Below are 260,103 nucleotides of genomic sequence, written 5' to 3' on the forward strand. Positions count from 1 at the left end.
TGGGTGACACGGTTTTTTCCATGATCTTTCATTCTGGTAGGGGAGTTGATGGAAGCGAAGTGCACCATTCTAAGAGGATATTGCACCTTACTATACCCTCGCCGTCAGCACAGTGGATACAATTACAGTTCGCGGGATGGAAAAGGGCCTGGGTTCGAATCCTGTCATACTAATTCCTCATAGCCTTAGTTTGGTTTAATGCTAAACAAATGCACTAACCAAACTACTATTATATTAGGGTCACCCTGTAATTTCTTACAGATACCCATATAGTATTATTATTATTATTATTATTATTTATTTATTTATTTATTTATTATTATTATTATTATTATTGTTGCTCTCTTATATTATTTCTCCCTGATTGGGGGTTCCACTGTCACGAGGTGGAACCCCCAATCAGGGAGTACACAGGGTGGTGGTTGTTAGTCTGGTGTTACTGTTGGTCGAGGAACTCTCTGACTGTCCCACAGGTGTTCAGGATTGCTACTTTCTGGAGTTCCTTGTAGGTGTTCGCTGGGAGACTTATTGCTGCTAGGATGTTATGTAGGGACTTTGGCACCACACGTGTGGTTGACACGATGATTGGTATGGTCGTTACTTGTTGCATATGCCACATCTCTCTGATCTCCTGTCTTAGGTGCGCGTACTTCCTGATTTTTCCCCATGGATTTTCTGCAGGTTGCCAGTGTTGTGCACCGCTATGTCAATCAGATAGGTAGTCTTTTCTTTCTTGTCCACAAGGGTTTGTTGTGCGGTCTGTTGTGCGGGATTGTCCTATCCGTTATTATGGCGCGGTCCCAGTACAGCTTGTGGGTTGTGGTTTCGAGTACTGACTGGGGTTCGTACTTATAGTACGGTACACTTTCTTCGACCAACTGGTATTTCCTTGCTAGCTTCTGATGTATTATCCTGGCTACCTGGTCGTGTCTATGAGTGTATTCAGTCTGGGTGATCACCTTGTTATTATTATTATTATTATTATTATTATTATTATTATTATTATTATTATTATTATTATTATGATTGCCTACATGAACAGAATTTCCAGAATTGCGAATGTCTAACTGTTGAAGAAGTCTCAAATCATTGTTACCTTGGGTTATGGATCGACTACAGTCTAAGTTGGATAATGCATATAACAAACTTGTACAAAAAAATGAGATTTTATGTGTACTTTTTCTACTACATTAAGAATAAGTTAAATCTTAGAACAAAAGTAACCTTATATTATGCATTAGTGGACTCCCAACTCAATTATTTAGTAAATATATGGGCACGAGCAAATAAAACAGAAATAAGGGCAATAGACAACTTAATTAATAGGATTCTGAAACTTTTAATGGGGACAAACTCTTGGAATGACCTGAATAAGAGAAGGCAATTTTTGTTGAAACATAAAATATTGTATCCAGTTCAAAAACTGAAGTTAAATCTATTCTTCAAAAAATCTTAACACTATTTTTGAAGAGTCGAATCTGCAAAGAAATGTCTCACATAATTTAAGGAACCCAAAAGCAATTACTTTGCCTCACCCTAGGATACTAAATAAATTTGGAGATAGGCACACAATGAATGTAATAAACAACTTGTTGGCTAGCATTGATTTCAGGCTCAGGAGAAGTTATCCCATCTCCAAATTAAAATTCCTAATAAGAAAATTCTTGATACTCAATGACACAGTAGATTAGAATTGATATGCAGATAAACTACCTCTGTTTACAGTGTGGAATATATTATGTGTAGTGACTTCATAGTCTTTTCTGTAAGATAACAAATTTGTACAAAACTTGTAAAGGAAGAACTACAACTTGTTGTCTAGAAATTCACTTTTCTTAACAAGTTAATTTATTGTAAACGAATTCTCTTGATAAATAAAATTGTATTGTATTGTATTGTATTATTATTATTATTATTATTATTATTATTAGCCATATGGTGCAAGGAAGCCAGAGGCTTTTGCTGCACCAGCCAAAAAAAAAAAAATTCTGAATTACCCTGAGAGAGAGAGAGAGAGAGAGAGAGAGAGAGAGAGAGAGAGAGAGAGAGAGAGAGAGAGAGAGAGAAGAATAATGATATCAAGCTCAGGACTCTGGGTGTGCCAAGCCCATACTCACCAGATGTGAGCCTGTGGTGTTATGTATTATGTCTGTAAATTGCTTGCGTTCTCTGGTCAATTTGCTGTTTTGCTGGACCAATAAAACCCAGTTTCTTGGGGGGGGGGGGAAACTTGCTATCTACGCCTGAGACCGACTAACTCAGCCACGGAGTGAAGAAAGCCCATTAAAGTTCCTAGCGTCATCGACTGGATTCGAACCCGGATCTTTTTTCACCCAGTGTGGGGAGGACTTAACAAATGCACAACACACTCACCTTAATGTAATTACACACATATCCTTCCATCCCCTCCATTAATAGCCACTCTTTAAGATAACTATTTGGTTAGCTGCTCCATATTGAAAGATCTCTGTCAGCAATTTTTCTGATAAATTATTGGCTATTATTATACTAATTTGTTGACATCCATGGAGGATTTGATGATTACGTAACAGTTCCTTTAATATATGTTTGGTGACTTGGTTTATAGTTAGATTAGTTAGATCTTATTTATAAATCTTGCCTAAAAATTTATCTACTTGATTTTTCGTCAAAAAAGTGGAAAAACACATTTGTGCTTTATATAAAGCAATTTGTTGAATTCTCTTTTCTGAATTATTTAAGCGATTTTTGTGTTAATCGTTTGATCAGCAGCGCCTTCTCTTACTCTCCATGGTTAGAAAACGAAATTGCTGTTTTATGTTGAGGGTGTCGGCATAGTAACTTTTATTGTGAGTTTATTTTGATAATTGAAAGACTTAATATTAAGAATGCCACCAAGTCCTAAAATAAAGCTTGTTGAACATGTTATACAAAGCTTCCAAGTAGCAAAAATTTTTAGAGAAAATCAGGATAAAATAAACAGTATAGATTTTTCTCCCAATGGAGAAATTCTTATATCTAGCAGTGATGATGACTCCATTGTTTTATATGATTGCGAAAAAGGAATGTAAGTAATGTATGATCTTAAAAAAAATCATTTGAAGGACAGTATTACATATATTGTACTCTGCAGTATTTTATGATTTTCGTGATTTCTGGGGTATTATTGTTTGTTATGATTTTTCACGGAATTTTTGCCGGTAACTGGTTGCCTACTGCTGCGCAGCGAATTAAATTGTCAGTATAATTGAATGTTTAATTCAGAGCATGGATTCCAGAAAATACTAACCAATCCAAAATTGGAGTGCTAGTGTTAGTATGGTTCTATGGCAATTCGCATGTGATCAAAACAATTAAATACATACATGCAACTTATAATTTACGGACTCGACTCAGCTCCCAGATATATTCAGACGGAATATATCTGGAAGCTGAGTAGAGTTTTTTTATTTTTTTAAATATATTAATATCTGAGTGAGCCAACTATCAGCCTGCAAGGAGCTCTCATTTGATTCCATTGAGTTTGTTCCTTTGTAGTTGGTCAAAGAAAAAGTATTGCTGTCAAGAAGTTTATTTTACTGAATGAAATTATCAGAAAAATGACTGGCATTCTTGTACTTTTTCATATTCAGTCAAACTAGGAGACAGCTTGTTTGCATCAAATATAAAAAGCAAAAATTTGTTGATAATGCCAGTGCCTGTAATGAAAAATGAATAAAAGTAAAGTAAGTGGTATAAAATTGTCTAATGAATATTTCTTGATTAAATCTTTTATGCCCCATAGTACTCCAACAGTATCTTTAAAAATGTGTGAAATTATTATTATTATTAGCCATATGGTGCAAGGAAACCTGAGGCTTTTGCTGCACCAGCCAAAAAAAATCTGAGTTATCCTGAGAGAGAGAGAGAGAGAGAGAGAGAGAGAGAGAGAACAAGACTCAGATGTAGAAGAGAATCACCAAGAAAGACAAGAATGATGATATCCAGCTCAGGACCCTAGGTGTGCCAAGCCCATACTCATTAGATGTGGAGTTTAGGCAGTAATCTGGCTGAGGGTTTTTTGTTTTTAAAGTTTTATTTCAGTTTGTGTGAGATAGTTGTGGCTTTTTGTCATGTATTAAATCAAACTGGTATATTATTAAAGCAAAAGGCTCAAGCTAATGGGAGTGCTGTGGCTCAGGGGAGAACTGAGGGAGGCAGTTGCTTTCCGAATCACAGCTTTTTAAAAATGCACTGCTTGTTTGATGTTTGTGGAGCAATCAGGTACAGGACATGATATTTCCAAGGGGAATGTCTTTGTGTATGCACTATGTAAGGAGTGTGAGGAAATGAGGCAACTCAGCGTTGTTATGGGACTATATGAGAGCTTGAAGGACAGGGTGGATGCCCTCGAAGGATCTAAATTGAGGGGCCCATCAAGCTCTCAGCTGCCCACATCAATGCCAGAGCTTGCACTTGATCATCACACAACACAGCGGCAACCCCCAAGGCTGAATGTGCTGGGGTCCTGCAGGAACTAGTAGTTGTCGGTGACTCTATTGTCAGAGAAACGTGGAACATATTGTGTAAAAAGTATAGGTGGAAAAGGACCGGGGTATATCTGCCAGAGGCAAAGGTTGATGACATAGAGCAGATATCATCTTTTAAGTGCACAAAAGGTGATATTGTTGTACACGTTGGCACTAATGATATTAAGAGTAGGAGACCGGCGGAATTACTTAACAAGTACAAGCCGCTGTTGAAAAAAAGCTGTGAATTAGGGTTGAATTTGAAAGTGTCTGCAATTCTGCCTGGACACGATAGAAGGGAGTATATGATGACAGCCTTGTCGATCAATTCGGCCCTGGAGAGATTGTGCAAGGCTCAAGGGGTAGAATTTTTCTCAGCCTGGTCTGTGCTTGTTAACAGGAGAGACTGCTTCTACAGGGATGGGATACATTTAAATAGAAAGGATGCGAGAATATTTGCTGATGCTATTGAGGCAGTGTTAGGTGGGTCGGAAAACTGCCAGCTTGGGGGATACATGGACTAAAATAGATTAATAGTAGCCGATGGCAGAGGTGAAACTGATTCTTGCACTGCTTCTATTGGAATGAGCAGCAGCCTGGAAAACAAGATGCATGGTATTTCAGAGACTGCTGGTAGTCATTGCAGTATAAGTAAACACATGGGTTGTGTTAGGGTAGCTAAGAATAGGAACAGGTGCATGTATACTTGCGTGTACACCTATGCTACGAGTTTGGTAAATAAATTTGATGAATTTGAGGTGTTGGTCAAAACATCAAAGGCATATATTGTTAGGATATCAGAGACGTGGTGTCACACAGATATAAGGAATGCAGAACTGGAATTTAGGTGTGTACAGGAAGGATAGACAGGATAGGAAGGGAGGAGGGGTTATGCTATTAGTTAAGAAACACATAAAATCCAAGGAAGTGAAGCCAGTTGACATCGCTGGACAGTGCAGTGTCGAGTCAGTTTGGTGTGACATAAGCACTGAGAAATCAAAATAGAGAGTAGGAGTGTGTTATAGGCCTGATGACTCTGATGAGTATAATAAAAAACTGTACAGGGAAATAGTGGCCCAGTAAATCAGAGAGTCTTATAATGGGGGATTTTAATTTCTCAGATATTGACTGGAATTTGTGGGTTGGTCACTCACACACTAGTAAGGTTTTTTGGATTTATTAGATGATTGTTTTCTACATCAGCATGTTCGGGCGGCAACTAGAGGGAGTAATACTCTTGATCTGATTATCAGTAGTGATTCTTCATGCATTAAGAATCTGCAGATAAAGGAACCACTAGGTGGCAGTGATCACAGTGTGCTGAAGTGAGATTTACTCAAAGAGGTAACTACCATCAGGGATAAAGGGAAGGATTTTTGCTTTCATAAAGGCGACTATGGAGGTCTGAGACAGTATTTAAATTCTGGACGGTGGGACCAACTGATGATGCTCCCAACAGGAAATTCAAAATGGAAAGCATTCAAAGAATTAATCTTGGAAGCTACTAGGCTTTATGTACCAACTAAGAAATATTGTTCAAGGTTTATGCCTACATGGATGTCAGATGAACTAATGAGACATGATTGGAAAGAAAAATGCATGGGATACATATAAATTAATGGGTGACATGGAAGCCTATGATAGATATAACGTGGTCTGTAACCAAGTCACAAAGGAGATTAGGCAGGCAAAGGCAAATTATGAGAAATCTTTGGCAAATGATGCAAAGAAAAACAGCATCTCTGCTGTTCTGTACAGGTCTGGAGGCCTCATTTTAAGAAGGATGTAGAGCTGTTGGAACAAGTACGCAGAAGGGCAAAAAGATTAGTGACTGGAACAAAGGGTTGCTCTTTCGAAAAAAGGCTTAAGTTTTGCAGATTACAGTGTCTGGAGACTAGGCACCTGCGAGGTGATCTGATTGAGGTGTATAAAGTCTGAACGGTTTGAGCATGTTCAATGCTAATGGGATTCTTTTTCTTGTTCATAATAATTACCTGAGAGGACATAAATTCCAATTGAGAAAAGACAGTTGTAGGATAGATGTGCGGAATTTTGCCTTTAGCCAGCCGGTAGTTGATTGGTGGAACAGACTTCCATCTTTTGTTGTGTAAGTTGATAACCTAAATAAATTTAAGGCCGAGCTGGGCAGGTATTTGGAACGAATGGAGGGATGAAATGGGAGCAGGTTTTTTTTTTTTTGTCGGATGCTACATCGTATGCCTCTACTAACGGTAATCTCCCTTACAATATCGTGACACTTGGTGTAATTGGTTGAGTATGTGTCTTATTAGGATTGTCAGGATTTATATTTGAGTCTTGGAAGGATGTTGTAGTGATTATTACGATTACTAAGATTTCTTGGGATATGGATATTGGAATTTCCTCAATCTTTTAGCCTCAGCTATCTGTGGAAGTAACTTATTCCAGTAATGAACAACTCTCTGGCTAAAAGAAAACTACCTACAATCCATTCTGAAACTCATTTCCCATAATAACAATTTATGGCCTGGTGTCATTTTTAACCATGAAAATTTCACCTTTATTCATTTCACTATTCTCAGAACCTTAATAGACCTCAGTAAGATGCTGTATAAAGTTAGCTAGTTACCAATATGTTGGCTATGAAAGACTGAATATTTGTAACCCAAATATTCAGTCTTTTGTCTTGTAGGCATCCTTTTTCCAATTTCACTAAGTGTATTGCCCATCTTTGTGCCTTTTCAAGAAGCTTAATGTCATTCTTCAGAAGTAGTCGCTATACTTAGACATAATGTGGTGTTCAGTCTGGCTATTATCTTATACAGTGGGATTATGATCTTTCTCTTCCTACAAGCAAATGTTCACTTGTCCAAACTGCATGGGAAATCCTGCATCTTTCTGAAGTTTGGATTGTAACCCAAATTTCTTGCCGCCTCCTCTTTTGAACTCCACTATATAAGTTTTTGGGTTTACTTTTGTAAAAACCTTACATTTTGCAGTACTAAAATATAATAGCCACTTTTTTGACCATTATTTTAGCCTATCTGAGTTGTCCTGGAGGACCAATGCTTGGTTCATTTACTACTCTTCCAGTCTTGATATTTGCAAATTTTGACATCAAACCCCATGATATCAATATCATGAATGTCATTTAACAAAATCAGCAGAATCAGAAATGATAACAACAATGGTGGGGCATGATGGAAGCCTTAGGAACCTTCCAGACTGAGAATACAAATACACGTATCATGCAGTCTTCCTGTGATCCACTTGAAGTTGATATCTAATAACAATGGTGGGGCATGATGGAAGCCTTAGGAGCCTTCCAGACTGAGAATACAAATACACGTATCTTGCAGTCTTCCTGTGATCCACTTGAAGTTGGTATCTACCCTTAATTCACATATTCTGGCTTGTACAAGAACTGTGTTTGTCTCACACTACCTCTTGTCTGGTACAAAGTCAAATGTTATTTCTAATAAACAAAATGTCCATTTCCTGATGACTCTCTCAAAATAGCTAACCAGATTAGTTAAAATTTGGTTAGTTACTTTGTTAGCTATTAGTTAAAATTATTTAAGAAAGATATTCTCTTTACAAATTATGCTGTTTCTTTCAGAATACCATTTCTATGTAGATGCCTCTGGACTGCATTCTTAACCCTCTAATGGGTTCTCAAAAATCTGTAATGGCAGCTGTTGATTGGTAACTATTATTGGCCAATCATTTTTTTGGAAAAAGGCAAGAAATTGTTTAAAATAAAAAACTTTAAAATTTTATTCTTAATTGTATCGTTATATTGTATAATGAGATCAGAAAATGTCATTAGAAACAACAGTCTTGTTATCCATTAAAAAAAAAAAAAAAAATTCTTAACTACTTGGCCAGATCTTTGGGTAGTGGAGCAGGCAAAAAAAAAAAAAAAAAAGGGAAGAACCAAAACTCTGTGCAAAGTTACCATATCAACAAGTGGATTTTGATGAACATGTTGCAGTTGTGAATTTTTTTATGGCTGCACCTTTCCATTTAAAAAAAAAGTCACGAACATCAAACATGAACACATTCTAATAACTATTTAAATATGTAAGTGTTACAGTAAAACTGTAACCCTCTAATAGCATGTCCATTAGTGGCTTAATCATTGCCCTCCAATATTTTTTCCTATTATAGAGGCAATGATAGAAAAAAAATAACACTAAATTTTGCACAGTCTGAAATCAGACTGAGCAAAATTTAGCCTTTTCATCCTATGAAACATGAACTGATTATAGAGTATATGCCGTTTATAGACACAATATACTGAGTTCTTGTGATCTGAATTTGGCCATCTGATCAGAGTGGTCACATATTCCGTCATTGCAGCACTTGACAACATTCTTAACCTAAATTGCATGATGAGAAATAGAAACATAAATGAATATTGAAAATTGCTGTATAAAATTCAAAAGCATTTTTAGTTAATTAGTATTAGCCATATGGTGTGCGAGTGTGTACCAGGCTTTTGCTGCACCAGCCAAAAAAAAAACATGGTGTGTGTGTGTGTGTGTTTTACTCTTCATATATTAGCATTAGCAGAGGCATATGGTGCAAGAAAGCTTATGTACAGCGTCAGCCAAAAAAAAAAAAAACTTCTCATTTCACCCATCCATTCGCTCCAAAAATTTGTTCGGTTCTTGAATTTATTTAAGCTATCAACTTTCACAAAAACAGATGGAAGTTTCTTCTAGCAGTCAACTACCCACTGGCTGTGCAAATTTTTGCACATCTATTCTACAACTATCTTTCCTCAATTTTAATTTATGTCCCCTCAAGTGCATAATCTGAGCAAGAGGAAGAATCCCATCAGCATTGAACTTGTTCAAACCATTGAAGCCTCGGTCAGATCACCTCATAAATATTTAGTCTCCAGATGCTGCAATTTGCAGAACTTAAGCCTTTCTTGGTAAGAGCAACCCTTTGTTCCCCTCATCAATCTCATTGCCCTTCTCTGTACTGATTCCAGCTTTCCTAAAATGAGACCTCCAGACCTGTATGTAGTACTCAAGGTGTGGCCTGACCATTGCCTTATACAAGGGGATAATCACCTCCTATCCCTGATAACAAAATTCCTGTATATCATTGACAAGCCCCCATGTGCTGCTCTGGTCGCCTGTCTGCACTGCTCAGAAAACTTCATATCTGAATGTACAATTACCCCCAGGTATTTTTCATTCTCCACTACCCTGAGTGTAGTACAATTGGTATCTGCACAATTGGTACATTACTGTGGGGTTACTGCTACCCATATGCATTACTTTGCATTTGTCAATGTTCAACTTCAGTTGCCACCTCTCAGCTCATCTGCCCAACTTTTCTAGCTCCTGTTGCAGTAGTGTACTATCATTAACAACCCTGCAGACTGCAGTCTTGGACGTTATAGTCTGCAGACTTGGATGTTAAGCCTGATATACCCTCCTCAGTATCATTGATGAATATAGAAAACAACAATGGGACCAACACCGAACCCTGGGGTAATCCACTAATAACATTAGTTCATGAAGAGCTGTGTCTATCGATTACCACTTTCTGTCTTTCCCACTCACTCATCCCTTTAACCACAGCAGTAACTTGTCCTTAATGTCATACTTCTTCAATTTGTACAGCAGTCTGCCATGTGCAACGGTATCAAAAGCTTTCCTGAAATCCAAATGGCGAAGGTAAAGAAAGCCTGCATGAGAAGCATGCAAAAGTTTGATGAAATTTACCGGTAAAAGTACTTTGCCATAACGGCATTTGTATTGTTGCTTGCTCAGTGGGTGTTATCAGTCAGGAGTAGAAATTGAATCCCATGGGAGCTTGAAACCCTCCTGAAGTGGAGGGGGTAACCTGACCTTTTTTCTTTAGAATCACTGGTGGACTAATTTGTGGAAATTGTTTATTAAGAAAAAAAGGCAAAGGAAGCCCACAAAAGAAACACAGCAAATTTTGAAAAAAGTTTACCGGTGAAACTACGTTACAAACATTTTTTACGACGCCAGAACTTCCAATATGACTCTGTTTGTGATTCTAAAGAAAAAAGGTCAGGTTACCCCCTCCAAAGAGGAGGTAACCTGACCTTTTGAAACCCTCCACTTCGGGAGGGTTTCAATCTCCCATGGGATTCAATTTCTACTCCTGACCGATAGCACCCACTGTATGTTTACTGAGCGAGCAACAATACAAATGCTGTTACGGCAAAGTACTTTTACCGGTTAATTTCATCGAACTTTTGCATGCTTCTCGTGCAGGCTTTCTTTTACCTTAGCCATCCAAGTATATGATATCAGAATTATATTTGCATACAGTTCCTTTGTGACCACATCATAGTATTCAATTACTGTAAATTGGTTAGACAAGACTTCCCCTTAACAAACCCATGTTGTGTGTGAACTATAACTGCAGTCTTGACTAGATGATCCTGTAATGCTTTTTTAACTAGTGACTCCATTATATTCCCTGAACAGAAGTTAAACTAACAGGTCTTTAATTCCTCATGTTACCCTTTGATCTCCCTTTGTGAATTGGGGATACATTTGTACATCTCCAGTCTGTGGGGACCTCACCTGAATCCAAAGATGATCTCATAATTATGGCTAATAGTTTGCTTACTTCCTTTGCTACCTCCTTTAATATAATTGGATTGATCCCACCCACCCCAGGTGCGTTTCTTATATTTAATTTCAACAATTTCTCAGTTATTACATAATTATTTTCAAACTCTCAGTAGATTCCCATCAGAATGCTGAGTTGGTGCCTAATTTCCTTACACTCGTTTCACCTAGCATACACACTAAGCTATCCTCTTCAGCTGGCTCATGCCCTGTCCCAGAAAGATCTGCAAATATTTCACAAGTTGCATATTTGTTTAAACTGATATGTTGGAGAATTGCTCCCTTTGGTTCCCTCCTGAGCCACAGAACTCCTGCTACTTTTTGCCCATTGCTTTAGTCTGGGGCATGATTTCCATTTATATACAACTTAATTGATTAAAAATGAAAATTAATAAGATTAATAAATTTAATTGATTAATTGACAATACTACACTAAGCTAACAGATTCCTAAATGCAGTGCCACTTATTATGCTATCTAGTTTTATGTTATACCTTATGCTATCAAGTTCGAGATATATGTTATAGTATAGCGTAACGATCTAATATACTATAACAATGGCAGAAAATTTTGAACGGTGCAAAGATTCTGTGTATATTAAGTAGTAACCCACAAAACCTCTAGCTAAATTCAAAATAAACTAAAGAGCATGACTAGGACTTATAAAGCTACTTAGAATATGATTTAATATGGCAGTTATGTCAATAAAATGGCAGAAATCTTCCAACCCACCACCTCTTGATTCATGTTGTTTACCCAGTATTGCAAGTACATTTTGATGTTGTGGATTAGACTTGCACAAGTCTGTTGTTAGGTTTTGGGTGGTTTTCAAAGCTCATTGTTAAAATAATTAGTTGCTTGATATGCAGTTGATTTCCATTAGCAAGCTTATTTTTATACATTCTACACTATTAAGGACTTTTTATGAATCTACTGAAGTAGTTCACCAGCTATCTTTGAACTGACCTCACTGTGTAGCTGTTAATAGGGCCAACTCCATTTACATTTCTGGTGCCCTACAGAGCTCATGCATAAACTGGGGATAGCGGGGAATGGAAATTACCATCCCATATTTTTTGTAGTAGATTGTGCAAGTTATACTTCTGAGAATAACCTTATATGTTTAACAGGAAGTGATTAAATGTTAAGATTTTTAAAAATTAAGGAATGTGTACTAGAAAAAAATATGAAGTAAAAATATTTTAATTTCTTTATTGTCTAAATTCCTATTATTGTACAGGGTCGTTATAATTAAAATAACACTTTGTGGTGCTGTAAAAAAAAAAAAGGTAAATGAAAGAAGATTCAACACACAGGATGTAGAGATTGTGGAGAAATGATTATCAAAAAAAGTATATACTTTTTTTGCTAATCATTTACAAGTGGTGATATTTACAAGTAAATATCACCACTTGTGGGGCTATATTGTGTGCAACATTGATTACTGCATAGATAAGTCAACACATCACTGGTTACAATGCACATGAAATATGCCTGATGTGAGCACTACTGATAGAGCAGCATATCTTGATGGACATTGGCAGCATGCCTTGTGATACTTGCATTTAGGTTTGGTAGAAATTGGATATGCCTTGGTGTAAGTTTGTCTTTGAGGAAGTTTGACATGGCTGAAAATCACGTGGGTTGTGGTATGGAGAGCAACGGTCCAAGCATTTGGGTATAAGTGAGCATTGGCACAGTTAGGACCTAATATTTCACATATCGTAGCCGAGTGGTCAGGAGCTTGAGTGCAGTAGCATATGCTCTTTGAGTAGACCGGGGTTCAAGCCCCTGACTGCTGAATACGGTTGATCTGCCAACCCGCACTGGACCAGCATGGCAGATTATGGTCCATTTCCCTCAGCATGAATTGTTGAGGAGGCTTCCATCCTGCAGTGGGTTGATAATGGCTGCACTTGACCTTTTATTTCACATATAGCTGAGTAATTGGTTGTGCAACATGAAGTAGCACTTTGTTCTACATAAAGATTGCTTCCAACAACTGCACTCTCAAAGGACAGGATTAACATGATTCTTCAGTAGCAACAGTACCTTATTACTGTTGCCTACTGAAGAATGGTCCGCCACTCTATAACATACTATCACATGGTAAATACGGGGGTCTTTTGCTGACATGAGGTAGTGCTTGTTCTCATATATGACAGTTCCACATGTTTTATAGCTTCATTGAGCTCAAAATTCATCTCATGGGACCAGTGTTCCATTTCCACATTGCATATACCTTCATCCTCTCCTGAAAGGTCAAGGTGAGCATCATGTGCTTTTATTGATAATCTGATTGCAGTTCTTTGTGTCGTTAGTATTAGCAGTGGCAAATGATACAAGATAGCAAGTTTATATAGGATAAGCCAAAAAAAAAAAAAAAAAAAACACTCACCTCACTCTTCCACCTCCTCCAAGAATTTGTTTGATTCTTACTTGAATTTATTCAAACTACCCACTTCGACAACAATCATCCACCCACTGGCTGAAAGCAAACTTCTGCACATCTGTCCTGCAACAATCCTTACTCAGTTTGAATTTATCCCCTCATGTGAGTAGTCTCAGCAAGAGGAAGAATGCCATCAACATTGAGCTTACTCAATCCATTCAAGGCCTTAAACATCTAAATCAGATCTTTTGGCAGGTGCCTGGCAACCAGATGCTGCAATTTGTAGAACTGAAGCCATTGGTAAGTGCACCTTTTGTTCTCTTCACCAATCTTGTGGGCGCCTCCGTAGCCAGGTGGGCAGGAGCAGCAGTGCGTAGCATATGCTTCTTGATTAGACCGGGGTTCGAGCCCGTGACCACCAAATGCAGAGGATGCAGAAAGGTCAGGGAATGATCACTGCATGTCCCCGGAGCAATATTGCCTCAGTTGCTAATGCTCCTAAAAAAAAAACCAATCTTGTTGCCTTTCTCTGCATTTGTCCCAGCAGATCTTATCCCTCCTAAATTGAGGCCTCCAGACCTGTACACAGTACTCGCATTGCAGCCTAACCATGGTTTTATAAAAAGGGATAATCACCTCCTTATCACTGCTAACAAAGTTCTTGTATATCATTGACAAAACCCCATGTGCTGCCCTGGCAGCCTATCTGTACTGCTCACAGAACTTCATATATGACTGCACAATTATCCACAGGTCTTTTCTATTTCATTTTCCACTGCACTAAGTGTAGTACCACACAGTTAGTATGGCACCTCCGTAGCCAGGTGGGAAGGAGCAGCAGTGCGTAACACGCTTCTTGATTAGACCGGGGTTCGAGCCTGTCACCACCAAATACGGAGAGAGGATGCGGAAAGGTCAGGAAATGACCACCGGAGCAATATGGCCTTAGTTGCTAATGCTCCTAAAAACCAAACAAACAAACACAGTCTGAGATTATTGCTACCCATGTGCAGTACCTTGCATTTGTCAATGTTAAACTTCAACTGCCATTTTACAGCTTATCAGCGTAATTTTTTTAGATCTTGTTGCAGCAGCAGCATACTTTCAATGCTGTCATTGACCACCCTGCCAACCTTTGTATCGTCTGCAAACATTAAGCCTGATATATACCTTCATCACTCTCATTAATAAATATTTAAAATAACAGTGGAACCCAGCACTGAACCCTGGGAACTCCTCTAATAATATTAGTCCACGAAGACCAGTGCCCATTGATAACCACTCTGTCTTCCATTCAACCATCCCTTTATCCATGGCAGCAACTTACCATTAATGCCACATTGCTCCAGTTTGTACAGCAGTCATTTATGAGCAACAATGCTCAATGCTGATGGGATTCTTCCTCTAGCTCAGAAAAATCACCTGAGAGGGCATAAATTCAAATTGAGGAAAGACAGATGTAGGATAGACGTGCGGAAATTTGCCTTTAGCCAGCGGGTGGTTGGTTGGTGGAACAGACTTCCATCCCTTGTGGTGGAGGTTGATAGCCTAAATAAGTTTAAGGCTCAGCTGGACAGGTATTTTGAACGAACAGAGGGGTGAAGTGGAAGTGGGTTTTTTTTTTTTTTTTTTTTTTGGCTGATGCTGCATAAGCTTGCTTTCTTGCATCAAATGCCTCTACTAATGCTAATGCTAATTTATTCACAATATCAGAAGCTTTCCTGAAATTCAAGTATATGATATCAAAATTATTTTTTTGCATCCTTTGTTACTGCATCATAGTGTCCAGTCAGATTGGTCAGACAATATTTCCCCTTAGCAAATCCATGCTGTGACTGGAGTATAATTGCATTCCAGTCTAGATAAACCTACATAACCAGTGACACCTTTATTTTCTCTGGAACAGACATTTAAACCAGATTTGTAATTATTCATATCACCTTTTGTGACATTAGTAATTACAAACAAAAGTATTGTGAATTGTGGTTATGTTTGCACTTCTCCATTCCATAGGGACATCTGCCGAATCGAAAGATGTTCTCCTAATTATGGCTAAGGGTTTGCTTATTTCTTTTGCTGCCCTCTTAATATAATTGGATAGATCCCACCAACTCCACATACCTTTTTTATGTTTAACTTCATAACAGTTTTTCCTCACTTTCCTTTCAGTTTTCACAAAATAATTTAGCTCCTTGTTCGAGTTTTATAAACTGCTGGCACAACATCTTACCTAAAGAATTGTAAATGCAAAATACCTATTCAGTTTGTTAGAAACCTGCACAGGATCATTAACAGTTACCCCATTGACATCAAGTGGCCCAATATGATTCAACCCTTTTCTTCTACCATTAATGTAAGCATAAAGTCTTTGATACTGTTCTTTGCATTCTTTGCCAGAGACTTCTTGTAATGTGTCTTAGCTTGCCTAACCTCTTTTGTGACTTGATTACAGACTAGTTTATATCTACCATAGGCTTCTGTATCATCTGATATTTTATATGCATTCCATGCATATTCCTTTACTGCACAAATCTTATCAGTTCATCTGACATCCATTTAGATTAAGTCTTGAACAGTATTTTTTAATCGTTATGAAAAGCCTAGTAGTTTCTGTGATTATTTCCCTGAATGCTTCCCATTTAAATTTACTGTTGGTTTAACATCATCAGTTGGTTCCACTGCATAGAACTTAAAAACTGTCTGCGACCACTTTAGTCACCCTTTCGAAAGCAAAAGCATTTCCCTTTACCCTTGACAGTAGTTATGTCTATAAGTTGAATGGCCTTGAATGGTTTAAGCATGCTCAATGCTGATGGGATTCTTCCTCTAGCTCAGAAAAATCACCTGAGAGGGCATAAATTCAAATTGAGGAAAGACAGATGTAGGATAGACGTGCGGAAATTTGCCTTTAGCCAGCGGGTGGTTGGTTGGTGGAACAGACTTCCATCCCTTGTGGTGGAGGTTGATAGCCTAAATAAGTTTAAGGCTCAGCTGGACAGGTATTTTGAACGAACAGAGGGGTGAAGTGGAAGTGGGTTTTTTTTTTTTTTTTTTTTTGGCTAATGCTGCATAAGCTTGCTTTCTTGCATCAAATGTCTCTACTAATGCTAATGCTAAAAGTAAATTCCACATCAGTACACCGTGATTGCTGCCATCCAGTGGGTCTTTTACTTGCAAGTTTTTAATGCATGAGGAATTGCTGCTGATAACCAGATCAAGACTACTGTTTCCTCTTGTCGCCTAACATGCTGCTCTAGAAAACTGTCATCCAATAAATCCACAAAAGTCTTGCTAGTGTGTAAGTGACCAACTCACAAATTCCAGTGACCATCTGGAAAGTTAAAATCCCCCATTATAAGGCATTCTGATTTACTGGCTGACTCTGTTTCTCTGTATAGTTGTTTGTTATATTCATCACAGTCAATAAGCCTACTACACACTCCTACTCTCATTTTTGTTTTCTCAGTGCTTATGTCACAACAAAGTGACTCAACATTGCACTGGCCACCCATGTTGACTGGATGTACTTAGATTTAATATGCTTCTTAACTAAGAACATAACCAGGTAGTCATTGTTGTGTAGTCTCTATATAGTCATGTAGAGTTTGTGGTATTGGCACTACAAAACTGTAAGAACTTATTCACGGTATCCTGGTTTCCTTACAAAAAAAGTTCTCATGCTGGCAGATGAATGTGGCAGTTCTGTTGCAGATTTGGTTATAGTGAGTCTCTTTTATAGGTGTGTGACCCTTGCTAGGTGAGAGTGGCAATTTCTGTTGTTGATATGCTTCAGTGAGATCATGCATTACTGATTAAGCTGTTCAGTAATGCATGATCTCCCTTATCTTTTGTGGCTTTGGGGTTACATCTAAGCCATTTGCATTTGTTTTTATATACTGTGTGATATCACTTGGTTGGTGAAATAATGAAATAATTTAAATAATTTAATGAAATAAATTTAAAAAATGTTATAAAAAAAAGTGTCTGAGTGCCTCATTTTTGAGTTGAGAAATTCAAAGTTTTAACTCAGCAAGAAATCATTTTGATGAGTTGAACAATATGATATACACAGTAGAACCTGGATTAAGAAATTCCCGCATAAGAAGTGTTCACCTATACTAGGTTTTGTTTTTTAAGTCCCAGTTTCAACTCCATATCTTGTAATGTATTGTTTTTCTGCATAAGAAGTTTCCCGGGTAAAGAGTTTTCCTCCATAAAAAGTTCATGATAAAGAATACATAGTGTGTTATTATAATGATGTTTTCCTACTTAATACATTTTTTAAATATAGAAATTATTTTTAATATTAAAAAAATATTAAACAATATAAACATATGGTAATTGAACAAGTTAATGCCAAGCATCATTTTAGTTCATAAAAAAAAGTAAAGTAAAGTGCAGCCATTATCAACCCACTGCAGGGTGGAAGCCTCCTCAACAATTCATGCTGAGGGAAATGGACCATAATCTGCCACGCTGGTCCAGTGCGGGTTGGCAGATCGACCGTATTCAGCAGTCAGGGGCTTGAACCCCGGTCTACTCAAAGAGCGTGTGCTACTGCACTCCCGCTCCTGCCCACTCGGCTACGGAGGCCGTTTTAGTTCATAGTAAACCACCAAAGTAGGTGAAACGGCATCGTTTTTGATATACATGTATCTCATATTGTGAATGCCTTCACAACGAGTTGCCCTGATATTGCATCACCTCCAGTAAGCAACGCTTTGCCAGTGGAGAAGACTAATGTTACTTATTCTTGGCGGATAGCGAGAATCCAGTGGCAAGGTGTTGTTTATTCGAGGTAGTTCAGTATCGGGGCAACTTGTGAAGGCATTCACAATATGAGATATAACAGAAAAGATACGATTTCATCTACTTCGGTGGTTTACTACAAACTAAAATGATGCTTGGCGCTAACTTATTCGATTAGTGAATTTTCCGTAGTCTGAGGCTTTCAGTGCTGAAACCTTTTTAGTACTGTATAAACATTTTGGTATAATGGAAGTGACATATCGCAATTGTTTTCATCGATATCCATAATTGGATACGTCAACCATATTAAGCGTTAAGTTTTGAATTACTTAGTAGATTGTCACCCTGTCTCATTGTAATTGTAACCTTTTAAGGTATGTTGAAACTCCAAAGGAGCTCATCATTCCAACTTGGTAAGGAGTATTTCTTAATGAGTTTAAAACTGTTTCCCATAGGCAGAGTAAAATATTTATAAATTCTAAAATAGTACTTAAAAATCATCTTTAACTTCTTCTCTTCAATGTATCAGTATCAGTGAGCTGTCTCCATTTCTCACAGTCTTGTGCTAGGTGTTTCACTTCTGCATAGTTCCGAAGCCCAGTTTCCTTCAGATACATTTATGGTGGTGTTTCTTGGTCTTCCTTGTTTTCTTTATCTTGGAATTTTTCCTTCCAGCAAATCCATCCAGTAACATCCCTCTATGCCTCATGGTGTGTCCGATCTATTGTAGCCGCTGTTTTCTGATTCTTTTTAGCAATTTTCTTTCTTCTCTTACACATTGTAAAACCACATTATTACTAAATTTTTTCAGTCCAGCTAATCTTTTCCATTCTCCGCCAGTACTACATTTCAAACGCTTGTGAAACGTATGTATGTGTATCTTTTCATTTTTATTTGTGTAGTTAATATTTCATACCCTTAGGTTATTTTCCCTTCTAAGAAGTTTTCCCGTGTAAGAAGTTCTAAACCTCCAGTCCCTTGGAAAACTTCTTATCCAGGTTCTTCTGTATATTGTGTGTTTTTTGTGTATTAGGTATTTTTGTTCAATCCGTCAGCTAAAATTGGTGGGTGAGTCTCTCTCTCTCTCTCTCTCTCTCTTTCTCTTTCTTTCTCTCTCTCTCTCTCTCTCTCTCACTCACTCACTCACTCACTCACACACACACACACTGTTCTGTGTTCTCCCCTGGACCTATTGAATGGGTGCACTGCCTGGCTAAAATTTAAGCAATTCTCGCGGTACCGTATGGTACTGCTCCCTGACCTCGATCAATATTAATTCGAACATATGTGATCGAGATCAGTATGACAGGAGCATATAATGTTAAATTATGCAATTAATTTTTGCTCTGTATCGCTTAAGTTACATTTATAAATAACAGAAAATTTTACACTTCTCTACCCAGCTGGCAAAATTTTCTGGGGAGAACACTATATATGTACCGTATTTCCCCATGTATAAGACGCACCTTTTTTCAAAAAATTTGGGGTCTAAAAACTGGGTGCGTCTTATACATTGGTTGCAGATTTTTTTTACTTGCATTTCCCGCTTTTTCGCGCTTGTTGTCTTTGCGCTCGTTGTTTCACACTTGTTACCGGTATGTTAGGTTGCGTTTGCCCAGAAATGGCTCAGAAAAGATTTTCGTACAGTGCTGAATTCAAGTTAAAAGTGATCCAGTTTGCAAAAGTGAATGGAAATCGTGCTGCTGAACGTAAGTTTGGTCCTCCTCCAACTGAGAAAACAATCCGAGACTGGCTACGGGAAGAAGAAACCTTACTGAAAATGCCACGACAGAAGAAGGCCATTGGAGGCAAGTCAGCAAAATGGCCTGATTTAGAGAGGGAATTGAAGATATGGATCGAGGAGCAAAGGGCAATTGGAATTCCTGTGTCCACAAAGATGGTTCAGCATGAGGCAAGAAGAATTGCAGATGAAAAAGAAGTTACTGATTTCAAAGGAGGACACATTTGGTGCTACAGGTTCATGAAACGGAATGGACTAAGCATGCGTACATGCACCAGACTTGCCCAAAAGATGCCTGAAAGCTATGAGCAGAAGGTCCTTGAATTTCATCGTTTTGTTATTCAATGTCTGAAGACACATCAGTTTGAGTTGGGACAGATTGCAAATATGGACAAAGGCCCCCTTCAATTTGATGTCCCGAGTAACAGAACTGTTGATAAGAAAGGGGTGAAAACTGTAACTGTGAAGACAAGTGGACATGAAAAGAGCCATTATACAGTTGTTCTATCTTGTTGTACCGATGGAACCAAGCTGACTCCTATGCTGATTTTCAAACGCAAAACAATGCCAAAAGAAGACATTCCTTGAGGAGTGATTGTCCACGTTCATGACAAGGGTTAGATGGATCAGGATGGGATGAAGATCTGGTTTGAGAAAGTTTGGAGCAGGAGACCAGGTGTGCTGTTACGCAAACCTGCCCTATTGGTGCTTGATCAGTTCAGGGCACACATAACAAAAAATACAGAGAAGATTGCTGCAGAGCAAAAAACAAAACTTGCCGTCATACCTTGACATCCCAGCTCCAAACATTTGATGTCAGCATTAACAAACCCTTCAAAGCTGACGAATGGAACCAATGGATGAAGTCTTCTGGGGACAATTTGACACCAGCAGAAAGAGTGAAGAAACTAACTACAGGAGAAGTTTGTACCTGGGTGAAAAGATCCTGGGATAATATCAAGATTGAGATCGTTGTCAAGCCATTTAAGAAGTGTGGCATTTCAAATGCCATAGATGGAACTGAGGACGAGGCAATATATGAAGACAGTGATTCGTCATCAGACACAGATGAGGACAAGCTAATGGATGGGAGTTTTGACAGTGATGAGTTGTATGAATTTTATGATGAATAAAACATGAGTTCAATAACTTTATGTAATACATTTTTTTTCAAATTTCGTGCCCCAAAATTAAGGTGCGTCTTATACATGGGGAAATACGGTATATTATATATATATTTTTTTTTTTTTTTTTTAAGAGAACACCAAACACGAGAGGTATTGGAACCTATAGTACTTCGTACCGTGCTTGGGTTGGAGGTTGAAAAGACGAAAGAAGATATTTGTTGACATTGGACTTGAACTTCTGTAGATTGTAATTTTCAGGAAATACGTATGAAGGAAGGTTGTTCCAGAAAACGGCAGTTGAATGAATAAATGAGGAAGATGAAAAGTTGGTTCTGTGGGTTTGAAGCTGGACAGTAAATGGATGTTGGCTGGTGGCGGCACGTGTTCGGACTGTTTTGAAAGAGAGAGCGGGAATCATAGAAGCCAATTCAGAAGAACAGTGCCCATGGAAGTATCTGTAGAAGAGGCATGCAGCAGAAACAGTACGTCTATGAGAAAGCGAGTGGAGAGACTCTGTTAGAGATGAATCATTAATTAACCTAACTGCCCTCTTCTGAATGGAATCAAGAAGCCTGAGAGAGGTTTTGGAGGCACCACCCCAGATGTGGGAACAGTATTCCATGGCAGGGCGGATTTGCGATTTATACAGAGTGAGCAGCTGTTTGGAAGAAAAGTAACGCCGAGAGCGAAAGAGAAAACCAAGTTTTTTAGATGCAGAGGAAGCAATATTTGTAATGTGCTTGTGCCAAGAGAGATTAGAAGTCAGGGTAATCCCCAAAAGAGATATATCATTTTGCCTAGAAATCGGAGTGTCACTAAAGATAAGCATAGGAGCAGAAGAATCCTTTTTCGAGATATAAGACAAGACTGAGTTTTAGAAGGGTTGAAATCAACTAAGTTGTCTTTGCCCCACTGGAGAATTACCTGAAGATCGGCATTTAAGGAATTGGCAGCAGATTTTCGAGAACTTGAAGCTGATTGAGCAGGACAAGGTTTCTCAAAATGGAAAGTTGAATGCAATGTGCTATCATCGGCAAAACTATGAATAGGAGTTCCAGTCAATGGAAGAATGTCATTGATATACAAAAGGAAAAGAGTGGGGGAAAGAACTGAACCTTGGGGGACACCGGCATTAGTGGAGAAGTTAGAAGACAGAGCCGTCTACCATCACCCTCAGTGAGCAATCAGAGAGAAAACTGGATAACCAATTACTAAAAACAGTTGGCAAACCATAAGATGGAAGCTTGTTTAGAAGACCTTTATGCCAAACACGATTAAAAGCCTTTGAGATGTCAAGAGCAACTACTTGTGTTTCACCGAACCTTTCCATTGAATTAGTCCATAAATGGGTAACATAAGCCAGAATATCACCAGTAGATCGACACTGACGGAATCCATACTGGCGATCGTTGATCAGACGGAAGGTTTCTAGGTAGTTTAAGAGTTGCCGGTTAATTGATTTCTCCATTACTTTAGAAAGAGTAGAAGTAATTGCAATGGGAGGGATTTGTCACCCTTTTTAGGAACTGGCTGGATATGAGCAAATTTCCAAGCAGAAGGAAAAACACCATTGGAATAAGAAAGTGAAAAAAGGCGGCAAAGAATAGGAGTAAGTTCAGGGGCACAGGTTTTGAGAACAAGTGGAGAAATACCATCAGGACCTGGAGCTTTCTTAGCATCAAGATTCATCAAAATCCTTCTGATATCCTTTTGACGGAAGACCACAGGAGGCATTGAATGGAGCGTGTTAGGAATGGTGGGAGGTGTTTTACCTAGATCATTAATACATGAGCTGGAAGAAAAATGGGATGCTAGCAGGTCAGCTTTATCCTTGGCTGAAGTGACAACAGAACCATCTGGTTTGGACAGAGGTGGGAGCAGACATGGGCAAAAGTTGCGGCCAATAGCTTTGGCAAGAGACCAGAATGCTCGGCTACCATTAGGGCAAGAAGCAAGTTTTCTACTCTTAGCCTGTTCAAACTCTAGTTTGGACTGATTAATAACTGCTTTACAATTGTTGCGAGCTTTGGTGTAGGCAGAAAATGAAACTGAAGAATTAGAAACAAGCCAGTTACGATATGCAACATTCTTCTCTTGGACAGCCTTAGCACATTTGTTGGAGAACCAAGGTTTAGATAAAGGACGAGATTTTAAAGTGGAGTGTGGGATAAAAGATTCCATTCCTGCAAGAATAATTTCACTGACACGATCTGAGCAAACGTTGACATCAGAAGTTTTGAAACAGTAATCAGACCAAGGAAACGAAGAAAAGAAGTCTCGCAGGTCATCCCATTTTGCATTCTTGTAATGCCAAACAATACGAGGTTGGGAATAGCCATGAGATAAAGGTTCCATTGGAGAAGAGACAATCACCAAGTTGTGATCTGAAGTGCCTAAAGGACCTCTCACTTCGACCTTGTACTTAGAAGGGTTGTTTGTGAGAAAAAGATCAAGTTTATTGGCTGTATGATTAGGATTGTCCGGTATTCTTGTAGGTAAATGAACAATCTGTGCTAGGTCATTAGTAATTGCAAAAGCCTCAGCATCTCGACCTGCTGGGTCGGTGTAACTAGAAAACGGAAGCCAGCTGGGGTTGTGAACATTAAAATCACCAAGGAAAATTACCTCACTGTTAGGAAAGTTGGACTGGAGAAAGTCAAGTTGCAAAGAGAGGAAGTCAAAGAGCTCCAAGTGATTAGTGGAGTTGGGAGAACGGTAGAGACAACAGATGAATTTGACACAATGAGGTAGAGAGATTTTAAGCCAGAGAAGATCAAAGAGAGGAGATTCCAAATTGCCAAGTCTCTGACAGGGAATATCAGAACGGACATATGCACAAGTACCACCTTTGAGGCGAAAGGAATCATACAGCAAATAATTTGGACATCTGAGATGAGCAGTAGTTGAATCAACTGATAACTGAGATTCAGTCAGAAAAAGTACATGGGGTTTGGAAGACTGCAAGTGGAAATGGACATCGTTGAGATTGGAATTGAGACCACGTATATTTGTGAAATGAATTAGGAAGTCCTTGGGAGGTTTAGATCTTTTCGCAGATAAGCTTGCTCTATTATTTTGACAATTCATGGTGTATTCAATAGTAAGAAAAAGTGGGTGGGACATGCTGTATGATGTAATGAAATTTTTGGATATGGCGTACATGTGGTAAGAATATACCCAGATCTTTGACATAACGTGGCCTCGACAATGCTCCCCGCATACACACTACTCGGACTCCCTCCAGTCACTATCTGGCAGAGTAGAGGTAGCAAGATTATACACTAGCTGATTCGGAAGCCTCCTAGAGAGTTACCAATAGGTTTGGTCCGGTGTACTATCTAGCGGCCGGCCTGCGAACACCGTTTTAGAGCTGTACCCTCGAAATGTAAGGAATATTGGATCTCGCCACGACATTCATCATAACCTCAAAAATCATCAATCATACTGCATGATGGAAGAGATAGGATAATGGAATATTATAGAATGTTAATATTATGATACACCAAGTCCTCTTTTAACACAGGTTCGTATTACACAAATTCACTAAGTGTGATTTGTATTTTAGTGTCAAAAATCCAGGCAGTGTAGTGTGGAATATAGTTGTTATTATAACATGTTTTAGTTGGACTTTTTTTCTGATTGCAGAATAAGGAAATGTTTTTTGTAAGTTCAGTTCATTGACAACAATACTGTATTGCTAGCTGGAGTGGGGTGGGGACATGTGGACTAGATAGATCTTAGGATGCTGAATACTAAACCATTTTTTGCTTTTCCTCTTGCACATCCAGTTTTTGTAATGAGAACAATCGCATGAAATTATGTGACTGATTGTACCACTCACATACCTATTCAGCCAACCTACATGAATGAATATAATTATTATTTATTTTTTGTTTATATATTCTTATTTATGTAATTGTATTTATATCATTGTTTTATAATTTAATTATTTGAAATTATCCAGCGAATTACTGAAGCACATTTGTCGTCATGCTTTGAAAGTATAAAAATCACCCCAAAAATTCTGCGTATGTGTTCAGCTCTTTCTTACCAAATCACAATGGTGCACAATTACAATGCATATTCTGAAAATATACTAGTTATACTTTGGCTGTTCTCTTGGTGACCAGAATAAGGTATGTACATCACATGTTATTTGTACTGCTTATTCAAATAATATATTATGTGACTGGGCAAATAAATGGAAGAGTCAGTACCATTTGCCATGTGGCAAATGGTACTGACTCTTCCATTGTGCTTATTGTTAAAAAGACCATGAATTGCAATGACTATTGCTTTTGTAATGTGTAATTCAATTCTAAGCAAAGAATAAGCACAAGATTGTGTTTCCAAACCTGGATTCATCAAATGAGGCCAATCCCTCACAGTTACAGCATGCCAATTTTAATACCCCCACAATGTGACTAGATTCTTTAGAAGACAAAGTGGAATGTGATGAAGGTGCAATTGGTGTAGAACTGAGAACTTCAATCAGTGGTTGAAAGGCTCATTAGCCCTCTCAAAAGATAAAGCCAAACTTCTTGCCTCGAGACTAAAGCAGTAACACTTGGTTAAGAATTTTAAGGTGCATCACTGTTAAAAAGAAGCAAAATTTTGGTGTAACATTCTTTACAATTAAACAGTCTGTTGTGCTACTACCATGATATGAATGGAGTTTGTAGGGAATTTCAAGTGCACATCACATCTGAATGGTTGGTTCTGCTTCATCGGTTCCTCACAGCAACGTTTAAAAGCTGTTCTCCTCCATAATAGTAAGTTAAAGCCATGCATCCCCATTGCCCACTCTGTTCATCTAAATGGGACATACTACAACATGACACTATAAGCAGTTCAGTACAGCACCCATCAATGGAATATCTTGGTGACTTCAATGGCATTGGTATGTTAACTGCATTGTGACACACCTGTTCATCATGGAGTTTTTAATCCTCTTAGGGTAAAACCACCTGAATTTTAAAACCATTTTCTTCTGATTTAATGAAAGAAAAAAACAAATATTTTTTCTCAAGTTTTCAATCCTAGGTCAAAAAGGTCAGATAAGCCAGCAGGGAAAGTGTTAATGGACATGGAAGGAATGTTCATAAAATATTTTTGTTTCCTTATCTGTGGATAGTCACAGTTTAATTGCAGACCATTACAGATGTTACTGTCCTCAGAGAAGCACATATGGACCAGGAATGAGTAATGTGTTATTTGTATGTTCCATTAGTGGGTCCAGTGAAGCTTTTCCTTCCATGCCTCCATATTAAATGTGGCCTAATCAAGAGTTTTGTGAAAGAATTGGGTAAGATGAATTCAAGGAGATTTCATTACTTAAGTGAGAAATTTCTGAAGATCAGTGTTGCAAGAGTGAAAGAGAGAATCTTTGTGGGGCCTCAGATCAGAGGACTTCTGGATGAAAGCACAAAAAAGTGCCTCATTGTATTAGAACTAAATGCATGGCAGGCTTTGAAATGTCTTTGTGGAAACTTTTTGGTAACCACAGGTCTTCTGTATACAAAAATAAGAGTTCAGAAACTGCTCAGTGTATATAAAGAAATGGGACGTTTTATGTCACTGAAACTTAATTTCCTGCATTCTCATTTAGACTTCTTTCCCAAAAACCTTCGAAGGTGAGTGACGAACAGGGGGAAATGATTCCATTGTTGGCAGACTACTGCTGGATGTTGTACTGTGTTGTTCCAGACAAAGTGTACCAAAGGAAATTATCTGTACAACATTTTTAAATTATACATATCTTTTTTACAACATTGTACTATTATTTTAACTGTGTATAAAATGTATCGGGTTTAATCTGTAAAAGTGGTAAAGATGTAATTGCAAGTGGTCTTGCGTTTTGTAACAAAATCGTCTTAATTAACTTGTCTTATCAGCATTCATATTAAAAATACTACGTGTGCTAGAAAATAAAATTGAGAATATATTTGAAATTGGTATGCAAAATTGGTTTAGCAAAATTTTGTTTACGTTTTTGATGAAAAAAAGTTTCATTTTGTTGACCAGTGTAATTTGTCTCCTAATATGCTTACACCATTTTCATTTTCCTCATTCACAATAGACCAGGAGCAGAAGAGGGCTAACCAACAATTTACTCATGGTTTTTACAGTGGTTTGTGCTTATTGTTTTTTTTAATACTATATTAGTTGTTTTTTTATTAGCATTAGTAGTGGCACATGATGCAAGAAAGCAAACTTATACTGCATCAGCAAAAAAAAAAAAAAAAAAAACTTCCCATTTCACCTATCCATTCACTCCAAAAGTTTGTCCAAGTCTTTCTTGAATTTATTTAAGCTATCAACTTCCACAATTGCAGTTGGAAGTTTATTCCAGCAATTTCTAGCTTGCAATCAACCACTCGCTGGCTGAAGGCAAATTTATTATATTGTATTAGTATTCTTACATTCATTTTTTGTTATATTTGTTATTTTTATGATTAATCCCATGAAGACATCTAGGTGTGTGCCGTTGTTTGTTTGTTATTTGGTTTTTAGGAGCATTAGCAACTAAGGCCATATTGCTCCAGGGATATGCAGTGGTCATTCTCTGACTTTTTCGCATCCTCCGTATTCGGTGGTCACGGGCTCGAACCTCGGTCTAATCAAGAAGCGTGTGCTACGCACTTCTGCTCCTGCCCACCTGGCTACGGAGGTGCCTCAGGTGTGTGCTAACTCTAAAATCAGAACATGATATTATTCAGTAAATTTGATAGGAGAGAGAGACTGTTCTGTTGCTTGGACATTTATATAACAAGAACAAGCTAAGCATGAGAAAGAACAGGAAAACTGGCTTGGTGGCTCAGTTATACCCAGTAGCAACTTCATAACAATTATGTTTACTTTAATATCACTTGTATGAAGGTGTTAAGTTATATGATCACTTTCAAAGAAAAGCTGGCCTTTCAACTTCAGAGCCATTCATATGTTAATAATTGGTTTGATAAATTTACAAAGCATTATAATCTTCTTAACATCAAACAAAGTGGTAAATCTCCATTGCTGATAATATTACCACTTCTTGCTTAACAGATGAATTTACGATTATTGTGAAGATGAAAGATACAACTTACAGCAAGTTTTTAGTGTTGATGAGACTGCACTATTTTGGAAATGCATACCAAGAAAAACGTATATTTTGAAGAGGAGACTATCCAGACTTCAAGGCAAGGCACTGACGGATAGACAGACACTATGCACTAACATTCAAGGCAAATTGAAGAACAAACCTAGTGTATCACTCTGAAAATCATTTGACCTTAAAATAAAATATAATAAATATAATTAAAGTGAATAGATATAATAAAAGTGAATTGGATATGTCAAAATCCACCAATATTCATTTACCGTAAGGATCAGGCATAGTTGTAATGTTTATATTTCCAGAGGCATACATTTCTTAGAGATTAATGATGGATTTGACAAGCAATTGATTCATGATTTAGCTGTAATACCCTGCATGCCTTTAAGAACAACAAGTATGTCTGGGATAGTGATAGACTGCATCTTAGTCAATTGAAAGACGTAGACAGAGTATCCATGATGGTAGATTTGTGAAACCATTCATGATAATGTTGAAAAATGCAAGGTATTATATATAAGAAGCAATAATTCTAGAATTACTGCTTCCCATATTCAAGGTAGTGGAGAAAGAAAAAGACCTGGCGGTAATTGTGCAGTCTGAGATGAAGTTTTCAGAGTAATGTGGCCAGGCTGCTAGAAAAACTCATGGGGTTCTGTCGGTTATATGTACAGGAATGTGTCTAGCAGCGACAAGGATGAGATTATCCCATTGTATAAAGCAGGCCACATCTTCAATACTGCACACAGGTCTGGATACCTCGTTTTAGGTAGGATGTGGATTTGTTGGAATGGGTGCTAATAACAAATAACAAAATAGTCTGGGACACAAAAGGGTGCCCTTACCAAATAAGACTTCAGTTCTGCAAATTGCAGTGGTCTGGAAACTGGTTAAGTGTTTAAGGCCTTAAATGGATTGAGTAAATTGAATGTGGCATCCTAACTCTTGCTTGAATGATACACATAAGGGGACACTATTTTAAATTAAAAAAGGATGGTTGTAGGGTAGATGTTTAAAAATTTGCTTTCAGCCGGAGAGTGATTCTTTGTTGAAGCAAACTTCCTTCTGGTGTTATGTGGTGGGAGGTAGTTTGAATAAATTTAAGGAAGAATTTGGCAAATTATTAGAGGTGATGGAAAAATGAGGTGGTTAGTTTGTTTTTTTTCTGATGTTATATAAGCTTGCATAATTTGCTGCTACTAATACTAATTCTAATATTCAATATTGTTAGGGTTTGTCAAAATATTGGATGAGGGGGCAGGAGGTAGATACTATCAGGTTTATCCAGCCCCTGTGAAGAGAACATGTCTGTGGAGTATTTGTTGGAGCTGAAACAGAAACAAGATGATTTAAATATCATGTAACCGAGCCATGGATATGGCTTGTTCACTTCTTTATGCATGCTGATCAGCTGAATCAAGAAACAGTGAATAGGATCCAAACTTGGATTCGAGTTTCTAGCTTGCAAGGAACTTAGTTGGCTACTTATACATCTCCTACAGTGAGATCTGAAGGTAGCCAACAATTAAATTCATTTCAAGTTGGGTTGAATTGAATAAGTTCCTTCCAAGATGGAGGAATGAATGAATGAATGAATGAATATTTCTTCCCATTGATTTACCTGTGGGAGATTTGTGGGAAGAAGCAGCACATATTGAAGGAATCTGCCTTAAAAACAATAAGAATATTCTTCAAAAGATCATTTTTGAGCTTTTGTTATCCAGGATCATCATTGGCCATCAAACATGTCATCTTGTTGCATGATTTCTGTTAACCTCCACACCACCCTAATTAGTTCATTTGTGCTGTTAGGTATTGAAGCAGTCCATTCCTTCACTACCATTACTATCTGTCATGGCATGATGTTTGTAGATAAACTTTCACCCTCTCCCACCTGCAAAAAGCCTGCTGTTTAAGCTACGTCATCCCATATTATTGTGATGGGGTTTTAAGTTTTTTCTTCTTCCATTTTTGTGTTTGTATACATTTAATTCTCTTAATGGCTTTTACATCTATACTATATATATATATCAGAGAGAGAGAGATTGAAATTTGAGAATTTTGGATCTGCAGGAGAGTACCTGAATCGGTGTGAAATGGAAATTACTTTTCCTATACGTAAGGCTAAGCCAGTGATTCTCAAGCAGAATTTTCATGGGAATGAATAGCATTTGGTATGTGTTTTTTTTTTTTTTTTGTTTTTTAATATATACGTATATACAGTGGACTCCTGCTAATCCGAACACGTTTCGGTCGGCGAAGAGGAAATTTTTTAGTTTGCAAAATATACGTTTTTTTGTATTTTCCAGTTAAATTTAAATGGTATTAATGGTACAAAAACATTTAGAATTCTACAAAAAAATTGTATTTTATTGTAGTACTGTACTAATACAAAATTAATAAATCAGTGTTTGACATGGCCTATTAAAACTACAGATCTATACTTACACACCAAAACAGGAACAAAAGTCATTTTTCAGGAGTAACAAACTCTGTTAGTTTCTTTTGACGTAACAATGAAAATCGGCTAGAAGATGCTATATTTCACCAATGCTTCATAAACATGTAGTCTGCTGATGTAGCGCTGGGATGTTGTTCTAAGTAGCGTAAAGCAAGGTCAAGGGCCGCTGCTGCGTCTGTGTGCGACACAAGTTGTTCCACATTACCACCGGGCTCGTCACCACTCTTGTCATCATTCTGCTTGGAGTCTTGGGTGACAGCTGCCACGATGTCCTCATCCGACAGGTTTTCATGACCTATTCCATCCGCTGCAATCCACTCATTAACGTCAGATTCTATTGCTTCCTCGCACCCAGGAATTTCCTGTATGAGCTGAATTAATTGTTCTGTGTCAGTGTTTTCATCAGAACTATCGACAAAGCTGAGAGAGGGCCATAATTTCTTCCATGATCTTTGTATGGACTGCTCGGTTACACCCTCCCACGACTCAGCAACCCAATATACAACATTTTTTAAGTTCACTTGTTTCATTTTCTCATGTAAAGAAAGTGAATTGGTGTTATCTTCTATCAAGGACCTAAGATATTTCTTTCTGTATGCAAGCTTGATAGACTGTAACACCCCCCCCCCCCCGGTCCATGGGCTGTAACAATGGTGTTACATTAGGCAGTAAGAACGCTGCCTTTATATCCCCTGATGTAAACTCGTAAACATCTGGGTGGGACGGCGCATTGTCTGTGAGGAGAATGGCACGAGGTGGCGAATCATTTTCTTTGCTGAAACGTTTCACTGATGGGACAAATTGATTATGAAACCACTCAATGAAAAGCTGTCCGTTCATCCAAGCTTTTTTTTGACTTTTGTAATGAACTGGAAGATTGTTAATGTTCATATTTTTAAAAGCTCTCGGCTTCGCTGATTTACCGATCATCATCAAAGGTAGCTTGTGATTTCCTGAATCATTATTACAAGCTATCGACGTCACACGCTCCTTATTCATTTTAAAACCTGGGGCACGCATTTCTTGTTGAGATGCTAGACTTTGTTGAGTGAACTAGAGTGAACCTAAGGGGGCATAAATTCAAATTAAGAAAAGACATGTAGAATAGTTGTGTGGAAATTTGCCTTTAGCCAGCGGGTGGTTAATTGCTGGAACAAACTTCCATCTGTCGTTGTGGAAGTTGATAGGTTAAATAAATTTAAGGAGGAACTGGACCGGCATTTGGAGGGAATGGTGTGATTTTTTTTTTTTTTGGCTGATGCTGCATAAGCTCATACACTTGCTTTCTTGCATCACTTGCCACTACTACTACTACTACTTTTTGTGGGCAAAGCCTTAAAATTTAAACTTGTCTCATCAGCGTTATATATCTGCTGAGGTGAATAATGTGATACCAAATCAGCGAACTCACCTAAATATTTCTCTGCTGCAGCATGATCAGCTGATAATTGCTCCCGGTTATTGTTAGCTGGCGAATCCCATGGCGCTTCTTCCAGCGATCAAACCAACCGGTACTCGTCGCGCTAAATGATTCATCACCTTCCATTATTTTGTTGAGATGAATGGCCCTTTCTCTAACAAGAGGTTCACTTAGGGGCGTTCCCCTTTCTCTTTCCTGAGTGAACCACGTGAATAAGGCTTCATCAAGCTTGTCAAACATTGAGGGCCTTACTGTTTGTCGATTTTCAACTGATTTTTCTGAAGTAGAGGTACAAAACATCTCAATTTTTGCACGGTTTTTTCCCCAGTCAGTTATTGTGGCCTTGCACACTCCAAACTTTATTGCCAATTTCGTTGCACTTTCACTCTTGTCCAGCCTTTTCAAAACTTCCAGCTTATCTTTCAATGTTGTTGTTTTGGTTTTTAGGAGCATTAGCAACTAAGGCCATATTGCTCTGGGGATATGCGGTGGTCATTCCCTGACCTTTCCGCATCCTCTGTATTTGGTGGTGACGGGCTCGAACCCCAGTCTAATCAAGAAGCATGTGCTACGCACCACTGCTCCTTCCCACCTGGCTATGGAGACGCCATCTTTCAACGTACATGTTGTGTGTTTCCATTTCGTGGCCTGGTTCAGCAGACTGAACTAAACTAAACTACAATAATGTAGAGCGAAGATTTAAACATTCATGTTTAATGTACAATGTCGCGTGCAATGAATCATAGCGTGGAGGGGGAGGGTTTGCTTCCGGTGTGTCACGCTCGCGTACAAACGCTAGTAGGCCTACTATACATTCATTCCTTAATAAACCAGACCTGTTTTACTGCTTGCTTCTGCATTATTGCAGTTATTCAGCTAATCTGAAATTCTGTTAATCCGAACAGGACTCGGTCCCAGTTAGTTCGGACTAAAGGGGGGGACTCCAGTGTATATATAATTATTCCTGAAAATAGCTGGTATCTGTGTTGGAGAATTGCCAAGCTAGGTTAAAATAACATGAATGACATTATATGGTGTTTTTTTTTTTTTTTTTTTTTGGAATGTATCCCCCGTTGTTATAAGAAAGGTAGGTGTAATGCAGTGTTATAATAGAATGAGTAATGAGAAATATTTTCTGTTTTAGACACATGAAAACATTGCATAGTAAGAAGTATGGAGCAGATCTCATCCACTTCACACATGCAGAAAATACGGCACTTCACTGTTCAACAAAGGTAGATGGTAAGAACTTTAGCATATATATATATATATATAGATAGATTTTTTTTTTTATTCAAATACTAATGCAAAAGTTATGGAGGAGAGTATTCATCATATTGATTATGAAACTGTATTAGATCAGTTCTGGATTTCCTCATAATTATTTTTATTACTAGCAGATATGTTCTATTCAATTGTAGCAGACATAATGACTGAAAATCTCTGCCAAGTAACTCATGTATAGGTATCCCTTAAGTTATGTGTATATAGGATATGTTATCACATATGCCCAAATTATAATTTTAGAAAAATTATCTATATTTGAAAAAAAATTATATATATTTGAAATAATTGACTGCTTTTTGAGTTAATGTATACATAATCTGCCACATGATCATTTCATGTGATTATCATGTAATTAACCACGTGTTGCTGGCATTGTGCACTGATTTTATTCTGTTTGTTATATATTATTATAATCAGCTATAACAATATTTCATTTTATTACATGCAAGTGATAAGAATACGTATGTAGTGTATATATGCTGAACAAATAGCATTATATCACTTGATATTTACTAAATTGGATACAAGAGTACCTTGGTCCAAGTGATAAGAAGCATTGCATGTCAGTGGCTGTGCATAGTTGTGTGGTACAGTTTACAAAGAAGCAAGGAGGGCACACAGAAGAAATATAGGTACTTGTCTATTATCTTCCCAGTGGAAGTTGCGCTTTAATAACAAATAAATAGGTTCTAACAAATGGCTATACCCTTAAATCTATAACTAAGATTTAAGTCTTTATTTAGTATCTAACAGCAACTGTTCCTAAATAGCCAAAGGGGCTCCCTACAAACACAGGCCTGAAGTGCCAAGTTGCATTTTGGTATCTGATTTTTGAAAATATTAAACAAGATCAGAGAAATATGACATTGAGCCATGTTTAGCAAAAGAACTAATGATTGGTTAATATACCTTTTCAAGTTTACAGAATAAAAAAATAAAAATAAATCAAAAGTGCTCTTCAACACTTTTAACAACTGTCAGTATATTCTCAGTTTTAAAAATAACTGTTAACACTGGTGATCACCAATCGAATTCCAAGTTAAATGAAGCAGAAAAACTTCAGAATCACTATTTAAAATTTTTGGTAAATACTTTAAAAATGTAGAACGTTTAACAAGAAACAACCCTCCATGGTGCTTATTTCTTGCAGCATGGAGGAATACATTTGCATTTTTATTTTATTTTTTTAAGTTTAAACATCACTTTTTTTTTATCCTCTGTGTTCTTAAAGTAGATCACCATACAAATATTAAATTTCCATAAAGTTTTTCCTTGGAAGTTAAAAAAAAAAAACAAACATCATGGTGTTATTTTCAAAGAAAGTAAAAGGATTACCTTTACTTTTCTTGTCATAGTAGAATTGCAGAGATTCATATTTATATTCATTACCTTGATTAAATAGTGAAGCTTTCTCTTAAGGATACTTGTGTTATTATTATTATTATTATTATTAATAGCCATATGTTGCAAGGAAGCCTGAGGCTTATGCTGCACCAGGAAAAATAAAAAAATTCCCAAGTTACCCTGAGAGAGAGAGAGAGAGAGAGAGAGAGTGAGAGTGAGTGAGTGTTATGTGAACAAACTTTACATTCCATTGTTTTGGATGTTGATACATATACATTTATTCTTGCATGTAGTGCGTCTTGATTAAACATATCTCACAAATTGTTAAAATTGTTGGTAAGGTCATGTAAAAAAACTTTTCTCTTTGTGTTAATATCATCAAACAGAATGCTCCATCATGCAGCACTGTAGTTCACTCTGGGTTGAGATTTTCACTAACATGCCGTATGTATGAGGAGTTCAATAAATTATCTACTTACCTATGAAGGAAATGAGATAGAGGCAAAAATATGTTTTTGTTTTTCAATGTAACTCCCCTTAACTTCAATATACTTGTTCAGTTTTGTTGCCAATGAGAAAATACCAGACAAATAAAATTCTTTGACCTGCCCATCAAAGAATGCAGAAACAGTAGACATCAGTTCATTATCATCAGCAAAGCAATGTCCACGTACATTTTTCTTGAGGTGTCGAAACAGAAAATAGTCACTGGGGGCTAGACATGGATTGTAAGGTGGATGGGTAAGTTCTGTAAAGTCAGTCTCTTAAAGAGGCAGCACACCTCTGGAAAATTTTCCATGGAATTTTTCCTTTATGACATCCCTTAGGTTGTACAGTAGGGATGCACCTGACTCCCCAGTGACTATCTGCTTGTGTTCCAAGTAGTGAATGTACAAAATTCTCTCAGCATTCCAAAAAATAGTGGCCATAATTTTGCTAGCTGAAGGTTGTGTCCAAAATTTTTTGGGTCGGGGAGAACCCTTGTGCTTCCATTGCATTGATTCTTGCTTGGTCTCAGGATCCCAGTGATGAACCCATGTTTCATCCATCACCCATAACAACAATTCTGGAGATGAAAGTTTCAGGATCTCTTCCATAACACTTTAAACTCTCCTCACAACATGCTCTGAATTGCTTCTGCAGAGGGGGGGATCAGAAATCTGGGGACCCACCTTGCAGTGACTGTAGTTATCCCCAAAAATGTTCATGGAGGATAGTTATAACTGCTCCCTCATATATGTTACATTCCCTAGAGATTTGAGACACCTTGAAATGCACAAAGATCATGTCTCTCATTCAGCACAAGGATTTCCACAGCTTGGCACATTTCTGTAGTGGTCTCTGTCACAGGCCTTCCTGGACCTGGATCACCTTCGATGGACTCTCTACTCCACTTGAATTCTTTTTTAAAAAATGTTGCTTTTATAAATAATTGTTTTGACCAGAATTTCACACGCTACTCTGAAGGGTTGCCATACACAGCCACCATCCTTTCATGAAAAGGAAAGGATGAAGAAGAAAATGGCCTTTTGCCCATTTTCTTCTTCGGTGGGAAACTTGTTGACTGAACGGTGCTCCAATTTCAGCAAATCCATAATTTTATACAGGTGTCTTCTTTCTTTCTTTCTGTTACAGTAGCACAACCAAAAAACATAGTGGGATCAAAATTAGTATGATTCTAGTTGAGATATGTAGGAACATGATAAATCATGAATCATTGAAATATAACTATGGGAAGTATCTTAGGTATATAATTTATTGAATGCCCCTTGTAGTGAAGAAAGCATGTGGTTTTAGCAAATAATGATTATGAACACACACACACACAATGGGGCAAAAAAGAAGTGAGACTGAATTAAAAAATATATATATTTAATGATAGTATTGCTCTGAAGAGGGTGTTAGAGAAGTGTAGACATATGACCATGGCAGTCCTGCGAACTCAAACCAGTTAGCCTTGAGTAACTTTTTTGTATGGACATTCTTTGTACATTTTGTTCAATGTCACCATCAGAAACTAAAGACTGGAACAATGGATCAACATTAATTTTTGTGTAAAGCTGGAGAAAAGTCCCACTGAAACACATGAAATGTTATGAGCAATTTATAGGGATGAGGCTCTATCTCAAATACAAAAATTTTGCTGGTTTAAGCATTTTAAAGAGAGCAGAGAGGATTTAGCATTCGATCCTCGAAGTGGATGTCTGAAAACGATCTGTAGCCCTGAACTGATGATGGACAAATCATGCAATTTACTAGCAAGTGAAAGATTAATGCTGAGAATACTATCAAGTTATATGCGAATAAGGAATTCATAAGATCCATGATTACGCAAACTTAGGAAAAAGAAAAATTTGTGGGCAAAGTTCGTTCCACACTGTTTGTGAGATGAGGAAAAACTCAGATGATTGAATGCTTGCAAAGATTTTGTTCAAACAGCTGATAATGAACATAGTTTCCTAAACAGCATTTTTACTGGGGATGAGAGTTAGTGCTTCCAGTATGATTCTCAAACCAAAAGACAAAGTGCAGAATGGCAATTGCAAGGCCCACCAAGACAAAGAAAGGTTTGTTTTCAGAAAGCACATATCAAAACCATACTGATCGTATTCTTTGATCACAAAGGGATAATCCATAAAGAATTTGTTCCATAAGGAAAAGCTGTTACCAGCAATTACTACTTAGAGCTATTGAAATGTTTGTTTGTTGGTGAGAAAGTGCATGCATGGCCAGATTTGGAACAGTGGTTGGCAACTGTTGCATGACAGTGCACTTTCTCACATAGCAATCAATGTTCAAATGTTTCTGGCTCACAAGTAGGTTGCAGTGCTCAACCACCCTCCTTACTCCTCTGACTTAGTTTCAGCAGACTTTTCTCTGTTTCTCAAGTTGAAATCAAGGTTATAAGGATGCTGATTTGATAGTGTTTGTGACATTCAGAAGAATGTGACAGCAGAACTAAATACCATCACAGCATATGGGTTTTCTACATCTTTCCAAAGCTTATATGAACACTGTAACAAGTGGATTTGGTTTCCTCGGGAGGCTGTTTTGATGGAGAAGAGTAAGAAAATATTTTCTTTATCCATATTTTGCCTAATTTGAATTCAGTCACATTACTTTTTTTGCCTTATTGTTCATATTAAAACAATTCAGTTATTTTAATCTATAATTATACAGAATTGAAACATCATTTATGTATAGAGTGAAAGAGTGAAATAATTATCAACAGTTGGAATAATAAAGAGGGAAGTAATTTAGAATTAATTACTGAATTAGTATTCTGACTTTAGCTAAGTAAGTTCAGTTTCCTGAATGTCAGAATGAAATAAATCAAATGAACTGATTGAAGGCATAAACCTACCCTTGTTATATTTTGTAAAAGGAAAAATATTTCTGGGATAAGCATTTTTATTGTAGACAGCAATATTCAGGAATACATTAATCATATAGCTCTAGAGATACCTATACTTTTTTACCCATGGCATCTAGGGTGATAAAAATAGAGTTATGGCTTTCAGAATTAGCCTTAGATATAAATTATTATTAGCAAGTGTAACTGAAAAAAAAATTTACTTTTTCATTAAGATGTGTATACTCCAGAAATTACTTTAATGAAATAGTACATACTTTCAGATACTGTGCGTTATTTATCTCTCCATGACAACAAATATATTAGGTATTTTCCTGGACACTCAAAAAAGTAAGTATTAGTTTAAATACAATATTAAATGCATGCTGTGATCTTAAAAAGTTTATTTTTTTTAATATATCACTGTTATTTATTGCAGAAATAGAAAAAATTTGGTTAGCTGGTTTTATTATTAAATTATTCTTGCTGGTAGCTAACGTGGGAGCTTAAGCATATTATGTGATTCTTGTTGTCTGTGGGTCTGTCAAATACAATTTGACAGACCCAAATTTTTTTTTATAGTCCTGTTTTTGTAGTAATACAGTATTACCTATAACATGTTTCTTCTTGATATTATTATGCCTACTTGCATGTCAGCTACTGTGTTTGATGAATGTTTTTCATCTGTAAATGGAAATTTATAACAGAACCAAAACTGGCCTCTGATAATAAGTTGATATGTTGGATATGACTAATTTTCTTAGTATGAGTATAATAAGGAATTTATTATTTGCTATGAAATCATAACCTTAGAAGTATGCAGAACAGTTCATGAAGACTTAACTTCTTTGCTATGACAGTTACATGTAGTACAGTTAAGAGGTTCCTAGACTGCCTGCACAGTGCTGCAGTTAATGAACACAGCTCAGTTTGCTGTTAACAGAATTCATTCAATTTACACAAATGTAGAAGTTAGTTATTCATTTATTTCATGTTCTGTTACTATGTGCATTTGAAGCTTCTTTATTTTATCACTATCATGCTGTGGCTCAGGCATTCTTCAACTATGAGAGCTAGGGTGGTTAGCAGTAGTAAAGGCAAATGATGCAAAAAAAGCCAGCTTATGTAGCATTAGTCAGGAAAAAAAACTACATAGTTCACCAATCTGTACCCTCCAAGTTCCTTGAATTTATTAAACCCATCCACTTCAACAACAGATGGAAGCTAGTTCCAACAATCAACCATTTCCTGGCTGAAGGCAAACCTGCACATTTACCTGCAACCATCCTTCCTCAACTTGAATTTATACCCTTCACATGTGTAGTGAAAGAATGGCATTCTTTCAGCAAGTGAAAGGATGTCATTACCATTCAGCTTACTTGATCCATTCAAGGCTTTAAACACCTCAATCAGATCTCTCTGCAGGTGCCTAGTCTCGAGACACTGCAATTTGCAGAACTGAAGCCTTTATATGTAAGAGCACCCTTTTATTCCCTTCACCAGTCTGGTTGTCGCTGCACTCATTCCAGCAGATCTACATCCTTTCTAAAGTGAGGCCTCCACACTTGTATACAGTACTCAAGATGGAGCCTAACCCTGGCCATATACAAGGGAATAATCACCTCCTTATCCCTGCTAGCAAAGTTTCTGTATACATTGACAAAACCCCATGAACTGTCCTGGCAGTATGTCTGCACTGTTCAGAGAATTTCATGTTTGGCTGCACAATTACCCCTAGTAATTAGCCAGCCTTTTTCATTCTCACTATTCTGAGTGTAGTACCACACAGTTGGTACTACACTCAAGTGCAAATGCAAGGTACTGGTACTGTTTGCAGTACCTTGCATTTGTCAATGTTAAATCAACTGCCATTTCTCAGCCCATCTGCCTACTTTTTCTAGATCTTGTTGCAGCAACATATCTTCATTACTGTTATTAACCACCCAGCCAACCTTTGTATCATCTGCAAATACAGAAAACAACAATGGGCCCAGTACTGAACCATGTGGGATTCCACTAATAACATTAATTCATGAAGAGGAGTGTCCATTGATTGTCATCCATCTCTTTATCCATAGCAGTAACTTGCCCTCTTGTGTGCAACAGCATCAGAAACTTTCCTGAAATCGAAGTATATGATATGAAAATATATTTTTTGCATTCAGTTCGTTTGTTTGTGCATTGTAGTATACAATCAAAGTGGTTAGATAAGATTTTCCCTTAACGAGCCCATGTTGTGACTGAAGTATAACTGCCCTCCTGCTTAGATGATCCTGCATTATTTCTTTTACCGGTGACTCCATTATTTTCCCTGGGACAGAAGTTAAGCTAACAGCTCTGTAATTACTCACATAACCTTTTGATTCCCCTTTATGAATTGGGGATACATTTACACATTTTCAGTCTGCAGGGACCTTCCCTGAATCCAAAGATGCTCTTGTAATTATGGCTAAGGGTTTGCTTGGTTTCTTGGGAGTTTAAAATTCTATATGTACCTGAAATTCTAATGGACCTTATTATTATTATTATAATTATTATAATTAACCATATGGTGCAAGGAAGCCTGAGGCTTTTGCTGTACCAGCCAAAAAAAAAAAAATTTTGAGTTACCCCCCTGAGAGAGAGAGAGCGAGAGCAAGAGTCAGAAATAGAAGGGGAATCACCAAGAAGAAAAGAATGATGATATTCAGCTCAGGACCCGATATTCACCCACATGAGTCAAGCAAACCAAATTTCAGTAAGGTCTGGTTGTTGTGTGACAACCTGACCTCTGCTTGCACCTTCACAATGGGAGGGCTTTTAGTAACCTTGTATATACCCCTATGTGCAAGGTCAGAAGCACTGCACCTAATATAATGGAGGTGACCACCCAGGTGTGAACCAACGTAAGCAGGGGTTGAGGCAAGGCATCCACATCACAGAGAGGAATGCTGTCCCTTTGTGTCACCAGGCAGTACAAGGTGTAAGATGATGCTCATTAGGTGGTGAAATACCATTCATCTGTTCATTGGAATCTCGAAGTGGTGAAACCCATGTTTAGCCTCCATAGCAAAACTTTGGCAACTATTCCCCCCCGGGCATATCTTCATTTATGCAGCACAGTTATGCCTTTTGAGGTTATGATAGGTATCATGTTGTGAAGTGTTCCTTGAAAGGGTTTTTTCCATGTTGGATGCTAGTTAGCTAGTCATACCAAACTTAGTAATTCTCCAGAAGGCATCCGGATCAGCTAGTGTATAATCTTGATGGTGGGATTCCAATTGCCAGCTTCATTTTCTGCCTACACTAAAGTCTACAACAATTGTGAAACAGTTAGTAATCGATCCAAACTTGATTTTGTACAGGTTAAGAGTAGAAAGCTTACTTTGTGGCCAAATAGTAGTAGTCAAACATTCTGGGATGTTGCCAAAGTTGTTGGCCAAAAGTTCTGTCCATCTGTACTCCAACCTGCTATAGCATGATAGTTCTATTTCATTCTCAGATAAAACTGACTTACTAGTATCATACTTTTCTTCCAACTCTTGTATCACTGATTTTGATAAATCATTTTCATACCAAATATACTCTCTATTCAATATCTCCCGTGGTTTTCTCACAGAAGGACGTTAGAAGAATTCTGCCATATCTGATGCCACGCAAGCCCCAGGTTGCAGTGACATTTCTCCACTTCTCAAGACCTGTGATCTAGAGCTTGCTCTTTGTTGTCTTTTTATACTTTCTTCTTCCACTGATGTTTTTCATTCTGCATGAAATTTTGCTTATGTAGGAGGAAGTTCCTAAAAGTTCCAGCCACTTCCTAAAAAAAAGGGTGGTAAATCCCTTCCTTCCAATTATTGTCCCAATTGCACTTTCTTCTATTCCCAAATTAATAGAGAAATCCATCACTCATCAACTTTTAAATTATTTCAGTCTTCCAGCTGATCAATGATTGCCAATGGATTCTGTTGGGTTTGATTCACTGGTGATATTGGCTTATGTTAATTTTCTTTTGACAGATTTGATGAAAAAGTTTGCAGAAAACTTGGGCACTTGCTCTTGACATTTTCAAGGCTTTTAATTGTGTTTGGCATAAAGGTTTTCTAAACATGCACTATCGTTATATCATTTTGTTATAGGTTTTCCACTGAATTTTGTAAATGGTTAGTTTGTTTTCTCTCTGACCACTCACTAAGAGTTTGTTAGATGCCTTATTATCTTCTAATTTCTCAGCTAATGCTGGTGTCTCCCAAGGTTCAGTTTTTCCACACTTTTCCTCTTATATATTAATTCCTTCTGTAATTTTGATGATGATAAGCACACTATGTTCCATTTTTCAATTTGAGAAACCTTGCTCCATACAAACTTCTCAAATATTCACTGCCACCAGTTCGTTGAATGCCAGTTTCCAAGTAATTCTTGAGTGGGGCAAAAAAAACTTGGTTAAAGTCAGTCCTAAAATTTATTCATACCTTAATGTTTATGTGTTCGTTATTCTTTGTGTTATACAGCTTCTGTGAGTGAGTATCAAGTACTGTGAAATTTGCATTGTGTTACTGTTGATAAATATGATTAGCCAAACCTATAAATATAAGATTAAAACTTATATTTATAGGTTTGGATTAAAATAATCTTATATTATTTTAATATAAGATTAAAACTTATATATATAACCCAAAGCTTGAAACTGTATCTGATTGCATCTGTTAAACAACTTAATATAATTAAAATTTCTATAAAACTGGAGATAGAATTTAATACTCTGAATAAAATATAAATGAAAGTGAAATAAATACAATATGAATGACTAGGAGCAGCTGTTGTATGCCTGTTGTCAAGAAAAAAAAAAGTTAAAAACTGATTAAAAAATAAACAATATTTTATCAGTTTTTGACTATTCCACTTTTAGCTTTGTTTTTGTATAGGGTGATTACGACGCTCTTTGTTTGGAAAAGTAGTTTGAAATTTGGCCATTAGGGGTGCAAAGTGATTAATTTAGAAAAATAATAAAAGTTAAACTTTTCACCAATTGGTGATATCAAAACTCTGTGTCCACTATTTTCTAATAGCAATCAAGATGGGGCATTATGTTCTCCACAGTTACCTTCAGAATTTCTGGGGGCAAAGAAAGTTTAGTTAACTTCAATCCTTCTAAAACTCAGTGCTGTCTTATTTTTTGCAAAAAAAAAAAAAAAAAAGTCTGCTACTATGCTCATCTTCGATGACAATCAGATTTATTGACAAGATCACATATCTCCATAAGGGGTTACTCCAACTTCTAATTTCTCCTATCTTCTCTCTGTCTTGAATGTTTGAACTATCTGATGTTATCTTCTCTTTTGGATGCTCGGATTGCCTATTCAGTGTTGACTCCTACTTGACCTGAGATGATCTTGCCAGCATCCATGGGTATTTCACTCCCTCCAGTGGATCCCAGCAAGATCCAGTAAATCCAGAAGCACATCACAAATATTGCCTCCTCTGCATAAAAAAAAAAAAAAAATATACTTTTTCAATCTTGACATTACTTTTCTTCAAAACAGTCACTCTGTACAAATTTCAAATCTACCCTACAATAGAACATTGTCTCCATATCTGTGGTAGGGTGGATTTCAGATTTGTACAAAACCAGATTCTGTTCAAAAGAGGGCAGTCAAATTAATTAATGACTCATCTCTTACAAAGTGTCTCCACATTCGGTCTTATAGATGTTAAATTTCTGCTGCATGACTTTTCTATCAAACAATATTCTTGTTGACACTGACTGGCAAGGAAATGTGACTTAAAAATTTTTAAAGTGGTAAAATTAAGTCTTTCTATATAGAACAAGAATGACAGGGAAAAAAAGTTAAACACAAAAAACCAGAACCAGTAAGTTGGTATGTCTTTTTGCATGTTAATGTTTTCAAAAGTGAACACTCTGTAATGCCATTGAGATGATATATCTCTTTGAGTGGCTAAAGCTGTCATAAGCTGAAATTAGATAGTATGAACCCGAGCTGTAATGCTCAATACGTTCTACGTTGATATCAATATTTTTAAAATAATAAGAGAAGTTTACCTCAATATAGCACATAGAACACTTCCCTATGATACTCTCCAGAAATTAAAACGAAAAAATTGAAAAACTTACATTAGAGTAACAAATAGTTTAAAAAATAATTAAAAATCAATTTAACGCAATTAAAAATAAGAAAATTAATTAAAAGAATTTAACGGGGGGGGAAAAGGTATAACCTATCGATACACATAATTATGGGGGGATTTTTTGAACAGCTTGGTGCAAAATTACCACTAATTACCACTTAAATTAACACTAAGATACTCGGTCCAAAGTTACCATATTTTGTTTCTAAAATATTGCCTTCAAAACGGCATCGTTCTGAACTTTGCTAGGGTCAATTTAAATCAAAAAATTTCGGGCATAAAACAACTAGCACTTGCCACATTGTGTAATATTGTTAAACTTGCCTTAAAATCTCGATATACTAATAAACAAAAATACGTTTCCCAGGTTAGGAAGCTTCGCGATAAATTAAAAAATTATTATCTACATCCTAATGATTGGTCTGCATTGAAGGCCTCCATAGATTTGCGACTGGAAGCACAGGCCTCAGATATAAAAAAACAGACACGTTAACAAATTACAAACATTATCTCAGATGTCGTTTGAGTAGTAAGGTCTCTACACCTACAGTATTGAAAAAGTAATTTTAACAACAGGTTTTTTAGCTTTTATTGCACACCACTGGCCTATATGATTAGAACCTTTTGAGCGACTTGCTTACCACAATTAAAACCCTAAAATTCCATTACTATGTACTGGTTGTATTTGCACCAAATCAAATCAGAATACAAAAACTTTACAAATATTAAGTTATAACATACAAATTCTTTAGCTAAATTTAAAAATAAGCTCATGAACTAGAACTATTAAACTATTTATTGAGTACAATTTAATATGTTAATCAAATAAAAAAAACTTAAGGCGTGTGTATCCTGTGCGCACGAAAGATGTTTTATGTGAAAATATCCTTAGCTTGGAAGAGGTTAATGAAATCCATTTGTAGAATAATATGACATCACAATCATACTTTCTTAGTATGATTGCATTTCTGTTACATTCCATTGTAGGTGCTGCTATAGATGTTTTCACATCAAAAAATGGCAAAACTTCGTGCTGTACAAGTATCTCCTATCACAAGTACCAGAAGGTTGTCTGGATATGTTAATGTAATGCGGCAACAATTCTTGTATCTATAGTTGTATTGTGGTAACGATTCTTGTATCCATTTTATGGTATACAGTCAGTCCTTGTATAACACGTGTTTACGCTACATGAATTCGATCATACACGATTTATAAATAGGGGAATGATATCATATATAACACAAACCGAATTCGCTTATGCACGATTCGCCTTTGTGTTTACAAGAAATGGCAGTCAGACCGGAATCACCCCAACTGAATGCAACACGATAGGAATGAAGAGAAGATTCTGAAAATGTATTTAATTTTTTTATATCAGTGAAGAGGAAATGCATTCCACCATAATAACGTAAAATTCCAGCTATCGGTATTATCGCAAATGCAATTAGATCGAATTTACTACCAGTTTATAACAGATTCCACTAGCAGGAACGCAACTGGAAATTGTTTTTATTGTTTTATTGTAGTAACCCCCAGAAATGTGCTTTAGTAAAATGTGAGCTAGTGAGGTGTTAACAGAGTTGTCTTTGCCTTTACGGTGTTGTTTATTCAGTTGCTACACGTGCACATCTTTGTTTATGTGTATCAAGCGTGCCTCCTCATTTTGTAATTGTGCTTTATTCCCTAAAAATGAGTAAAATACTTAGAAGGTGTGAAAAGGAAGCATCCTGGTGAAGACACTACAGATTCAAAGAGAAAAAGAAAAGCAATATTGATAAACAGAGGCGGACTGGGTCAAAAATTCTTACCCGGGAAAATTTGTAGTGGCCTCATACTAGCATTTATGGCCAAAATCACACCGGCCTCCAGCCCACCGGGGTTTCCCTGGTGAGGCTTATGGCCAGTCTGCCTCTGTCAATAGAGAAAAAATACGAAATTGTGAAATGCTTTGAGCAAAATGAAAGACCATGTGATATTGCACGTGCTACAGGCCTAAATGAGGCAACGCCGAGAATTACAAAGAAAAGCAATATTGATAAACAGAGGCGGACTGGGTCAAAAATTCTTACCCGGGAAAATTTGTAGTGGCCTCATACTAGCATTTATGGCCAAAATCACACCGGCCTCCAGCCCACCGGGGTTTCCCTGGTGAGGCTTATGGCCAGTCCGCCTCTGTCAATAGAGAAAAAATACGAAATTGTGAAATGCTTTGAGCAAAATGAAAGACCATGTGATATTGCACGTGCTACAGGCCTAAATGAGGCAACGCCGAGAATTACAAAGAATGCAGAGAAAATAAAAACAACTTTTATAGCAGGAACAACTCAAAGTGTAATTAAAATCCATTAGATTAAGACACAAAGAATTGGAAGAGATGGAACGGCTGTCATCTGTTTGGATAGAAAATCAAACAAAAAACAAGTTTGTTTATGATAGAAGCAAAAGCATAAGCAATATTTTATTATGTAATAGTCGTAATAAAATATGTATTTTATTATGATAATTTATTGTGTTTGGTAATGTTTTGATTACAAATATGTGTTCAATTTTGGGTGGTTGGCACCTAACCCTATTTTTCCCATAGGGCCTGTTATTTATATTGCACGATTTTGCATTGCACGAGGGTTTCTAGGAACACAACTTTTGTGCTATACGAGGACTGATGTACTTGTACAAGAATTGTTGCCACAAGACATGAATAAACACAGAACCTTTTTTTGACATTGGCTCATTTTTACTTAATTTTCTGGTGAGAGCTAATGCAAGACACCCCTTGAAAATCTGTGGTGATGGTTTTATGCATCTGCCCACTTTTCCCATAAAGAGTGGTCCTGATAGGCATATAAACATACAACTATTGTGAGTGTCTCTTTCTCTCCTCTTCTGCTATTCTTAGAGTGAGCTTGGTTAAAAGAGCCTCCAGTAGGATTTTCCAACACCTGGAGTGCCATTTATCAGAGTACCTGGTGCAGGCATACAGGTGCTCTAGTATGTGGCACCTCAGGTGAGGAGGTAGGTGATCAGCATTTTCGAAGTTCCATAATATTGGATTTCCCTGAAAGAAGACACTCATGCTGTACATGCTTCTGATAGTTCTCTCATGCTTGGGTGATTGTGACCTTGCTTTCTTCTTCGTATGTCCACCAAAAGAAGGGCATGATTTTTTTGTGGTTTCCACATCATATTTTGGTAATGTGTAAAAGTTATCCAAGGTTTGTCTGCTGTTTGGTCATATAATTGTAATTTCACCTATAAGATCAATAGTTTAGTCTGAACAATCTGGAGGGGGGCTGATGGAAAATTTCCTGTATTCCAATCTAAACCTGTTTCTCTGTAATTTGAATTTATGGCCCCTAGTTCTAGAATTATAAGTGAAAATTTCACCTACTTTCATTTTACTATCCCCTTTCAGAGTCTTATAGATCTCAATCAGGTTCCTCCCCCAAAGGTGCCTGATTACAGAGCTCATTAGTCTTCACATTCAAAGTATTTCCTCATGTGAGTGCTCTTTTGCAGCTCTCACCAGTGGATTGCCTCTCTTTGGACCTTTTCAAGAAGCTCTGTCTATTTTCAGATACAGTCACCATACATGGACAGTTTCCCAAGTGTGGTCTTACAATTTCTTTGTACACTGGGATCATGACCGCCCTATCTCTATAAGCAAAAGTTTGATAAATCATTGATATGATATTATGGGGCCTTCTCACCACCCATCTACACTGCATGAAGAACTAATGTTCAACTGTATTATCCCACCAAATGAGTAAATTAATTTTGGTTTTTTCTATTTCCCAAATATAAGGCCTTGCAATTTGCAGCATTCAAGGATAGTCATAGCTGCCACTTTTCTGACTATCCTTGAAGCTTATCTGAGTTGTCCTGAAGGAGCACTGCTTGTTGCTAATTATTAGCTGTCCTTCCAATCTCAATATCATCTACAAATTCCTTTGTTGGTCATTTAAGAAATAAATAAATAAAATAAAATAAAAATAACAGTGCTCCTAGAACCAATCCTTAGGGAGCCCCATTTCAAATGATTAGCTGAATCTGAAGGGTAACCATTAATCAACCCTTTGCCTCCTGCCCTGCAGCCACTCTGTGATTCATCTACAAATCTTACTTGTAATCCCAACATGTAGTCCAGCTTCTACAACTGTTTATCTGAAACTGAGTGAAATGGTCCTGGACTAAGCCTGGTTAGAATATTAGGGGAGGACTGATTTTTATGGATCTTAAAACCATATTTAGCCATCATATTTGTATTTAACATTAAAAAAAAAAAAAAGGTTGCAACCTAACTTTTTGACACTGACTAATTACATTGAAATCATTACGAAGCTGTTACCTTCCGTTAGTAACTCTCACCTCCATGCCAAACTTATGTGTTAACTGCATAGGTGTGCTCTACATTTGCAATAAGCAAGAATTTTAAACTTTTATTTCTTTCCCCAAAGCACTGTTTAGTGATTTTTATTGCCTGTTTCCTTTTAGGGTAATTTCACTCTCCATATCACCAATAGATGATTCATTTATCTCTTGCTCATTAGATAAAACTGTACGTCTTTGGGATTTGAGGACACCAAATTGTGAAGTAAGTAACTATTTAAAACTGAGGTGGAATGCTGTTAAATCAATTTATTTAATTTAGAAAGAGTTTATAGAAAAATTTCATTGTATTTATTATATCAATGCATATTTTGATATTTATTTTAATTGAACGACTATGTTGAATTGCAATGCTTCAAGAAAGAGTAACGATGCCCTTAGTATTTAGCCTACTCAACCCATTTCGTGCCTTAAACACACAGGTTTCCTGTGTAAATGCCTGTTTTTCCAAAGATTGCAGAACTTAAGTTTTGCCGTGGTACTAATAGCCCTCCATTCTTGTTGCTGTTCCCTTCAGAGGTTCACAGTCTTCCTAAAATGAGGTTGTTCAACCTGTTTGTGGTATTCAAGATTTGGCCTGACTATTGCTTTTCATGTGGCTTGAGGTAACCACAAGAAGAAATTGGTGTTAAGTTTTTATTTTTTATTCCGCAATACAAATACAATTTTAATCTCCATGACTCATGTGGCACCTGTTAACTCATCCCTTTCCTTCTGAATGTGAAAGTGTGACCATATCCTCTGTAATCTTCCTGGATGATCCTTTCCTTAATCGGGAATATCTTTATATGTGAGTAGTTTTTTTCCAAAATGGAATATGTGAAATCAAAAACAAAATCAAGTCCAACAGACTATACCTTCAAAAATAACTTATGAATAGAAACAACAAGAATTTTGCAAAACATTGGTACCTGTGAAAAATGGCAAAGTTCAAAAATGCACTTCCAGTCATTTCTTCTGGGTGCTACAATTCCAATATCACAGAGTTTATGTACATGATGTTTCTAAATTACACTTAAAAATTATAGAGGTAATTTAATTACACTTTAACCAAACAAATTCATGTAATCATTCTGAGTGGTTACAGTCCTATAGCTATTTGTATTTTTAAAGCATGTTTATGGAGTTGTAAATGGTAATAAATAAAAATAAACAGACATAATCTTACTAGATAAACAAATACACATACTTAGTAAAATGATGAATATGTAGTAAAATGTTTAATAAGCATTTTATTAGATTCTGTGCCTGCTTATTCTCTTTTTTTTTTTTTTAACCATTCAGAACTGCATGGCTACTTTTAAAATTCCAACAGCCATATCTCTTTAACTCTTCAGAATCAGACACATATATGAAATTTTTTACTTATATGTGTGATTGTGTGTCTACTTATTTTGGTATGTAGAACTACCACTAATTTTGTGAGTGTAATTTAAAAACACCCTGTAGTAGTTGAATTTTTGATACTATTACACATGGAAGACTTCTGCACAAATTGGAGCAGTGTGGCATTGGAGGCAAATTGCTGTTATGGATAAAGGGATGTTTGAGTGGGAGAAGACGGAGAGTGGTAATCAATGGACACTGCTCTTTGTGGACTAATGTTATTAGTGGAGTCCCCCAGGGTTCAGTGTTGGGTCCACTGTTGTTTTCTGTATTCATTAATGATATTGATGATGGTATATCAGGCTTAATGTCCAAGTTTGCAGATGATACAAAGATTGGCAGGGTTCTTAATGACAGTAAAAAGAATATGCTACTGCAACAAGATCTAGATAAGTTGGGCAAATGTGCTGAGAAGTGGCAACTGAAGTTTAGCATTGACAAATGCAAAGTACTGCATATGAGTAGCAGTAACCCAAGAGAAATGTACCAACTGGATGGTACTACACTCAGAGGTGGAGAATTAAAAAGACCTGGGGATAATTGTGCAGTCAGATATGAAGTTCTCTGAGCAGTGCAGATGGGCTGCCAGAGCAGGCTATGGAGTTTTGTCAATGATATATAGCAATTTTGCTAGCAGAGACAAGGAGGTGATTATACATTTGTATAAGGCAATGGTCAGGCCACACCTTGAGTACTGTGTACAAGTCTGGAGACTTCATTTTAGGAAGGATGTAGAGATGCTAGAATGAGTACAGAGAAAGGCAACGAGATTGGTTAGAGGAGTGCTCTTACCAACTTGTAGAACTTAAGCCTCTCTTACCAAGAGAGGCTTAAGTTCTATAAGTTGCAGCATCCGGAGACTAGGCACTTGTGAGGTGATCTGATTGAAGTGTACAAGGCTTTAAATGGTTTGAGCAGGCTCAATGCTGATGGGATACTTCCACTTACTCAGATTAAGAACCTGAGGGGGCACAGATTCAAATTGAGGAAAGAGAGTTGTAGAATAGATGTGTGGAAATTTGCCTTTAGCCAGCAGGTAGTTGATTGCTGGAACAGACTTCCATCTGTTGTTGTGGAAGTTGATAGTTTAAATAAATTTAAGGCTGAACTAGACAAACGTTTGGAGTGACCCGATGGGTGAAATGGGAATGGTTTTTTTTTTTTTTTTTTTTTTTTTTGTTGATGCTTTCAAACCTTGCTTTCTCACATCATATGCCTCAACTAATGCTAATGCATATATTTTGAATGCATATTTGTTGGGCTTTGAAGGTATGTACTGTTTTAAACTGCATTTTCCTCTGAAGGCTTTTAATTTCTCATCAGTAGTTAGATTCTGACCCACATAGGTAATGCGTCTTGCAATTTTCCACAAATTCAGTGACAATCTCTCTCTTATGGAGGTGAGACGCTCATGTTTTCATCTCTCATCTCTCTTTGCTTGATCGTCGAATCTTATACACCTGATGAGGAACTTGAATCATCTCTGGTTCATTAATAAGTGAAATTTTTTATTTCTGTCAGTTCCCCATAAGTCTTCCAATCTCTGTTTGTTACTTCGAAGTGCTCCAGCTAAATAAAGAAGGCCAATGAAAGCTTTTATCTCAAATTTTGTCTGTAAATTTTGCATCTCTTTCCTGTATGTAGTTCGAACAGTTTGAATATATTGATTTGTGAATTCAACGATTTCATCAAAAATTTTGTTTGTGATAAGGCAGTTCCATGCTTCGTCAGACATGCTGGCATTTCTTGCTTGACCAATAACTTCAGGCAATTTTGTTAGAAGATTTTGAGATCTGTGCCGAATTTGTGTTGATCTCCTTACTTTCCTCCACTTTGTCAATTTATCCTTTTTTATGAAAAAACTGTCGGTGTCCTCTTTTTTGTAACTTTCCTCTGCTGATGTAGCATCTTGTGCACTCTCTGAGTTGTCTTCTCTTGTTTCAGCATAATCCTCATCAGATTCTGTTCCATCATCAATGCTTTTATCACTTACTTCCTCAGAAAACAACTGGGCACGAATAACTTTGGCATTACTTGTGTCTAAGCAATCCATCTCAACCATTGAAAGCAATGCAGCATTACTTATGTGGACAGTTGCACTGTATCTCACAGATACAAATAGCAGACTGAATCAAAACCAAAAGGCTTGGGTAAATGAAACCAATTCCAGTGACTTCCAAGAAGCAATGTAGGAAGCTACTGAGAAGCACACATGCCCTACTATATCTAATTCCAACAAACAAACAAAGATATGATGTATTTGAGAGATACATAGTGACCAACAAAAGGTTAAGATAATATAATTCATTTGTTCTTTGCAGTGCCTGTATGGTCTTTTGAACATTGATTCTGTATAAACTATTGATTTTATCCCATATAAATTTCTGCTTCTGTTTGTGTGAATGTAGAAATTACAAAAAAGAAAAAAATTAAATAATTTGTTAGAATTATGTTATAAGTTTTTAGAGAAGCATTTAGTTCATTAAGTAATTAGGCATGAAAAAGTAAGCCTATACATGCATGAATTATATTGTAATGTTTTACCCAAAAAGCATTGCAGTTATTTTTAAATTTGCATGTCTGTACATGCAAATATACAGACACCAGACAAAAATTAGACCTTTATAGTGTTTAGGATATATGACAACTTGAACATGTGTTATCTATACTTGTTTGCTTACAGCAGTATAATTAGAGTATAAAATTAGCCTGTTTTCTCTATTTACAGAGAAAACAAGAAACAAATTCATGGTGCAAAACATGAGGAGCTTGAAACAAAATTTTTTGAGTGGTACCAACAAATGTGTGCATCTAATTTGCCAATATCAAGTCCGATTTTGCAAAAAAAGGCAAATTATCTAGCTCAGCAACATGGGATTAGTGAATTCAAATGCAGCAGTGGCTGGCGCCAAAGATTTAAAAACAAGAATAACTTGGTTTCATGAAATGTTTGCGGTGAGTTTGGATTAGTCGACAAAGAAAAGGCTACAGACTGGTTGTGTTCTGTACGGTCCATCCTTGAAAAATATGAGGCAAAGGATATTTTTAATCTCGACGAGACAGGTTTATTTTATAATTTGCTGCCAAACAAAACATTTGCTGTTCGAGGAGAGTCTTGTCATGGTGGAAAATTAAGTAAACAAAGACTCACTATTCTGTTATGCTGCAATTCAGATGGCAGTACAAAACTACTCCCACTTTTGATTGGTAAGTTTTCCAAGCCAAGATGTTTTAAAGCAGTTAACCAACTTCCCTGTGATTATGAGGCCAATAACAGTGCTTGGCTTACGGTCAAAATTTTTCAGTCTTGGTTATCAAAATTGGACAGAAGAATGGCTTCAGAAAAAAGGAACATTTTGATGATTCTAGACCGTTGTACAGCACATTCTGCCGAGATATTTAAGTTGACAAATATACGGCTGTTGTTTTTACCCCCCCAATTCCACCAGTTCAATGCAACCACTGGATCAAGGCATTATTTATAACCTTAAGAGAGCATATAGAGCCCGCCTGATAAGGTACTTGATCCGCAACTCAGAAGGAGGGAACAATTTGCAGCCAAATTGGAATGTCTTGGATGCTATCCGTAATCTTGTTATTGCTTTAGAAAGTATTACATCAAGTGTAATAATCAACTGCTTCAGAAAGAGTGGCTTTGGAGAGAACATCATCGAAAAACATGGTCCAGCAGACAAATGTGATAGCAACAGTGAGGAATGGAGGAATTTGAAGGAGCATATGAATTTTGTTGGCGAATTTGAAGAGTTTGTGAAGGTGGATGATGAAGTTGTTACCACTGCAACGCCAACACCAGAAGAGCTGCTGGGTACCAAACAAAACGATTCTGTTTTTGTTACCAGCGAAAGTGAAGAAGCACGCATACTGCCATCTAAAAAATATACCCAAAATGCATTGAACATTGAAGCCTGAAAAACAAGATGCCTGGTATTTCAGAGACTGCTGGGAGCCATTGCGGTACAAGTAAACACATGGGTTGTGTTAGGGTAGCTAAGAATAGAAACAGGTGCAGGTATACTTGTGTGTACACCAATGCTAGGAGTTTAGTAAATAAATTTGATGAATTTGAGGTATTGCTCAAAACATCAAAGGCAGATATTGTTGGGATATCAGAGACGTGGTGTCACACAGATATAAGGGATGCAGAACTGCAATTTGGGGAGTACAACGTCTACAGAAAGGATAGACAGGATAGGAAGGGGGGAGGGGTTATGCTATTAGTTAAGAAACACATAAAAACCAAGGAAGTGAAGCCAGTCGACATCGCTGGACAGTGCAGTGTTGAGTCAGTTTGGTGTGACATAAGCATTGGGAGATCAAAATTGAGAGTAGGAGTGTGCTATAGGCCTATTGACTTTGATGAGTATAATAAGGAACTGTACAGGGAAATAGAGTGGGCCAGTAAATCAGAGAGTCTTATAATGGGAGATTTTAATTTCCCAGATATTGACTGGAATTTGGGGGCTGGTTACTCACGCACTAGCAGGGCATTTGTGGATTTATTGGATGATTGTTTTCTACATCAGCATGTTCGGGAGGCAGCTAGAGGGAGCTCTTGATTTGATTATCAGCAGTGATTCTTCATGCATTAAGAATCTGCAGATAAATGAACCACTAGGTGGCAGTGATCACAGTGTGCTGAAGTGGGATTTACTCAAAGAGGTAACTACCATTAGGGGTAAAGGGAAGGGTTATTGCTTCCGTAAAGGCGACTACGATGGACTGAGACAGTATTTAAATTCTATAAAGTGGGACCAACTGATGATGTTACCAACAGCAAATTCAAAATGGGAAGCATTCAAAGAACTTATCTTGGAAGCTACTAGGCTTTACATACCAACTAAGAAATATTGTTCAAGGTTTAGGCCAAAATGGATGTCAGATGAACTAATGAGGCATATGGCAGAGAAGAAAAATGCATGGGATACTTACAAATTAACACATGACACAGAAGCCTATGATAGATACAAGTTGATATGCAACCAAGTTACAAAGGAGGTTAGGCAGGCGAAGGCAGATTACGAGAAATCCTTGGCAAGGGATGCAAAGAAAAACAGCAAAGAGTTCTTTACTTATGTAAACTCTAGAAGGAAGGGGATGAATCAGATTGGTCCACTTGATATTGATGGGTCAACTGTTGATGATCCTGCTCAGGTAGCTAACAAACTAAATGAATATTTTGCATTGACATTCACACATGAGGAGTTATTCAGCAAGGGGAATGCCAGAGGTGTATTCAACTCTAGCAGTAAGCTACAGAATCTTGAAATAACTGGGAGTAAAGTGGAGGAGAAACTGTTGAAGATAAACACAAGAAAGGCACCCGGGGTGGATGGGATCTATCCAGTTATATTAAAGGAGGCAGCAGAGGAAGTAAGCAAACCCTTAGCCATAATTATGAGAGCTTCCTTGGACTCAGGGGAGGTACCCATAGACTGGAAATGTGCAAATGTGACCCCAATTCACAAAGGAGGATCAAAGGCTGACACAAGTAATTATAGACCTGTGAGCTTAACTTCTGTTCCAGGAAAATTAATGGAGGCACTGGTTAAAGAAGCACTGCAGGATCATTTAGACAAGACTTCAGTTATAGCTCAGACACAGCATGGTTTTGTTAAGGGGAAGTCTTGCCTGACCAACTTGATTGGATACTATGATGCAGTCACAAAAGAACTGGATGCAGGGAATAACTTTGATATTATATACTTGGATCTTAGAAAGGCTTTTGATACTGTTGCACATGGAAGACTGCTACACAAATTGGAGCAGTGTGACATTGGAGGCAAATTGCTGCTATGGATAAAGGGGTGGTTGAGGGGGAGAAGACAGAGAGTGGTAATCAATGGACACTGCTCATCGGGGACTAATGTTATTAGTGGAGTCCCTCAGGGCTCAGTGTTGGGTCCATTATTGTTTTCTGTATTTATAAATGATATTGATGATGGTATATCAAGCTTAATGTCCAAGTTTGCAGACGATACAAAGGTTGGCAGGGTTGTCAAGGACACTACTGACACTATGCTGCTGCAACAGGATCTGGAAAGGTTGAGCAGATGGGCTGAGAGGTGGCAAATGAAGTTTAACATTGACAAATGTAAAGTACTACACATGGGAAACAGCAACCCCAGAGCAACGTATCAACTCTGTGGTACTACACTGACAGTGGTAGAGAATGAAAGGGACTTGGGGGTAGTTGTGCAGGCAGATATGAAGTTCTCTGAGCAGTGCAGACGGGCTGCAAGAATAGCTCATGGAGTATTGTCAATGATATACAGGAATTTTTCCAGCAGGGATAAGAAGGTGATTATTCCATTGTATAAGGCAATGGTCAGGCCACACCTAGAGTACTGTATACAGGTCTGGAGGCCTCATTTCAAGAAGGATGTAGAGCTGCTGGAACGAGTACAGAGAAGGGCAACAAGATTAGTGAATGGAACAAAGGGGTGCTCTTACGAAGAAAGGCTTACGTTTTGCAAATTACAATGTCTGGAGACTAGGCACCAGCGAGGTGATCTGATAGAGGTGTATAAAGCCTTGAATGGTTTAAGCATGCTCAATGCTGATGGGATTCTTCCTCTAGCTCAGAAAAATCACCTGAGAGGGCATAAATTCAAATTGAGGAAAGACAGATGTAGGATAGACGTGCGGAAATTTGCCTTTAGCCAGCAGGTGGTTGGTTGGTGGAACAGACTTCCATCCCTTGTGGTGGAGGTTGATAGCCTAAATAAGTTTAAGGCTCAGCTGGACAGGTATTTTGAACGAACAGAGGGGTGAAGTGGAAGTGGGTTTTTTTTTTTTTTTTGGCTGATGCTGCATAAGCTTGCTTCCTTGCATCAAATGCTAATGCTAATATAATAGAGAATGTCTTGGCCTGCAGTAACGTTGATAAAGAAACTATTGCATTTGATAACGTCTGTGCTGTAGTTAAAAATGCATAAAGGACAAAAACTGTGCAAACAACATTGGATTCTTTCTTTAAATTAGATTAATTTATTAAAGTTAATGGTTTGTTTGTCTCCTTTTATAATTATTGTAATTATTTTTACCGTGATACAAAAATATTGTATAATCAAAATATATATTGTACAATATTTTCATTTCCATTAATATTGCTTTTCTTTTAGTTTATCTTACAAATAAAATAAAATCTTTAAAAAATATGTTATTCCTATTTCTGTATTGTTACAAGGCTTTTGTTTTTATTTTATTTTATTAATTTATTTTTGATATTATTATTTATTATTATTCTTAGATATACAGTATGTACCAAAAATAAAATATTTGACACTTTTGGTGGACCTCATTACTACAAACCTTGTTATTACAAAACGTGAAAATTTAGGTCCCTTGAACTTTGTATTATTGAGATTCCACTGTATTTATAAAATTTTTTTTTAGGAACTGTCATTTTCTGACATGGAGTTGATTTTATCTGCACACTGCTCTGTAGCACCACTCAGCAGTGCTGTTTTCATTTTAGTTTTGGTTTGCGTATTGTTTGTGTGCATTTTGTATCTGAGTGATTGATTTTAGATTACCTTGTAGGTAGTTTTAACTTTTTCTTCTTCTTCTTCTTCTTTTTTTTTTTTTAAGTGGTGGATGAGGACAAAAGCTGTTAGAAAAACTTTTCATTGGAAATGAAATTGGACATTCTAAAAAGACTAGATTTGAGCGACCGCTAGATATATGCTAAATTTTGTGGGTTTGATCAATTTTAAAATCAGTAGTTCATAAGCTGTTATTGTAAATAATATAAATACAGTATACATATGTTCTGTAATTTTAAAGTAAGCTTTCTTGCATTTTTTGAACATATATGTTTGATTAAAGTTTATATTTAAAACTTATATATTATTATATAGACAAGTGCTGCCTTAAAATTGGCTAAAAACACTTGTCACACCAACCAGTTAAAATTATTTACTTAATGCTCAGGAATTGGGTGATGCCTCTACTCTAATTATGCCAGCCACTGAGTGCAAGGTGTTGCACAAGCTGCTGGTGGATTAGTGATGCTTTGAGGATGTTTTAACTATAGTGTAGTGGGCCCCTATTTGAAATACCAATCAGGCTGAATAAGACTGTCGGTGTAAATATTCTGGATGATCAGGTTGTGCCTTTTGTTGAATATTTAAAGGGCATTTGTGATTTTAATGTTCCTGTGTTCCTGAATGACAACTGGACAGGATTTAAACTGGTACAAGGAACACTAGGAAATGGTAGAGGATTTAAATTGGCCAGCCAAGTCATCTGATTTAAATCCTGCAGAGCACATATGGGACTATCTTGAATGTAAAGTGAAAACACAACAACAACATTATGATGAGAGCCTTGTCGATCAATTCGGCCCTGGAAAGATTGTGCAAGGCTCAAGGGGTAGAATTTTTTTCAGCCTGGACTGTACTTGTTAACAGGAGAGATTGCTTCTACAGGGACGGGATACACTTAAATAGAAAGGGTGCAAGAATATTTGCTGATGCTATCGAGGCAGTGTTAGGTGGGTCGGAAAACTGATAGCTTGGGGGGATACAAGGACTAATAGTTTAACAGTAGCCGTAGGCAGAGGTGAAGGTGATTCTTGCACAACTTCTATTAGAATAAGTAGCGACCTGGAGCGAGGGGTGTTGGGGGTTTCAGGGACGGATGTCAGTCATCGTGAAACAGGTGGGTATATGGGATGTGTTAGAGTGGCTGGGAATAGGAATAGGTGCATGTATACTTGCATGTATACCAATGCTAGAAGTATAGTAAATAAATTTGATGAATTTGAAGTGTTGGTCAAGACATCAAAGGCGGATATTGTTGGGATATCAGAGACGTGGTGTCACCCAGATATAAGGAATGCCGAACTGGAATTTGGGGAGTACAATGTATACAGAAAGGATAGACAGGATAGGAAGGGAGGAGGTGTTATGCTGTTAATAAAGAAAAACATAAAATCAAAAGAAGAGCATCCAGTTGATATAGACGAACAGTGCACTGTTCAGTCAGTTTGGTGTGACATAAGCACTGCGAAAGCAAAAATTAGAGTAGGAGTGTATTATAGGCCTAATGACTCGAATGAGTACAATGAACAATTGTACAGAGAAATAGAGTGGGCTAGTAAATCGGAATGTCTTATAATGGGGGATTTTAACTTCCCAGATATTGACTGGAACTTGTGGGTTGGGCACTCACACACTAGTCAGACTGTTGTGGATTTATTGGATGATTGTTTTCTGCAGCAGCATGTTCGAGAGGCAACCAGAGAAAGTAATACTCTTGATCTGGTTATCAGCAGTGATCATTCATGTATTAGGAATTTGCAGATAAAAGAACCACTAGGTAGCAGTGATCACAGTGTACTGACGTGGGATTTACTTAAAGATTTAATTACCATCAGGGGTAAAGGAAAGGGTTTTTGCTTCCGTAAAGACGAGTACAGTGGTCTCCGACAGTTTTTAAATTCTGTACAGTGGGATCGACTGACGATGTTACCAACAGTAAATTCTAAGTGGGAAGCATTCAAGGAATTAATCGTGGAAGCTACTAAAAGTTTCATACCTATTAAGAAATATTGTTCAAGGTTTAGGCCTAAATGGTTGTCAAATGAACTAATGAGACTCGTAACAGAGAAGAAAAATGCATGGGATGCATATAAATTATCAAGCGACTCAGAAGCCTATGGCAGATATAAGTTAATCTGTAATCAGGTCACAAAGGAGGTTCGGCAGGCGAAGGCAGATTACGAGAAATCCTTGGCAAAAGATGCTAAGAAAAACAGTAAGGATTTCTTTACTTATATAAACTCTAAAAGGAAGGGGATGAATCTGATTGGTCCACTTGACATCGATGGTTCGACTGTTGATGATCCTGCTCAGATAGCAAACAAACTGAATGAGTATTTTGCATTCACACGTGAGGAATTATTAAGGTTTGAAAATGGCAGAAGGTTATCAAATTGTAGCAGGGTGCTTAATGATCTTGTAATAACTGAGAGCAAAGTGGAAGAGAAATTGTTGAAGTTAAACGTAAGAAAAGCACCTGGGGTGGATGGGATCTATCCAGTTATATTAAAGGAGGCGGCAAGGCAACTAAGCAAACCCTTAGCCATAATTATGAGAGCATCCTTGGACTCAGGGGAGGTTCCCACAGACTGGAGATGTGCAAATGTATCCCCAATTCACAAAGGGGGATCGAAGGGTGACACGAGTAATTACAGACCAGTTAGTTTAACTTCTGTTCCGGTTAAAATAATGGAGTCGCTGGTTAAAGATGCATTGCAGGATCATCTAGACAAGACTGCAGCAATAATTCAGACACAGCATGGGTTTGTTAAGGGAAAGTCTTGTCTGACAAATTTGATAGGATATTATGATGTGGTTACAAAGGAACTGGATGTAAAAAACAATTTTGATATCATATATTTGGATTTCAGGAAAGCTTTTGACACTGTTGCGCATGGAAGACTATTGTACAAATTGGAGCAGAATGGTATTAAGGGTAAGTTGCTACAATGGATAAAAGGATGGTTAAGTGCGAGAAGGCAGAGGGTGGTAATCAGTGGGTGCTGCTCTTCTTGGACTAATGTTATTAGTGGAGTCCCACAGGGTTCGGTGTTAGGTCCACTGTTGTTTTGTATATTTATCAATGATATTGATGAAGGTATATCAGGCGTAATGTCGAAGTTTGCAGATGATACAAAGGTTGGCAGGGTTGTTAATGACAGTAATGGCAGTCTGCTACTGCAACAGGATCTAGATAATTTGGGCAGATGGGCTACGAAGTGGCAACTGAAGTTTAACCTTGACAAATGCAAAGTACTGCATATGGGTAGAAATAACCCCAGAGAAATGTACCAACTGTGTGGTACTACACTTAAGGTGGTAGAAAATGAAAAAGACCTGGGAGTAATTGTGCAGTAAGATATGAAGTTCTCTGAGCAGTGCAGACAGGCTGCCAGGGCAGGTCATGGGGTTTTGTCAATGATATATAGGAATTTTGCTAGCAGTGAAAAGGAGGTGATTATCCCTCTGTATCAGGCAATGGTCAGGCCACGCCTTGAGTACTGCGTACAGGTCTGGAGACCTCATTTTAGGAAGGATGTAGATTTACTTGAGTGGGTACAGAGAAGGGCAACAAGATTGGTGAGGGGAATGAAGGGATCCTCTTACCAAGAGAGGCTTAAGTTCTGCAAATTGCAGTGGCTGGAGACTAGGCACCTGCGCGGTGATCTGATTGAGGTATATAAGGCCTTGAATGGATTGAGCACGCTGAATTCTGATGGGATCCTTCCACTTGTTCAGATTACGAACCTAAGGGGGCATAAATTCAAATTAAGAAAAGACAGACGTAGATGTGCGGAAATTTGCCTTTAGCCAGCGGGTGGTTAATTGCTGGAACGGGCTTCCATCTGTCGTTGTGGAAGTTGATAGGTTGAATAAATTTAAGGAGGAACTGGACAGGCATTTGGAGGGAATGGTGTGATTTTTTTTTTTTTTTTTTTTGGCTGATGCTGCATAAGCTCATACATTTGCTTTCTTGCATCACATGCCACTACTACTACTACTACATCTATGGAATGTTGAATGAATTGAGCTCAGTTGTTTTCAGAATGGCCTAATATTGATATAAGCTATTTAAGGGTTATGGTCAAATCCCTACCAGTGAGAATTCATGAAATTATTCATATCCCTACCAGTTATGGTCCGTAACCAAGTCACAAAGGAGATTAGGCAGGCAAAGGCAGATTATGAGAAATCCTTGGCAAAGGATGCAAAGAAAAACAGAAAAGAGTTCTTTACCTATTTAAACTCAAGAAGGAAAGGGATGAATCAGATTGGTCCACTGGATGTTGATGGTTCAACAATTGAGGATCCTGCTCAGGTGGCTAACAATCTAAACAAGTATTTTGCATCTACATTCACACATGAGGAGTTATTCAGGAAGGGGAATGTCGTAGGTGAAGTAAACACTGGCAGTGAGCTAGATGATTTTGTAATAACTGAGAGGAAAGTGGAGGAGAAATTGTTGAGGATAAACATAAAAAAGGCACCCGGGGTTGATGGGTTCTATCCAGTTATATTGAAGGAGGCAGCAAAGGAAGTAAGCAAACCCCTAGCCATAATTATGAGAGCTTCTTTGGACTCAGGGGAGGTACCCATAGACTGGAGATGTGCAAATGTAACCCCAATTCACAAAGGAGGATCAAAGGCTGACACAAGTAATTATAGACCTGTTAGTTTAACTTCGGTTCCAGGAAAATTAATGGAGGCACTGGTTAAAGAAGCATTGCAGGATCATCTAGACAAGAATTCAGTTATAGCTCAGACACAGCATGGTTTTGTTAAGGGCAGGTCTTGTCTGACCAATTTGATTGGATACTATGATGTAGTCACAAAAGAACTGGATGCAGGGAATAACTTTGATATTATATATTTGGATCTTAGAAAGGCTTTTGATACTGTTGCGCATGGAAGACTGCTGCACAAATTGGAGCAGTGTGGCATTGGAGGCAAATTGCTGCTATGGATAAAGGGATGATTGAGTGGCAGAAGACAGAGAGTGGTAATCAATGGACACTGCTCAACGTGGACTAATGTTATTAGTGGAGTTCCTCAGGGTTCAGTGTTGGGTCCATTGTTGTTTTCTGTATTTATAAATGATATTGATGATGGTATATCAAACTTAATGTCTAAGTTTGCAGACGATACAAAGGTTGGCAGGGTTGTTAAGGACACTACTGATGCTATGCTGCTGCAACAGGATCTGGAAAGGTTGAGCAGATGGGCTGAGAGGTGGCAAATGAAGTTTAACATTGACAAATGTAAAGTACTACATATGGGAGACAGTAACCCCAGATCAACGTATCAACTCTGTGGTACTATGCTGACAGTGGTAGAGAATGAAAAGGACCTGGGGGTAATTGTGCAGGCAGATATGAAGTTCTCTGAGCAGTGCAGACAAGCTGCAGGAGTAGCTCATGGTGTCTTGTCAATTATATACAGGAATTTTTCTAGCAGTGATAGGAATGTGATTATTCCCTTGTATAAGGCATTGGTCAGGCCACACCTTGAGTACTGTATACAGGTCTGGAGGCCTCATTTCAAGAAGGATGTAGAGCTGCTGGAACGAGTACAGAGAAGGGCAACAAGATTAGTGAATGGAACAAAGGGTTGCTCTTACGAAGAAAGGCTTAAGTTTTGCAAATTACAGAGCCTGGAGACTAGGCATCGGCGAGGTGATCTGATAGAGGTGTATAAGGCTTTGAATGGCTTGAGCATGATCAATGCCGATGGGATTCTTCCTCTTGCTCAGAATAATCACCTGAGAGGGCATAAATTCAAATTGAGGAAGGACGGATGTCGGATAGATGTGCGGAAATTTGCCTTTAGCCAGCGGGCAGTTGGTTTGTGGAATAGACTTCCATCACTTGTTGTTGAAGTTGATAGCCTAAACAAATTTAAGGCTCAGCTAGACAGGTATTTCGAACGAACGGAGGGGTGAAATGGGAGTAGTGGTTGTGTTTTTTTTTTTGTTTTTTTTTTTGCTGATGCTGAATAAGCTTGCTTTCTTGCATCATATGCCTCTACTAATGCTAATGTTAATAATGATACACTATATAAAACAGCATATACAGTAATATTTATTACATTCTTAGACATCTGTATCTTGACTGTTTTTGATGAAGCATATACTCTTTCCTTGTCATCAGCTAAATTTTTACCATTCTGGAGTATTTTATAAAATAAGAAAAAATGAAGTGGTCTAGGAGCGAATTTTTTTTTTTTAATATTGGGGCATTAAAAGGGGGGGGGAGAGTAAATTCCAACAGAGGAACTGTCTTTAAACTAAATATTATATAACTACTTTATGTTATATAGAAATCATGTTTTTATGGAAATCATATTTGAGTTCATTATTCTTTACCCTTTACTTGATGTGCAAGAATAACCCTTGAGATTCCAAAATCATACTCTTAAAAACAACATTCGTGTCATTAAATTACCAATTTAAGTGTGTTGTTTTTAATATGGAAAGTTGTCTTTTGATAAATTAAACACTCTAGTTTAAAAACTAAACACTTCTTCAGTAGCTTTCAGATAATTAAATATTTCAAAAAAGTTTGTATATAAATTTTTCAGGAGCAAAACAAATTTTTTAAATGTACTGTATTTCATACTTCGGCTTGTTTCATTATTAAGGCAAAGTCTGTATTTTATTTATTTATTATTTTTTTTATTATATTTTTTATATAATATACAGTGTTGGCCACATAAATTCCATCACTATAAAATGTTTTCCCAAACAAAAGTATTATAATTGAAATAATTGCCCCTATAGCCTCAAATCATTTATACGCTGTAAATTGATTCGACATAAAAAAAGGTAAACTGCAGCCATTATCAACCCACTGCAGGATGGAAGCCTCCTCAACAATTCATGTTGAGAGAAATGGACCATAATCTGCCATGCTGGTCCAGTCCGGGTTGGCAGATCGACCGTATTTAGCAGTCGGGCTTGAACCCCGGTCTACCCGAGGAGTGTGTGCTACTGCACTCCCGCTCCTGACCGGCTACGGAGGCATTTATTTATAAATATTTACAGAAATATACTGTAGGCCATATCATTATTAGCCATACAGTGCAATAAAGCCTGAGGCTTTTGCTCCGTCAGGCAAAAAAAAAAATTCTGAGTTACCCTGAGAGAGAGAGAGAGAGAGAGAGAGAAAAGAATGATGATATCCAGCTCAGGACCCTGGGTCAACAGATGTGAGCCCCTGGGATAATATGATTGTCTTTTGATTGTGACCAATGTTTGAAATTAACTATTATAAGATGGAAAAAAATATGTCAGCAGCAAACAGATATGGTTGCTTGACTTTTTAGCAGCAAATTTCAGTCACATAAACTCCAGCAGTTCCCTGTCTCTTCCATCATGCAGTATGATTGATGACTTTTGAGGTTATGATGAATGTCGTGGCGAGATCCAATATTCCTTACATTTCGAGGGTACAGCTCTAAAACGGTGTTCGCAGGCCGGCCGCTAGTTAGTACACCAGACCAAACCTATTGGTAACTCGCTAGGAGGCTTCCGGATCAGCTAGTGTATAATCTTGCTACCTCTACTCTGCCAGATAGTGACTGGAGGGAGTCCGAGTAGTGTGTATGCGGGGAGCATTGTCGAGGCCACGTTATGTCAAGGATCTGGGTATATTCTTACCACATGTACGCCATATCCAAAAATTTCATTACTTCATACAGCATGTCCCACCCACTTTTTCTTACTATTGAATACACCATGAATTGTCAAAATAATAGAGCAAGCTTATCTGTGAAAAGATCTAAACCTCCGAAGCACTTCCTAATTCATTTCACAAATATACGTGGTCTCAATTCTGATATCTCAACGATGTCCAATTCCACTTGCAGTCTACCAAACCCCATGTACTTTTTCTGACAAAATCTCAGTTATCGGTTGATTCAACTACTGCTCATCTCAGATGCCCAAATTATTCGCTGTATGATTCCTTTCGCCTCAAAGGTGGTACTTGTGCATATGTCCGTTCTGATATTCCCTGTCAGAGGCTTGGCAATTGGAATCTCCTCTCTTTGATCTTCTCTGGCTTAAAATCTCTCTACCTCATTGTGTCAAATTCATCTGTTGTGTCTACCGTTCTCCCAACTCCACTAATCACTTGGAGCTCTTTGACTTCCTCTCTTTACAACTTGACTTTCTCCAGTCCAACTTTCCTAACAGTGAGGTAATTTTCCTTGGTGATTTTAATGTTCACAACTCCAGCTGGCTTCCGTTTTCTAGTTACACTGACCCAGCAGGTCGAGATGCTGAGGCTTTTGCAATTAGTAATGACCTAGCACAGATTGTTCATTTATCTACAAGAATACTGGAGAATCCTTATCATACAGCCAATACGCTTGATCTTTTTCTCACAAACAACCCTTCTAAGTAAAAGGTCGAAGTGAGAGGTCCTTTAGGCACTTCAGATCACAACTTGGTGATTGTCTCTTCTCCAATGGAACCTTTATCTCATGGCTATTCCCAACCTCGTGTTGTTTGGCATTACAAGAATGCAAAATGGGATGACCTGCGAGACTTCTTTTCTTCTTTTCCTTGGTCGGATTACAGTTTCAAAACTTCTGATGTCAACGTTTGCTCAGATCGTGTCAGTGAAATTATTCTTGCAGGAATGGAATCCTTTATCCCACACTCCACTTTAAAATCTCGTCCTTTATCTAAACCTTGGTTTTCCAATAAATGTGCTAAGGCTGTCCAAGAGAAGAACGTTGCATATCGTAATTGGCTTGTTTCTAATTCTTCAGTTTCATTTTCTGCCTACACCAAAGCTCGCAACAATTGTAAAGCAGTTATTAATCAGTCCAAACTAGAGTTTGAACAGGCTAAGAGTAGAAAACTTGCTTCTTGCCCTAATGGTAGCCGAGCATTCTGGTCTCTTGCCAAAGCTATTGGCCGCAACTTTTGCCCATCTCTGCTCCCACCTCTGTCCAAACCAGATGGTTCTCTTGTCACTTCAGCCAAGGATAAAGCTGACCTGCTAGCATCCCATTTTTCTTCGAGCTCATGTATTAATGATCTTGGTAAAACACCTCCCACCATTCCTAACACGCTCCATTCAATGCCTCCTGTGGTCTTCCGTCAAAAGAATATCAGAAGGATTTTGATGAATCTTGATGCTAAGAGCTGCTCCAGGTCCTGATGGTATTTCTCCACTTGTTCTCAAAACCTGTGCTCCTGAACTTACTCCTATTCTTTGCTGCCTTTTTTCACTTTCTTATTCCAAAGGTGTTTTTCCTTCTGCTTGGAAATTTGCTCATATCCAGCCAGTTCCTAAAAAGGGTGACAAATCCCTCCCATCCAATTATCGTCCAATTGCAATTACTTCTACTCTTTCTAAAGTAATGGAGAAATCAATTAACTGCCAAATCTTAAACTACCTAGAAACTTCCGTCTGATCAACGATCGCCAGTATGGATTCCGTCAGGGTCGATCCACTGGTGATATTCTGGCTTATGTTACCCATTTATGGACTAATTCAATGGAAAGGTTCGGTGAAACACAAGTAGTTGCTCTTGACATATCAAAGGCTTTCGATTGTGTTTGGCATAAATGTCTTCTAAACAAGCTTCCATCTTATGGTTCGCCAACTGTTTTTAGTAATTGGTTATCCAGTTTTCTCTCTGATCGCTCACTGAGGGTGATGGTAGATGTCTCTCTGTCTTCTAACTTCTCCACTAATGCCGGTGTCCCCTAAGGTTCAGTTCTTTCCCCCACTCTTTTCCTCTTGTATATTAATGACCTTCTTCCATTGACTGGAAATCCTATCCATAGTTTTGCCGATGATAGCACATTGCATTCCACTTTCCATTTTGAGAAACCTTGTCCTGCTCAATCAACTTCAACTTCTCGAAAATTTACTACCAATTCCTTAAATGTCGATCTTCAGGTAATTCTCCAGTGGGGCAAAGACAACTTAGTTGATTTCAACCCTTCTAAAACTCAGTCTTGTCTTATATCTCGCAAAAAGGATTCTTCTGCTCCTATGCTTATCTTTAGTGCCACTCCGATTTCTAGGCAAAATGATATATCTCTTTTGGGGATTACCCTGTCTTCTAATCTCTCTTGGCACAAGCACATTACAAATATTGCTTCCTCTGCATCTAAAAAACTTGGTTTTCTCTTTCGCTCTCGGCGTTACTTTTCTTCCAAACAGCTGCTCACTCTGTATAAATCGCAAATCCGCCCTGCCATGGAATATTGTTCCCACATCTGGGGTGGTGCCCCCAAAACCTCTCTCAGGCTTCTTGATTTCATTCAGAAGAGGGCAGTTAGGTTAATTAATGATTCATCTGTAACAGAGTCTCTCCATTCGCTTTCTCATAGACGTAGTTTCTACTGCATGCCTCTTCTACAGATACTTCCATAGGCACTGTTCTTCTGAATTGGCTTCTATAATTCCTGCTCCCTCTTTCAATACAGTCCGAACACGTGCTGCCACCAGCCAACATCCATTTACTGTCCAACTTCAAACCCACAAAACCAACTTTTCATCTTCCTCATTTATTCATTCAATTGCTGTTTTGTGGAACAACCTTCCTTCATATGTATTTCCTGAAAATTACAATCTACAGAAGTTCAAGTCCAATGTCAACAAATATCTTCTTTCATCTTCTCAACCTCCAACCCAAGCACGGTACTAAGTACTATAGGTTCTAATATCTCTCGTGTATGGGGTTCACATAAAAAAAAAAAAAAAAGTTTGCGGTTGTGTTGAAATCAGGATATTGCAAACTTGCATGAACTTCTTCACTTAAATATATATATAAAAAAAAAAAATTGATAGAGTAGTGTTTGAAACCTGTTAAAATTGGCTTACTAGAAATGGTATTAAATGATTATGTAATGTAATGTTGTACTAACTTTATGTGCAGTGTGCAGAAATCCTTGAAAGAGGCTTCTGATAACGTACAGAAGAGTCTCCTTTAAAATTTTGGTGTAGTAGTAGTAATCACCATTAACACTACTATTTAAAAAACATGTTCTGTTTGCTCCTTTCTCGTTATGCATCTCCAAACCATCTGCCCCATCAGAAACTATTGTTGATTGAGTATAGTCATGGTGATAAGCTTCATTAGATCTACACTGAATGTAGCATTTACCATGTGATCCTTGGTAAATGCTACAGATTGCCATTGCGATGATGCAGATGTCCGATTAGCATGTTCTTTAGCCCAGGTTAGTTGTTTTTTCCTCGTGGATTTTGGCAGTAAGAATTTCTTACGAAGTTGATATATGCTTTTTGACCATTTGTCATAAGTGTTCATTAGATAGTTCTGTCATTTGAATTTACATCATTATGTTGATTCCCCATGGATTTTAGGTCTGTGGAACTTTCATAACCGCATAAGCCGCAGTACTTTTGTTTCAGCCCAGTTCCAGATTTTCTTTTGAAATCTCTGGTCTCGTGTTTCTTTTTAAGTGACTTTGACACAGTAGACTGGTTACAGCCACCTTTTGCATCCTTTATGTTGACTAGAAAATTCCTCCCTAACAAGAGCAACTATTGCTCTTTTCTTCCTTGGAGTTAACCAAGTGTATGCCTACAACTGCTGAAGTGGACAGATAGCAGCAGGTGGATGCTTGTATAAACAAGATGATGTAATACCACTCTAATATTACAGAACGATGATGCAATATCACTAATTTTTCAGGATGATGAAAGAGCATCTTGAGATGACATAATTTTACCTATAGAAAATATTAGACTTTAAGAGGGTAATGCAATTTATGTGGCTGTCACTATATATTAGCCTTCCTTGGCAGCCTAGTTGGCATGATACATCACTAACTGCCACTCATTTGGAAAAGTTTGCATTTGATTCTTGTTGAAATTGAAAATTTTCTAAGGTCCTCTTCAATCAAGGCTATAGTTAGTTGATTTCATGTTATTCACGATTTTTTTTTTTTTTTTTTTGGGGCGCCTCCGTAGCCAGGTGGGAAGGAGCAGAAGTGCGTAGCACATGCTTCTTGATTAGACCGGGGTTCGAGCCCGTCACCACCAAATACGGAGTATGCGGAAAGGTCATGACCACCGCATATCCTGGAGCAATATGGCCTTAGTTGCTAATGCTCCTAAAAACCAAATAACAACAACATCGATTTTTTAGCCCACACAACGTGCAAATCAGCTCGTGGACTCTCACTTTTATGTACATAATACACTTACAGTTATGACCGCATGCATGGAGCTGTTAATACCCATATAATATCAAAAAATTATAATTAACTTTATAGCCAATTCAAGAAATATTCTTGGAGGAGAAAATTTCCTTTTCTATAAATATTTCTTTCCTTCATTATCACTCACTTTTAGTTACATAGACTCGCTGCATAACTTTGTTTTAATACAGATTTGTGTACATATTAATTAAGGATTTCATGAAAATCTTTCTGTTGGGTGTCAAGTTGTTACATGCAAAAGGACTGGTGGGAATGGTGAAGGCAATAGACACTTCATGTATATGTGAACCTACCAAAATTTTGGACTGGCATTAAAAGTAATACTTTTATAGTTGTCATTAAAATAAGCCAAATATTGTTATTTTTAATATTATTTTTTGAAAATAACCCTGTTATTTTATTTACAGATTCATTAGCAGTGTGTGAGAGGTAGCACGTTCTCTGTTCCGTAACTTGAGAAAAGTTTGTGGAATAATGTTTCCATGTGAGCCCGAGTAGAAATGAACCCATTATGTGCAGACAGCATTAAAACCAGTTTAATCCTGTGTGCCACATCCTTTACCCTCTCCTGACATCAGTGTTGCACAGTAAATTTTTAAGGGCATATGTCTTTTTCTGTTATGACAGAATTAGAATCAAATTTTTCTGCAAAATTGGGACGTTGGCTACGGAAACTATTAAAACAAGAACAATTAAATATTTCCAAAAATTTTACATAACAATAAAAAAAAAAAAAAAAAAATAGGAGCAAAACCAATTCTTTAAATATACTTGGGCTTGTTTCAGTGATCAGTGGATGCCACTCATTATGATCACTTCAGGACTCAGCTAAATTGATACAAGAATGCGGCTGTTCAGCATTGTTTATTGATGCAGAGCAGTTATGTGTAAAGGCATAAAAAGGCATGTGAAAATGCTATATTTAGAAAGAAGACATTAAAATCAAGCAGTATAAAATATTTTAACTGTCCATTATTTCTTTGAGAAATTCATCAATAAAAATAAAAATGTTTCTGGAAATTTATACAAACCCTTAAAAACAAATAAAGAAAATATTAAAATCAAATTAAAGAAGTGATAATGCTCTATTGTAGAACAGTGAGATTGGTAGGAGTACGGATATACTATTTTTTTTTATGGGAATAATGACACCAACAACCATACAAACTGCACAAAAGAACAGCAGTAACTAGATGCTCAACTTAAATAAATGAATAAATTTCTATTTTTTTTTTTTTTTTATGAGAACCCCAAACACGAGAGGTATTAAACCCATAGTACTTAGTACCGTGCTTGGGTTGGAGGTTGAGAAGACGAAAGAAGATATTTGTTGATATTGGACTTGAACTTCTGTAAATTGTAATTTTCAGGAAATACGTATGAAGGAAGGTTGTTCCAGAAAACGGCAGTTGAATGAATAAATGAGGAAGATGAAAAGTTGGTTCTGTGGGTTTGAAGTTGGACAGTAAATGGATGTTGGCTGGTGGCGGCACGTGTTCGGACTGTTTTGAAAGAGAGAGCGGGAATTATAGAAGCCAATTCAGAAGAACAGTGCCCATGGAAGTATCTGTAGAAGAGGCATGCAGCAGAAACAGTGCGTCTATGAGACAGCGAGTGGAGAGACTCTGTTAGAGATGAATCATTAATTAACCGAACTGCCCTCTTCTGAATGGAATCAAGAAGCCTGAGAGAGGTTTTGGGGGCACCACCCCAGATGTGGGAACAATATTCCATGGCAGGGCGGATTTGCGATTTATACAGAATGAGCAGCTGTTTGGGAGAAAAGTAACGAGAGCGAAAGAGAAAACCAAGTTTTTTAGATGCAGAGGAAGCAATATTTGTAATGTGCTTGTGCCAAGAGAGATTAGAAGTCAGGGTAATCCCCAAAAGAGATATATCATTTTGCCTAGAAATCGGAGTGTCACTAAAGATAAGCATAGGAGCAGAAGAATCCTTTTTGCGAGATATAAGACAAGATTGGGTTTTAGAAGGGTTGAAATCAACTAAGTTGTCTTTGCCCCACTGGAGAATTACCTGAAGATCGGCATTTAAGGAATTGGCAGCAGATTTTCGAGAACTTAAAGCTGATTGAGCTGGACAAGGTTTCTCAAAATGGAAAGTTGAATGCAATGTGCTATCATCGGCAAAACTATGGATAGGATTTCCAGTCAATGGAAGAAGGTCATTGATATACAAGAGGAAAAAGAGTGGGGGAAAGAACTGAACCTTGGGGGACACCGGCATTAGTGGAGAAGTTAGAAGACAGAGAGCCATCTACCATCACCCTCAGTGAGCGATCAGAGAGAAAACTGGATAACCAATTACTAAGAACAGTTGGCAAACCATAAGATGGAAGCTTGTTTAGAAGACCTTTATGCCAAACACGATCAAAAGCCTTTGAGATGTCAAGAGCAACTACTTGTGTTTCACCGACCCTTTCCATTGAATTAGTCCATAAATGGGTAACATAAGCCAGAATATCACCAGTGGATCGACACTGACGGAATCCATACTGGCGATCGTTGATCAGACGGAAGGTTTCTAGGTAGTTTAAGAGTTGGCGGTTAATTGATTTCTCCATTACTTTAGAAAGAGTAGAAGTAATTGCAATGGGACGATAATTGGATGGGAGGGATTTGTCACCCTTTTTAGGAACTGGCTGGATATGAGCAAATTTCCAAGCAGAAGGAAAAACACCTTTGGAATAAGAAAGTGAAAAAAGGCGGCAAAGAATACCAGTAAGTTCAGGGGCACAGGTTTTGAGAACAAGTGGAGAAATACCATCAGGACCTGGAGCTTTCTTAGCATCAAGATTCATCAAAATCCTTCTGATATCCTTTTGACGGAAGACCACAGGAGGCATTGAATGGAGCGTGTTAGGAATGGTGGGGGGTGTTTTACCAAGATCATTAATACATGAGCTCAAAGAAAAATGGGATGCTAGCAGGTCAGCTTTATCCTTGGCTGAAGTGACAACAGAACCATCTGGTTTGGACAGAGGTGGGAGCAGAGATGGGCAAAAGTTGCGGCCAATAGCTTTGGCAAGAGACCAGAATGCTCGGCTACCATTAGGGCAAGAAGCAAGTTTTCTACTCTTAGCCTGTTCAAACTCTAGTTTGGACTGATTAATAACTGCTTTACAATTGTTGCGAGCTTTGGTGTAGGCAGAAAATGAAACTGAAGAATTAGAAACAAGCCAATTACGATATGCAACGTTCTTCTCTTGGACAGCCTTAGCACATTTATTGGAAAACCAAGGTTTAGATAAAGGACGAGATTTTAAAGTGGAGTGTGGGATAAAGGATTCCATTCCTGCAAGAATAATTTCACTGACACGATCTGAGCAAACGTTGACATCAGAAGTTTTGAAACAGTAATCAGACCAAGGAAAAGAAGAAAAGAAGTCTCGCAGGTCATCCCATTTAGCATTCTTGTAATGCCAAACAATACGAGGTTGGGAATAGCCATGAGATAAAGGTTCCATTGGAGAAGAGGCAATCACCAAGTTGTGATCTGAAGTGCCTAAAGGACCTCTCACTTCAACCTTGTACTTAGAAGGGTTGTTTGTGAGAAAAAGATCAAGCGTATTGGCTGTATGATTAGGATTGTCCGGTATTCTTGTAGGTAAATGAACAATCTGTGCTAGGTCATTAGTAATTGCAAAAGCCTCAGCATCTCGACCTGCTGGGTCGGTGTGACTAGAAAACGGAAGCCAGCTGGAGTTGTGAACGTTAAAATCACCAAGGAAAATTACCTCACTGTTAGGAAAGTTGGACTGGAGAAAGTCAAGTTGCAAAGAGAGGAAGTCAAAGAGCTCCAAGTGATTAGTGGAGTTGGGAGAACGGTAGAGACAACAGATGAATTTTACACAATGAGGTAGAGAGATTTTAAGCCAGAGAAGATCAAAGAGAGGAGATTCCAAATTGCCAAGTCTCTGACAGGGAATATCAGAACGGACATATGCACAAGTACCACCTTTGAGGCGAAAGGAATCATACAGCAAATAATTTGGACATCTGAGATGAGCAGTAGTTGAATCAACTGATAACTGAGATTCAGTCAGAAAAAGTACATGGGTTTGGAAGACTGCAAGTGGAAATGGACATCGTTGAGATTAGAATTGAGACCACGTATGTTTGTGAAATGAATTAGGAAGTCCTTGGGAGGTTTAGATCTTTTCGCAGATAAGCTTGCTCTATTATTTTGACAATTCATGGTGTATTCAATAGTAAGAAAAAGTGGGTGGGACATGCTGTATGAAGTAATGAAATTTTTGGATATGGCGTACATGTGGTAAGAATATACCCAGATACTTGACATAACGTGGCCTCGACAATGCTCCCCGCATACACACTACTCGGACTCCCTCCAGTCACTATCTGGCAGAGTAGAGGTAGCAAGATTATACACTAGCTGATCCGGAAGCTTCCTAGAGAGTTACCAATAGGTTCAGTCCGGTGTACTAACTAGCGGCCGGCCTGCGAACACCGTTTTAGAGCTGTACCCTCGAAATGTAAGGAATATTGGATCTCGCCACGACATTCATCATAACCTCAAAAATCATCAATCATATTGCATGATGGAAGAGATAGGGAAGGGTTGGCCGGAACTTAGCTCTAGAGACTAAACATGGGTTCCACCACTTCAAGCCTCCAATAAGCAAAGTGGTGGTATTTCACCGGTTGATGAGTCATCTACCACCTAGTACTGCCTGGTAACATAGAGGGGCGGCGTTCCTCCATGTGGTGTGGGCGGCGTTCCTCCATGTGGTGTGGGTGCCACATCTCGACCCCTGCTTACGTTGGTTCACACCTGGGTGGTCACCCACCATGTACTTGTGCATGAAGGTTATACCCAGGATTACTAACAGTCCCACCATCGTGAAGGTGCAAGCAGAGGATTTGGCTGTCATAGACCGTCCGGACTTCGCCGAAATTGGGTCCACTTTGACTTGAGTGTCACCCGAATATCAGTTCCATCAGCGTTTTAGACTCACAGGTAGCAAGAACAGCTTGTCTGGCATATCTGAGAGAATGTCTGTGACAGCCTCAAGGACCAATTTATACTCCATTGATATTTAGATAAATATCAGATCATTGTATTTTCATATTCAGCTTCAGTCCTTATACTTTTGGCTCTTATATTTATAATATCAAGGCAATTAAGAAAAATAAACACTTTAGTGAATAATAATAAACAAATAGTGACCATATGCCATGGTCATTGTTTATTTAATAATAGTAATTTAATAAAAGCAGTATAATAATAAAAAAATAAAAAATAAAATAGTAAAGTTTAATACAGTTAACACAACCCTAAGCTGTTAATTGCCTTATTTGTCTTCATCAAATTGAAGACAAATAAGTATACTTATGAATTTGCCATTTTATTATAGCATTATTGTCAAACTGCAAATCATTAAGTAAACAGTGGCAATTAATTATCACCATCATTTATTTATTTTTCTATAATTACTATAAATTGCAGTTGAATAAGTTATTTCTGAACATTTATCCATTTCATTACATCAAATATTATTTTTAGATCCTAAAACCATGCAGTGAGGTGTCCTTTTTCTAATATTTATATCTACCTATGCCAGTGCCCTTTATCACGTACAGGAGATAACTATGTTAAAATAACTATACTGGCTCACCACTACACCCTGCTAATAAGCAACAGAATAAAACACGATTTATAAATATCAGAGGAATTACCTGTTTTTTCTTTCCATAACACAGAGCAGTTATGTTTACATTGAATATAAATGGTAGGATGGTTGTAGGTGCATGTAGTGGGGGGGATGCAAGGTGTAATCAATAAGATCGGGGACTGTATGTTGAAATTTTAGCATTGTAGTGACTTGCAACCTGTTGTAATAGTACAATGAATCATCTAGACAGTAATATTCGAATCTTCTGTTTAGCTGCGGTAATCTGAATTATTACATGTTGAATAGAAGTTGTTTTATGTTTCCTTGCATTTTAAAATTAGTAATTTTACTGAGTGGCAAATTTTCATAATTTTTTTTTTTAAATTAGGGAAAAGTGCAATTGAAACCTATGATATATTAAAAATAACTTTCAGAGAAAGCTGTTTTTAAAAAGATGCTGTGTGTCATTTGAAGACTTTCCAGTGGTTAACAGAGTTTAATGAATGCCGCTTGTCCATCAGAGATGATCCATGCACTGGCTGCCTTTCAGCTTCAAAAAACATTGATGCAATATTTAACCATCCATGAAGGTTCTAGTGAAATTGAAATTTTTTTATGGGACATGTCGATCATTTTAACACAAGATTTGTGAATATGACATGCTTTGACCAAGTTTATGCTTCTTATCCTCACTCACAGAACAGCGAGTTCTCGTGTCAGGATCTTTGTCGACTTGCTGCTGCTGGCCCTTTGTTTCTTCCATCATTACTGCTGAATGAAGGTGTATAGCTGAGACCTGGATACAAAGGCCCAGTTCTCTCATTGGAAAACTCCAAAGCCTTTTCTGATCTTCTCCAAGTCTCCAAAAAAAAGCAAGACAATCTTGATCAAATATTAAGATTACACTTATTGTATTTTTTGACTTGCAGGCCATTGTTCGTTATCACTTTATCCTGCATGGTCAAACTTGGTGGATCAGGAATACTGCAAAACATTTCTGTGGAATTGCAAGGTGCTCTTTAGAGAAAATGGCTGGAATGGCAGACTTAAAGGAATTGGCACCTGTATCACAACAATGTCTCTGCACACTCGGCACTTTCCATTCAAGAATTTTTTTTTTCTTCGCAAAGCACTCCTTTCACTGTGGTCCGCTATCCACCATACTCAATGGATTTAGGCCTCTGCATTTTTTTTTTTTTTTTTTTCACCAATTTTAAAAGCTCACTAATTTGCAACAACTGAGGAAATTATTCAGAATGCAAAACAGGAACTGCTAGCAATTCCAAAGGAAGAGTTGCAGAAGCATTGGAATCAGTGTATATAGTGTTAAAGGAGATCCATCCAAATAGTCAGTAAGCTTCATTTTCCAAATATCAGTTCAGTCCCCAAACTTTTTGAAATACACCCCATGTCTTTTATTTTGTAAACATTCATATTTTAACATGTTAATTGCCATGAGACACAGCACATCCTGTTTTTTTTTTTTTTTAACGCATTAAGCTGATGACACATTTATGTAACAGTTAAGTTTACTATTCCAACAGCATAACTACTGTAGTCACAGACTGCCTATTCTTTAATGTAAAATGAACCTAGATGATCTAGCGGACCCAAATATGATTTGATTTCAAATTTGTTTGGATAGGCCATGGTATTATTATATTTTTCAAAAAAAAAAAAAAAAAAAAAAAAACCCCACTAGGAATCTGTTTTTTATTAGTATTATAGCAATTAACATTTTAATCAGTTATTTTAAAAATTGGTTGTAATTAAAATTTTGCAGTGTCCATTTTTCATAATGTGTTATTTATGAAAACTGCTATATAAAATCATATGGTGTTTTTAAATGCATAGATAATTCATATAAAAATATTTATAGGGTTTGATGGTTGTGACTGGAAGACCTGTTGCCAATTTTGATCCTGAAGGACTAATATTTGCTGTTGGAATTAATTCAGAATCAGTCAAGCTATATGATCTCAGATCTTTTGACAAGGTATCTAAATCTTCTGCATTTTAATTCACTTTTTTGAAAATAAATCCCCATTTCACTTTTTTTTTTTTTTTTTAAATTTTATGCAGATGACTCACTTGTTAACATTGTGAAGTTTTGTTAAAATCTATATGAAAGATAACAGCATCTCAGATCTAAGTATTGGAAGATCTCCTTGGTGGAAGCAAGCCTTACCTCCCTCTCCCTATTGGAAGAGGGAGGTAAAGTTTACTTTCATCAGAAGTAGTTTTAGTTTGTGATTTTGAAGTATTAGATTTTGAAGCACTATAGCAGAACAGTTCTTTATTAGTTGGTTGGCACCTCCGTAGCCAGGTGGGAAGGAGCCGCAGTGCATAGCACACGCTTCTTGATTAGACCGGGGTTCGAGCCCGTCACCACCAAATACGGAGGATGCGGAAAGGTCAGGGAATGACCACCGCATATCCTGGAGCAATATGGCCTTAGTTGCTAATGCTCCTAAAAACCAAACAAACAACAATATTAGTTGGTTCAACTTTGTTTAACAAACTTTTACATAGCATTCTATCATCTGTCTGATTATATTCTAGGGTAGTGATTCCCGAACTACTAAGATCTACGGACCCTTTAAAAAATTAATAAAAGTTTGTGGACCCCTATATATATATATATATATATATATAATTTTTTTTAATGAAAACCCCAAACACGAGGAGTATTAGAACCTATAGTACTTAATACTTTGCTTGGGTTGGAGGTTGAGAAGACAAAAGAAGATATCTGTTGACATTAGACTTCAACCTCTGTAGAATGTAATTTTCAGGAAATACGTATGAAGGAAGGTTGTTCCAGAAAATGGCAGTTGAATGAATAAACGAGGAAGATGAAAAGTTTGGTCTGTGAGTTTGAAGTTGGACAGTAAATAGATGTTTGCTGGTGACGGCACGTGTTCGGACTTTTTTGAAAGAGAAAGCAGAAATTCTAGAAGCCAATCCAGAAGAACAATGCCCATGAAAGTATCTGTAGGAAAGGCATGCAGCAGAAACAGTACGTCTATGAGACAGCGAGTGGAGAGATTGTTAGAGAGGAGTCATTAATTAACCTAACTGCCCTCTTCTGAACGGAATCTAGAAGCCTAAGAGAGGTTTTGGGTGCACTGTCCCATATGTGGGAACAATATTCCATGGTAGGCTGGATTTGCGATTTGTACAGAGTAAACAACTGTTTGGAAGAAAAGTAACGCCGAGAGCGAAAGAGAAAATCAAGTTTTTTAGATGCAGAGGAAGCAATATTTGTAATAAGCTTGTGCCAAGAGAGATTAGAAGTCAGGGTAATTCCCAAAAGAGATATATCATTTTGCCTAGAAATCGAAGTGTTACCAAAGATAAGCATAGGAGCAGAAGAATCCTTTTTGTGAGATATAAGACAAATGAGTTTTAGAGGGATTGAAATCAACTAAGTTGTCTTTGCCTCACTGGAGGATTACCTGGAGATCAGCATTTAAGGAATTGGTAGCGGATATTTGAGAAGTTGAAGCTGATTGAGCAGGACAGGGTTTCTCAAAATGGAAAGTGGAATGCAATGTGCTATCATCAGCAAAACTATGGATAGGATTTCCAGTCAATGGAAGTAGGTCATTAATATACAAGAGGAAAAGAGTGGGGGAAAGAACTGAACCTTGGGAGATTAGTGGAGAAGTTAGAAGACAGAGAGCCATCTACCATCACCCTCAGTGAGCGATCAGAGAGAAAACTGGATAACCAATTACAAAAAAAAGTTGGCAAACCATAAGATGGAAGCTTATGGTTTGCCAACTAAGCTTGTTTAGAAGACCTTTATGCCAAACATGATTGAAAGCCCTTGAGATGTCAAGAGCAACTGCTTGTGTTTCACCAAACTTTTCTATTGAATTAGTCCATAAATGAGTAACATAAACCAGATTATCACCAGTGGATCAACACTGACGAAATCCATACTGGTTATTGTTGATCAGACGGAATGTTTTTAAGTAGTTTAAGAGTTGGCGGTTAATTGATTTCTCCATTACTTTAGAAAGAGTAGAAGTAATTGGATGGGAGGGATTTGTCACCCTTTTTAAGAACTGGCTGGATATGAGCAAATTTCCAAGCAGAAGAAAAAACATCTTTCGAATAAGAACATGAAAAAAGGCGGCAAAGAACAGGTGTAAGTTCAGGAACACAGGTTTTGAGAACAAGTGAAGAAATACCATCAGGACCTGCAGCTTTTTTCACATCAAGATTCGTCAAAAGGATTTTGATGGAAGACCACAGTAGGCATTGAACAGTGCGTGCTAGGAATGGTGGGAGGTGTTTTACCAAGATCATTAATACGCGAGTTGGAAGAAAAATGGGATGCTAGCAGGTCAGCTTTATCTTTGGCTGAAGTGATAAGAGAACCATCTGGTTTTGACAGAGGTGGGAGCAGAGATGGGCAAAAGTTGCAGCCAATAGCTTTGGCAAAGAGACCAGAATGCTTGGCTACTATTAGGGCAAGAAGCAAGTTTTCAACTCTTAGCCTGTTCAAATTCTAGTTTAGATCGATTAATAACTGCTTTACAATTGTTGCGAGTTTGGTGTAGGCAGAAAATGAAACTGAAGAATTAGAAACAAGCCAATTATGATATGCAATGTTCTTCTCTTGAGCAGCCTTAGCACATTTATTGGAAAACCAAGGTTTAGATAAAGGACGAGATTTTAAAGTAGAGTGTGGAATAAAGGATTTAATTTCTACAAGAATAATTTCACTGACACGATCTGAGCAAACGTTGACATCTGAAGTTTTGAAACAGTAATCTGACCAATTAAAAGAAGAAAAGAAATCTCGCAGGTCATCCCATTTTGCATTCTTGTAATGCCAAACAATATGAGGTTGGGAATAGCCATGAGATAAAGGCTCCATTGGAGAAGAGACAATCACCAAGTTGTGATCTGAGGTGCCTAAACAACCACTCACTTTGACCGTGTACTTAGGAGGGTTGTTTGTGAGAAAAAGATCAAGCATGTTGGCTGTATGGTTAAGATTGTCCGGTATTCTTGTAGGCAAATGAACAGTGTGTTCAAGGTCATTAGTAAATGCAAAAGCCTCAGCATCTCGACCAACTGGGTCGGTGTGACTAGAAAACGGAAGCCAGCTGGAGTTGTGAACATTAAAATCATCAACGAACATTACCTCACTGTTAGGAAAGTTGGACTAGAGGATGTCAGGTTGCAAAGAGAGGAAGTCAAAGAGCTCCAAGTGATTAGTGGAGTTGGGAGAATGGTAGAGACAACAGATGAATTTGACACAATGAGATAGAGTGATTTTAAGCCAGAGAAAATCGAAAAGAGGAGATTCCAAATTACCAAGTCTCTGACAGGTAATATTGGAACAGACATATGCACAAGTACCACCTTTGAGGCAAAAGGAATCATACAGCGAATAATTTGGGCAACTTAGATGAGCAGTAGTTGAATTGACCGATAACTGAGATTCTGTCAGAAAAAAAGTACATGGGGTTTGGCAGACTGCAAGTGGAAATGGACGTCGTTCAGATCAGAATTGAGACTATGCATATATTTGTGAAATTATCTAGGAAATGTTTGGGATGTTTAGATCTTTTCGCAGAAAGCTTACTCTATTAGTTTGACAATTCATGGTGTATTCAATAGTAAGGAAAAGTGGGGGGGGGGCTTTCTGTACGAAGTAATGAAATTTTTGGATATGGCATACACATGGTAAGAATATACCCAAATCCCTGACATAACGTGGCCTCGACAATGCCCCCCGCTTACACTCTACTTGGATTCTCACCTATCCCTATCTAGCAGAGTAGAGGTAGCAAGATTATAAACTAGCTGATCCTGAAGCCTCCTAAGGAGTTACCAATAGATTCTGTCCGGTGTACTAACTAGCGGCCGGCCTGCGAACACCATTTTAGAGCTGTACACTCGAAATGTAAGGAAGATTGGATCTCACCATGATGTTCATCATAACCTCAAAAGTCATCAGTCATACTGCATGATAGAAGAGATGGGGAAGGTTTGATCGGAACTTAGCTCTGGAGACTAAACATGACTAAACCACTTCCAGCCTCCAATAAGCAAAGTGGTGGTATTGCACCAGTTGATGAGAGTCATCTACCGCCTAGTATTGCCTGGTAACACAGAGGGGCAGCATTCCTCCATGTGGTGTGAGTGCCACACCACGACCCCTGCTTACGTTTGTTCACACCTGGGTGGTCACCCACAGTGTGCTTGTGCACGGAGGTTATTCCCATGATTACTAAAAGTCTCACCATCGTTAAGGTGCAAGCAGAGGATTTGGCTGTCTGGAATTCACCGAAATTGGTTCCACTTCACTTGAATGTCACCCAGTATCAGTTCCATCAGCGTTTTAGACTTCCAGGTAGAAAGGTAGAAAATACAGCTTGTCTGGCCTATCTGAAAGAATGTCTGTGACAACCTCAAGGACCACATATGCGCACACACACACACACACACACACACACACACACATATATATATACTATCATTGAATTATATTAAATAAAGTTAAATTATAATGAAATGAATAAATAAATAAATAATTAAGCATTCATTAGAGGCAGCGACATGCAATTCCTCCATATGAAGCTGAAATACATCCAATATTTTAAATTAAATAAAATATAAGCCAGTAGTATGGCAAAAACTGTAGAGCGAAAATTAACATAAAAATAACCCAAAGAAACAATCGAACGAAAAGAAAGAATAGATATAAATAGTAGCCCATAAACTCTTGTATAATTTCGAACTTTAAATCCAATTAAAACTATACAAAATTTAGACTAATGCCAATTATTTATTAATTTAGCGGTACCCCCCCGAGAGGTACCAGTTCCGAAAGACGTGAAATATCACCAAAAGAGGGTTAAAGGAACTACCAAACGATAACAAAATCAAAATAAATTAAAATAAAATATACTGACCATCATGCCCCATATCGACAGAGGACCACGAGGCCAATAATGGTCATGGAATCGCTGCATTTCAGTCGCTATACAAATCATCGCCATGGTGAAAAGATCGAAGTACCAATTCACCCTTCCTCCTCCGATCGATCCACCAATGCAGAGGATTTGCACGGCGGTGGTCCTTATGCAGCGAAAAATAAAATATAGAACACACAGCACTCTAGAGCAGAGCCACACCACTGACATACTGTAAGCTGAATCAGCTTATATAGAAGAAAAAAGGAAAATAGATGGCGGCACAGGCGTTGCTAAATTAGCATATCGACCCATTACTATTGAATTATATTAAATGTTAACAAAAGTTAAATTATAATAAAATAAATAATTAATAATAAAATAAAATAATAAATAAATAAATAATAATAAATAATTGGTCAGTCTATTTTATTTTAATTTATTTTGATTTTGCTATCATTTGGTAGTTCCTTTAACCCTCTTTTGGTGATATTTCACGTCTTTCGGAACTGGTACCTCTCGGGGGGGGGGGGGGGGGGGGACCGCTAAATTAATAAATAATTGGCATTAGTTTAAATTTTGTATAGTTTTAATTGATTTAAAGTTCGAAATTATACAAGGGTTTATGGGCTACTATTTATATCTATTCTTTCTTTTTGTTCGATTGTTTCTTTGGGTTATTTTTATGTTAATTTTCGCTCTACAGTTTTTGCCATACTACTGGCTTATATTTAATTTAATTTATTTAATTATTTATTTATTTATTCATTTCATTATAATTTAACTTTATTTAATATAATTCAATGATAGTATATATTTTGGCTTCATATGGAGGAATTGCAATATGCTGCCTCTAATGAATGCTTAATTATTTATTTTATTATAATTTAACTTTTGTTAACATTTAATATAATTCAATAGTAATGGGTCGATATGCTAATTTAGCAACGCCTGTGCCGCCATCTATTTTCCTTTTTTCTTCTATATAAGCTGATTCAGCTTACAGTATGTCAGTGGTGTGGCTCTGCTCTAGAGTGCTGTGTGTTCTATATTTTATTTTTCGCTGCATAAGGACCACCGCCGTGCAAATCCTCTGCATTGGTGGATCGATCGGAGGAGGAAGGGTGAATTGGTACTTCGATCTTTTCACCATGGCGAAGATTTGTATAGCGATTGAAATGCAGCGATTCCATGACCATTATTGGCCTCGTGGTCCTCTGTCGATATGGGGCATGATGGTCAGTATATTTTATTTTAATTTATTTTGATTTTGTTATCGTTTGGTAGTTCCTTTAACCCTCTTTTGGTGATATTTCACGTCTTTCGGAACTGGTACCTCTCGGGGGGGGTACCGCTAAATTAATAAATAATTGGCATTAGTCTAAATTTTGTATAGTTTTAATTGGATTTAAAGTTCGAAATTATACAAGGGTTTATGGGCTACTATTTATATCTATTCTTTCTTTTCGTTCGATTGTTTCTTTGGGTTATTTTTATGTTAATTTTCGCTCTACAGTTTTTGCCATACTACTGGCTTATATTTTATTTAATTTAAAATATTGGATATATATATATATATATATATATATGTGTGTGTGTGCCTGTTTCTCTGTGTGTATATATATATGTATGAACACTGGGTTTTCTGAAAAGAAAATTCAAAGTTTTATGTTTAAAACAACTCAACTTTATTCTTATTTTTACGTAAATATATAATAATAACTTTATTTATCATCAGGTGCGGTAGCCGAGTGGTCATTGTCAGGAGCAGGAGTGCAGTAGCACATGCTCTTTGAGTAGACCGGGGTTCAAGCCCCTGAGTGCTGAATACGGTCGATCTGCTAACTCGCACTGGACTAGCGTGGCAGATTATGGTCCATTTCCCTCAGCATGAATTGTTGAGGAGGCTTCCATCCTTCAGTGGGTTGATAATGGCTGCACTTTACTTTTTCTTTTTATCATCAATTTGCTATACATGAATGAATAAGTTAACCAGTTTTGGCAAATGCTGTTCCTAGGGCATTAGAGGTTTGGGTAAAGAGTTCAGTAGATTAAGAAGATTATGAAAATGCTTCATGCAGCTGGAATTGGTGCGGTGTCTTATTTTGGGCGATTTCAATTTATCACTTATTGATCAGAGCAAGTGGGAGGAGGAAAACTCACAATGGAACAATTTTTAAATCAACTGTGAGGTGAGGGTGACAAAGGCCATGTATGAGAAATCAGTCTAAGAGAGCAAAGAAAGCCTCTTTCTGGTCTCAAATGAGTCATATCTTTTTGACTCTTTCTTCACTGATTGTTTGTTCACTGATTAGTACATTCTTATTTGTTAGGCTGCTAACAAATAAGAAGGCACTATCTGCAGTGCCTTCAGATTTTCTTCTCAGAATTCTCAAATGTGTCTGGTTGCGATAAAGCAAACACTGTTATCAGAGTATCAAAGCGTTGCACAATCAGGTCACACAAATTATGGGCATTTGAATTGTTATGTACTCTCGTTTTTATCTTGTGGTGTTTATACACTTACATTATAAGTTTGCACAATATTTGCAGGATTTCACATTGGGAGTATGTACACCATGATCACACAGGTATAAACAGAGTGAACAGAAATGAGTTGCTAGTGAAAGGTATGGCTTCCTGTAGTTATATAAAGCTGAAAAGTCGCTTTATCACTCTCGAGACTCTCCTTGGTAGCAATGCAATGTGCTACCAACAGAAATTTAGATTTGAGCAATTTTTTGAAATTCATCTGGTATTGGCAGGTAAAATTTTTTGCATATTTGAAGTATTACTTTACTGATCTATAAATGAGAAAAATTTCAATTAAATTTTGATTGACAAGATGAGTTCCCTTGTCATTGGAGCACCTTCCAGAAATTGACTCTGCTGTCATATTTCTAACTGCAAACAGTTTGACTGAGCTTCTGTGCCACACTTCAAGAAGGCATTGCTAAAAGGAATCATTTCATAAGGGAAACATTCAAATGAGAGTTTTACTCTGAACTTAGTTACAATTCTGTATATATTATTATATGAAGTTCGTGCTGTATCTTTCCCTGAAATTTTATTGCTATTCAAGAAGTGGAAAAGATAAATTTTTTGCTAATGAAATTTTAAAATATTCAATTTCTTCAAAAGCCATTAACAAATCTAATCTACCAGCCTTGTCATTTGCATAGCTTTTTGGGAAGTTCAGCTTTTTTTTTTTTTTTTTTTCAGTTTACATTATTGACTATAAGTTGTAAATTTTAAAATTTTTAATAGTCTGGTTTGTTTATGCATTGCTAATAGGTTTTTTTGCAATACACTAAGTCCCAATCACATTTCTTAAACAAGTTAATTTTGTTTTAATCATCCCTTATTATTTTAGGATCCAGAAAGGTTAATTTTGCTGTTTCACTCACATCAGTAGTTGTTAATGGAGAATTATTTTATTGCTACTGTATAGGAGAACAGAAATTCATAAGTGTTTTTTGTTAATTTCTGGTCATTTGGAATAGGGACACTGTCATATACTGAAAAAACTCAAAATCAGTCAAAATAGACATACTGAAGAAATTCATCTTCTAGAGATTTGTTGAAATGTATATCTGACGACCTCTATACTGTTGCTTTTCAGCATTATTTATTTAAACTTTTCTCCATAAACATTCTTCCTCTGTCCTTAATTGATAGTATGGATTTGATTCTTTATAATAAAATTAGAGCTATGGCAAAATCATTTTTGTTTTTTTCCGAATAAATATGCTCTGATTCGGGTTAAGTCTAGCCTATCACAGGTGGCTTTTATCCAAATCTCCACCTTCGTTTTCTCTCTACACTGAATTTTACAACAGTTGTAATCAGTCATTAATCTATTTAGACTCTGTTTTGGACAGGATAAGATTGGAAAACTTGCTCCATGCCCATATGGTAGTTGAGCATTCCAGTCTCTTGCTAAAACTATTGGTTGCTATATCTGCCCATATAGACTTTTACCTCTATTACAACCTGATTGTTCTGTTGCATCCTCAGCTCAAGATAAAGCATACTAGCATCCTACTCTTCTTCTAACTCTTGTACTGAGAAACTCAGAAATCATTTACTACCATACTTGATATGTGCCACTTGATGCCTCCTGTGGTTTTCCAGCAGAAGGATGTTAGAAGAATTCTGACTAATCACAATGCTAAGAAATATTCAGGTGTTTATACCATTTCTCCACATGTTCACCAAACCCACTCCTTTGCTTGCTTTTGCTCTTTGTCGCCTTTTTACACTTTCTTATTGATATCCATCCAGTTCCCAAAAAGGTGACAAGTCACTCCTATCCACTAATCCTCCTCCCCATTGCATTTACCTCAGCTGTTTCCAATGTAATGGAGGAATCTATCAATTGCAGACCTCATAAACCATCTCAGAACCTTCCATCTGATCAATGATTGCCTGTATGGATTCTTTCAATGGACATATTTGAGGGAAAAGTTTGGAGAAACTCAAGCAGTTGCTCTTGATGCTTCTAATCTTTTGGTCATGTTTGGCACTGATTTAAACATTGCTGACCATCTTTTGGAATAAAGGTATTCGTTTTTCTCTTTGACTGCCCATTCTGGGTGATGGTAGGCAGCTCTCTGTTAATACTGTATCTCCTAATTTCTGCACTAATGATGGTGGTGTTCCCTAAAGTTCAGTTCTTTCTCCTACTCATTTCCTCTTGTATATTAATGACCTTCCACAAAACTTAGTTAATTTCAATCCTTCTAAAACTTGCTCATCATTTGTCACAGAAAAAATCTATGCACATTTTTGATGAAACTCAGATTTCTAGACAAGATCATATACCTCTTATAGGAATTAGCCTTACTTCTAATTTCTCCTTGTATAAGCACATGACAAATATTGCTTCCTTTGTGTAAAAAACTGGGTTTTTTTCTTTTTGCTCTCAGCAAAAAGAGAAGAAAAAAAAAAGTATTACTTTTCTTCTAAACAGCTATTCATTTTGTTTAAATCTTAAATTTGTCCTACTATGGAATATTGTTCCCATATCTGGGGGTGGTTTCCCCCAAAATCTCTCTCAAGAGTCTAGAGTATATTCAAAAGAAGTAGTTATATTTAATTAATGATTAATCTCTTGCAAAGTTTCTCCACTCTTGTCTCACAGACATTCTGCTGCATGAATGCTTTTCTATAGGTACTACCATAGGCACTGTTCTTTTGAAATAGCATATGTAATTCTTCTAATTTTTCCAAACCAGTCTGAAAATATGCAACAACTGGTCAGCATCCATTCATTGTCCAACTTAACATTCACAGAACCAACTCTTCCTCACTTATTCCTTCTGCTTTTGTTTTCTGGAACAACCTACCTTCACACACATTTCCTGAAAATTACAGTCTACAGAAATTCAAGTTAATGTCAACACGCATCCTCAGTCTTCTCAGCCTTCATCCCATACATAGTACTTACTACAGTTTCTAAATATGTTTAGTATTTCGTATAAAAGAAAATATTATATATGAGGTGTGTTTGTTAAATAACATGACCCTACGTGCACAGCCACTGCATACCAAGCATCCAATAAAATTGACAAAATGTCCAAAACAATTTTTGGACATTGTCTGAGAAAATGCTCAATTGTTGGATAGTCCCTTGCAATCTGAAATCTTCTGTGTGCCCTTGTACAAAGTGTGGCTATTAAGTAATGAGATTGCATCTGCAGCCACTACATGCCAAGTGTGAACTGTAAACAAAGGCACAGCAGTGTGCAGCTGTTACACATCAGGTACCACCTATAAAATAAAAGTACAGCAGTTGACCTTGAACCTTTCTTTAGTTGTCTCCCAAGTCACATTCCAGCATACTCATTTGCTTTGCAGTGAGACAGGTGTTCATTACCATGTGTTTTTGCAGTTGCCAGAAAAATGACAGACAAAAGAAACAAACAATTAATAAACCTCAGATTTTAGCAAAAAACTAAAGAAAACACCACCTGAAAGTTATGAGTTGTTAAGTCAAGTTTATGGGAATGATACATTAGCATTAGTAGAGGCATTTGATGCAAGAAAGCAAGCTTATGCAGCATCAGCCAAAAAAAAAAAAAAAAGAAAGAAACCACTTCCACTTCACCCCTCTGTTCGTTCAAAATACTTGTCCAGCTGAGCCTTTAACTTATTTAGGCTATCAACTTCAACGACAAGGGATGGAAGTCTGTTCCACCAACCAACCACCCGCTGGCTAAAGGCAAATTTCCGCACGTCTATCCTACATCTGTCTTTCCTCAATTTGAATTTATGCCCTCTCAGGTGATTATTCTGAGCGAGAGGAAGAATCCCATCAGCATTGAACGTGCTCAAACCATTCAAGGCTTTATACACCTCTATCAGATCACCTCGCTGGTGCCTAGTCTCCAGACACTGTAATTTGCAAAACTTAAGCCTTTCTTCGTAAGAGCACCCCTTTGTTCCATTCACTAATCTTGTTGCCCTTCTCTGTACTCGTTCCAGCAGCTCTACATCCTTCTTGAAATGAGGCCTCCAGACCTGTATACAGTACTCTAGGTGTGGCCTGACCATTGCCTTTTACAAGGGAATAATCACATCCATATCCCAGCTAGAAAAATTCCTATATATCATTGACAATACACCATGAGCTACTCTTGCAGCCCGTCTGCACTGCTCAGAGAACTTCATATCTGCCTGCACAACCACCCCCAGGTACCTTTCATTCTCTACCACTGTCGGTGTAGTACCACAGAGTTGATACGTTGCTCTGGGGTTGCTGTTTCCCATGTGTAGTACTTTACATTTGTCAATTTTAAACTTCATTTGCCACCTCTCAGCCCATCTGCTCAACCTTTCCAGATCCTGTTGCAGCAGCATAGTGTCAATAGTGTCCTTGACAACCCTGCCAACCTTTGTATCGTCTGCAAACTTTGACATTAAGCTTGATATACCATCATCAGTATCATTTATGAATACAGAAAACAATAATGGACCCAACACTGAGCCCTGAGGGACTCCACTAATAACATTAGTTCACGACGAGCAGTGTCCATTGATTACCACTCTCTTGTCTTCTCCCCCTCAGCCACCCCTTTATCCACAGCAGCAATTTGCCTCCAATGTCACACTGCTCCAATTTGTGCAGCAGTCTTCCATGTGCAACAGTATCAAAAGCCTTTCTAAGATCCAAGTATATAATATCAAAGTTATTCCCTGCATCCAGTTCTTTTGTGACTGCATCATAGTATCCAATCAAATTGGTCAGGGAAGACTTCCCCTTAACAAAACCATGCTGTGTCCGAGCTATAACTGAAGTCTTGTCTAAATGATCCTGCAGTGCTTCTTTAACTAGTGCCTCCATTAATTTTCCTGGAACAGAAGTTAAGCTCACAGGTCTATAATTAGTTGTGTCAGCCTTTGATCCTCCTTTGTGAATTGGGGTCACATTTGCACATCTCCAGTCTGTGGGTACCTCCCCTGAGTCCAAGGAAGCTCTCATAATTATGGCTAAGGGTTTGCTTACTTCCTCTGCTGCCTCCTTTAATATAACTGGATAGATCCCATCCACCCCGGGTACCTTTCTTGTGTTTATCTTCAACAGTTTCTCCTCCACTTTACTTTCAGTTATTACAAGATTCTCTAGCTTACTGCTAGAGTTGAATACACCTCTGGCTTTCCCCTCGCTAAATAACTCCTCATGTGTGAATGTCGATGCAAAATATTCATTTAGTTTGTTAGCTACCTGAGCAGGATCATCAACTGTTGACCCATCGATATCAAGTGGTCCAATCTGATTCATCCCCTTCCTTCTAGAGTTTACATAAATAAAGAACTCTTTGCTGTTTTTCTTTGCATCCCTTGCCAAAGATTTCTCGTAATCTGCCTTCGCCTGCCTAACCTCCTTTGTAACTTGGTTACAGATCAACTTGTATCTATCATAGGCTTCTGTGTCATGATAGATACATGTGAAGAGCTCGTGTTTGAGTGGCTAAAAGATTTTTAGAAGGAACAGAGAATGTGGAAGATGGTGAGTGACAAGGCCATCTAGCATCCATGAAAACTGATGAAAATGCAAATCAGGTAAGGACATTGATTAGAAGTGATCATTGTTTAAGCATTAGATGGTTGAATCAGAATTCAATATAGACAAAGAAACAGATAAACACATTTAACTGGAAATTTAGGCATGAGAAAAATGTGTACCAAGTTGGTGCTAGAAATTTTGAATGAAGATCAAAGGAAAATACTCCAAGTATGTGAAGATGCTTTGAAAAAAAATTGAAGAAGATCCAGACTTTCTAAGTACTCTAATTACTTCTGATGGAAGTTGGCTGTTCCAGTATGACCCAGAAACTAAAAGACACTCAGTGCAATGGAAGACTATCTCTGAGACCAAAAAAAAATAACAATGAAGTGCAAGAATGCAAGAAATTGACTGAATGTGTCCCACCAAATCAGACTGTTAATCAAACATACTACATTAAAGTTCTGACAAGGCTGCATGAAAAACAAAGGAAGAGACCTGAATTGTGGAAGGATGGTTAAACAGTGATCTCCAGTGGGACAAAGATAACTTAGTTGATTTCGATCCTAAAACTCAGTCCTGTGTTACATCTCCATTCTGCTCCTATGCTTATCTTTGATGACACTCTGAAGGTTAATTAATTAACCCCAGGGGCTCACTCTGGTGAGTATGGGTTTGGCACACTCAGGGTCCTGAGCTGGATATCATCATTCTTCTCTTTCTTGGTGATTCCCGTCTACTTTCGACACTCACTCACTCTGTGTCTCTCTCTCTCACCACATAGCTAATAATAATAATCAATAAATAAAAATCAGTCATAATAATAATAATGACTGATGATAATAATAATGATTGAATAATAATAATCATCTCTATCAAAATCTCTCTACTCTCTGTATCTTAGACGTTCTGTTTTTCTGCATGCCTTTTCTGTGGATTTTCCCATGGTCATATTATTCTGAATTGGCTTCTATAATTCCCATTTTCTCTCTCTCTCTCTCTCTCTCTCTCTCTCAAACCAGTCTGAATGCATGCTGCAACCAGTCAGCAACCTTTTACTGTCCAACTTCAAACTCTCAGAATGAACATTTCTTTTCCCTCATTTAATTCTTCAACTTCTGTTTTTTTTTTTTTTTTTTTCCTTTCATTTTTTCAACCTTTAACCCGTGCACGATACTAAGTACTATAGGTTCTAATACATTTTATGCTGGAGTTTTCATTTAAAAAAGCGTGGGCACCAACTTTCTTTTTCTTATAACGGTGCATAATTTGTGTAGTTAACTGAGCATATGATGGAAATATATATATATTTTTTTTTTTTCTTGTGAAGTACATTTCTCATGGATGTTTATTTCTTCTCCTGTTGATGAGTTTTTGAAGTGTTCAGTGTAATTACAGTGCGAGATAATATTCCAACTCCCCAGGCTACTTGAAATGTCTGTGTAATACAATGGCCAGCAAGAACCATTAGCCCTGTCTGTCAGTGCAAACCAACAAATAGCATGTGAATTCTTTTGTTTGATAAGCTTTTTTTTTTTTATAAACCAAAAAAAGTAGTAAAATGTGGACCGAGGTTTTTGGTCCACGTTTCACACAAGAACTTTGACTAGAACACATTATTTTTAAAATTTTCCAATGTAAAAGTTTATATGATTTACACTTTTTTTGGAACTATAAATATTTTAATGCAGTTTAAAATTTTCTCTTTGTTATGAGCTTTTTCTAATCAGCTTGAAATATGTTTTATTATATTTTCAATACTTTGTTTTTTAAAATTGTCATATAGTTCTCCCTCTAGAATGCAATAAAATAAACATAAAAATGAAGATAATAACATAAAAATGAAAATAATGACATAAAAATGAAGAAAAGAAGATAAACATAAAAATAAGCATAATAAACATAAAGAAGCCTAATTACACTAGCCAACAATATTTTTACCTCCACTAATATATCAGCTGTTTGCTATCAGTTGTTTATGCATAGATTTTGAAAATAATTCTTAAAATTTCATACCTTGTTGCAATCTCTACATATACACTAAACTCTTTAAAATCCAACACCTTTGTGAATTCAGATTTGTCAGATTAAAATTTTCTGTATTTTAATGAGGTATACCAGTGGTTGAGCAGTTTTAGCAGAGCATATTTCAGTGAATATTAAACACAAAGAACTGAATTTATTTGCATTTGTAAACATTTATATTGGCTGTCTTGCCTTTGCAGTCAGCAGGATTTGAATTGAATGGATAATTGGAATGGTCTAAATTTTCACTGCAGAACAAACTTGCCTCTGTAACAAGTCGCCTTTACTTGTAACAAATAGCATTATCTATATTACATTACAACTTTTATAACTGATTTCTTATACTGCATGGCAACTCACATTGTACTGCCATTTCATAGCTATTTTGTTTGCATGTTTTTGCTACAGACTACCTTGTATCTAATGAGGGACTGGTTAGTCATGAAACAGGCTGTCTGAGTAATTTCATCGTTTAAACAAATGGTAAGTTAACCTTTTGGAGAGGCAGTCTGTTGGAAAGTAGTGCAATATGAGACAACTCATTGCAGAAGCTTGCTTGCTCTGCTGCAAGGATCATGACCATTACATTATCTATGCAGTTTAAATCTTGCTGGCTGCAAAAACAGATTAAAGGATATAAAATACAAGAAGCTTTTAAAGAAAGAAAAATCACGTTTCTTTTGAATGCATTTTTTAAAGACAGATGGAGTCACTGATAAGAATGATGAATTGCTTTCTTAAAATTTCCTGATTATAAATTTTTTCTTTTTGTTTGTAAAACATGCAAGATTTTCAAAGAATTCTGAATTGTATTCTGGAAAGTGCCAGATTTTATAGTTTGGTGTATCTTACTACAATTTAGGGAAGTAGATATGATGTTGATCTGTTGTATTACTTGCAAATAATAATGTTTGCATATGCCCATATATGGCAGTAATGTTGGAGAGGATTAACATGTTTAGCCTTGTCTGTCTGCTTCCCATCGTTTCCTTTCAGTAATGGAAATATAGTTGTGTGAATACATATATAGTTTATCGGCATATCTATTACATATTATTTATTTCTTCTGTGTTTTTCTTAGTATTGTATTAAAATGTTTAAGCAGAAGCAAAGGAAGTGTCTGAATCACCCTGACAATTTCTGTTACGTGTATGGTTGTCAAATGAACTAATGAGACTCGTGGCAGAGAAGAAAAATGCATGGGATGCATATAAATTATCAGGTGACATAGAGAAGCCTATGGCAGATATAAGCTAGTCTGTAATCAGTCACAAAGGAGGTTAGGCAGTTAAATTTTTTTTTTGCTAATGCTGCATAAGCTCATACACTTGCTTTCTTGCATCACATGCCAAGATCTATTATTATTACTATTACAACAAAAACTCATGGGAAGAAAATGTGCAGTATTTTTTCCCGAATATGCATATTCTTTGTACTTTGATTGCAAGGAAGATTGATGATCAGGACAAAACTTCTGATCCACATATGTGCTGTATTACTTGTATCACAAATTTGAGGATGTGGCACTGTGAAAATTAAAAGGTTGCCTTTTGCTATTCTAATTGGTTGTAAGAACCATGCAACCACACTGATAGTTACCATTTATACATGACAGAAATATCAGGGATGTCTAGAAAAAGGTATATCATCAAATATCCAAAATATCATATGCAATATAGCAAGAATTCACGTGTTTTAGCCTTCACTGGACTGTCCACTTAATTAAGCAAGAAGAGTTGAACGATTTAGTTCATGATTTAAACTTATCTCAAGTGCAAGTGGAACTCCTTGGTTATGAGAGTGGAAGTTACTTGAAGCAGAAACTAAAATTACAGTGTATTGTAAATGTCACAAAATATTTTTTATGGAAGATAGTATGTGTTTCTATAAAGAAATTAGGTCTTCTGAATGAACTGAGCATAGTTCTAATGAATGGCATATATTTATTGATAGCTGAACATTAAGTTCAAAAGCAGGGGAAATGCATTCCCATCAGTTCCTCTACTTCATACTGTTAACTTGAAAGAAACTAAGGTGTCCAAGATCCTGAGTTCTCAGTAAAGTAAAGTAAAGTGCAGCCATTATCAACCCACTGCAGGATGGAAGCCTCCTCAACAATTCATGCTGAGGGAAATGGACCATAATCTGCCACGCTGGTCCAGTGCGGGTTGGCAGATCGACCGTAGTCAGCAGTCAGGGGCTTGAACCCAGGTCTACTCAAAGAGCGTGTGCTACTGCACTCCCGCTCCTGCCCACTCGGCGAGTTCTCAGTGGTGGTCCTCAAATAAATTGATTACTCATTGGTCTACAGGGAGGTTTCACAAAATAGTGTTGTGTTCTATGTTTTTGGGACAGTCATGCAACAGAAAACCGCTGTATTATGTAGCAGTGGGAAAAGAGGAAGGAATTTTTACAGTGGAGAAGTAATATAAAATATGTTCCACTGGTTGAACTTACTCCTTTGCATATAAAGCTGAATTAATGAAGATGTTAAAGCTCTGTATATAAAGAGGGAAATGGATTCTGGGAAGTGTTTCCTAAGGGAAGTGTTTCCCAATTTAAAGATGCAAAACTGAAAGAAGTAATTTTCATTGGACTTAAAATAATGGAACCACCACAAAGATGTATGGTGTTTTGAACTATGGGATATTGACCTAGCAGTTCAGTAACCTGTAGTTAAAAACTGCTAGTTCAGTAACCTGTAGTTCAAAACTTCTAGTTCAGTAACCTACCGTCATTTAAAACAGTTGGCATGGATTTCTTGAAAGAAGGAAGGAAGATAATTACTAATCTCTTCTATTAACTTTACTGCAATGTTATTAAGATACGGGCCGTCGAATGTCTTTGAAAATTCATTTTCTTTATTCCCATCTCAGTTTTTTTCCTCTCAGAACTTGGGAGGTAAGTGATTTTTCATTAGGACATCCATGGGGAAAAAGCAGTACCAGGGTCACTGGGATACCACTGATTTCTTAATTGGGAAAGCAAAATGGACTCTAAGAAAAACTGAGTGGCAAACATTTCTAAGGAAATAGAATATATGTAGTACATTGTTTGTTTGATTAAAGTATTTTAAAATGAGTAAGACAGTTTTGAGATAGCATGTGTTATGTATCTGAAATTGATCATTCATTAGGTTACTAAAATTTCATTATATTTTTCAGTGGAAACATGCCAGAGATGTGATTTTGGTATTATTAGAATCAGCAATTTTTGCGCAAGAAGTACAATTTTTTTTTTTTTTTTGGATCAGTGTTATCATCTATTAGTTAACTTCACTTCACTGCAAAGTATAATCATATTCGGGTTTCCCCATGCTTCTGACTTAATGCCCATACTGTTAACAGTTCACAGTGAGAAGCCATCTCGTGTAGCTCAAATGAATAAATTGTGTGTAACTTGGCAGGAGGCTTTCAGCCTATAAAACCAAAAACATGGATGCCATGTTAAACATCTATTTACATTTCAACAAATCTGTATATAATATTAAACATGAAGTCACCTTTTATTCTAAACTGCATCAAATTCTAATTATTTAATTTTATTTATTTATTTATTTATTTAATTTGATTATTTATTAATGCAGGGTCCATTCAATACCTTCAGGATTCCACAAGATAAGGAATGTGATTGGACAGGTCTTAAATTTAGTCCTGATGGCAAAACAATTCTGATATCTACCAATGGACCTGTTAATCATCTTCTTGATGCTTACCAAGGTTTACCTCTGCAGACACTTACGGTAACTATTTTTACTTAGTTATTTTCCTAGCTGTTAAATGACTGATTTTGTAATTTAATGATATGGTGTGAGATGCTGAGAAGTTATTGTAGCTAGTAAAAACTGCATTGTACGTTAGAGAAAATAAAGTTTTATTCTGATTGTGCTAACCTTTTATAATGCATACCTCCCAACTCTTCATATTTAGTCCGAAGATTTCTAATAATCAAGTGTGTCTTTCAGTTTTTTGATGCTTAATTTAGTTTAGTTTTCTTCTGGCTTTTAATAGTTTATTTTTCAAATACACAGATGGTATTTTTATTATTATTTTTCCTTTGCAACTATTTGTACCCAGCATAACATATGCAATCAGCATCATATCTTAAAGGTTATTAATTAATATCAATACATTTTATTTATTTATTCATAAATTTCATTCTTCTCAGATACAACAATTAATGAGCCCATTGTTTTAACTCTTGAGAAATCAACATATAGTTGCTCGTGACTGAATACACGTTTCGGAAGGTATAAGCATATTCTTTCAAAAGTCTGTCCCTGTGACTTGTTGATGGTCATTTAAAATGCTAAATGTATAACTGTCTTCTTTTGAATTTGAAAGGCACATTCTTATCACATAGAATAAGAGGTATTCATGGTATAAGAACAGCATCTAAGTTCAATCCATCTATTACGCAAGCCTCTGTGATGTGTCTTTGTAGACACGTAATTATCAATCTTGTTCCATTGCAGAGTCCCCTTGATGGCATAAGATTCCATAGTAGCATGATTACAGCACCTACTTTCAGTTTTAGCTTGTGAGGAAGCATTCCTGTTGATATTAAGGTGTTGAAAAATTCTTCAGGGTATGCCAGATGCTCACTTGATTCATCGCTTGCTACAGTATCCACACTTTTGTAAACAGTCACTTCTCTGGGAATACGGTCTAACACTTTGTTGTTCAGTTCCAAAAAATCCTCATTTGTAACACTTAGTATTGCCCTGCCTTTGAGTTGCTGAGCTGTAACAGTGTTGAATGTCACCAAAGAGTTGTTCTACACGGTCTTGTGTGTTTGAAAAACAGGCTATAGATAAACTTATAGTTGCACCACTTCTTCCATCGCCTACTTCTAATAGCCAGCCTGAAAAGTCCTTCTCGCTTGCTATTGTTCGCATATTACGTGTAAGTTTCAGTACATGGAATTGGGTCCATAGTCTATGTTTCTTTATATAGCTGGCAACTGTTACAGTTCTTGAGCATCATGGTATCACCGGTAGGACTTGTCTGAAGTCTCTGCCTAGAAGTATAACTTTCCCTCCAAAAGACTTGTCTAATCCTGTCAGATCGCACAGTAGTCTGTCTACTGCTTGAAAGGCGGGAATGCGAGTCATTGGTGCTCCATCTCACATTATCAAGTTTTGATTGTAGAAGTGCCTTAGCTTCCTCTGTGTTTGGCTTTAACACAGGAAATGCAATTCAGAAGCAGAAGTATCTTGAATGTAGAGTGAGCAGTTCTGCCTCCTAACAGAGTTGCTGAAATACCTGCAGACGCAATAGGAGTAACACTGTCTCCCTTGCCTCGTATGGTGTGTAGTACAATTGAGTAAAGAAATGTTTTTCCAGTTCCAGCCAGACCATCTAAAAAAAGCAGTTATGATTAGTGTTTGACTTATTGTATATGTTGTCAAGAATAATGTCAAAATCCATTTTTAGTTTGTTGTTTAATTTTTCTGTATTTGTGATCGCTTTAGCTTGTTCTTCCAAAACGTCAAATGATTGCCTATGCAGAGGTGCTGTCATCATTTCAACAGCTGGCAGATGCACTTTTCGAAGGCTCAGACCATAATTTTTCAACATTTTGTTTATTTCTACAAGAGCATAGAGAAGGCCACAGTTTCTTCAGAATAATGTCCTATGAAATCTTTACTTATGCCCTGCTTATGTCTTTCCCATAGTTCAGGTACATCTTCAGGTTCTCCAAATCCACATATCATTGCAAACAGTAACTGTATATAACTTGGTGTGTGTTCCTCGATTGCTTCGGAAAGTGTGTCGTGCCATATCCTGTCTCCTTTGAAAAGTCCATGTTTTCTGCAAGCTTGCTGAAATGTTTCAGAGTTATCCATTGACTGTTCGCAAATGCTCAAAACTTGTAGGAAGCATGCGTAGATAGTAGCTTGCTGCCTTGAACACTTACAACAGGCATAAGTCCGATAACAGCATCTCCACCTCTTTGCCTACATTTCCATTTGCCTGATTTTTTTCTCAAATACGCAGTACTTAGGTATCTCTGTGTAATTTAATAGCGTTGCTTGCACATCTGTTCTGCTTGATTCAAACCATACCTCTAGCATGGTCTTTGTAAACATTTCCCACTGCAAGGCCTCCTCTTCTCTGCCCTCTTAGAAGATCACTTGCTGTTGATCAGGTAGGTGTACTGCCAATCTTATAATGGAGTGCGAATTCTCCGACATCGGAAACTCAATCAAATGCCACATTGCTTCAGGTGCGCTAACGTACCACGGCGCCTACGTAACCAGGTGGGCAGGAGCGGTAGTGCATAGCACACGCTTTTTGATTAGACCGGGGTTCGAGCCTGTGACCACCAAATACGGAGGATGCGGAAAGGTCAGGGAATGACCACCGCATATCCCTGGAGCAATATGGCCTTAGTTGCTAATTCTCCTAAAAACCAAATAACAACAACAACAACACCATCTAATCTAAGTACCAACAGTACCATCCATCTAAGAAAGTTTAAATCTCATCAAAGACCGAATTATCATCTGTACCTTGCCTCTGCAATCTTACAGATGCCACATCATGACCTTTATAAACATATTTATAGAGGTACTTTACACGCTTCATAGAGGCACACACTTCCACATTAATGTGGGCATTGAATTTCTTTGCCAGCCATGGATTATAAGGTATAATTCTAATGATATTATAGTCATCAGGCCTATAAAACACTCCTAAGAGTGGGAGTGTGTTATAGGCCTAATGACTCGAATGAGTACAACGAACAATTGTACAGAGAAATCGAGTGAGCTAGTAAATCAGAATGTCTTATAATTTTAACTTTCCAGATATTGACTGGAACTTGTGGATTGGTCACTCGCACACTAGCAAGACTTTTGTGAATTTATTGGATGATTGTTTTCTGCAGCAGCATGTTCAAGAGGCAACCAGAGGGGGTACTACTCTTGAGCTGGTTACAAACAGTGATCATTCATGTATTAAGAATTTGCGATAAAGGAACCACTAGGAGGCAGGGATAAGTGTCCTGATGTGGGATTTACTTAAAGATATAATTACCATCAGGGGTATGATAATTATATCTTTAAGTAAAAAAGGAAAGGGTTTTTGCTTCCGTAAAGGTGACTACAGTGGTCTCAGACAGTTTTAAATTCTGTATAGTGGGACCAACTGATGATGTTGCCAACAGCAAATTCTAAGTGGGAAGCATTCGAGGGATTAATCATGGAAGCTACTAGACATTTCATACCTATTAAGAAATATTGTTCAAGGTTTTGGCCTAAATGGTTGTCAAACGAACTAATGAGACTCGTGGCAGAGAAGAAAAATGCATGAGATGCATATAAATTATCAGGCAACACAGAACCTATAGCAGATATAAGCTTATTCTGTAATCAAGTCACAAAGAAGATTAGGCAAGTGAAGGCAGATTAAGAGAAATCTTCGGCAAAGGATGCTAAGAAAAACAGCAAGGACTTCTTTACTTATATAAACTCTATAAGGAAGGGGATGAATCAGATTGGTCCACTTGATATCGATGGTTCGACAGTTGATGATCCTGCCAAGAGAGCAAACAAACTGAATGAGTATTTTACATCTATATTCACACATTAGGAGTTATTAAGGAAGGAAAATGCCAGAAGGTTATCAAATTGTAGCAGGGTGCTTAATGATTTTGTAATAGCTGAGAGCAAAGTGGAGGAGAAATTGTTGAAGTTAAACATAAGAAAGACATCTGGGATGGATGGGATCTATCCAGTTATATTGAAGGAGGTGGCAAAGGAACTAAGCAAACTCCTTAGCCATAATTATGAGAGCATCCTTGGACTCGAGGGAGGTCCCCACAGACTGGAGATGTGCAAATGTATCCCCAATTCACAAAGGGGGATCAAGGGGTGACACGAGTAATTACAGACCAGTTAGTTTAACTTCTGTTCCAGGTAAAATATGGGGTCACTGGTTAAAGATGCATTGCAGGATCATCTAGACAAGACTGAAGCAATAATTCAGACACAGCATGGATTTGTTAAGGGAAAGTCTTGTCTGACAAATTTGATTGGATACTATGATGTGGTTACAAAGGAACTGGATATAAAAAATAATTTTGATATCATATACTTGGATTTCAGGAAAGCTTTTGACACTGTTATGCACTGAAGACTACTGTACAAATTGGAGCAGAATGGTATTAAGGGTAAGTTGCTACAATGGATAAAACGGTAGTTGAGTGGGAGAAGACAGAGGGTGGTAACCAATGGACTCTACTCTTCGTGGACTAATGTTGTTAGTGGAGTTCCACAGGGTTCGGTGTTGGGCCCACTTGTTTTATATATTTATCAATGAGATTGATGAAGGTATATCAGGCTTATTGTCAAAGTTTGCAGATGATGCAAAGGTTGGCAGGGTTGTTAATGACAGTAATGGCAGTTCTACTGCAACGGGATCTAGAAAATTTGGGCAGATGTGCTGAGAAGTGGCAACTGAAGTTTAACCTTGTCAATTGCAAAGTTCTGCATACGGGTAGAAGTAACCCCAGAGGAACGTACCAATTGTGTGGTACTACACTTAGGGTGGTAGAAAATAAAAAAGACTTGGGAGTAATTGTGCAGTCAGATATGAAGTTTTCTGAGCAATGCAGACAGGCTGAAGAGCAGGTCATGGGGTTTTGTCAATGACATACAGGAATTTTGCTAGCAGGGAAAAGGAGGTGATTATCCCTTTGTATAAGGAAATGGTCAGGACATGCCTCGAGTACTGCGTACAGGTCTGGAGGCCTCATTTTCAGGAAGGATGCAGATTTGCTTGAGTATGTACAGAGAAGGGCATCAAGATTGGTGAGGGGAATGAAGGGATCCTCTTACCAAGAGAGGCTTAAGTTCTGTAAATTGCAGTGGCTAGAGACTAGGCACCTGTGAGGTGATCTGATTGAGGTGTATTGGTCTTGAATGGGTTGAGCATGCTGAATTCTGATGGGATTCTTCCACTTTCTCAGTTTACGAAAAAAGGGGTATAAATTCAAATTGAGGAAAGACAGTTGTAGAATAGATGTGTGGAAATTTGCCTTTAGCCAGCGGATGGTTAATTGCTGGAACAAACTTCCATCTGTCGTGGAAGTTGATAGGTTAAATAAATTTAAGGAGGAACTGGACAAACATTTAGAGGCAATGGTTGTGTGAATTTTTTTTTTTTTTTTTTTTTTTGTTGATGCTATGTAAGCTCATATGCTTGCTTTCTTGCATCACATGCCTCTATTACTATTACAATCCATCTATTGTCCACGTCATACTTTCCTACTTTAACAGCAGGTCCTTCTCTTCTCTTATATATCGGATAGCCATTAAATTCTTTTCTGTTATATCTATAAACTCTTCTGGAAATCCCTTACTGCATGCACCTAGATTGTGCATTGAGTGCACCGGAGGGACGATATATAGCATGCACTTTGTGAGTTTTCAAACAACCTTGGATTTGTTTTTTGCTTTGTTTTAAACATGGTAGCTTTGTGCTTACGACTCTGTCAATGTCTTCCTTTCTGTGTATTTTCGAATCTGTAGACAGTGTGAGAGGTATGTGTGCATGTGGTAGTCAAGGTTCTGTAACTCTATCATGTAGATGAAGGCTATCACAGTACCAAAAAGATTCCGCTTGAGAATTTTGTCAAGCAGTTCTGCAAGTTTTATTTTGAACACTTGCACAGTTGTCTGGTCTGTGTTCGGGTCGTTGCTTCCCTTCCATTGCATTTACAATCTCAGGCCAGGCAGGATTGCAAGTAAATGTAACGAATATATCAGGTCTCCCAAACTTTCGTACAATTTCCATCGCATCTTGATAGTTTTGTTGCATGTACCTTGGGCTGCCTTGGAAAGTCGAAGGCAGAATTATCATCTTCCCTGCTCTCAAATTTTGGTTCTGAGCTCTTGCTTCTACTGCATCCAATAGTCCACGGTACATTTCCACTTGTAGATCTTTCTACTTATGGTGTAAATAGTTTAATCTAGATCCTTCAGTCTTCACAGAGGTGTCTACAATATATCGCTGAAATAATTTCTCACTGTTATGAATTAGGCTAAAACCAGATTTCAACACAAGTCTATAAGCAAAGAATTGTAACTGTGTTACTCTAATACATTTTGCGGTTCTTCTTTCTTCTGTGTGTTGTAGTTCGTCGTGGCAACCACCTTCTCCACACAGGAATAGCAACAGATACATGATAGGATCTCCATTCTTGTTTAGTGTGATATAATTCTACAGCAGTCACTTGTGGGATATATGCATTTACAGGTGGTTCCCCATCTTCTCCAATGAATATTGCAGCAACCTCTGTTTTGGATGTATAAATACCATGCACACGTTCATTGTTGGATTGGTCTGGGTTATTTGACTTGTTTATATGACTCAGCAAATTTGTTAACTTGTCGCAGCATCTTGTCCAATTGTTGCATTACTTCGGCCTTGCACCCTTGGTTTATTGTTTTTCAAGCCATTTTGTTGTTGCTTCAGCAGAATCGAAAATATAAAGTTGTCCATATCCTGGCTTATTTGCCTCATTTGTATATAGCAGTGAGACCAAATGGTAAATCTGGCCATGTATTCTAAAACAGTATGGACCATTTCCAGGCAGTGATTTAATATCTGCGCTCATTGATGCAAATGCCAATGGTGAATTTTACTCTCATATATGTTCTCTGTAGTTATTTGCTTCACGTGTATTCCCTGTAAGCAGCTGTCGTAATAGTGTGTGTGTGTGTGTGTGTGTCAGACAGTGGGTCAAGTGAAACCTTTCCATCATGACAGCATTTAGTGTATTTATTCGATGTGTTTAACTCATGTCCCCAATATCTTGCATTGCCATACTCACATGTGTCTGATACTCGTATATTGTAACACGCATTTCCTATGTCATGCTTTTTCAGATCCAGATTAACAGACTGAAATGAGTGTCTCGTTTCGGTCTCTTAGTCTATTAGATCTCTTCTCTAATGTTTCATTAGCATTTATTTTACGGTTTCTCAAATATAAGTTCAGCTTTTTATCTGAGTGAAGACAGATAAACGGTCAAAATAGCAGTTACCTTTCAGGCATATCTTGCCTTTCTTCAGTCGAAAAACGTTAGTACAAAAATTAATAAAGAATGCTCGGTATGGTGGTCATGCAAGGTGAACCATGTGAACGGGTGCTGGCAACAATTAGCAGTTGTTGCCAGTTGCTAATTGTTGGGCAGCATACCTAAGCATTTTATATACATCAGGCCCTCGTTATAACGCGGTTCGCTTTACGCTGATTCGCTATAACGCTGTCACAAATCACTATAATGCTTTTTTACAGATTGCGTTTTTGGCATATTTAACAATATCATTTGATTTGATGGAGTTGATAGCTTGAAAATTAATAGCAAAACAGCATTAAAAAGTTTCCTCACGCTGACTTTAGAAATTTTCTCGCACGCAATTGCAGTATAGTGATTTGTTATGTAGTTCCAGGATCAACATTTTAAAAAATGATCAAGTATATTTCTTGTAATATTTGCGTTATATGCATTTATCCGAAGTCTAGTCATCACTCAGTACAGTATTAGACATCGTGCTTAACGGACAGTTTATTCAAACATTGTATCATAACTAATGCAACCAATGCAGTTACATTTTTGAAGAGTTAATAATGGTGGATAAGAATGAAAAAGCAACGTCTGAATGCAATACGAAGACTACAAATGTAAGAAAAGACTGAATTTGAAAATTAAATTAGACGTTTTGGAGTGAATCAATTCCGGTCAATGACAAGCGGATGTGTGCCCTAATTTAGGACTGGCAAGTTTAACTGTAAGAACAATTATAAAAAATAAAGAATTAATTTTAGCAGCGGGAAAGACAGCTGTTCCACTGCAAACAACTAGGGCTAAGCTGGCTATTAGGATTGAAATGGAGAGACTTCAACTAATTTTATTGAAGATAATATCCAATGCAGAATTCAGTTAAGTTAAATATTATAATTAGAGAGAGAGAGAGAGAGATTAGCCTATATGATGAGCTGAAGAAAACTCACCTAAAAAAAAATGTGGAACCATTTAAAACTAGTAGGGGCTGGTTGAATAGATTTAAAATCCAGGTAGATGCCACAAATTCAGATCCAAGGAGCCGAAACTTTCAAAAAAGAACTTGTTAAAATTATTGAAGAGGGGTATCATGTGTTATACTTCTCAACAAGTTTTTAACATAAATGAAGCAGAACTTTTTTGGAAACGAATGCCTAAAAGAAGTTTCATATTGAAAGAAGAAAAAAACATGCCAGGTTTCAAAGCAGCAAAGGATCGGTTCACTTGATTGTTGGGTGTTAATGCTGCAGGGGATTTAAAATTAAAACCGCTTTTAGTTTACCAGGAAGAGGGCCAAAGTACAACCCAAAATTGACACATTTTTCATGATTAAATTCATCAATTAAATTAAATCAATTAAGGTCAATTAAATTCATGATTTTAATTGGAATTTTAAGTTTAATTTTGATACTTAAGTAGTTACCACATAATTATATACGTATGTAATGCAGAATATTTTATATGTACAAATATTTGAATATTAAATATTTTGACCGACATTTGCGCTTCTTTTCACTACCTTTTATTATTGATTAGAAATATCCTATGGCACCGACCGCAACCCACAAATACATATGTTACCTTATGGGAATGCGGCACTTGCCTAGTGCTGATTCACTTAGCAATTTTTCCAGATCGAATTATCAGCGTTAAGTGGAGGTCACCTGTATATAGATTATCGTCCAGTCAAGACTAATGGTATGCACTTAAAAACAGCTTAAGAGATTGTTCTGCTCATGTTTATCCTAAGTATAGTAGCTACATGCCTTTATATGTTTATTTTCATTTTTGGTTATTAGAGGCATATGATATTCTGCATAAATCTTTAGTCATTTACCCAAGAATAAAAATTCTTCATTTTCATATGCTGAGAAAATGTTATTTTATTTTTCATTACAGATGTTCTTCACAACTTTTTGCCTTACCATTATATTTATTCCATATACAGGCAACCCCCATATAATGCGGTACTTGTACAACGTGGATTTGCACTAACACAATTGATAAATTGTGGCAATCCTCGCACAAAACGGTACTTCTAAAACAAGGTTTTGCTCTAACACAGTTGATAAATTGTGGCAATCCTTGCACAAGACAGTACTTCTAAAACAAGGTTTCACTCTAACACGGTTTGAAAATTGCTGGAAATCTATCATTAGCATTAGTAGAGGCATATGATGCAAGGAAGCAAGCTTATGCAGCATCAGCGAAAAAAAACTCCCATTTCACCCCTTCATTCGTTCCAAATGCCTGTCCAGCTCAGCCTTAAATTTATTTAGGCTCAACTTCCACAACAAAAGATGGAAATCTGTTCCACCAATCAACTATTCACTGGCTAAAAGCAAATTTGCGCACATCTATTCTACAATTGTCTTTCCTCGATTTGAATCTGTGCCCACTGAAGTTCTTAATATGAGCAAGAGGAAGAATCCCATCAGCATTCAGCTTGCTCAACCCATTCAAGGCCTTATACACCTCAATCAAATAACCTCGCAGGTATGTACTCTCCAGGTGCAATTTGCTGAACTACAGCCTTTCTTGGTAAGAGCACCCCTTTGTTCCCCTCACCAATCTTGTTGCCCTTCTTTGTACACATTCTATAAACTTTACATCCTTCCTAAAATGAGGCCTCCAGACCTGTACACAATACTCTAGGTGTGGCCTGATCGTTGCCTTGTATAACGGGATAATCACCTCCTTGTCCCTCCTATATATCATTGACAAGACTCTATGACCTGCCCTGGTAGCCCATCTACACTGATCAGTGAACTTCATATTTGACTACACAATTACCCCCAGGACTTTTTCACTTTCCACTTCCCTGAGTGTAGTACCACACAGTTGGTACGTTTCGCTTCGGTTATCCATATGCAGTACTTTGCATTTGTCAATGTTAAACTTCAGTTGCCACTTCTTAGCCCATTTGCCCAACTTATCTAGATCCAGTTGGAGTAGCATACTGTCGCTAACAACCCTGCCAACCTTCGTACCATCTGGAAACGTGGACATTAAACCTGCTATACCTTCATCAGTATCATTGATAAATATACAAAACAACAATGGGTCCAACACCGAACCCTGAGGAACTCCACTAATAACATTTGTCCACGAAGAGCAGTGTTCATTGATTACCACTCTCTGTCGTCTCCCACTCATGGTAGCAACTTACCCTTAATGCCATACCTCTCCAATTTGTACAGCAGTCTTCTTCCATATGCAACAGTACAAAAGCTTTCCTGATATCCAAGTATATGATATCAAAATTATTTTTGGCATTCGTTTCCTTTGTGACCACATCATAGTATCCACTCAAATTGGTCAGACAAGACCTCCCTTTAACAAACCATGCTGTGTCTTAACTATTACTACAGTCTTGTCTAGATGATCCTGCAATGCTTCTTTAACTAGTGATTCCATTATTTTCCCCGGAACACAAGTTAAACTAACAGGTCTATAGTTACTTGTGTCACCTTTTTGAACCCCCTTTGTGAATTAGTGATACATTTGCACACCTCCAGTCCAACGGGACCTCCCCTGAGTCCAAGGAGTCAACCCATCTATGTTAAGTGGTCCAATCTGATTCATCCCTTTCCTTCTAGAGTTTACATAAGTAAAGAACTCTGCTATTTTTCTATGCATCCTTAGCCAAGGATTTCTCGTAATCATCCTTCGCCTGCCTAACTTCCTTTGTGACTTGATTACAGACTAGTTTATATCAGTCCTAGGCTTCTATGTCACCTGATACTTTATATGGATCTCATACATTTTTCTTCTCTGCCACCAGCCTCATTAGTTCATCTGACATCCATTTATGCCTAAACCTTGAACTGCATTTCTTAGTTGGAATGAAAAGCCCAGTAGCCTCCACAATTAAGTCCCTGAAGGCATCCCATTTAAAATTCAACGTTGGTAATATCATAGTTGATTCCACTGTACAGAATTTAAAAACTGTCTGAGATCCCTGTAGTCACCTTTATGAAAGCAAAAGCCCTTCCCTTTAGCCTTGATGGTAGTTACATCTTTAAGTAATTCCCACATCAGTATATTGTGATCACTGTCACCCAGTGGTTACTTTATCTGCAAATTCTTAATGAATGAATAATCACTGCTGATAATCAGATCAAGAGTATTACTCCCTCTGGTTGCCTCTTGAACATGTTGCTCTAGAAAACAGTCATCCAGTAAATCCACAAAAGTCTTGGTAGTGTGCAAGTGACCAACTCACAAGTTCAGTCAGTATCTGGAAGGTTCAAATTCCCCATTATAAGATATTCTGATTTACTGGCCCACTATTTCTCTGCACATATAACTACTATAGCAGATTCCTTAGGTCTATAACAGATTCCTACTCTCATTTTTGCTTTCCCAGTGCTTATGTCACACCAAACACACTCAACATTGCATTGTCCACCAACATCAATTGGATGCACTTCCTTAGATTTTATATGTTTCTTAACTAACAGCATAACCCTCCTCCCTTCCTGTCCTGTCTATTCTTTCTGTAAAAATTGTACTCCCTAAACTCCAATTCTGCACTGCTTATGTCTGTGTGACACCACGTCTCTGATATCCCAACAGTATCTGCCTTTGATGTCTTGACTAGCACTCCTCTCCTAACACGGTATTTTTGAGCTTTTGTGCTGCGAAAACCCTGTTATTATGTTAATGTAATTTTCAAATTTTTTTTCATTCCTTTTTGTGAATACCTGTTGTTGACTTACTAGTTGTTATTGCCTTCGTGGTATTTTTCTAAAGCACATTTCTGGGAGGTTACTACCATAAAACAATAAAAACAATTTGTAGTTTCCGGCTTATTGGTCTTTTCTGTTATATCAATTATAAAAGGGTAGTAAACTCGATCTTCTTGAATTTGCTATAGTGCCGATAGCTGGAATTCTGTGGGTTTTTACTTTATTATGTTGAAATGTGTTTCCCCTTCCATGAAATATTCAATCATATAAAAAAATATATAATCAGAAACTCATTACTCCATATCTCACTTGTGCGTATCGTATTCTTTGTTATTAATTGCTTATACTTTTTACTGTTTTAAATTTTACAACCAAAAAAAAAAGTCAGCCAACAGAAATATCAATTAGTATGTACATATTACAGTATGTATTAATTAAACTATATATGTAAGCATAAATTTATTTTTGTTTTGTTAACTGGAACATATTCTTCCGATTTTCATGTATCATATAAAGCGGGGGTCCACTGTATTTTGTTGGGAGATCCCTGGGTTAGGTTCTGTGCTATCGAACTTGTGCTTGTTTGAGACCATAAAAAATAATTGCGACTTCTAAGCGTGCAGTTCGTGACTTTTAAAGAGAGCAGAAGGTACACAAAATCTAGATGCTGCAGAAGAGATTGTGCTTAGCAGTGATGGAGGGAGAACATTAAAAATTCTTCCGATTTTCATGTATCATATAAAGCGGGGGTCCACTGTATTTTGTTGGGAGATCCCTGGGTTAGGTTCTGTGCTATCGAACTTGTGCTTGTTTGAGACCATAAAAAATAATTGCGACTTCTAAGCGTGCAGTTCGTGACTTTTAAAGAGAGCAGAAGGTACACAAAATCTAGATGCTGCAGAAGAGATTGTGCTTAGCAGTGATGGAGGGAGAACATTAAATGAACATACATTATCTGACATATAAGTATCACAGTTTCTAAGATAAAACGTTTGTTCACTTATTACTATTAGGTTATAACTACTATAAAAATTAAGTTTCAGATAGTTATTAAAAAATGGCGTATTTTTGTTAGCTTTTGGAACGTAACCCCCCCGTACTGGTTCTTAGTCCCGTATAACACGGTTTCACATTACATGAGATTTGGTAGGAACCAAACTACCATGTTATACAAAGGTTACCTATATGTTTTTTATATACGTTCATTATATTCGGCATTTGTTATTGGTACTTTGTTTGGTTATGAAAGAAGTACATGCCTAGCTTATAATAGCAAGATTTAATATGACAAAAAATCATGTTTAATGAGAAAAGCAAGTAATATTTTCTAGAATTAGGGACATACACAGTGAGGCCTCAAATTCTGTTAACATAGGCATGTGAGATTCTCAGGAACCGATTTACTTTCGATAAGAGATTTAATTTTAAGGACCAGTGGTATTTGCAGGATCCAATGGCTCTGATACAGCTGGGAACGATGCATGGGTGGAAATTTCCAGATGTAAGTTTGTTGTTGTTCTTTGGGTGTTTGATGGCGCATAATCTGCTTTGGCTATAATGCACCTATTCAAGTTTGGAGTCTTCACCAATCACTGCTCGAAATGTCACTGGTACGTTCTCATATTTCTCAACCAGTCAGCATCTTTGTTATTGTTCAGCACAACATCCCTACTTTGTTTTGAAATACATAATGGGTGGCCTGTGAGCCACCAAATACGGAGGATGCGGAAAGGTCAGGGAATGACCACCGCATATACCCGGAGCAATATGGCCTTAGTTGCTAATGCTCCTAAAAATCAAATAACAACAACATAATGGGTATTGTTATTCTTTTTTTTATCTTCTGTTTGATGCGGCTGTTCAGTATAAACAGTTATGAATTTTGTGAATTATAATTCATTTAATTGTGGTTATTTTTGAATTTATTAATTAAATAAATTGGAATTAATAACCATGGCTCCGAAAGTGTAAGTTAAGAATAAAATTTCCATTAAAGTGAAGCAGGAGATGATAAAAAAACACAAAAAATAAGTGCATGAATGTAGTTTCTGTCAATCAATTCACCATTTCTACAATAGATAAACAAAAGGACATTTTCATTTCACTCATCCCCTTGCTCCAAAATATTTGTTTAGTTCTGCCTTGAATCTGTTTAAGCTATCAGCTTCTACAATGACAGATGAAAGTTTGTTCCAACAATCAACCACCCTCTGGCTAAAGACAAACTTCTGCACATCTATCCTACAACTGTCTTTCCTCAATTTGAATTTATGCCATCTCGGGCAATTATTCTGAATAAGAGGAAGAATCCCATCAGCATTGAGCATGCTCAAACCATTCAAGGCTTTATACACCTCAATCAGATAACCTCGTAGGTGGTGATCTATGGTAAGTCTTCAGACACTATGGTAAGGCTTTTGTTAATATGGATAAGGGAGAAGCAGATGAAGGGTGGCACAGTGCTGAGACAGTTTATAGGCAAAAATGTTAAGCAGATCTGTGACGATCTGAAACTTTAAGCTCCGTCAACCATTGGCAGGGCTGTGCATTTGTAAGACTTTAAAGCCAGCAGAGGCTTATTCGAGCACTTCAAAAACAGGGATAAGTTTTTGATAAAATTTTGCCATTTTATTTACTTAATTGTCATATTAATCATTTTTCTATAAGTGGCTTTATAGTCCTAGTCTTAGTTTATTTTGAACTTAGCTAGAGATTTTGTAGATTACTATTTAATATACATAAAAGCTTTATCTGTTCGAAACTTGCTGCCATTGTTATAATATATTAGATGGCACGGTATAGCATACCGTATATTTCGAACTTGATAACGAAAGATAAATGTAAAACCTGATGGCGTAATGCGAATCATTGAATTTAGACAGAAATCATGCCCCAGACCAGAGCAGCAAAACAACAGGCACAAAGTAGCATGAGTGCTGTGCCGGGGGAAACCGAAGGGGGCGATTCTCAAATGCATCACAGTCTAAAAAAATGTGCAACTTGAGAAATGTCTGTGGATCTTTCTGGAACATGACATGATCTAGCTGAGGAGAATGTCTTTGTATGTGTTAGATATAGAGAGTGTGAAGGAATTAGGCACCAACTCAGCATTCTGATTGGCATCTATGAGATGTTTTAAGAGTATGGTAGATGTCCCCAATAATAATCCATTAAATTTCGAATGCCAATTAAATAGAAATTTAATGGTGCCCCCTCTTGTGGTCCTCTGTTGAGATGGGGTGTAATGGTCAGTCTATTTTTGGTTATTTTTGTTTTATTTTATTGAAGTGGTTTACATCTTCTGTTGGTGATATTTCACATAAATTTGGACCTGGTGCCCGTCAGAGGGGGGTGCCGTTAAATTTCTATTTAATTAGCATTTGAAATTTAATGGATTATTTTATTATCTTTACATTTAGGTGTTCTAAATTATCTTAGAGAGTTTCTGCTGCAATATTTTTACTCTTGTTGCCCCTCTCTTCCCTCCCTGTTGGCTTGATCGTTATGTTTTTTTGACTATTTTCGCTGTTTTGGCTTGCCATGCTGCTGGCATATTTTTAATTCTTATTATAATTTATTTATATATATATATTTATATATAACTGATATTAAATCAAAACTAATGCCAGTAGCATGGCAAAATGTTGAGCGAAAATAATAAATTAAACGTAATGATTAAAAATCTATTATATTTATTTATTTGCTTAAATTTCATATTGTATTTTTTACTATTTTTCTTAACTACTTCTTCATTATTCTAATATATATATATATATATTTATTTGATAATAGACCTGTTAAGTGCCCGATAATTCCTATATTCTATTATTTTATGAAACAACAGGGATTACCTTTATTTTAGATATAGGAAGCTTCTTTTCCAACCAACTCTCCTAGTCCAATGCGCTAGTAATTCTTTGGGAAGGCGATATCAATTTTACAAAATATGTGGGACATCTTCCCCACTGTCAGAACCATAATGTTCAGACCCCTCGGTCTCAACATTGAGCGCCCAAGACTTCTATCTTCAAACACCATACCTCTGGCATCAAGGAAACCATTACGCAGATTGACATAAAATTAAATTTTGAAGGTCTAAACCGCTTAATAAATATGGACCAATTATTTTCTTCAGTCCTGTAGTTTGACATTAGAGTTAAATTTAGCGGTCTAAAAAGTTTAATGGATATGGGGAGATTATTCTCTACATTCCTTAAGTCAGACTGACAGGCTGACTTAAGGAATGTAGAGAATAATTATATATTTATATATATATATATATATACACGCAGGTAGCCCTTGGTTTACGACAGTTTGGTTTGCGACAATTTGCAATAACAACAATTTTAAAATTAGAAGGACAGTATCAAAAAACTATAAAAAATTTCAAAAATGGGCAATTATAAATAGCGGATATGATGTAAATAAACAGTATAGTTAATCAGAGATGAGAGCTATCCCCAGTGGTGTGATGGAGCTAGCTCGTAATTGTTAAATTATCAAGAATTTTGCAACAGTTAAACCGATAATGACCATAACACTGTAGAGCTGCATGCACTTCAATCTACAATGGTTAGCAATTTGAGCAATGAGATGGTGACACAGAAATTTCAGTCAGGGCATGCTTATTTTGGCATCCTTTGTGCTTCCTTTCCCTTGCCCCCTTCCTTATATCAGCCTGTGTAGGGATTATCTCTGCTAGCAATATTATTTTTAACAAACATCTGCTTAATTTTGCCTGGGCGGCTGCTTCTTAAGGTAATGACATTCCCATGCTTGACGTCAGTCGAAGATTTTGCGTTTCTATAATTGTCGTGAACTGATAAGGTTGATGACAATTCAACATTACCCCAAGAAACGGCCCAGGCAAATTGTAGCTGATGTTTTCTGACACTTTAATGGAGTTCTTTCTTTGGTAGAGTTGTAATTCTGACATAGGGAGAAACCACCACGTAGTTTCCAGAGAGAGCAGGGGTTGTTAAAAAATTTAGCAGCACACCACAGGATCCCTATCTACCATCTAAGCCAGTGGTTTTCAACCGGGGTGCCCCAACAGCATTCCAGGGGTGCCATGCAATTTGGTTTTAAGTTACTTAAACTTATGTTTATTTTATTATAAAAAGGTGTACAGTTTCTTTTTAATTTTGTGGTGATCTATAATTGGTGTTTACTGAGTACCTCTATATAAAGAATAAAATTATATACTGTATATATATATATTATTTGTATTATGAAATGTAATTTTTATATTTATATTATTGTAATAACTATCATATAACATATATTTTTTTAATATTATATATATGTGTATATATATATATATGCAGAGAGAGAGAATCGGACCTAAAACAGGCAGTAACTGAGTAGGGGTGCTGCAAAACAAAATAAATTACTTAGGGGTGCCGTTATTAAAAAAAGGTTGAAAACCACTAATCTAAGCCAATCAGGGATGAGGAGGCCAGAGATAAGAGGAGAGGAACACTCAGTTGAATCGCTATTCTATAGTGTCAATTAGTGAGTTTTGCTTAAAAATTGTTGATTAAATTAATAAAATAAGTGCCACTATCTTATTAGTAATAATTTTCTAGTAAGAGAATTGCAGTAAAGCCAAGTGACTATGAAAATTTTGCTAAAAAGTCACATAGATTTATCATGTTGGGAAAAAAAAAAGATGGAGGTAATTGAGACAATGGAAGACGGTCAGACACATCCTAATGTGTGTAGAAGTATGAAATTGCTTCCATCGACTGTGAGTACCATAATGAAAAATACAGATAAAATAAAACGATCAGTGCAACATGCTCTGACAGTAAATGCGACACCAGTGAGTTATAGCAGAAGTGAACTTTTATTAAAAATGGAGAAATTATTGTCATTGTGAGTGGATGACTTAAATCAAAAAAACATTCCGTTGACTCAAGCTGTTATTACTGATAAGGCAAAGTCAATTTTTGAAGATCTTGAGAAAAAAGAGGGTGGTGATGAGATATTTTTAGGTAGCAAGGGATGGTTGTGATTTAAATCTCAAAGTGAGTGCTGCTGTGTGAAATTAAGTGGCGAGGCAGCAGGTGGCTGCAGCTGAAGCAGCTGCAGCATTTTCTGCAGAGTTTCAAGCCATTGTAGAGAAGGGTAATTATAGTCCTGATCTAATTTTTAATGTTGGCGAGACTGGGCTTTATTGGAAGAAATTGCCATCACGAACCTTCATTGCCCACGAAGAACAGTCTGCACCAAGCTACAAGGCTGCAATAGCCAGGCTAATGCTTCTGCAGGGCGCAAATGTCTCTGGCACTTTAAAATTAAAAACCAATGTTGGTGTACCATTCACAGACACCACGTGCTCTCAAGGGCCTAAACAAAGCCATGTTGATGGTCTAATGGAAATGGAACAGGAGGGCTTATGTTACACAAGAAATCTTTTTGGATTGGTACACAAACTATTTTTGCCCTACTGTGCTCTGTTTTTGTCAAGAGGATGAATTACCAGCTAAGGCTCTTCTTCTCTTGGACAATGCCCCTGGCCATCCTGCAAACCTTGCTGAAGTCTGGACGTCAATGATGTGTACGTGCCACCAAACACCACTTCAGTTTTGCAACCAATTGACTAGGCGGTAATAGAACCTTTAAAGCCTATTACCTCCACAAACCTTCATGGAAATGGTGAGAGTTTTGGGCAAGTCAGACAAAACTATCAAGGATTATTGGCACTCATTTGACATTTTGAAGGGCATTAATAACATCAGTGCTGTTTGAGAGGAAGTGTCAGTGAACTGTTTGAATGGCATATGTGCAAACCTCTTCCATGATATATGCACAGATTCACAGGATTAGAGCCAGTGAAGAACATCATGGAAGACATTAGCAGGCTTGTGCAAGAGGCAGAATTGAATGAGGTTACAGCTGAAAATGTAACAGAGTTGCTGTATAGCCATGGACAGTAGCTTTCCAATGAAGATTTGGAAAAATTGGCTAAATAACTAATCCAACAGAAGGGGGGGGGAGATGAAGAGTTTCCTCTAAAATCTATAAGTACAAGCGATCTACGGTGCATCTTTTCAGCTATTGAGAACCTCACTGAGCTCTGCGAGATCGACCACAACTGGGAGCGAAGTGCAAAGGTGAAAAGGAGCGTAATTGAATCCATTGACCCTTATTCTGAGATTCCCAAAGAAAGAAAGAGGAAATCTCGAGAGTCACCACTGCATTCTTTCTTTAAAAAAGAAAAGATCCTCAACCAGGGACTTCATCAGAGAAGTAAAATCTCTGCATTACGCCACTGTCAAAAAAGATCAATGCAGGGGCCTTACAGTGGCTCTTACAAAAACTTTCAATCTGGGCTTGGAACAGCAAAGTAAATATACAAAATTATTATTATTTTTATTTATTTAAATCTAGTTTGGTTATTTTATACAGTACTCAATTAAATGTATTGCATTTAATTGATTTATATTCATAAAAATACTGTGTTTACATTCATTTCAGAACTTTAAATATAATAATATTATATTACTTATTCAATTTTGAGAGAGGCTTGGAACATAACTCAATTTTTTTTTTGTGACAGTTTCTTCAGGAATGGAACCCCATCATAAACAAGGTGTGTGTGTGTGTGTGTGTGTGTGTGTGTGTGTGTGTGTGTGTGTGTGTGTGTGTGTGTGTGTGTGTGTGTGTGTGTGTGTGTGTGTGTGTGTGTGTGTGTGTGTACTATTATAGATGTTGATATTATAGGTGTGTGTACTATTATAGATGTATAGATATATATATCTATAATAGTACATATTATAGTAAAAGTATAATATGTACTATTATAGATGCTGAATGTGTGTATAAACATAACGGTATACTGCAGGCCATAAGGCCAAGATAACTTATAAAGACTATGATAACCTGTGTAGGTTTACAATGCCATACCCTGGAAATAAACATATAATTAGTAATAATATATAAATATATAATACAATAATGATTATGTAGCTAATTATTGATATATAGATACATTGAAAGGGACTTTTTCAAGGGCTAACCCTTTCAATATATCCCACCAATAATTAACAGAGCTATCTGTTTCTGATTGCTATCTGCCTGTTTAACTAAGTCCAATTCTTAAACTTAAACATGAGACTAATTTGGTTATAAATTTAGCAGCAAACAAGCAAGATAACATTTAGCCCGACAGATAACTTCGAAACAAATATATAGAAAATAGAAGGCCAACTATAATTTTCAATTTCTGATGTGGTAGTTTTATTTATATTTATGCAATTTGAAAGGGACTTGAAAAGGTCCCTTTCAGTGTATCTATATATCAATAATTAGCTACATAATCATTATTGTATTATATATTTATATATGAAATGCTACCATGCCTAACTTTTCATACATTTCTCCATTGGCTAGTGTCAAATAGATATTTATATATATCATACATGTTTTAAACTGTATGCATGTGCACGCTACTACCTCTTTTTTCCAGTTTTCTGCCTTGTTTCCACTTTCTTTTTATTGTTCTATTCAATACACACACAATTTAAAATTAGTCATGGCAAAATGATGGACTATGATGGTTTTATTTTTGTGTTTAATTAATGCTGCTTATGAATATGATATTCTAGATTGCAAACTAGGTTGAAAAAATTAGTAAGAAATTTCTGTAAATGTGACATTACAAGTGTTTAAAAATTGATTTACAGATCCCCACACATTGGGGAAGGGGAGATTCAGTAATTGTCTGTGTCAGTTGATTGGTTAAGTGATCAGTGGTATCACTTAACCAGTATCTTGTACTAATGTCTCTTGTAAACATTCTCTAGTCTGTTCCACTTTTGTTTTGTAAGCATGATTTTGCCCACATCTTTTACAATGTCATCCAGTATTATGGTTTCCTTCTGCATTGCAGTATAGTTTTGTTTTCTGATTCTTTATTTATTAATATTTTTTTATGCTAACCCTAAACAATAAAGATTGTTGGAAACTATAGTACTCTAGTGCTATGTATGGATTGAAGGATTAGGAAATAAAGATATTTGTTGTAAGTGCACTTGAATTTTGCTAATATTGTAATTTTCAGTATATACATAAGCAGGAATGTTATTCCTAAGACAAAAAGAAAGTTTACTTTGGTGATCTTAGAGTTCAGCTATCAGGGAATGTTCACTTGCTGTTGCATGTGTTTTGATTGGTTCGGAAGAAAAGGTGGAATTACAGATGTTAATTCTGAAGAACAGTGCCCATGGAAATACCTGTAGAAAAGGTGGTAACAGAACTGTGTGATGAGGAATGGAGTGATTATATAAGAGAGGAATCATTAATTAACCTTACACCTCTCGCTTTCAGTAGTTTAAGAGAGGTTTTGGGACTACTACCCGAGACGCGAGTACAATATGATCCGTGTCGATTGGTCTGTTCAGAATTAGCAACAGTTTAGGCGAAAGACCTACTGCAAGTGAAAGAAAAGGTGGCCACCTTGTGGTTGGATTTTCATAAAATTTTAAAATTGGTGCTTTTTTGAAAAATCTGGTAGTTATTCCTTTGTTCATCCATCTGTCTACGCATAATAAACTGACTCTCAATAAATGGGTTTTAATGAAATTTTAAATTTGGCTCTTTTAAAACAATTTGTCAACTTTCCCAAATTTCATTATAAGTCAGATCAATAGAAATCTGACAATTATTTATTTTTTTTATACATGTCACATAGGCTATCTTGTACTGTATATTGTAGCTGAAGCACTGGATATTATGTTTGTTTTCATATGCTGATTGAAATAATTGCATGAATAGGCAACATGGTGAATATGCAGAAACAAAATGTTCTTTGTGTGCACATAAAAATCATTGCTTTTTTTTTTTTTTTCTATAAATTATGAATTATAACTATTTGCTAATATGCCTGAAATGTGATGCCATGCTCTGTTTACATTAAGTAACTTGTTTTTTTTATGCAGAGGAAGCAGTATTTGTGATATAGTTATGCCAAGAAGGGCTGGAGATCAGAGTTACCCCAGCAAAGATAAGTTATATAGAGATCTGAATGTTGCTGAAGATGAGCAATAGACTCTTTCTGTGAAAAATAAGACAACCAGTCTTTAGAAGGATTGAAGTTACCAAGTTTTCTTTTTTCCACTATAGAATTACCTAAAGATTAACACTTAAATAATTGGTGATGAATATTTGAGATATTGTAGTTATTTTTGCAAAGCAGGAATTGTTGGACTAGGGAGTGTAATGTTGTGTGCTGTCAGTAGGAGTGAATCATTAATATAAAGGAGAAAGGGAGTGGTTGAGCAACAGAACCTTGGGATACTCCAGTTCAGAAATTGGATAATAGAGAGCTATCTACTCAACACAATGAGTGGTTAAAGAGTAAACTGGCTACCCAATTGCAAAAGTTAGAGGCAGACCACAAAACAATTTTGGCCATCTGGAGGGCAGCTGAAGTATAACTGGTAAATTTTCTGAATATGCATTGTGATTGTACACCATTGTGATTGAGTTAGGAAAGAGCTGCACACACAGCAGAATTTGTTTGATTGATTTTTACCCTTTGAGGCATGAAAATGAATGTGTTTCAGTCTCTGGATCTTAATGGAAACAATTTATCATTAGATAATTAAATTATGAAATAACAAGGATATAGATATATTCAAACAATTATATAAATGAATGTATAAACAAAAATAATAAATAATAATGTTATTCATGTTGGGTGGTTGAATAGGTATGTGAGTGATACAATCAGTTTCATCACAAAAGCTAGGTATGCTAGGGGAAAACTTAGAAAAGATTTGGATTCAGCAACCAAAACTCTGTCTAGCACGCACGCACGCACGCACGCGCACACACACACACACACACACACACACACACACACACTTTTTTTTTCTGATGGAAAATAACTGTTGACCTGTGTAATTGGTCTTTGCTTGCAAAATTAGTTCTGATATTGGTAAATACTCCAGCTGCTCACATCTGGTGAGTATGGGCTTGGCACACCCAGGGTCCTGAGCTGGATATCATCATTCTTCTCTTTCTTAGTGATTCCTTTTTACCTCTCTCTCTGTCTCTCAAGGTAACTTGGGAATTTTTTTTGGCTGGTGCAGCATAAGCCTTAGGCTTCCTTGCACCATATGGCTAATAATAATAGTAATAATTAAATGTTTGCATTTGTTGGGACCACTTGAAAAGTTTTGAATTCTTCTCCATTGTTACATTTTCTCACTATAATTAATGATCAAAAAGACACTGGTTCGCATTTCTTAAAAATAGAAAACAGTCTTTTGTTTAAAAATATATTTTAGCAGAAGACTTTGATTATGGTATAATGATTGCAGTCGACCTCAACCCCTTCCAATAATCTCAGTTTGTGACAATCTGTATAAAAACAGTTTGTGCGAAACTGTATGAAAGCCTTCTGAAGTCATGATAAATAATGTCTAATTTGTTTCTGTTTGTTTTGAAGTCACAAAACAGTTGCATCCGACTGTTTTGTGACTTTTTGAGATCAATCAAAACTCTCCGAAGATACATTTGATTTTCAACCTTGTCTTATTAGCTAAGCAGTAATTATTATGAAAGAACTCTCATTGTTACTCTCCCACAAGAAACATGAAATGACTTAACAGTAATAAACACTTTTCCCCAGACCTTCAAGAAATTACATATGAGAAGCAGAGTGAAAAGCAGTGGGTTCAGATTACATCAAAAACTTGTGCCACTGTCTTATAGTAAACCTCCCTACTAAAGTGAACTTCAGAATGTACAACAAATGAGTGAATGACTCTCTGAAAGTTAAACTATCAATTGAAACTAAAAAAAAAAAAAAAATCACTGACGTTGAACTTAGCTATGCAAATTACTACTAAAGTATTTTGTTGCTTCTGATGTAAACTTTGTTTCCTTCCTGAAAAGCAGTGGTCTTTTTAACAGTATCTGACAAATAGTTTGTATGGGAAAGGTTTTAAAAATGTTAGAAAATTACCTCATACATCCATTGATTGGTTAATTTCATATAAATCTCAAATGATTTATTTTTACATATGAGCAAATGATATACTAAAGCATTGCTTGTAATTGAATTGTTTCTCTTTGTTTTATATATATATATTTATTTATTTATTTTTTTTCCTGCTCTCTTCAAAGGGACACACTAATAATAAGGGAATACCTCTTGAATCATCCTTCAGTCCAGATTCTCATTTCATATTTTGCGGTGAGTATAATTTTATATGTAACTGCAATACTATTGATAAAAAAAATAAAAATAATCACCCTAATAGATGGGCACATGAAATGTATTGCTGTATATTTTTGTATTTGAGTCATGTGCAGAATTTTCATGTTTATAATGCAAGATTTCATCAAAAAGTTCAGTGAATGATCTTAATTCTCAAATGCATTACAATAGCTAAAAGATTACAGTCGGTCCTTACAGTGATATCTTTTGAGCATGAGCACACCAGGTTTTAGCTTGCTGTTATGTGGAGTCATGCTACTTTAAATGAACACATCTTTTTCTCATTTGTCATGTGTACTGAAAGTGGCAAAATTTGAACAATGTGTGAACATTAAATTTTCTTGTAAACTTGGAGAATCGGTACCATAGAAACACATGAAATGCTTGTTAGATTTTATGGTGATGATGCTATGACCATATGTATTTCAAGTGGTTTCAAATGCCAGAAAAGTGCAGCAGTCAAAATCACAGTGATGGCCATTCTGATTGTATTTTTTGACAACAAAGGGATGGTTTTATCAGAATTTATTCTGCAAGTTTTCACTGTTACTGCTGCATACTACCAAGAAGTTTTAATACTGTTGAAAGGTAAGCAGCGAAGAAAAGAAAAAGCAATTTTTATTTTGCAGGTTTTCATTTTCAGCGCAGTGTGTATGAAACAACCCACAGATGATACCCTCTCTCAATTCAGAACGCAATAAAGATTAATAAGAAAACTTAAGTTTTATTAAAAACTAATATAATTAAAGATTTATTTTCAAAGGAAAAAATTGTATTTTCTATTTCTAACTTGTGTTGCCAGTGGTGTCTAGAAATACAAACCAAAACACTGTCCTCCCTTGTCAATAAATCAGTAAAGGTTTCCTTATCAATCACAGTTGCAAAAGACCAGTGACTGATGTAAGGACAGAGAAAATATATGTTGAATGTCGAAACTAGTTGATGCTGTAAAACCTCACTGTAAGGAGTTTCATATGATAAAAAAAAAAAAAAGTTAAGTATAACTTTACATGTTATGTTGAGATGATTTGTATGCTGATATGATCCATTGATGTCATCATCATCAACTATTTTCAATCCACTGCAGGATGAAGGCCTCTCCAGCAACTTTCCAGTTCTTTCTGTTTTGTGCAATGGCCATCCATTTACTACCCCCAAAATCATGAATTTCATCTATCCATCTCCATCATTGTCTTCCAGGTTTTCTTCTAGCTCCTCTTGGGTATCATTCTGTTATTTTCATAGTCCATCTGTCATGTTTTCGAGCTGTGTCCTGCCCAAGACCATTTTAGTTCTTTAGTTTTGATAAGAATGTCCTTTACTTGAGTTTGCTGCCTAATCCATGTGTTTCTCTTCTTATCTAATGGTCTGGTTCCTGATATAATTCATTCCATTCTTTGCTGTGTAGTTCTCAGCTTCTCATCTATTCTTTTGGTGAGTGCCCAAGTTTCACTTCCATGTCATGGCGCCTCCGTAGCCAGGTGGGCAGGAGCAGCAGTGCGTAGCACACGCTTCTTGATTAGACTGAGGTTCGAGCCTGTGACCACCAAATACAGAGGATGCGGAAAGGTCAGGGAATGACCACCACATATCCCCAGAGCAATATGGCCTTAGTTGTTGATGCTCCTAAAAAAAAACAAAAAACCATAAGTCATTGTGGGGAGTATACATTGGTTCATTATTTTACATTTCAGACAAATTGGGATATTGCCCCTCAGTATGTGACTATATTTCCTGAATGCTATCCATCCAAAATTTATTCTTCTTTTGACTTCCAGCCGTTTATCATTCTTACAGCTAATGACTTGTCCCAGATAAATATATGACTCCACCCTTTCAATTACTGCTCCTTCAATCATTATATCCCTTTCTGTGGCATACTTCATCATTACTTTTGTTTTAGCCATATTTATCTTTAGTCCAAAATCCTTACTAACTCTGCATAACTGATTAAGATTTTCCTCTAATTCTTTGGGATCTTGGCTTATGACCACAATGTCATCTGCAAATCGTAAATGGTTACTCTCCATTCACATTTGCTACTGATTCTTTGTCTAGTCTAATAAAGGAGGTAGCATTCTCATATATTTTCTTCAAATTCATAATATATGGGGTATCTATGCCTTGTCTTTCCAGTGCCCGAAACATTGCCTCTTATGCTGTATGGAGGCAGATGCCTTTTCATAATCCACAAATGCCAGGCATAATGGTGTTTTATATTCATTTGCTTTCTCCATTAGCTGTGATATTATGTGAAGGTGATCCATAGTTGAGAATCCTGTCTTAAAGCCAGCTTGCTCTTTCGGTTGATTCTCATCAAGTTGTTCACAAGACCCTTGTGAACAACTTGTAGATGTGGGATAACAAGCTAATTGGTCTATAATTTCCAATTTCTGATTTATCTCCTTCCTTATGCAGCAAAACTATGATTACATTATTCCACTCCTTAGGCGTCACACCTTTTCTAATGCATTTTGTGAAGAGTCTTGCCAGTTTTTATGTCATGTCTCTTCCTCCCAATTTTAACAACTCTATAGTAACTTCATCTTCCCCCGGGGCTTTCTGATTCTTCATTTTTTCAACGCATGTTCTACCTCATCAGGAAGGATATCAGGTATGTCGTATGTGTTACTAATTTGCGATCCATCTTCCCCACTGCTGGCCTCATTCCCTCTCTCCTTGTATAATTCTTTATAGTCTTCTGTTATTTATAAGTACACCATTGCTATTCTGCAGTTTCAGTATCATTTGTCTTTCTATATTAGTGCTCATGGTTGCTGATATAAGTCACTGTTTTCCCTTAATGCTTGTTCTACTTTTGGCACCTCCGTAGCCAGGTGGGAAGGAACAGCAGTGCGTAGCACGCTTCTTGATTAGACCGGGGTTCGAGCCCGTCACCACCAAATACGGAGGATGCGGAAAGGTCAAGGAATGACCACCGCATATCATGGAGCAATATGGCCTTAGTTGCTAATGCTCCTGAAAACCAAATAACAACATCTTGTTCTACTTTTCTTGTGTTAAATCTTATGTCCTCTCTGAATCTCTTTCTAATTGCTTTTCATAACTCGGTATACTCGATTTTCTCCTTGTCAGTGTTTATCTTGCTCTTCATTTGTCGTCTTCAGTTCATCATGACAAGTGTTTCTTGACATTTTTTCTTTGGATTTCTTTTTACCTATAGGTTTCTTGGGCTTTATCGCTTTCAGAAAGTTGTAATATTTCTCGTCAATAAGTTGTTCCTGAGCAGTCTACAGAAGCTCAAACTTGTTCTTAAGTTCCAGTATATACTGCTTTTTCTCCTCTTCTGTTATCTCAAAGACCTTCGTATTATTTACTCGAGTCAGTTTTTTCCTTTCTTTTATTACATCTATACCAAGTGTGCATCTTGCCATTCTGTGATCACTTCCAACATTTACTTTGTTCAGGACAGTAACATCATTCATGTTATATCTTCTATTAGTGAGGATGAAGTCGATTTCATTAGTTGTTAATCCATTTGGGCTCTTCCATGTCCACTTTCTGTTTACCCTTTTCTTGAAAAAAGTGTTCATTACTGACAATCCTTAAGATTCTGCAAATTCCATGAGTCTTTCACCTCTTTCATTTCTTTCACCAATTCCAAAATTTCCTATAGTTCCCCTTTCTGCACTGTTTTCTCTTTCCAACCTTAACATTGAAGTCCCTCATAATGATAGTGTAGTGGGTTTCCTGCTCATCTAGAAGACTCAGTTTCAGTGTACATTTCTTCAACCTCTTCATCATCATGGCTCAGTGTTGGTGCATAAATTATAATAATCATTATCATTATAAAACATAAGCATAAACACATCATCTAGTTGATGTGTTAAACTTCAAATATTTAATACATTCGTAGTACAGGGTGATTCTAAATTATTGTCGGGTTTCTGTGGCCTATAATTTTCTAACTGGAAACAACAAAATAAAACTGCTTACAGAATATGAAAGTGTTACTCAAAAAGTTTTATTACCTATAGAATCAATACTACAGAATGCTAAACAACTTCAACATGCATGTCTCTTGTGGCACGTAAGATGTCCAAGCGATATTCAATTTCCCTCCAAGTGTTCTCCAGCATTTGCAGTGTAACTGTTTCGATTGCAGCAATAATTCTGAGCTTCAGTTCATCGAGGGAGGTCACAGGGTCTTGTACACAATGTCCTTCACGTATCCCCACAAGAAGAAATTAAGCGGCGTAAGATCGGGTGAGCGTGGAGGCCACAGAATTAGTCCACCGCGCCCAACCCAGCGTGTGGCACCTCTGTAGCCAGGTGGGCAGGAGCAGCAGCAGCAGCAGTGCATAGCACACGCTTCTTGATTAGACTGGGGTTCGAGCCCGTGAGCCACCAAATATGGAGGATGCAGAAAGGTCAGGGAATGACCACCGCATATCCCCGGAGCAATATGGCCTTAGTTGCTAATGCTCCTAAAAACCAAATAACAACCAACCCAGCGCCTAGGAAAATGCATGTGAAGAAATTCTCGGACAGTAAGAGTCCAACATGGCAGTGCACCATCTTGCTGGAACACCACATTTGGCTGATGATTTTCCAACTGGTGTAACAGATACAGCTGTAGCGTGTCCAGATAGGTCACGACTGTCACTGTTTTTTCCGCAAAGAAAAAGGACCTCAAAACTTTCGAACATGACAAAGCACATCAGACATTGACTTTCAGACCATCTCTTTCGAATTCATGAATGGCGTGAGGATTTTCTGATCCCCATATTTTGCAGTTGTGACAAGCCTTCCCTGATATGTAAAACGTTTCTTCATCACTAAATCTCCATCTCTGGAGGTAATTTTCATCAGCTTCGACGTTTGACAAATGTCTTGGGCAAATTGGAAACGATGGGGTTTATCGTTCAGCTTTAAAGCCTGCACAATCTGCAGTTTGTAGGCATGGAGGTGAGGGCAGTTATGAACAACCCTCCAAACAGTCATTTGTGGTATACCTAACTGCAAATCGTCTAGTTGATTTTTGTGGGCTTCGAGAAAACACTTTGTGGATTTGATCAACATCTTCCTGTGAAGTGCTCAGTCTTCCTGCTTCTTTTCAGTGCAGAACACTACCAGTCTCTTGAAATTCCTTTAACCAATGTCAGATAGCATTATCTGAAGGTGGATCTTTTCCATACTGAGTTCTGTAATGATGTTGCATTGTGATAACAGACTTTGTTTCGAAAAACCAAAGTACGCACTTTGTTTCTCTTGAACAGTTGCCATTTTGAAGTAATGCTGTCAATATCTCCCAGGCATTAATGTGGCAAGTACAGCATTGCCAGAGAAGAGATGGCGGGAAGATTGTTGTCTTCCAGTTATCTTTTTTTTTTTTTTTATCGTTGTTTCCGGTTTGAAAATTATAGGCCACGGAAACCCTGACAATAATTTAGAGTCACCCTGTATAAGTTGAATGACTTTACGAATATATTTGATAAACTGTGGACTTAGGTTGGAGATCAGTGACTTTCTGTTGTGAGTTTTAAGAAAGCAGCAGTTGAAAGTCAGCTAGCTCCAAACAGAATTTTCATGTTTCTAATGCAAGGTTTGATCAAAAGGTTCAGTGAATGATCTTAATTCTCAGATGCATTACAATAGCTAAAAGATTACAGTTGGTCCTTACAGTGACATCTTTTGAGCATGAGCTCACCAGAATTTGTAGATAGCAAATTTGGAAGTTAAATATTATTTAACTTTAACTTCAATGTAATTGTGTTAGGAATCCCAATTTTTCATCCAGAGAACAAGTGTTTTGAAACAAATCGAATTTGCCAAAAGAAGAAAAAAAAAAGTTTCCGATACTACTTATTATCACTGAAGATAAAGAAATATTTTGCAGATCAGTTATGTCAAAATTAATGTAAGAACCTATTGGATATTATTATCAGAGAAGAAAGAATTGAGGATAGTGGTCCTTGGGCAGGGAATTGATAAGTACATAATGAAGAATGAAATGAAACAAGTTATTTCCAGTCATTTTTGGCATTTTAATAATTCCTCATATCAGTGCTGAGTGTCTCAGAACATTCAACCAGGTGAAGAAAAAACTTCCGTCTCTTTCTGGTGCAGTTTTGGAAATGTACTTGACAGCTGGATCTAAACAGTAGTGCCATTGCTGTAAACAAAACATTTCTGAATATATGCAGTCTGCTATAATATCTTCCTTGAAGTAAAAAAAAAAGGTAAAGTGCAGCCATTATCAACCACTGCAGGATGGAAGCATCCTCAACAATTCACGCTGAGGGAAATGGACCATAATCTGCCACGCTGGTCCAGTGCGGGTTGCGAGATCGACCGTATACAGCAGTCAGGGGTTTGAACCCCGCTCTACTCAAAGAGTGTGCGCTACTGCACTCCCGCTCCTGACCACTCGGCTACAGAGGCACCTCTTCCTTGAAGTAATCATAATCAACTGATGTCTAACAGACAATCCAAACAAAAATTAGGTTAGTAAATGTTTAAATGCATACCATGCTAGGAAGCAGTTATGTGGCTGTACTTTAATATAAAACATGCATTTTGTCAGTGAAATTTAATTTATAGTGCAGTGAGAATTTAAAAAGCTTCCTGCTTTTCCAAAAAAATCTCTTGTTTTTACAATTGCCTACTTTTCATCTTTTTGAAAGTTGGTAGCTATGTTGGAAGAACATTATATTGAAGAATATTAACAATATAAATATTGTTCATTAATATTTGATTAAAATAAATTTTTTGCAATATTTGCCAAACTTTATGATCAAACCTTGTATTCCTTACTTTTAAAGGCAGAATTAATATTAATTTATTATTATTTATTTTTTTGTATTGAAATTCATTAATTTCAAATATTTTTTTGTAAATATCTGCTTAGTTTGTTGTGTTAGATTAATGCTAAAATTTTGTGAAATGAATGTCTCCACAAACTTAAATTTGTGAGGAATTAATAGTTTCGTGTTTCTGTACTCTGCTTACTCTAACTTTAATCCTGAATAAACAAATATACATTACTGAGAGAAGCTCTCATTGGTCAATTGCTAACAATACAGTGGTGCTTTGGCAGCTGACCAGTGACAGCTTTACTCGGTGATATATTTGTTTATATTTTCCAAGAATAACATTAGAATGAGCAGAGTGTATTATATTTACCAAATAAAATTGTAAACATAATTAATAAGCATTACAATCCAAAAGGTCAAGCATTAGTATATTCCAAGTACAATTTAAACAACTGATAACTTTTTCCAAATATTAGTCTGAAATCTGTCAGGGTAGGTGATACTACTCAAGTTACAAACTTGGGTGGTACTACTGCTTGTTTAATAAGAGAGGGTATCAAGGTAACTTCTGGCTTCATCTAATTTAACTTCTTTTTTTCCCTTGAACTGCTATTGCTTCTTCCATTACAGTATGATATCCAGCAACATTTTCATCTTATAGTCATGTTCTTACATCCACCAAATTATTAGTCTTTTCAACACTGTTGTGCAACAGATTTTGATAATATCATTTTTGATTTCATTTAAAATTAGTTAGAATGTTATTATTTAATAGCTTTTCATGCACTTGTTATACTGTTTTACTTCATTCCGCTTGAAGTAAGCTGTGAATGGCACTTTTTATGTTGTAATTTTCACTATTCCAATATTCAGTATTTTGTCCTCCTTGACATCAGATTATCAAAAAGAAGAAAAAAAAAAAAAAAAAAAAACCAAGAAACCTCTTCTGGTTTCCATTTCATACCAATGTTTACATCTGAGTAACTACTTGATCCATAGTTGTATTAGAATGTAAGAAAAGGCACTCTGTTGCCATTGTAGCTTGGTAAAATTTCACTGTAAGAATGTGCAAGTGCATTATCTAGCAATAGTAATGCTTAATGTTTTCATTTGCATTTAAATAAAATTTTTCCTTGTGAAACCATTCAAAAAAAGGTTGGAATTATATCACTAAATTCTCATTTAGGAAGACTCCCTCCGACCTCTGTTCTGTTTCATAAAATACATTAATTAAAAAAATATGCAGACTGAGTCATAGAAGGTTTTAATTAGTGAAGTTTTACTGTAATAAAAAATTTCTTATTGTTAGTTTTTTGGTTAAATTTTTTGAAACTTTTTTTTGTGATCCTGGTATCTCAGACCTTGGGCATAGGGCTATTAATCTTGCAAAGACTAGTGTGTGTACTTGAAGACAAATTAAAAAACTTGAAACTTTGTATCCATATTAAGGCAAACCTAGGGGTGCATACCTTGTTATCCATGAATTATTAAAATTTCTCATTTATGATTGGCATCATTTTCAATTATTGGTAGTCTTGCTACTCTTATGACTATTCTTGTTTTTTTTTTTTTTTTTGTTGTGTCTCTTTCTTTTTTCCAATGGAGATCCATGATAATGAATCTGTTTCAGTAGGTGTGCTTGCATTATGTACCTGTTTTTTAACTTCTCAAGATCTCAGTGACAACACAGTGGTTTTGGTATTTGTTACTTGTCTGGAAAGGAGTTTGAAACCCATTAAAGATGGCCCCGTGGGTAGAATATTTACTTCAATCGTGGGTAAAATTCTGGTGGCGTAGGGGAATGTGATAGCTATTCCACTGTTCCATGCTTTCCAATCTAATATTGGGAGTAACTTATTCAGGAAGATTTTCCAACCAATTGAGCCTTTCTCTTGTGGCCATTCTCAACCTCCTGGTGTTTGGCATTACAAGAATGCAAAATGGAATGATTGGCAAGATTTTTTTTCTTCTTTTCCTTGGTTGGACTATGTTTCAAATCCTCTGATGTCAGCTTTTGATGAGATCGTGTCAGTGAAATTATTCTTGTAGGGATGGAATCCTTTTTTCCACACTCCGTCTTAAACTCTTATCCTTTATCTAAACCTTGGTTTTCCAATAAATGTGCTAAGGCTGTTCAAGAGGAGAATGTTGCATATTATAATTGACTTGTTTCCAAATCTCCAGGTTCATTCTCTGCCTACACCAAAGCTAGCAACAATTGTAAAGCAGTTATTAATCAGTCCAAACTAGATTTCAAGTAGGTTAAGAGTAGATAACTTTCTTCTTGACTAAATGGTAGTCGAGCATTCTGGTCTCTTGCCAAAACTATTTTGTTATACTATGGGAAGTAAAATGGCCTTCTTGGGTAGAGGTGAAATACCACACCTGTAAATCTAAAGATGAAGACATGTTATAGTTTCCAAAAAAAAATTTACTTGGAATATTTTAGTAGTAGATAACGTCCTGCAATTTTCTCATTATTTTATTAGCATTAGTAGGGGCAAATGATGCAAGAAAAAAAAAAAAAAAAAACCACAACACTTCCCATTTCACCTATTCATTCTCTCCACTAGTTTGTTTAGTTCGTACCTGAATTTATTTAAGCTATCAACCGCCCCAACTGGCTAAAGGCAAACTTCTGCACATCTAGTCTGCAACCGTCCTTCCTCGGGTTTAAATGTGTCTCATGTGTGTTGTCTGAGTGAGAGGAAAAATCCCATCACTGTTAGACTTGCTTAATCCATTAAAAACCTTAAACACCTCGCAGATACCTGGTCTCCAGATGCTGCAATTTACAGAACTGAAGCCTTTCCTGGTAAGAGCATCCCCCTTTGTTTCCCTCAGCAATCTCGTTCCCCTTCTCTGTACTGTTATTACTGTCATTAACAACTAACCCTGCCAACCTTTATATCATCTGCATACTTGGTTAAGCCTGATATGCCTTTATCAGTATCATTGATATTTATAGAAAACAACATTGGGCACAACACCTAACCCTGGGGAACCCACTAATTAACATTACTCTATGAAGAGCAGTGTCCATTGATTACCACGCTCAGTCTTCTCCCACTCAACTATCCCTTTATCCATAGCAGCAGCATGCCCTTAATGCCCTTAGTGAATGGAACAAAGGGGTGCTCTTACGAAGAAAGGCTTAAGTTTTGCAAATTACAGTGTCTAGAGACTAGGCACCAGCGAGGTGATCTGATAGAGGTGTATAAAGCCTTGAATGGTTTAAGCATGCTCAATGCTGATGGGATTCTTCCTCTAGCTCAGAAAAATCACCTGAGAGGGCATAAATTCAAATTGAGGAAAGACAGATGTAGGATAGACGTGCGGAAATTTGCCTTTAGCCAGCGGGTGGTTGGTTGGTGGAACAGACTTCCATCCCTTGTGGTGGAGGTTGACAGCCTAAATAAGTTTAAGGCTCAGCTGGACAGGTATTTTGAACGAACAGAGGGGTGAAGCGGAAGTGGGGGTTTTTTTTTTTTTTTTTTTGGCTGATGCTGCATAAGCTTGCTTTCTTGCATCAAATGCCTCTACTAATGCTAATGCCACACTTCTCCAATCTGTACAGCAGTCTTTTATGTGCAACAGTATTGAACGCTTTACTGAAATCCAAGTACAGTCAGTTCTGCTATAACATGCGTGGTTGGTGCATTATTGCCTAGGTTGCTGTTGTACCAGTAAACCCAAAATCAAATCAAATCAAATCTGCTATAACACACATTTTAGCAATGCAGATTTGCTCTAACACGACTGATATATTAGGGAACAATGCAAGTATAATGTAATTTTTGTGTTGTCTCATGTGCAATTTTGTCTGCAAGTAAAACCGGGTGACTGCAAAACCCGGCACCAAGCTGAACGTAGCAACCTGCTCAGCAATATATAAAATGCACACACACACACACACACACACACACACAAACCGCATGTATCTCTTACCTCAGTTCACTTGTGTGGGTTATCCTACAAGTGTGTGTCTTGGACTGTTCTCCCCCATTTGTTAACTTTTCTTTGTAAAAAGTATTCATACAGCATCCTAGATGTGGGTAAGCATCCTGGTTCCAAGAAGCCAGGCAGTGAGTGCAAAAGGAAAGCATTATGTATAGAAGAGAAACTTGAAAGAAATGACAGAACATGTGATATCTCAAGAGCAACAGACTTAAGTGAATCCACATTATGCACTGTCAGAGACGGTGCTGCAAAAATAAAAGCTACATGTATAGCTGGAACAACTTAAAGTGTCGCAAAGTCAATTAGGACAAGGCTTAAAGAAATAGAAGAAATGGAATGACTGCTAAGCATATGGATTGAAGATCAAACCAAAAAAAAAAAAAAAAAAATCGGGAGCAAGCTTTCTCATAGTGAAAGAGAAAGTACTAGCTATATATGAAGACCTTAAAAAGAAATCACCAAATCCTGCAGAAGTGGCTCCTTTTAATGCTAGGTTTAGTGGTTTCAAACACCACTATTCTTTCACAACGTTAAGCTGTCGGGCAAAGCTGCAAGTGCAGATGAGGGAGCTGCAAAGGCGTTTCCACCTGTGGTACAAAAAATAATTGAAGGCGGCTGCTACACATTGGATCAGATTTTGAATCTGGATGAAACAGGCCTCTATTGGAAACCTATGCCTTCAAGGACCTATATCTGTAAGGTAGAAGCACATGCCTCAGGATTTAAGGCTTCAAAGATCGCTTAACTGTGATGTTCGCCGCCAACCCCAGCGAAGACTTGAAGTTAAAACCAGTATTGGTTTATGAATCTGCCAACCCACAAGTTCTAAAAGGAATTGTGAAATCCAGCCTTGGTGTTCACTGTGGGTCTAGCAAGAAAGGTTGGATGACTGGGCAAAATTTTAATTGAAGCCTACCATGGTGTTTTCATGGATTATTGCAAGAGAAGAACTTAGATTTTAAAATTCTTATAATTCTTGATACTGCACCAAGCCAACCTCAGACAGTTGCTGAACTCTCTCCGAATATCAAAGTCATCTTTTTACCTCCAAACACAACCTCTCTACTACAGCACCTTGACCAGAGTTATTTTCTGCTATGGAAGGTCACAAGGCACAAAATGTTATACAATTTTGGGAGATTTAACATCAAAGTTGTCATTGATATGATTGTAGAATCCTGGAATGATGTAACAAAAATCTGTTTGCATCATGTGTGGCAGAAACTTATCCCTCATTTAATTTGTGATTTTGAAGGCTTTGAACCTTCAGAGCAATTAAAACAAATCAAAGCAAGTTGTGTTGCCCTTGCAAAAGAAGTTGGTTTTGAGGAAGCAGAAAATGAAGATGTAGAAGAGCTTCTAGAGCAGTGGTTCTCAAGTGCGGCCATGGTGGCCAAATGTGGCCAGCAAGACATTTGGCAACAAGGCAATTTTCATAAATTGTCTTTCATAAAAGGTTTATTATCATATAACTCATGTAATTAATAATAAAGATTCTATAATTATTTCTTTGTATAATTTGGTTACATGCGGAAATAAAATTTAGAAACTTAAGTACCACATAATGGTGTTTGACCACCCATCCGTTATATTTTTTAATTTGTTTTTATATTTGCAGTTTAATAGCAAAGTATTACAGTAGTTACGATTTTACATGAAATTGTTCTACAAAATATATACATTTCTCAGCTGACTTCAGGATAGTATTTTTAAAATTATATAACTTCTTATTATTAGTTTGTTTTTACAATCACTTTAAAAATTTTATTATTATTCCTATGTTATATGCATATAAATTTCATCGATCATTGTTATCTGTAAAATAAATGTTTTAATAAAAAGGAATTGTGCGGCCACCAGCTAATCTTGTGGCCATTTTTGGGACCATCAGAAAAAAACTGTTCAGAACCACTGTTCTAGAGTCTCACACTGAGGATCTATCTACTAAAGACTTGCAACAACTTGTTGCAGCCAGCCAAGTGAAAAGTCAAGATGACAATGACAATAAAATCCAGCAGGCTGCCCACAAGAACTTAAACGAGCAGAGTTATCAGCTGCTTTAAGTGGGATCGAAAAGCACCTGCAGTGGATTGAATACAATAATTATAATGCTGAATGTAGTAGAATAGTGTTTTGTGGCATTCGGACCCATTTGGAACCATACAGGCAATTCCTGTATAAAAGGAGGAGGCAGGAAAAGAAGCAAAAGCTAGATAGCTATTTTAAGTCAGCACAGAAGAAAGAAAAGCAGGACAGGGAGTCACAGCTTTCCATGTCAGGTATAACATTTCGTCCTAAGAATGATAACACTCCTACCTCTTTGCTGTAACTGACCAGCTACAACCCTTCACCACACCCACTTTCAACAAGCAAACTTCATATCTTGTCAAGGTAAAGTGCTATATTTACTGTAATATTTATTTCTTTATTGGTAATTTAAGATGTTTAAACCTGTTAGCAATTTTATTGGGTTTCTAACTATTTTTAGTGTATTACTTACTAGACTGAACATTTTTTGAGTGCTCTGTCCCATCCCTATTTTTCCCATGAGCCCTGTTGATTTTAATGCTGGAAATACTATAACACGGTAATTTTTATGAACACGTACTGTTTTATAGCAGAACTGGCTATATATGATATCAGAATTATTTTTGACATCCAGTTCCTTTGTGACCACACCGTAGTATCCAATAAAATTGGTCAGATGAGATTTCCCGTTAACAAACACATGCTGTGACTGAAGTATAATTGTGCACCTTGTCTAGGTGACCCTGCATGACTTCTTTTACCAATGACTTCATTATTTTCCCTGGAACAGAAATTTAACAGTTCTGTAATACCTCATGTCGCCCTTTGATTCTTTTGTGAATTCTTTTGCACATCTCCCCTGAATCCAAGGATGCTCTCATAATTATGGCTAAGGGTTTGCTTATTTCCTTTGCTACCTCCCTTAATATAATTAAATATGTACTATCTGCCCCATGTGAATTCTGACAGCTCTGTAATTAGTCGTGTCACCCTTTGATCCCCCTTGGTGAGTTGGGGATATCTTCACACTTCTCCAAGCTGCAAGGATCCTCCCTGAATCCAAAGATACTTTCATAATTATGGCTAAAAACCTTGGGAGGTGCATTACGGCCACAGAAGCCTATGTGCCAACAACTACCAAAAAAAAAAAAAAACTTCCTTTGCAGCCTCCCCTAATAAAATTGGATAGATGCCACTAATCCCAGATGCCTTTCTTATGTTCAATGTCAACAAATTCTCTTCCACTTCTCAGTTATTACAAACTCGTTTAGCTCTCCATTGAGTTTGACAAACTTCTGGCATTCCCTTGTCTAAAGAATACCTCATGTGTGAATGTAGATGCATGATAGTCTTTCAGTTTGTCAGCTACATGAGCAGGATCATCAACAGTCGAACCATAAATATAATATTGGACCAGTTTGATTCCTCCTGTTCTAGTGTTTGCATAATTAAAGGTGTGTTTGCTGTTTTTCTTTGATTCCTTTGCCAAAGATTTCTTGTAAACTGCCTTCGTTTGCCTAACCTCCTTTGTGACTTGATTATGGACTAGTTTATACCTACCATAGGCTTCTGCGTCGTGTGATAATTTATATGCATCCCATGCATTTTTCTTCTCTGCCATGGAGACCTCTCCTAATCCAAGGATGCTTTCATAATTATGGCTTATTCCCTTAATATAATTGGATAGATCCTGTCCACCCCAGGTGCCTTTTTTATGTTTAACTTCAACAGTTTCTCCTCCACTTTGTTCTCAGTTATTACAAAATCATTAAGCACCCTGCTACAATTTGATAACCTTCTGGCATTTTCAAACCTTAATAATCCTCATGTGTGAACGTTGATGCAAAATACTCATTCAGTTTGTTTGCTATCTGAGCAGAATCATCAACAGTCAAACCATCGATATCAAGTGGACTAATCAGATTCATCCTCTTCCTTTTAGAGTTTATATAAGTAAAGAAAGCTATGCTGTTTTTCTTAGCATCCTTTGCCAAAGATTTCTTGTAAGCTGCCTTCACCTGCCTAACCTCCTTTGTGATTTGATTACAGACTAGCTTATATCTGTCATAGGCTTCAGTGTTGCCTGATAATTTATATGTATCCATGCATTTTTCTTGTCTGCTACGAGTCTCAATAGTTCATTTGACAACCATTTAGGCCTAAACCTTGAACGATATTTCTTAATATTGAGGCTCATGACAATCTTAATATTTCTTGAGGTATCCCCATAAACAAAAATCAAGTGGGGATAAATCAGGACTTCGTTGACATCAGTTGATGTCACCTCTACGTAAAATGAGTTTTTCTGGAAACAGTTTACAAAGCACTTGTAATGTTGCATTCAGTATGTGACAAGTCACCCCATCTTGCTTGAACCATGTCCTGGTATTGTATCCTGGAAATTCCTGCAGTTGTGGGGTCAGAAAATCTCTCAGCATTCGAACATAGCATCCAGAATTAACCGTTACAGCGCAGGTCCTCAAAGAAGTACATGCCGATTATTCTAGAAGCTGACCTTGCAGTCTAAACAGTAATTTTAGAGCAATGCAAGTGCTCTCTGGTGTTTCAGTCTTGGATTATTCTCACTCCAATAACGACAGTTTTGTTTGTTTAAGTGTCCATTCAAATGAAAAATTCAAATTTCATTGTTTCATTGGCATAATTTACCCTTGCAATGAAGTCAGACTCTTTTAAACCTCTGAACCAATTGGATTTTGTAAGGGTGCAGAGTCAAATCTTTCTTCAATATTCGGTGTACAGATGTTTAGGGCAAGTTTAATTCTGCAGCATGCTTCCGAACTGATTGTTGTGGAGTCTCGCATATTGAAACTTTTACACTGCCCACATTCTCGTCACTTCTTGAAGTTCTTGGATGGCCCTGTGGTTGTTGATTTACCCATGATTTGATCAAATGTACACTTTTACTTTCACTCATGTAAATTGTAGTGATCACAAAATCTACATCCAACGGTAATGATTGAATTATTGTTTTGGTAAAATATATGTACACAAAACACGCAGTCTGGTCCCGCGAAGCCATCCATTGCTACTAAATTTCTGAGAACTAGTTGGTAGAGACTAGCAGTGTGCTCCCCCACCACCACTCATTTTCAAGTTATAAAGAAAACAAAAGTGCAGTTCATTATGGGACACCCTGTATCTACCTTTAAAACTCATAACATCAGAAAACTGTTACAATAGATATTGTAAAAAATTGATTCCGAACCTATTGAAGTGATGGAGGCATGGAAACATTTTTCAGTTGTGGAATGTATCGGAATCATAGCTTTATTGAAAGAAGTAAAAGAAGTAAAACCGTCAACACATGCATGTTGGAAAAATGTATGGTCAGAGTCAGTTCATTCAGGAAATATAGTCGAACCGGCAGAAAACAGAATCGATGCAATAGTACAACTTGCTAAGTCGGTAGGTGGGGAGGGTTTTGATGATTTGACTACTGAAGATGTTCAAGAATTACTGGTAGGAAAAGAGGCTGGCTAAGTGGATTTGATGGAAATGGCATTGGAGGTAAACCAGAATTTAACCATAGTGCAGATGAAAATTCTGAAGTTCCAAATTTTACGCTAAAAAGCATTGGCATAAACTTAGCGGAGCAATTAGAATCTTATTTTTCGAATGCCGGTCCTAGAACTGAAAAGAGCACAAAGTTCAAAAGGGAACTTCAAAAATGCTTAGTTCCATACCATGAAATTTACAAAGATCTATCAAGCAAAAGCAAGCAAACCTAGATTACTGATATTTTAAAGAGAGCAGAAGATACACGAAATTTAGATGCTGGAGAAGAAAGTTCAGAAGGTGAAGATATTCTGCAGCAGAGAAAACGTTCTCGTCGGATTGTACTTAACAGTGATGAAGAGGAAGAAAATTGAATGAACATACATTAACTGACATATACACTGGTGTTCAAAGAAAGTGCATCACCCCTTAAAATTGTAATTGTCATCCAAATAATGTAAGTATATGGCAATATTTCTTACAGATTGCATCAGATAAGATTGACACACGTAGGTGATGACGTAATATTGCATCAGCTGTTACTTTCAACTATATAAGCACGCTCTGCAGTCATTCCTTGCTTGTGTCAGGATGGTGAGTTACGTGCAGTTGATGCCACGAAGAAAGAGTTGTTGCTTTACGTGAGGAAAGATGTTCTTCCCATCATATTGCTTATAGAGTGTCTTGTAATCAGTCAACAGTCAGTAGATTTCTTTCCAAACTCAAGAATACTGGTTCTGCTGATAGGAAAAATGGAACCGGACGCAAATGAGTCTCTACACCAAAACAGGACCGCATTTTGAAATGCTTATGCCTTAAAAACCATAAAGCTTCTTCATCTGAGCTGAAAAGAGAATGGGAAGAAACATACAGGAGTGGTAGCAAGTGCAGTAACAGTCAGAAGATGCTTCTTCAAAAATGGACTTGTAGCCCATTGTCCTAAGATGAAGCCCCTCCTCACACAAAAAATGAAAAAGGCCCGATTAATTTGGTGTAAGGAGCATGTCAAATGGACCCCCAAGCAGTGGAAGTCAGTTATTTTCTCCGATGAGAAGAAATTCAACCTTCATGGATCTGATGGGAGACAAACGATTTTCCGTAGACGTGGTGAAGAATACCATCCAGACTGTATGATGTCTACAGTGAAATTCCCTACCCAAATAATATGGGGGTGCATTTCGTATCGCGGAGTAGGCCACCTACAGTTTATAAAAGATTCCATAAATGCCAATGGATAGCTGGCTATATTGGAAAGCAAATTGCTGCACACCATTTAGAGACCATTTCAACCTGCCAAGTAACTGCATCTTTCAGGATGACTCTGCTCCTTGTCAGTGAAAAGTGTAGTTACTTTAGCTTCATTTCTGCAGTTACTTTAGCTTCATTTCTGCATTAGTGGTTCGACAGTAATGTGTTTACATTTGTTACAGGTGAAAAAATGGTTGGAAGAATAGTCCATTACAACTGTTGGCTGGCCAGGAAACAGCCCGGATTTGAATCCTATAGAGAACTGTTGGCATCATGTGGAATCTGCAGTTGCCAGAAAGAAACCAAAGACCTTTTGTTTCTTTCAGGAAGCCATAATTTGTGTTTGGAACCATGAACTATCAGTTGATTATCTTCAGAAATTGATCTTGTCAATGCCTTGACGGTGTGCTGCTGTCATCAGGGCCAGAGTCAGTTCAACTAAATATTAGTTTGCACCCGATGATGGTGGCGCCTCCGTAGCCAGGTGGGAAGGAGCAGCAGTGCATCGCACATGCTTCTTGATTAGACCGGGGTTCAAGCCCGTCACCACCACATACGGAGGATGCGGAAAGGTCAGGGAATGACCACCGCATATCCCCGGAGCAATATGGCCTTAGTTGCTAATGCTCCTAAAAACCAAATAACAAACAAACAAACAAGCACCCGATGAACTTTTCATTTTTTTTTCCATTTAAAATGATAAACTGAAGCACAGTGAGGGATTCTGATAACATTTCAGCCATAATTGTCGTGTTTACCAAAACTGTTGTATAAAGGTTGCAAATGCCCATTTTGGGATATTTTGAGAGACCTGTCAAATATTACTTAGCTTTGCCTTAACTATTAATAAATATCTTTTGTTTATATATTTATTTGTGGTGCTAGTCATTAATGTAACATACCATCGCAAAAAAGGGTTAGAAATGTGAAATTGCTAGATGATGCACTTTCTTTGAACACCAGTGTATGTATCATAGTTTGTAAGGGGCACTTGTTCAGTTATTACTATTTTTAATAAAAATTAAGTTTCCGATAGTTATAAGAAAAATGGTGTATTTTTGTTAGCTTTTGGAACGTAGCCCCTGTTTTTGTACTAGTTCTTGGGGTCCCCATATAACCCGGGTTCGCACTACACAAGATTTTATAGGAACCCGTGTTATATGAGGGTTACCTGTATTTATCATCTTAATTGACCGTAAAGTATTCAAATACAGAATGTTCTTGTTTATACTCTGGCATGACCATAGGTCAGTGGAGTTTACAATAAATCATCAATACAAACATTAATCATATTTAGCAGTCACACGCTTGAACCACAGTCCACTCAAAGAGCATGTGCTACTGCATTCGTGCTCCTGACTACTCAGCTACATCAGGCCTACAGCAGACTCTGTTCTAGGTCCTTTGTTCATCATTGAGGGCTTCCAGAAATTTGACATTTCTGAAAAAATAAAATATGCATTATTCAAAAACCACTCACTGTTTTAGACATTTAAAAAAAAACAAAAAAAAAAAAAAAAAAAAAAAACACATAGTAAACAAAAGAACAGGGAATTGAAAACTGCACCATGAAACATCAAAGAATGTGCCACCCTCATGATTATGACTACTGACCAAGTTAGTTGAAGCCATAGAGCCAGTTTTTTTTTTTTTTTTTACTGGCTCTGGTTCAACAGCCCTGGTTTAAACTTTAACTGCCGTTTCTTAGCCCATCCACCCAATTTTCCTAGATCTTGTTGCGGTAGCTCACCCTGATTACTGTTGTTAACCACCCTGCCAACCTTTGTATCATTCGCAAACTCAGGCATTATGCCTGATATACCTTCATCATTATCATTAATAAATATAGAAAACAACAATAGTTGTGCACTGAATAGTTGAACACTGGGGGATTCCACTAATATCATTAGTCCACGAAGAGCAGTGCCCATTGATAACTACTCTCTGTCTTTTTCCACTTAATAATTCCTTTATCCATAGCAATAATTTTCCCTTAATGCTACATTGCTCCAGTTTGTACAGGAGTCTTATGTTGTGCAACAGTATCAAAAGCCCTTCTGAAATTCAAATACGATATAAAAATTATTTTTGCATCCAGTTCCTTGGTCACTGCATCATAGTAACCTATCAGATCGGGTAAACAAGACTATGGGATTTGGCTTGTTTGAATTTTTTTGAAAATTTTACATAATAGATGCTTTATGATGTTTACCTAAATGCTGTATATTTAATATTGCTATGATTGACTAATTAGTATTGCATATTATCTCAAGGATTATTAGAAAAGGACTGTTTTGATAAATACAAAGATTTGGAAGAAAAAATCTCCCCCCCCCCACCTCTTTTTTTTTTTTAATTAAAATGGCAATTCGATTTTAAATATAATCTTTATGTTAATTTTATTTTTGCAGGCTCAACAGATGGCAATATACATGTCTGGAATGCAGACACTGGAAACAGGACAGTTGTCCTAAAGTGTAATTATGATGGTCCTATACCATGTGTGCAGTTTAATCCCAAGTATATGATGCTAGTGTCTGCTTGTACAAATATGGTAAGAAAAATTATTCATGAGTTACTAAGATATGTATGCAAAGGAAACTGAAAGATTGAGGCGTCTAATTTTCCAATGAAAGTTCATAATTATATTGGTGGTGGAAAATGCCTTAAAAATGAATATCCATATCTGAAATCACTCTAAACATGTGAATTTCTTAGTGCCCACAGATTTTTATTCATAAAAGAATATAAATGTGGTTTTGAGCCAAAAATGCAAAAATAGACGTTAAAATCAATGATTTGCTATTAATTTGCCTGGTATTGTGTTTCTGTCATGTTAATTCACTAGTAGAGTGGATTAACATGGCAGAAATAAGAGCATTAGAAGAGTTTGTGGCCTGAATATGAAGAGTTTATTTGAGAACTCTGGTAACATGTTACTTTTCAACATATTCTTCTTTGGAATCAATACACTTTTGGTGTTGATTCCAGCTGCATTAACGCTTTATCTTAGGCTTCCAGAAATGCATGCAATGATGTTGGTGAGAAAATGAATGCCAACCAGGTATTTATTTATTTTTTTTTTTTCTTTTTCAAATTAGGAAATAGTTGTAACTCTGGTGTTAGATCTGGTGAATTGGGGAAGTGATTCAAGATTTCAAAGCAACACGCATGCAGTGCAGACTTGTTGTCCTGATGGAACAAGCATTGATGTTTTCATGAAAGTACCTCATGAGGGCTGCCCAATGTGTCCCTGTGACTGCCTGGCCTTTAGAGTTAATCCATTAGTAACCCAAAAAACCAATGCCATCACCTTGCCAGCAGAAAGAAAAGAAGAGCTGTGTTTTCTCCGTTTTGACCGCACCTGTCTCTTGCTGAAAGTGAGAGGCTTGCAACTCATCCATTGACAAACCTTGCAAGGAAATTTGCTGGATCTGCTTGAAAATAATGCAGTTGTTCTGTCAACTAATTTTTGCTACCCATTGTGCTGACACCTTTTTCATAGCAAGAACTTCTGTTATTATGTAGTACACATTTTCAGATGAGATGCCCAAGATACTGGCAGTGTACCAAACTGTAGCTTCTCAGTCAGTCACTCATCACCAGATCATGCACACTATTAACTTCTGGAGTGATTGACATTGCAGACCTTCCAAAGAATGAGTCATCTTTCAGGTTGTCCCTCCCTTGTTTAATGTTTCTTCTGCCCACTTTTTAACCATGGAATAGGAAGGGACATCCTTCTCTAATATTGTACCCATATCCTTCATGGATTGCTTTCAGTTTAGTCCTGTTTTTCCCAAATATTGGATGACTGCATGGTGACTGATTTTTGTCCATCTTTCTTTGTTCATTTCAGTACCTAATTTAAAAAAAATACATTATTATTGTAATTTTAAGAAAAATACATTATTGAAACTACATGAAACTTTGTTGATTAGTATTTGAAGTGTTATACATTACAGAATTTTTTAACACTATATTGCTACCCTTTCATACTCAGGCCACACTTTTCAGATACCCTTGTATTAAGATAATTAGCACCTATTTCAGAACAGAACTCTGCAGTTCTTTTATAGCAAATAATAAATAAATAAATAAAAGTCTCTTTTTATACTTTGATACAGCACTACTGTCCCTACTACAGTTGTATCATTAAGCCCAAACAAAGCTGATACAGCCAAAAATGACTAGATGAGCTAACGTCATACTTGTAGCTTTTTTTTTTTTTTTTTTTTTTTTTTTTGTTCTTTTGCAGTTATATCACAATTTAACATTGAACTGTGCATTGTGGGGGGGGGAAGTCTCTGTAAAAGTGCCCTTGAACTTTGAGCATTCAACAATACAGATATTCCCTCACTGGCCTCAGACGATTGGTCAGAATAGCTGCCAAGCTCCCACACATCTATCAACCAACAGGCTATCTCAACACAGGTGCCCACTAATCAGAATTACAGCAGGACATAATAGTTCTCTTAGAATGCCAGGATCCATGTCACCAGAAGTAAGTGATGGTCCCTAACCACTAGCAACACAGTGGCATGCTCTTCCTTAGTTAACTGAAAACTTAGAAGGCAATGGTAGATATAACATATAGCTGGCAACTGGAATTAATACAGGTAGATATGTGAGAATAGAATAATGCCACTTACAGAATAAAAGCAGAATTTATTCTCTCAGAAAAGAATACAACTTGAATCTCTTCAGTATCTGGTAAAACCATCATGGTTGGCAATGCATTCTGCTGTGCACCAAGGCAGAGAAGTCATACATTTGATGGATTTTATGGTAGAATGTTTCATCTTGTGAAACATTCTACCCTACATCTTGCAACTAGTTAATCAGGGCAGCTATAATTTGGGCTGGTTTCTGATGAGTCCTAGCATGTACCAACGTGCTCTCTCTATTGAAAGCTGGTTTGGGAACGTGGTGTTTGTGTGGGCAGGCATTATCTTATGGAACAATGGCATCTTTCAGCATGATAGTGCAGTATGTTGCAGAATTATGTTAACGTACCTATGTACTCTGAAACTTCCTGGTCTGGAGGACTAGCTATCTTAACTTATGGTCTCTCTCTCTCTCTCTCTCTCTCTCTCTCTCTCTCTCTCTCTCTCTCTCTCTCTCTCTCTCTCTCTCTCTCTCTCTCTCTCTCTCTCTCTCTCTCACACACACACACACACACACACACACACACACACACACACACTGCTTTGTAATGTTTACAAACAAGGAATGGCAAAAGTCCTCTGATTACAGAACCATACCAAAATGTGGTTATCATCTGCACCCAAGGCTGAGTGGGACTTATTGCTGAACACCACACCATGCTATTTGCATTTTCAAGTCACTATCCTCCAGGCTTGTCAATAGGCAAACAATATCATGTGGTGTAACAGGCAGCATGCATACAGGGTTGGCATTGTATGTGTTAGCCTATTATCTGATCACATGGTCCTTGCATTTTGTGGTTTGTCTCCATCAAACAGACCTTTCATGCTGTATATGACTGTCTTCTTGTTCGGCATCAATAATTGCTGCAACATTGTGACCACTATTAACTTTACTTGGATATGGTAACCACCTGCCTCATTTAAGACTAATCCTCTCAGTCTCTAAATCTTCCTAAAGGTCTCAGTCTCTAAAGGATGCAAGGACTAATAGATTAACAGTAGCCACTGGCAGAGGTGAAAGTGATTCTTGCACTGCTTCTATTGGAATGAGTAGAAGCCTGGAAAACAAGATGCAGGATATTTCAGAGACTGCTAGTTATTGCAGTACAAGTAAACACATGGGTTGTGCGAGGGTAGCTAAGAATAGGAACAGGTGCATGTATACTTGCGTGTACACCAATGCTAGGAGTTTGGTAAATAAATTTGATGAATTTGAGGTATTGCTCAAAGCATCAAAGGCGGATATTGTTGGGCTAACAGAGACGTGGTGTCACACAGATATAAGGAATGCAGAACTGGAATTTGGGGAGTACAATGTATACAGAAAGGATAGGAAGGGAGGAGGGGTTATGCTATTTGTTAAGAAACACATAAGATCCAAGGAAGTGAAGCCAGTGGACATCGCTGGACAGTGCAGTGTCGAGTCAGTTTGGTGTGACATAAGCATTGGGAGATCAAAATTGAGAGTAGGAGTGTCCTATAGGCCTAATGACTCTGATGAGTATAATAAGAAACTGTACAGGGAAATAGAGTGGGCCAGTAAATCAGGGAGTCTTATAATGGGGGATTTTAATTTCCTAGATATTGACTGGAATTTGTGGGTTGGTCACTCACACACTAGCAAGGCTTTTGTGGATTTATTGGATGATTGTTTTCTACATCAGCATGTTGGGGAGGCAACTAGAGGGAGTAATACTCTTGGTTTGATTATCAGTAGTGATTCTTCATGCATTAAGAATCTGCAGATAAAGGAACCACTAGGTGGCAGTGATCACAGTGTGCTGAAGTGGGATTTACTCAAAGAGGTAACTACCATCAGGGGTAAAGGGAAGGGTTTTTGCTTTCGTAAAGGCAACTATGATGGTCTGAGACAGTATTTAAATTCTATACAATGGGACCAACTGATGATGTTACCAACACCAAATTCAAAACGGCAAGCATTCAAAGAACTTATCTTGGAAGCTACTAGGCTTTACATACCAACTAAGAAATATTGTTCAAGGTTTAGGCCTAAATGGATGTCAGGTGAACTAATAACACATATGGCAGAGAAGAAAATGCATGGGATACATATAAATTAACATGTGACACAGAAGCCTATGATACATATAAGTTGATCTGTATCCAAATTACAAAGGAGATTAGGCAGGCGAAGGCAGATTACGAGAAATCTTTGGCAAAGGAAACAAAGAAAAACAGCAAAGAGTTCTTTATTTAGGTAAACTTTAGAAGGAAGGGGATGAATCAGATTGGTCCACTTGATATCGATGGTTCAACAGTTGATCATCCTGCTCAGGTAGCTAACAAACTAAATGAATATTTTGCATCTACATTCACACATGAGAAGTTATTCAACGAGGGGAATTCCAGAGGTGTATTCAGCTCTGGCAGTAACTAAATAATCTTGTAATAACTGAGAGTAAAGTGGAGGAGAAATTGTTGAAGATAAACACAAGAAAGGCACATGGGGTGGACGGGATCTATCCAGTTATATTAAAGGAGGCAGCAAAGGAAGTAAGCAAACCCTTAGCCATAATTATGAGAGCTTCCTTGGACTCAGGGGAGGCACCCATAGACTGGAGATGTGCAAATGTGATCCCAATTCACAAAGGAGGATCAAAGGCTGATACAAGTAATTATAGACCTGTGAGTTTAACTTCTGTTCCAGGAAAATTAATGGAGGCCTTGGTTAAAGAAGCACTGCAGGATCATCTAGACAAGACTTCAGTTATAGCTTGGACACAGCATGGTTTTGTTAAGGGAAAGTCTTGTCTGACCAATTTGATTGGATACTATGATGCAGTCACAAAAGAACTGGATGCAGGGAATAACTTTGATATTATATACTTGGATCTTAGAAAGGCTTTTGATACTGTTGCACATGGAAGGCTGCTGCACAAATTGGAGCAGTGTAGTATTGGAGGCAAATTGCTGCTATGGATAAAGGGATGGTTGAGGGGGAGAAGACAGAGAGTGGTAATCAATGGACACTGCTCATCATGGACTAATATTATTAGTGGAGTCCCTCAGGGTTCAGTGTTGGGTCCATTATTGTTTTCTGTATTTATAAATAATATTGATGATGGTATATCAGGCTTAATGTCCAAGACGATACAAAGGTTGGCAGGGTTGTTAAGGACACTACTGATGCTATGCTGCTGTAACAGGATCTGGAAAGGTTGAGCAGATGGGCTGAGAGGTGGCAGATGAAGTTTAACATTGACAAATGTAAAGTACTACATATGGGAAACAGCAACCCCAGAGCAACGTATCAACTCTGTGGCAATACACTGACAGTGGTAGAGAATGAAAAGAACCGGAGGGTAATTGAGCAGGCAGATATGAAGTTTTCTGAGCAGAGCAGATGGGCTGCAAGAGTAGTTCATGGTGTCTTGTCAATGATATACAGGAATTTTTCTAGCAGGGATAAGGAGGTGATTATTCCCTTGTATAAGGCAATGGTCGGGCCACACCTAGAGTACTGTATACAGGTCTGGAGGCCTCATTTCAGGAAGGATGTAGAGCTGCTGGAACAAGTACAGAGAAGGGCAACAAGATTAGTGAATGGAAGAAAGGGTTGCTCTTATGAAAAAAAGCTTAAGTTTTGCAAATTACAGTGTCTGGAGACGAGGCACCGGCGAGGTGATCTGATAGAGGTGTATAAAGCCTTGAATGGTTTGAGTATGCTCAATGCTGATGGAATTCTTCCTCTTGCTCAGAATAATTACCTGAGAGGGCATAAATTCAAATTGAGGAAAGACAGCCTTTAGCCAGTGGGTAGTTGGTTGAACAGACTTCCATCCCTTGTTGTGGAAGTTGATAGCTTAAATAAATTTAATCCTCAGCTGGACAGGTATTTCGAATGAATGGAGGGGTGAAGTGGAAGTGGTTTTTTTTTTCCCTCCCCCTTCTCTTTCTTTCTGGAAGGTGGAATGTATTGTGATACTATCAACAAACCTATGAATAGGAGTTCTGGTCGGTGGAAGAAGATCATTAATATACAAGAGTAAAAGAGTGGGGAACACCAGCATTAGTGGAGAAGGTAGAAGACATAGTGCCATGTACCATCACTCATAGTGAGCATTCAGAGAGAAAACTGGATACCCAATCACAAAAAAACAATCAATACCTTATTTAGCTATTCACTTATAACGTTTTTGGGTTTTGGGGGGTGGGAAGGGACTATTTCTGTTAAGCTTGATGGTTTGTAGATTGAGATTTTTTTAAATCATTTTACATTTTCTTATTATCTAAATGAAAATAAAATTTCTACTCTTAAGCTTAGCAAATTATATTGGATTATGTAAGGTTTGCACTTTGTGTGTTTCTCAATCTTGAAAATGATTTTTAACATTGTTGTGTTTTAATAATAAGTTGATCTTTGTAAGAGGCACTCCCAAAATGAAGTCTGCTGCCAAAGATTCAATTTGTAAAATTTTTCTTAAAAATTGCAATTACTTAAAAGTTATTTATTTAATATGTAAAAAGTAACAGAGATTAAAGTGATTTTCTGGTGAATTTGCGAAAGTGTGTTACTTTCTTTTTTGTATTTTATGTTCTTAACTATTAGTTTTAATTTTTAAAAATTGGAAGATTAATATATCTCACCCCCCCCCCCCTTTTTTTTTCTCTCTCTTAATGCAGGCCTTCTGGCTGCCATCAATTGATGATGGGTTGTGAAGTAATATACTAGTGCCTTGGGTTTGATGAAACTTGAAGAATTAACTATGACCAAGAAACAAGACTTTGACGGGTGAAAAAATAAGTCTATCCAAATCTGTGATATCATCCTAAAGGGCTTTAATGTGTAGTTGTATAGGGTCATTACCTTGTGGCTCAGGAGACATTGGACGAAGCCATTGCTTTTTTAACAGTGTGGGAAATAAGATTTTTATTTTCCCATTGTGTAATATGTTGTATTATGTGAATGTTGTCTGTCACTTCTGGCTCTGAAAAGTGCAGATATTTTCATAAATATCTTTGAGAAATACTTCTTTTGTTGTTTAATTCTCTATTAAATATTTTTATATAAATGCTTAAATCTTTAATTTTTACGTAGGCATTTTCCTAAACTTTGACAGTAGCATAACATACATGTTTTTCAATGTATATCTAGCTGTGATATTTCCTAGTTAATCTGTGTGTGAGAAATTGTCATCTACAAGTTTTAAGTCTTCTGTTTTGTCTTAGAATTAATTTTTGAAATATGCATTTTACTCACTGGTAAATTGAACACTTTTCTAATAATTGAAGGCAGGGATGATAGTATCACTAATGGAAAGCAACATTTTGGCTAACTGTAGGATTCAATTTTAAACATTTTACTTCCCACACTGTTAATTTTAGTATCTGTTTTTATGTCAAACTTAGTGGTTTTAGACATGTTTATTTTTGAAATTAGTGTGTACTCTGTTGTATTGTCAGCAACCATATATTTATTCCACACAAAACAAAATATATTAAGAGATTTATGTATTGTAGTTGCTCTTTGCTGACAATATTTATATTATTCAAGCATTAAAATGTCAGCTGCAGCTTTATAAACATTGTATAATAACACTGTCATTGTAGGAATTATTGTATTTTCTGTATTATATTTGTCGTAGCTTAAGTTTAGCTTTATATTATCTAACTAGGAGTAATCAAATACAGAATTCAGATCTCTGGAAAGTAGACTAAATAATTTTAATTAGGTACTAACTGCAGAAAATTTAAAACCACTCTGCTTTTATTTTTGAATCAGTGTTATAAACATGATTTTTAATCATTCTGAAATTTATTCATTGCTCAAATACAAACAAAAAACCACTTCAAATATTTATTTTCACATGAAGTCATTTCAACAGAGCAATTGATGTTATTACTTGCTTCAAAATTTGTGGTGAGTTTGTATTTCTACAAAATTTATGCTGATATTTGTCTTGTATTTTAAATATCCATCGAACAAATATATATTTGTTCAATGCATATTTAAACTGCCCTATTGTGTTTGCATTTCTGTAGATATAGGCAGTAACTGTTGAAACCTTTGAGACTGGCAGATATGCAGAACTAGTCTTTAATTTACTGATAAATATGAAAGAACTAAATTTTTGGTAAATTTTATTGTGTGTTGGTGGGCTATTTGATGTGTAGCTGAAGTGTTAAAATTTTAATTTGAGTACCATATGGTGCTGTATATTTTTATATCTAACAGTAAATGGCATTTACATATTGGTAGCTGGAAGTCCTTTATTGTTTATGAATATGATGATACTTTGCAAATTTATTTACAAGTAATTATGTATACTGTAGTACTGTTTATGCTGAGATTTTACATATCACTCTACTTTCCTAAAGTATTGAAGGTACGTTCTCAAATGACTTTTAAAACCAAAATGAACATTATATTGCACTATACAATTAACAATATTTTTAAGTCTCTTTCCCACAGTGTCAAACTGCAGTAAAGCTTCATGCATTCTACTTTTAGGACATCCACTTATGATCCTTTTAGTTTTTGTTGAGTCTTTGATAACATAAAGACATTTTATGTAACTTCAGTCAATTCTAGTTTATTAGATATGTATTTCACAAATTGGTTAGCTTTTTTTTTTTTTTTTTTTCTGCTTTGTCAAAAACTCTACGAGCAATATCATATTTATTTATTAAGATACCACTAAATGAAATTGATCACTACAATTTACACTATAAAGAAAAGACGTCTTAATGGATCTGTTAAATTAAATTGAAATGTGCTTTTTTATTTTATTTTATTTTTTTGTATTGTGCTATCCTGAAAATTTGTCAAGGTTGCTTTTCCATTACACTAAATGGCTTAAGTTTAATGGGAGGTGAGGTGGTGAAAGGGCATATATGTTTATTTGCTGTGATCTTATGTGAATGTTTGAGACAATGTAAAATCATTTGCATTGTAGATAAACATCCTTCATGAAAAAGCAACAGTTGTGATTATTTGCCATGTGTTTGGTCCAGTGTAATAACATTGAACTAAATTATGCAGAATAGTTCAGTTCAGTGCAGTGTGAATAGTGTAGTTAGCAAAGTAAAATATATGTTTGTAAAGTATGTCATAAATAATAAATATACTTCCATCTCTCAATGATTGAATCTAGGAAATAGGTTCTAGAAACACAGCACCATTTGTGTTCAAGTTTAAAAGTAAGTATTTATTTATATATCTTTATTTTGTGGTATAAAAAGGACACGTTATTTAAAAAAAAATTTTTTTTCTTTATAGTAAAGTGCTGAGATTCTCAATCATTCCCTGAAAGTTTTTCAAAATAAACTCATTTTAGATTGTAGTGTTCAGAACTTGCTGTTATTTTCTAATATACTAATTGATGATTATTGTCCTCACAGTAAGGATACCAAAGGTTTATTAACTCGGTCATATAAATTACATTATACAGTCCTGTATATCTTCATAAGCACAGTAAAAGTTTTGTTCTTGCACACGCACATGCAGATATGAAATTACTTGTATATAAGAAGTTATCAGGGTAAAATTTATTATTCTTCGATATGTCTTTTTTGTTAATATAGGCTTGAATGTTACTACATATTTTTTTTAAGTATAGCAGAGAGGTTTAAATATGATGATTAAAATGGTCTGATAAAAAACTTCAGATATTTATAGCAATTAAAAGTTAGAATTTGCTTGAGTAGCACATATGGAAAAACATCTTTAGATGTCATTGTACTACAGTTGTGAAATATCAACAGAATGTTGTGGCATAAAATACCACAGCTTTTCTTGAAGTTTTTAGAATTATCTGCTTTATATTAGAAAATTTTCATTGTAATCAGTTCAGGTCATTGATTCCAGGAATTTTCTGATGTAATAAATTTTTATTTTAAAAGGTTTAAATCAGTCTTAAGTGGACAGTTCTTAAAATAAATGATGTAGTAGAAGCTAGGAAGAACATGAACACTATGTAACAATGACAAATGTTAATAAGCCTAACTGAAATTATCTAAATACATTATTAAAATTGGACTAGGTATTATGAACCTTATTTTTGATTTTGCCGTCATTTGGATAGCATTGAAAAACTTTAGTTAAAGTTTGTTATACATTTGATGAATAATCAAATAGCAACAAAAATCATAATTTAGTCCAGTGAGCAATGTCTTCCACTCAGTTCACTTCTGAACTGGACAGTGGCTGTTTTCTCTACTTGGTTGGGAAGCTAGTGGTCATCTCCTTTATCTTCTGACCATTGGTTGGTCATGGTTACAGTGTTCTGTTGTCTCGTGGAAGCTAGTTAAATAGGCTATAGTTGGTTGTGCTGCTGTTTAAGTTTGGAGACACTTTGGGGTGGGAAGAAGAATCTTTTCGGGGGGGGAGGGGGGGCACTGTTCTCCAAGAATTGTGGTCCTGAACACTGAAAGAGTGTTTTCCTCTTATAAAATAATGCAGGATGAAAGAGCATATAAATTAACACCAGATTCCCCACCATTTTATAGAAGAAAAAACTTTCATCCCTCAGCATCCCAAAATTCTTGTAATAGAAAATAACACCAGAAATCTAGAATTTTTGGAAGATTTTCACGTACAGTGTATTTCTAATACCATCAACAATGAACAGGGTTGGTAGATAGTAGATGACCAGCCACTCTCTTATCCTGGTAAGTAAAATGGCCTTGTTCATAGACTCTCTCTCTCCACTCTTATTTTTTTTTTTTTTTTTCATTAATTGTCTAATGTCTAACTAAACTTTCTCACACTGACAAAGACCCTAAAATAAGTGGGTTTGTTGCATCTTTGCATCTCTACAAATATATATTAGAAATGTAAATATTCAATAAACTTTGAGATTTCAATCATTTATATTTACACTACACTGTATGTTTCACAACAGAGTATATTGTAAGAGATGCTTTCAAAAATCTGTAATAAAGATTTCAGTACGATTTTTGCAAGTATCTTTGAAATGATACCTTGTTTTCTGGAGTGATTTGCTTCTTCTCCTAGCTAAGCACATTCAAAAAAATGCATAAATTTTTCAGAGATACATGGAACTATGTACTCTAACAAAATATTCTGCAGGCTCACCTGCTCAGTTTACTCTCTTCTTGCCAGTTATAACATACTTTATATCAGTGAAAAATTTAGAACTACATCCAAGCCTAAACAAAATAGTATGCTAAACAAATTTTTCCTGAAAGGTACAGTTAATGTTAGAGAGTGATATTTACTCAGAGTTGAGTAAAACTTAGATAGTTCAAAAAGCACTGCACTCCAAATTAGTCGCTTGGGTTCAAATTCTAGATTTTAAAGAAATAACTTCTAAGAATATGAAAATGATATTTTACACTTAAAGCCCCCTCCCAAGTAGTTTTTTTAATCAGTTAAAATTAACAAAAAAGAAAGTTAGAATTGGCAAAATATATTAAACAGTCACTGCTCTGCAAGTGTTTGTGCAAGACTATGAGGTAGTCCCTTGTAATTACTTACATATATACTCTTTTTGCATGCCTGCTTTTATCTACTTATAGATTAAAATATCATTACGTAATTTCAGTTAGTCTTATGTGAAGTTGGCAACTGTAATATGATAGAGTTGGAGGAGGTCATTAATAATGTAAAGGAGAATGATATGTAAACTAAACACTATACTGCACTATAAAAATGTAATTTAGAAAACTTTAATAATTTGCATAAGTAAAGCCAAACGTTCCATACTCTAGTTTCTTTCAGCAGTGGCACTACATAAAAATTAAAATTTAGAACAGATCTGTAAACACTTACATGATGTTACATCTGTCTTACATAAAGAAAATACAAGAATGGTAATGAAAACAGAATTCTTGATCCTGGGTTTTTATTGGACTGCTTTATGGGGGTTACCTTGTATGTTGAAGTGAGTGGCATTCCCTTGGCTGCTCAGCATGCTGAGTGTCTGATGGGAGGTGGAGTGGGAGTAATATCAGCCTTTGCCTGATTATTACTGTTTATTAGAAAAGAGCTTGCATTTGCAAGGTTAGAGATCTGTTTCCTGTGGAATAAAGTTAGCCATGCTGAGGAAGAGTTTCTTCTAATGAATGACAACTGTTTACAACTGGCTTGAGGCTATTGAAAATATTATTTAAGGCAGATGCCCTGCAAGTTGAAAACAGGAATGAGTGACCATATGAGGTGCACTAAAAGAGGTAACATCTAGCCAAGGGATATTGCATAGCATAGTTGCAGAAGACCATAATTTTAACATACCCAACCCCCAAAGTTCTGAATGTGGAATACCAACACAAGAGAGACAAAAAATTATTGTGAGATAGGGGCATATTTCCTGTGAATAGAGTTAGCCATGTTTGGGGGTGCCTAGTAGGAATTGGACAGAGATCCCAATACAAAATACTCAACAAGCAGCACGCCCCATCTTTTTCCCAGCACAGCACAAATGGAATTGATATCTCTTCCCTTCCTCCTAGATTCTGAAATGTTTGGTGTTACTCATGTAGATTTTTATACTTGTCGTTTACATAAAATTCATGTCACTGTTTTTAATTATATGGTGTCATATTCTTCCTATCCACTTACAGATATTAGAAGGGGAAAAAAAAAAAAAAAACTGAATTAACACTAATTAATTAATTAAGATTTCCCTCTTTTTTTTTTTTAACTTGATATCCCTATTGAAAATAGTGTACAATTTTTTTTTGTAATAGTGTAAATACTGATTAAGTTTTTTCACTTCCAAAGTAGGGAGAATAACAAAGAATGGTTGCTGGTATCAGAATTCTATAACTCACCAACCAAAGTGCAAAAATGGTACACTAAAATCAGTACAAAATTTATTTTTATTTTTACTTAAAGTACTAGGTACATTTAAAATCACTATGCATAAATAAAGCCTGGAACACAGGATCATGGTGTCACCAATTAACTCTTTATCAACAAAAAATTTACTCCGTAGCAACCTCATAAAAACAAGAACTGACCTAGCCTGTGCATAATTGAATGCATGTTCTCCCTACACTGCTGTTTAGTACATTGCATAAGCAGGTTGCACATAAGCTGTGGCAAGACTAGCTTACCCAGCACGTAAGCCAGTAATGCCATCTCCATTGTATCCCTTTCCCACTAAATGCTGAGATTATGCAGTTTAAGCCATTGGCAGCGTTGTTTGTCACTTTCAGCATCAGTTATACCAGACTCATGGGAATCGATCTAATGACCCTCTTACTAGAAATGTGCAGCTACTACTGAGTCTGTTTCCTTTTTCCTCTGTCATGTAGTTTGTATCTTAGTCATGACACTATATCTTATATAACTGTTCATCTCATCATGATCAGAGTGGAAGTCTTAAAATAGCTACACACTGATTGCAGCTTTTTTCCAAAGCATCTGCCTTCATATCATATTCTTGATAATGTAGGTGTCATAATTAGCACTTTTGCAATGCATTAAATGTATTTTGGATTATTAATATCTGGAGGTTAAAGCTGCTATGTTGTAAAATTTTGGTTTGATAAAGAATGTATATTATCATCAAAAGCCATTTTGATTTTGTGTGTTTCAGGTTTGTTATATATTTTAATGTATACAATGCCTGCAGTTTATTTTGTAAGTGAAGTAAAATTTGTATTGATCTTAGTTCGTTGTTTTAACAGTTTGGTCAGCGAATTATAGAATTGTATGTATGTATCTTCTACCTGACCTCAGGAGGTTTTTTTCAGTACTTGGGTGTGGCTACTTATAATTTCAATTTTTTTTATTTTCTTTTTTTGTATATTTGTGATAAAAAATAATAATGGTCCTAATGATTATGAAATTAAGGTTCACTGGATTGAATATGTTATACCTCTCTAAAGTACAGACAGTTTACATTGATTTTCAGTTCTTTTAAGTTATTAGATGGCTCATTTCTTTCCAGAGCTATAGCTTAATTCAGTATCACTTGTGTGCTAACCATAATTCCCCATTTTTTTCTTTTGAAAGCATGAAGAAAGAGAAGACTAACTTTGCAGTTTATGAAAGTAATTATGGTATTTAGTGTATTTTGAGAGGACATTACATCATTGTTCATAATGAATTAATGTTTAATGTTGAACAGCACAGTTCATGAAACCACTTGAATCTGGTTATCAAGTGAATTTCATTGTGTGTGCAAAGTATTACATTCAGTTAAAACTCCCACAAAAATAGAACCATTTAATAGTTGATGTTTCTGGATTCCATTTTTAATCCTCTCATCAGGCCTAATCAGAAAAGACTTTATCTATTGATAAATGTACAAAGTAGAAGATGGTCTTCTGTCCTGTATAATTTATAAGAAATTTTAACTGGAAGTAATACTTTGTACAATCATTTTTTTTTTTAATATTATTTTATTAAATCACACAAGACTTGCAGTATTTTGGAATCTTTTCAGATGTTTCCTGGATAGTTAATCACAAATATCACTTCCTCTGCATCTAAAAAACTAGGTTTTCTTTTTTGCCCTTGGTGTTACTTTTCTTCCAAAGAGCTGTTCACTCTATACAAATCACAAATCCGCCCTGCCATGGAATATTGTTCCCATGTCTGAGGGCAGTGCCTACAAAACCTCTCTCAGGCTTGTAGATTCCATTCAAAAGAGGGCAGTTAGGTTAATTAAAGAGAGTAAAGAGACTTTGTTAGTCTCTTTACTCTCTGTCTCATAGGCATTGTTTCTGCTGCATGCCTTTTTTATAAATACTTTCATGGGCACTGTTCTTTTGAATTGGCTTCTATAATTCCCACACTCTCTATCAAACCAGTTCGAAAGCATGCTGCAACCAGTCAACATCTTTTTACTGTCCGACTTCAACCTCATAGAACCAACTTTTCTTCTTCATTTATTCATTCAATTTCCGTTTTCTGGAACGATCTCCCATCTTACATATTTCCTGAAAATTATAATCTACAGAAATTCAAGTCTAATATCAATAAGTAGCTTCTTTCATCTTCTCAACCTTTAATCCATGCATGGTAGTACTATAGGTTCTGATACCTCATGCTTGGGGTTTTCATTAAAAAAAAAAAGTTTCACATTTTGGACATTTTAGATTTTTGTATGTTTAAATTCATATATATAAGTATTGAACAGGGGAATGGAACTGTCTCACCAAACTTTGCAAGTATACGCAGATCAGTAATAAAAAAATAAATGATTAAATAAACAAAATATATTGTGAATACCAGCCGAGAAATGCCTTCTTGTGAAGTTAGTTTTGAAATTTTGCTAATCAAATAAGAATTACATAATTGTTTATTTGTTTATCTAGTTACTCTTTTTTTAACTACGAAAACTTCAAGCTTTCACTCGACAAGAAGGCAGTTTCAAATCAGTGCTTTTCAGAACCTTTCTTTATTACTGATTACACAGTATTCTTCTAAACGTGGAGAGAAATGTACAGTGTTCTATCTCTAACTATTCTGATTTAACTATTAACAGATTAATAATTATTAATTGATCAGCTTAACTATATGCATCAAGGTAAGCATATATTTCTAAAACTTACAGTTTAAACTTCCTGAGTAAAAAAGCCTTTGTATTTATTAGTTATTCATTTTTCTTGGGAGTTATAATAATAAGTTAATTAACTACTTGAGTGGATAACTTAGTACACTGTTTAAGGTTAATCATTAGGGAACATTTATGATGTAAATTAGTAGCTTACGGTCCTTTTTTGTGATTGCAAGTAGTTGCAAGAAGGATTGCGATAAATTCATGATAAAAAATGTTTTCGTTATGAAAAACAGGTATTTGGTCTTAAGCATGAAATGGAACTTTACAAGGTTCTTTTTCAAGATAAAGAAAATAACATTAACATTGAGAATTACTGAATACTCTTTTCATGGAAATTGTTAACAGTTCTTTTGTTTATTCAAGGAAAATATATAAAGAATTATCATATCATTAGAACATTAGTTCCATTAATCTAAAGTTATTCAGGTGAGTATATTTCATGAATCATTTACTTCTTTAGAAATAAAGTAGCAGTATTTAACGTTGATGTTCAGACATTTAAATGAGGTACTCAGGGATACCTTAGGGACCATATCATTAAAATCTGACAAAAAAAAAAAAAAAAGTAAGTGCTTATTGCTTTTTTCCTGTGGGTAGTAACTTGAAAGTTTTTATTTTATTAATGAAGGTCTGTTTTGTGTAACACTTGAAGCCAAGTTAAAAATTAATCCTTATTTTTTAATCTAAAAATAATTCATTAATACATGGTGAGGAAAAAAATCTTTAAAAATGGCAAATAGAAATATTAATTTCAGTGGAAGTTATATACTCCATCATGAGAGTTGAACAACTTTTAATGTATGTGCAAAAAATTAGGGTTATCATTTATAGCTGCATGGAACTGCTGAAGAAGAAGCAAGAAAATAATGACTTAGTCTTGTGTATATTGTTCACTTAGAGCAGGTAAACCTGTAATAGTTATTCAGAAGAAACTGTTTGTAATTTTTACTCATATGAATAAAGAACAAGTGAAAAAAGCGATTGCTGTTACAAAGGAGAAGTGTTGTGATTGCAGTATATACTGTATATTCAGTATTTTCCACAATTGTTCGTACCATACCATACCAGAACATTACATCATTATTATGTTTATATTCTAAGAAGTATATTTGAAGGAAGGACAGGAAAAAGTACACGTTCCTTTTGGCTTAAAGCTGATTGGTAAGGAATTTTTTGCGTCATTTTAGCCATACCTACTTTGTCAACTTTCGTGATGAAGGGAATGGTGTTAAACTGTTAGAAATAGTTTATTTCTCTGAAACACAAGAAAAAGGTTTACTTTTAGAAATAGTTAATGTAATATAAACTATCAGTGTACCTAAATGTAAAATGTCTTATTATTATGAGCACTGAAGAAATTGTCAGTATTTGGAAGTGATAAAAGCTTAATATGTGCCTTTGCAAGTTCATGAAACAAATTAAAATGATTTCTTATTCAGTTTTTGTAGAAGATGAATTTAAGTGAAAGCATTATTAATTAATATAATTTTATGCAGATCCATTGCATTTTATGTTGTTTCATTTTGTGAATTAGAAATTCCCTGTTTACTACGAGATAGAAGATGTTAATTATCATCTTTTGTCACAGAAATGTAAATCTAATTGATAATGCCTTAGTAATGAAAAAATTGCAATGCATTGCTAGTTAATGATGTATTCAAATGTCCATGAAGTTTCTGAGGTCATTATTGTGATATCCAGTATGATTCCATTTACAGAACATGGAATAATAAATGCTCACTGCAAGTCATAATATGGCATGATGAATATCAAAAGGAATGATTCTTCCTACTACATCAATAATTACTAAAAAAAAAAACTGGCACCTGTCCGTGCACGCACACTCATGTACACACATTAAGGATATAGCCCTGGTGTTACTCATTGGTTCTTTGTATTTGCCTCTTCAGGGCTATAGTTAGCCAACCTTGTTTGGCAGAAGTTTGCTAGGTTTTTCAGCCTGCACAACATGCATATCTGCCTAATGAGCACACACTAATAACAGTGCATCTGCTTATGCATTTAAAGTGCAGAGAAACTTTTGTAATTAAAAATGTTAGAATTAACCAAATGGTTTATTAATAGTACAATATAATCATATATTTAGTAGTAGTCATGGAAAATTACTTTCATATTAATCTTTCATTATATGGTTGTTTGTCCCAGCAAATATTACAATAATGTAGTTTTAGCAATAATCTCACCTGATTCTTCAAATTTTATTTTATTTTTGAATTATTTGATCATGCTCCACTTGGTAATAGTCCAATTCACAAAATATAGTATCAGAAAAAATTTAGTAAGAACAAACAGTTAATAATACATCTAAAAACATGCTTTTAAAGGTAGTTAGTGAAATTACCTCTTAAATTTTACAGCTGTGCACATATCTGAACAACACCTTATCTAACTTTTATTTTTTTTGAAATGCAGTTATACTGTTTTACATTAGCCCATATATTGGTCCAAGCTTTTCAGCCCAATATACAGTGATAGCATATTCCGCAAGAAACAGAAAACTCTAGCACCCATATTTTTTTTGGAATGAAGAGTTGAATAATCTTGGCCATTGTCTATTTTTTTCCAGTCTGGTTTGAGACATTTCAAGAAGTATTTCAATGATAGACATATATATAGTAGTCAAAAGTTTTTTTGTGCTGATAAATGATGGTCAGGTTAAGTTTTTCATGATAAATTGTGATATAATCATGCTTTGAGGTGTTGCTTCACTTCATCCATTAAAAAAAAAAATTTAACCTTGTGTAGTAAATATTTTATTTTAGATTATGAGTAAAGATTTAAGATGGTATTAGTGCTTGGATCACAAGAAGTATTACTTACTCCATTAAGCGGATGTAGGAGCTGTTGCTTTCATATAATCCTTCCAGCCTTTAATCTGGCATGCATCTGAATTTGGATAATTACAACTACATTGTCTTGTAGATGATTGGTAGAAACTAAGGAAACCCATTGCAGTTGTGATTCATGTTTCCCTTAATAATCACACTGAGTGCAAACCCAGTACAGAAATTTATCTAGCCATTAAGACTGCTGTGATTAAATATTAAAACACTGTAATATGCTTGTCGCCGTAATATATATGTAAAAATTTTCAGTGTTCCTCTTAGTACTTTTTTTTTTTTTTAAGTATTGATACATTACTGCTTTTATCAGCTTTCTCAGGCAGTCGTTGGTTAAATTTATTTATGGATTCTGGTCCATTTCTAATGTCAATTTTCTGTGCCTCAGTATCACCTTTGTGTACCAAAATATTTATGTACTTTGTTAAGTACTTATCAAAAAAAAAAGAAAAAAAGTAGAATGGGTCGGAAATATGAGTGCCTTTACAAATAGTTCCATATATTATATGTTTTTCCTAATATGTTACAAATTATTAATGAAGCAAAATAAAGTATGTATTTATATCCTGTGAGACCAAATTAAAGGTACCATTTTGTGCACTATCAATTATGTATAGATATGATTTCTATATTAGTATCAAAAAAAGTGAAGTTCCTGTGATGTCAATCTCGGTTTTTTTTATTTTATATTAATTTTTTTTTAAAGGATTGCTGACAATGCATATTTTACTTGTACTATATATATATATATGTGCACAAGAAATCTCACAGAAGATATTTTATTATATGTATATATTGTGATTGTTAATATTAAATGGCTTATAAATGCTGTGCACTTTCTTTTTATGTTAGATACAATATTTATTGAAAATAATGCTTAAAAGAATTCCTTCTCTTAAAAGAAAAGTTTGTGAAATGCTGAGCATGCACGTGCGCGCGCGCACACACACACACACACTTAATCAAAAATTGGTAACAGCTTCAGAAAACTCATCAGAGTTTGACTTTCCCCATTGTAAGACTATTTCATTCTGTTTGCTGCATTCAATACCTTTAAGAGAAATGTACTCTGTATTTAAATATAGTTGTTTTATAAACTTTCACATATTTGGGTATGAATCTAGGCTGCATTATTTATATATATTTTTTTTTCCCTGCAGTTTCAATGCTTGTGTATGTCAAGGTAATGTGTATTAGAATGTTGCTTGTTTCTCATGGGACCAAGGTGTTTATTGAGGTAGACTTCAGCAGTGAAATGTACTTGTATCTAAGCATTAAAACCTAATATCTAATTAACATGTAATTTATTGTGAAGTTTAAAAACAATACACTAAAAAATTAAGGAATGTAAATTACATAAGGTAAATCATAACAATTTACTGATTTAATTAGGTTTGTCTCAAAATGTTTTTTCCGTCATTTTATTGCTTCCTCCTCCAACAAATTAATCTCCTCACATTTTTCTGAGTGCCTGTTTGAAAATATAACAATTATTTTCAAATATGCTGTAACATAGAGGTGATGTATTATATCTGTAAAAGTACAGACTACCTTGGTCATAGTATGCCATGAAAACTGTGACCAAAAAACTGTGTACTAAAGATTTTTCCAAATAACCAACTAAACCAGCAAACTTAGTCAATTATGTATTACCATGTGTTGTTTTTACACCAAATTCCATTTAAAATGACTAAGTAATTCTCAGGAAATTGTTATGCTTTAACCCAAGTGGGTTTATGGCTAAAGTCTTAACCTGTAAGTGCTATGTAAAATCATTGTGCATGAAAGGAACAGTCTCATTCTGTATGTAACTTTGAGCAAACTAAGTTTGCTACTTAGTGTATCAACCTCATTATGGAGGAAATCTGCCACATATGCATTGGTATTGCACTACTCTCCGATAGATAAGTATAATGTGTTTTTTTTTTTTTTTTTTTTTTTAAGTGTGTGCCACCATCCAGACTTTGGGTTTCAATCCTTTTTGGGATCTCGTTGGTAGATTGTGCCCACATGCCCGCCAGTTAGATCCCAAAGAGGATTGGAATTTGGGTCTGGATGGTAGCACACATGCTTTTAAATAAAACAGCAATATACTTTTCCATTAGATCAGTGGATTTTATTTAGAGTAGTGCAATGTCAATGTTACTTTGGCAGATTTCCTTCACAATATGAGATTGATGCACCAAGTAGCAAATTTGGTTTTCACGATACTACCTTCTGTATGTAGTATCGTGAAAACTAAATTTTCTACTTTGAATTTGGGAAAACTTTTCCTTAAATGATATTCTATGAGATTTTATTAATGAATATTATTACATTTGTTTAATTGTGTAAGTTGTAAAAAATTACTTAGTAACAATCATAAAGAAAGGGTATTGTCTTCTGAATGTTTTTGCTAATACAAGCATATTTAAGTGTTATTGGGTAATATGTATGTTACACAATAACGCTTAAATTGTCACCTGTTTAAACATCTCATAATTGTAGCTGAAAGAAATGTTAAAAGAATGTAAGCTTCGAAGAGAAAGCAATAACCAGTCGGATCAGTTTCGTTCACCAGTATAATTGCAGGTGGGAGAAGCAACTATGATTAGTTACTTTAATTTTCTATGATACAGATATGCAGAAATTTTGATAATAGAGAGAAAAGGAGACTGCACAGAAGGCCTACATTGCCATTCTGGCATCTTACCATAGAATGCCTGAGATTTTTAAAAAGCGTTTCAGGAGGAATAATGTGCCTGGTAGTAAATAAAATATCTTGCAATTATTACAGAGATAAATAGAGGGATGTGTGTTCACAAAAACACTCCAGTTCACAGATGTGCAGTTAGATTGAGATCTGGAAAATAATGCTGACCAGAACATGTAAACTTCCTCATATGTACCCCAAACCATACACATTTGATGCAGTGATCTGTTGCATTATCATCCTGGAAGTATCCGTTCCCATCAACATACGTATAATGCTATCCTCCAAAATAGATTTCAGAGACCTGTTTTCATAGGCCATTGGATCTTCCCAGATAAGCAAATCAGACTAGTATATGAGATGTTATGAGCCATGCAAGTTCTCATTATGGCATGTAGGGTCAGGCTGTGACTGTTTTTGAGAGGGAATGTTCTTGTAAAATACCACTTTCTTGGTTTGTTGGTTCATGCAGTCCATGACAGTATACATCATCCAAAGCCTACCATCTGTGATGCTATAAAATGGAAACAGACCTAACCGTTGCTCTCCAGCAGTGCACAGGAATACTGGGAACTTGCTCCACAAGACCAGAGGGCATGCAGATGGGTAATGAGACTGCAAAACGAGTTAAAGGCATCAACAATGTTAAGTTCTATGCAAATATTGTATAGAGCTCCACGATAATGGGTTTTGTGGGTGAGCATCAGCAGTGTTTATTTGCATAATACAGTGAATGCTACATTGATTGACAAATTGACAGAAAATGTTTTTCATGAATGTTTTATTGTGAACAGTATTGCCAAAGGCAATTATTTCATATAAGCACCCATACAAATTCTGAGTATCCAATAAAAATTGCTCTACCACCTGAGAGAGCCGCACGTTATGCAAATTATTCATTCCTACAAAAACACAGGTTGTGACCACTTCATTCTTTTTTGTCTTGCTTAGTGGGATAGTCACATCTCCATTACTCGGGATGGCAAGTCATTGTGTTTAAATGATTCTTTGAGGTAGTGAGCCGTTTGATGACTTGAAACCGGGCAGTCACAGGTGGAGGTGGCACGTTGGCTTAATATGTCATGCAGTCTTTCCACACTATGGAAAGTGTAAGCAGATGGCAACCATTACAAGGAGTGCAGGCCAAGGCTGCCTGAGGGCTGCATCAACCTGAACTGACTGCCACCTGGCTAGACAACCACATATCATTAATTCTCTTGAGGTTGCCGCAGCCATGGGTGAAAACATTTTCAACTGGGCTGTGTTAAGAAGGCTCAGTTCAAGTAGACCACACAAGGAAACCATTGACTTGTGTCCCATTAACCCCAACCACTGCATGGCTTGTTTCAATGAACACGTGACTTTGAGCCCTGACAAATGGCATACAGTTCTGTTCTCTGATGAGTCCCGTTTTAGCCTACAAACATTCTAGACATTTCATTTGGTGAGAATGAGGAATGCAGTACCAACCAACGTCAGAAAGGGACACATGGTGGTGTTCTCATGTGGGGTAGAATACTTATCAATGGCTGAACCCCCTTCATGTTTTTGATAGTACAGTAACTGCAGAGGTACTGAGAACATGCTCGAGCCCTATGTGCAAATTTTTAAGGATGGTTGACTCAGATTTTTATGTATGACTCCACTGCACAGAGTTCAAGTGGTGGAGGAATATCTTGAAACAAGATATCCTGTGATTCCTGTGGTCAGCATGATCACCAGACATCTGATTGAACATCTCCCTTTGCCGTCACATTGCACGCTGACAGCCAACTCCTCGGTCACTTGGTGTGCTAAGGTCTGTGGAAGAATGGGATTTATTGCCACAGAATCTTATGGATACCCTTATATTGAGCATGGTTCACCACTGTCAGGCCTGTTTAACCATTGGAAGGGATCATACACCGTACTGATGTGACCATATTTTCAAGTATCTTGTATCGACTGCAGACAGATATAAGAATTTATCCTTATATCTGTCTGAAGTTTCTTGCTGTATCATTTCATCATTTTGTGGTACACCAATGTACATTTTATCCTGCTTCATCACAAGCTACAAGTTGTGACAACACAATTTACCAAATCTATTTCTATAGGATGCCTTCAAGGATATGTCCTCGGACCAATCCTCTGGAATGTTTTAGACCAGTGACTTTGTAAATGATTTAATTATTCATATAACACTGCTGATTCGAATGATCAGTGGTCTTATGTGAATTTGTGTTTTTTGTGGGACTCACATCTGGTAAGTATGGGATTAGCAAACCCAGGGTCCTGAGCTGGATATTCTTACTTTCTTGGTGATTCCCTTCTACTTCTCTCTCTCTTTCTGTGGGCAATGCAGGATATCTTTTTTTTTTTTTTTTTTTTCTGTGGCTTGTCCAGCATAAGTCTCAGGCTTCCTTGCACCATATGGCTAATAATAATATATAAAATTCTTGACGTATGGGAACATACAGCTTGTCCTCCACAATTTACTGACTTTGGCTTCGGCATCAAATTACAAATTTGCCCAAGCAAGACCAAACTTATGATCTTCAATGGATAATTAGATCATAAAAGAGCACCCACAATTCAAATTGATGGTAAATAGATAGTCCATGTGCCTCAAATCAAATACCTCAGGATTTTATTAAAAGATCATCTAACCTTTTGGCCACATGTACACTCCCACCTAAAAGTTTGGAATCGGCATATGACAACAGTGATCGTTTATTTTTTTTAAATTAGCTATGACAATTTAAGGTTTAATATAAAAAACAACACTACAAATATTGAGTAGATTAATATTAACACCACTAATATTTCATCAAAATATCTTCCAAGAGATTTTATCACTGCCTTACACCAACTTTATCCAGATATTTTGGAGATTAATTTTATAATAGTGTCTTCACTAAGATTATTGCAAGTGATGTGCAAGGTGTCTCATAAATTTTTTGAAGATGGACAGACTTCATGGATATGAGGGTCTATACAATTCCATGAAAGCCGTATTGGGATTAACACAGGCAATTGGGGTGGCCACACCATAATTTGCAATGCCCTCTCCTATTGTTTAATTGCCATAAAGTTCCCTGTACAGCTTAGAGCTGTGCTTTGGGTTGTCTTGTAATATACAATTTATTCCACAAAATCGAAGGCCAGAGGATGTTACATTGTTCAAGAACGTTTTTATGAAGACGACTTCCTGGCGCATAATAGCCTTAGATGCTAATGCGCCAATAAAATCATAATCTAATCTAGTGGAGGTCTGCACGGGCCTACATTTTTTATTTTTCAAATCCTCCCCCAGTGATATTTATCCCACCCCGATAGTAACTTTTTTATAGAAATATAATCGCTAGCATTACTTTAAAGGTTCGTAACAAAAAATTAAACTTTCAGATTCGAAATTCAATATTAATAATTATGTAGCAATAATTATCAATATTAATTGTTCTTGATTTTTTAAGCAGTCCTTATGTGCTGTAATGTAATAACTAGATCGTATGTATAGCTTAGCTTAATTTTCAGCACTCACCTCATAGTAATCCGCTTAGCTGGTGGAGAGTTTTACCACATACATAGCGGTTATAGGATTCTAATAACTTACAGGGATTTTGGGTTTAAAACTAAGTTATGGGCTATAAAAATTTTTCTAAGAAAGGAAAGTGCACCTTCCATTCTATGGTTGCCTAATCCTCATTTAATTTAATTTAATTAGGCAACCATAGAATGGAAGGTGCACTTTCCGTTCTTAGAAAAATTTTTATAGCCCATAACTTAGTTTTAAACCCAAAATCACTAAGTTATTAGAATCCTATAACCACTATGTATGTGGTAAAACTCCACCAGCTAAGCCGATTACTATGAGGTGAGTGCTGAAAATTAATCTAAGCTATATATACGATCCAATATTAATTATATAAAAAATAAATTTTCAATTTACCATATTCAATATAATTCCACAACAAATATCGATATCCATCTCTACTTAAATTAAAAATTAGATCTATTACATGATGTGTAAGCATTCGGCTTACCTGTATTTCTAAATTATAGCTCAGTATTGAATACAGCAAAAAAGCGGTTAGAAAGTGTTACAAGTGAATGTTCTTAGAATTGAAAGTAGGTCAACCCAAAATCTCATGTAGAAGTAAGGATTAACGGCATCACACTTTTAATAACTACTGTACACACAACTAAAAAAACTCATTGTCAGGGGACATTATGACTCATATCATACCCTTGATATAACATGAATTGCAACTTAACCACTTAAGGGTAAGGCTACTTTACTGAGCAAAAATACAGGCCGGGTCATTTCCACAAAAGAGTAGAAATTTCGGTGAATTTTGGAGACGTTGGCGAAGTGATGAGTATGGGCTTGGCACACACCTAGGGTTCTGAGCTGGATATCATCATTCTTCTCTTTCTTGGTGATTCCCTTCTACTTCTCTCTCTCGGGGTAATTCAGAAATACTTTTTTGGCTGGTGCAGCATAAGCCTCAGGCTTTCTTGCACCGCATGGCTATTAATAATAATAATAAGGTGCCTTATTGGTCAAGAGTCAATAGACAACTAATACTAGGCGCAATATAGCCGAAGCTGCTCTTGTGCCATTAAACCCCAAACAACAACAACAACTAATACTCGTTTTTTCTAAAAAAACCTATAAGAATTTTAATACATAAAAAAAATATATGTAGGAAATATCACGAAAAGGTCCGAAATGTTTGGAAATAATTCATTACAATTATTTGTACCCGAATATCCTTGTTAGCCGGGCCGAGGGTTGGGCCCGTGCAGTCTTCTAGAATAGAGGACGTTTTCCACTCTTCATTTGTCCAATGTTGATGGTTCTTAACCAAAGTTAACCATTTTTTTTTTTTCAATTTTCCTGTATTAATAAGAGTTTTCGGACATCTACACGATCGTGAAGTCCTGCTTGTTTAAGATGAAGGTTTACAGTGGATATAGACACGGGAGTTTCCCTGTTTTCAGGCGCAGTAAGTCGTCGATTGCGTTTAGAAATCGGTGTTATGGTCTTATCTTGTGCTTCCATTGTTACGGGCAGTAGTCCTGGTTTGTCTTAAACTGCCAGACTCCTTGAATCGTCGAATGGTATTTTGAATTCTTTTAAATGAAACACTAAGTTGTTTTTTTTTTTGTCACTACTTCTCATGTTATAATAGCACTTTTTTTTTTCAACACTCAGTTCCATATTTCTTGCCATGTTTATCAGGAAACGCACAAACTTACCAACACTCTTTCTGAATGACCGTGTTCAATTTTAAAAGTTACAGCTCTTCAATTTATATTATTGCAAAACACTCTAGAATCATCTATAATCTTTAAACATGACTCCCACTTTCTAGAATGTTCTAAAATCATCTACTCTCAAGGTCCTGAGCTGGATATCATCATTCTTCTCTTTTGGTGATACCTTTCTACTTCTCTCTCTCTCTCGGGGTAACTCGGTAATTTTTTTTTTTTTTTTTGGCTGGTGCAGCATAAGCTTCAGGCTTCTTTGCGTCTTATGGCTAATAATAATAACACTGGAATCGTCTACAATGTTCTATTACATTCAGGAGTCTTCTGCACCCTTCTGGAACATTTTCAAATCTTTCTTTTTTTTTTTTTTTTTTTTTTTTTACATAAAAAAAATATTTAAAGAAAAATTGATAAACGAGTTGGTCCTATATTAATAAAAACTTTGAAAATTAAGAATGATTCCAAAGTTTTAGGCAACAGTGTGGGTAAACTAGCAAATAAAATTTCATGGCTTCCATCATTACCATTTCTGGTTCAGAATGGGGTCTCAACAAGAGAACTCAAAACACTTTTCTACAAAATATTTTTTCTTATTGTGTCATGTCTCAGGAATCTAGTTTCATAAATTATTAATGTAATGATTCAGGCTAAACTTTCACTACAGAGAATAATGTACTTGCGATTTCCTCGCACCGTTTCTACAAACGCTCTTCGAGTTATTGCAGATGTTCTCTGTTAGACCTTTATACTGCTGTTCGAGGTATTAGGAAAGGTCTACCCACAACAGTTCTTAGAACTGAAAGAAGTCCAGGAACCAATATAAATCAGGAAAAGCAAAGAATTTAGCAGGAATTAAATGTTAGCATTGGCATTATCCTCAGCATTAATAGTGGCAAACAGTGCGAGAAAGCTAGCTTATACAGAAAAAAAAAATAAAAACTTCCCATTTCACTTATTCATTCTGTCGAATAGTTTACTTAATTCTTACTTGAATTTATTTAAGCTATCAACTTGCACGATAACAAATGGAAGTTTGTTCCGGCAATCAACAACCCACTAGCTAAAGGCACACATCTGTTCTGCAACCATCATTTATCAATTTGAATTTGTGCCCGTTCATGTGTATGTTGTCTGAGCAAGAGGAAGAATACCATTAGCATTGATTTATACGGCAATCTCACTGGAACTTTTTTTTTGCCTATCATGACAACTTCTTATATAGCATTAATTAAGGCATATGATGCAAGAAAGAAAGCTTACGCAGCATCAGCCAAAAAAAAAACAAACCTTCCCATTATACCCATATCGTCAGTTCAAATGTTTGTCTAGTTCAGCCTTAAATTTATTTAAGCTATCAACTTCCACAACAAGTCTGTTCCAGCAATCAACTACCTGTTGGCTAAAGGCAAACTTCCGCATATCTAATCAACAACTGCCTTCCCTCAGTTTGAATATATGCCCCTCCGGTTCTTAGTCAGAGCAATCGGAAGTATCCCGTCAGCATTAAGCCTGCTCAAACCATTCAAGGCCTTATACACCTCAATCAGATCACCTAGCGTGCCTAGTCTCCAGATGTTGCAGCTGGCAGAACTTAAGCCTTTCTTCATAAGCGGACTCTCTTGTTCCTCTCACCAATCATGTGGCCCTTCTCTGTACTCGTTCTAGCAACTCTACATCCTTCCTAAAACGAGGCCTCCAGACCTGTATACAGTACGTACTCAAGGTGTGGCCTAACCATTGCCTTATACAAGGGGATAATCACCTCCTTGTCTCTGCTAGCAAAATTCCTATATATCATTGACAAAACTCCATAACCTGCTCTGTCAGCCCGTCTGCACTGCTCAGAGAACTTTATATCTGACTGCACAATTATCCCCAGGTCATTTTCATTCTCCACCTCCCACGCAGTTGGTACGTTTCTCTTCGGTTACTGCTACCCATATACAGTACTTTGCATTTGTCAATGTTAAACTTCAGTTGCCGCTTCTCAGCTCATCTGCCTAACTTTTCTAGATCCTGTTGCAGTAGCATACTGTCTTTACTGTCATTAACAACTCTGCCAACCTTTGTATCATCTGCAAACTTCGACATTAAGCCTGATATACCTTCATCGATATCATTGATAAATACACAAAACCACAATGGACCCAGCACCGAACCCTGGGGGACTTTGCTAATAACATTAGTCCACGTACAGCAGTGTCCATTTATTACCACTCTCTGCGGACTCCCACTCAATCATCCCTTTATCCATTGCAGTAACTTGCCTTTAATGCCATACCGCTTCAATTTGTACAGCAGTCTTCTATGTGTAACAATATCAAACGCTTTACTGAAATCCAAGTAGAGTATATGATATCAAAATAATTTTTAGCATCCAGTTCCTTTGTGACCACATCGTGGTATCCAATTAAATCGGTCAGACAAGACTTCCCCTTAAAAAACCCATGCTGTGTCTGAAATATTGCTACTGTCTTGTCCAGGTGGTCCTGTATCACCTCTTTAACCAATAACTCCATTATTTTCCCCGGAATAGAATAGAAGTTAAACTAACAGGTCTATAGTTACTTGTGCCACCTTTTGTACCTCCGTTGTGAATTGGTGATACATTTGTACCCCTCCAGTCCATGAGGACCTCCCCTGAATCCAGGGAGGCTCTCATAATTACGCCTAAACGTTTGCTTACTGCCTTTGCTGCCTCCTTTAATATAACTAGATAGATCTCAGGTGCCTTTTTTTATGTTTAACTTCAACAATTTCTCCTCCACTCTGTCTCAGTTATCACGAAATCAAATTAGTTCCCTGTTGGAGTTTGATAAACTTCTGGCATTCCCCTCCTTGAATAACTCCTCATGTGTGAATGTATATGCAAAATACTCATCCAGTTTATCAGCTACTTGAGCAGGATCATCAATAGTCGAACCATGTATGTTAAGTGGACCAATTTGATTCATCCCTTTTTTCTAGAGTTTACATAAGTAAAGAACTTTTTGCTGTTTTCTTTGCGTCCTTTGCCAAAGATTTCTCGTAATCTGCCTTCGTCTGCCTAACCTCCTTTGTGACTTGATTAGACGATGCTTATATCTTTCGTAGGTTTTTGTGTATCCTGATAGTTTATATGCATCTCATGCATTCTTTTCTGCCACGAGCCTCATTAATTCTTCTGACATCCATTTAGGCCTGAACCTTGAACAGTATTTCTTAGTTGGTATGAAAAGGTTAGTAGCCTCCAAGATTAAATCCTTCGCATCCCATTTAGAATTTACTGTTGGTAACATCATCAGTTGATCCCACTCTATAGAATTTTCTTTTGTTTTCGTGAAGTCACCTTTACGAAAACAAAAACCCTTCTAGTGTATTTACCTTCGATCGTAGTTACATATTTAAATAAATTCCACTTCACCACATTGTGATCACTGCCACCTAGTGGTTCCTTTATCTGCAAATTTTTAATGCATGAATAATCACTGCCGATAATAAGATCGAGTTTTAATCCCTCTGGTTGCTTCTCGAACATGTTGCTGTAGAAAACAATGCTCCAATAAATCCACAAAAGTCTTGCTAGCGTCCGAGTGACCAATCCACACGTTCTCGTGAATTTCTGGAAAACTAAAATCCCCCATTAAAAGACGTTCTGATTTACTGGCCGATTCTATATCGATGCACAACTGTTCGTTGTACTTATCAGGGTCATTAGGCCTATAACATACTTCTAGTGTCATTTTCCCTTTCCCAGTGTTTACTTCACGCCAAACAGACAACTTTAACCCCAGGGTCTCACATCTGGTGAGTATGAGCTTGGCACACCTAGGGTCCTGAGCTGGATATCATCATTCTTCCCTTTCTTGGTGATTCCCTGCTTCTCTCTCTCTTGGTGCAATTCAGAATTTTTTTTTTTTTTTTTTTTTTTTTGGCTGGTGCAGCATAAGCCACAGACATCCTTGCACCATACAGCTAATAATAATAATAATAATAATAACATTGCACTGCCCACACGTGTCAACTGGACGCACTTCCTCAGATCTTATGTTTCTTAATTCTGTCCTTTCTGTAGACATTGTACTCTCCAAATTCCAATTCTGCACTGCTTATATCTGTGTGACACCATATCTCTGATATCTCAACAACATTAGCATTAGTAGAGTCATATCATGCAAGAAAGCAAGCTTATGCAGCATCAGCCAAAAAAAAAAACTTCCACTTCAACCCTCCGTTCGTTCGAAATACCTGTCCAGCTGAGCCTTAAATTTTTATTTAGGCTATCAACTTCCACAACAATGGATTGAAGTCTGTTTTACCAACCAACTACCCGCTGGCTAAAGGCAAATTTCCGCAGATCTATCCTACATCTGTCTTTCCTCAATTTGAATTTATTCCCTTTCAGGTGATTATTCTGAGCAAGAGGCAGAATCCCATCAGCACTGAGCATGCTCAAGCCATTCAAGGCTTTATACACCTCTATTAGGTCACCTCGCCGGTGCCTCGTCTACAGACACTGTAATTTGCAAAACTTAAGCCTTTGTTCGTAAGAGCAACCCTTTGTTCCATTCACTAATCTTGTTGCCCTTCTCTGTACTTGTTCCAACAGCTCTACATCTTTCTTAAAATGAGGCCTCAAGACCTGTATACAGTACTCTAGGTGTGGCCCGACCATTGCCTTATACAAGGGAATAATCACCTCCTTATCCCTGCTAGAAAAATTCCTGTATATCATTGACAAAACGCCATGAGCTACTCTTGCACCCGTCTGCACTGCTCAGAGAACTTCATGTCTGCCTGCACAATTACCCCCAGGTCCTTTTCATTCTCTACCACTGTCAGTGCGGTGTAGTACCACCGTTGTGAAGGCAGATATGAAGTTCTCTGAGCAGTGCAGACGGGCTGCAAGCGTAGCTCATGGTGTACTGTATTGTCAATGATATATAGGAATTTTTCTAGCAGGGATAAGGAGGTGATTATTCCCTTGTATAAGGCAATGGTCAGGCCACACCTAGAGTACTGTATACAGGTCTGGAGGCCTCATTTCAAGAAGGATGTAGAGCTGCTGGAACGAGTACAGAGAAGGGCAACAAGATTAGTGAATGGAACAAAGGGGTGCTCTTACGAAGAAAGGCTTAAGTTTTGCAAATTACAGTGTCTGGAGACTAGGCACCAGCGAGGTGATCTGATAGAGGGGTATAAAGCCTTGAATGGTTTGAGCATGCTCAATGCTGATTGGATTCTTCCTCTCGTTCGAATAATCACCTGAGAGGGCATAAATTCAAATTGAGGAAAGACAAATGTAGGATAGACGTGTGGAAATTTGCCTTTAGCCAGGGTGGTTGGTTGGTGGAACAGACTTCCACCCTTTGTCGTGGAAGTTGATAGCCTAAATAAGTTTAAGGCTCAGCTGGACAGGTATTTTGAACGAACAGAGGGGTGAAGTGGAAGTGGTTTCTTTTTTATTTATTTATTTATTTTTTTATTTTTTTGGCTGATGCTACATAAGCTTGCTTTCTTGCATCAAATGCTTCTACTAATGCTAATGCTAATGCTAATGCACCTCTCAGCCCATCTGCTCAACCTTTCCAGATCCTGTTGCAGCAGCATAGCGTCATTAGTGTCCTTGACAACCCTGCCAACCTATGTATCGTCTGCAAACTTGGACATTAAGCTTGATATACCATCATCAATATTATTTATAAATACAGAAAACATTAATGGACCCAACACTCAATCCTGAGGGACTCCACTAATAACATTAGTCCAAGATGAGCAGTGTCCATTGATTACCACTCTCTGTCTTCTCCCCCTAAACCACTCCTTTATCCATAGCAGCAATTTGCCTCCAATGCTACACTGCTCCAATTTGTGCAGCAGCTTCCATGTGCAACAGTATCAAAAGCCTTTCTAAGATCCAAGTATATAATATCAAAGTTATTCCCTGTGACTGCATCATAGTATCCAATTGAATTGGTCAGGCAAGACTTTCCCTTAACAAAACCATGCTGTGTCCGAGCTATAACTTAAGTCTTGTCTAGATGATCCTGCAGTGCTTCTTTAACCAGTGCCTCCATTAATTTTCCTGGAACAGAAGTTAAACTCACAGGTCTATAATTATTTGTGTCAGCCTTTGATCGTCTTTTGTGAATTGGGGGTCATATTTGCACATCTCCAGTCTGTGGGTACCTCCCCTGAGTCCAAGGAAGCTGTCATAATTATGGCTAAGGGTTTGCTTACTTCCTTTGCTGCCTTCTTTAATATAACTGGATAGATCCTATCCACCCCAGGTGCCTTTCGTTTGTTTATTTTCAACAATTTCTCCTCCACTTTACTCTGTAATTACAAGATTATCCAGCTTACTGCCAGAGTTGAATACACCTCTGGCATTCCACTCGCTGAATAACTCCTCATGTGTGAATGTCGATGCAAAATATTCATCTAGTTTGTTAGCTACCTGAGCAGGATCATCAACAGTTGAACCATCAATATCAAGTGGACCAATCTGATTCATCCCCTTCCTTCTAGAGTTTACATAAGTAAAGAACTCTTTGCTGTTTTTCTTTGCATCCCTTACCAAAGATTTCTCGTAATCTGTCTTCGCCTGCCTAACCTCCTTTGTAACTTGGATACAGATCAACTTGTATCTATCATGGTTTCTGGGTCACGTGTTAATTTATATGTATCCTGTGCATTTTCCTTCTCTGTCATATGTCTCATTAGTTCATCTGACATCCATTTATATGGTGGAAGGAAGCCTGAGGCTTCCTTGCACCATATGGCTAATAATAATAATAATAATAATAATAATATTGGTGGGATATCAGAGACACGGTGTCTCTGATATCCCAATGATATCTGCTTTTGGTCAGCACTTGAAATTCATCAATTTTATTTTCTGTACGTCTAGCATTAGTCTACATGCTGTACTAGCTAGAGTTTTTGTAGCCCAGGGCGGTCCCTGAGTTTGTCACCCCTCTCAATACACACCAAAAATACTACGAAAAGTCAAAACGACGTATAGGAAAATAAATTAAAACACTATGTTTATTTTTGAAGTAATACTTTAATTCCAACATTATAAAATGTTATTTTTCTTGCTATTGTGTTAGCAAAATCGCCGGTGACATTGTCGAAGTCTATTTCTTCACTCAGTTGCTGTTCTATAGACAGTATGGCAAGATTTTTTGAACGCAACGTACTCATTGTAGATCTTAGGTAATTCTTAATGAATTTTAATTTAGAAAAACTCCTCTCACAACTAGCAAGACTTACAGCAATTTTGAGGAAAATTCGCAGTAGTATTACAATATTTGGAACTGAGTTCTCGAGACTGTAGTTTTGATAAACTGCAAAAGTTCAAGGGTACAGTCCTTCAACGCCTCTGTTTCGTTTTGCGTAGCAGCAACAGAAATAAAACTCTGAAGTCTTTTTCTCTCAATGAGGATCTCTTCCTAATTATTGTCGTCGTGATCATGGTTTAATTGACATTCGTATTTATCATTCAAAAGAATCGACGGAGTAAGGAAGGCATATTTTTCATCAAGAACATGAAGCTGTTGAAATCTCGTGGTGATTTCTTGGATCACTGTGCCCAGTGAAAAAAATATTTTTTTCCTCAAGTGCTGCACTGGGCAGACTGCCCCCTCTGCCTTCCATAGTTACACCACTGTGTACATGCAAGTATAAATGCACTTGTTCTTACTCTTAGTTACCCTAACACAGCCCATGTATTTACTTGTTCTGTGATGACTGTAATCGCCAACAACTTGCTCTCTAGGCTGCTGCTCTTTACTATAGAAGCAGTGCAAGAATACCTTTCTCTTCTGCCTGCGGCTACAATTAATCTTTTAGTCTGTGGATCCCTCCAAACTACCAATTTCCCGACCCATCTAACACTGCCTCGATAGCATCAGCAAATATCTTGCACCCTTTCTATTTAAGTGTTCCCATCCTTGTAGAAGCAGTCTCTCCTATTAGCAAGCACAGATCATGCTGAACAAAATTCTACCCCATGAGCCTTGCACAGTCTCTCCAGGGTCGAATTGATTGACAAGGCTCTTATCATATTCTCCCTCCTATCGAGTCTAAGCAGAATTGCAGACACTTTTAAATTTAATCCTAACTCGCGACTATTTTTCAGCATTGACCTGTACTTGTTAAGTAAATCTGCAGATCTCTTACTCTTAAGGTCATTAGTGCCAACTTATACAACAATATCACCTGTCGTGCCCTTAAAATATGATACCTGCTCTACAACGTCATCAATTTTTACCCCTGGCAGACATACCCTGGTCCTGTTCCACCTATCCTTTTTGCATCATATAGTCCCCATCTCCTTGCCAATAGAGTCACTGACAACAACCAGTTCCTGTGGGACCAGCGCATTCTGCCTTGGAGATTGCTGCTGTGTTGCTTGATGCACAGGAGTAAGCTTTGGCGTTGAGTTGGGCAACTGAGAGCTTGATGGGCCCTCATATAAATTTATTCCAGGAAATTTACCCTACCCCTCAAACTCTCATAGAAGCCCATTAGAACGCTCAGTTGGCGCCTAATTTCTTTACAGTCTCTGCACCCAGTACACACAAAGACATCCTGCTTGGCTAGATCATGTCCTGTTCTAGACAGGTCTGCAAACATTTCACATTTCTCGCATTGTTTTAGACTGTGATGCGTGGGAGAATTGCCTCCTTCGGTTCTCCCGCGAGCCACAGCACTCTGGCTATTCTGTGAACGCTGCTCTAGTCTGAGTCTTGATCCCGTTTAAGTATAATTTAATTAACAATATAATTTAATAAGATTAATAAATTTTCTTGATAATACCATATTAATCTATCAGATTTCTAATACACTGCTACCTATTTCGCTCTCTAGTTTTACGTTAAACCTTACGGTATTCCGCATCGTATAACAATGGCGGCAAGTTATGAACGTAAAATCTACGTACACTAAGGATTAACTTTCAAAATCGCTATGTAAATTCAAAATAAACTACGGACCTTGGCTATAACTATAAAGCTACTTGAAGAAAATAATTTAGTAGAACAATTAAATCAATAAAACGACTAAATATAAATGAAAACTTAGTGTTCGCCGGAGCTGCAAAAATCTTGACCAACGTTGTAGTAACCTCGTATGAGGTATATTTACCGAAATATAAACCAGGTATAATTACCAAAAATGTATAATTACCGATCTTGGATCGCTGGGTTCAAAACTCCATCAAATAGAGCTGGAGCTAGCTCCCTCCAGTCTTTGTACTGCAGATGAATCTTGGTTGCACATTTTACAATACTGCATTGTCATTTTTAGGAGGCACGAAGAAAATCTCTCTCTTACATGGCATCCCCTCTCTATTAGATGAAAACGTCAATGTGAATATTCTTCTTCAGAACCAACAAAACTTTGCCACTCTTCAACTCTTGTCTGCTGAAATTTTTACCAGAAGATAATTGCTACCGAAAACTCATGAGATGACCTTCAGAAGACTTGTGAATTCCTGTTTAGAATAACTCCTAGGAAGTATCAGGATTGTGCATATGTAAATTGTAGAATGTCCATAATTTTAGTACTTAAGATTCATTTTTTTTTGGAACTGAGGTCTGTACAGCCTGAATATGGGATTTTTTCTGGCATCAACTGGTATTGCTGTACCTCCAGTAGATAAAGAATTTTCGCCTATAATCCGCGCAGAAAGTTGAGCCAGGCCGACCTCATCTTGGCTAGGCACGAGTATCAGGCAGCTGTTGCCCAGGTGTTGGATGCTCCCTAGTAGCTATTTGAATTGATACAACACACACACACACACACACACACACACACACACACACACACACACACACACACACACACACACACACACACACACACACACACACACACACACACACACACACACACACACACACACACACACACACACACACCAGAGTACTTTAGGATTGGCTGATATGCTTTAGAATCAGTTGTTAGCTTTCCCAGTTTATGCTCTGCGCGAGTAGCACAGTGGTATCGTCAACTGTAAAGTGTTCAATGTCTAACTTAATAACAACATCAAATCGCATAACCAATACTCCTTTTGGCTGACCCCTAGCGTTTTGTTTTTCTGGGTCCTAGTCACTGAAATCTCAGGAAATTAGGTGGCAGGACCTGCCAGAGTAAATAACTATAATACTGGTGCATCTGGTCTGCCTCCACGGGGCGGAATGTGGACCACGTTGGGACCCATTTGGGCTCCAGCGGCTAAATGATACAGAGGAACAATGGTACGTGACACTACACATACACAAAATCCATATACCTTTAAACCTCTGGCATTGACAGTGTTCTGTTTCACACCCACAATGTATACTACACGGAGATGAGGGAAATCCCTGGTGCCGTTTGACGCTAAACACACTCTACACTCTGTTCGATGTCTAACGGCCACAGGGGTTCCCCCCCCCCATCTCGGTGCTATCGTCACCGTCTTCCCCACATCGGGTGGAAAAGGCCATGGTTCGCATGTCGTCTATGAGGTGAGGAACTTTAATGGGCTTTTTGCACTCCACGGCTGAATTTGTCGGTCTAAGGCGTAGAGTGCAAGTTTTCCCCCCCAAAACGGGTTTTTCGTCCAGCAAAACAGGCATATCGACCACGCCACCTCGTGGGTAGCGCAGTTGACCGAATTGTCATCCTCCCAGTACCCGAGTTTGAATCCTGTCGATGAGGTCAGGATTTGTAATTGGTCTTTTCACAACGTGGTTGAGTTAGTCGGTCTAAGGCGAAGGTAACAGTGTTTTTTTCTCTCGGATTTTTGGTCGAGCAAACCAGATTTTCCGGGAGAAAAAACCACGCTACCCTCGCCTGAGACCGACTGACTCAGCAACTTTGTGAAAAAGGCCCATAAAAATTCCTCACTTCATCGACGGGGTTCAAACTCGGGTATTTTCTACCCGGTGTGGGAAAGATGGCGATTCTACAAATTGTGTTATCCACGAGGGAAATTAGACTGCATGGCAGTTCTTTTCTTCCACGTTATCGTTTCCAGGTATTATGGTAAAGGGGTGCATTGCGACCAGGATTTTGAATTTTTTTTAAACGCTTATGCGTGATTTTTCTTTAATTTAAAATTTTGGGTTAAGGGGTAATATGTCCCCTCTGTCCACTCTTGAATACGCCCCTAGTGTGACACTCTGCCATGTAGTTGCACTAAATGTATACATATCCTGATTTTAAAACTTGTGTGCTACAACTATCTCATTTATATACCACATTTGCCTCACTACATGTCTCAAGTTTCCCACTGACTTGAAAATATGTGGTTCTAGTTATGTTCCCGTTTTGTGTTTTGTTTTCTTATAATGTTTCATGCATGTTTTTCAGTACTGAATAATATTATTATAACTGTATATTATGAATGTTATTAGGACCATGTAATAACAGTTGGGTTTTCGTATTTAGTCGTTAAATTTGAAAAGAAAAAAATCTTAAACTGTAAATGTGAACTTTGATAGTAAAAATTAAATTTTATTTCGAAAAATTGGTAATTAGTGGTAAAGGACTGTTTGCGCCCCCTCCCCTCAGCTCTCCTGGTAGCCTGGTTGGTATAATCACCATCCTCCCCACAAGGGATGGAAAAGATCTGAGTTCGAATTTATCGATGACGCGAGGTCGTCATCGATAAATTCGAACTCAGATCTTTTTATCGATGTCAATAACGTAAGGAATTTTTAACGCCCTTAAAAATTTCTAAACTTTGATAGTAAAAATTAAATTTTATTTCGAAAAATTGGTAAAGGACTGTTTGCACCCCTGCCCCTCAGCTCTCCTGGTAGCGTGGTTGGTTACCAGGAATTTGGAGGAATTTTTAACGCCATTAAAAATTCCTAACGTTATCGACGGGACTCGAGCTCAGGTTTTTTCCATTCGATGTAGGAAGGACAGCGATTCTGCTGACGAGGCTACTAGAGACGGTCGTTTTCAAAGCCGCTAAGTGGATTTTTCTTATTTATTGATTTGAAATTATTGTTTTTCTAAAACTTTTGATTTAAATTTAGTAGTATAACATTATTTGGTGATTTTCTGATTAATTTGGTGTATTTATTCTTTACTCGGCCTTGTAATTGCATAAAAGTATCGGTAAAGGTTTCCACGTGTTTCAACTCCGCTAACCGTTCGTAATTTTCCCGCCTTTGTGATACGATATACCGTACTAGATAGCGTTAGTTGAACTTCGTTAGCAGTTAAATTGTACGTTTAAATAAATACATATAACGACTTAGATTACAAACGTAATATAATTAATTTTATTTAACATAATTAATTATACATATAACCACTTAGGTTACGTAACATAAATAATTAGTAAAAACAAATAATTAATACATAACTTGATACGAAAGTTATATAAAGGGATTTCGCAGATAACACTCGTTACTGAAACGTAAATATTTCGTAGATAACACTCGTTACTGAAACGTAAATATAGCGTTATAACTGTGTTTGGATACAAGTTTAGGATTTAATTTTGTACAGAAATTGAAATTTTATTGAAAGTAAATCTAAATCATGACTCAAACCAGAGCAGCAAAGCAAAGGGCTCAAGCTAATGGGAATGCTGTGGCCCAGGGGAGAACTGAGGGGGGCAGTTGTCCTCTGAATCACAGCCTTGTAAGATGCACTATTTGCTTGATGTTTGCGGAGCAGTCAAGTATGGGACATGATACTGCCATGGGGGATGTCTTTGTGTGTGTGCGATGCAAGGAGTGTAAGGAGATAAGGCGACAACTCAGCGTTGTTATGGGCCTATATGAGAGCTTGAAGGATAGGGTGGATGCCCTCGAAGGATTACAAGTGAGGGGCCCATCAAGCTCTCAGCTGCCCACACCAATGCCAGAGCTTGCACTTGGTCATCGCGGAACACAGCGGCAACCCCCAAGGCAGAATGCGCTGGTCCCAAAGGAACTAGTAGTTGTTGGTGACTCTATTGTCAGGGAAACGGGAAACATGCTTTGTAAAAAGGATAGGTGGAATAGGACCAGGGTATGTCTGCCAGGGGCAAAAGTTGATGACGTTGTAGAGCGGATATCATCTTTTAAGGGCACAAAAGGTGATATAGTTGTATACGTTGGCACTAATGACATTAAGAGTAGGAGACCGGCGGAATTACTTGACAAGTACAGGTCACTGATGAAAAAAAGCCGTGAATTAGGGTTGAAATTGAAAGTGTCTGCAATTCTGCCCAGACACGATAGGAGGGAGTATATGATGAGAGCCCTGTCAATCAATTCGGCCCTGGAAAGATTGTGCAGGGCTCAAGGGGTAGAATTTTTTTCAGCCTGGTCTGTACTTGTTAACAGGAGAGACTGCTTCTACAGGGATGGGATACACTTAAATAGAAAGGGTGCAAGAATGTTTGCTGATGCTGTCGAGGCAATGTTAGGTGGGTCGGAAAACTGCTAGATTGGGGGGATACAAGGACTAATAGATTAACAGTAGCCACTGGCAGAGGTGAAAGTGATTCTTGCACTGCTTCTATTGGAATGAGCCGCAGCCTGGAAAATAAGATGCAGGATATTTCAGAGACTGCTGGGAATCATTGGGGTACAAATAAACACATGGGTTGTGTTAGGGTAGCTAAGGAAAAGAACAGGTGCATGTATACTTGTGTGTACACCAATGCTAGGAGTTTAGTAAATAAATTTGATGAATTTGAGGTATTGCTCAAAACATCAAAGGCAGATATTGTGGGGATTTCAGAGACGTGGTGTCACACAGATATAAGAAATGCAGAACTGGAATTTGGGGAGTACAATGTCTACAGAAAGGATAGACAGGATAGGAAGGGAGGAGGGGTTATGCTATTAGTTAAAAAACACATAAAATCCAAGGAAGTGAAGCCAGTCGACATCGCTGGACAGTGCAGTGTCGAGTCAGTTTGGTGTGACATAAGCATTGGGAGATCAAGATTGAGAGTAGGAGTGTGCTATAGGCCTAATGACTCTGATGAGTATAATAAGAAACTGTTCGGAGAAATAGAGTGGGCCAGTAAATCAGAGAGTCTTATAATGGGGGATTTTAATTTCCCAGATATTGACTGGAATTTGGGGGCTGGTCACTCACACAGTAGCAAGGATTTTGTGGATTTATTGGATGATTGTTTTCTACATCGGCATGTTCGGGAGGCAACTAGAGGGAGTAATACTCTTGATTTGATTATCAGTAGTGATTCTTCATGCATTAAGAATCTGCAGATAAATGAACCACTTGGTGGCAGTGATCACAGTGTGCTGAAGTGGGAGTTACTCAAAGAGGTAACTACCATTAGGGGTAAAGGGAAGGGGTATTGCTTTCGTAAAGGCGACTACAATGGACTGAGACAGTATTTAAATTCTATACAGTGGGATCAACTGATGATATTGCCAACAGCAAATTCAAAATGGGAAGCATTCAAAGAACTTATCGTGGAAGCTACTAGGCTTTACATACCAACTAAGAAATATTGTTCAAGGTTTAGGCCTAAATGGTTGTCAGATGAACTAATGAGGCATATGGCAGAGAAGAAAAATGCATGGGATACATACAAATTAACACGTGACACGGACGCCTATGATAGATACAAGTTGATATGTAACCAAGTTACAAAGGAGGTTAGGCAGGCGAAGGCAGATTACGAGAGATCCTTGGCAAGGGATGCGAAGAAAAACAGCAAAGAGTTCTTTACTTATGTAAACTCTAGAAGGAAGGGGATGAATCAGATTGGTCCACTTGAGATCGATGGGTCAACTGTTGATGACCCTGCTCGGGTAGCTAACAAACTAAATGAATATTTTGCATCGACATTCACACATGAGGAGTTATTCAGCGAGGGGAATGCCAGAGGTGTATTCAATTCTAGCAGTAAGCTAGAGAATCTTGTAATAACTGAGAGCAAAGTGGAGGAGAAATTGTTGAAGATAAACACAAGAAAGGCACCTGGGGTGGATGGGATCTATCCAGTTATATTAAAGGAGGCAGCAAAGGAGGTAAGCAAACCCTTAGCCATAATTATGAGAGCTTCCTTGGGCTCAGGGGAGGTACCCATTGACTGGAGATGTGCAAATGTGACCCCAATTCACAAAGGGGGATCAAAGGCTGACACAAGTAATTATAGACCTGTGAGTTTAACTTCTGTTCCCGGAAAATTAATGGAGGCACTGGTGAAAGAAGCACTGCAGGATCATCTAGACAAGACTTCAGTTATAGCTAGGACACAGCATGGTTTTGTTAAGGGGAAGTCTTGCCTGACCAATTTGATTGGATACTATGATGCAGTCACAAAAGAACTGGATGCAGGGAATAACTTTGATATTATATACTTGGATCTTAGAAAGGCTTTTGATACTGTTGCACATGGAAGACTGCTGCACAAATTGGAGCAGTGTGGCATTGGAGGCAAGTTGCTGCTATGGATAAAGGGGTGGTTGAGGGGGAGAAGACAGAGAGTGGTAATCAATGGACACTGCTCATCGTGGACTAATGTTATTAGTGGAGTCCCTGAGGGTTCAGTATTGGGGCCTTTATTGTTTTCTGTATTTATAAATGATATTGATGATGGTATATCAGGCTTAATGTCCAAGTTTGCAGACGATACGAAGGTTGGCAGGGTTGTCAAGGACACTACTGACACTATGCTGCTGCAACAGGATTTGGAAAGGTTGAGCAGATGGGCTTCGAGGTGGCAAATGAAGTTTAACATTGACAAATGTAAAGTACTACATATGGGAAACAGCAACCCCAGAGCAGCGTATCAACTCTGTGGTACTACACTGACAGTGGTAGAGAATGAAAGGGACCTGGGGGTGGTGGTGCAGGCAGATATGAAGTTCTCTGAGCAGTGCAGACGAGCTGCAAGTGTAGCTCATGGCGTATTGTCAATGATATATAGGAATTTTTCTAGCAGGGATAAGGAGGTGATTATTCCCTTGTATAAGGCAATGGTCAGGCCACACCTAGAGTACTGTATACAGGCCTGGAGGCCTCATTTCAGGAAGGATATAGAGCTGCTGGAACGAGTACAGAGAAGGGCAACTAGATTGGTGAATGGGACAAAGGGGTTCTCTTACGAAGAAATGCTTAAATTTTGCAAATTACAGTGTCTGGAAACTAGGCACCAGCGGGGTGATCTGATAGAGGTGTACAAAGCCTTGAATGGTTTGAGCATGCTCAATGCTGATGGGATTCTTCCTCTAGCTCAGAAAAATCACCTGAGAGGGCATAAATTCAAATTGAGGAAAGACAGATGTAGGATAGATGTGCGGAAATTTGCCTTTAGCCAGCGGGTGGTTGGTGGGTGGAACAGACTTCCATCCCTTGTCGTGGAAGTTGATAGCCTAAATAAGTTTAAGGCTCAGCTGGACAGGTATTTCGAACGAACAGAGGGGTGAAGTGGAAGTGGTTATTTTTATTTATTTATGTTACTTTTTTTTTTTTTTTTTTTTTTGGCTGATGCTGCATAAGCTTGCTTTCTTGCATCAAATGCCTCTACTAATGCTAATGCTAATGCTAATGCTAACTGTGCTACCCACGAGGGCGGGTCACAGACGAAAATATGAGATTGTGTAGCAGCAAGAGGAAAATCAAAAGTCATATCATCTTTATAGGAAATAACATTCATATGGGAATGAAGAAAAGCTTCAAGTAAGGTCGAGAAAAGATCAGTCGATCCAGAAATAACTGTATCTCTTAACATTCTGGTCAGAAGTAATAAGAGTCCTGTAACAGCAAAGATTTCAAAAAAATGTGAAGGATCTGCAGATACGTTATAATAGTGCCTTGACAGTGAAATCTGCTTCCAATGCTCTGAAAATGGCATGAGAAGCAGATTTGATGCAGTTGTTTTTGATGGTATTTTCGGTGCATTGCACCGAAAAGCGCATATTGCACTTTATGCAGGTGTATATGATATCAAGTTATGTTCAATATTTAGTGCATTTGAATCAGAAAATAATAGGCAAATTTGCACAATGTAGAAGAATGGTGATGTATTCACTGTGTTAATTTGGAGGATAGATCAAATAAATTATTTTTTTATACTTTTTCTCTTTCGATATACAAAACATCTAACGCAAATCCCGGGGATTAACAAATAAATAAATTTGTTATCCAGTTTATTCCGGTTCTTCTTGTTTACAACTGAAGTTTACTAGAGGACGCTTTGCAATGTGCGTAGGTTCGTGCGCAGACCCCACGTGTGACGCGGGAATACTTTGGCTTTGCTGTAGTTGTTGCATACCATATTGTGAATCGTCGAAATTGGTTATTTATTTCAAAAAAAAGTACAATTCGATTATCGAGGTAGGTAATAATAACATCATTTTGTTTGGTAATTTTAGCATATTATTGGATCGGATGTTTTATAGTATTTTATGTAAACTGAAAACTAGGTCATGTAAAATTAGCCACTCTGTGGCACTGTGTCAGTAGTGCAAACGTATTTTCTTAAAGGTATAATGGAGGGAAGCTAGCTGCTAAAATGGTAAATTGTTTTGCCACTTTTCATTTGCTGAATGTTGTTTGTTTTTGTTTCGCTCTTAGTTAAATAATTAAACACTGGACCAAAGTTAAATTACTGAGGAATGCAACTGATATTTCAGTGCATTCTTTGCCAGTATTAAGTATGCTTTGCTTAATGCGTATATTTCGTGAATTCTATTTTAAAAAAACAAACCACCATCTGGACGATATATACCTCATTTATTCGAACTGCACTTTGATATGTAAAATTTCAAATTTTTGTAGGTGAGAGTAGTAAAATATTACACAATGTATTTTATACGATTCGATTAATATTCTAAATATTAATATAATTTTAAATATTAAGGAGGAACTTGCGAAAACTATTTTAATTACATAATTATGTGTAAAAGTCGACTTTTTGACCACCTGTAGAACTATTGCTGAGAAAAATAGAAAGTTATAGTTCTTTTATTGAATAAAAATTCCATTCCCTTGCTTTATTTTAAAAACATTTAATTTTATTTTCAGGAATAAACATTGAATTTAAATTCCTTATAGGTTTACCCGCAGACCACATTAGTTATTTGTAATATTAAATTAAGGCTATTGTAGAAAAACAACTCAGACTATTAAAGGCCACTTGTTATTATTTTTTAAGCAAATTTGTTAAAGTAATTCCTTTTTCTGTTATTTATGAATATAATTTCAGTCCCTCATAATTTTCGAAAGGACTTACAAGATTCCTTTGCCATGCTATTTTCCTTCTGCTTAACATATGTGGTGATTTACAACTGGTGGTAGTTTACAGCCCAAAGTGATAGTGTTTCCCCCCTCCCTCAAATGCATATGTGAAAGAGGGGAAATCAAAGTACTGCGTTCTTAAGATGAACCGAAATTAAAAATTGGAGATAGATTATTATCATAGGGAAAAGAGGTAAAACTGTCTGAATTGAAAAATACCTGCATAAATCATGCATTACATTTGTTATAGATAAATCTGTGAGAATTAAACTCTCCTGCAATCATTGCCTATTCTGCATGAGACATGCCAGTAGAAGATACTTCGGTGCCTTGGCAACTGGACAAAACCATTTTGCAGTAGGATAAGGTAAAGAGGCACCTGACTGAGTAGTATATACTGCTATTAAATATATTATAGTACAATATATATATTACAGTGTAGCTATAAAAAGAAATAACTACTAAAATGTATTATTCATTTGACTAGTTGCATGTTCCCTTTACTTCCTGACCTCTATTTCAGAGAATAGAAGTGCCTACATAGTCACATCCTCAAGTACCCTCCAGTGGTGAACAGACTATATTCTTGACCTGTTTGGATTTATTTCCCCAATGACCTGCACTGTTTTATTGTCAAGTGTTATCTTTAGAGGATAGTCGCTGACAATTTTTAGGGTCCTTAATATAGGCCATACCATTGTCTATTTGATTAAAAAAAAAATTTTAATTGTAATTAAGTATAAATACTGTGCTTGTTTCAGGCATGGAAAGTTTTCAAAGAAATAGATCTGGACTTTATTATCACCCTGTATAAAAGAACAAGAAATATGACATTTAATTTTTTCGCAGTATGGTCAAACTTAACACAAGAGGTGGCTAACGAGACTGCAATGCTACACCAAGTACCAACTGTGAAATAAAGGCACAGCAGTTGACCTTCAACCTTTATTTAGTTGTCTGCCAAGTCACATTCCAGCATGCTCATTTGCTTTGTAGTGAGACAGGTTTTCGTTACCGTGTGTTTTTGCAGTTTGCTAGAAAAATGACAGACAAAAGAAATGAAGAATGGATCAACCTCACATTTTAACAAAACTAAGGAAACACCAACTGAAAGTTAAGAGTTAAGTCAAGTTTACGGGGGTGATATGTCAAGGGAATGGCATAAAAAATGTTTTGCAAAAAAAATTGAAGATCCAGACTTTCTGAGTACTGTAATTAGTTGCAATGGAAGTTGGCTTTTCCATTATGACCCAGAAACTAAAAGATGCTCAATGCAATGGAAGACAAAACAATCCCCCAGACCAAAAAAAGTAAGAATGCCAAAATCATGCTTCTTGTTTTATTCGATATTAAAGGAATTATTATGGCAGAATATATCTCATCAAATATACTACATTAAAGTTCTGACAAAGTGAAAAAATTTGATGGAATGCCCCAGCAGACAGTTGGGCATTGTCTGTTTGCCAGTTTCTGTCCAAAAACCAAATGTGTGTGTGAACATCACAGTAGTTGCCAGACCTACTTTCCTTGTTACTTTTTTCTCTTCCCTAAACTGAAAAGTGTACTTCATTGAAGACATTCAGAAAAAATGACCAAGATGGTAAAAGAGCTTTCAGAAGATGACTTTTGGCTGATGCTGCATAAGCTCATACAGTTGCTTTCTTGCATCACATGTCACTACTACTACTTCCAGAAATATTTCAATGCTTGGAAGAAACATATGGAACAGTGTGTGCACTCCCAGGGCAATTGAGTTGGTTAACTTGTAATTATTATGGCAATATGAAATTATTATGGCAATATTATGTTCAATATGAAATATTGCATTATATTTATTTTATTGCAAGTCTTGTTATTTAATAGCCACACCTCATAGTAATGGAAATAAAAGGGAAAGAAAGTTTATATTGTCTGTAGTTTTATTGGAATTCATAAGAGGTAGAACATCTCTTCCTCCTCTCAGAGTTAAAGGGATTATTCTATATATATATATATATAAATATATATATATATATATTAGTATTATATAATATATAAAAAGAAAACCTCATTTTACCTTTTATGATGGCCCTGAATGGATTCATAAGCTAAATGTTGATGGCCTTTCTTGTGGAAACACACATGAGGGATGTAAATTGAAGTTGAAAAATGGCTGCAGGATAGATTATGCTGAAGTTTGCCTTCAGCCAGTGGGTGATTAATTGTTGGAACAAACTGCTATCTGTTGTGGAAGTGGGTGGTTTGAATAAATTCAAGGAAGAACTAGACAAATTCTTGGAAAGGTATGGATGGGTGGAATGTATAGGTTTTTTTTTTTTTTTTTTTTTTTGTTATTGTTGATGCTATATAAGCTTGCTTTCTTGCATCATTTGCCATTACGTTACTACTACTACTATGTGTTCTCTCCAGTAGGTTGTCAAGTTCTTCTTTGAATTTATTTAAGCTATCCACTTCCATAGCAACAGATGGAAGTTTGTTCCAGCAATCAACCACCCACTGGCTGAAGATTTGTTTTCTGGACTTCAAACATGCTCGAATTGTGTGTTTATGCCAATATACTTGTGAAATATACTCTGGTTTTTTTTTAATAAAAAAAATATATATATACTTTTTATTTTGTTGGTTCAGTTTTGTTTAAAATTTATTGAAAAATTTGTGTTTAATCCCATTTTTCTGAACCACTGTTTTATATTTTTCTTAGGTTTATTTAGATGAATTATTATTTTCATCTGAATGAAAACTCAAAGGAACAATTTTTTCCTGGTACCACGTTTTCTACCATGTCACCATATGAGTGCAATAGTCATGGCTTAAATTTTTACTTTCACTACTTATATGTCTAAGTCTGTCAGACCTGGGGCAACCACTTGTGTTACTAAATAGGGAGCAGCTACTAAACAGTTAAGCTAGGGAAGCTGTAAATCACAAAATGTATGTATGGAGTAGGAGGTGGTAGACATTAAAAATTTTGAAAATTTGTATAAAATTGTATGCTGTATATTTCAAAATATCTGTATACCCTCCTAGCCCACTGGCTGTACAGGGGGTGAACCTTGTTTATTCAGTGATTCTTGGGTAAATAAACTGATAATAATAAACACAGAAATAAGTAACAAATGTATTTTGAGAGCTTTTTTTTTTTTTAATACAGATAAACATTAAACTTAGGTGCACACAAAAGGCATTGCATTACAAAAGAAAATAAAAATAATTAATTAATTAAATCAAATTCACATGCATAGCCTTCACAAAAAAGCAAAGAATGTCCTTTGAAAATTGTTTTCAAGCAACATCTCAGTTTTGGTGCTTTTCTCTACTTGATTAGAAAATGTTGGAAAAAACTCGTGGAATAAATTTTACCCAGATACTAAACAGGTATGTTTACACAAGTTCTGAGAGCAGCTCAAGGAACTGCCTCATTGTGTTGTTGATGGAAATGTTCTTGAATGGTACTGAAGAGCAGGGAAGGCCATATACATGTTTCAAAGCTGTACTGTTTTTGAGATTCATTAAGTATTCATTCATCTTCTAAACAAGCTCCCATCTTATGGTTTGCCAACTGTTTTTAGTAATTGGTTATCCAGTTTTCTCTCTGATCGCTCACTGAGGGTGATGGTAGATGGCTCTCTGTCTTCTAACTTCTCCACTAATGCCGGTGTCCCCCAAGGTTCAGTTCTTTCCCCCACTCTTTTCCTCTTGTATATTAATGACCTTCTTCCATTGACTGGAAATCCTATCCATAGTTTTGCTGATGATAGCACATTGCATTCAATCTTCCATTTTGAGAAACCTTGCCCTGCTCAATCAGCTTCAACTTCTCGAAATTCTGCTACCAATTCCTTAAATGCCGATCTTCAGGTAATTCTCCAGTGGGGCAAAGACAACTTAGTTGATTTCAACCCTTCTAAAACTCAGTCTTGCCTTATATCTCGCAAAAAGGATTCTTCTGCTCCTATGCTTATCTTTAGTGACACTCCAATTTCTAGGCAAAAGGATATATCTCTTTTGGGGATTTCCCTGACTTCTAATCTCTCTTGGCACAAGCACATTACAAATATTGCTTCCTCTGCATCTAAAAAACTTGGTTTTCTCTTTCGCTCTCGGCGTTACTTTTCTTCCAAACAGCTGCTCACTCTGTATAAATCGCAAATCCGCCCTGCCATGGAATATTGTTCCCACATCTGGGGTGGTGCCCCCAAAACATCTCTCAGGCTTCTTGATTCCATTCAGAAGAGGGCAGTTAGGTTAATTAATGATTCATCTCTAACAGAGTCTCTCCACTCGCTTTCTCATAGACGTAATGTTTCTGCTGCATGCCTCTTCTACAGATATTTCCATGGGCACTGTTCTTCTGAATTGGCTTCTATAATTCCCGCTCTCTCTTTCAAAACAGTCCGAACACATGCCGCCACCAGCCAACATCCATTTACTGTCCAACTTCAAACCCACAGAACCAACTTTTCATCTTCCTCATTTATTCATTCAACTGCCGTTTTCTGGAACAACCTTCCTTCATACGTATTTCCTGAAAATTACAATCTACAGAAGTTCAAGTCCAATGTCAACAAATATCTTCTTTCGTCTTCTCAACCTCCAACCCAAGCATGGCACTAAGTACTATAGGTTCTAATACCTCTCGTGTTTGGGGTTCTCATAAAAAAAAAAAAAAAAAAAAGTAGTTTTTAACACAGTGCATGTGTAAAGTGTCAAATCAGTGGTGAAATTTTCATGTTTATTAATGATACCAGAACTGTTAGCCATATAAAGTTTTCTTTTAGTCAGTTAATTACTAGAATAAGTTACTTTTGTGAGTCCTTGAGGCCAACATTTGGGTAATTCGGAAGTCAGCTAGTGCAACAAAGGCCTTTCCAAGTGGAAGTTTTCTAGTGTAGTGCTACTCAGTGTGGTCTGCAGACCGGTGCTGGTCTGCAAGCTGTTTGTTACCGGTTCGCTATGGATTGGAAATAAAAGGAACTGATCCTTCATCACAGATAGTTTCAGCACTCTGTTTTAGTGAACAGATAACTGCCAGTTGGAAAGGTTTTTTACAAGTGATGAACACAAAATTTGTCAAGATATTGGGATGATTCTTTTATGTATTTTTAATTTTACAAAAATACCTTGTCCTCGCATTTGCTGTGTTCTTGATCTTCACTCGGAATTAGCTGTTTTGATTGAGGCTTTTCCTTTGAAAAGCAATTTGTTTGAGAAGGGATTAACTATTCACATCAAAAATTGATATTTAACTGTTTTTCAAAATAGAAAGAAGTTTCCTTTATTTTCATATGAAATTATGAATCATTCAGCAAATCTATCAAAATCATCTACTACTTTTTTCCCCCTTTACCTTGTGTCATTAAAATGAACACTTATACATTTCAGTTTTATTACTTTTTTTTTTTCACATTTGCCTATAGACTTGATACAGACTGTATGCCATATTACACTCAAGATATTTTTAATTGTTCTCCAGATGCACTTGGTTTTCTATATTCTAATATAGCCACTCCCCGGCTTACGTTCCACGGTACTCTATGTAAGTAGGAATTTCCCTACATGCCCAGCACTCGCAACTATGTGCACTGAATTTGATTGAAGCCAAAAAAAGAAATCTTCGACGATCGCATAAATAGAATTATTTATTTAATTTTTTTATCATATGCGCAGGAAAAATTAGAGAGAGGAGACAGGCATAATGTCAGCAAGTTTTACCTTTCGAGCATCATTGCCAGAATTAACCCTCCAGCTGATAACCATGCTGCTGTGGAAGTTGAGGGATGTGGAGATTTAGAAGGTTTTTTTTTTTCCCAGTACAACACAATTTCTCTGTAGCTGAAGTCGCCAGAATCAGCACTGGTGATTTCATCACATACTTTAATGTTTTGGAAATTAGTGCAGTGCTTGAACCTGTTAAACCACCTGTTGCTTGCCATGAACTTGGCTTAGGATTCGCCGTACTTATCCTTAATGGTGCTCTATGGCCACAAATGCCGATGCGCCTAATAAATCCCGAAACAAACAAACAAACTTGTCTTTAATATCTTCATAAATACTTCTTGCTTTTGCTTGAATGGCTATTGGATTCAGGGGCACTTGCTTCTGAATCTGATTTTCCATCCATATTATTAATAACTTTTCCATATTCGATCAGCACTCAAACGCTGTTTTGTGATCACTGTTGATCTTAAATGCGTTGATCCTTCAACCTCTTGAAGTTTGTTTGGTAAGCCTAAAGATGCCAAGCATTCAGAACTGACTTGTACGGTCGATGTCTTTAATATATATTCTTTTATATGTGCACTTCCCTTAAAATAGTATTGACTGTTGAAGCAGCGAGACCTAATTCAATGCAATAGATGACAAACTTTACCCTACTTTGTACTTCTTAATTAATCATCTTCATTTCTAAACCAATTTTGTTTCATTTCCTAGCATTGCCAGCACTTGTACTTTCTGTTTGTTCCTTTCCCTTCACCATTGTAATAAGTAAATAGGAATGAAGAGAAGATTCTGGAATTTATTTATTTTTTTTTTTATATGATTGAAGATTTCAATGAAGGGAAATTCATTTCACCATAATAACATAAAAACCCACAGAATTCCAGTTGTCGGTATTATTGCAAATGCAATAAGATTGCATTTACTACCTGTTTATAATTAGATGCACTAACAGAAAAGCCCAATAAAACCAGAAAGTGAAAATTGTTTTTATTATTTTATGGTAGTAACCTCCAGAAATGTGTTTTAGAAAAATATCACAAAGGCATTCAAAATTGATTCTTATAGTGGAACATATGATAACAATGAAAGTGTAATGCAATTTCCATTATAAAAATGACCTTTTAGAGAGATAAACACTTTAGTTATATAGTGAAAATTTCAGCTTCCGAGGTTTTGGAACAAATTACCAAAAAAAAAAAATGTGTTATTGGGTTGACATAGCGATGTTTTCATGATACTCCATTTATTCCTACGGGATGCAAAATATGCCTCCACGATTTTTTTTAGTTTGCACCTGTCGGCAAAAACTTACGTAAAGTAGAATTTCCGTAAGCCGGATGGATGAATCAGAAACAACTTTCCCATTTTGAACTATTTTAAAAAGAACAAGTTGCTTCTGATTTATCCATCATTGTATATATTAGAATATAGAAAACCAAGTGCATCTAGAGAACAATTAAAAATATCTTGAGTGTAATATGGCATACAGTCTGTATCAAGTCTATATGCAAATGTTTTTTTTTTTTTTTTTCCTTTTCTTTTTTAAGAACCAAATCTTGTGGGTGCTATGAAATCCATATTCTTAGGGTAATATTGACAGAAGAAAGCTATCGATTTCAGCAAAAAAGTAAAATATGCATTAGGCATGTACTGCTAATGGACAGAATAATAACAGCTATTGCTATTAACAACTTAGAATTTGTCTTAAGCCTTTGACCAGTATCTTTCCTGTAAGGGAAGAGCATGAACATTTACAGGGCTTTAGCCACATTCCACAGCTTAATGGAATGTGGTCGCTGGTTGTTGAATCTACATATTTATTTCAACATGGACATAGAAGCTTTTGATTTCAAAGGTTTATATTTGACGACTGATATGGGAAAATAGAAAAATTATATTCAAAAAGGAATGCTGTGGAGAAATGTTGAAAAGAAATAAACCAAGAAATGAATGTAGAAGGTAAATATATTTTTTTTATTTTATTATCATAATTTACATAAGTTTTTGTTACACAAATAGATTAGTTATGGCAGTCGTGTACTTATTATGCCACAGTAAAACATTGTTTAATGAAAGTTTTTCGATTTAAATTTTGTTTTTTTAAAGTTAAATTGTGTAGCAATATAACCCAGAAAAATTTATAATATAATAACTTCCATTTCAGTAATCAGTGGATGATGAATTTATGTATTATATGTACGTTATATCTTGATATGTGTGATGTATCTACTTTATATTGTATACTAATTTACGTATTATCGATAATGCATAAATTCATTGTCCACTGATAATTGAAGTATTGAATCGAAACGTATTATATTTTAGATGTGTTCGGGCTCACTTTCTACATAATTTAACTCTTACAATAAAATTTAAATCAAAACAATTATTTTAAAATGTTTTAAAGTGACGCAATAAGAGTACACAATTTACCTTACAAGTCATGAAAAACACATAAATCAAATGCTATTATATTCAATTGGATTATTAACAATAAACATTGTGAAAATATCTATAGTTTTCGATGTGTTGGGGGGTCTTCCCCTATCTTGTATTTTTAAATTTTTTTCATAAAATCCACTAGACACATTAGGCAGTTGCCTTTCTGGTCCCATTTTATCAATTATAGTGTTATGCAGAATACACACACATTTGATAATGTTGTCCACTAGATTTATATCTGTTTCAATATTTTTTGACAAAATGTGCCATTTTGAACACAATATGCCAAAAGCACATTCCACTGCTTTTCTCGCTGTACATGTACTTAACCATTTATTGAACAAGTCCCGTTCAACAGCTAATTTTCTCCCGATGTACGGTTTTAATAAGCAATTCATTAAGGGATACGTCTCATCCCCTATAAACACATATGGAGCCTTGACTTCCGTTTTTGGCAAATTTTCTGTGTGCAGAATCTGAAGTTGGTTATTTTTTATAAATTTATACAAGGCAGAAGCCTGAAAGGTTCCCCTATAACTTTGTTTGCCATACCCACCAATGTCAACTATGATGAATTTATAATGGGCATTTTCTATACCTTGTAAAACTATGGAATGAAATTTTTTGTAATTGAAAAATGCAGAGCCCAAATTTTTTGGGCACAACACATGAACGTGTTTGCTGTCTATTGCTCCTAAACATGTGGCAAGTTCCAAATTTTATAAGTCTTCAGCTACTAATTTCAAGTCATCTTTCATTGGTGCAGGCATATGAATGGGTTGAAATTCTTCCCATAAAATTACAACAGTCTCCAAAATGACTTTGCAAATAGTAGTTTCTCCCATTTTAAATGAATAAGCTAGCATTCTGAATGAAGATCCAGTGGCTAAATACCTGAAAACAAAAATGTTTTAAGTACTTACAGTTTTAGTATTATTTTGACATTTCTATAGCTAGGGTTACCAGATCTAGAATTCCAAATCAAGGACAAAACAGGAAAAAACTAAGACATTTTTAGTTTTAAAAATGAGGACATTTTAAAAATTATATTTATTATTAAAAATTACAATACATATTGTTACTGCCAATCATTTTCAGTGAGTTTGGATTACAAAGTAAGTAATTATAAAATGTTGGGTTCGAGAGAGACGTTTGGTAGCGAAGTCATAATTTGATTTGTGTTTGAGATAATATAGTCCACTTGTGTAATTTTGGGATAATACAGTTCACTTAATGCGACCAGCATATTGGTTTTATTTATTCTGTTGTATTGACCGAAGGTGCAATGTACAGAATATGCAATTAAAATTCATTTTATATTGAGGTTTTTTTTTTTTTTTAATTATAAAAAACTAGGACGCAAGTGTAAAATCAGTGAGAATGTCCTAAAAACTAGGACATATCCTTGGAAACGAGGATGTCTGGTTACCCTGCTATAGCCTTCATTTATGATGATGATAATATAAAATAGCATGGGTTACTATGTTTTATTATTTTATGTTTCAGAAAGTGCCTTAAGAAAAAAAAAAATTGAAGTACTTGAGAGATCAATTCTCAATTGAACTTGGTAAAATTTCTCCTTTGCTTTCCGGAGATCCCAGAAAAAACTGTGCTTCAAAGTGGCCATATTTTCAATCTCTGCTTTTCTTTAAAGATATTGTAAAAGCCAGGCCCAACATGGGAAATTTATCTCAGGTGACTGCTCAAAATGAGTCCCAGTCAGCAGCAGCCATAATTGATGAAAATGACAAAAACAGCAGCTCTCAAGAGCTATACATTGAACCAGAAACATTTGTTGAAATTGAAGATGACAGCGATAGCAGTTGGCATCCTCTTGGATCATCTGTAACTTTGCTACCAAAAAAAAGGAAGAAGCTTTCTCAGAATGAAAGATTTAATAATGCTATGTTAAACATTAAAAATAAAAAACTACAATATTTACTAGCAAAATCACAAAAAAATAGAGAAAAAGAACTTGATGATGATGATTTATTTTTTAAAAGTTTGCTTCCCCATGTACGAAAAATGGAGGGATCACATAAGATGGCTTTCAGAATTCGTGTGCAACAATTTGTAGACAATTTTTGTGTACCATTTAAAAATAAAAAATTCCACATACCTTAATAAAACTTTGTTAACCACTAAGCAAAATGTTTTGTTTTTATTCTTATTTTTTGGAAATAGTCTCTGAAATGTTTTTAGAACTACATTTCACTTACCTCAAAGTAACATGTCTTTCCTCTGGCAATATTGGCTGCCTATGCCAATTAGTCCAAGTTTTGGTCAGTCAATGTTCAGTCTTTTCTGAAATATAACTGCAAGTTTCTTGATTCATTCTTAAATATATAAAAAATCTCTCTTCATGCTTTTTAATTCTTAAAATAAATGGTGATATTCAGTGAATTTTTTTTCTATTGGAATTTAAAGGATGCACGGTTGTTCTTAGTCTATTCATTTTTAAAAAAAACATTTTCCATGAAAATTGATTTGTCATTGAAGAACTGGAACTCGACGATGTTTAAGAGTATATTCTTCTCAATTCACAAATGAAGAATGACTTATTTTCTGGCTTGGTTGACCACTTAAATTCTGTCGTTCCTAGCAAACTGAATGCTATTCGTAAATTTTTCAACCAATCGTCAACATGGCCTGGAATGCAGTAACTTAATTGCGGACCAATCAAAAGATTAGAAACAATTATTAAGGGGTTATGATGTTTGATTGTAAAAAGCATGACTAATAACTTTTTTTAATTTGTTTTTGAAAACATTGAGTACCTTACATGCAAATGCATATTAACAATGAAAAAGCTTGTATATGATTGCATATTATACAAACTATATAAACATTTTATATAATTTTATATAAACAATTATATATATATATATATGGTATGAGGTACATAGTATATAACGGAGTTAATATTTGTATTATGCTGTGGTTCTTTTTTTTTTTTATAACAGAAACTCACAATTACAATTCAAAATAAAAAACATCACAATATATATATTTCTATAACAATTTATGTACATAAATATATAGTATCGGTGTAAATACACCATAGTTAACCTATATATTTAAACTACGTATGTAGCGTAGAGGGCATCGTTTTAATTGTATCTCATAATGTGGTTGCCTTCACAACGAGATAGCTACTATTGCATTACTTCAAATAAATAACGCTTCTCTAGTAGAGAAGACTACTGTTATTTATTTTCAGTGGTACCACCACCCAGACGATCGTTTCGAAGCTGTGCGGCTTCATCATCAGTGGGCGGGCAGGTACCCAGTTAATACAACAAGCCATCACAGTTGCAAAGTTATATCCACATTATGAGAGATGCCAAAAGTGTGTGGTGGTAATGTATTTGGAAAATTAAATGCACTGGGCATAATCCTTATGGGTTTTGACAATTAACTATATAGTATCGGTGTGAATACACCATAGTTAACCCATATATTTAAACTACGTATGTAGCGTAGAGGGCATCGTTTAATTGTACAGTATCTCATAATGTGGTTGCCTTCACAACGAGATAGCTACTATTGCATACTTGTTGTATTAACTGGGTACCTGCCCGCCCACTGATGATGAAGCCGCACAGCTTCGAAACGATCGTCTGGGTGGTGGTACCGCTGAAAATAAATAACAGTAGTCTTCTCTACTAGAGAAGCGTTATTTATTTGAAGTAATGCAGTAGTAGCTATCTCGTTGTGAAGGCAACCACATTATGAGATACAATTAAAACGATGCCCTCTACGCTACATGCGTAGTTTAAATATATGGGTTAACTATGGTGTATTTACACCGATACTATATAGTTAATTATCAAAACCCATAAGGATTATGCCCAGTGCATTTAATTTTCCAAGTACATAAATATATATAGCTATGTAACATCTGTATATATGAAATCTATTTTATATTAAATATATATATATATATGGTATGAGGTACATAGTATATAACGGGTTTAATATTTGTATTATGCTGTGGTTTTTTTTTTTTTTTTTTTTATCCCATATACAATATGACCATAATGCAATATATTATTTGTTAGCATGTATGTATTAGTATATGATAGGGTTACCAAATCTAAAATTCAAAAGCTTGTACAAAATAGGAAAAAACTAGGACATTTTTAGTTTTAAAAACGAGGACATTTTAAAAATTATACAGTAGACTGGATTTTCCGGGATATATGGTAAAAAACAAATCTTGGATGATCGATTTCCCGGTTAATCCAAAAATACCAAAGTTCCCGACATACGTAAGAAATACGTTCCAGGACTTCTTACTTCATCGAGTTTTACATAACTCGGGAATGACTAATAACATATTGCTATTATATTATTATCGACAAATCTGAATTTCGCACGATACTTGTTAATGTTTGGCCATTTTCACACATTCTTATTAGTTTAATTTTCTGATCCAAATCGATCGCTTTCCTTTTGTTGATAGATTTACTAGTAGCGCTGTCACTTATTGTCTTAGTCGGCACCATGATAACAGTCAAAATGAAATTTTCTGAAAAGAACTTCACAGGGCTAAGGGGGAAGCACACTTATCACCTCACGCGAAACCACATTTTACTCAAGCACATTTTTGGAGGTCAACAAAAAACAATTTGCACCTTCCGGGTTACTGGGCTTCGGGTTCGTGCATTTAATTATAAATAGGTAGTAAACTCGATCTTATTGTATTTGCGATAATACCAATAGCTGAAATTGTGTCGGTTTTTATGTTATTATGGTGAAATGTGTTCCCCTTCCCTGAAATCTTCAGTCATATATGAAAAAAAAAAAAAAAGACCATAAATTGTAAGAATCTTTTTTCTTTCCCAGTTTTTTGCTCGTTACTCCGTATCTCACTTGTGCAATTTGTGCGTGCCGTGATTGTCGTTATTGATTGCTTATTTTATTTATTTACTATTTTTGTTTGTTTTAAATTTTACAATCCTTACAAAAAAAAGAGTGAAAAAAAATTTACGTAAAACTGTAGTTGCATAAGGTCGGGGCTTACTGTATCGAAAAATGTATCTATCACCATATTTTACCTACGTAAAAAATATGGTGATAGATAAAAAACAAATAAACTTACAATGCACTACTCGTGTGTCCAATACGATGCGTCCCTTTATTTTTTTGTGAAGTCGATTTTATGTCTAATAGCTTTCCTATATTTTTTTACAATGTCGATTTTAAATCTAATAGCTTTCCTTTATTTTTTACGTGTTGCGTATGGTTTGGTCACCAACATTATAATGGTTAGAGATTTAACAGATGCACCATTTTCAAACTTTTGAATAATTTCAAGTTTTTGTTTAACTGCAAACGCAATTCTTTTGCGTTTACCATTCATTTTCACAATTTCCAAACAAAAAAAATTTACTATTAAAAAAAATTCTGACATCAACGAAACAAAATTTGTCCTTTTGCACTGCAATGGAACACAACAATCGACGCGACGCACTAAAACAAACTAAACATTTGGGGTTTGTTTTTTTTTTTTTTTTTTGAGCGGCGAGTGTGAAGACAGCGGGGTTGCAAGATAATAGGTATACTAATCTCCCCGTGACGACTTATAATGCTGTTTCTTGTCGCTTATTTACGACTTGCAAAATATATGTTCTAGTTATTACTTGAATTTTTTGATTTCTGGTTTTTTTTTTTTTTTTTTTTTTAAATTTAATTTGGAGTCTTGAAGTGTCCCGGTTAATCGAGAGTCTGCTGTATTTTTAAAATGAGAGACGTAGCGAAGCCATAAATTGATTTGTGTGATTTTGAGATAATACAGTCCACTTAACGCAACGAATGCATTGTTTTTATTTATTCTCTTTTTACCTTATACTAGGGTTACCAGACGTCCTCAAAGACTAGGACATGTCCTAGTTTTTTATGATTAAAAAAAAAAAAAAAAGTCATCACATTGGAAAATGTATTTTCATTAAATATTCTGTGGGTTTGCACTTTCGGTCAATACAACATTTGTAAGAAATTTTAAATTCTAAGGGCAGTTTAGGGTAAATTTCCCTAAATAATTTAAAATTTCCTACAAATTTCCAGAATAAATAAAAACAATGCGCTGGTTGCATTAAGTGGACTGTATAATCATTTGTTTAATCGAAAATCGATGATAGTAGATTATTTGACCAATTTATCAATTTTAAGGAATTTTTCTGAGAAAAAGAAAGATAATTGGGTAAACTTATTAGCCCGTAGAAAGTGGGCTGAATATTTTAATCAATGCAAGAGTTCCCAGGTATGTTCCGAGCTTTTAAATATACATTTCATTTCAATATATATTTTTTATTTTTGCCCACAATGGAATGTAGAGCATGTATTTCCATTAACGGAGCAACATTATAAATAATATGGAAACAAATACTGTGAATAGTATTTTGTTGTATACTTTTTCATGCATATAATTTCAAAATGGATTGTAAAACATTTTACAATTACTTACTTTGTAATCCAAACTTACTGAAAATGATTGGCAGTAAGGATAAATTACAATACATAAGTATATGACGTAGCCCAGTGGTCAGGAGCGAGAGTGCATAGCACGCGTTCCTTGAGTGGACCGGGGTTCAAGCCCGTGACTACTAAATACGATAAATATTTGTATTGACGATTTATTGTAAACTCTACTGACTTGGTTGTCGTGCCGGAGTATAAACAGAAAATTTATTTATTTATATATTGTAATTTTTTAATAATAATTATATAATTTTTAAAATGTTATCGTTTTCGAAACTAAAAATGTCCTAGTTTTTTTTCTGTTTTGTCGTAGTTTTTGAATTCTAGGTCTGGTAACCCTACTTTACCGGAGATTAGTCATAAAAAAGAAAGATTGCATGAAAAAACAACAATATCGTTTTTTTCATGCAATTCTGGTGGTTGACACCGGAAGAGACGCCAGGAGCGTTCTTCCTGGGACAGTATACACCAATGAGCCAAAACATTATGACCAGTGAGTCGTTATGCAAATCCTAAGCAACTGCAAGTGAACTATGGTGCGTATGCGGGTCAGAACACTATAAAAAACACCTGATACTGAGCTCCGTTAATCAGTGTTACTTTTGTTCTTCAGATGGGAAAGGCAGCGGCCTTAAGCGAGTTTGACAAAGGCTAGATTGCAATGGCCTGATGACTGGGTCAGAGCATATCCAAAACATGGGGGGTGCATGAACTGCCGGCGAGGTGTTGAGATGACCACGGCTCATTGATGCTTGAGGTGAGCGAAGGCTCTCCCAGATGGTACGTGGCAACAGAAGGGCGATTGTGGTGCAACTAGCTGGTAATTGGAATGCTGGTGATGGGAGTAGTGTGTCGCAACACACGGTACATTGAACCCTGCTGGAAATGGGACTGCGTGGCCGCAGGCCGCTCTGAGTGCCCATGCTAACCATGGTTCACCGGTGACAGCGCCTGCAGTGGGCACGTGAGCATCAAAACTGGGCCTTGAGTGATTGGAAGAAGGTCGTCTGGTCTGATGAATCACGTTTCCTGTTGCACTATGTGGATGGCCAGGTACATGCGCATGGTTTACCTGGGGAAGTGATGCCGCCTGGGTGCACCGTGGGAAGAACACAAGCCGGTGGCGGCGATGTTCTGCCGGGATACTCTGGGTCCAGTCAATGTGCCGGGCACTCTGACGTCTACCACCTACCTAAACACCATTGCTGACCTAGACACCATTGTTTCATGGCAACAGTCTTCTCTCTGGCGGTGTAGTCTTTCGGCAGGATAATGTGCCATGCCACACCACCCAGATTGTTCAAGACTGGTTCACACAACATGAGGAAGACTTCCAGGTATTGCCCTGGCCTCCAAATTCCTCAGACATCAATCCTATCTGTGGTTTGTGTTGGAACAGCAACTCTGATCTGCGGCGTCTCAACCACAGACCTTACAGGAGTTAAAGGATCTGCTGGTTATGTGTTGGTACCAGATGCCACAAGACATTTAGAAATATTGTAGTGTTCATGTACGAGCTGTTTTGGCTGCACATGGAGGACCAACATCATATTAGGTAGGTGGTCATAATGTTTTGTCTCCTCGGTGTACTTATGTATATAATTCTATCTTACGTTTAAAATGTATTATTTTTTGTCTTTTATTATTATGCTATCTCCTTTCATCATTCCATTTTATTTTCCATTCTCTTCAACATATCAATACATAACACTTATATGTAGCTTTTGAACACGTTGCGACTTTAATGTTTTTTTTTTTTTCTTTTTTCTTTTTCTTTGATAAATTTAAAATAATTTTTCGCCTGCAAAAATATTATTCCCTTCCACTTCCAATTATTTCAGTTCTCATTCCAATGAATATTTTATTGAAATGTCCTACGATAAACATCAATTTCTCATTCCAATGAATATTTTATTGAAATGTCCTACGATAAACATCAATTAACTTAATTATTTATCTTTTGATAAGTTTTCACCTGAAAATTACTGAACACCCACTGAATTGCAGGTGAGGTTGGTCGGCAATTTAGTGGCAATTACGGTACCGCTTTACCCAAGGGCTAAAGGGATTAATGTTCTGCAATTCAGTTGCGCCTGTAAAACCTACCCCATCACACACCGAGAAGTTGCACAGGTCAAGTGCTTCCTATGTGTTCATAGCCAGTGAGAAGCTTCAGCTGCATGTCGCTGCTGGTTCCAAGTAAGTGGTCACCTGCAGTCAATGTGAGAGTGCCTTTAGGTAGATAACATCCAAGATACTTAAATGAATTTACTTGCTTCAGAACAATATTTTCTATTACTATTTTACTTCTGATCGAATAATTACCTTTAAATGCCATAACTTTAGTCTTTTCATTTGAGATTTCCATTCCACATGTTTTGCCAATATTGTTTAAGGTAAAAATTGATTTTTGAAGTTCATCTTCATTCTGAGCTATTGTTATTTTATCATCAGCAAATAATAAAGTATTTAATTTAGTTTAATTTAGTACGATCAATTTTGAAACCACAATTGATAGTACTCTTCCATTCTTTGACTATTGCATTTACTTTATGAACTCCTCCATTGATCAATTTCCATTCAGTTATACCAGAGTTAGACTTTACTGCAATTCTATTATTATGATAGACATCCATTATAGCATTTAAATATTGATTACGGATATTTAATTGTTTTAAAATTTCCCATAATCTTCTTCTAGAAACCATAAAATGTGTTTCAGTATTATATTCTCTATTTTTCTCTATTAAAATTTTTAGTGTAAAAGCTGGGTCTATACAGGATCTTCCCTTTCTGAACCTATTTTGTTCTTCATATAAAACAGGGTCAATATATTTCCACATTTTTGCTGACAACAATCGTGCATATAATTTATATATAACATTTAGAAGGCTTATTCCTCTAATTCTCACGACAAGATTTGTCACCTTTTTTGAATATAGGAGTAAAAAGGGCTTTTTTCCAGCTTGATGGACTTGTTCCTTGGTTCAAAATTAAATTATAGAATCTTAACAAGTGTCTATAGAAGTTATTACCGGCATATTTTATTAATTCTATGTTTATATTGGCTTCACCTGGAGACTTTCCAGATTTACTATTATTTAAAACATCTTTAAATTCTCGTAAAATTATGCGAGGTGCTACCCAGATGTTCCCGAAATCTGAATGTTGTGCGGGAACTACACGTAGTACAGACTTGTGGTTCTAGGTGACACGGCATGCTTCCTTTATGAATCAGTGTGCCATGTTGCATCGGGCTGGATAGAGTCATTGAATATTTATGTGCAGTTCTTTGGCAGTGTGTTTCATGTAGTTTACGATCGTTGTGAGTGTGCTTGCATCAAGTTTTGTTTTCTTCTTAACGATACAGCAGCAGAAACCCTTAAGAAGTTGAAACAAGCTTTTGATGACTGCTTTAGGCCAGATGCAGACCTATTATTCCCTGTATTTTCACAGTCAGCCATCCCTTTATAATAGCAGTAACTTACCCTTAATGCCATACTCCTCCTCCTATTATGTGAGTCCTCCTACTATATAAATGGAATATTCCTGGCATGTTGTCAGCAAGCAAGGTGACAAAATAAAATGGGTACACTGGAGAGAATTCAGTGTTTGCAATACAGTAAATCCTCTCCAGTTTGGTGCATATCTGTGGTGTATTAGCTTAATCATTTGGTATTTACTTAAAACATACCAAGTATCTCTAGGGCTTGCCTGCATTTATTAAAAAAAAAAAAAAAATTATAAACAGTATTAATATTTATTATTATTATTTTTTTTTTTTTTCACTATAACACAAAAAGAATCTTCATGCCATTGCAAAAATTTTTGGTTCAGGGGTAATGACTAAAACTTTCCTACCAACCTAAATATAGTTAGTTTTACTTGGCTAGTTTTTGGAGTAATTGTTTGAAACACCTGTCAACTGTGGTGTGCTGTGACCGCTATTGCAACTTTTTGCTTAGTGGTTGTGCTACACTTCATAGGTGTTTCTCCAAATATATATTATTATTACCTCAAAAATCTATAAAGTGAATATATTTTTTTATTCACTTATTTTTTGCATACCCGAAGACCTCCTCTTGGCAAGGCTGGTTTATCGCTACTTTTCCTGAACCACGACCTTGTCAAGTTCCTGTTCACTATTTTTCCATGGTCGAGACCGCCTTCACATTTCTCTCCTTCAAGCCTGGTTTTTGGTTATCTTGTTGGTTTGCTTTTATTTCGTTGTGTATGTGTAACAATGTGTAGGTGGTGCCAGTATTCTTTGAAAAATAAATAAACTATGGCAGACACCCTTTTTCAAAACATGCAGAAAATATTTCGATAGTTATATTTAAGGCAACTCTCTCACAGGGCATATGCTGATTTCTCAACTCACCGTTCCCTGTTTAATACTGCTAAGAAAGCAGCCCTAACTGAATTTATCAATGTTCAATCTCAAAAAGGAAAGTGGATCTTTTCATAAAAAAATTCAGATCCATCCATCAAGGATTCCAAGCTAGATGCCTGGACAGATTATTACCATATTTGGTCTTATTTCATCTTCTGACTTGTAGCTAATCAACCCCTGAACTTCTCTGCAGTAGGACTCAAAATTGTTAGCTTTTTCTTCCTTAGACATCTTGGCAAATCTTTACAACCAAGCTTTGACTCAATCACATGTACCTCCAAACTGGAAATGTTACGGTTATTCCTGTCTCCAAGTGGAGCAAAACCAAGGAGGCAAAATATTTTCAGACTTGTTTCTATTGCTCCTCTCTACTAAGGCTTGTAGACAATTTCCTTGAAACCACCCTCTAAGCAAATTTTTGCTTCTATACTATCAGTTCATTGGGGCATCTTGGAATGCTCAATTGAAACGTGTCTTTAACTCATTTCCATGATTTGTGCAATATGACAGAAAAATAGAAATATTCACTGCTTTTTCCTTAATAATACTACTGCTTTCAACTAGTTGCTGTTGGTCTTCTGGGAAGTGTAACAAAAAGAGCTGCTTGTCCATCGAAGGTGATTCTTCTGGCTATCTTTCAACCTCAAAAACCAGTGATTCTTGTGAATCACTGGTTTTCAATCTCGTGATCACATTATAAACACACTTCCTGATGTTCATAATCCGATCAGGCGTGATTAATATTTAATTGTCTCTGAATTTTCTAGTGAAATTAACATTTCTTATGAGACATGTCAATCAGTTTTAACATAGGTTAGGTGTTTAACATAGATTAGGGAATGTGATGTGCTTCAGCCATTTGTGCTTTGTGTGTCAGGATCTTTAATGTGCTCCTGATGCCAACCCACACTTTGTTTTTTCTATCTTTATTGGTGGTGAATAATGTGGCTATGAACCAGAAAGAAAGGTCCAGTCCTCAATCAAAGACTTAGTTTTTCTTCAAAACTGAAGAAAGCAAGACGATCTTGATTAGATGTGAAGATTGTGCTTATCATATTTTTTGACTCGAGGGTTATCGTTGATGCAATTGCACGGTGTTGTATGGAGAAAATGGCTGGAAAAGTTGTCCTCAGGGAATTGATTCTTGCATTATGACAACATCCCTGCGCACAACACTTTTCTATTCAGGAATTTCTTGTTAAGCATGCCATCACTGTGATCTCCCATCCACCGTGCTCATCGTTTATTATTTATTATTTATTTTTTTCTTGAGTTTAAAGCCTCCTTTAAAAGCATACAGATTTGCATCTACTGAGGAAATGGTTCTGAATATGACACAAACTATTAGCAATTCCAAAAGAAGCTTATCAGGAATACTTATAGAAGCATTGGTGCCTGTTTGTACAAATTCAAGAAAACCATCTTTGAAGAAGATTCTATCTGAATAGTTGGCAAACATTATCATTTCCCAAATATTAGCCCATTGTCCGAATTTTTTGATCACACCTCATGTATATGTGTTTTTTTTTTTTGTATGTGTGTTTGTGCGTGCGTGCACCAGTTAACTTGTGATCATTGGGTGCTGTTGGCTGCTATTATTTTACTAAGTCACAGCTTTTTTACTTGTCTTTAGGGTAATCATGAGTTCAAGTGAATGTTACAAGTGTCATAAGCTGGGGCATTTTGCTCGTGAATGTCCTCAAAATGATGGTGGTGGACGTGTTGGAGGTCCTCGTGGAAGGGGTGGTAGCAGAGGACGTATAGATAGCCGTTCTGCTCCAAGAGGTAACTCTTTGAATGACTTGTTTAATGTCTATAAAATGTTATAGTCCAATTTAAGTTTAAAATTATCATGTTTTAATGAAGCAATGAGCAAAAAAAATTATGGTTTACAGCTGGGATGAATAGCTAATGGACTGTTTGGCTTGTGCGCCCTTTTCACGTGGCCCAAAGCAAACTGCCAAAAAATAATAAAATAAAAGATAATAAATAAAAATAAAATAAACTTTTAGCCTTGTTAAAACTAATGATGATAACAATAATAATAAGCAATGGGATATACTGATTGGTGCAAATCAACCTTCTCGAAATCATGTATGCTGCCAAGGGTGTGGGTGTTGTGTGTACCAGGTACGACTCGTATATCTGATACTACCCATGACAGTATTGATGAACACACTGGCAGTGCTGTGAAAATTCTTAAGTCCAAAAATAATGATTATTATTAGTAGTAGTATTGGCAAATGAAGCAAGAAAGCAAGGTTATTCAGCATCAGTGAAGGGGGGAGTGAATTATGTGCAATGATAAGTTGTATTATTTCATTTGTGTTTAACAGTGTTTAAATATTCCTAATGAATACTGTAGCAATTACAATTATTATTTTATAAAATCTGTAAAAAGATTATACTAGGTGTGATCACAAAGTTCGGAGACTGATTTTTAATTTTATATTGTACGTTGTAGCAAGTTGTAAATTGTTGCAATGTGGTGATGATTTTGAATCAATTTTGCCCCTCCCCCCTCCTCCCAAATTAGAGAAAAGTGGAACAGAAAGAAACAATCCTAAAAACAGCTTCCAGAGAAAATGCTGTGTTGTCCAAAGGCTTTTCAGTGGCTGACAAAATTTAAAAAAAGACCTAGAGTTCTTTGAAGAAGATCCTTGCTCTGGCTCAACTTAAATCAAATGATTCGTTCACTTTTAGCATTAGCAGAGGCATATGATGCATGAAAGCAAACTTGTACAGCATCAGCCAAAAAAAAAAAAAAAAAAAGACTTCCCATTTTGCCCATCCATTTGCTTCAAAAGTTTGTCCAGTTCTTCCTTGAATTTATTTAAGCTCTCAACTTCCACAACGACAGATCGAATTTTGTTCCAGCAATCAACTACCCACTGGCTAAAGGCAAATTTCTACACATCTATTGTACGACTGTTTTTCCTCAGTTTGAATTTATGCCCCTCAGGTGTGTAATCTGAGCAAGAGGAAGAATCCCATCAGCATTGAACTTGCTCAAATCATTCAAGGTCTTATACACTTCACTCAGATCACCTCACAGGTGCCTAGTCTCCAGGTGCTGCAATTTGCAAGCACCCTTTTCTTCCTCCTCACCAATCTCATTGTCCTCTGCTCATTCTAGCAAATTTGCATCCTTCCTAAAATGAGGCCTCCAGACCTGTATGCAGTACTTAAGGTGTGGCCTAACCATTGCCTTATACAAAGGGATGATCACTTCCTTATCCCTGCTAGCAAAATTCCTGTATATCATTGACAAGACTCCATGACCTGCTCTGACAGCCCATCTGCACTGCTCAGAAAACTTCATATCTGACTGCACAATTACCCCCAGATCATACATTTTTCACTACCCCGAGTGTAGTGATACTGTAGTGAAACACAGTTATACTTTTCTCTGGGGTTACTGCTACCTGTATGCAGTACTTTGATTTTGTCAATGTTAAACTTCAATTGGCACTTCTCAGCCCTTCTGCCCAACTATTCTAGATCTTGTTGTATTAGCATATTGTCATTAACAACCCTGCCAACCTTTGTATCATCTGCATACTTGGACATTAAGCCTGATATACAAAACGACAATGGGCCCAACACCAAACCATGGGGGATTCTACTAATAACATTAGCTCACGAAGAGCAGTGTCCAATGATTATCACCCTCTGTCTTCTTCCACTCAACCAACCCTTTATTGATTGTAGCAGCTTGCCCTTATGCCGTAAAAGTAAAGTAAAGTGCAGCCATTATCAACCCACTGCAGGGTGGAAGCCTCCTCAACAATTCATGCTGAGGGAAATGGACCATAATCTGCCACGCTGGTCCAGTGCGGGTTGGCAGATCGACCGTATTCAGCAGTCAGGGGCTTGAACCCCGGTCTACTCAAAGAGCGTGTGTTACTGCACTCCCGCTCCTGCCCACTCGGCTACGGAGGCCTCTTATGCCGTACTGCTCCAATTTGTAGAGTAGTCTTCCATGTGCAACAATATCAAAAGCTTTCCTGATATCCAATTATATGATATCAAAATTATTTTTTGCATCCGTTTCCTTTGTGACCACATCATAGTATCCAATCGAATTGGTCAGGCAAGACTAATTTCCTTGTTCCTTATCTAATCAGGAGTGGTTGATGTTGTACTATCTGTGAAGTTGCTAATGAAATTAATTTTTCTTACGGGATATGTCAGTCAGGTTTGGGTATGTGATATATTTTAACCAAGTTCGTGAGTGAGTTGCATCCTCCCTGATGATTGCAGCAAATGGCAATTTGTGCATGTCAGGAGTTTCACCATTGTACTGCTAGTGACCCATATTTTATTATCATGTCATCCTTACTGATGACAAATTGTGGTGGTAGTTGACATGGAAACAAAGTCCCAGTCCCCTCAATGGAAGACTGCATTCTTGGAGGCCAAAAAAAAGCAAGTCTCGAATACATCTGAAAATCATGCTTATCATACTGTACTTTTTGACCTACAGGGCATTATGTATTTGTTCCACATAGTTAAACAGTGAACCAGGAATACTACAAAACAGTTCTTTGGTGATTGTGCAATTTTTAATATTTTATTTTTTGGGAAGAAAACAGCCAGAAAAGTAGGCTTCAGGAAATTGGTGCTTGTATCATGCCAGTGTTTCTACACACTAAGTGCTTTCCATTCAAGAATTTCTTTCAAATCACTCCGGGTTTCCATACTCATCCGGTTTAGCTCATTTCTTCCACTCAGCTTAAAACCCTGCAACAACTGAAGAAATTATTCTGAATTTGGCAGATGAATTATTAGCAATTCCAAAAGAAGCCTGTTAGAATGCTTCAAGAAGTTGTAGAAGCATTGGAATCAGTACATGCAGTGTCAGGGAGATCCATCTGAATATTCACTAAGCTTCTTCATTTTCAAAATATTAGTTCAATCCCTAACTTTTTGATCACACTTTGTGCAAGTAGTTTCTGAATTACACCAAAAGAAGTATAGGGGTAGTTACACATAATGAAACAAGTAAAATTCACGTATCGATAAAATATATCTATTTTCATAGGTTCACTTATTAGAGGTGAAATAAGTAGAAGGAAGAGTAAATGTAATTAGTTGTCTTCGGTCCAAGTTTTCAAGCGCCCTTTACCATGTTCAGCAATCACAGAAGCTGTTCGAAGTGACAGTTCAAACTTGGCAACACAAGCTGCATTGACCTGACATTGATTGATGTGCATGTTCAGAAATCTGTGCCAAGTTTTAAATAAAATCACAACTTATCCTGAATGTGGAGAGGATGAGGTTCATTCTTATATTCTGCAGATTGTTTATACAAAAGGTTCTTAAGATATGTCTTAAAAATAAATCAAGTGGATTCAGATCAGGGGATTGGTCGCTTGGTATTCATGATTCCGTGCACAACCACCAAAATTCCTAGGCCATATTCTGAGTAACAGCCCATACTTCAACCCCACCTCCTCCCAACTTCATTGTTGGTCTGATTCTGCTCATTACAATAGGGTGCCAATTTCCCTCTTGTTGCAGTGACACACTCCACCCTCCTTGGTAGGCTTTACATCAATGTGTGATAGACAGCAGCAGGTTAGTCCTCCATTCTTCTTGCATAACAGTGACTACATCTGAGTTCAGTGACATCTGAATTCCATCTATCACATGGAGTGAGTTTTCATAATTTTCTTATGTATTGGTGGGTGAGGGTGCGTGCCCTCATGCTTCCATTTAATTATATCACCAATGGTTGACTTAGATGGTGTAGGCAATTGCATGAATTGACAAACCATTGTGATGTTTGACAGCAACACCCCTCTCAAGATCAGTCACTGAATAAGTCAGGTCAGCTCTATGTGCCATGATGAGAAACTAACTCATATCCTTTCTTTGTATGCCAGTCTGGGTCACTTCTGTATCCAGGAAGGTCTGATCAGCTATGAAAATGGGTGTGTGTGTATTTATTGCATAAGTCAAGTTAAAAAATTTTTATCCTACCTGTTGAACAAATATTACCCATTCTTGGTGTACAAGATATTTAGTTCTTTATTTCATTGTTTTATATGAAATATAAAGAGGAACACGAAATTTGTTGGCGCCTCCGTAGCCAGGTGGGCAGGAGCAGCAGTGCGTAGCACATGCTTCTTGATTAGACCGGCGTTCGAGCCCGTGACCACCAAATACGGAGGTTGCGGAAAGGTCAGGGAATGACCACCGCATATCCCTGGAGCAATATGGCCTTAGTTGCTAATGCTCCTAAAAACCAAATAACAAACAAAAAAACGAAATTTGTTGTAGCATCAAATTCTGACGCTGATAACAACAAATTCTGTGTACATGTGAGATAATTCTATTTTTAATTTAAATAATAATAATAACTATGGGACTTCGCTCGGCAACCCCCAGCCAATATTAAATATACAAAAAATATCTTAAGCTGCTTGGCATCATCACTGAAACCACTTTGGAAAGAGTTTCCTTCACATGATTGGCCGCTTGAGCGTTTTCTTGAAAAGTCTCCTACACTACTCCGTTCAATTATAATGAAGTAGTGTACGAGAAGTCTTCAAAACACCTTAGACGTTTCATTTTGTGTAACAATAATTTTAATGACAAAAGGTCATCTTGTGGTGAGGCACTGTTCAACCGAGCGACCGCTTTACACATTTTTATGTCGACGCCATTTATTTCCTGTTTTGTTCCACGTAAAATGTAGAGTTATGACAGAGTATGTCAAATCTTCTCCACCCCTTCTTCACATCTATACAATCTAGATTGTATTCAACCAAGTTGCCACTTTACACAATTTTTGTGTCAACTGCATTTATTTCCCGTTTTGTCCCTGATCAAATCTACACCCATCTTGTAATTATACCAATATACTAACATTATGGCACACTGATCAAAACCTAATCAGGAAATCACCTATTTAACTATTTACCTGCGCATTTGTAGTGATGTAATTGTCCCGTCCACTTGTACCACGTCACCGCATCCCTCTTTAATGTATAGAGAGATAATAAGCCTATTGTAGAAATATTTTATTATAGTTGTTAAGAACTGGATGGTTGACTCTGATAAGCAATGTACATTACAGCCTTCATATTAACACAAAAGTACTGAATGAAGTGGTTTTATATACAGCCATCCCCTGATTTTATTTTTCTTGAATTTGTGCCACTATTCAAAGGATCAACTTGGTCTACTTGAGAGCAAACAAAATAAGCCTGGATCACAGCAATTTTAAATAAAGACTGGAATCATGCTATTCCTGAAATGAAAATTTACTGTGCTGACAAGAACTATTTGACATTAATTCTATTTGACAATGCTCTTAGTTACCTTGTTTACCTTGATGACTTATCAGAAGTTCTTTTTTGCCTTCTACTACCACATTGTTGATCCAACCAAGGGAGTGATTTCAACTTTTAAGTCATTACCTCGCAAGATTTTAAACAGCTTCTAAATGCTGTTGATGGACAATATATATGCATACTATACAGAAGTTTTGGAAAACATTTAACATATTGAATGGCAAAAAATATTTCAGACTTGTGGGAGGAGGTTAAAGCTCCATGGCTGAATAGGATTCAGTGCAAAATATGGCCAAAAGGTGAGGACAACTTTGGTACCATTTTAGGAGTTGGCAAATTGTCTATGGTTCATCAAGAAATAACTAACAACCTTATAATTTGAGAGAATGAAAAAGAGTGACATCAACGAATTGTTTGCCTTTCACAATAAAGAAACAAGCAACAAAGCATTAATACAACTGGATTTACAAATAGCTAATGGGCAGTACGGTTTTGAAGAAATTCCAACTTTAACTGTAAAATGAATTTCCAAAGTCCGGAGTTTGATCAGTAAAGGTTAAAAGTAGCATGGCAGTAGCGCATGAGATATTAGTTTCTACAAGGAAATTTATGTGGCAAAAAAAGGCACTGTTCAGCAGATTTCAGATAAATATTTAAAACTAAAAGAATAGGAACACATCTCAACCTCAAAGCCTGCAGATTCAGTCTAAGCAGATTAGTTCCTTGCATAATAGAGTTTCATGTAAGTTGTTATTTTATGTTTATATGTTGAAAAATGTTTTTTTTTTTTTTTTTCTTCTGTTTATTTCAGTTCATTTCATAACTGAAATAACAAATGAGGATTAAATTACAGTATCATAAAATATTTCTTGAAAAGTGTAGAGCCGATACTGATCTTCAATATTTCAGTGATTTCTTATGAAGAATTGTATTTCAGTCTGCATCGAGTTTTTTAAGAACAGCCCTGGTGCAAAGTGAGTCTGGGTGTATATTTGTGTCCTACGCGTATTGATTTAATTAACTAAATAATATACTAAAATGGTTTTGGGGGTGGGTGGGGGGGTCTGCATTAGAATTGGATGCTTTCTTAGCCAGGTGGGCAGGAGCAGCAGTGCGTAGCACACGCTTCTTGATTAGACCGGGGTTCCAGCCCTTGACCACCAAATACGGAGGATGCGGAAAGGTCGGGGAATGGCCACCGCATATGCCCAGAGCAATATGGCCTTAGTTGCTAATGCTCCTAAAAACCAAATAATAAACAAACAAGCATTAGAATTGGAATAAGTAAGTATTGTACTGGAGTAAGTATTCAGATCGTTTCATAGAATATGATTGCATATGAACTTTGCTTTTTTGTCTGATAAGATCAAATTGAATGTTTGTTGTGGGTATGCTCATATCAAAATGTGAATAATAATATAGGGCTGTTAAATTCTCTTCTAGTTTCTGATATGTAATTAATTATATTTGGCAAAGCTCAATATTTGGATAAGTTAATTGTTTTTGAATAGTGCTATAAATACAGAAATACAGCAGCAATCAAAAAATAACTCCGTATACAGTGTGCCCATAAATTATTGACCGCATTACAAATGATTATTAAGTGCAAACTAGAGCTTATATATAAATAATGTTTATCTCATTTGAAAGAGCCACTCAGAGTTTTATATAGCATCGTGCAGATGTCACTAGTATTAATAACAGTTGCACCTCTCAATCATTAAAATGGTGACAGTACAATAGAAAGCAATGTGTGTACATTGTGGTTTGCAGAGTTTAAATCTGTAGTTACAGTGCAAAGGTGTTACTTACTGCTGGCGGTATGAAGGTGAGGTATGTTCAGGAAAGTCTGTTAAGCGATGGGTAGAACAGTTTAAAGGAATTAGCAATGCCCTGCAACAAGAAGGCACTGTAAAATCTTTCCATTCTGCCCACTAAAATTTATCTGTTGTGATAGCAGAGAGCTGGAATCAGACATTCACAAGATTGTGTACCACTGCCTGAAACTTTATGCATACAAAATCCAGCTTGTGCAAGCATTGCAACCAGACTGTCTACTATATCAGAGAATGTTTGTTGTTGGGTATGCTCATTCAAATTGAAAATGATGATGACTTCATGAACAGTTGTCTTTGATGAGTCCACCCTCCACCTGAATGTGGAGAGGATGGTCATTTGCAGGATCTGGGGCAACAAAACCCCTTGTGTCTTTAATGAGCATGAATGGAATTCCCCATAATTGAATGTGTGTTGTGCCCTTTCCCATAACCAGGTGATTGGCTCATTTTTCTTCACTGAGACTACTGTAAACAGCAACAATTACTGGGGCATGCTAGAGCACTTTGATTTTGCAGATGACTGAACATCATGTTTCTTCTCCTCCTCTTTGGGCTTTGATTGTGTGACAATTTCTTAGCCAGAATTTTCCAGGTCAATAGATTGGATGTGGAGAACCAGTTCCCTGGCCCCCTCACTCACTGTATTTAATCCCACAATAAAGTGGGATTAAATACAGTGAGTTTTTTCTGTGGGATTGTGTGAAGGATCAGATGTATTGTTTACGCTCGTTGCAAATCTGGATGAACTTTGTGAGCGAATCAATATGCAGTTGCTTCCATGATGCCTCAAATGTTAGAAAACACTTGGTGCGAAATTGTAAATTGTTTGAACATCCTACATGCTACAAATCGTGCCTGTGTGGAAACGTTAACTTTTTGAATTTTACCTTCCATTGGAAAAAAAGTTTTTTCTGATATCTGTTGTAGTTATATAATAATTTGTAATACGAAAAATTATTTATGGACATCCGGTAGTTCACTACTCTCACACCTAAAAAAAAATATATGTAAAGATCTTGATGTAAACATAATAACCAAGTTTTATTGTGTTATCTCAGTTTACATGACTTAAAGTATTTCCCAAAATATTATTCCTTTGAAATAATGTTTTGGGAAAATTCCATAGTCCTGATTCAAGTAATGAAATGTTAACAGTGAAGAAGAGTTATCTTAGAACACGTTATCTGTATTTGGATTGCTGTCTTTATTTGTGTGACATCTGTTTTGGATTATGTGTGGACAGGACCCAAAAAAGATATCACAATTAAAAGATGCCATTTTACTCATTAGCCCTGAATAAAATAGTATGTGCCAAGCTCACAATTTGGAGTTGTGCCTTCTGTGCTGTTTACTCAATGGCCAAAATTTTTATATTTGATTTGATTAGATTTTGTGACTTGCATTACTAGCAGATGGGTGACTGGGGGGGGGGGGGTTAGTTACATGTGAATGAAATCATTTCCAGGTATCACCACTGAATGATCGCACGGCTACATCCACATCATATACTGTGTTATTTAAATGCTGCCACAGGTAAAATAGATTGTTGAAGAAGACACTAGCTCCTAAAATCTCCAGACATATATGTTTATTTGTATTCTCAGTTTGTAACCATTTTAATTTTATGTACTTATTATTAAAATCAGTTTATTAATCAAAAAATCCTACAAGGCTCTGGTGGCATGTCAGATCTATCTACATGTCAATCAACTCTCCCAGTAACTAGTATTCCTGTTTCTCCTTCCTTTCTGTCTTCCTCAGTGGAAGGTTATCAAACTTATTCTGGCAAAAGCAAATAAAACAAATTTACATAGTAGATGGTATTATTATTATTTTTTTTTGCAGTGCTAAATTAGGTAGAGATCTGCCTAATCATTTAATTTTAGTTGATTGTTATGTGACAACAGTGAAAAAAATATTTTTTAGGATCCGTAGTCTAACAAAGGACCCTTATAATGTCACTCAGTTGTCGCATGTCTGTCACAGCATTGTATCTCTGGAACCATTCAACCTATTGGCTTGAAATTTTGCATGAGTTTGTAAATCACGTGGGTCAACATAATGCCGTATTGATCGTTGTTGACAAAAATTGGTCTGAGAAATGTGAGGTTGGGGACAAAAATGTAGTTGACAACCTATAGCTTATTATACACCATTGGAGAGAGCTCAACGAGTAGGTTTAAAATATTTTTAAAATTAAAAATGGCAATAACATCTTTTCCCGCAGAGTTTGTGGCCCTGAAAGAGAAAAATGAGAAAAACCCCCTGAACTTCTATACAAAAGGGCTTGAATTGTATAACAAGCCCTTTTCACAGGAGGAGTTAAATGCTGCACTCTTTCTCACGCACGCCAGTGCTGTGGGGCCGATGACATCCACTACGAAATGGTAAAACACCTCACACCACAATGTAAGGATCACCTTTTAATTCTGTTTAACAGAATTTTTCTTAATAAACAATTTCCGGATTCCTGGCGGAAAGCAATCGTTCTTGCCTTCCCAAAACCAGGAAAGGATCCTAGAAATCCAAGTAACTACCGTCCTATTGCTCTGACAAGCTGTTTGTGCAAGATCCTGGGAAGAATGGTAAATTCTCGCCTGGTATGGTATTTAGAAACAAATGGTCTGCTTTCCAGGACACAGTGTGGCTTCCGAAGAAATAGATCCACTCCGGATCATTTAATCTGATTGGAAACGTCCATTCGTGATGCTTTTATTAAATCCGAGCATTTGGTAGCAGTTTTCTTTGATATTGAAAAAGCGTACGACACAGCCTGGCGATTTGGAATATTAAAAGACCTATATAACTTTGGTCTTAGAGGTAATCTTCCTCTTTTTATTAAAAACTTTCTTTCGAATCGTCAGTTCCAAGTCCATTTAGGATCCACTCTCTCTCGAGTATTTTGTCAGGAGGAGGGAGTCCCACAAGGATCCGTCCTAAGTGTCACGCTGTTCGCAATCAAAATAAACTATCACAGAACGACTTCCTCCCACGGTGAAAAATGCCTTGTATGTTGACGATTTTACTATATTTTGTCAATCATGCAATATGAGGGTCATTGAAAGGCAACTGCAGAAAACCATTGATCACATTAGATCTTGGTCTTTGGCTAATGGGTTCAGATTTTCATCACAGAAGACTGTTTGTGTGCACTTCTGTCGCAAACGTAATCTTCATCCTGACCCAGAATTAAGGCTTGGGCAAAATAACATCCCAGTTGTAGCAGAGTTCAAATTCCTGGGACTTATTTTCGACAAGAAGCTGACATTTGTACAACACATCCTCCAGCTTAGGACAAGGTGTGTAAAAGGGCTTAATATCCTTTGTGTCCTTTCGTCAACTTCGTGGGGCGCAGATCGTTCTACACTTCTTCGTCTCTACCGAGCACTTGTCCGTTCCAAACTAGACTATGGGTCTCAGGTTTATGGTTCTGCTAGAGATGGTGCACTTCGGTGGTTAGATCCAATCCACCACCAAGCCATCCTGACAGCCACTGGAGCATTTCGCACATCTCCTATCCAAAGCCTTTACGTTGAAGCAAATGAACCATCTCTTTCTCTTCGGTGTAAGCAGTTGTCCTTACAGTACGCCTTCAAATTAAAATCCCTGCCCGATCATCCCACGTGGCCATCCGTGTTTGAGCCACGCTGGGAAAACCTCTATAACACCCGTCGGACTGCCAACAAACCTTTTGGTATTCGGATTCAAGGGCTGTTGAATGAACTAGACCTAACGGTAGACAATGTTGCCCAATCACCAAGGCAATTCCTTCCACCCTGGCATGCCTATTTTCCAACTTGTGACTTCTCCCTTAAGATCTGGGAGAAGGCTACTACACCACCATCTGTCTACCAGCAACTCTTTGCATCACATAGACAGCAGTATTCTGACTTTATGCCAGTCTATACAGATGGCTCAAAGTCAGAATGTTATGTGGGATCTGCTGTTGTATTCCCTCACAAAACATTATCCTACAAGATCCAACAAGAATCTAGCATTTATACTGCAGAGTTGCATGCAATACAAACAGCCCTAGATCACATTAAAAATAGCGACTACCAAAGGTATACGTTTTATTGTGATTCCTTGAGCGTGTTACAGCTTTAGTATCGGTGAGGTTTAACCCTCATCCGATCCTGTCCAGGATCCGGCACATTCTATTTTCTCTCGCAGAATTGGAATTTGATATTCGCTTTTGCTGGATCCCAAGCCACATTGGAATCCGGGGAAATGAATTAGCTGATGCTGCTGCCAAATGAGCCCTTTCCCTGGATAGTCATTGCCTGTCAGTCCCCTATACTGACTACAGGCAAATAATACGCTGTAAATTATATTCCCAATGGCAAGATTCTTGGCACGGACAGGCCACAAATAAATTACATCACATTAAGCCTGTAATTTCGCAATGGCAGTCCAGTCTACGCAGGGTCCGAAGAGAGGAAGTTGTTCTTGCTCGTCTCCGCATAGGTCATAGTCATCTAACACATTCCTGTTTGCTGAGGGCGGATGACCCACCTATGTGCGAGAGGTGTAATGTTCTTTTAACCGTCAGTCATATTTTTATTGAATGTCTGTTTTTATTGAAGCACGACGCTTCTGTTTTACCGCTTTTAATAATTTGACTGAGCCATTTACACTCAGTCAGATTATTGGTGACAGAGACAATATGTCCGACGTTTTTAACTTTTTACAGTCTATTAATTTTTATTCAAGGATGTAAATTTTATAATTTTTATGCTATTAATTTGTACCTTTTTTGCTTGACTTGGTAGCCACGGCTACCAAAATGTAATGTAGCGTTTTAAATCTGATTTGGCGCATTATGGCCTTAGCTGCCAATGCGCCATTAAAAATCAAATCAAATCAAACTGTTGCTAATTCCATACTGCCTAGCCTTCAGTTGCACATCCTCTCCTCATGAAGGCTCTTTCTTCTGTGAAGTTCAATGTTCAGTTCATAATTGAGCATTTAGCTGGTTTATCTAAGACTTTACCACACCATGCAAGGGTCCAGTCTCATTTGTTTTCTTTGTTTTTGCATACATGAGAAACTCTTTGGGCCTGTTCTTTTCTCTCTTAGATAGTGATTTCTCATACTCAGTCTTTGCATATCTAACCTTTTCTGTTGTACCATTATAGATTGACTTGTAGCTGTTGGAAGCTTTTGTACTTTCATTTCTTGGTTACTGTCCCACAACATCTTTTTCTTCTGTATTTGACTAACCAGCTTTGTAATAATTGATCTCAGCATCCTTTTGTGCTATATGTTCTTAATTATATATTCTCCACTCTTGGCTTTTATAGCTATTACTTTAAAGACATTCCATAATTCTAATATATTCTCCTTTCCTCTGCTGTCTGCTCAATTGCTATAGGCCATATAACATCTTAAACTGTCATAGTACATTTTCTTCATCTAAGGACTGCATGATCCTTTTCTGTTAATGCTGCCTATACTGTGAGCCCTATGATGTCATCTGGGTCATGAGTAATAATTACATCTAGAATATTCTTACCCTAATGTGGCACTGCAAATAATAAGCATTTAATTTACTTAAATTTTGCCCCCCACATTGTTTCCCCCTGCTTTCACCAGTTAATAATGACAACTTGAAACCACCCATAATAAGATACTGAAACTTTCTCAACCATTCAGTTTGCATAAAGAGGCTCTCATTATGCTGTTTACAGTCTTGTCTGGCATAATCCACATTCATTTTATCTTTGCTTCCAGCTACTTCACACCACAGATTCTTGCTGGAATATGTAAGTTCTGAATCTGGGAATGGTTTTGTTGTGCTTAAGCTGCTCTTGATGAGAAGCATAACCCCACGCCCCTTTCTATTTTTCCTATCCTTCCTGTATACATTGTATATATGAAACTTATCATCCCACATTTTTGGACTTTGTGCATCATGGCCTTAGTTGCCCATGCATCATAAAAACCAAACCAAATACACCACATTTACAATTAGTTGTCCAAGCCAGGAGTTCAAATCATCTATACGGAGGACACTTGTGGCATGGCGGTAGACCCAGTTAAGACCAAGTGTTCATTTACTAGTGTTTGTTAAATAGTTTGCCACCCTGATATATCCTTTGAGGTTATTTAAGCTTGTTTTTCTAGCATTAGCACCCTTCATTTGAAGTATCACTTCCTCAGCACATCTTACTGCTATCAGCTGTTGTGGCAATAAACAAGAACTGTTGATTTGATTAAATTCGTATTTATTTATATATAATTTATTTGTTAATAAATAGTTAACTCGTATTTAATTAATTGTATTTTATATTATTAATTAAATACGACTTAAGATAACTGCAAAATTCATAATAAGCAGCAAAAACAATTTAGTTCTTTGCGGATACCTTGATTTTAGTTAGCATTGTGTGAACAGCCACACAGCTTATTGGAATAACATTTGATCATTTGGAATGAGTTAGTTTTTAATTTTTGGGGCAAATACTTTTATTTTGTATGAGAAATAAGTATACTTATTTGACATTGTTTCCTAAAATTTGTACATACAGAAAAATGCTACAAATGCAATAGGATTGGTCATTTTGCTCGAGACTGTAAGGAACCAGAGGATAGATGTTACAGGTGTAATGGAACAGGCCATATTGCAAAGGACTGCCAGAATGGTCCAGAAGAGAGTAAGTCAGAAAATTTTCAAATCTGATATTCTTTGATATACTATTTTCTTATTTGTTTGAATCTAAACCATTACCCCTACTCGTTTTAATGGCTGTGAAACTTAAAAATAAATAAAATAATTTCTAAGGCAAGTTAAATTTACTTTTGCACCTTTGACATACCTTTTGCATCTTTAACCTTTTTTGTGAGTGAGTTTCTGGATCATATGTGTGACCCAGAGTGAATTTTTAAAGGACTTTGGAAGTTGGTAAATATTAAAAAATTATGGACATAAATACTTATAAATATTTGACTTTACATCTGACCATCAGAGCAAGATTACTGTAAAAATAATAATAATATTTAAAAATTAAGTGGAAGAAGGTAGAGTGGCTATTAATGGACACTGCTCTTTGTGAACTACTGTTATTAGTGAAGTCTCCCAGGGTTCAGTGCTGGGCCCATTGTTGTTTTTTTATATTTATCAATGACGTTGATGAAGTTATATCACGCTTAATGTCTAAGTTTGTATATGATACCGAGGTTGGCAGTTAAGTTGGTGGTTAATGACAGTAATCAGAGTAAGCTATTGCAACAAGATCTAAAAAAATTAGGCAGATGTGCTAAGAAATGACAAATCGAAGTTGAACATTGACAAATAGGGGTGGACTCACCAAGAAAATTTTAAACTTTCTATAAACCCCTAGCTACATAATCAAATTGTGATAATATTTGTTTAAAAAAAAAAATTTAACGAATTAAGAAGTTCATCAGAAAAATCATTTTACTTGCTTTTTCTCAATTTGTGCTCTGAGATGAAGCTCATGCATCTGGGTAGTCATTGTAAAATATTTATTTTATTTTATTTATTTAGACCGGACACACGCACTCACGTACATTGATTCCAGTTATCTGTTTCTTTTTTTACCTTTTAAAATCTTCTCTTCATTCCTATTTTTAAAGCTGAATATAAATGGCTTTGTAGATTAAGCTCACTTTTTTTTTTTTCTTTAAATTTCTAAATTTTTAAACGGATGTGTTACCTTATCTTAACTAGTCATTAATGTGACTTTACCAACATTAGATGGCTTGATCTGGCATTTGATTGATAGCATATGTCATTAAAAGCTATTATACTATGTGTTTTATTTGTGATTATTGTAATTGCTGTGAAAATTTTGTTATATCCCCTCCCACTTTTGATATGAAATTTGACTGCTTTTTGATCTTTACAGTGTCATGTTACAACTGTGGTCGGACAGGACATATTGCAAGAGATTGTAAAGAGCATGAAAAGACATGCTATATATGTGGAAAACAAGGTCATATATCCAGAGACTGTGAACAGGATGATCGCAAGGTATTTACTTTTTGTTTCTATGTTCATTGTATACTTCTCGCCCCCCTCACTATTCTTCGATCTAAGTTATATGAAAAAAATTTTGGTTATTTTGCTTTTTTTAATTTTTCCCCTAATTTCACTCAAAGAAATTGGCACTACTTAAAACTGGTCCGGGGTTCGAGCCTGTCACCACCAAATACGGAGGATGCGGAAAGGTCAGGGAATTACCACCGCATATCCCGGAGCAATATGGCCTTAGTTGCTAATGCTCCTAAAAACCAAATAACAATAACAACAACAACAACTTAAAACTCATAAAGGTTGAATGCATTTGGCTTCTGTTTAATTGACAGCCATGCTGATATGATATATAGTGGATTCCGGTTAATCGAGGCAGCCGTTTATTTGGGGCAAATCTTAAAATACAGAACCCAGTCGAGAAAATAGCCAGGGTTTACTTCGCTTAATTGAGAAAACATGCCATTTAATCGGGGCAGAAGACCACAGCACTGGAGATCACCCTACGATTGTCTCCGACCGAACCACTTGGTTTGGTCGTATTTCTGGAGGTCGCGACCATAAAACTATAAAAACAATTATCAGTCACCTGTTTATTGGGCTTTTCTGTTGATGCAATCTATCATAAACGGATAGTAAACTCGATCTTATTGAATTTGCAATAATACCGACAGCTGGAATTCTGTGGGTTGTTATTGTGAAATGTGTTTACACTTTCATGGAATCTTCAATCATATAAAAAAATTAATTTTCAGAATCTTCTCTTCATTCCTATTTTTAAAGCTTTGTAACTTGTTACTCCGTTTTCACTTGCGTGTATCGTACTACTTGCGATTTGTTTGTGTGCCATGTTCTTTGTTATTGGTTGCTTATCTTTTTACTGTTTTAAAATTTAACCTCCGCCCACAAATGTCAATGAACAGAAATTTCAACTAGTTATTATGTACATATTACGGTACGTATTAATTATTCCGATTATCACGTATATTCTTCTTATTTTCATGTATTATTTAATTTTTTAATTGGTAATAAGGGGTAAATTTGTGCTTAATATATCTTTACTTTTATAGCCTGTGGATATTATTCCTCCTATTTTTGCTAATTAGAATCGCTGTTTAATAGAATTAAAATTCAATTCACAAATGTGATCACAATGATGGGTGCTTACTACACGTCGTACAGTGAATGGTACTTGACAATTCTTTACTTTGAATTACTTTGAATATTTAAAAATTATTTTTAAATATTCAAAAAAAAAAAATCAATATTGCAGGTAAATTTCTTTATTTTATAATCAGATGTTAAAAGAAATCAATATTTGCCTGTTTTTATTATTTAAACCTAGTTTTAATGCAAGAAAAACCTACAATAATGCATATTCATATTTAAAACTGTTTGCTTTGCTCTGAATATAATGATATCAGTTACAAGATATTATAACTGTATTAAATGAAATCAAGGAACAGGCCAGAGGAAAATATGCAAAATTTCAGTCTGAAATACAAGGTTTGTTAACAGAAATTACTTCTTTTAAATTTAGTATAAGTCAGTTGTTTGATATTATATATTGTAAAACCATGCAAAATAGTACAATATTGATATGAACACTGCATTATATTGATAGGTTCTCTTAGTCAACTAAACGAGTTTAGAACATCAGGATTTAAATTGTGTATGGATAAAGCTATAGACACAGCAGTTCTCAAAGTGTGGTCCATGGACCCCTGGGGGTCCCCTACCCCCTTTCAGGGGGTCCACGAGATCAATAATTTTTAAAAGTGTAGAGGGGTTCTGAGACAAAGTTTGAGAACTGCTGCTATAGACGAGTCAGAAGTACTGTCAGTATTACCAGAAGTGAGTTTCTAGAAAAAAGTACAAGTTTCCTATGAAACTTCATCGGATGAACCCTCTATTGATCCAACTAAAGGGGTTGAAGCAGAATTTTTAATATAATGATTGATGTAGCTATCGTTAGCTTACAAGAAAGGTTTCATCAGATGAATGAAATATCCTCTGCTTTTCACTTTATTTTAAAATTGGAAAACTTCATGAATTTATTTGAAAGTGTAATAGAAATGAAACGTCAACACCTTGAAGGAATTCTCAGTGGCAAAGGTGGGAGCAGCAACATCGATGCCAGAGTTACATCAAGAAATCCAATCTTTGCAGCATGTTTTAAAATGAAAAAAATTTGATTGTTTAGCATTATTGACATTTATTCAAGAAATAACTTAGTTGAATTATATCCCAATATCACTGCTTCTCTTTGGATATTATTAACACTGTGCCAATTATGGTTGCGTCTGGAGAGAGGAGTTTGTCAAGACTCAAAATGATTAAAACATATTCATGAGCCACAATTGGCTAAGAAAGAATTGTTGGATTAGCCATTATGTCAATAGAACAAGATGTATTAAAAGATATAAAAACATCAGACGTTATAGACAAATTCATATTGAGTAAATATTATAAGGTAATGGAGTGAAAAGTTTATATAAATAATCATGATTTGAATCATTTCTGGGTGTTTCCTTGCGCGCGCTCTCTCTCTCTCTCTCTTATGAATTCCACTTTTAATGTTTGTAAGGAACCCCAAGATATCAATGAATATGCTTCAAGGGGAAAATATAGTACAATTTGTTCTTAAGAAAAAAAATTGTACTATTTTTAAGTGATAATTATATGTGCAATCTTTATCAATTTACATGAATTTTGATTTTATTAATGTACTGTGGAGAAATTCAGTCAATTTGTTGCAATAAGAAAGCTTGCTAAGTTTTTTTTTTCTCATCATTATAAATTTCTTGCATGCAGCAGTGAAAGACCACAGTTGTGTAAAATTAAATCTGTTGTTTGTGCACATCAGTAAGTTACTGTTCATGGAAGAGAGATTAACCATAGATTAAATCAAGCATTTATTTTTCCACCTATACCCATCCAGGAATTAGTCTCTGCAGTCATGTATAGGCCATCAGGAATGGGACCCTCACTGTGTACAGAAATAGAGATGGGATCTTGCAACCCACTGTCTTTCCCTATGCTGGTACTATTAACAGAGGATGTTCTGATGGGTGATAACACACACCACTCAATGCATAAGGCAGAACTAACCAGCAGTATATTGGAAGATGGGATATCATCTGATGGATTGTGTCTGCTTGCTCTGCTGACCTGAATTCCATGAAGTACATCTGGAGTACCCAAGTGAAATGTATTGCAGTTCATCCAGACTGCCTAGTGGCTGATTCCACAATTCATCAATCAGTGATAAATCTGGCATCGATATAACCTTGATTTTATCGATGCATTGTGAATGCAAAATGCAGTCAGTCCTCGTATAGCACGATAGTTGTGTTCCTAGAAACCCTTGTGCAATATAAACAACAGGCCCTATGGGAAAAATTGGGTTAGGTGCCGACCACCCAAGATTGAACACACATTTGTAACCAAAACACAGTAAATTATCGTAATAAAATACGTAAGTATTTTATTACAACTATTACGTAATAAAATATTGCTAATGCTTTTGCTTCTATCGTAAGCAGACTTGTTCTTTGTTTGATTTTCTATCCAACCATGACAGCCATTCCATCTCTTCCAGTTCTTTGTATCTTGATCTAATGGATTTTAATCACACTTTGAGTTGTTTCTGCTATGAAATTTTTTTATTTTCTCTGCATTCTTTCTAATTCTTGGTGTTGCCTCATTTAGGCCTGTAGCACGTGCAATATCACATGGTCTTTCATTTTGCTCAAAGTGTTTCACATTTTCATATTTTTTTCTCTATCGACAGAGGCGGACTGGCCATAAACCTTAGCAGGGAAATCCCGGTGGGCCAGAGCCCAGTGTGATTTTGGCCATAAACGCTAGTATGAGGCCACTACAAATTTTCCCTGGTAGGAATTTTTTTTTACCCAGCTCTGTTGATCGATATTGCTTTTCTTTTTCTCTCTGAATCTGTAGTATCCAGACGCTTCCTTTTTACTCATTTTTAAGGAAAAAAGCACAATTACAAAATGAGGAAGCACATTTGATACACATAAACAAAGCTGCATGTGTGCAGCAACTGAATAAACAACACCATAAAGGCAGAGAGACACTATTAAAACCTCACTAGCTCACATTTTACTAAAGCACATTTCTGGGGTTACTGCCATAAAACAATAAAAACAATTTCCAGTTGCATTTCTGCTAGTGGAATCTGTTATAAACTGGTAGTAAACTCGATCTAATTGCATTTGCGATAATACTGATATCTGGAATTGTGTGGGTTTTTACGTTATTATGGATTTCACCATAATAATGTGTTTCCCCTTCACTGATAAAAAAAACATAAATACATTTTCAGAATCTTCTCTTCATTCCTATCGTGCTGCATTCAGTTGGGGTGATTCTGCGTTCTACTGCCATTTCTTGTAAGCACAAAGGCAAATCATGCATAAGCGAATTCGGTTCGTGTTATATACGATATCGTTCCCCTATTTATAAATCGTGTATGATCGAATTCATGTAGTGTAAACACCTGTTATACGAGGACTGACTGTACACCATGCTAAAGTCGTCTTTGCACGTGCTGTTGCAAATGTGACAAAAAACTTCCTACAAACTGCAGTTACTGTTCACTGTAATATAATTTTATAATTTGAACATCTTTGACATATGCCGATTGGAACTTTGCTCCAACTACAAACATGAGATACATGTCACCATATTTATGCAAACATTTGACATTAACAGTGTGTAGGTTAATGTTGTGTACTCGTTTTAGAATAGAACCAAGCGAAAACTAAGTATAATTGTTTATCTTATTTGGGTGTTTATATGTGGAATGCAGCTCACAAAGATTGGATGGGGGAAGACTGCATGGAATAGTTATAAAATGGTGTGGAAAAATTTTAACATTCATCTTTCTCCTCAGGACCATTCTTCCATCTTAGAAAAATATAATTTTATAATTTATTAACTATTTAACCATCAATACATAAACAATTTACAAATGCAGAAAGCATTCATCTCTTCAAAAGCAAGATAAAGTGAACTTTCTTTACAAAGACCAATGCCAATGCTAGTCATAAAATATGTCAGAAGAGAGTCACTTCATAATTACTTTCTCCTTTTCAGTATTTCATAGGACTGCAATTGTGGGACCAGAGTAGATGTTCCCAAAAACTTTTGCCTGCGGTTCTTTCAGTGTCACCAACAAAACAGTCAACCTCTCCCTCATACCATCTTGGAAAGGCTATTAAGGTAAAACCACAATTGAACACTAAGCTTTTGTGGGGAAAGGTATTTATTTTTATTTTATTTCTTTAGCACAGGAGAGAGAGCAACAACTTTAAGTAAAAGAAAAGGTAGCAAAAATCAGTAAAAGCAAAACATACTTCCAGTAAACTGCTGCTCCTCTCCCTCCCACTAAAAGGCCACAAAATAGTGAAGGAGTAATCACTATAGTTATATGCAAGAGCTCATGGGAGAAAGCACTGCAGTACATAATCTACATTTGGTGCCTCCGTAGCCAGGTGAGCAGGAGCAGCAGTGCGTAGCACACGCTTCTTGATTAGACCGGGGTTTGAGCCCATGACCACCAAATACGGAGGATGCGGAAAGGTCAGGGAATGACCACCGCATATCCCCGGAGCAATATGGCCTTAGTTGCTAATGCTCCTAAAAACCAAATAACAAACAACATAATCTACAAAGAAGCTGCTTTTTGCCTAAGAAAGGCAGAGCTGATCCCTTTGTTGTTTTTTTTTTATTAATATTATTTTTTAATCTCAGGATTTTCAAGGTAATGTCATGAACAAAGAGTAAGTTTTTTTTTTTTTTAAGTTGGTAGTAGCTATGATTAAGAAGTACTGCAAAAAATAAAACTGCTGAAAACAAAAGAAAAAGTAAGTTAATTTCCAAGAAAGAAAACGTCCCGTATAAAGACTTCGGAAATAAATATTCCTTTCATAACCACGATAGTTTTTTAAGAAAACTTCATAAGCTAAGCATTTGCACTGTCTGATGTTCACATCCTCAAAATTTAGGTGTTATACCATACTTTCACTAGAGCATTTTGAAACTACCACAAGGACAATATTGATAAAGAGAGTAGTTACTGAGAAAAGTATACTGAAAACAACTTTCATAACACAGAGCCAAATGGAATATATATATATATATATATATTAATTTTAAAAATATATTTACTTATTTAAAAACAAAAGTACTGGTCAGGACAGATTAATGCCATCAGAGATGATTTAACATTACATTTGCCTGAGAATATACAAATATTTATTTAATTCAATAGATATAGCATAAAATGGAGGTGAATATCCACAACTTACAAAGGACCCTATCAGCTTCTATATATAGCAAAACCAATCAAAATCATCATAATTCCATATTTACAAAATACCAAATTTTTTAACAGTTATTATTGAAATATGCTTGCATCGAAAGGCATATCATCGTGGGGCTAATGCATCTCAATATATGCTATCAATAACAACTTAAACTATTTGTTTCTACTAGTTATATGTCAGCCTAACCATATTATGATATACTAGATATAGTATAAATAAAAGCATTAAGTTTAAATTAGATTATGCAAAGCTGAATTTTGAGTTGATATTAGTTCACGTTATATCAGTTATCTGAAATTGCGTAATATGAAAATAACGGCAGACTGGCAAAAATAACTGCTAGCCCTATAGATAGCAAAAAAACTTAAACATATATTAAAATATATACGCGTGTGTTTCATGTTTCTTAAGAAAAATGAACAGGTGAATCTGTTGCTAGTGAAAAGCAAAGCAACGGCATAAACCAATATCTAGGCAAAAGAAGTAGGTACAAGGATAAAAATAGGACCTCAATCTCCCTCGAATTGCTCTAACTCGAATTAGAGCAATTTGAGGGAGATTGAGGTTGAAGAAGCAAGATCTAACTCCCTTGCAATAGATGACCAACTTTGTCCTGCTTCGTACTTCTTAATAATCTTCATTTCCAAATCAATTTTGTTTTGTTTCCTGGCACTGCCAGCACTTGCACTTTCCGTTGGTCCCTTTCCCTTCATCATTGTAATACGTAAATTTAGTGAAGTAAAAGTGAAGTAAATTTAGTAAAAGGAGTGAAGAGAAGTTTCTGAAAATTTGTTTTTCATACAATTGAAGATTTCAGTGAAGGGAAATGCATTTCACCATAATACTGTAAAAACCCACACAATGGCAGTTATTGGTATTATCGCAAATGCAATAAGATCGAGTTTACTACCCGTTTATAATCTCTTGCACTACCAGAAAAGCCCAATAAACCGTGCAAATGGTTTTTATTGTTTTATGGTAGTGACCTCCAGAAACATGCTTAAGAAAAATATCACAAAGGCATTAAAAATAGATTCTTATAATGGGAAAATATGATAGCGATGAAAGGGTAGTGAAATTTCCATTATAAAAGTGACCTTTTAGAGAGATAAATAGTCCATTAATATTACGAAAATTTTCAACTTCCAAGGACTTGAACGAATTATACAAAAAACAAAAACAAAAAAGGTGTTACTCAGTTCACATTACGATATTTTCATGGTGCCTCCATTTATTCCTACGGGATGCAAAATACATTTCCATGATTTTTTTAAGTTTGTACTGGCCTGCAAAAACTTACGTAAGTTGTGGAGTTCCTGTACTTACTAAGAAAAACATACTGAAAACAACTTTCATAACACAAATGGCCAAATGGAATAGTTTCCATGTGAACATTTATTTATCATGAGAGTTTATACAGCAGGTGGATATTGAAGCATCACAATCAAGCAAATATACTTAAAATAATGCAAAAAATAGCGATAATAGAATATATAATAATCCTCAACTTAAAACTTTAATAATTTGGGTGGTGCAAGTAGTAAGGTTTTTAGATAGTGCAATCTACATTTAAATAGAATATGAATAGTCGTGAATAAATTACTTGGTGATACTGGGTCAGGTTCCTCATCCTAGCAGCCTGGATATTGCTCATATATAAGATAGCATAATAATAATGTAACATGCAGTATAATATAGGAGAAGTGAACACACATATATGTGGAGTGTTTATAGTTTAAAAGGGTACTTTAGAACTGTTTATAGCCAGCAAGTAGAGAGAGTAAAGTTTATGCATACTGTAATGTGAAGAAATCATACATAGTGAATTACATAAACCAGTAAGCTCTGCTTTGACTGATTTAAACTCCAGTTTATTCTGATTGAATAGTACTTTTGGCTGTTCCTCATCATTTTGTGCACAGATTCCTTTTTATTTGTTGGATTGTCATATATTAACTGAGATTTAAATTAGTTCAGTAAGCATTATGGAATCAATTTAAGCATATTTTTACTGGTTTGTGAACAGTGTTTTTGATTAGACTCCACTGCATAATTATAAATTCCCTTCCCTTTTAGTGCTATGTATGTGGCAAGATTGGTCACATATCCCGTGACTGCCCAGAAGGTGACAAAGATGAACGTAAATGCTATAGCTGTGGAGGAACAGGCCATATAAGTCGTGATTGTTCAGAAATTGGTAGTCCTAGTGATATTGATGATACAGTGTGTTATCGGTAAGCAGTATCTCAAACTTGCCATTGTTTCAGACCTTCACTATGATATTTAAAACTTTATGTAGTTCTAAAGATATATTAATGCTAAAAATTTTCAACCATCTGTCTGTATAATTGGTAGTGAACTATTAAAACACAAACAGCTATAGAAATGTGTGTTGTTATTTAAGAATTAGTCTTCACCATTGAATTACAATAAAAGAATGCTTATGACTATGTAAACTTAGCACCGTAAACTGGTTGATATAACATTTCAGAAATGTAGATTGAGGATTTTGTTCAAAACAGTGACTTTGTTGCTAAGACTTGCTGTAATAGTTTTTGGGTGTTTTATCAAAGAGAAATGGGACAAGCTGAATTTTTATTCCCTCCATCTTTGCTGCAGTGATTCACAAACTGTATGTTGCAACCATTTTGTAGGTAACTATTTGAGTAGTCACCAAAAATTTATCCACTAGCGTTGTAAATAAAATGCCAGTGAAAGGAGAAATGTGATTGAGCATTCTTATTTTTTAATATTTGTGACTACAGCCAGGCCTCGCATAATGCAAGTTTGATTAATGTGTTTTTCAGTTACCGCTATTTCAAAAAATTATACCACTTTACACAATTCAAATTTCCAGTTAACACGATTTTTTTTTTTATGTGATAGTTGAAAAACATTCAAAGATCCGAAGCTTACTGCGCGTCAGACAGGCAATAAACAAGCGTTTTTACCTGCTGTTTGCCTCTGTGTTCCATCAACCATCAGAAGAAGTTGTGTTACTTGTTTGTTTCCCACTAATAAAGTTACATGCAGACTTGCATTTAGAAATTCTAATTTTTAAATGAGCGAGATGAAAATGTTACCGCGATGGAGATAATGGTAAAAGAACTAGATGAAATGTTTCATATCATAGAGAACCTCAAACAAAAGGTTTGAGGTTCTCTGGGATATTTATTTTGCCAGGGCCTAGAGAAGATTGTTGTCGGCTATCAGAAATTGATTGATGAAAATAAAAAAATAAAAAAAAAGCCAACACACGTTCAAACAACTCTGTTCAAATATTTCCGTAACAAATAGTTTCTTCATTGTGTATTTTATGCTAGAGATTCCCAAACTTTCTTGGTTCACAGAGCCCTTAGTATCATAGTATTTTTTCACGACACCCCTAGGCTAAAAAGAAATACCTAACAGTTCTGTTTATTAAGTAGTTAGGTCCAAACAACTTAATAAGTAATGTTGAAACTGCGAACTACCTCGAGCTAGTAGTTTGTGTGGTGTCTGACAGATGTCGAATATCACTTTGTTTCCCTTGAAAATTTTAAATATTCTGCGGTGCACAGGTTGAGAACTGCTGTTTTGTACAATAAACATTTAATTCTATATTTATTTTCATTATCTTTTACATGGTATACGGTTAAAAGGTATTTTTAAAATTCTTTATGGACATTCCTGAAGGGCAAGGACAAATTATAATTTTTTTCTGTTGATTATTATATTCGATTAACACGTTCTGTTTTGCACGATGCACTTGCGAGACGAATTAATCGCCTTAATTGAGGCCAGCCTCTATATGGGTAGATTCTTACTTGCCAACTTTTAGAAATCAAAAAATGGTAGAACAAAACAGAACTGTGTTCTGACACCCTCCAGTGTTCCCAGACTTTTCTTCCAAATTAATGATAGTTACACATGAGCAGCGCCATTTAATATCAAACCAATAAAACAAAATTACATGTAATATTAACCCCATATAGCGAAGTGTTAGTCTCTCTATAACGAATTTTTAAAAAAATTAGTAAAAGCATTTTTGAAGATTTTCAAGCATTTACTGCTAAACAGCCGCTTAAATATACGGCCTCCTTCCCTCCGAAATTCCTCATTAGCATCTGGAATTAATCATCCTTTTAGTGAACACTTGTGGCCATTGACGCTCGTAGGAGGTCTTTGTTTCACTTTTGTTACAGTTATAAAACAAAATGGGTTTTCTTAAAAGTGGTCATAAACTTTACAATAAATAGAGTAGATTTGTAAATTGATGTTGGCTAAGGGGAAAACGAAATTCACTGCGGTAAATCTTCAGTGTGCTGCAGCGGCAATACGAATGTTTCCCTAGTCAGTTTTTAGTAACGTGCATACTGAGTGACATTCGCTTCTCACCTCAACCATACCATGTAACCTTCCTGTCAATCATTGTGTGATATGTCCGTTCTCATCTAACTGGACTCCCACTAGATGGTTTTCATGATTTTTTTTTTTATTATTATTTCGTTCTTTTAGAACAGTTTGTCATCAATCACATAGGCTATATGCTCTTGTATTTATTTATTTATTTTTTTTTTTTCTTTCTGAAAAGTAACATATAGCATACATTAACCATAAATTTTTTTTCGTGTATATATGAATGAAAGCAGAATAAAAGAAATTCACAAAGTCGTGTATTTCTTCAAAGTGATTGATACTAAAGGTCACATGATACTGTTGAATTGGCAAGTGAACGTCATTGGGTAGGCAGTACTAGCAATTCACTATATGGCCAGTGCAGCGAAGTTTGCTGTGTATGTATCAGCAAGAGCTGCAGTTGAGTAATTTTTGCAGTTGTGGAAACAATGTCAAAGAGAAAGTGTTTAAGTATTAATGATAAAGTATAGATTCTTCATGATATTGACCATGGTTTTAAGAAAAAAGATATTGCAGAGAAATATGGCATACCTGCAAGCAGTTTATCTACGATTTTAAAAAATCGGAAATCAATTTTAAATTGAAGGAGGAGCAGACAAGAAGCGAATTAAGTTGTGTATATACGAAGATGTTGATAAAGCTGTTCTAAAATGGATGCAAATGATATGCGAAAAGAATATACCAATATCAGGTCCAATAATTAAACAACAAACCCTGAAATTTGCACAGTCCCTTGGACATGCAGAATTTAATGCGAGCACTGGGTGGTTAGATAAATTTAAGAAGTGCCACAGAATTGTGGAAAAGGTTATTTGTGGAGAAAGTGTTAATGTAAGTGAAGAAGATTGCAACAGTTGGAGGAACAATACCTTAAAGAAGATTTTGGAAGAATATGAACCTGAGGATGTTTTTAATGCTGACAAAATGGGTTTATTCTTTTAAATGTTTACCGAATTGAACACTTGCTTTTAAGGATGATAAATGTTTTGGCGGAAAGCAAAGAAAGAATCACTGTGCTAGTTGGAGCAAATATGACAGGAAATGAAAAATTAAGACTTTTAGTCATTGGAAAATCAAAAAACCCAAGATGTTTTAGAGGCACAAAATCTTTGGAAGTTGACTACACCTTTAATAAAAAAGCATGGATGACAAGTGATATTTTTGAAGAATGGAAATTAAAACTAGACAAGCGTATAACAAAAGAAAAAAGGAAAATCGTGTTGGTAACTGACAACTGTCTGGCACATCCTGCCAGTATTTCTGTCAAACTTAAAAGTGTAAAGTTGTTGTTTTTACTGTCAAAACTCCAGCCATTGGACCAAGGCATTATTAAAAATTTTAAATTTAATTATCGAAAGAGAATAATGAAGATTTTCAATGCTTTATCAGAAAATAGAAAGTTGGAGGCTACAATTAACCTTAGAGATTGCATCCCTGAACTGGCAAAAGTTTGGGCAAATGATGTCACTGAATACACTATTCAAAATTGTTTTTTGAAAGCGGGATTTGCATTGAATATAGAAGTTGAACAACAACTGGACGAACAAGATGAACTGCCCCTTTCACAACTGAAAAACATTTGGACATTATTAGAATCGTCCGGAAATATCAAAAATGAAATAACACTGGATAGTTATGTTTATGTGGATCAAGACCTGACGACGAAATACTGCTGAACGGTGTTAGATGCTACCATGATCACGAAGAAATTAATGATGACGCTGAAGACGCATCATAACCCGTAGAAAAGCCAACTCATGAGGAAATGATTCACGCTTTTAAAATGGTTCGTCTGGGTCTACAGTCTTGTGAAAATGTTCCTGATAATATTTTTAATGCTCTGAATAAATGTGAGGTTTTCTTTGAGAATCAGACATTTTGTACTGTGCAAACGAAAATTACCGATTTTTTTTTTTTTTTTTTTTAAATTTGATACCAGCGGAAATTGTCTAAACATAATTTAAATAAGTATGGTTTTGAAATAAAATACATTAAAAATAAATGTAGATTTGTTTTCATTTTCTAATTAGATAACAGTGTCTAATAAAAAAAAGATATTCTCTGTATAACGAAATTTCTCTATAATGAATTTTTTTTGCTGGATTTATCAAATTCGTTATAGGGAAGTTCAATTGTATTTTGTTCATATAGTATTGTTTTCAATGCATATTACAGATAATTACACATCAGAAATGTGGTACGGTAGATACAACATTGTTACTTTTTCACTATTAATACTTTAAATTTTGTTTTTAAATTGCTTAAATTTTCCTTGCATTAATAAGAATTCTACTTTAGCACAATCAAAAATATGTGGTTTCAGCTGGCACTAAGTTGAATTCATTTAATAAATTCCCCCCCCCCCCCAGTTGAATGAATTGGTTCCATGAACGTATGCAGAATAGCTGGAAATTGTTATAAAACTAGGTCTCTCTCTCTCTCTGTCCCCCCACCATCTCCAGTCAGCTTTCTTGAAAGAAGCCTTTTTTGAAACATCGTTGGGGTACTATACTATTGAATTCCTGTGGATGGGGAAAGCATAGAAGGTGTAATATTGAATTCTTTTGCCACATTTTAAAACTTCATTGTTTTTCTTCAAGTGAATGCTCCCATAACAGTACAGTAAACCCCCGCTATTCGCGGGGGTTACGTTCCTGAGAAATGCCGCGAATACTGAGTTATGGCTCCCATAGTAATAAAGGGGTTCCGTTCCAAAGTATGAAATATATAAGTATATAATATCGGTGTAAATACACCATAGTTAACCCATATATTTGAGCTACGATTGTAGCGTAGAAGGCATCGTTTAAATTGTATCTCATAATGTGGTTGCCTTCACAACAAGATAGCTACTATTGAATTACTTCAAATAAATAACGCTTCTCTAGTAGAGAAGACTACTGTTATTTATTTTCAGCGTACCACCACCCAGACGATCGTTTCGAAGCTTTTTGGCTTCGTCATCAGTGGGCGGGTAGGTAATACAATATGCCATCTCAGTTGCGAAGTTATATCCACATTATGAGAGATGCCAGAAGGGTGTGGTGGTAATGTATTTGAAAATTAAATGCACTAGGCATAATCCTTATGGGTTTTGATAATTAACTATATAATATCGGTGTAAATACACCATAGTTAACCCATATATTTGAGCTACGATTGTAGCGTAGAAGGCATCGTTTAAATTGTATCTCATAATGTGGTTGCCTTCACAACAAGATAGCTACTATTGAATTACTTCAAATAAATAACGCTTCTCTAGTAGAGAAGACTACTGTTATTTATTTTCAGCGTACCACCACCCAGACGATCGTTTCGAAGCTTTTTGGCTTCGTCATCAGTGGGCGGGTAGGTAATACAATATGCCATCTCAGTTGCGAAGTTATATCCACATTATGAGAGATGCCAGAAGGGTGTGGTGGTAATGTATTTGAAAATTAAATGCACTAGGCATAATCCTTATGGGTTTTGATAATTAACTATATAATATCGGTGTAAATACACCATAGTTAACCCATATATTTGAGCTACGATTGTAGCGTAGAAGGCATCGTTTAAATTGTATCTCATAATGTGGTTGCCTTCACAACAAGATAGCTACTATTGAATTACTTCAAATAAATAACGCTTCTCTAGTAGAGAAGACTACTGTTATTTATTTTCAGCGTACCACCACCCAGACGATCGTTTCGAAGCTTTTTGGCTTCGTCATCAGTGGGCGGGTAGGTAATACAATATGCCATCTCAGTTGCGAAGTTATATCCACATTATGAGAGATGCCAGAAGGGTGTGGTGGTAATGTATTTGAAAATTAAATGCACTAGGCATAATCCTTATGGGTTTTGATAATTAACTATATAATATCGGTGTAAATACACCATAGTTAACCCATATATATGAGATGGCATATTGTATTACCTACCCGCCCACTGATGACGAAGCCAAAAAGCTTCGAAACGATCGTCTGGGTGGTGGTACGCTGAAAATAAATAACAGTAGTCTTCTCTACTAGAGAAGCGTTATTTATTTGAAGTAATTCAATAGTAGCTATCTTGTTGTGAAGGCAACCACATTATGAGATACAATTTAAACGATGCCTTCTACGCTACAATCGTAGCTCAAATATATGGGTTAACTGTGGTGTATTTACACCGATATTATATAGTTAATTATCAAAACCCATAAGGATTATGCCTAGTGCATTTAATTTTCAGAAATATATAAGAAAAACTAGTCTAAAATTTTGTCTATGTATGTATTATATGTACCTTCATAATATGATTATGTACATAGACAGTACATAGTGAAATGCAAGCATATGGCATCGAAATGAAAATAAGAAACAATTTAATATTAAATGTAATATTTATTAGAAATTTCAAACAAATCTTTCAAATCAGCACCTTTGCTAGCTAAAAAACTTATCCCGCCAGTGCTATCACCAGTTTCACTAAAGTGTTGATAAAGGAGTTTTGCCTTTTCACGAATGATAAGTGAACTTAACGGAATTTTATTTTGAGTTCGGTCTTCTATCCACAGATTTAAAGCCTTTTCCATTTTTTCTAATTTAACATCACGAGTTACAGAGCAAATTTTTGAAGCAATTAGCGCGTTTTCACGGACACTACGGCGGATTTTTTCTTCCGATTTCTTGATTGATCGTATCGTTGACTCATTGATTTTATAATGTTTTGCCACTGAGGAGACACTTTCACCATTAGAAATTTTATCTAATAACTCAATTTTATTCGCTAATGTCATCACCTTCTTTCATATTTTCACATTTCCCTGTGGATGTGTAGCCATATTTTTGTACAGGTTAGAAAGAACTTGTCCACAATAAAGTCACTTTCTTCCATTAACACACTCGAAAAAGTCTGTTTTACATCGCAAAACGGTAGATTTATCACTTTTGTAGCATATAAATTAAAAGCAAATGACGAACCCTACCATGACAAGAGCATAACACATATTGAACAAGGATTAGCGAGAAACATCCACGCTCACGATTTTGTGACCCCTCTCCCCCCACCCACCGAGCGCTGTTTTGACCGGTGAAGATAATTTTAGCCACGCTCATGTTTTTTTTATGGCGGAAAATGTTCACGGCGCTTTAAAATTCACATTTGTTTAGGTTTCATTTTATATTAAATCAGAACCGCAAATAGCGGGGGTTTACTGTATTTACAATGGGCTATATACAGCACCATTAATAATTTTTTGAAAAGTTTCTTTCATGGTACTGAATTTTTAATTCAAACAAGACTGGCAAAGCACTGATAAAGTCAGCCAGAGTCTAGGAATATTTTTGTTGTATTGAAAATTTTGTTAAGAAGCTTTTTGTAGTAATGTGATTAAGGTTGCTAAGTTTCATTTTTGTCACTGTTACTAGTCAGATTTTTATACAAAATACAGTGTTAATACATTAAAATAAGCATCGTTGTTGTGTAGATACCTATGAGAGAGAGTCCACGTCTTAGGATATTATTTATTGTTTAATAGTTGCAGAAAAAGGGTGACATAGTAATAATATTCACCATATAGTGCAAGAAAGCCACAGGCGTTAGTGCACTGGACAAAAAAAAAAAAAAAAAAAAAAAAACCCTCAAGTAAGTAAGAAATCACGAATTATACATTTCCCTCCTCACGCAGGTAACTATCCAGTAGACAGTTTGAATTACTGTCAGCTTCAACTACCTGCAAGGGCAACTTGTTACAACTATAAATGACTTGCTGGCTAAACACCCTACAATCTAATCTAAACTTCAGCCCCTGTAGTTTGAATTTATGACCCCTAGTTCTGGAATTGTTTAGAACAGATTACCACCTTCATTCGTTTTACTAATCCTCTAAAGTGCCCATTTGCCAAGCTCTGTAGCCCACATAATCAGTCTTTCCTCATATGGTCATCCTTTTGACCCTTTCAAGAAGCTGAGGTCTCCATACTTGACCACAGTATTCCAAATGTGGTCTTACAGTTGCCTTATACAGTGGTATTATGGCCTCCCTATCTCTACAGGATAATGTTCAACAAGTCATCAGTAGGACATCATGGGCTTTCCTGGCTGCCTGTTTACTCTGTTCAGAAAACTTCATATTTGCACATATTGCAACTCCCTGATCCCTTTCCTCCTCCACTGTTTTTAATTCGATTTTTTCTCTTTTGTGTTCAGTTTCTTTCATGAAGCTCTGCGCTACAAAACTGATTGAACAGATGGGTGTAACAATGAAAGTTACTGGGGGTTTGGTGAGCACCTTTCCAGTTTTCTCTCTGATCGCTCACTGAGGATGATGGTAGATGGCTCTCTGTCTTCTAACTTCTCCACTAATGCCGGTGTCCCCTAAGGTTCAGTTCTTTCCCCCACTCTTTTCCTCTTGTATATTAATGACCTTCTTCCATTGACTGGAAATCCTATCCATAGTTTTACCGATGATAGCACATTGCATTCCACTTTCCATTTTGAGAAACCTTGTCCTGCTCAATCAGCTTCAACTTCTCGAAAATCTGCTACCAATTCCTTAAATGCCGATCTTCAGGTAATTCTCCAGTGGGGCAAAGACAACTTAGTTGATTTCAACCCTTCTAAAACTCAGTCTTATCTTATATCTCGCAAAAAGGATTCTTCTGTTCCTATGCTTATATTTAGTGACATTCCGATTTCTAGAAAAAATGATATATCTCTTTTGGGGATTACCCTGACTTGTAATCTCTCTTGGCAAAAGCACATTACAAATATTGCTTCCTCTGCATCTAAAAAACTTGGTTTTCTCTTTCGCTCTCGGCATTACTTTTCTTCCAAACTGCTACTCACTCTGTATAAATCGTAAATCCGCCCTGCCATGGAATATTGTTCCCACATCTGGGGTGGTGCACCCAAAACCTCTCTCAGGCTTCTTGATTCCATTTAGAAGAACACAGTTAGGATAATTAATGATTCATCTCTAACAGTCTCTCCACTCGCTCTCTCTCATAGACGTACTGTTTCTGCTGCATGCCTCTTCTACAGATACTTCCATGGGCACTGTTCTTCTGAATTGTCTTATAATTCCCGCTCTCTCTCTTTTTCAAAACAGTCCGAACACGTGCCGCCAACATCCATTTACTGTCCAACTTCAAACTCACAGAACCAACTTTTCATCTTCCTCGTTTATTCATTCAACTGGTGTTTTCTGGAACAACCTTCCTTCCTACGTATTTCCTGAAAATTACAGTCTACAGAAGTTAAGTCCAATGTCAACAAATATCTTCTTTCGTCTTCTCAACCTCCAACCCAAGCATGGTACTAGGTACTATAGGTTCTAATACCTCTCGTCTTTGGGGTTTACATAAAAAAAATAAAAAAGGGATCAAATCTACAGTAACCAAATTATGATTATACTGAAAACATTTTGTGGTCCAATGACAATTCAAAGAATATTTGCATTCAAAACAAAATAGATATTAAAACATGTAGTGCATGTACTACATATAGGAAATGGATTTTCAAATGTCACAATTGCCCATATTATATATGGGGAAATTTGGGCATTAAAAATTCATTTGAAATGTTTTGGAGATATGGATATTTTCTGAAAAGGATATCTCATTTTAGAGATGCTAATTTGCTGCCTTGAAAATGCCAAAGCTGCTTCCTAGCTTGTTTTCGTCTGCTTTATGGTTGTTGGCAAAACTCGGTTGCTAGTTAAGGACATCATTTTGAAGGAAATATTATTTAAAGGTACTCATTCAAAAAAAAACCGGAAGCATTTTTAAATATACATGATATTTTAAAAAATATATTCATTTTTGAATAAATAAGAAACCACAAAATATGCAAAAAAGTAGGGTTTTTTTTTTTTTTTTTTTTTTTTTTTTGTTTTTGGAGTATGCTTTCTATAAAATGAATGCATATACCAGTGAGTACTAAATAAGGTGAATTGCTTTTTGAAAAGAATATGAGAAGCAACAATGTTTATGTAGTTGAGATCCTGTTAGTATTAATGTGAACATTTGTTAATATGAATGTGAAGTATATTTAAATTTTAACTAAAAACAAGAATAATTATGAAATTTAATTCTTATAAATTTTGATCAGTATGGTTGGAAACTATTGATGATTCCTGATTATTAGCTGTAGAGCCAATCCTTTAGAATTCTCAATTTCTGTTTTACTCTTGAGTTTTGTTTTTCAGTATAGAAACATGTAATCACCATTTTCATTTTTGCTGTTAACTATCATTACAGCTGCAATGAAAGGGGACACATCGCTCGTAACTGTCGTGCTTCACGTAACAGCAAGTGTTTTCATTGTGGTGAGTTGGGTCACCTTGCTCGTGAATGTGAGATGAAAGCCTAACCCTGCTCCCTGCCCACGCCGCAGCCTACCGTGTGTGTTTGATCGTTGGCAGCATATATCATTGGATACTCTGGATTCCCTGAGTGCCACAGCCTTGGAGGCAACCTTTCCTTGCGTCCAGTCGGGGGGAACGCCTGGAAGTTATGCATGTGTCTGATGCTGGCGAGCTATATCCTTCACATTATCATCACCGCTACTCTTGCTGTTGTTGGGTCGAGTGTGTTTCCCCAGTAACAGGACAGTGGTGAGAAGCACGTGTAACCATTAAATATTCTGTTGTTGCTGAATAAAATAAAACCTTTCAAAGTTAAAGCTTTGCACATTTTATTTTTTTTGGGGAGGTATTTTCACATTAATGTAATCTGATAAAACAAAGTAGAAATAAATGTAAGTAGGTATATAGTTGCCACATAAAGTGTACTTGGTTTCCCTAATATTTGTTAAACGTAAAGGTGTTTTTTTTTTTTTTTTTTTTTAATTTATGAGATATTCCTCTAAATTATGATATACTCACAAATCCTCCCCTGACAGTTCTTTTTTAAAAATTAACTATTTAAATTACCAGTTCCACATTTATGGGTAGTTGAGAGTAGTGATAGAGAACAATTCATTGGGAACAATAATAAGAAAAGCTTCTCTAATCAAAATTGTTTTCCATTGATTGGGACAGAGCATGGGCAATGTTCAAGTTTTTTGAAGTATTGAAGTTTTCCTTATTTTGTCAAAACAATTGTAAAAGCAGTAGTAAAGAATGGGTAAGTAAAAATTTGACAGTGTGTGTGTGTGTGTTTTTTTTCTCCCCCCTCTTCAGAGCCCTGTACCAGATCTATTAAAAATATAAAGTTCCTGCAGATTGGCTGGATCATATCACAAATTTGATTGCGTGCACAGCCTATTTGACAGAAATTTGTTCTCTTTCAATCAGTGGAAAATATGTAGGCTAGTAGAGAGATGTTATTACTGCCCTTCTTGTGCCCTTAACAGTAAAAACGTTGCAGTTATAGGGGAGATTGAGGGTGGAGGTTGTTGTCGTGGGAGGAGATTGATTTATTTTCAATTTTTTTGGATGAATAAGTGGTTTTTGATATGAAAAATACTTTTACTTTTTGCTGAGTATAAAATTAAACTATAGCCTTAAGTGCTGGTTTTGCTTCTGTTAAAACCTTGTAAAGTGTATTGTTTTTTATTCTTTGCTAAAGGTTTTTTAAAAATTGAATTTCACTTTTCATTATAATTGTGTAATACAATATATGGATATTGCATTGAAAGATTTATTCTAAATGCAAATTAAGTTATTGTAGAATTTGAAAAAAAAAAAAAAAGGAAAAAAAATGCAAACCAGATGTAGAAAAGTACTTATAGAATTTTAGGGCTGTTGAGAAAATTCACTTATGTATTGTACATCTGTGGTTTCAGTTTTATATCTAATGCCCTTATATTTTCTAAACTGAAGCTGCTTTTTTGTGTTATCTCTGAAATAGAATTTTTATGATGTACAAAAATATTTACAAAAAATTCTGTTTAGTTCTCTTGTATTTTGGAGAATGCAGAATTGTTTTGTTATGTGTATAATTAGTCTAGCACAGTTGAGTTCATAAAATACATTTTGCCACTGAAGTTTGTTACAAGTTATAGATTATTACTTGACCAAGGTACCTATAGTGAAATCAGCTGTTAAATATTGTTAAATTTTGGCTGTAGACTGTTGTGTATTATGCAATTTTCAATGTGGGTGTTTATAGTGGTGTAAGCAAAGTTGTTAAGCAAGTGGTAATAGATTTATTTTGAAAAGATCTTAACTTATTAAAGGGAGGAGAATTACTTTTATATCAGTATTTAAATGTTATCCATTTTCCAGTTTCAGAATTGTTTCTTTTTTAAATAGCCTTGTAAAAAGACTGTTCTGTGTATTTTAAAAAAATTTCCCCAGTTGACTAATAGCCTTGAAGGTAGCCTTTAAATATAACTCTTTGTGCATGACATGTTATGAATAATAACTTAAGCTTCAAAGTTTAATGCTTAATATTGTTGCACATATGTTAAATAGTAACGCTTATCTGAATTTCAATAGAATGGGGAAATTATTTTTGGATTTTTTTTTTCACATTCTGTATTATTTGTAATAAGTATATCATCAGGTTCAGTGTTAAGTATATTTCTGTGAGCACTGCATGAAGATAAATTTAAAATCAGCTGTTGTTTTGCTGGTATAATTAAGAACAAATGTTCTGTATTTTGTTATGCTAATCTTTGGACATGGATGTTTTTCAGCAGCTATCAAGTGTTTGATTTTCTTAAATTACACTAAATGCCTCTAAAAGTTGGAAGATTTGTGGTATGAGACTTAGAATGGGAAGCCAAGTTCAGTGTAAAGTCCATGATTACTCCGTGGAATTGGAAATTGTCTTGAATGCTTTAATGCAATTAGATTTAGTGGGTTATTGAAGTGCAATATTAATACTACATCAACAAAAGTAGTCTCTACTTTGGCAGAGTCATGAGACAGCTAGATCTTGATTAAAATGGCAAATTTCTGTGATTTAAAAGTTGGAAATTGTATATAAATAAAGAAGAGTGAGGATTTGAGTGGATTTTTAAGTATTGCACAGTATAGGTAGATCCGGTTATAAGCATCCCTGTTATTAAATGTATACATGTGGCTGTGTAATGAAATAAACTTAATCCTTCACCCTTGCTTTCCTTTATTTAAAATATTCATGATCAACTCATATTACAATGCAGTCTACACAAAATGGTACATTAGCCTGTGTGGCATATATTCCCCAATACCACCACCAAAATAAATAACTTTGTTGTAATGTGTTGTCACTATATGGTGCATATAGGATTTGAATATTACATAAGGTGACTATATTTATTGATGTAGTTGGGAAAATTCAGCAACATGGCCTGCAAATATTGTCCACTATAGTTAAGACACTTGTACATTTTCATGATAATTAGAATATGGAATAGATAAGACATTTATACACTCGTCATAGTTGGAATATGGAATTTCTGAAACATTCTCACAAGAAGTAATCTAGGACTGAGGCTGTTGCATTATTATGAGATCATCTGCACTGGGAATATGTGCCTCAATGTTCATTCTCACATTTGTTGTGTGAACCGTTGCACCATTCTGACTAAAAGCTTCCTCTAGAAGCTCTGGATGGCAATATCACCTGTAAACATTGACAACAGTGTGGGGGGGGGGAATAGTGGCTGTAATTGCTCCAATGGGTTGCTGTGGCTTTGTTTCCTCTGTTATTCAGGCACCAGCATTATTTGGCATATATTGCTGGGTGCAGTTAATGTGTTTTGATTTCGTAGGGTTGCAGTTACAGTTCTAATTTTTGACCAGTGTGATATGTAAGTCTGATCAAGACAGCAGGAAGGTTTATTCTTTAAGCGAGGCGCATTATAGCCTAAGTTGCTAATGCGCCAATAAAACCCAAATCTTTAAGCGAGTTAATAGTGTTAATGAACTGCAGCATCAACACACATCCATGTTAACAGTTTTCAGATTGCTGTAGTGGTGACTGAATTAGTTTCACCAATGGGTCAGAAATTTGTTATACTGACAGCTCTCCAGAAGTTGGAAATTATTATTATTTTTTTGTGTTGTGTTTTGATCTTATAGTAGATGAAATGCCTTATGCCAGAGTTTCCCAAACTTGGGTCTACGAAACAGTTGTTTAACCATATATATAACATGCATATGTTATACACTGATGAGCCAAAACATTTTATGACCACCTACCTAATATGATGTTGGTCCCCCACATACAGTCATAACAGCTTGTACCTGGCGAGGCATGGAAATGTTGAGGTATCTGGTGCCAACATGTAACCAGCAGATCCTTTAACTCCTGTAAGGTCCGTGGTCGAGATGCCGTAGATCGGAGTTGCTGTTCCAACACCACAGATGCTGGGATTGTTGTCCGGGGAATTTGGAGGCCAGGGCAATACCTAGAAGTGTTCCACCAACCAGTCTCGAACAATCTGTGCGGTGTGGCAATGCGCATTATCCTGCTGAAAGATGGCACTGCCAGAGGGGAAGACTTGTTGGAATGAAAGGGTGTACCTGGTCGGCAATGGTGTTTAGGTAGGTGGTAGACATAGAGTACCCAGCACGTGGATGACTGGACCCAAGGCATCCCAGCAGAACATTGCCCAAAGCATAACGCCATCGGCTTGTTTCATCCAGGTGCCATCACTTCCCCAGGTAAATGGAGCACATGTATCTGGCCGTCCATATAGTGCAACAGGAAATGTGATTCCTCTGACCAGAAGACGTTCCAATCACTCAAGGTCCAGTTTTGATGCTTGTGTGCCCATTGTAGTCACTGTTGCCAGTGAACTAGTTAGCATGGGCACTCAGTGGCCTGCAGCTGTGCAGCCCCATTTTCAGCAGGGTTTGATGTACTGTGTGTTGTGACATTACTCCTGTCACCAGCATTCCAGAGAGCCTTTTCTCACCTTCAGCATCGATGAGCCGTGGTCCAACACCTCGCCGATGGTTCATGGGTTTCCCCATCTGAAGAACAGACAGGAGACTGCTTAATGGAGCTCAGTATTGTGTTTTTTATACCGTGTGCCGTGATTCACCTGCAGTTGCTACAATTTGCATAACGACACTGATAAAGTTTTGGCTCATTGGTGTATATAGGGGTCCACAAACTTTATTTCAAGGGATCGGGGTCCATGAATTTTTTTAACTGAAAGGATCCGTAGATCTCAATAGTTTGGAAACCACTGTTTTATGCTATTAAATTGATCAGAGCAATAATTTTGTTGCATAATTTATCCAAATCATTTTCCTTTACAGTAAGCATTTCGGGCAATAACTAAGTGATTTGACTCTCCCCTCAAAGTTAAGAACAAAGTGCCAAAAAACGTTTTTTAAAACATTTTATTTAAAAACATGCCAGTTAAAACTATTTGACTGTTGACTGATTGGTTGATAAATGAGCCCCTCAGAAGTCAAACTGATCAACTCCATGAAATAAAAAGTAAAGAATTGATGAAGTTATAATATTGTTTTTTAAAATTTAGTTTGAAATATACCAACATATTATATAGTGTATTATTTAAGTATTACAAGATATGTATTTGGAAAATTAAATGCACTAGGCATAATCCTTATGGGTTTTGATAATTAACTATATAATATCGGTGTAAATACACCATAGTTAACCCATAGATTTGAGCTACGATTGTAGCGTAGAAGGCATCGTTTTAATTGTATCTCATAAAGTGGTTGCCTTCACAACAAGATAGCTGAAGATTATTTGAAGTAATTCAATAGTAGCTATCTTGTTGTGAAGGCAACCACTTTATGAGATACAATTAAAAGGATGTCTTCTACGCTACAATCGTAGCTCAAATCTATGGGTTAACTATGGTGTATTTACACCGATATTATGCAATTACAAGATATAAAATATATATAAAAAAATTCATGTTTTTACAAATTTTCTATGAACTTATGGAGTTAATCGATTTGGCAACTGAAAATATTGAAATTGCAGAAAAAAGTCAACATACTCATAATTTATATAGAGTTCATTACCTTGGACTCGATAAATAATGATAAATCAGACATTTTGTCATGCATTAAAAATGCAAACAATACACTGTTCTACTGTAAGTAACCTATTAGAGAATTAGGAGAGTAATTATCCTTTATCCTGTAAATTCATCTGTTGTTTAGCCGAACTGAGTCATCCACACTTTTGATAAATTGCACCTAGCCCTTTGGATCAGGGTGTTAAAAAAAAAATGTTTTAAAAACTTGAGATTACAGATGCCTCGTGAGGCCCGAGGCTACTGCCTCATGTGTCTATTCATAAGTATGACCCTGATTTAAAGGATATAAAACGTGGCCATGTAACATTATTTCTAACTGAATTTCTTTGTTGTTCTAGAACACTATAAATATTTATCATAGGTAAAGCAGTTTTTTTTTATGTGAACACGAGAGGTATTAGAACCTATAGTACTTAATACCGTGCTTGGGTTGGAGGTTCAAAATACGAAAGAAGATATTTGTTGACATTGGACTTGAACTTCTGTAGACTGTAATTTTCAGGATATACATATGAAGGAAGGTTGTTCCACAAAACGGCAGTTGAATGAATAAATGAGGAAGATGAAAAGTTGGTTCTGTGGGTTTGAAGTTGGACAGTAAAAGGATGTTGGCCGGTGGCGGCACGTGTTTGGACTGTTTCGAAAGAGTGAGCGGGGATTATAGAAGCCAATTCAGAAGAACAGTGCCCATGGAAGTATCTGTAGAAGAAGCATGCATGCAGCAGAAAGACGTATGCATGCATGCATACGTCTATGAGAAAGCGAGTGGAGAGACTCTGTTAGAGATGAATCATTAATTAATCTAACTGCCCTCTTCTGAATGAAATCAAGAAGCCTGAGAGAGGTTTTGGGGGCACCACCCCAGATGTGGGAACAATATTCCATGGCACGGCGGATTTGCGATTTATACAGAGTGAGCAGCTGTTTGGAAGAAAAGGAACGCCGAGAGCGAAAGAGAAAACCAAGTTTTTTAGATGCAGAGGAAGCAATATTTGTAATGTGCTTGTGCCAAGAGAGATTAGGAAGTCAGAGTAATCCCCAAAAAGAGATATATCATTTTGCGTAGAAATCGGGGTGTCACTAAAGATAAGTATAGGAGCAGAAGAATCCTTTTTGCGAGATATAAGACAAGACTGAGTTTTAGAAGGGTTGAAATCAACTAAGTTGGCTTTGCCCCACTGGAGAATTACCTGAAGATCGACATTTAAGGAATTGGTAGCAGATTTTCGAGAAATTCAAGCTGATTGAGCAGGACAAGGTTTCTCAAAATGGAAAGTGGAATGCAATTTGCTATCATCGGCAAAACTATGGATATGATTTCCAGTCAATAATCCTATCCAAATAAAAGTGGGGGAAAGAACTGAACCTTGGGGGACACCGGCATTAGTGGAGAAATTAGAAGACAGAGAGCCATCTACCATCACCCTCAGTGTGCGATCAGGGAGAAAACTGGATAACCAATTACTAAAAACAGTTGGCAAACCATAAGATGGAAGCTTGTTTAGAAGACCTTTATGCCAAACACGATCAAAAGCCTTTGAGATGTCAAGACCAACTAGTTGTGTTTCACCGACCCTTTCCATTGAATTAGTCCATAAATGGGTAACATAAGCCAGAATATCACCAGTGGATCGACACTGACGGAATCCATACTGGCGATCGTTGATCAGACGGAAGGTTTCTAGGTACTTTAAGAGTTGGCGGTTAATTGATTTCTCCATTACTTTAGAAAGAGTAGAAGTAATTGCAATGGGAAGGATTTGTCACCCTTTTTAACAACTGGCTGGATATGAGCAAAAATCCAAGCAGAAGGAAAAACACCTTTGGAATAAGAAAGTGAAAAAAGGCGGCAAAGAATAGGAGTAAGTTCAGGAGCACAGGTTTTGAGAACAAGTGGAGAAATACCATCGGGACCTGGAGCTTTCTTAGCATCAAGATTTGTCAAAATCCTTCTGACATCCTTTTGATGGAAGACCACAGGAGGCATTGAATGGAGCGTGTTGGGAATGGTGGGAGGTGTTTTACCAGGATCATTAATATGTGAGTTGGAAGAAAAATGGAATGCTAGCAGGTCAGCTTTATTCTTGGCTGAAGTGACAACAGAACCATCTGGTTTGGACAGAGGTGGGAGCAGAGATGGGCAAAAGTTGCGGCCAATAGCTTTGGCAAGAGACCAGAATGCTCGGCTACCATTAGGGCAAGAAGCAAGTTTTCTACTCTGAGCCTGTTCAAACTCTAGTTTGGACTGATTAATAACTGCTTTACAATTGTTGCGAGCTTTGGTGTAGGCAGAAAATGAAACTGAAAAATTAGAAACAAGCCAATTACGATATGCAACATTTTTCTCTTGAACAGCCTTAGGACATTTATTGGAAAACCAAGGTTTAGATAAAGGACGAGATTTTAAAGTGGAGTGTGGGATAAAGGATTCCATTCGTGCAAGAATAATTTCACTGACACTATCTGAGCAAACGTTGACATCAGAAGTTTTGAAACAGTAATCCGACCAAGGAAAAGAAGAAAAGAAGTCTCGCAGGTCATCCCATTTTGCATTCTTGTAATGCCAAACAACACGAGGTTGGGAATAGGCATGAGATAAAGGTTCCATTGGAGAAGAGACAATCACCAAGTTGTGATCTGAAGTGCCTAAAGGAGCTCTCACTTCGACCTTGTACTTAGAAGGGTTGTTTGTGAGAAAAAGATTAAGCGTATTGGCTGTATGATTAGGATTGTCGGGTATTCTTGTAGGTAAATGAACAATCTGTGCTAGGTCATTAGTAATTGCAAAAGCCTCAGCATCTCGACCCGCTGGGTCGGTGTGACTAGAAAAATGGAGTTTAAAAATTGCAAATAAAATATTTATAACCTCTAACTTATGCAGTTGCTTATAAAATGGATATTGATAGAAATTTTTTATAAAATCTTTTTCTGACTAACCATCATCAGCCTTTTTTAATCCGCTCATTTTTAGGGGGGATTAATAACAGGCATGTTTTACCTTTTGTTCCAATTTGTTCCTTATACCATAGCTTAGTTTATTTTGATTCAACATCTTCAAATCGGAAACTACTGCATTTTAAGAAGAAATACCACGAAGAAAGTTATGCCCATTAATATGCTTAGTAATCTTGTTTATATGAACAAATTTATTAGAATAATTTAAGCATTCTGATATAAAAGCGGTAGCATCAAAAAAAAAAAAAAGTTGTGTGAATACTTTCTTGCTCCGAAATGTTTTACATTTATTGGTCTGTGTAACGCAATACGAGGACTATCTAGAGAACAATGCTTGAATATCTATCTGGATTTCAGATATGCTTGAATATCAGATACTTAGATAACAGTATTAGTATTATAAATGATGCAAGGAAGCGAACTTTTTCTCCTCTGGCAAAAAAAAGCCCATCATTCATGCTTCTCCCATTGCTAAGTGCCTATCCAGTTTCGCTTTGAAATTTATCAAGTCACAAATGCAATCGCAAAGATGTATGCAATGACTAAGCTTATTTTAACATTTCACGGTTTATGAGTTGCTGTTTGTTCTGCCACCCCTTTATTTTGACAATTACATATTGTGTAACATTAGTTGATAACGATTTCCCCTCCCCATCAAGGTTAACTGGCATCGTTAAACATAGATAAAACTTCTCATTTTATCCAGGGTACATGCTGGACCACAATAACGCCCAAAGCACTTTATTTTCTGAGAAAGATGTGCATTGGGTCTTGTGATTCTTATATATATATATATAAAGAGATTGCTACTTAAATTATCTGCATGCTCGCTAGCAAAAGTTTACTATGGAAAAAAAAAAAAAAAAATTGACGTGAAGGGATAGTCGCACTTTAATTAAAAGGACTGGAAACGATTGTAATCTTCTGCTACTGAGAATGAATTGCGTAATCAGATTTAGGTTGCTAATTCCAGGGGCTCACATCTTGTGAGTATGGGCTTAGCGCACCCAGGGTCCTGAGCTGGATATCATCATTTTTCTCTTTCTTGATTATTTCCTTCTACTTCTCTCTTTCTCAGGGTAACTCAGAAAATATTTTTTGGCTGGTGCAGCATAAGCTCAGGCTTCCTTGCACCATATGGCTAATAATAATAATTATTATTATTATTATTATTTTCAATCAATTCTCAATTTATTTCCAATTTTCAGTTTAACATGTTTATATATTAGATTAGTATTTTTTATTGTAATGTACCTCCCCCCACTTTAGGTAAGAACTTTTTTTTTTTTTTTTTTTTTTTCGCAAAACTTTCCTCGTGGATTTTCTGCATTTTTAATTAAATTTTTATCTATCCAGCAAACCCACTGTGAACTGAGGCGAATTTTTGAAACCTGGAGTTGCGAGTAAACGAAATCTGAAGTTGCCGATATGTGAAATCCATAACTGTCCAGTTTTTATGAGAAGGTTAGGTGGCAACTCTACTGATAGCACTCATTATTAATTTCGCAATTTTAATTGAGAAAAAAAACAACCCAAATTTCGAGCTTATTTTGCAGTATGATAATATTGTGCAGGCTCGAAAGAGAAAATTTTATACTCTGAGCTATACTTGAAGCATTCGTTATACATTGCTTACTAACTTAATTAAACAGACAAGGTTTACTCTAATTTATTCATCCCCTTGGGTGGAGGGGAGACCGCTCGTCCTCTCTGGACTGCCACTACATCTTCCATTCTTGCGTTCAGTAATTTGTGAGCAATGTCACGAAACTCTTTTGGTCTTTACATTAAAACAGCAAGACCTCCAATTACTGAATGAGGAAGAATGTATCTACTTTACACTTACGCTAGCAAACACGTTTTAAGCGCTTATCTTTCCTACCCCGTGATAAAATTTTACTTCCCCCCAAATGGGAAAGATTACATTGCCCATGTTTAGGAACATTTCATTAAGTCACTACGTGATCAGTTCCTTATCATTTGTTGTATATTTAAGTTACTATCGACACTCTTCCTCTTCACGTGTTCTCTGAATGCTCTCGTTTACTATTTATTTATGATTTTTTATTCATTTTTCCGAAAAGTCAAGGTCACAGCCTTTAGATTACAAATGAACGTTAAGAAAATACTGCTGGTGAGACAGAAAGCATTCATAAAACACGTGAAATGAAACAGCACGGATAGGTGGATAAATATAGAAAAATGATAGACACAATCAAGAATTATTAGTTATTATGTGCATAAATACAGGATGTCCGAAAAATAATGGTGGGGTTTAATGTTGGTTTATGTGGTAATAAACATTATGCAATATGCTGTGCAATATTTCTATTATAATTAATAGGTAACATGGATTCTTAAAATCATTACAGTGTTTCTATGTGCGCCGTTAACAGCATGGCACACATCTAAACGATAATCAACCTCGGTCCACACTCGAGCAAGAACGTCCGGAGTAATGCTTGTAATTGCTGCAGTGATTCTTTCCTTCAGATGGATAAAATTCTGAATCTTTTAATTGTAAACCGGTCTTTTCACATGACCCCAAAGGAAGAAATCCAATGGGGTAAGGTCAGCGCGTCTTGGGGCCAAGGAATGGGCCCATTTCGTCCAATCCACTGTCCTGGAAAACGAACGTTTAACACATCGTGCACAATCGTTGCAAAGTGTAGTGGTGCTCCATCCTGTTGAAAGATTATGAGATCAGATTCATCCATGTTCTTGATTTGGGGAAAGAAAAAAATCTCCAGCATGTCTAGATACACGCTGCCGTTGACAGTACGTTCTGTAAAGAAAAAGGGTCCAAAAATCCTATTGTGCATTAAACCGCACCAAACTTGACCTTTAGAGAGTCTAATGTGCTTACGTTTCGCGGTAGGATTTTCAGTTGCCTATATCCGCACAGTTATGACGATTTACCCACCCGCTGATATGGAATGTAGCCTCATCCGAGAACAGCATTAGCATTTAGCATTAGTAGAGGCATATGATGCAAGAAAGCAAGCTTATGCAGCATCAGCCAAAAAAAAAAAAAAAAACCCACTTCTACTTCACCCCTCCGTTCGTTCGAAATACCTGTCCAGCTGAGCCTTAAATTTATTTAGGCTATCAACTTCCACGACAAGGAATGGAAGTCTGTTCCACCAACCAACTACCAGCTGGCTAAAGGCAAATTTCCGCACGTCTATCCTACATCTGTCTTTCCTCAATTTGAATTTATGCCCTCTGAGGTGATTATTCTGAGCAATAGGAAGAATCCCTCAGCATTGAGCATTCTCAAACCATTCAAGGCTTTATACACCTCTATCAGGTCACCTCGCTGGTGCCTGGTCTCCAGACACTGTAATTTGCAAAACTTAATCCTTTCTTCGTAAGAGTACCCCTTTGTTCCATTCACTAATCTTGTTGCCCTTCTCTGTACTCGTTCCAGCAGCTCTACATCCAGGAGCAGATTAAGGTCGGTTGAGGCCCCGAGCGCAGAACAAAATATTGTGCCCCTTAAAAAAAGAGAGAGACAGGGAAAATAAAAATACATGTTAACCAATTTTTTAAATAAATAAAAAATATTATGTACTATTAATGTTTTATTTCCAATAAAATTTGAATATATGTATAATATAATTAATAATAGCATAATAATAATCACAAAGTTTTGAACTAATATGTTCAACTAATTTGTTGGGGTTTTGCATGGGCCCTTCAGAAGTCGGGGCCCAGGGCGCGCCCGCCATTAAATCCGCCTCTGTCTACATCCTTCTTGAAATGAGGCCTCCAGACCTGTATACAGTACTCAAGGTGTGGCCTGACCATTGCCCTATACAAGGGAATAATCACCTCCTTATCCCTGCCAGAAAAATTCCTGTATATCATTGACAAGACACCACGAGCTACTCTTGCAGCCCATCTGCACTGCTCAGAGAACTTCATATCTGCCTGCACAATTTCCCCCAATACTATGCGATTTAAAAATCCTGGCTCATCGTCGCATCTCTGCAGCATGGTGAGCAGCGAATTCCACTCTTCTCGGCTTGTCATTGGGGTGGATTGCATGCAGGAGTTAAATTTTGTAAGGAAAACAGCTTTAGCCTTTTCCGCACGACGTCGTGCACAGTCGATTTCGGGAGACATAATTGTCGACTTCGCCGGCGAATGGACTTCTGCGGACTTCAAACGCAGGACTGCCGTGTTGCTTCCACGTTATCATCCGATGTCTGTGGTCTTCCTTTTTTTTTTTTTTTTTTTTTTTTTACGTTTGTCAACAAGCAGTGTTTACGTTTCTCAACACTGCCTGTCTCCTTAAACAGTTTAAACCATCGGCTGATATTGTTCTCATGTGGTGGATCCTTGTGATATTCTCGTCTGAAACGCCGTTGAACCTCGGTTACGGATTGGCATTTTGCCACCACAAAACCCACGCAGCTTTCTCTTGTACGGTAGTCATTGCTACACTAACTGACACGCCGCTGAATGTCCCATTGAACAACTACTATAGAGGGCGCCTTGCTGCGTGCGCTGCTCACTGCCTGCTTGCGAAACGTGGCGCCTGCCACAAACTTGTTGCCCTGTTAACATCATTTGAACACCTTCCCAGCCATGGTGTTGTCGTGTCGCATAAAACCCCACCATTATTTTTCGGACACCCTGTATAGGAGGTGTAACCATGCCCATAAGGGGAGATGGATAAAACTTGATCACTGAATGATGAAGTCCTGTACGTTTCGGTTGTGGGTGTGAGTGCAGATACTAAAAAGTACCATTCTACATTTCACATTTATTGTACTGTAAGTGACCATCTCGAAGAATATACACAGCGTCATCGTGATCTCCTTTTTAATTATCTTCAGAAATATTTGATCGATTGCTGTGATCGTAGCAGCAAACAGTGGTAACTCACTAAGTTTTATTTGATACCTCAACAATGACCTTGGCTGCGCCGTGAGTGTGTGCGCAGAATGACTCCTACGCGCACCGCCTCTTCAGTGTCAATAAGATGGCCACTGCCAGTTTCCTTAAAAATAGTGTTCTGGGGAATCATTAAGCTTCAATCATCATATAGTAGTAAAAAAAAAAAAAAAAAGAATCCACATTATTTTGATCATAAGGAAGATGATATAGGCCCTTTCATCTACCTGGGGCTGTTTAGACTTTCTTAATACATATCTACGCTTGTTCGTTTGTCAGAAGCTCAGACTAACTGCCTGCCACTGTAACCGTAGGCGATCCATGCATTTGGCGCCCTCTCTCCTAAACTCTAAGGACAGATGTATTCTGAATTGTTTTTTTTTTTGCTTTCCCTCCCCATCCAAGTTAACATATTTTAGAGATCGGCGACGTTTTCTACCTTACGAACTACTTTAAAATTAAAAAGGTCTGGAGATCGGCTTATTAAAATTCTTAAATAACATACATTGGTTTTAGAATTATTATAATTTTTAATATTTAAATAAAACTAAATGCAACTAGGCATAAATATTTTAAGATTCTATATATCTTATTCTCTTAAAATCTTATTCTATATCTTAAAATATTTTGCCTAGTTGCATTTAGTGTTATTTTAAATATTATCACATAAACCTTTTGGTGTCACTCATATTGTGTGTTTATATTCACCACTGGGTTGTCATGTTTGCAATACGAGGGTACCTGCTCACCCACAGATGAAAAGCCAACAAGCTTTGAAACGGTGTCGTCTGGGTGGTGGTGCCCACCAAGAATAAGTAACAATAGTCTTCTCTATTAGTGAAGCATTACTTATTCGAGTTAGCGCAATACATGGTAACTCGTTGTGAAGGACAATCACAATTGAGATATAAATGAATTGAAGACAAAATTTTGTCTTCAAACGGTTGAAGAACTTCAAGTTTGAAAATATATTGTGTCAATTAACATTATAGTTTATTATATCAATTACTTTTCAAAGATATTTATCCAGCCCCAGACTGATCCAGAGATATTTTGGATTTGAATGGGTGCAAGGATGATACTGACAGGGTATACATAAAGAATTAACGGTTTTGAGAAAGGAGGTTCTTTGGGCTGTTTTGTGAGGTAATTTTCTGTCACTACCTTAAAGCACATATAGTGTAAGAGGAGAGGCTATTTCTCAGGCCATGGGAGTTGCAAAGAATCATATGAAGTGCGGGCATTATTAGAATTGTCTACAAGTTTAGAAATAAGAAGAAAACAATACAGGTATAAAGAATAAAAACCACTGCGCATAGAAAGTATTGTAAAAATATGCCTGTATTGTTTTCACAGCACTTTCTGATGAGATATGATTGATGTTTTTTCATACGTGTGATACGGCCGTCAAATATCTTGACTGTGCAGAATTTAAATTTTTCTTTTTCGTTTCTTTCAGCATTTCAGAACCAACTTATTTGTGTAGTCAAGGTCAAGGATAGAGATTGCTGCAATTAAAGAATATCCCAGTGTGTAAACTACCAGTTAATAAAACAGATCACAGTGGGTGATTAACGACTACTATACATTGGTAGTAGTCGTAATGGCTACGATCAACTCGCACAAGCTAAAAACTATGACTACATGAAATTTAGATGAAACAATTACCTTTGATTTATTCAGAATTCCGTAGTTTCAGCTACAGAGCTCTGAACGTCGTTCTTATCTTAACTGAGGAGTATGAAACCTTATGGGGATAAGTAAAATGAATGGGAACAGTCACTGTTATCATACAGTACGAATGGTTCTTCATTTCTGAATCTTATACGTATAAATTGGAGAAAGCACATTTGGACAAAGTGGAAACGACTTGGGCTAAAGGCTAGCAATTTGTATTGGCTAATTGGAAAAGATTTCAAGTTATCATTGGCAAACAAGCTACCTATATACAAAGTCATACTAAAACCCGTGTGGACCTATGGAATCCATCTTTGGGATACCGCCAGCATCTCAAACATAGAAATACTACAACGCTTTCAATCAAAGATGCCGAGAACCATTACCAACTCGCCCTGGTATGTCACCAATAAAATAATTCATAGAGACCTAAACATGCCAACGGTAAAAGAAGAAATACACAATTACAGTGAGAAATACCAGCAATGACTAGAAGTGCATCCAAATTACCTGGCAATGAACCTATTGGACAACAGTGAAGTTCTCAGAAGACTAAAACACCAACGTCCGCTGGACTTAGAGTGTAGTGTTTAATTTGTTAATTAACCTAATCTATTCGGTTCGAATGCAGTTATCAGTTCTTAAGTAAACTCAATAGAAGTGTCGTCACTGGACGTCTCCTTCATTCAAGCCAGTCCTACTAACCTTTGTCATACATCAGATTTAATTAATGTTCGTTATCTCGAACAGATTGTAAATGTGCATTATAGTAAAAAAAAAAAAAAAAAATTAATTCTGAATCTATGGAACTAATAATTCCAAAAATTCAAATAATTCTGGAATGGAACGATCAAGCCTAATCATGGGCGTACATTTAACAAGAGACAAAAAGAAACAAAACAAGCATCCATCTCAAAATTTTTTAATGACTGGAACGCAAGCGGTTCTTCCCTATCTCAAAGGTGTAGATGTGGCAAAAACACAATACTTCACGAGCGAAGCCATCATACTCTAAGGAAAACTGTACGGAAAAATAGGACATCCAGTGTGCAGCAAATAACATCTGAATTCAACCAAGCCCAGAACTGCCCTATTTCAACCCGTTCCTTGCGCAGAGAAAGTATTGGCAGTCGTCAATACCCAATTTCTATTCGGAACCCACTTGTTTCAGAAAAAAAATATAAAAATCCGCTCGCAGAGGTGCCAACAACGTCGTGATTGGACAGTGGAACAATGACAGAAAGTCATGTGGTCAGACGAATCACGAATACGTTTTGCACTGATGGTAGGCAGAGAGTGTGGTCAGAACCTCATGAAACGATGGATTCTACTTTGTCTTCTTAAGACAATCCAATCATTTGAAGTAGTATCATGGTATGGGGAATGTTTTGTTGGCACCTGAGTCCGTTCATACCGGTGGAAGATCGAATATCATCCAGGAAGTACCTGAAATTTGTACCAGGTCTACTGCACCCTGCAATGTTACACTTTTAACCTGAATGTGATGGCCGTTTTGTGGACGACAATACAACAGCACTTCTTGCCAGAATCGTGCAAGAATGGTTCGGAGAAACATGACACGTATTTCCAGAATCTTCCTGGCCTCCACATTCATTTGATCTCCATCTTATTGAGAATGTATGGAATATGTTGGAGATTGCTATTCGGCAACAAAGTCCTCTTCCTTGAACTTTCTTCCGGCTGCATGACATTTTGCTGGACGAATAGTTAGAATTAGACCAAAATGCACTGAAACACCTTTTGGAATAAATGGCGCGCGGCACACTTGTTGGTGATTGAAACAAAAGCGGCCAAATCGATACTGAAGGAGGTTCGTTTTTTTTTTGGCCAGTGTGCGAAGTTCGTACATACTGTATAAGTTTCGTGTCTAATTCCCTCGTGGGTAGCACAATTGGTAGAATTGCAGTCCTCTCCACACGGGGTGGAAAAGACGTCAGTTAGAATCCCGTCAACGACGCAAGGAATTTTTTTGTGGCCTTTTTCACATCGTGATTGATTTAGTCGATCTCAGGCGGGGTAGCATGATTTTTCTCCCGAAAACTCGTGTTTTCATCCAGAAAGCAGGAAATCGACCACAGAACACATGATTTAGAGACATATTATGTATGATGCAATGTGACCTAAATTGCTGACCGCTTAAAACCCATACAACATAAGAACAGTGCCACAGACTCTTTTTTTTGTGCCACCATATGGATTTGATCTCTTAATATGTGTACTTAATACGTCATCGATTTCAAGAAGGCATTTGACTCTGTAAACAGAGAAAATTTAATGAAGCAACTACAAAAAATCCCACTTGATCATGAAATAATCATGTTTGTAAACAATTTCTATAAAAATACAAGAGCAATAGTAAAATTCAACAACCTTAAAACAGAGAAATTTGAAATAGAGAAAGAAATCGTACAGGGCCCTTTATCTCCATATCTATTTAATATCTACCTAGAAGAACTAATGAAATCAATTGAAGAAAAAATAGGTAATAGGCACAATAATCAATGGAAAAAATTTAAACCACATAAAATATGCAGATGATATTGTGATTTTAACAGAAACTAAAGAACAACTAAAAGAAATATTAACAAATATCGATAAAGCAAGCAACAATTATGAAATTAATATTAATATAAATAAAACCAAAGTAATGCAAATCGGAAAAAAATATTGAAGACATAAACATCAACATCCAAAATCAACAAATAGAACAAGTACAAAAATTTGTATACCTGGGTTCTCTAATAACCGGAAACCTAAGTAATATTGCCCAAATTAATCACAGACTGAAGATCGGATGGACAAACTCCAAAACGTACGGAAGAGCAATAAAATCTCAAATAGTCTAAAAATTAAACTATATGAAACTGTCATCGTACCCACAGCAACTTGTGGATCAGAGAATTGGAGAATAAATAAGAAAGAAAGGCAAAAAATAATGTCATTTGAAATGAGATGTCTAAGGATGTCTAAGCTATCTAAGATGAAAATCAATAAAACAAATTGGAGAGAACATAAAATTAATGAACAAGTAAGGAGAGATCTAAAATTTGAACGCAGAATAATAGAGCAGATCTACAAAAAACAACTTCAGTGGTTTCGACATGTGAACGGGATGAAACAACACAGGCTGCCAAATGTAGTATGTCACAGGAAGAATTGGAGATAAGAGACCACCAAGAAGACCCAAAAGAGAATGGCTCCAATGCCTAAAGGAAATCACAGGCTTTTGGAGTTATTAACAGATGATGCAAGGTTCAAGAGATCGAGAAGATTGTAGGACGGTATCTAAATAGGAAATCAACCCGTGCCAAACAGAAGAGTAGAATGATGATGACGAATCTAATTAATTTAAAAGATATTTCTTGGTTAAACGGCATTTATCCAAGAAATATCTTTTATATTAAACCATTCACACCATCAGGCATCTCTCATATTGCGGAGTTATGCTTCTAACTGGGTTGCCACTATTGCAACAACAGGGTACCTGCCCACCCACCGATTAGAAGCCAATAATCTTCGAAACGGTGCCGACTGGGTGGTGGTATCCGCCCATAATAAGTGACAATAGTCTTCTTCATAGGTGAAGCGTTACTTATTCGAGATAGTGCAATACCATGGCAACTTGTTGTGAAGCTATTCACAATATGAGATATGATTAAAAAAATCTAAAAGATGCATTAAAACTACCTTGGTAGCAGAATTGATGTGTGTGCATTACCCATGCATACACAAACTCCTTTATACTAATTAATTATTTATTTTTAAAGTGATATGCTGAACAGCAATATTTATTTAACAAACTATAAAGTACTTAAGGGCAAAGCCCTCATGCTACGAGGTAGAATGACTAATATGTAGGTTAGTGAAAATGCATAATTTTAACATAGCTATCTACAAAGTAGTTAAATTAATTAATTAAATTGACATCGTTTTGGTTATATATCATATTGTGACTGCCTTCACACTACTCACCATCAGGCATCTCTCATATTGTGAAGTCATACTTCATAACTGGATTGTCAGTATTGCAACACCAGGATATCTACCCACTCACCGAAGAGAAGCTAACAAGCTTTGAAACGGTGCCGTCTGGGTGGTGGCACCCGCCGAGAATAAATAACAACAGTCTTCTCCACTGGTGAAGTGTTATTTATTCGAGGTAGTACAATACCATGGCAACTCGTTGTGAAGGCAGTCACAATATGAGATATAACCAAAACGATGCCAATTTAATTAATTAATTTAACTACTTAGCTATGTTAAAATTGTGCATTTGAGTTTTTTTTTTTTTTTTTGTACAAGTCAACATTTAGAAATTTATAATGCCACAGCATTATAAGAAGGATGTACAAGTTTTGAGATGTTCTTACTACTTGAAGAAAGTTTGTCTTCAATTAGTGCTTCACCGATATTTATTATTAGCAAGGAAGCCTGAGGCTTATGCTACACTAGCCAAAAAAAAAAAAATTCTGAATTACCCTGAGAGAGAGCAAGAGAGAGAAATCACCAAGGAAGAGAATAATGATGATATCCAGCTCAGGACCCTGGGTGTGCCAAGCCAATAACTCACCAGATGTGGGCCCCTGCATGAATTCACTAGGGAAAATTGTTAAAATGAGGTAGCAAGACTCACTTTGTTT

The 260,103-nt window shown here is 36.5% G+C and overlaps 2 protein-coding genes across 4 annotated transcripts; both read left to right on the forward strand.

Annotated features, from left to right (window-relative positions):
- Window positions 1-2,867: 2,867 nt before the first annotated feature.
- Window positions 2,868-147,509, forward strand: LOC150078133 (WD repeat-containing protein 82-like). The gene is made up of 9 exons (XM_090384473.1): window positions 2,868-3,046; window positions 33,225-33,322; window positions 38,348-38,414; window positions 48,681-48,780; window positions 77,267-77,383; window positions 95,945-96,100; window positions 120,261-120,330; window positions 140,294-140,436; window positions 147,197-147,509. Exons 1-9 carry the CDS (start codon window positions 2,868-2,870, stop codon window positions 147,230-147,232), a joined length of 966 nt encoding a protein of 321 aa, XP_090240599.1. The 3' UTR covers window positions 147,233-147,509.
- Window positions 147,510-184,023: 36,514 nt separating this feature from the next.
- LOC150078134 (uncharacterized) lies at window positions 184,024-240,736 on the forward strand. Of its 3 annotated transcripts, none has more exons than XM_090385291.1 (6): window positions 184,024-184,152; window positions 205,728-205,879; window positions 219,764-219,889; window positions 221,105-221,229; window positions 229,659-229,816; window positions 240,205-240,736. In XM_090385291.1, the coding sequence occupies exons 2-6, from the start codon at window positions 205,735-205,737 to the stop codon at window positions 240,314-240,316; spliced, it is 666 nt and encodes a 221-aa protein (XP_090241417.1). In that variant the 5' UTR covers window positions 184,024-184,152; window positions 205,728-205,734; the 3' UTR covers window positions 240,317-240,736. The 3 variants fall into 3 exon arrangements, with proteins under 3 accessions (XP_090241417.1, XP_090241418.1, XP_090241416.1); XM_090385292.1 differs by lacking the exon at window positions 184,024-184,152 and adding an exon at window positions 184,264-184,333; XM_090385290.1 differs by lacking the exon at window positions 184,024-184,152 and adding an exon at window positions 187,783-187,986.
- Window positions 240,737-260,103: the final 19,367 nt, after the last annotated feature.

The sequence above is a fragment of the Mastigoproctus giganteus genome, chromosome 11 (genome assembly GCF_048544385.1).
Source record: "Mastigoproctus giganteus isolate SK-2022 chromosome 11, ASM4854438v1, whole genome shotgun sequence".
Taxonomy (NCBI): domain Eukaryota; kingdom Metazoa; phylum Arthropoda; class Arachnida; order Uropygi; family Thelyphonidae; genus Mastigoproctus; species Mastigoproctus giganteus.

What these genes read in the sequence shown, in the direction of transcription:
- LOC150078134 (XM_090385290.1), top strand. An exon ending in TAGCCGTTCTGCTCCAAGAG is followed by an intron (nt 205,880 to 219,763) that starts GTAACTCTTTGA and finishes TTGTACATACAG; the next exon opens with AAAAATGCTACAAATGCAAT. An exon ending in GTGAACAGGATGATCGCAAG is followed by an intron (nt 221,230 to 229,658) that starts GTATTTACTTTT and finishes CTTCCCTTTTAG; the next exon opens with TGCTATGTATGTGGCAAGAT.
- LOC150078133 (XM_090384473.1), top strand. Translation starts at nt 2,868, where the DNA reads ATGCCACCAAGTCCTAAAATAAAGCTTGTTGAACATGTTATACAAAGC. An exon ending in TGAGGACACCAAATTGTGAA is followed by an intron (nt 48,781 to 77,266) that starts GTAAGTAACTAT and finishes AAATATTTATAG; the next exon opens with GGTTTGATGGTTGTGACTGG. An exon ending in TTCTCATTTCATATTTTGCG is followed by an intron (nt 120,331 to 140,293) that starts GTGAGTATAATT and finishes TTATTTTTGCAG; the next exon opens with GCTCAACAGATGGCAATATA.